Genomic DNA, 274486 nt, shown 5'->3' with positions numbered 1-274486 from the left:
ACAACCACATTTTATAATCTTTCTGATATTACTATGTATTTTATATATTTTACAGGCATTAAATTGCTACAAAACTTCATTCCATGTACACGAGCTCTGGAAAAGATCAACAAAACACTTTCAGGACGCCAATAATAATGTAACCTAATGTGTCTCACCCCAAATGAGAAGCAGGCATTAGACCTATTTGCTTATTTAAAAATAAATAAATAAATAAAATCATGTAGTAGAGGAATGTTCTGCTCGAAAGCAGCTCATTGAAGGCTGAGGTTTTACCCTCCATGGTGCTGCTGTGTGGTGATGTCATCTTATTAGACCTGATCAACAGATGGCGCTGTTGCACCGCGGAGAGCTCGCACCTGACTCCGCAGCCCACAGACATCCAGCCTCAGTGCTATTCATAACAAATGTCATCTGGCATTAAGGTTGCCAAGGACTAATACTTGAGCTAATAACCCTGTATAATTATTAGGACACGCTGATGAGATGTTGAGAAATTAGATCCCAACATGTCCCTTTCTCTTCGATTCAGATCTCGCCGTGCTGGGAGCTTAAAGCACATGAGGAGTGATTTGTCAGGTTTAAAAGGACGGTGATAAAGTATTTACCATGCGTTTAATTGCGGGACAAAAGCGGGGGGGGGTTTTCAGTTTTGAGTTTTTCCTGCTCCAGACGCTTCCGTCAATGTGACAGCGAGGAGAGGTGGAGAGAGAGACGCCAGCAAGATGAAACAGCACATCACAGGTTGCAAACATTCTATAAACAGAATGATGGTTTTTATCCGCGCAGATAGATGGGGACTCATGTAAATATAACATGCAGCACAGAGAGAATTTGAGATTTGTTTGGCCCGGCACATTTTCCTCCAGATAAGTGATAACCCTGCACACACTTGTTCGCTGTCAAAATGCAGCTTTAAAACCTCTCTGCAGATCAGTTGTCCTAATGCTCGCCGTGGAGTGGCTGGGAAGAAAGGATTTGTGTGCTTTATTTGTCAAAACACAGTGTTCTGAGAAAGAGGGAGAATAAAAAATAAACAGCATGTGGGGGATCATCTTCACCGCGGGGACAAAAAGCGAGATGGATCCCTCTACAAGAGCCATGACAAACTGTCAACTTTAAATAAGATTGTCTCGTCAAGCCTGCTTAAATAAAGCCTGTTAGCATAGTACTTTTGACATCTTGCAATGGAGTGCCATGTCAGTGCAAAATGTGTGTCATCTCCTCCCAGGTGATGGCAAATTGATTTTACACAGAAACCTTTTTTTTTCTCTTTTTTTTTTCCTGGCAAGACACTGAATTCAGGGCGGAAAGAGTTTTACAACATTGCTCAGACAGCACGACAGCATGCATCTGCAGAAATCCACGACCCCGTCTGAGACGGTGTCATGGGTGGCTGGAGGCAAGATAAGCGCGCGGCTGTGTATCACAGGGATGACAGAGGTGGTCATTCCCTACCTGTGGACACTTAACCTTGAGTCAATCACCCCTTAAAGTAACACGATTTAAAAAAAAAAAAAAAATATAGCAGCTCCGACAACTCACAAAATGCTTTTGAAATTCACAGCAACCATCATATAAAAATCCTGAATGAATTTCAAGTGTTATAAATGACTCTTCCTCTTTGAGCTGGGCAAATACTCATGTAATGGTAACCTGGCTCTGTTGCATCAACTGTTGCAGTTTGCTTTGTACTAACATGACTGTAATAACTGACATTATGTCTGGAGTCAGATTTAGGTTTGGAATTATGTTTACTATAAACTTTTTTACATTCCATTGTTCTGGCTTTATTTAGGGCTGAAGTCCTCTTCCTTCATACTCATGCCTTTTGCACTGCTCAGTTCAGAGGCTGGATTCTGGTCTCACACCAGAGCATCATGACTATATTACCTTCCTTCATTGCAAGCGATTTTTGTTTGATCCGTGTATGCATTTGTTTCTCAGCTTGTCTTCACAGGGGTGAGATTTTCCTTGACACTTGATTTTGGATTTATTTTGGATTGTAGCGCTTTTGCTTGTTAATAAAGGCGACGTACCTCACTTAAAACAATCAATGAAATAAAATACAATTCAATATCTGGATCAGATATGTGTTGCTGGTGGACAAAGGTCTTGGAAATGTATTCATCGAACGCAGAACAATGGATGATTATTGCTTGGAATGGAAGTAAGCGAGAAGCATTCCATAGGAAATTTTTATACCATTTTTGTGCATGGACTCCAGATTAAACACCTGCCTTATGTCGCACTGTAATGGTTACACTTTACATCAGGGAACTCATACTAACTATGAATAAGTAATGTGTTTATTTATAGTTAATATTGAGGAATTGTGACGTTGTTTGGTGTGAACTTTCAATGACTATTCCATTGTAAAATCTAGTCTTAACAAGACACTAACTAATACTTTATAATGATGAATTTCCAGCTAAGATACTGCAAATATACAAATAACTTCATTTTGGGTAATAAATGTTCCTTCATCAAACGTGTGACTCCTAATTTATTATTACAGTGAAATTTCCCCAGTGAGGGACCAGTAAAGGATATCTATCTATTATCCATAGTTGCTCCATTGTAACACTTGTTAAAGCATAACTGGCAACGTCGCTCCATGGTGCTCCAGCTCTAGTAAGGAGGCCATTCATTTGCATGTGAATTGTGGCACAATTGTGGGCGATTTCTGGTGCAACCAAGAGGAACATAGAACCAGGCAGACCAACAACCAAGTGTGCAGGTTGTGTTTGAAGGTAGAGGTGTGTTGGGCGTGCTGGGCGAGTCACGCTCAGAAGATAAATGACTCATAGGAGTACACTCTTTATCTGCTGCAATATTCATGAAACACAATGATGAGTGACTTCAGTTGATGGCAGTACAGATACAGAGTAATAAAGCGCAGGTTAATTGATGCTACATGTTGAAGCCTATGTGTAGAGCAGCGGCGGCGATGAATCAGTCAGCTGAGCTTTCATGAGTCCAGCAGACACACGGAAAGACAGTTGCTTCTTAGGCCTGATCAAAGGAAGCAGACAAGTACTGTAGAACGTCCCCCCCCCCCCTCGATCCTCCCCCTGGACCCTGTCTCTATCTAATGTTAGTGGAATGCATTGTCATCTCATTATCTTTGAAGAGGGGAGAGATCCCTCCCGTCTGAGTGGGCACCACGTCTCTTGCCATCAGATGGGCCCTGAGATTGGTGAGGCACGTTCTCATCTCATTACAGTGACTGAGAGATATATCAGACACATCCCATCTGCTTTACACCTTTGGCACGCTGGCGTCCTTCAGCCACACCGACTGGTATGGAAGCACGGCATTAGCTTCATTGACAGGTTCATGAGTCAGATAATTATGATGCTTATCTTCCACTAATAGGTGCAACGTCTAGTTTAGTGCATGCATCTCAGTGATCTCAAAGTCTCAGCAGCGACTCGCTGTATTATTTAGACTGATTTCAGAGGAACTGTTTTTAAAGCCCTTCATAGTCTGAACGGCCCTTTGACTGTCTTGCCATCAGAACCAAAAGCCAGCTCCATTTCTTCATGCTTCGGGTAAAGGGAGTGGAAGAAAAGATTCGAAAACTTGATAAAGTGCTGGTGGAAATTCTAGTGAGAGTTTGGCCTGCTGAGCCAGTAAGAACCTCCAATTTGAGGCCGAAGCCTTGAGGCAACCAGAGCCAGTGTATTCACCTGCAATCCAAGTTTAGTTCTGCATTCATCATTCGGGCTTCACCTCCCCACTCTGCTGTCTGTTACTAACAACCAGTCCAATGTTAAGGTTATTAGGAGTTTGGGCCCCCGATACAGAGGTTCTCATTGGCTGTGTACAGTACAAGTAACATCTGACTCACGACCGGGATCGGGTCCGACCAACCGGTCGTAAGTCAGTTTGGACGCAAGTCGAATGCCATTCACAATAGCCGACGCGAGGGTTACAGCTACTACTGTAGTGGTAGATGCCTGTGTGAGAGTGAGATGCTGGGAGACTGCGCTGCTGTAACTGTCGTACGTCTTGCTGGGCTGCTATGAGCTGTGGTGCCAGACACTGAATTAAAAAAAATAAGCCCGTGGTCGTAAGTACGGGAGGACGTAAGTCGAGCAGGTCGTAAGTCGGCTCTTACTTGTACATGCTATATCACCCATCGAGTGTAGGGACAGGGTTGGGGTCATTTGTTACGTGTGTTGACTTTGTTTTTGCTCAAAATAAACTTGTGTATGGACAGAAAGTTTGCTGCTTTACAGCTTTGGACAAAGAGAAAAACCACTGAGCTGCTCATGTCATGGCCCCTCCCACCATGCTTTTATTTTTGTCAGTTACTTCCTGCTCCACTGTGTGTCTTTGTCTCGCGTGACAGTGTCGGACATGATCTGCAGCTGCAGTGAGTTTTCATTGATGAACCTCCACCTCATAAGGAGAAGCTGGAGAAGGTTGATGCAGCGCCAGATCATGAATGTTTCTATGTCGTGGTATGCCTTGGACTCCTGTTCTGAACGTTTTGGACTTTTTTTTTACTTCCTGGTTTGCCCTGTTTTTTGCCTATGTGCCTGAGAATTTCCGTAACATTATTCTAATTTATGTTTTCTGGTAATTTGTGGTTTCTGGTTTCTTAGTTCCTCGTCCGAGTGTTTTTGGACTCTTTGCTCCCTGGATTTCTGTTTAGCTTACTCCGTCTCTCTCTCTCTCTCTCAGTTATCTGTTTTGGACTTGGGCCGCGTCCCATTTGTGTTGGCTCTGTCATAAACCTTGTTTGTGGATATATTTGTGTCAGCCTTTCTATACTTTCTGCACTTGAGCTCTCCTCATTGTCTGAGCCGTCACAGCTGATCGCAGCCTGCTGTACCAAACTGGTGGTGGTTTCAGATGACTCTACTTCTGGGTCATATGAATGGGTGAAAACAGCCAGTTAACTGACTGGTACAACAGCAGCATATGAAGGATGAAGGGTCGGATTGGTTGTTGGGACAAAACTCAACATTTAATTTGGATATTTGATGTGAAAAAAAACCCCAAAAAGAAATAAGAAGCACAATGACAAAAAGTCGAATCTCACATTGAATATTAAAAAGATCTTTACTGTATACAAATACAGGATGTTTTTCCTTTAGATTACATTAGGCATTACTTCAAAGTAGAAAATAAATACAGCGACTAGTTCTTCCGGAGCAGACTGGATACACTGTGTTTTTGAAAATGTACGAGGACAGAGTGGGCATTGGTCAAGGCATTTGTGCGTCATCACAAGCGGTGCATCACATACGGTCGTCCTCTGATGCTCTGCTTGAAGACTGAGTCCCACAAGGCCATCTGACTGTAAGGCTTTTTTCCCCCCAGTTCGTTGTAACAAATGAAAATAGAACAGAACTTCTCCATCCTCTGCAGTCCTACCCGGTTTTGCAATTTGCAAATCTCTCCAGGGCAGAGAAACGGAGCAGAAAGGGGGAGAAAATCAGAACACATTACAGAATATGGCAATCTGATGCAATGACACCACAAACCCTGACCTCAAAACACACTCCTGTGGTGCATCACTGCAACTTTCCATTCAGCCAACTTTTTCAATTTGAAGTTGAAATCCTATTTGTGGAGCAATTACACTCCCAGCTAATTTTAGGATAAAGCGCTTATCTGCAAACTCAAATGAATAAGTGCCAGAAGCCTCTGACAGAAACATGCGAAATTGATCCGGGTTTCTCTTGACTGGCGCGATCAGATGTCACGGGCCGATTGCCAAAACATCTTATCGTGGACACAGTGCAGTGAAAACACAACACTGATCTACATGATGGATGTCAGATCCACATGAATTCAGCCGCGGTTTTACCAGCTTTGAATTCATGCATGGGGAAGCCTGTCAGGGGCTGGAGACGTGGACAGTGGTTCGCACTGTTTGCCGAGAATTTTGCATTCCTCCTCCCACCCCCCGCTCCTCCTTGGAAACCATTCATCTGCTGTCGAGCCGCTCGCTGCCAATACGCCTGAGAATCTAGATCCAACATTTACACACTTCCCAACTTTGAATGCAATTAGACGTTTTTGTGGCTGTAGAATGTTGCTTTGCATACAGCACACCATCTATCATTTTAATGGGCCGCAGCCTTCACAGGGAGCGCACTTTAATTTGGTGACTGTACTTGTCAACAGAGTCAGAGTCAGACAATAAACCAGTGTCACATCAATGGCGCAAATCTGATAACAGTTTTGCTGCTGTTCCAAGTGGAGGCAGTATGAAGGAAATATCCAGAAAGAAGCTGAGAGTCGAACATCAAATGATGCTTTGACTTCAAAGGGAATAATGAGGGAAACATCAAGAATGGAGAAAATGATCACACAGCAAAAGAACCAAATTCCTACAGAAGTGTCACGCTTTAAGTTGAGACTTTTTTTTCCCCAACACATTTTAATGAAAACAAGTTCATCTCAGCTTATTATTATTGTTTTTATACTTGAATGAAATACAGTTCTGTGGTTGTGCTTTGATCATTCTGAATGAGACTGTGATGGACATCTTCTCTTAGTACTTAGTATTTCCCAGATGGTAGACACCTGTACATACAGTAGTGATGGGCAGATGAGGTATCATGAAACAGTAAAGTTGTTGTCCAAATTTTAGAAATGAAGTGAGGATTCATTGAACTAGTCCAAACATTATACAGCAGACAGTGCCATCTGGTGGCCTTTGGAAATCAGGACACTGTTTCATGAAACCTCATCAATCCTTCAGTACTGTGACTTCATCTACCCATCACTATATGTATATCTTGACCAGACCTGTCCTCTTCATTGACCTCATGAACCAACATGCCTGTGCCGCACTCCCTTAATCTCTGACCCCGACTGCTTTTTACTGCCTCTACTTTGTATCTCCATCTGCCTGGTGTTGTGGTCCCAGGTGACCAGGGAAGGTGCCGGACAATATAAAGTCTTGTTTATTTATTTTCCAGAAAGAAGCCCTGGATTACAGTATGAATTTTACTTCCCATGTAGTCTTTCACAGACGCCAGACTTTTCAATTGCACAGCTCACAGCTGAGCTCCTCTTGACTTACACGCAAAACTCAGACACAGATACTGAAGATCACGCCGTCCAAATTGGGCAGAAACAAGTATTGTTAATACTGAATAAGTGTGTAATATTTGCAGTGTCTGAGCTACTGAAATTACATAATTCAATACCGTGTGTTTATTTATGTTATGTAGCCGAAGATATATATTTTATAAGAGGCAATAACTCAGTTATATTTCGAGCTGAGCACTTAATTGTACTCTGCTTGTGCATTGAGCGTCAGCCACTTCAAAATGCTTTTATTCAGTGTGGAGTAGAATCCAATGACTGGTATTTTAGCTGATGCAGCCTTGACAGTGTCGGGTGACGGCAGGACGTAGACACATTCTTGACAGCCCATCGAAGGGCATAAAGACAGACAGTCATGCATGTAATAGCCAGGAGCATATGCAAAGCAAAAGTCCACAAAATAAAACCCCTTCCAAACCAACATGCATGAGAGTCATAATAAGCCACTTGAAAAACGCACGACACAATGCTTTTATGAATCAATCGGTGGTGTTTGACGTGCAATTCCAACCCCAGTATTGTGTTCACCTGACACTGGCTTCTGAATTGCCTTCACGACTGTCTTTGTCCAACAGTCTTTTCTTTTCCAGGACCATTGCTTATTGTGGACAATAGTAAAAGGCGTTGCTTCTGCGGATGGGGAGGTCATTTCCCCTTTTTCTCAGGTGTTTTTCCGCTTTAGACGGAACTCTAACAGATCCACAACAGTCACTTGGACCCACAATGGAAAGCCTTGGGAGTTAGGAACAGAAACTGACCTGTAAGATAAAAGTTTAAAAAAATATAGTTTATTTTAGGAGAGGGCGGACTTTCTCAAGTTTTTTTGGGGGAAAAAAGAAAGAGCAGATTTATGAATCACCTTGTCAAGGGGCCACTTTGTGTATTTTTTTTCTATGCTACTGTAAGTTACAGTTCGTAAGGGAAGCATCATGTTTCCATCAAATGTTTACGGTTGTGTGTGGGCGAGTTGTAGGCTTGCGTAGTGTATTTGTCAGAAGTGTGAGGAAGTATTGATTGGTTGTTGCATGCAGTTTTAGTGTCAAGATCTATAAGCAGCTTTTCCCACATGAGACTGGGTCTCAAGATGAGTTTTCACTTCTCTTCATGACAAGGGTAAACCTCAGCTCACCTGTTTTGGCATTGACTTTTACCTTGAAGAGAGAATTTCCGAAAAAAAAAAAAAAAAAAAAAATCAATCGGGAAGGTTTAAGAGGAAGCAGAAGTGTAAGAAAAGGAAATGTTTTCAGGTTTTTATTTCCTGTGACCTGAGACGGATTTGTAAAAACATTGACTTGCCACGTGTCATACTGCATCAACCACAGTGGCTACTTCACATTTGCACAGCAGACGGAATACAAGTGAAACCTTTACGGAAACGGAGAGTTTCACTCATCTTCTGTTGCGTCGTCCTAGCTTGCACGGCTTCTCCTTTAAATCCACCCACCAGCTCACATCTGAAACCACTGTCGGACACGAGGAGCTATTCAATTATTTAGGTGGAATCTGAGGGAAGACGGTGGAATACTAACATCTTGACTTTGGGGTTCTGCTTTGACACACACTACTGACCTTGGCAACAATACATTTGTACTCCTGATCATGACGAGGGCGAGTGTTCCTGCCTCATATTGTCATGTGGCATTAACCATGTCAGGAGAGGCGTGTCACACGCGCTTATGACATGTCATTAGTAACGTGCCAATAATGCCGCGTGGTGCGGCTTTAATGAAAGCTATCAATGCAGTTAATGCTATCACATCTGCTGACTGCTGTAAATGTCAAGGATCATGGGCTCTGCGTAACACACGCTTGCTTCCCATGTGATCATTAAAGCACTCAGGCTGCTACTTTCGTCCTCTTGTCAAGTAGAACTTTCTCGAGGTAGTTGCAGGTCCTGACCAGTGGGTTGATGCATCTGCAGTGTGTGAAGGACAATACTGACAGATGCCACACTGAATGTCAACCATGCATTTCTTATGTCGCTTTTTTTTTTTTCTTTTCGTCGTCCAACATAAACGACATTTTACATTTAAATGAGTTAGATGGGACAGCAGGTGGCACTAGCGTTCCGGAACGCACGTGCCGCTCTCATTGCAGCTTGACAGAGTGTGACAATTCCTTGAAAAGGTTTGTGAATTCAGAAATAAGAGTGAATACTGTTAATAGAAAGATTGCAGAGCGACGACTTTTTGCTTGCTAACTCTGGATCAGGAGTCAAGGAAGTGGAAAGTCTCTCTCTCACTCTCTCTCTCCCCCTGTATTTGGCTCAAATTGATGCACAACCATAGTAGCCAATGCTGTTTGAGTAGTTTACTGTTTTCATGTCATTCACCTGCAAGAATCGCTGAGTCTGCAAACTTTTGGGGCGCAACCCAACCTCGCTCCCACTCCCCTCTTCACTGAATTACATTGGATGCCAGTCGCTATACAGTAACCCGTCATGTGGCTCTTCTCCTTCCTGACTGTGCGGTAGAATGCCAGTTTGAAGGGCTTTAAACAGCAAGCTGTCAGATGAAGAACAGAAGGAGCGCCATTTCATGGCTCGCGTAACGCCAACCTCAGTCTTTTTTCCACGGGAGTCGCTGCACACAGCGTGAGGATATACTGTGGAAGGAGGAACACGTGTTTCAAATGAACGCGTCAACATGCAACCTTTAGCGTCAGTATAGGACGCCAAATCCCACTTTCCCAACGTCTATACATTACGCCGTGGTAGTGAGGGTGTGTTGCTCTAGAATTGATCTATTCCTACACAGCACTGCACCATACGATAAACTCACAACAACAAGAGTAAAGAGCATTGAAGCGCCTCATCAATGTCGACATGTTTCCGCTGCAGTTAATATTCATGTCATTCATTTCCCTTGATCAGTGATGGTGCTGTCCATGGTGCTGGACATGTTGCCTGTCAGGAGAAATGGTGCCAAAGCATAATCTGTTCCGGATGACTGTATTCCTTATTCCGCTTTCCGCCAGTGATGGCGAGGTGAAAACAGTTTTAAATACTTTCTTCTTTTGGGAACAGCCAATGCCACAGAGTGGTTCAACTTGTGTTTAAAAATGACAATATTAACATTAAACAGGAACAAATGTTTCCCAAAAAACACTGCAAGATAGAAGGACATTTTATTTCACTGCTGACTGTGGTGATAGTTTCTTTGGCAAAGTATGAAAATTGAACCAAAAGACCAAAATTATGCGCACTTCATTTCTGTTTATCAAGTGCAGCTTTTATTCAAAGTAGCAATTCAAAACAGTCCTTTCCACCACCAAGGTTGCCACATTTTTTACTAATTTCCCAGGGAAAAACAACTCGTTTTAAAAATTAATACATTTATTGCTTCAACATTAAAAGCAGCAGAGCTAAATGACTTGAAAACTAAGTCCTCCTTGAAAGTCTTTGGTTATTTGTGACCGAAGGTTTTAGGTTTTAGCGAGGAAAGATTGAAAAAAGTGCCTGCACTCATCTTCCCACTGCCACACTTCAGCTGATATCCTTTAAGACCTGGAATTCATGCATAAAGACTGGGCTTCCCAGCACGCCCCAGGCTCTCCAACATACTTGCCAGCAGGATGCAACACTGCAAAAGTTGAAGTCTCATGTGTGGCATGTTAAGCAAGGGTAATCTGCCGCAGTGCAGACAATAAATTCCACTGCGTGACTCACCGTCGCCATGACATCCTACCTGGCTGGAATACATGGGCAGATGGGAGAAGCGATGGACAGTGGCCATGGTGCTTTCAAAATACATGATGTTGACGTGAATGGTGGGCCGACGTGACACTCATCAACACCAGTCTTTCCTCAGCATGTGAAGCAATGCAGAATAATGACACTCAAACTGGCCAGTTACTGATTGATCCGTTTCACGCAACAATGCAGACTCATTGAACTGGCGACTTTGAGGCACCAGGCAAACTTACCACCTCCCAAAGGAATACTGGTGAGCCATGTGAAGTGATGTCATGGAACAGTACTAGAAAAGTGGAGTGCTGGCCAGCTTTTGTAAGGGCAGAGGAAAGCAGAAGAGACAGAGCAGAAAGAGAGGAAGAAAGATGGAGCGAGGCAGAGACAGAGGGGGACTCAAAGGGCCTGATTACTGCATATCATCTTGAATACAACTCGCACCGCACAAGTCTCCAGTGAGACCCCCATACTGTTCAAGTATGATAAGAGAAATAAAAAGCCAGTTTGCGCTGGAGCGCTCGGCGTTGAGAAAGCGATCTTCTAATGTTTGCTGCATGACTTGGACTGCGTCTTCACACTTGTTTGTTTAGCTGAGCGTCGGTTCGGGGCTGTCAAGAGCCGAAATTATTTGGAACACCCTGTAGCAAAGTGTAATCCCCAACAAAGGGATGTTATTATTCATAGCAGCGAGAGAAAGAGAGACCCCAAAGTTGCCCAGTGCCAACACTCACACTTTTGATCATTCTTTCATGAAAGATATTGCATTTGCTTGAATTCTTTTTTCCTTCTTTCAAGTGTGGATGATTAAAGTGTCTTACTTTACGCTCACTCAAGAAGAGACACTTGCTCATCCTTTTATCTTGAGCATGAAGGGACAATTTTGATGTAAGGCTTATGATACACTTTGCTGAAAGCCAACCAATGAAAGTGAGGCCCGTGTCTTTGTCAAATGTAACACAAATGCGGTTTCTTCAAAAGCGTTTCTTTACTGTTAGTAATTAACGTCCAAATTGTTGCAATTTCAATGGAGACTTTCTCTTTCAACATCTACATCAAGTCAGCGTCCTCCACCTCGGCATCCTTCCTTGTTCCTCAGATTCTTGCCGTGTCCTCATCCAATGTACCCGTGAACTTTGCCCTCCAGTTTTGAAAGGACTCATGACTGAACACATTTTTCTCACGAGTGTTCTGACTCATAAAAAATGAAAAAAAAAAAAATGAAAGCAAGTAATTCCATCAGAATTTCACTCGTAGACTGTAAAAATACAAATAAAAACGCATCTACGGCTGTCAAAGTTAACATGTGAATCTATGAGATCAATATGACAGTATAATTCAAATTCTGCGTGACCACTGAGACAGAAGCCAGAAACCCTTACACATCAGATTCAGTAGGACACGATGGAAAAATACATTTTCAGAAAGTGTAGTGACGGACTTGACACTGTTTGAAATCTGTGGACGTACGGGTTCTACTCCCATCGCACAGTAGCAGTTCCTTGTTAAAGGCGAAACACCAACTGAAAGCACTACTTCTACTGTCCAGCAGTCCACGCTGCACCAATACAGTGGACAACATTATTCAACATCTATGGAACGCAGATTACACGCTTCACCATGGCAAAGGTACCACATTAGAGAAAGAAAGATGAGTCAATGTCGGACAAAAAAATCAAATTCCGTTGTGTTTGAACACACCCTACAGATGTAAAACGGAGCTGTCAGCAACTAAAGCTGAAATATTAGATGATAAAAATGTATCACGCCATTATTTAATTACATTTTAGAAGATGGCAGACCTAAAGAGGTGAGGTGATAACTGATCTAAAACGCCAGTCGCTGTAATACATCATTTGATGGATAAGCCGCATCATCTTCTTTTGGTCTCACTCTTTGCAGAATTTATTATTGTGAATTTGGTGAAGTAACTTCTTTGAAACCACACAGTTCTATAATAGACAGAATACACAGCAACAGTTTGTAAACAGACTGAGTCATTGGAAGATTTTTTTCTTTCAAAATGTGAGATTAATTAGTTCTTTTTCACTGTAATAACAGCCCTAAAATAAATAAATAAATATGGTGAGCAAACTCTGCTGAGCTAAAATAAAAATATTTCTTGAATTGAGATGTATTTAAAAATTGTAAAAAAGTAAATAAGTTTTCCGCATCTTTGTCAGTTCCATTGTTTAAATGCACTCGCACTCGACTGACCCGCCACGCGCCCGTCGCAGGTTCAGTTCGAAGCACACAACTAAGGGAAGCCACTTGGTCATAATGTCAAAGCAGATTTCTCTATATACTGCAGAAAGCAAACTCATCAAATATTGAACGCCTATTGATCAATAAGACTTGGTGGCCCTCTTCCAAATCTTGTTTTTTTCCGCCTCCCTATCCAACTCTATTGCACTGAAGCGCGTCACTGTGGCTATTTGTAGCCATAAGTCATACTCCATATCCACAGTCATGGTCGATTTTCTATTTCAATTCAGATCCCAGACCAATTTGCTGCAGAGTGTGAAAACACATTTTTACTATGCATAGTGTTTTAATACCCTTGGCCCTCTTGGACAAAAGGTAGAACAGAGAGCCGGGGGCATTTCATTTCATGCTCTGGCTCCTCAACCCCAGATGTTCACCTCAAAAACATCTCGGGTGATACAGGTTGTAGCTTAATGACCTGCAAATTGCCCCGAGCTCAGGTAATGAAATGCAACCTCTGTATAATTTTAATTGAGAACTGGATGGAAATCCAGTGATAATGTGTTCCATGCCAGGGAAGTTTTCAAGTAACGCAGGCCGGGTGTGTGGGCGCAGCCGGGAAGAGGTTCTTGTGAGGCTGCCTTTTAATTGTGGATCGCAGGGTGTAATAAATGGCTTGGTCGTGACATAGCAGCTGCTAAATGAAGCAGAAGATGTACACACCTCGGAATGCACAATGGTGCTCCATATTTACAATTCAATCTGACAGGGTGCCTATTAGGAGCCATAAAACTGCTCAGCTGTTAGATAAGATACCCTTAATAACCACACACCTCCTCTCCTGACAGAGGCACTCACGGGCCGAGCGGTGTTCACCTGATGCATCTCCATTTATTGCACATGTTTACTCTGTGTTGGCTATTACAGGTATTTGTTGCACTTCATTAGGAGCCACACAGGCCCTGGATTTCATACACCACTGGTTATTCATGACTTCAAGAGGTTACCGAGCACCGTTGGGAAGTGAGTGGAGGAAGCTACATTTCCGCACCATTTTGGTTGCGTTGATGGATTGCGGTGCATTGAATCATCTCTATTATTTTAGCTTATTTATTGGGGGGAGAAGGGGAGAACAGAGGGGAAGGGAAATAGCTGTGCTAGGATCTAGAAGCGTTCCCCTATGAAAGAAGACAAGGAAACAAGGAAGCAAAGTTTTGACTTTCTGAATTGGTAACAATAAAAATACGGTCCATTCCATCATATGTCCGCCGGGATGCTCTACCTTAGTTCCACAGGCGACAGACTTCAGTCATGATGATGTTTCTTTGGGGATTTTCCCACTATAAACATGCTGGAAACCACCATTATTATGTCCCCTTCTATTCTGTTCTATTCTATGCTTCCACTTCACATGAGATTTCAACATATTTCCAGAGGCACGGTGGCCCTTATTTAAGCCACGGTGGTCTGCCACGGTCATTTACACGTAGCAAAACAAAGCGTAAAACAAACATTCCCTGAACAGAGTTAGCAAACTCAATGGGGTCAAAGTGTGCTGGATCAGCCTATGCTAACTACTATAAATAATAGGTGTCACAAACATGTAAGTCTTTACATAAATCTATATGAGACTCTTTTATTTCTGGAAGCAGTGATGGGCCGACGAGGCTTCATGAAAGAGTGTCCAGATTTTCAGAGGCCACCAGATGGCGCTGTCTGTTGTAAAATGCTTGGACTTAACCAAAGAACATTTCTAAATCAAGAGCGCCATCTAGTAGGCCAAACTTCATCGCCTCACAGTCATTTGCCGGGCAGGTTTAAGCCCCTGGTCCGAGGTCGTGACAGCTGGGCTCCGGGGCATGTAACGTATTCTGTAAAATACGCAGTGCAACACTTGCTTCATGGCCTAAAATGTCCTGTCAATATTGGAATACATTTCTCCACAACACTAACAATCATATAAAAAAAAAAAATGTTCTCGACACAGATCTTTTCCAAGAGAGAACGGGTGAGGGGGCAGCGAGCGCATCGGAAATGATTAGAAGCAAAATGAACACATATACAGCAAACACATGTGACGTCTTTGAAACTGTGGGATTCATCTCATCGAGAGCCCAAACAAGACCTCCTCAACCAGAAAATTCAGGAAACTCTCACTGAGAACTGAGGCATTTATCTCATTTTTTGTGGTTGCCGTCTGAAAAAACACCCCTGCTCCGCGGTTCCTCTGATCAATTTTGCTTTCATTTTACGGGTTTGTTGTTGGTGTCCCTTCGACTTGGTTGCGCTGTTCTTCTGCTCTAAGGCAGCTGATGAACCATACGAATGCAGTGGTGGATTTCTCAGATCCCACAGTAAAATATAGCATAGAAATAGACCAATCAAGTGAAGCAACGTCTATTATCCATATACAGATATTGGATTTATGAGGAGCATCTCACCCCAACTCCAAGCAAAGACTGGTGTCGATCAAACCCTGTCCTCCACGTTCAGCTGGACTTCACAGCCGTCACTTCAGCGGCAGGTTTCCCAGCTGAGAGCGTCAGTGCCCCCCTGCAGATGGATTACAGAGTCTGCTTGTGAGTCTGAGAGCAACATGAGGAGCCAGGGAGAGGTTCTCCAGAGTACAAGATCATTAGCACCAGCTCCCCTGAAGGCTATGTTCTCTCCCCTCTGTTCTTCATGTGCACACGCCCCTGCAGAGCTACTATGGCTTTGAAAGTTACCGTGACAGCGTTGGTTCAGTGGCCAGTGGTAGACCTCAACACTCTAGAGATAGTGGAGATGTCAGGTGTCTACAGGTGAACATCAACCACTCACATTCCTATCACACTGACTGTCTACTGAACTGCTACGAAGTTCTTCACCTGAGATGTGGAGTGGGACATGGATATTCTTTTAGAATGAGACTGCTCCTACTGGAAAAGTCACGATGGGATTATTCATTCTCCAAGAAGAATACCCTCATCTTGTCTGCTTCTTCAGGACTGCTAATGTTTTCCGGCTCAAGAACCTTTCCCCTGCCAGGAACAAAAGTAAATCTGTTCCAATATTTTTTTGTACACTCGATTCAAGTGTCTGTCTGCAGTCACCCATTATTCTGTTTGTACTGTGGACTGGGATAGGAAACTGAAGGTACGCCTCCAAAGTGTAGGCTGAAAATCCAAAATGGACTCCAACCAGGTAGTAAAGAGTAAAATTTAAGTTGAATGAAGTTGATCACAACACATCTGGCCTTGGTTACTGTGAAGAATGCGTTCGTTTCTGTGGAATCATTTGTTGTACGTCATCTTTGGCATGTCCTTTGATGTACAGCAGAGCAAACTAACAAGAGTGCTACTATTATCTCACACATGACTGCTTGCACGTAACGCGTCTCACTTCCTCCAGATGTTCAAAGGGATCCTAATGATTCTTTCAAGTCTTCTGCCGGAGCCGGATGTTTGACTGGCTGAGCATAAATCACATGTGCATGTACACACATTTGCGTGCAAATACATACACTTAGGGCACCGGCGGAGCATCTTGGCCAGCCGTCTGACAGGCAGCAGGTGATGGCGGCGGGGCCAGCTGCTCCTTCCCCACCTCTGCTCAGCTGTCCGAGCCCAGAGCAGCCTTTGAACAGCCTATTACCCCGACACTGCACCGGGGGAAAGCAATCAGCACCAGAGGTATGTCGTTCTCACACCAGATGGTGAGGGAGATGAATCGAGCCATTATATTAGAGCAGGATAATTCCTCAGATGAAGCTAATTAAAAAGAAAAATACGTGCTATCCCCCCACTTCCTATCCTCGTTGCAGTAGACCGGAATTTAAAGATCGATGGCGTCAAAACAAAACAAAAAAAAAAAGCTACTCGCTACCAAACTTTGCGGTTTGCCCGCCTCATTTGGCAAGCAATTCCAAATTCACGAACCCGCGAAACGGCCTTGTGAAATCCTCTTTTCATTTTTACAGAACATGCTTAAACAGAAGTGCCACTTACTAATTTAGGGCTCCTTTAGATGAGGCATTTCGCTCAGGTTCCTATACATGAGTTTACACTTTGTAAAATATGCCAGTCCAAAACAAGACTGCAGACAAAATAAGTTTTGTCACGAGGATGACTGGACCTTTCCTCGGATACAGGCAGTTAGGGGGAGGAGGTCACTCATCCTGGAGAGGCTCAAACAGCACTTTGCTGTCCATCCAATGTGGACGCGGAGGTCAGACTTTCACTGTGCACATTGACGCGTAGGTGTTTTAAAGAGCCAAATGTGTCCCCACCTGTGAAATGTTCCAAAAGGAGGGTTTGGGAGGGTGATGAACCGAAACTCTCATGACTAGCAGGCTCTCTGCTACGTGTTGATGAAATCTCACTGGATCAAATGTTTTAAAAATGAAGAGGAAACATGCAGAAAACACAACGCATCAAGGATGTGGACATGACAATGGTGGTTTCTGACATGTTTTTAACGGAAAAATCCAGAAAGAAACGTCATAATACCGAACTGACCAGAATACATCCTTTATTTTTGTTCCTTCAGGATCTACGCCCTTTTATAAAAATCCTGGTGGCCACCCTGACAAACTCAATGAGCCGTTTGACACAGGCACGTTGGCTGTTGCTTGCTTGTTTGTTGGATGGAAATATATCAAAGTGACTTGTCATTTTGCCTGTGTTTTGTTTCTTTTTTTCTTCCTGAGTGACACTTTTTAGTGCCAGTCCCCCTTAAGTTCTGGTTCAGTGGAACTGAGGTTCCGAGAGTCCCGAACAACACCAGTTCCAGAACCAGAATTGTGTTGTGTTAAAGGGCTCATTGTAGATCACTTGGTGTATAGAGCACCTCATACAGAACATCTCCCCCAACACATCCTCACTCCTGTGGTGTCATGTATTGATGATGGGAAAGTTGCCTTTTGCATCCTACACTGTCGAAAAAGGCAGCCTTTGGCGTCACGTATTGGCGCATTCGCAGTGCGACGTGAACAGAAGGATGTAGGTTGGGGTTAGAGTAGGCCATGGTATGGTGCTCCAGTCATGTCATGTTTAAAACATGCAAGATTACTATTTAAAGCCCAACAAATGGCGGTGCGGTTTAGTCACAGTACTGTCACTGACGAGGAAGGCTACGTAAGGGGTTAGAAATAGTAACTCACATCCAGTTTATTTTCATTGTCTGCCCTGCTAGGTGCAACTAAAGCACATAGTCACTTGTGGTGCTACATATACCAAGTGACAAAATAACTTCTGCACTCTGTACGCCGTCAGGCCGCGGAAGGCGAAACGTGTAATTCATTTAAAAGCCTGGCACATCAACATGCAGCACGGAACGCAGAGCCTCAAAAAGTCCACATGTAAATATTTGCTATTTGGGAATCCTGGGGATTCAGCATGTGTTGACACACTTGAGATTGGATCTCTCGTTGTTCTGGGGAAGCCTTGGTAAGTCTGTCACTCAAATCCATACATTTAACACAGCTATTGATACGTGCTAGACATATATCTATCTGCTCCACCAACAAAGTCTGGGACCTTTGCGTGACACCACCACATCCCAGAGAAGGAGAGAAAAAGCCATGTTAGCAATAGCATTTGAAAATATTTTTGCTTTATAAGGACTTTTCTCACACATCTGAGCAAAGTTTGACATTGACGAAATAAACACCAGTGACTGAAGAAACATAATCTGTTGTGGATCTTTTAGAAAGTACTGGCTCTGTCTAATACCTGAGCAGACAGACTTCAACTGCACCAGAATGTGAATCCCACTTAGCTTGAAAGGATTTGGGTAAACTCTGAAACAGTGCTTATTGCTCTCTTATCCACTTTGGTGTTAATGAAAAGCATGTCCTGAATCTGTCAGGGGAGATTAGGTGAATATCATTACTATTGTCCTTTTGCCAATGCAGATTCACTGTATCCACGGGGTTTATGTTCAAACCAATCCGAACATGTATTACCGCTCCCTTCCAAGGAAACTTTAGAACTGCGAAATCGATGAGAGCATTTCTATTTCCGACTGCATCAATTCCAGCCCGTGTCCCCGAATGAATGTAATGAACTTGGATAGCCTCCGTGACTGCGAGGAACACACATTTGGGTCCGGTGGCTGATCAAACCGTTTCATGTTTAAGATTCAAGTTGACATTGGCCTTTTGTCAGTGCATTGTTTTAGATGAAAGCCTTGGCATATCTGAAAGTTTTTAAGGGCGTCAGTGCAGAGACTTTCCTCTTCAATTCAACCAATTATAATATCACTCAAAAAAAAAGAAGACGCCACATTTTTCGAATCAGCTCATCTGTTCTGGGCTCCTGCAGACCACATCCTTCATTCTCCATGAGGTGGGGAAGGTTTATTTGGAGCAGCTTCTCCACAACCATGGACGACTCCAGCCCCAGATGCAGAAGGCGGCACAGTGGCATTATGAAGGACACCATCCGCCCTCAAAAAAACACCGAAGTAGACTGTGGTCCACACCGAATTAAAGTCTTCAATCACTTCAAATAATCCACATGGGGTAAATCTAAAAGGTGTTGACATGAAAGTCAGGACGCCAAACACAAACAAAAGTCCGTCTCTCAGAGAAGTAACAAGGGGAACAGAGGGGCCGGCACCGGGTCTGGAGATGGCTCTGCGCTCGGGGACGGCCGGTTCTGTTTCAGCGCCGGTGTGAAGATGATTGCATGTTGCCTCCAGCGATACCCCTGCGGCCGTGTTGCTGGACGGATTGTAAGTGCGCGCTGACACGCCCGGTCCCTTTTCTGCGCCGGCTACTGCACCCTCATCTGCTCAAATTGAATTCCTGTCCTTACAGTGCAAAAACATCGGGGGTGTTTGTGCCGGGAGTAGCTGCGACGAGACTTCACGGCAGGATGTGAACTCATCATTATTTCAATAACATTTGGCTGACTCCGCATAAATTCCACCTGTGCCCGACAGTCGTGGGCATGGCCCTGATGGACTGCTTGTTCGGGTCAGTCTATGAAAATTCCTCCGCGGAGGGTCATTTCTGCGGCAGCTATGAGCAGTGAGGAATGTTTTCCGGCAGCACCCGGATATAGACTTTTTGGGGGACAGGTGCTAATTATGTTTGTTACCGACTCTGCCGAGTAAACAGGATTTTTTTTTTTCTCTTTGTGGTGCATCCCGAAAGGATTGCTAACACGTTGCTTTTGAGCCCTTCTGGTGGTTTGCTTCTCCTGCTCCTCGTGGTCCCAAATCAAGAACTGGCTCTCAGTGAAGCTGTCTCTTTCAAACACAACCAAAATCCATATCAAGGTGAGGTGGGCAGATGTGTTGGAGGATGACTTGCGTTGGGCAGAGCATCAGAAATGTTTGCAAAACTCAAGCTCGCTCTTACACCTATGACGTTTGAAAAGAAAAAAAACTTGGCAATACATGAAATGGGTGGATTCACCTGCCAAAGCTCGGAGTCAACTGCAGTGCTTTACGGAATAGATGCTGTTTTCAATTCTGCCTGTCAAATTAACTTTGTCATTTGTATTCCGTTTCTGAGTCAGTGTCGGACTGGTGGACTGGCAAAAAGGCTACTCAGATAAGCTGAACGTTAACACACCAACTACAATCTCAACTACTTAAATCTTGTACATGAAGAGGAGAGTCAGGCCAAGTTACTCAGTTGAGTACTTTTATTACGCTTTGAGTACTTTTATTTCGCTTTCTACCTAAAGGCAGTGCATCTTTTTATAGGGTTACGTCATGGCTATTTGATATCTGTTCTTGAGTCAGACCCCTTAAAGTTACCTTGACCTTCACGTTACTGAGAAACATTTTTGTTCCTCAACATTTGGCCACACATGAACCAAATATTTCTTTGTGTCTTGTAAACTATACTGCCTTCCAAATGGTCATGTTTTTGACTGAAGAGTCACCAAATCTCGAGTTTAGTGGACGGAAAAACACATATCTGACATAACCGTTGCATATTTCACCAAACTTTCTCAAATATTGAGGATTAGTGTCAACATGTAAGATGTATACATATGTGTATACATACATATTAACTTAAAAAACAAAAAACAAAAAAAAGTATTGCTAATTTTTAGTGACATTTTATTTGATGTGCATTTATTTGTTATTAACATTTTTTGTTTTACAAATAATTAACAGGTGCTTCTGTCTGTTTTTATTTTTATTTTTTTCATTTTGGCGAGACAAAATTTTTATGTCGCAAAATATCAAATTTTTTCCGCTTTCCTTTTTTTTAAAATAAATGCCAGTATTTTTTGTGAATATCAGAACACAAAAAAATTGAGTTTATTGAATTCTATAACCAGTTAAAAAAAAAAAAAAAACAGAACGCACGCAGAAAGTGAGTTTCACAGTTGTGACTTGTTTTCAATGAAAGTTGCTGATTCTGATCCCTCACATATTCAACTTCTGTTCCAGCGCGAGCCTATTTTTCACTCCATTAATAGTGTGAATTTACCACCGAGGAATACAGTGCTAGAAATGTATATTAGGCGTGGCTTGACTGCATCATTACTCCAGCCACAGTAACAAGGTGAGAACGTGCCGCTTTAATTAAGAGTCGGAGTGTGAGTAATCAAAGTTTGTTCGACTCGTGCTGAGTGCAATGCGTGGAATAAAGAGCAATCATTTTTGCCTCACATATCCGGTAATAACCAGCAGGAGTGACAAACAGGCTCACTGAAGTCAACTCTTAATAGATATAAGAGCTCCAGCGCAGAGAGAAAAATGCGCGGAAGCCAATTAGGAGATCCATGTTGTGTTGCCGTCGTCTGAAACACATCACAGACAATCGTCTGTCAGCCGCTAAAAAGAGAGCGCGGGCTTTTTAGGCCACTGTGCAACGGTCAGCAATAAAAAAATAATCATAATTAAAGCTGGATTTTTCCTTCAAATGTCTCTCTGCTCCCGGAGTAGATGACCTTTGGAAAAGTATTTTCTCACACAAAAAAGCCTGACAAGATAAGAAGTTATATTCCCTACGTTTTTGGTGCAGGAAAGTGGCAGCTTTACTTGGTTGCTAATAATAAATGAAAGGAGCCAGACAAGCCGATGTGGTGCCAATCTCTGTCATGCACAAACACAACTCCTGGAGCAATGAATGCCAGTTTGAATGTTTATGATGAGTCAAAAATATTGTAGCTGAGAAACAATTAAAGGGCAGTGGTGGGACTGATGGTCTGCTGCGCCAGACCAGCTTGAAGCAATGGTGGATCAGATGAAGGGGAATTACAGTCTTCTCCCTTTGGATGTGTGGGTTACTTCTTGGCAGTGTGCGTCCATCCGGCGCTCATGCAGAGATTAGTCAATGACTGTGGTGTGGGCCCTGTGATGGACTGGCAACCTGGTTAGTGTGCCACCATCTTAGTTGTTATGGTTTTGGCTCCAGCAAACCGTACCATGGATGAGCAGTGAACACATTCAATGATGGTTTTGCTCCTTCACATCCATTTTCAAAGCCCAAAAAAGACAGCGCCATCTGGTGGCCGCTGAGAATTGGGTCACTGTTTCATGAAACCTCTTGAACCCATCATTATCACTTGTATTATACTGTGTTCGGACTTGTGTCAAGAGTCAATTTGTGCTGATAAGACTCTGAAAATGGCCTCGGCTGACAATCGTAAATGTAAAACGTGTTCAACATTCATGTGTTTATCTGTGATGTGAATGTCTGGAATGAATTCAAGACGTGAACTGACTGAGAAAGAAGACAGCAAAGGGGGACAAATGACATTTATTGATTCAGTACAGTAAAAAAGTACTGAGGAATTTAAATCTGACTCTCTTCCCTTGCTCCATTCCGTCAGGTATCCGGGACTTTTACTTTCCACAAGCAGTGGTTGTTGGCATTCGAGTTTGTCCATTTAAAACATTATCTCGACCTCTTCCGTGTTGCATGTTGTGTTTTCCAGGCTTTGCAATGTTTCGTCTTTGTGTGATCATGTGAGATTCCTGGTTTCAAGGATGAGCTTGTCGCTCGGGTTTGGGACAGAATCTTTAAGATTATTGGGGCCACACCACAGAAATGACAGTCAAAAGAACATCCTTAGGTGTGTGACCCGTTTTAGTTGTTTTGAAATTCACTCGCAATTGTGAGGTACTGTACACTAGTGATGGGTAGATGTGGAGGTTTCATGACACAGTATTGAAAGGTTGATGGGGTTTCATAAAACAGTGTTCTGATTTTCAGGGGCCACCAGATGGCGATGTTGGCTGTTTGGACTAAATAACAAATTCAATATAACCTCACAGCATGTCTAAACCAAGAGTGCCCTCTAGTGGCCTCTGAAAATTACGACACTGCTTCATCAACCCTGCAATACTGTTTCATGAAAGCCTGAAATACTGTTTCATGAAACGTCATCGACCCATCACTACTTTACACACGGGCAGATCGGAACTGGAACAAAAACATTTACATATTAAGATTTTGATGATTTTGGACTGTGGGAGGAAACCAGAGTGCCCATTGGAAATCCATGTAAACTCCACACAGAAAAGGAAATCCAGACGGCTTCAAGCTGCAGCCATAGTTACCATGCATTTCAAGCCCAATCTTTCACAATCGAACCCTCAATTTACCACGGACCAGAATTGTGATGTGAGTACAAAGGCCTGGGGTTTCAGGCTGATGTTTAAAAGGCACAGTGGGGATTCAATTATACCTATAGGGTCTGGCTCTCATTCAAAGCCCTGTAAATAAGTCGATGGTGAGGGACGTGTGACGTGCGCATTTTAAATGTAAACTATTTTCAGATCCAGTAGTTTTCCTGTCACATTACAATCACACTCTTACGCCGAGCACCTCATCATGGTCATGAAGTTTGCGACTTTATTAAAGTCATTTGGCCGTGTTTGGAGACGGCGGGCGGCATAAATGAGATTGTCAGCACCGTGGTGCGCAGGTTATCCTGGCAGCGGAGAGGAAAATTCATAGAGTATTGATCCTTAAACTTCAGACTGAGGCATAACATCACACTGTATAAGCAATATTGATGCATGAGCTTTAAGTGCCCAACGTATCATTTTCAAGATGCGGAGGAGAGCAAACAGTGGATGGTCAACGCACGTCTTCTGCTGGACAATGGTGCGTCTTTGTGCGTGTGCGTGGATACGCACAACAGAGCGCGTGGACACTTACATGTGTGCAAGCATGTGTGAGTTGTTCATGCCTGTCATCGCAGCCAAGAGATTATTCCAAATCAAATCCTTTCATCTCCGCCTGGCTCCCACATCCTTCTTTTGCACAAAGGACATGTTCTATTAACAATAAAAAGAAATCTCGACACTTTTGTTGCTTCATTCTCACTCATCTGTGTCCCATTCACCTTGCTCTGCGCTCACTTACCTGGCAATTCTGAATTCATCTTTACCTTTTCATTTGAATGCTGGGACATCAAACTGCACGCCCACCGCAGGATTTCACAATATTCAATTGAATGAAATTGCATCACTGTTACAGAGATTGACAACTCTAATATCAAGCAACCCACACTTTAATGGCAGCATTTAACACTTCAGTAAAATGTCCAAAAAAAACCCCACGTAATACTCTATTGGGAGCGAATTCGTCTCCAGTTTAGATGTGTTTTTTTTTCCCCTCTTAGTTTGCATACTTCTTTCTTTTATCTCCCCCAATTGTGGTGCAGAATTCTGTTTTCTGTCCTAAATGTTTTCTGTCGTGAAACTGGTGTTATTTCCACATTACTTATTGAAAAATAAATGTAAAAAAATCCCTAAAGTTTGTTTCATGACTCAGAAGGAGTGACATCTTTGAACTAGTCGGAAGTGATGGACCGATGTTTCATGAAACAGTGCCACTACATCAACTATTCCTATGAAACCGTGCATCATTTCTAAACCAAAAGGTGTCACAACAGGGCCACCAGATGTCTGCAGTCATGTAATAATGTCTAAACCAAGAGCGCCATCTAGTGGCCTCTGAAAACTCAACCCCGGAAGACTGTTTCATGATACCTTATGATTTATGGTCATATCAGATACGCATAGAAAGACATGCACAATAACAATAATCAAAATATTCAGAGGGGTTTGGATGTGTCTGAGTGCTAAGATTCGCTGGTGAGTCTTTTGAAGAGCGTTGGTGCTGAAGGCGGAACGTTTATGGAGGCATTTTGACACTAAACATGAACTTTTGAATGTGATAGTCTCACAGGAAAACAAAGCAAAAAAGAAAAAAAACCTCTGCTCGCTGCTAGGTTGATGATTCTATCGAACACATCACCACTTGCCTGTTGTTCCGGATGCATTTAAATGCTGTGTGATGGAGCTTTATCTCCCTGACTTTAAGTGGCACAGTCCTCCTACTGCGTATGATCCTGTAGCTCCAGTGAGCTGCAGCACTGCAGGTGGATCAGGACCATGTTGAAACCTTGAAAGTGCACTTGGGCCCATCAGCATGTCTGAAACACTGCTTCTGACTCCTATGCAGCCTGACATATGGCTCTTCATCGTCAGAGTTTCCAACACTGGCGAAATGTACCGGCGCTTGCAACTTCACACGAATGGATGCACTCACAGTTTGCTCTTTGATTAAGTTATGCTGGGCCTTTTTAAAGCTGCGCCGGTGAATTACATGAATAAACATTGCTGAATGTATCTTGTTTTACTCAAACTAAGTCTAATGTTTAGGCAATTCTTACATAGCGAGAACTGCGCTGGGGAGTTCTTGCAGCATTTGCCGAACAAGTATGAACAGCGTGTACATATTTTATCCAGAACTATTTACAGTCCTTTTTTCATGTAAAGGTTATAAAACATTTTCCAAACCAAATCTTTGTGTGAAAAATGAAAAACACAATACAGACAACACTCAGCTTCTTCCTGAAGGATAAACAGGTAAGAATTGTTTTCTTGTTTGAATGTTTAAATGTGTGAAAGTTCAGAAAACCATCACAGCTGATACAACCCTGTGCTTAGCTCGCATAACTATATGAAAGAAGATGGACAAAAGTGTAGACGTGACATCATCAGATCAGGAGAGCAAGGAAGAGGCTCCATCACCAGGAAAGAAGAAGAAGAATGGATTTGCTTATTTCACTCCATGTTGAAAAATGCAACATGACATAGTTGCTTTGTTGGTTGCGTTCATGTGGACATGGTTATGGACGCCCTGTTTCAAAAGTCCTGGCTCAAAGCCTGCTTCTAACTGTCCTCTCCTGGTGACTGTGGTGGTAAGTCGTGCCGCCTCAAAGCCAGAAGGTTGCCCATCCAGCTCCAAAGAGGAGGCGTTGAAATGTCACCCCATTCTTCCCAGAGTCCAGAAACGCAGAGGTTATCCGGATCTTTCTGTAGGTGTTAGTAAACCTGTGACTGTTGGTTTGTCCTCTGATGGACTGTCAATCCCTGGAGTCCCACTGGCCAAGTAGGTGGGACGGGCTCCGTTAGGGGAATGTGAGATAGAAAATGATTGAATCTCGGTGGAAATGGTGGCTGGAAATTTTGCTCTCTGCAGATGTTGCTTCACCTTTTGTTTGTATGTTCGTGTCAAGATGATTAATCTAGTGTTTGCTTGCAAGTGGGTCACATCCACGTCTTTCCCAATGTCCCCATTCACACATCCCCTCTGTTTGTCTTCGCCGCCGTGTAAACAAGGAATTCTATTAATTTGCTGTTTACCCAGATGGCCCCCTTGAACTTGGAGAAGTCTGTAAATATGCAGCCAAACCAGCATCACGTGGGGATGAGGCGCAGGACGCGCATTTATGTTGATCACATTTCCTTGCTGGTTATTTTATTTTGAATCAATAATAAAACTCCACGATAACACATTTACAAAGACACATTGTCCATGAATTAAACCACAAGCCTTTGATTTATAGTTATACTCGCATAATTCTTCTGTCCTGCGACACTCCCACTCCTGTCCACTAGGAGCAGCAGACAACCATGTAAACCTCACCTCACCTGCTATTTTCAATTGAGCAAGTCATCCGCTGTTCTGCCTTTTGTCTCTGTCAGTACGCGTTCGTCTCCAAACTCCTTGACAGCTTGCTGTGTTGCACAGTAAGTATCATTCCATTTTATTTTATAAGTAAACTGAGCAGTTCTGACTGGAATCATTATTGTTTACAATCATATGAATTCACATTTACTGTTGTTTACTGCATATAATTTTAAGTATTTGTAATATTTATCATCATTTATTGACGCCACTGTCTGAAGCAAACCTCATGTCGATTGCAGTCAAAGTCAAGGTCAGGTTTATTTATGTGTGGCACAGTTCCACAACACAGTGCTGACCAAAGTGCTTTACAGTGACAACAATATATGTGACACTAATACTGAGGAGACATATAGATAGATGCTCAGTACAAAGGAAGCATCTTCAACTGGGATTCAAAGTTGCTGGAGCGTCTGGAGGGAGAGCAGCCACAGAGAAGGCCCATGGCCCTCGGGACTTCAGCCTTGTGCCAGAGGCAGTCCAGGGGCAGCTCCGAGGAGGACCTGGTGGGTCTGGTGGCTGAGTGTATGTGGAGCAGCTCAGCCAAGTATGAGGGCCCATTCCATGAAGACATTTAAAAATCAATAAAACCTTGTACTGGATCCTGAAACGAACAAGAAGCCAGTGAACTGAGGCAGCACAGGTGGTGACTCTCACTCGCTTCCAGTCTCTTCTGTCTACTGCAGTTTTAGCTCAAGTGATGATTGAATCTCATTTTTTTTAAAAACTAAACTGCCTCACAGGTCAACAATCGTGGGACCCATTGCTTTTTCAATTGAACACTCATCTGTTTACCCCCCCACTTCTTTTCTTGTTGTTGCGTCAGTGTCTTTTATATCATATATATATTTATATCAGTTCCAGTGACTTTCAGAAAGTAAATTCAAGTTTCCAATCTGAACAGGGATGTGGCCTCAACATCACCCATGTAACGCCATAAAGAGCAAATCAAGACGTCCCCGGAACAACACAATCCCCGCACGTCTTGGGTCAGTCGCAGGGTTTCCCCCCAGATAGGATGACAAAAACACAAGCAAGGAGCAGCAGCGCTGCATGCGGTCTCCCAGATGCTCCTCACCCTGTCACTGATGGTGAGCTGGGGCGCCCTGCCGAGGAAACAGATTTCGCGAGCAGAGCCTCTTCTCTGCCTTTGACAACAGAAGCCAGTGTGACGAACACAACTTGTTTACCTCTAATTTACCAACAGAATAAATAAAATGAAAGAAACTTACAGTCTCACTGATCACGATGGATATGTTTTTTGACAACATTAGCAGACTGAAGACGTTCTGTGTCTATCGCTGTGTTACAACGGCGGCACGCACCTGTTGTTTCTGTCCGTTTCACTGATCATATTGTGTATTTTGAAGCCTGTTCCCTCCTGAGAAGCTGTGTTTCCGAGGGCAGTGGTCAGTCGCCGACAGAAATGAAAGTGAATTATGCAAAAGAGCCACTTCAGTCGCCTTTGAACGGTTGACAAGCAATCATTGGCACCTTTCAAATGACCAAACATTGGAAAATTTCCATGATGGCCAACAGCATTTCCATCATACATTAGGCGCGCAGCCATAAGTGATATACAATCAGAGGAAAAGTAATCCACAAAACAACCTCGTACTGGAGCAAGGTGTGATTTCCATCTCAGGAAGTGATTGCAGGCAGCTGGTGAGCGAACCGAATTGTAACGCTGTTTATATTTGATCGATTCCGTGGTGCCATCTGTACACAGTAGTGCCGGATGAGACATGACATTTAAAGAATATCAGACACTAATTTCATGTGTGGAATCATGACTTTGTAGAAGATTTATAGTACCGCCATAAAACTGTAAATAGTATATGCAAAGCAGATAAGAACATAGTGTGAATGCAACCTTGAAATGCTAATACTTTGCCAGTCTCAAGAGTTTCCTTGACAGTTACTGAGAATAACAGTTTGATGTTTATGTAAATCAACTCTTGCTGACAGATGTAATGCTGTCTTTGGAAGTGTGAACAAAGACAGAGTGGAAAGGGAAGAGTAAGCAGTGAAAAGCACGTCTATTGTTTCGACAGCGTTGTGTCCCAAACATCTGGCATCAAGAGAAAACAGCATGTCGAGATTAATGAAATGTTACTGTCACTGATCTACAGCAGGCAGCATATAAATATACGCGTCTTTAAAAACACCATCTCCAGAAAAGTTTGGAAAGTTTCGCCAAACTTGGAAAAAAAAAAAATATATATATATATTGAACGGCGCTATCTGGCAATTTCAAAAACAAATTCAAGCACTTGGTTAAGGGAGTAGATAATCTTAATGTCTTCCTCTCTATATTCCAGGGGTTTAAAATTCCAATCAATGAAGTGAAATTAAAGAGCATGTGAATGACTTTCAGTGCGAGTCGACTCAGCGGACTTGTTAGTGGGAGCAGGGACACGGTGACAAGAGCGTGGCAGAGACTGCTCCCTCACTCGCCTCTCCCCATTTAATTTTCCAATCCACTTCCTCCACACAGTTAGAGAAGTGAGTTTTGTTCTGGTTTGATACCCCATCTAATGAGAGCTACTAAGAGCCTGTTCAAATCATTCTCTAATAACACATTCAGCCTGCGAAAGAGGATTATTCTCTCTCTTCATTCAATAATAATTTCATGTATTTTTCCAGTTATCTCACTTTTGTTAACTATTTTTCTTTTTTTTTTTTGCTTCGAGTGAGTGAAAAGGTGAGTTTTTCACGGCGGCCAGATAGAGGATCAAAAACATCGCTCGAGGTAACGGACAGTGTTTTGTTCAAATATTTTCAAATCCACATATTCAGGACCCTCATGAATGCATAAATATTCAACCTCCATCATAATAAGTCAATAAGCTCGAAGCACTCAAAAGTGTACAGTAATCTCGTCTTTGTGAAACGGTGGACCTTCAACCAGCAACCCACTTCTTTTTGGAAAGTGCCAACCAGTTAGAGGGTCGCTAATGACCTTGAATGTCATTTACATATATAAATGGAGCTGTAATATTTTACATATTTAATGAGAGGCTTATTTTTACACTGAAAAAAAAAAGCGATGCGAATCTATACCCACTTTCTTTCACTCATCCAAGGTCAGTTTATCGATGTAGATAGGGCCAGACTCCCCACAAATCTTCTCCCCACAAACACTGTACAGTCTGAGGGAGATGTCACCCATGGGGTGACGTGCCTTGAGGTTCTTGACTCACCATACGTAAGGAGAGGATGGCGCATGACTTTCTATTGAAACGCCCATCCAATGCAGAAGGCTGATTTCTGCGTCACCCTACCACATAAAAGTCCCCTTGACAATATGTGATGGCTTTGGAGTGAGAATGAGTTGGACTTCTACCACTCTGAAGGAAGGCCTCCAACATGGATGACAACCGATCGCATGATGTAACAAAAGCAGATGTCACTCCGCCATCCCTTCTCACTGCAACATGTGTTACTGTGGCAACATTTGCTGCTACTCAATGAAGCAGTCAATCCCTCTGACCCACGGTTCACAGTGCTTCGCCTCCTCAGTTGAGCAGAGAAAAAGCAAGTCGGTAGTGAGACAGTAGCACTAGGATATATATATATATATATATATATATATATATATATATATATATATATATATATATATATATATGTATATATATATATGTATATATATATATATATATATATATATATATATATATATATATATATGTATATATATATATATATATATATATATATATATATATATATATATATATATATATATATATATATATATATATATATATATATATATATATATATATATATATATATATATATATATGTATATATATATATATATATATATATATATATATATATATATATATATATATATATATATATATATGAGAAGCGATGGAAGGATGGATTTTTCCCATGACAATGAATGGAAAAACAACTAATGCGTTCCAAGCCTTAAAATAGTCTTTTGTGGGAGTGAATGTAGAGTGTCTGCTGCAGGTGGCTGTTCCTCTATGTGTGTGGCCGCTGCATGTGGGAGGGGTTGCCGAGTGAGTGAGGTCTCTCCAGAAGTGAAGAGGTGCCCGGTGCGTGTCCAGCTCTGAATGTGCGCTTCTGTGCAGTTTGGCTGTGACCAAGTCATAAACCAAGTCACGCTCTGTCCCAGACTCGCCTCATCCCTGTCCCAGCTCCAGCCCACAACAGGACATCAAACCCTGGAGTGAGCGCTCCAGCACCTCCCCTGTGACCCTCTACCACGGTCCAGTGTGGAGACAGGAAAGGTTTTACACCTCAGTATGAAGAAAAAACAGTCAGTAAATGGAGCTAACGGGACACGTCTGCATACAGAGGCTGCGTCATACACAATAACAAAGCGCACCATGGGTTAGCTGATCGGTCCGCGCACGTTATGTTTTTTCGGGGGCAGTCGAGTTCTGGATTTTCGTTCAGAATCAGAAGCAAAAAAATCTCGAAATTTTTGTTCAAACTCCGATTTGTTCGAATTCCGAGACGTTCGAAAACCGAGGTACCACTCTGTATATATATATATAATATATGTATATATATATATATATATATATAATGTGGTTTGCATTTTTTCTTTGTCAGAATTTGATCACTTTCCGTTGCTGTAAATTTGAATTTCCAGGTCAGAACAATCCTTTATTAAAGCCTTTGAGAATTGCACATGTTGCGTTCATAATTTTGTTCAGTATAGATATCAGAGAACAATTTCAAATAAATAACGCACATCGCAGGTCACGACTCCAGCAGTGAGCATCGATGTGATCTGAAATTGGACCCGCATCTCCGCATGAAAATGTGTGAGAAGTCCAGCGTTCCCGGCTCTTCTGTACAGTATGTGGATGAAATCCTGCCAAGATATAATTGTTATTCACCCCTACGCACAAGCAGACACCATATTGAACTGCACAGTACACCAAAGCCATGCGTGTCCGGCCTTAATCTATTCCACCGGCTTTGACGCACTGCAGCTGTAACATGAACAAGTGACCCGACCTGAGCATCTATGACACCTTCTTAAAAGTCCTCCGTGGTTTAAATGCTATCTGGATCAAAGATAAGCCCGCCTCTCTTCCGTTTCCGTGGGTTCAGTTTCAGCACAACGACTGGTTGGCATTCCGCTCTTAGTCCCAGAATTGTTTTTTGCACCTTGACGCTTGATTGGATCTGTGCAAAAACATGTATATGCAAATGTGCCTGATATCAGTTCTTGCTCGGGGTGAAATAGAAACATTGGTTGAATTTTGACAAGGCAGCTGCGCGGACTCTCCTGCCTCTGTTCCTCCGAGAGCAGCGTTTGGTGATCTATAAATTCCCACTAAATCTCGGCGCCTGGGTGCCTTCCCTGACATTTCACACTCCCACATAGCATATTTTTGAGCAGGTAAAATCTATAATCTGTGTCAATGGTATCACACGGTGTGTTTGCAGGGGGGCCTTTCACACACTAAACTGGCCAAGGATGCAGCTCTGCAGCTCAGAGGAGGTAGAAATGTTTGTTCTTACTTCTGTTGTCATACCCTTGCCTCGGGGCTTACACCAGAGTTACTCATAGCTCAGCAGAGACAATCCAATATTCTGCCTTCCACTCGGCAAAGCTGTTCAAGGCAGACTGGATCAGTATTCATAGGAAAGATGCAAATATTAATGCAGTGAATAGAAATAGAGTTATTAATGCTTAAAGCAGCAGCATAAGGGTCAATCTGCATGGAGAATGTGTTTAGTTGATCAAACAAGAAAAGATTCAGAGTGTCTCTCATTTAAATAGTCTGCATGTGTTTTATCGGTTGGAATTCTTGAGTAATTGTGACTCGTGGGAAACAATTGCGAAATAGAATTGTGAAGTGATGAGGTGTGTGGCTCCTTTAATGAAGTTAGGTGTGGACTGTCCATTGTAAGGTCCGCGACTGACAACCACCAAAAAAAAAAAATCCAAAAAAATGATCTCTGCCAAGAAGGTTATTTTTTCTGTGTGCAAAATAGCTTAAAAGGTTATGGACAGAGTTGGACGAAATTTTCAGGACGTATGTGGAAGGGGAAATTCCAGGGATTCTTCATTGGCGGCGGTTTGTGCTCTCTGACTGCTTTTCCAGTTTCCATTTGAAATGTTATTGATATCTTTGATCCATGATATTAAACCAAACAACACACAAAGAAAGTCAGGGGAGCTTGGCTGTGTCTCTTCAGTGAGTGAGACTGAGCGCTTTGTGATGGGGAGGGGCTTATGGTTTCGAAATGAAGGTTTGCAAGAGACTTTTGGAAAGTTGCGAAATTTTGCGACAAAGTCGCCTTGTTGGTAAGACAGAAATGTTGTGATATTTGTTCATTTTATGACATTAAAGTCGCTAATCTTTAGTCCTAAGGGGTAAAACTCTCTCCATCATTCCTCCAGCTGTCCGACTTTTACTTTCGTTCCACCAGCAGAAGTTGTGTTCCTGTCATTTAGTCATGAAAGGTTTTCTTTTAAAAAACCCAGTTGTGTTTCCCAGTTGTTGCAATGCTTTCTTTCTTATACCACGCGTGAAGTTCAGTGCAGCTGGATCCATGGTGCGACAGCGTGTTGTGTAGTGATGGGTAGATGAGGTTTCACGAAACAGCCATGAAACAGGTGCCACTGTCTGCTGTAAAATGTTCGTACTTGAATGACTCAATGAAACCTCACATTATTTCAAGACAGATACCGCCATCTAGTGGCCTCTGAAATTTAGGACACTGTTTCATGAACCCTGCAATACTGTTTCACGATACCTCATCTACCCATCTCTAGTGTTGAGGGTTTACAATCCAGACTTGTTACTATCCCGTGGGGTCTCTGACGGCTAAGATTTAGAAAATCTTTTCATGGATATTGTGACCTCTCATCATACACTTAGATTATTCGTATCAAATGCGCTTGTAATCCCCTTCGTTCATTCATTCCCTGAACAGGGCAGGATGGTTATTATATGGCCAGTAATTCATCTCACGAACAGCGAACCTGGACGCCATCATTCACGGTCACTCAGTTACAAATGTTTCCATCCACCGTTGTTCAGTGGAGAAATGTTTGTCTGCAGCAGAGACAAGAGTCAGAAGCATTCTGTGTTCCGGTCTGTCAACACCACACAAGCCAGTATCAGCCGAGCAGAGGACAAACTAGGCCTCCGAGGTTTTCCTCATTGTGTCACCAAATTGCACTCGACAAGCGGAAGGAAAAAAAAAATGCTTGACTGATGAACAATGTAATTCTCTACATGTAATTAATACACTACTAATGGCTATCCATTTGTCTTCCATGTAACACTGGGAGAGCGGGAGGAAGGCGGGAGAGCACTCTGTGCTGACCGTCCTGTGAGGTGAAATATTGTGTTTCCTTTGCTAGATTTTGTTACCTAATGGCTTGTCGGGAAGCCGGAGGGACCGTGTAATGGACGGCGTAATGGATAAAAGATTGCATTGATGGCTATGTGCTGACACAACCGTATTGATCTGAAGATTTATATTGATCAAGTCATAAATACATATTTTGTTCTGGGAAAAAAAAAAAAAAGAATTCACTCTGAAGAAAAAAATAGGGTTTGATTATTCAAGATGTCGATATAAATGAGGTTAGAGCGAGGGCTGTTTTATTTAGGAACAATGACCCGAGGTTTGAAAATCGAACTGATAACCTCCATATTCATGACAAGCTTCGAACAATCAGTGAAGTTGTTACCAAATTTACAAATGTTGCATGTTTCCTATGGAGGGACAACAATTTTGCTTGTGTACTTCCTTTCCTTTCAGCGTCTACCTTCAGAGGTGGCCACAGCGGATCATCCTCCTCCATCACACCCTGTCCTCTGCTTCCTCTTCTCTCAAACCTACACACCTCATGTCCTCCTTCACCACCTCCATCAATCTCCTCTGTGGCCTTCCTCTCCACCTTGTGCCTGGCAGTTCCAACATCTCAACATCTTCATCTACCAATGCACTGGCTCTCTCTCTCGCTCCTCTGTACATGTCCAAACCATCTCCATCCAGCCTCTCTGACTTGGTCTCCTTAACACCTGAGCACATGTGCTGTCCCTCTGATCCTATCATCATCCTGCTCACTGCCAGAGAGAAGCTCAGCATCTTCATCTCTGCTACCTCCAGCTCTGCCTCCTGTCTTCTCCTCAGTGCCACTGTTTCCAAACCATACAACACTGCTGGCCTCACCACCCTTCTGGACACTTTCCCTTTCATCCTTGCCGACACCCTTTTGTCACACATCACACCTAACACTTTTCTCCAATGATTCCATCCGGCCTGCACCCGCTACTTCACCTCTTTCTCACACTCTCCGTGGCCCGGGACAGGTGAGCCCCCACCTTCTTTATCTCTGCATCCTGTAACTTCACCTGTCCCTCTCATTCACACACATGGATTCCATCTTACTGCGGCTAACCTCCTTTCTAAGCCAAACCTCCACCTCTCTTGCTGATCTTCCACTTGCTCCCTGCTCTCACCACAGATCACAATGTCATCAGCAAACATCATCGTCCTGTGTACATGTTATGAAATTTTGAGGCATCTTCGTCAGTGCATCATGAAACATGCACTGATCATGTTTGTGTTATTGTGAGTGGAAGACCAGGATGAAAAATTAGCAACACTGTATTTTTTTGTAGTAACATCCGACTTACGACCAACCGGAAGTAAGTCAGATTGAGGTAAGTCAAATGCACACGAGGGTTATAGCTGCTACTGTGGTGGTAGATGGCTGTGTGAGGGTGAGATGCTGGGAGACTGTGCTGCTGTAACTGTCGTACGTCTTGCTGGGCTGCTACGTGTTGCGGTGCCAGGCGTTGAATTGAAAAAAAAAGCATCTGCTGGCCGTGGTCGTAAGTACGGGTGGACGTAAGTCGAGTAGCTCGTAAGTCGGATGTTACTTTTACACATAAGCATAAGTGCTTTGTATATTATATGTTCCCTTATCTGAAGTGTAACCCAAAGAAATCTGAGGTTTGTTTGTGCTCCTCCAGCTAAATGCCATTTGTTGTCAACGATCACTGGTCCACTGAGCAATGATGCTTCAATATTTGGCCGGACCCCATCACACAGGCAGGAAACCATATGATAACTCAAGGGGAATAAGTCTATTATGCTGTATAACTGTCCGGCGCCGGTCAAAGTGAGACGGTGACAGATCGTGGAGAATCTATTCAGAAAGTCAACATTATGGATCGAACTAGAGCTGTGTCGGCACATGTCATCCGTCAGGATGAGGAAAGAGGGCTAAAGTTGAAAACACACAGATTTTCATTCGGAATATTTAGTCACCTTACGTGGCAATTAATGCCGCGGAATCACCACGCAGCACCTTTGAAAATGTGACCGTCAGCGGAGAAGATGTTGAGTATTGAAACTTAGCACTCAATCAGTAGTAAGATGGTGCGGTGGCAGAGGAAAAGTGGAGAGAGGGATTGTGATGGATGACACAACACCCAGCGTAGTATCATATCTCTGTGGATTAAACGCTCAGGGAAGCTGGCCCCGGAGTGTGCTTGTGCATATCATTAAGCCCCACAAAGGGACACACACAATGGCATTCACAAGTAGAAAAGTACGGCTGGAGCATGTCGAACAGCTGCACTGGAAAACTCTCAGCAGGTTCGGTGTCATGGATTAGTGTTTACTTTACATGTGGTATGAATCCACACGTGTGTGTGTGTGTCTGCTCTGCTTATCAAACTGTCGTCGGAGCATGTGCGCGTTGGCATCACCCCGCTGGAAGGCAGTTTTAAAAACCTGCTCTGTCAGATGCTGGATGGCAACTGTATAATTTGACGGCCCTGTGCGCAGAGGCCGGTTGTGGTGCAAGTCATTGATTACACATCAGCTTAGTATGCTGCAGTGCAGACGCCTGCATCGGCAGCAGCAACCCGAAGGCCTGGATCAATAGCTGCAGGCCTGCAGAGCTTTCCATCAGCTCTGGAGTGAAAGACTTCCTCCTCCTTTTTTTCCTTTCCAGAGGAGCGTAGGCCTAACCTTTTCTGAAGAGGTGATGGAGAAGCTCATCGTTTCTAATGAGGAATTAGCAGCTGGACCTTCGCAGATGACTGTCGGCCCCCCTCCCAAAAAGTTCAAAAGGTCTGAGAGTCGGAGCTGCAGAGGCTCATATTCATCTCCCACACACTTGAATATGTGCCTTATTTTCAGGACTGTTCTGCGTTCTACAACTGTGAAGGCGACTGTATGTTGATCTGCACGCAGAGAGGAGATGGGAAGATTTTCTTCTTCTTTTTTTATCTTACTGGTTAGATTTGACACTCTTAATGTGAAGCACGATATCGTGTTTAGCGCAAAATTGTTTTAATCATTATCCATCTTCATGAATCTTCCTTTCGGGTGACACCTTGTTCATCTCCTTTTATCCACTATTTAAAATGGTGTTGGTTTCAAGTGGCTGTGCAGCACTTTTAGTCACTTCTTTGATACTCCTTTTTTAGAGGCCCATATCACAGTGACATTTTTATTAAAACGTGTGGCTGTCATCTGAATGCATAAGCTATGCTGCTCACTCTCAATGGACTGGGAGAACTTCAGCAGCTTTCATGGACACCTTGAAATACAAATCAAAAGCTTCTTGGAACATGTTCTAACACTCGTCTGAACCTAATTCATGTTTGGTTTGTGTGAAAAAGTTAATGCCACTCATGCCAGTCTGTAAGATAGAAGAAACGAAATTCTGGAATGAAGTAAGACCCTTATATCGATCTAATGTGACACTGAAATATTAATGTAGACAGGGGTGGCTGGTGCTGCAGCCTCAAACACTTGGTTTCTATACAGTTTAGAGAGGGTTTCATCCCAGCACTCGGGTTTCCTCCCACTGTCCGAAAGCATACAGAGGCGAATACATGGCTCTGCATTGTGCACAAGTGAAGATTGCTGTTTTTAAAAGTAGCTTGCTCTCAATGCAAAAATAACTTCCTAGTTTTCCAATATTTACATTATAGTTGCATTGCATTTTTAACAGTAATATCTCCTGACTGAACAAACTGAACAAAGCTGAACCTTACGTCTCTTATCAAAAATGGTTTAGCTGTTTACCACCCAGCACAACCTCATCAGTGTGAATTCAAAGTTAATGTTTCACTTTGACCGACTGTATGAACACACTGGACCTAAAATCACACATAAAATCTGAGTATGCAATAAGAAAAATTATGCAAAATACGTCTTGTTTTCAAAATAACATATGCACCTATTGACAATTGAATGAAGTCGCAGGAGGTGCATCAGGTGTTACATCTCCTGTTGGCCACATGGAGGCAGTACCTGCACTTCAGTCACCCCAGCAGTGACACTAGTGATGTGCTGCTGAGGTTTCATGACTCAGTGTCCTAATCTTCTGAGCTCAGTAGGTGGCGCTCTTGGTTAAAAATGAGGTGAGCTTTCTTCGAAATAGTTGTTCCAGGCCAAAGATTATACAGCAAACAGTGCCATGTAGTGGCCTCGGAAAAATAGGGCACTGTTTCATGAAGCCTTATCAACATTTCACTGAGTAACTCTGGTGTCAACGCACTACGCAGCTCAAGCTCTGGAGTTATTCATTCATTTTTTTACTAAATACTGCTGTTTCTTTCTGCAACAAAATCAGAAAAACTATGAGGAGTAGCGTGTGGTGTAGTGGATGGTTTCATTTTATCTGCACTTTCAACACAGATGGACTTGGACCCTCACGGAGCAATGTGCCATGTAGCAGACATGGAAGTAGTTACTGTATTTCCAGATTGAAAACATCTATCTATCTATCTATCTATCTATCTATCTATCTATCTATCTATCTATCTATCCATCCATCCATCCATCCATCCATCCATCCATCCATCCATCTATCTATCTATCTATCTATCTATCTATCTATCTATCTATCTATCTATCTATCTATCTATCTATCTATCTATCTATCTATCTATCTATCTATCTATCTATCTATCTATCTATCTATCCATCTATCTATCTATCCATCTATCTATCTATCTATCCATCTATCCATCTATCCATCTATCCATCTATCCATCTATCCATCTATCCATCTATCCATCTATCATCTATCTATCTATCTATCTATCTATCTATCTATCTATCTATCTATCTATCCATCCATCCATCCATCCATCCATCCATCCATCCATCCGACGATGTGATCAAAACGGTCAGTCCTTGTTTCAGTTCATTCCTTTGGGTTTAAGCATTTACCAGCATGAACGTAAAATGTTGGAATTTCTCTCTGAGTCACGTAAACTATCACCACATCCTGATCCGATGAATCGTCCTTCGTTTCTTTGCGCATTCTTGATATATTTTTACATTTCACTTCAGAGTTCCCATTTCCTATTTGAGTGCGGGTTTGGCATTCGGGCGATAAATCACTCCCATTGACAGAAGCACATTCACATTACAAACGTAATTGCCTGCACACTTGATCCATTTATGGGATGATGAATGTGAAATCATTAGGCGTCCTCTGAAAACCAGATGTTCATTAAATTATGTCTTTGCAAATGCCATTGTTCAATAGATTGGCAGAATATACGCTAACAGTAGAACGCTGACTGAATCATCCTGTAACGCAGTGTAATTGATTTAAGAATGGGACAATAAGCCATCGGGGCAGAAGACGCCGAGCCGCGGTGTCGCCGTCCACGGTTCACCTCACCCTCTCACCTTCTTGTTCCTCAGCTCCTCCATTTTTGAGGACCTCCATTGAAACGTGAATATGCATCAGACTGCGGTGCATTCAGAAGGCACTGTTGCTGTTGTTGTTTTAATAAATAATTGCGGGAATCTTGTTCCCCTTATCGATGTACTCTCTCTTTGAAGCATGCGGATCACAGTGGAGATTAGCCGGTGCTCTCCGTTGCTTGGCCTCAGACAGAGCCGTCTCACAATCGTGTCGCCGTCTCTTTCTCACAATTAGCGCCTGCTGTGCCATTCATTGGGCTTGCTATAACAGTCCCTTAACAATACTTACCAAATCTAGTCATTACTCAATTCCGCAGGATGAGGAGTGCCATCTGCATATTTTGAAGATGAAAATGGAGCCTGATACAAATCGATCCAAATCACGCGGCTCCCGCTGATGAGCAGGAAATATTGTCTGTGTGTATCATTCTTTCATTTTCCTTTCAAAACCAACCTACGAGCTTTTCAGTTCTTTCTCTTCTCCTTGTCAAATTAAGCTGCTATTTTGGCCAGGGAACACGAGAAATTCTACCACAGACTGCCAAACAGCAACGGCAGACTGCAGAGAGAATCCTCTCTGTGTGTCACTCACATTGATCTGGCAAGCGTTCCACATCCTGCCTTGTTCAGATTCACACCAAAGTTAAGACTGCCAATTTCAATCTTCAATTGTATATTGTTTTTCTCTCTTTTTTCTTCCCCGTTTTGCAAGAAGGGCGATCAAGTGTATTACCACCGCAGAGGGTTAAAAGTTGTTGAGCTGCTGGAACAGAAGGTCTCTGACCTTTCTGATATTATTCACTCATCCTGCTTCTGTGCATTTTGAGCTTTTATATAAAGGAATTTTGACCTTCTATGCCTTGTCTGGTAACCCAGCAGGAATCTCTGCCAGACAGCCAGATGGAACGTGTTTAAATATACAGTGGTCGTCGAACGTCCTGGACTTCGATCAAAAATTTGGAGATTTTTTTGCTTTGGATTCGAACGAAAATCCAGAACTCGACCGCCCCCGAAAAAACATAACGTGTGCGGACCAATCAGCTGACCCACGACGCGCTTTGTTATTGTGTATAACGTAGCCTCTGTATGCAGACGTGTCCCGTTAGCTCCATTTACTGACTGTTTTTTCTTCATATTGAGGTGTAAAACCTTTCCTGTCTCCACACTGGACCGTGGTAGAGTGTCACAGGGGAGGTGCTGGAGCGCTCACTCCAGGGTTTGATGTCCTGTTGTGGGCTGGAGCTGGGACAGGGATGAGGCCAGTCTGGGACAGAGCGTGACTTGGTTTATGACTGTGTCACAGCCAAACTGCACAGAAGCGCACATTCAGAGCTGGACACGCACCGGGCACCTCTTCACTTCTGGAGAGACGTCACTCACTCGGCAACCCCTCCCACATGCAGCGGCCACACACATAGAGGAACAGCCACCTGCAGCAGACACTCTGCATTCACTCCTACAAAAGCCTAGTTTAAGGCTTGGAACGCATTAGTTCATTTTCCATTCATTGTAATGGGAAAAATCTATTCAGATTTCGAACAAATCGCTTCTCAAACGGCCGTTTTATATATATATATATATATTCTATTTTGAAATTATTTCCTGAACAATAGTGAAGGGTTCAGGAAACAAGGTCCTACTTTCCAGAACTCAGTAGGTGGCGCCCTCGGTTTAAAAATGGTTCCATTTTAAATTGTCGAGCAAAGCCAAAGATTATTCAGCAGACACTGCCATCTAGTGGCTAGGACACTGTTTCGCGAAACCTCATCAAACCATCCCTAGTGATTAGATAGTGAACTTTGTTGTTGTTGTTGCGTTGCTCGTTTGGAGAATCTGCTTTACCTTGCCATCTAGATATGGGTGGAAGTGAGCTGCTTGGCAGTGGTCTGCGCTCACTTCTATAACAATTCACCCTTTAAATACTACAACTGAATTATTGTCTTCTTCATAGCCAGTGTGAAAAACATAATCTAAATATGATTTTACTGGTTATTTAGCATGACTTCATACATTTATTTCCACTCTATGATTGGTGTGAAAATAGATATCTTCACTCCAACATTGGGCCGGCCTATGAATTCATTATACAAACAAACAAACAAATAAATAATAAAAACAAGCAGATGCAAAACTCCTGACATCCAGGTCTCCTGAGTAGGTGAAGGATGGTGGTGGGGCTGAAGGTGGGAGGATGAGGGGAGAGGTTGTGGTTCTGTACCAGCGCTTGCCTCTTCATGCTCCAACACCTCAGGAAGGAAGGAGAGAAAAAAAAAAAGGTTTCATTTGGATTTGGACTCCTGGGTGGCACAGAAAAAAAGTCCAATCAAATATAAATAGAGGCAGTGAGAGGTCCAAATATTGTCATTCTGTCTTCTTACGATTTTATAGTAATGTGTATTATTTGGTTGGATTAGATCTTGGTTACTCTCATGCAAATGAAAAACTTTATTAAAATAATCGTCATACACACCAGATCACAGTGTGACTTGATTCTCTTTGACCCATAAAATGCTGGTATGAAATATATTTGTGTGAGATAATTGCAAAGTTATTAAAATAAAGTTACAGTGAGAATCCAAGGACAGATTGGCTCTAAGAACATCAGTTTCAGGCTGAGAGGTTGACCTCATTCTGGTGAGACACGCCAAACCGAACCTGCACTATTCACATATATCAGTCATAATAGGAGCGAGTGAATGGAAGCTCATAAGTTAATAAATTGCCACTGGTTTGAAAAGCAGCGGACTGTTTTGAAACACTCCACGAGCGGCCAGATCATTCAATTTTTGATGATTTCCCAAACAGCCAGCTGAATTTGTTTGGATTGTGAAGCAAATTATTAAGCCTATTAGTCAGTATTTGTGTGTCAGCGCTGGCAAGAGTCAAAATATTTCAGCTCAGAGAGAGGCTGCGGGTGATGAGCTGGAATGAAAGCAGCGTGACTCCATCAGACTTGGACCTTTGAGAGCGTTCACTAGGTGGCAGTCTGGCAACATTCAAAGTGGATTCCTTTTTTTTTTTTCAGCTCACATCAATGCTGAGGGATGTGCTGGTAATGTGGAATAACATGTTCCATGGCTCAGACAGAATAAAGTTTTGGGTGAAAACTGAAACATGTGGCCGGTTCTCCACGTGAGGGTCACGGTGGGGGTCACTTTAGTTGCAGTGTGGGGAAGTTAGAGCTCATTTTCCAGCACTGTTGACATGCTTGTCTGGAAACCGTTTATATGACAACGTAAGATCTGTTTTCCAAACACCGCTGAAGACTTGTTTGGAGTGTTTGCACGATACTCGATTACAACAGCGTCACGTTAAGTGGTGGCAACACATCTGTTTCTCATCTCTTTTGCCGAGCCTCAGCGTTGCATTGGAATGTAGAGCGCACCTGCTGTCGTTCCTCTTCACACCGTGCAGCAGAGACAGAGCCGGTTACGCACATCAAAGTCCTCTGTAAATTCAAAAGTTGAGATGAAAGCTGTCATTAAAGAGACTCCACATGGCTAAATTGGTGGAGGGAGTGCCTCCTGTACTCTGACTGGCAGGAGACGTGCAGAGCTGCGGTAATGTCTTTCACATTCCTCTCCTCCATCTCCATCGCTAATAGTGACATCAGAGAAATTCCTATATGAGAGAGTGCGGCTCCTGCGAGTGGGCAGACCAAGCAGCTGCTAATCTTCCACAGAGTGGTCTTAGATAAAGGGATATTACGCTGCAGAATGCTGGTTTGCAAAACAATTAGGTCACATTCTGACCGGCAATAATGCAGCGCCAAATGTTTGTCTAAACCATGCTTGGTTATATGTTGAGTATTGAGGAAGAAGTGCCATGTAGCTGGTCATTTTATATGCCGTTATTGTGCTGTTTAGATATGGATATGTGTCTGTAGGGGGGAAAACGTGGATGCAAAGTGAATAATCTCTCTTATATAAATAGCAGCGTGGTGACATTCCATGTTCCGAAAGCCAGAGAATGTCCATCCGAAAGGATGAGATGGCGGATACAAGCGGCTGAGATGAGTTTCCTCCGCAGGGTGGCTGGGCGCACCCTTAGAGATAGGGTGAGGAGTTGGGTCATCCGGGAGGAGCTCGGGGTGGAGCCGCTGCTCCTCCACATCCAGAGGAACCAGCTGAGGTGGCTCGGGCACCTGATCCGGATGCCCCCTGGACGCCTCCCTGGACGAGGTGCCCGGACGAGGTGTTCCGGGCATGTCCTACCGGGAGGAGACCCCGGGGAAGACCCAGGACTCGCTGGAGAGATGATGTCTCCGCTCTGGCCTGGGAACGCCTCGGGATCCCCTGGGAGGAGCTGGAGGAGGTTTGTGTGGATCGGGAAGTTTGGGCTTCCCTGCTCCGAATGCTGCCTCCGCGACCCGACCCCGGATAAGCGGCACAAGAAGGTGAAGGTGAAGGTATAAATGGCATGTTATGTTATATATATGTTGTTATAAAGTAGCTTTATGGTCATGGTATATTGTCTTTACCATACATTTGTCGTGAAAAAAATCCACAAATATTCAAGACACTAGAAAAATATGAGTGAAAAGAATAATGCACAATAAATAAAAAAAGAAGCAAGAAACAAAAATATATTTTAAAAAAGTAAACTTGTAAAATGCACAATAATAAAATAATAATAATTTAAGTAAAATATAATTAGAAAATGTAATTAAAATACAAATAAAAAACAAAAGGCAATGAAATATTTTGTGAACATTAATAGAAAATGATTCATTAAAATAAATAGATGAATTAATCACCAGTTGGAAGGTAATTTCCCCTCTTCCCTGAACTTTGCTCCTCAAAATGGAACCAACCAATATCGCCGCACTGAACACCAATCCTTGTCCACTCTGGTTTTTAAAACTCAACCACACCCTCTTCTTCTCCGCTCCCATCGTCTGTCCTGCGCAAACACATCCCGCTCACCCCCAACAAAACTCGCCATGCGCCATGAATAAAATATGTCGTCATGATCAAATCTCCAATTATGTGCACTAGAGAAGCCAACTGAAACCATGTCCATTTGATCATGAAATAACACTTAAGACAAGTAATTTGCGGAACACATTCCGAGCAGACTAGAAAAGGCGTGGCCTTTAGAGAGGTAGGACCTGATGGGAACTGCTGAAAGATGCGTTTCGTCTTTGAAGACCAAAAGACTCAGTGCTGAAACATATTCATCCGTCTGAGCAGATTTCTTACTGCTGAGCTGCACAAGAAATTCATCCTTCTTAATCAATGTTTCTTCAATTAGTGCAGATGGAAACGTCTTCTCTTATTCACTCAGACTCACTTGTGATGAGACAGAAGCGAAGCCTGTCTCTGCACTGTGAGAAAACATAAATAAAAATAACTTCTGCTGGACAGTTTCTGGCCCGGGAAGTTGCTTTGTTAGCCAGAATGTTTATTGGATCTTTATTTAACTTCATTGATTTGATGTTGTGTTGTTTTTCTGCAGCACAGCAAAAACTCCAAATAGCACTTCCCTTGGATTCTTGTCAACCGACATGAAAAGAGAAAATGACAAATTCATACACTGGAAGAATAAACTCTGGCCGCAACACCGACACACAATCTGTGCCGCTCTCTCTTGTTCGCACAATGATCACAGACAATATTTGTAGAGTCAAGCATTCTCATCCTGTGCAAAGTCAGGGTGTAAATACATTTCTGTGGCGCTGCAGCGCTCCACTCCTCCGTGATTATATATTTCCGAGAGCCCAAAACAAGGAAAACACATCTGAGGCCTTTAATAATGCAGCCTGGAGAGCCACTTTGTGCCCACACTCACAATGGATTCACAAATTTTGTCAAATGCATTACCTTTAATATACCCACCAAAGCAGGCTGGAATTACGCGGAAACTACGCCGGCGTTCTCCGTGGCTGATGGAAATTTTAAAGGAGGAGTGCAGAAGTTTGTATCGAATCGCACGGAATATTTATCTTCTAATTGGGCGGCAGTGGGTTTTTGATCGATATGTCATGAAAACTGGCAAATATTACCCACAGTGAACGGAAGGGAGGCATGTGCTTTACATAAATGGGATCATATTGCCTGAGCCTCTGGTGGGATTATTCATCACATGTTTATTGATGTACACCAGGGGTCTCCAACCTTTTATCTTCTGTGAGCTATTTTTCCACAGAGAAAGAAGCGGAGAGCTACAAACGTTTAGGAACAGCCATTCACACGACTTAACTGGAAGCTTTTTAATCATGTTTTATGTTACCTGAGATGAACCTTTGATGTGTGGTCAAGGCCTTTAAAGTCACTGCTGGCCTCAACACCATCAGGAGTGCTGCTCCGCTGCCTGCCATAGTCTCAGTCAGAGCACGGATTTGACCCCAGTGTTGGTGTAAGATGACCTCACTATATGCCGTCCTCTGAGTGGTTGGTTGAAAACCTTCTGCACTCAAGTTTGGTGAGACAAATTCCCACAATGTCGAAAGAAGAAAAGGAAAATAACTTTTCAAATTCGCAGCAAAACTTCATGACGTTAGGATAGTTAGCTCTGAAGACTGAAAATTGCCACTGACATCCGGTGAACTGGCATGTGCCGGGTGCTGAAGCCAGAAAATAGGGCACCAATTGTGAAAATTATGAAGAAATGATATTATTATTGTTGTTGCTAGATCGACTCATTGAGATTTACAAACATTCAATAGCGGTGTCCCTTTCATTTCTGGTCACTGGAAATCAATAATAAGGAAAATGTGACTTTACAAAGCACAACATATTATTGAATCACAAACATAAATAAACTAAGTGAAACAACGCAAGGATGTGTCCAAGTTGCTTTTAAACCGAATGCATTTTAATGAATACCAGAAGAACAAGGCCACAATGTGTGCATTTTAATACCCAAACAATCCAATCTTACAACTCAAAACTCTGGCTGCCATGCATTAGGTTTCAGTAATTCTGGCCGACTAGCCAGTTTGCAGTTTTCACGGTCATTATTGAGGTCAGTTAAGACCCTAACACCATTTTTACTGGTCTGACTGCGGGTGAGACGCGTTGCTCAGGACTGCGTGAGGCGGAGTGGGAGGGGCAGGTCAGGGAAATGATTCTCCAGAGCAGTGGGCCCCAACCTTTTTGTCACCGTGGACCGGTCTACGCTTGACCATTTGACTGTGGCCCCGTCAGATAAGGCCTCTGCGTGTCTGTGTGGGAATCTCCGACCATGATAAATCCATGAATCAAGTACAAATCCTGCTACTGTCTGTTAAAGACTTTCTTCTTCTTGGAAGTTGTAGGCTCTTCTCCTGTCTCTTCACTGAGCCTTTTCCTCTTCGCAAAGAAACCTTCCAAAGAGGGCTGTTTGGCTTAACCAAGAGTATCCAGTCATTTTTTCAAAGTAAAAGGTTTTTCCAAAATTAAAGATAATTCAAACTCAGATAATACATAAAACAGATATAATGACCAATTGATCCAATGACTGGTACCGGTCCCCGGTCCGGGGGTTGGGGACCACTGCTCTGGAGGACTTAGATAAGTGGCAAAATATATTTTGGTGGAAATGATGAGAAAAAGTGACTTAGTTTCATGACAATTCAACACTGCTCAAGCGAAAAGGGCACTTTCACATTGTGACCACCATCTATCTGCTCTCCTCTATCCTAAGATAATAACACGGCCCAGTCAGTGATTGACAGATAGTTGACTCAGAGACTCTGCAGTTTTGACTGGCTGGTCATTTGGTCAAGATTTCTGAAGTGATGAATTAACTCTGAGCTGTATTATTGACCCAAACCGTGGCGAGCTAATGGCCTGCAATCTACCCACTGGAGCACAACACATACTGTACACAGTCATGTAGAGCTCCTCTTCACTCGCGTGTATGTGTCAATCCATTTTCACAGCGTTTACACTGCTCTGCTTTCCCTGAAGACGCCTGACCACCTTTGTTACATTCATACATGTAGCACTTTTCATGACAATTTCAAAGCTAACTTCTGCCTTCTAATAAAATCTGGGAGCCAAAATAACAAAAACAAAAACCTAAAAACCTTGGTTACTGTTATTACTGTTCTTATTAACTAAGAAATGTTTTGCTGGCTTTCTTTCTGTTTTGTGGAATATTCGTCAGAGAAGTCGACGGGACGTTTGAAAAGCGCAACTTTTTCAAATTTGTTTTCATTTTCTGGCGCTTTCGACCCGCAATTGATGAATTCGACGGCAGAGGCTGGGGGCCCGTAAATGGGCCCAGCGATCCGACTCTCGGACCAGCGTGGCGTCGGGCCCAACCACGCTCGTCCCTCGCTTCGTTGCGTCCCGTCAGCGCTGGACGAGAGAGCCAAAAGTAAATGAAAATAATGATCTGGACTGGGCTTGGCTGTTTGTTCCGAGGAACACAGGGGTGGTTCACGTCTGAACGAGCCAGAGTGTGTGTTGAGAGGAGTCACTGAAGCAAAGACAGAGCACGCACTTGAATGATTGAGGTTACCTGGGTGACCTCATAAACCAAAACCCATGGCAGTCTCCCAAGGTGAACGCTGAATTATGCCGTCATTAAAGGACGGGCCCAGTTGCCAAGGTTAGTATGTAAAGTACAATCATCTTCCTCCCCCTTCTTTCAGCCACTCATTAGTCCCCCTCATGGGCCAACAGAGATTATACCTTGAACTTGCTTGACTATCTCTATCTGCCCGTGGGGAATGGTTCTGCTATGGGCCATTTATATCCCTTCCCACTAATGCCGGCGGGTTCAGCCTACGATTCTGCAGGTGGAGAGTCTTTATGTGCCTGTGAGTCCCTGAGTGTGCTTTAGTTTGTGTCTATAAGTCCAGGCTCTGCACACAGATCATCGAGTTTGTCCCATAAAAAATGAGCGATGCCTTTGACTTACTGCAGCATTATGTTCCAATTTATAAAAGAGCTACTTGGAAGAAGCCCACTGGTGTCTCAACAATTTGTTAGAATTAGGACCATTACTTTTGATTCCCAGGGAGCTTAGTGCTGATTCAATGCTTTTTCTCTGAAGCAGAATCTCCCCCATTTACGTTTAGCTATGCAAACAAACAACATCAGAGTCAAGTAAAGCAACATTATTAAGCCTGGCTCCGGGTGGGAGGGCACACACACACACTGTGTTTATATCCTAGATACATCCTGCTTCTGTTGGCTAGTACAAGAAAAAAATGCACATAAGACAATATAGAGTATAATTCAACCCTCTAAAAACAGGAAAATAGAATGGGTGACAGTGTCAAATTTTCAAACTCATATATGTGGTAGCAAAAATAAGCTAAATTCTGTGAGTTTTTTGCATGAGCAGCCGGTAAATGTTAACGCTAAAGGAGATCAACATGTCTTAGTGAACTGAGGTTCTCACCAAAGGGCACGGTCCGAATCCCGCTCCAGGTGAGGCCTTCTTTACCATGTTTGATCCACATCAGTTCATGGAATCTTTTATTTCCTTTCACTTTGCTGGGCAAATGTGAAAGTTTTCCGCCTGGTTTTCTTTAGGGAGCCATCGGTTTTTAGTGTTTTTGGTGGACAACAGATGCAGATTGCAGGTTCTACTGCTGCATTTGTATAAAATTCATACCCTCTAAAGTCCATGATGACCAGCGTGCTCATCACGGCAATATATTTTAAATTTCCTCCAGTCATTGGAGAAACCGCAACTGTGGCGGCTTCATGAAAAGCATATGCACGGATGGCCACTGCGTGCTTATGTTTTCCTGAAGTGAAAGACAATGTTTATAATCCACTTTCCTATTCCCTCTTGCCAATTTGCCTCCTAATGTGTGTATCGGACACTCAGAGCGAATATTCATTTCCAAATTGGCAGCGGCAGCAAGCGCACTTCAAGCTATGATGGCTCTTGGTTGGATGTACAGCTGCTAAAAATTCACACATTTGGACTTTACAAACAAGACTGTTCAGTTTATGATTTAAAATTCTGCATTCGTTCTAAATTAACCAGTCCAAATGAGGACATCATGCAGATGTTTCATGGCATGAATGAAATCTCCAGCTCCATAAGAGATTTGCATTGTAAAGCTTGGCAAAGGGAGATTGGTTCGGATCAGCATATCAGAAACGTGGGGGGGTCAAAGAGCTCAATTCAGTGGCATCAGGCTTTAAATTCAATTAAAGCGCTCTTTCTTCTTCTTTTCTCTTAGATGGGTTTATGGTGACAGACAAGAGCTGAAAGAAGTTGTCTTACTCACATCTTTGACAGAGCTTAACGGTATAAGTCTCCCTCGATGGGTGTTCAAAAGCATTACTGTCATAACAAATGTGCGCTGAACTCAAGAGGAAGTTATGAAACAGTTCCTTCCGGTCTAAACTAAGGCTTACCCCTTGTTTTACCTAAACCTTGAACAGGGTCGCCACTTTCTGAACATTATTCACCGTGGTTTCTTAACACAGACTTTCTCATGTGTTTCTCTGCAAAACTTAACTGCACTGAGAGCTGCAACTGTTGGACTTACTTGGTCTTGTCTGAGTCTCGGACTGGGCGGACGCAGAATTTCTAAGACCTAGGATCCAAGACCGGTCGACACCAACAGAGAAAACAAGACCGGCAGCTTCCTTCCTGGTTTCACACTCTCGGGGTGACCATGTCCCCTCTGCACTTTACTGAAAAGATAAGTTGCGGTTGCTTTTATGTCAAAGCACAATTGGAAAAGAAGGCGTCTGACTTTTTGTTCATTTTTTTGTTGAGATTTTTTTCTGATATTTTTCTGCTGCAACTAGTCAACACCAAAAGGGCATCTGAAGACTGTTTATTGCCAGACTGGTCCTGGCATGTGATTGGTCAACCAATGTGTGTTTGTTTCATTGGAATAAAAACCCACAATGGCTCATTTGTTTATCAGTTTGCGACTCCTTATATTTACCGTCTTGACCTTGTCTCGGTCTGGACCTCCAAATATCTTGGTCTTATCTCGGTCCCGACACTCTGCAGTCTCGATAATGGTAGACTGGTCATGTCTGCAACACTAATAATCTACAGTCATAATATGATGTGAGTGTGGAAGATCAGAGCCCAATATATATTTATATGCATGCGTGGTGGGTGCAGAATTTCTATCCACCACCAGTCAACACCAACAGAGAAAACAAGACCGGCAGCTTCCCTCCTGGTTTCAGCTGGTATATGGCGGCCAAGCTACAGTCGACAATCGGGCGTCCATTTTTTTCTTGTTTTGCAGACGCCCAGACAGCCACCTAGCGAAAAGCCTGCTCCTTATATATCTGGTCTCGGTCTGGATCTCCAAATGTCTTATCTCGGTCTCGACACTCTGCAGACTGGATAATGTCTTAGTCTCGACTGGTCATGTCTGCAACACTAATAATCTACAGTCATAATATGATGTGAGTGTGGAAGATCAGAGCCCAGTATATGTTTGGAAATCATTTAATGTTGTCTTTTAAAAGCCGTAGCCACACAAGACGATATTCCTCCATTCCCTTCAGAAGATCTCCGAAATGTTGAAACCCTGTTTCACCATTATGCTAAGCAGATGTGGATGTTGGGTCAGTTTTCAGCTTTTCACAGCAGGCCGCTACATTTGTGCTTGTGGAGCAGAAATTTCTCCACACCAGGGCGCTTCCCCGCTCACAAATTCTCCGCCATGGTGTGCTCATTTTATGGGCATGGATTTTAAGACTTATTAAACACCATGAAATCCAAAGTGAATTAAACATGCACTTGTCTCAGAGGAAAGCATTTCCACTGCTGATTTTACCCAGCTGTAATTCATGTCCGATTTAATCTTTGGATCACAAAAAAAAAAAAAAGGAATGAAGCATTGGCTTCAATGACCCTGCAGAACCATAGAGTCATAGAGGTTCGTAGGAGGCTCTGTGAAGAATCAGGAGCCCGCTCTGGCAATCTGTAGAAAAGAACAAACAACAAAATCGGATTTTCCCGTGTTTCATGTAAGTGTTTTATATGATTGAATTACGGAGCCTTTAGTTGCTTCTGATGCAATTTCAAAGGAACACAAGGTCAAATAGAGGAGACTGTTGACCATGGACTGGTTCAACAGCAAAAGCAGATCACAAAATGGTGGTGTTTGCTTTCAGCCTTCCCCGCCACAATCGTCTTCACTTGCTATGATCCAGATGGACACTGAGCATCTTCGTCGTGAAAATAATTGCGTTCATTCGCTACATCTCTCTTCTCTCGACTGTTCGTGCTGTCACTTTAATAGAGACAGTTGGAGGATTTCTCACCATAGAAGCGGGTGCAAGGACGGCGGGAAGACTTTCCAAAACACATGCTCGCTTGACTTTTTTATTGACACTCTGGGGATTCTGCGAACATTTGAAGAACCTCAACTTCAAACACTTCCCCAGAGCCTGAATGAGCCCCCCGCGCCCCCTTTACTTTCATTGACGTTAGATGTCTCATTTGGAACGGAATAAATGACCTGAAATTAGGGATAATTTGAGCCCCTCTTGTGAAATATGAAGGACTTTGACCTCGGATAAATCAGGTGATGACACTGCTGGCGGAAATGCACAGAGGAGGTTTCTGGAGCAGATGAATTGAAGTGGGATTTCCCTCCATGAGTGTTCTGGCAAAGCAGATCCATCAAGAGATAATTTGGAAAGACATTGTGTCATACACACCGACTGTGCACACGGTGCCTTTCATAGATGCATTGATTTGCTTTTCAGATCAATGGTTGATGAAACCATTTCCTATTTTTTCCTCAGTGAGCTGAGGGCATTCGCATCTTAGATAATTCATAGAACAGCAGCTTATCCCAGCTTTATAGGGTGAGACACCCTGGACAGCTGCCGGTCCTACACAGACAAACCACTCACTCACATGCTCATTCACAATGTCCAGTCATCATTTAAAGTGTTTTGGGGCGATGGGAGGAAAGTAGAGTGCCATCAGGGAACACACCCATGCGCTGAGAGAACGTCCAAACACCACATACAAAGAAATGGTGGAACATCGTGAGTAACCTCAGACCTTCCTGCTTTAAGCCTGGTGTATGATCAATGTACAACTGAATGAATGTCACGCTATTTTGATATTGTTTTCAGGGTGAGATGTGTATTTGCTGTTGTGAGATCACGAAAGATTTGGACACTCTAATATTGCTATTGAAAGTTGAGGAACCAGTAGGATCTGTTTGTGGATCGACAGAGCCATACACAGGAAATAGAGATGTATTGTACTAATTCAGAGTTTGGCCTCATACGTGCTGTGTCCCGTACATAAATATTCCGCCAACTCTCCATGCCAGTCTTTAATTACTCTTCCGTTTGACAGTGGAATGCACTAGTAGTTCACCATATGCTGCTTCGAGTTGTCGAACAGCGGCACAGTCTCACTTTACCACACTTAAGGTCTTGTGGGAGGAGTTTTTACGCAGTGGAAACTCTTCCCTGCATTGGCATTGCATAAGCCAGGTCTGCTTAATCTCACCTGCCAGACTTCATCACTGGGAGAGTTGGATGTCAAGAATACGCTGCGACGGTATGTTCAGTGTTGGACAGCGCTGTGGCGAGGTAAAACCTACTTATGGAGATATGGCCATTGATCACACACCAGTTTTCTCCTCTAGCTTTGCAACCAATGAGATACTAACATTTCAATATATTTCAGCAATTAGAAAGTATCTTAGAAGTAAAAATGAATAAATAAAGGGATGACTATCAAACATCTTAAACAGAGTGGCTCCTTACATACTGTGAAGAACCGTGACTGGTTGGGCAGAATTCAGCAGCATGCGCTGCTCTGTGGTGAAGCAAGCCAGAGGAGCAACAACTGCAGATTTAGTTGAAAAGGTCAGTGCACTGTAGGCCAGAGGAGTGAAAGATCAGAAGGTGCACCGCTCATGTTTGAGCTTTGCAACACAGAAGAGAAGATGCGTTTCATGAGTTGATTTGTGCTGAGCTTTCTGTAGCGACACCAAAAAATTCTTTAAGATGATCTTGTTTTGTTGACATGAACCCAGGAGGTCGACGAAGATGAAGTTACAGACATGAGTTAGTGTAAAACATTTTCAACCAAAGTATTCGGCAACTTTTTGGGCGCACAATTTGAGCAAGAAACCAGAGAAGACCTGGCACTGACATTGGCCTGTTGGTCTCGATGCTGGACCCTGTTTTCAAAACCAGTTCAAAAGTGCTCCTCATGCATATTTTAAGCCGGGTACACCACTGACCTTTCTACGGTGCAGACAGCACCACTGCTATATAGACTAGTGCGGCTTATGTATGAACATGATCTATTTTCCTTCTCAAATTTAGTGGATGTGGCTAATATTCCGGCACTTGATAGTTATCTCATTCATTGAAAAGTGAAGTAAAAATAACATTTAAGTCATAAGCAATGGTTGGCTCGATTGGTGACACCACTTCTGGGTCAATACTGGAATGGTTAAGTCTGAACACATTCTCACTCCCATGCTGTAATATGTAGTGACATTGTGGAAGTGAACTTTTGTGTCTTATACTTATGGAAAAAAATCCCCTTTTGAACTGTAATTCAAGTGTTTCGTATTTTGCTTTTAGATTTTTTTTTTCTTTATGTGTGTCGTGTGTAGATTCCCAAACATCAAAAAGGACAATTCATGTGGTACCCTGCCAAACCTGGAGTCACACTGTGCCCACCCTAAAAACAATAACTCAAGACATAATGGAAACGGTGCCTTATGCAGTCCGGTGCTGAGAGAGAGGTCCAGGCTTGTACGTTCAGGAAAAATAATCAACCAATTCACATGACACAACACAGCCAGCTCCTCAGGACATCACTCGGCGGGGTCCATCCACTGTACTGGGCACAGAACTCTCTTTCTAAAACGAATGCTCATGTCATAGCAGAGGAGAAAAACAGACATATTTGAAGTGAAGCTCTGCGGTTTGGACAGTTTTTTCTTTTCATAACTGACTCTTGCATCTTAGTAAGGTATGACTCAAAGTCATTGCAATTGTTCAGACTTTTTCATATTTTGAACCTTGAAATATTGTCTCTTTACTGCACTTTGTACGAAAGATTCAATAGTCGACTTTTATGGACTTTCAAAACTTCACACATTGATCCAACAATTGTGTGCTGTCCCAGAGATGCAATTACCTTCAAAGGTGCTTGTGTTTATGTACATCAATATCTACTTTTGACCAGCAAAATAAAGACCAGGCTGCGTTAGAAATAATTGTAATAGACAGGGGTGGCAGATAAAATACCAATTCATTAACACGCTGGCCCCCGCATGATTCTTCATTTGTGCCGCGTCAAATTAAAAAGTGGAAACTGAAGTCGGGTTTGAGAACGCGTTCCGCTCTCAAAAATGTTTCTCGCACCAACAGTCAGTCGAGAAAACAAATGAAACCAAAGAAATCCAGAGAGTCGATGGCCGTTTCTATTTACAAACAGCAAAGGTTCACTCTCACTTTGACCTCGTGCTGACTGCTTATGTTGTATCATCAATGATTTCGCAATGAACTTTCTATTGTGCTGACAACAGCGATGGAGAGGCTCAGCTGAGAACTAAGCCCTCAAATCCATTTGACTCCCAGTGACTGACAGCCCTCGCATCACCATTACTTATTCACCAAAAGAGACCTCCAGTGTGACAGCAACACATGAGCCGCAAGTCCCAGCTACCTGTCCTAATCCCCCATAATGTAAATGTGGAATGTCACCTTGTGTGAGAAGCAGCTGATATCTCTCCGTGCTTAAAAAAGTCATTTCGCAGAAGTGCAGATCGCATTTAATTAGACGAGAGGATTTAAATGACCATGCATCAAACACTGCGGACGAGCAAAACGGACTCGGGCTGCGGGCCAGATTCCATGAGCTCCTCCATAACCCATCAAAATCCCTTGAGCTGCGGGGGTCAATAAGTCAGAGCACATCCTCCTTAATTGATAGTGACCGTTGCTGCGAGGTGTCCGGAATTTCAATTTGTTCTCTCTGAGTCGGAGGGAACATGAAGAATCTTTGCAAATGAGCAACTTGCCCTAAGAAACAGTCATTATGTTTTAATGAATGTCCGATGTGGGGATGTGAGCGCGGGAAGATTCCATTACAGATGCTGCGTCGACGGAATCATCAGGATCTTACTGGGCACATACTCATTACAAACAAGATTGATAGTGTATCCCCAAACCGCGCCGTCATTTTTGATACATATTAATGTGGGAAATTGGTCTATGAGTTTTAACACTGAGCTTTTGATTAAAAAAGTTTGGTTTTACTTGGATGAACTGCCCGTAATGAACACTCCATCATCAGAGTCAAGGAACAGATTGGCAGGGCTGAAACTCCCTCTCAGTTGCTGCCTTTACATGGAATTCGGAATCAATGCACTCGTTATTTTCTGGAATATGAAGGTGGAGCGTCCGCTTTTAAACGCTCTCCACACTGGTACCACCTCAAGTTGGAAATCAGCTGCTGAAAATTATGAAAGAGCAGTGTAAACAGCGCAGTGTTTTTGGATAACGTGATCCTTCTCAGAGCTCTTCTGACAACATGGATGACAAGGCAAAGGTCGAGCGTTGGTCCATTCTTTATGACAGTGGGTCGCCACCCAAGTTGTGCCTGTCGTTTCTCCCTGTCTGGGCGGGTTTACGTGCCACTGAGAATCTCTCCACCGTGTGACCAGTCAATTCATTTTAAACAAAAGGCTGTACCACGAATGCACCACAGTATTTCACAGTAGTGATTTATTATAAATGTACAGAGCAAAATGGTTGGAGGTTTGTTTAGAGGTCGATAGAGGTTGTAATATGCAAAAAAACCGGTTCTGCCCTTCATGCTGAAACCCTCATATTTATGGAACTGCGCATACTACATTCAGATTAACTGCTCACTGCATATATATATATATATATATATATATATATATATATATATATATATATATATATATATATATATATATGATATGATATATTATTATTATACTATATTATTGTTATATATATTACGATTAATTAATTACAACAAACAATTTAATTTAATTTATTTTTTTGTGACATATATTTCGTGATATATATATATATTCTCTCTCTCTCTCTATATATATATTCTCTCTCTCTCTCTCTCTGTCTCTCTCTCTCTCTCTATATATATATATATATATATATATATATATATATATATATATATAAGAATATATACACCACATCCGTTCAAAAGTTGCAGTTGAAAGGAAAACATCAATTTAACCTAGAATTCCTTTCTAAAGTTACTTTATAAACCAGAACCCTGGTGGTAGATGATTGATGTTTCTCAAAAGTTTGCATTGTCTGGTATACAAATTCATCTTCACCTATTTGGTTCCATGACATATTATTCTTTTGCCTTTGGCTGAAGTGAACTTAGGCCTTTTTCTCCTAGCAAAGTTCTGGATGCATTTCAATGAGAGTTTCAGGAAATGCTGGTCAAATGCTGGGCTGCTGAGTAGATTCCAGCGTGTCCTGGGACAGGTTCCAGTCCTACATCAGCCTATTACGGGACAAGACAGTGAATGAACGAAATCCAGATTCACTTGTATAGTTGGTGCGGAGCCACAATTACGTGTCGCAAAGTGTCCAACTGTTGGGGGCGGCAACGCCTCAAGACGCAGGTTTCAGCTGACATTTGTTGTATCAAACGCTGGAGTCAGTCAGAACCCAAAATGAGATCCGACAGAGAAGAACAATTCATCAACAAGAGTGAAATGGATGAGGAGCTGAAGCTGCTGGAATTCATGACTCCTTGAGGTCAGTGCACCTTTGAAAGATCTGAGAAGGTGGCGCCCCATTCTTTTTATTTATTTATTTTCATTTTGGTATCACACAGATTAAGAGCTACAATTCTGCCTCTGATCCGCCATCTTTTTCTAAGATGACAAAAGTCACCAAAACCTGCCTCGGAAAAGTGTGAACATAGGGCTGTGAAGTGGAGGCAAATTGAGCTAAATATGTGTATGTGGTCAAACCTAACGTGAGTCGCTGTATAAATGGTGGTAAAGCCACCATCATGAGCAGGAATGCAGAATCAAAAGTGTCCCATGGCCTGTGATACGCTTTTATAATTCACTTGAATGCAGATGAAGGTGAGCTGAAAATAACGCACAACAGAAATGTGGCTAAAATGTGTCCAGTGTGTCCTGCCATGACAGGCTTTAGTGGAGATGCCTTCTGTTGCGGAGGGGCAGCCATGGAGCCTCTCATCTGCACCAACCAGCAGAACCATCCCTCAGAGACTGTATCTCCCTTCTTTCAAGTGACTCAAACGCCAGCTGAAAAATACTGCATGGGGACGTTGCAAAGAAATCCAGCCTTCATCATTCGGCATCCAGATCTCTAAAGCACTCAGGATCCTTGGGAGGGGGAGTGGAGTCTTGGTAGTATTCTGAATACAGCCAGCGTTCATTGGTACGTATGTGACACCAGGTAAACAACTGATGAGTCTGCATCACACTCGGCTGTGAATCACTCAACAGGCTCAGACAAATTATGACTCATCCAGAATATCTCACATCCAGTCTCTGTTGCTTTCATCCCATTTTTGAATTGAATTTTACTTAGAAGTGGTCAAGGGAAAAAAAATTGAAGTGACTGAATTGAATAGTTAAGTTATTTGGAAGTGACCAACAGGTATAGATCTTTCCTTCAGCTGTCAACGTTTCCTGTGTTGGGATCTAAACATGACATGAAATCACTTCTTATGCCGTTGCCATTCATTGAGATTGAGCACTTTTCAGAACTCTGCACCAAGTGGAGGTTGCAGCTCTCAGTCAGATAGAGGGTGTGCAAGCCGCAATTGAGGCTAAGCAGGAAATTGGTGTCAGCCTGAAGGGTTTTGGAAACTTTTTTTTATCTTTTTGAATCAATGGAAGGAGATTTAAAACTGTATTTGCCTTTACTGCGCCGCTTCATGCTATTGCTGTTTCACTGTGTCCAGAAAGTACAACTCCTTGATACAAACCATGCTCTCATTTTACTGTTGAGATTCGGTTAAAGAAAAACACTCAACCTTCGATCAATGTCTTATGTGTCAACGAAGGCAACGTGCAGCTGCAGAACCATAAAGCAACGACGTGGATGAGCTGAAGGTCAATAGTGAGGCAGATTCCTAGAGGAAAAGGCTGGCTGCAGAGGGCTGGTCTTCAACTCTTTGGCTGATTGTCAGAGGATGAGATGGTGGCCGGTCAGGTTGGAGAGGACAGAAGCATAAAGCCAACCTATTCTCACTCCCATGGAATAATCTATTGACGTTGGGAAATGAACAGTTGTGTCCTGTGGTGGCGCCAAAGTCCTGCGTGTTTACGCGTAGGTGTTCCAATGGAGCGAAGGCATTTTCCTGTCTGTGCGTTCCAGGCAGGGGTGAGGAGGGGGAAGTGCCGGGCATGTTGGACAGGGCGCTGCACAGGATGGCGTTCGCATGTTTGCTTCATTGAATTGCATTGGATGTCAGTTGGATGTGGCTCTCTGCCTTGCAAGTTGCTACCTGGCTGAGGGCCTGTACTGTATAGGTTCATCAAACCCAAAACAAGAACTGAAGCCCTTGTAGGAGATGTCGTTTTAATTCAGAGAAACACGGTGTAATGACTGGTCTGTTGACACCCACAATGTTGAGTCAGTCCAAGCTCCAACAGCTCACTGGGCTCATTTGGACATGATAAATCCCAGGCCTGAAGAAAAGCATTTTGAGCTCTACCCATATATGATGTGTAACACAGGATCAGGATTCGCTTTATTGTCATTGTATACCACAAATGGTTAGAATGAAACTTCATCACTCCCGTCCAGGTAGACATACATGACATGGAGGGGGGACGGAAGTCGCGTTGATAGATAAGATGAGAGCAGAAAACACGAGGCAGGAGGAGGGAGAAAAAAAAGCAACTCCCAAACTAGACTCCTGTGTGTCACGGGTACGAAGGGACGAGGGAGCTAAAGCCACGTATAGGGGACGTGGTGTAGGACCCAAGTGCGAGTGGTTATAGGCACAGGAGGCAGGAGGGAATTATAAATAATATTTAATAATTAAACAAACAAAACTGAAAGCGTCACAGAACCGGGAGAAAACGACTAACTTAATTCACAAATGAAACCAAGAATAAACTACAAAAGAAAACAGGGAGCACACGGAAAAAACAGGAAGAAAACAAAACACTAACTTCAGGCACCAAAGTATAAGACAAAGTAAATCAAGGTAACAGACAGAGCAAGAGACCGAAAACAGGGAGAGAGACACAAGAGTTAAATGAACTAGCTAGCAAACAGAACTAAAAGCCGAACACAGGGAGAGACACGAGAACCAGCTAGCTAGCATGAGAGGCCGAAACAATGAGAACCGGGAGTTAAATGAGCTAGCTAGCACACAAAACAAGAAGCTGAACAGAGAGGGAGAGACACAAGAACCAGCTAGTTACCAAGGGAAACGAGAAGTCCAAAAAGCACAGGAGCGAGTGGACACATCACCGGGAACATGGAAAACGAAGAACAACACTGGGAACAAACCATGGGAATATAATATAACGGTCTGGCACACGTTGCTGGAGCCCAGGTGTTTTTGAAGTCAAGTCATCAGGTTAATCGGCTCCAGCCGTGTGCCAAAGGAACAGAGGGGAAAAAAGCAAAACCAGGACACTAATCCAGGAAGCGGAGTCATGACACAGTGAGGGGGGCACAGAGTGGGATTTGGACAAAACACCTCAGTGAAGACATAACAACCTAACTCAACACGCTGCACATATGTGAGACGGGGAAGGCTGTTGGGATTGCAGTAGTCCCTGTGCAGATATTGGTGGGGGCGCCGCCAACCCGCCTGCCATTCCGCCCTATTGTTAGTAGTAGCCGGTGAATGGCCCTCATTCGAGATAAATCGGTGACTAATATTAATATTTATTTTGTCATATTTGAAGCAGTAAAGCAGTTGAAATAAAGGCAGCGTTTAGCCCACTTCTATACACAGCAAATTCAGTTGAGTTCATTGACAGGACGATAGTCAGAATGCATTACAGTCAGATGCGCCGCACTTTCCTTCCTCCTGAAGCGTTGACACACTCATCAATTAAGAACAAATGATCTTTGTTTTTCCTGCCGTGATTGTATTAAGCTCAATAATTCCCCGAATTAATGTGTAATTGGCTATTTACTTCCCGACGCTCAGCGTGAGCCGCTGACTGATGCTCCGGATTCAAAGAGGAGGCGCTCCAACATTTGTCAATCACAGCGCGGACGCGGGGATGTTGCCGGCTCGCCCGCTCACGACGGACACAACTGTCAATCTGACGGCCTCTTTCACTTGTTGGATTGTTTTAACAAATTGCTTCATCATGTCTTCCATTGAGTGACAGGCTGGAACCTGCAACTGAGGCAGGGCTTTATGAAAACATTGGCGACTCCCTCAGATGTTTTATTCATGATGGGGAGGATATTGCTTTACTTCCAATGGCGGAGGATGTGTATCTCCAGGTTGACAGGCTTGGAAACGTGGACTCACGCGGAGCATGGGAAGATCATACGGACAGTCAGTTAGCGTTGCCTGATGTGATCGCTTCAGGGCCGAGAGCAATGTCTCCGTAATGAGAATGTTTTTTTGATGCTCTCGTGATGATTCCGTGTTGTTTGGCGTACAGGAGGTCGGGAATCACGTGCTTTTCAAAGCCCGCCACTACAGTACACGGCATCCTTTGTGTTGTACAGGGATTTCTTGATCCTTCAAAAGTTTAGCTTCCTGTCCTGCTGGAATTGACAGCAACGGGGGGCTTTTCTTTTGCTTTGAAATACAAGGAAATAGATCCAAATGAAATCACATGCAGCAGCTCCTGAATTAGTACAAAAATTGCTACCACTGCGACTATAATCTGGCCCCGATTGGTCAAATCCTATTTGCGGCAGTATTTGTTTCAGTGACTGATCGGCTGTGCCGCGATCGAACTGTCACTGGCAGCAGTGGTATTGACCATCACAACAGCACCACAGCAAGTACAAGGCTCCCTGTGGGGGCCAGATGAGTGAGGAGCTGTCAGACTCTGTTCCCCAACGTGTTAATAGACCTCCCGCTGGTGACCATTTCTGGATCCACATGGAGCTTCTAGTTGACTTCCCCCTGGATATGCATCTCTTATATTGCACTTTGTATATGCACTTTCATTTCTTTGTGACTGCTGAGAGCTAGGAAACAGACTTTGAAAAAAGTATGTATGCAACAGTAAACTGAGAAGAGCCTGAACCATATAATAATAATAATAATATAATAATAACAACAACAACAACAACAACAACAACAATAATAATAATAACATTACTACTACTACTACTACTACTAATAATAATAATAATAATAGATTGATTGTTTAACAAATATCCTGGGGAAACAAAGAAAAAAAAAACATAAGACTGAAGATGAAAACTGATCTTTTCTCTGTAGGTTGAAAACATTAGTTTGTCAAAACAAACGTATATATGTGAACTGTAGGCATAACAGACAACAAGGGTGCGAGAGAAGAGCAAAAGAGCTTTTCTCTGATTCTGAGTTTTCTGCATTCATGCAGCTTCATTTCTACACCCAAATATGAGCTTTATAACGTGGATCAAGTACAGTCGCAGTGATGTTGAGGGAGTCTCTAAATTGTTTCCACTCCGTGGTCCGTGTCAGTGAAGGAACAGCGCCTGCTGCAGACGCATCAGCGGAGCTGGTCTCTGTAGTTGGGAATAATGTTGTCTTTTAAAACCCACCACGGATGATTTTGTTTTGTGATTTTGTTTTCAAATCAGATTCCATAAAACAAACAACAGCTCTTTTTTATTGAAGTAGAGTTTTTGCGCTAAACAGAAAAACAAACACCATCAAACAAATCAGGGGACAAATTTAAATGGCGTATTTTGACTGAGTGACGCCAACCAGAAGTGAACCCCGCAGTAAACACAAACTAGCGAGGAGAAACGTTGAGCTACGTGTTGTTCAAAGCAGCAAATGCATTATAGAGTGCCTCCAGCACCATTGGAATTTCTACATTGAAGCTCTCAGGACAGACATTCTTGAGCCGCATTCACGATGGGAATCAGAAGGATTTGTGATTACTTTCACCTCTGTGTGTTATGTGTTTGGACAGTTGGTTTCCTATACTGTGGTGTAGTCTAGTTTTTTGCTGAGGGTATAGTGCAGTACTTTTTTGCTCCCATAATGGCAACATGTCAGCTTCTTTCAAGAGGTAATGATAATGAGTGGCACTAAAAATGAAAATAATGGCTGATAAAGAGATCAGAGATCAGTGGCAGTATAAACATGGAACATTGTTATTATCATTATTATTATTGTTGCGTTGCTGTGGTTGAACCCGAGAATGGAAAGAGTCCTTGCTCATTTTTTAGAGGGTATGTGGAAATTGCCAACATTTCTCAGTGGGTATGTCATGTAGACTACGCCACTGGTTCTGTATCTGAAAGGTTCACAGTCCTTCTTGGAGTAAGTCTTGTACTTAAGAAGGCTCTGAAAACGTGCACTTATTGCAGAAATTCCAAAATTAGAAAATGAAAATAGGGGGAAAAACAATGTTTTTTTTCATTCATTCAATCAAAAAATGGAGGTGTTTCTGTCTCTGAAACACCTCCACACCACAGACATGTTGGCTGTAACCAGGGGTCCCACACACTGGTTTTGCTACATGCGTAAGATCCGGTTTCAGCTGTGTATCTTAGATGATAAGAGTACCCACCCGCACTGACTCACTGGGTACATTGACCTGGAAAGTTGTTAATGAGTGAGTCACTGATGCAGGGAAATGTTGTTTTATGTCTTAAACTGGAGTCAAGACACAATGTTAGCAAAGTAAGTTTGAAATTGTTTGTCGACCTTGAATCATGTAAAGGGACACAGGAATGTTTCTTATTTGACTTTAGAGTCAGATGCGTGATTTCTGAAGAAACACAAATCTCTCGCCTTTCTTTTCTCTGTAAAATAAGACACAGCTTGAAGGTAAGATTTAATAAAATTTCACATTGATATGATGGTATTTGACTGTTTAATCCTTCAGTAGTTGAATGATATGCTTATACCTGGTCAAGGTCTTCCCTGTCTTTGTGTCCCATTCAAAAATACAATAAAATCTCTCATGGCAAACATCACTGCAGCCGCACCTCATTGAAATGGACAAGCTCAGAAAAGAAAGAAAACAGTCAGAAATGAAAAGTAAAATAAATTCTCCATGGCAACAAAGAGAAAGACTTTTAATACCTCTGGGCATGGAAGACCATGAAGAAGACCAAGCATGTCTGAATGGATTTATGTCTTTCACGCAGTGAACAGCGCTACAATTAAATTGTGCGAGCAAAGATAAATCCTTCAAGCACATTGCATGTAAGCATTTCTTCCCATCATCTGTCCAGTTCTGCTGTTGTTTATTGGAAAAAAAAATGGAATGGCACTTGCACACAAAGATGCTTTACAGGAGGCCTTCACCGCCTTTTATCTAAAGTGTTGGAAATCTATTGCTGGACCAAGCAAGGCTCTGAAAAATTACAGGACGTGATGAATAATTCAAATGTTTTCAAATGAGATTACTTGAGTGAACGTGGTGACACTTCTTTATTTCAATTCCATATCAACACACCTTTGAGGAACATCTCCTGGTCCGAGAAATGAATTACTCCTGAATATTATTCATATAAAAACCCTCAATAACTTGTAATATCTGAAGTTTAGTCAGTGGCTCAATTGTTTCTAAGGTTGAGAAATAACATGTTTTTCGATGCTAAGATGAGAGAGTGTCTGCCCTGTTTTATAGCCAACCTGTCAGGATACATTATTACAAGCCTTATTGGTTCCCTGATTTTCATTTAATCTCCCTCCAAGATGCATTATTGTGCAGCCTTTATGATCCCATATTGTTTTATTGAACATGCATTGCGCTCCGTCCGTGCTACTTGCTTTTACTGCGCTGCAATAAATTCTGGCGTTTAAGATGAAATCTCAAATTACTTTGCAAAGTTTGCGCGGTGAATAATAGAGGGCAGGCTAAATTTGGAGTGTGTTGTGGAGAGATTTTGTTCAGATCTTGGTTCACAGAAACCTTAAGGGCCAAAACAAGCTGAGTGTAATTTATTGAACTGATGTCTGCAGCAGTTGGCTCGCAACAAAATTCAGAGCAATTTTCAAAAGATGTTACCATGGCAGCTCTGTGGTGTCACAGGAAATGATTTGGGGTTAGTTTCGGTCAGAGGGAAACCGTGCTTTTTAGCAGTTGACTCAAGGGTGCACACATCATTGCTGCCTGAAGTCGACACTGGAGAATTCTAAAACAGTTTTCAAGACATATTTTTAATCCATGAATTGGATCGACAAGTCACCGATTGCCAGTAGAGTCAGACAAAGACGTGATGTTAGGTGATTTGAAATGAACCCCACCTTGCTCATTGTCAGTTGAATTCTGTGTCATGTGACACCAGATGGTTCTTGTGTCCCTGCACCTTATACGGATGCAATCATCCCATTGAATGGGCGGGAGTACATATCACCCATCCATATGGACCAGTAGGCTCCTCCTGTGCCCACTGGTTGGTATGAAAGGCTGTTATTGGCCATTCGAAAGGGCCTCCTAGTTGGTTCAAAATGCTCTAACCATCCCTTTTCATGAGTCTGTTGTTGAGGGGGCTCATGCTCATACCAAGTAATAGCACGACTAATACAAGTAACATCCGACTCACGACCGGGATCGGTTCCGACCAACCGGTCGTAAGTCGGATTGGTCGAATGCTATTCAAAATGGCCGACGCGAGGGTTATAAGTACTACTGTGGTGGTAGATGGCTGTGTAAGAGTGAGATGCTGGGAGACTGCGCTGCTGTAACTGTTCGCGTTCCCCGCTGCTACATGCTGTGGTGCCAGACATTGAATAAAAAAAAAAAAAAAAAGCATGTGCTGGCTGTGGTCGTAAGTACGGGTGGACGTAAGTCGGGCAGGTCGTACGTCGGATGCAACTTGTACCTTGTTCATCCACTTGTTATGAATTTGGGCTCAGTAGTTACATATGCACCCTTAAACATTTTATTGCCCACCATGCAAAGTGCAATGTTAGCGCATGTCGATGGAGGGTTCCCGTAAGAAAAATCCTTGAGCCAATATAGTGGCTGGATGATGTTGAGAAGAGATGACTGGATGGAAACGTAGCCAAAGAGGGTCCATAACAACATAGTGCTGCGGGAAACCCCGAGGACGGACATTATCCAGATAAAAGCGCGACGGTTCTGCTGCACCACTGTCGGTTATTTTATATGTGTATCTACGTGAGTTATACGTTCAATTAGGAACAGTGCCGACACAGCTGATCTGGCTCATTGGAGCTGTGCCAAAAGGACTGTCTTCTGTGTACTACTCACAAATGGTACACTGTACAGTAGACGCTGCCAAGACCACAGCGTTCCCACACAATGTTACAGAACTAAAAGGCTAATGAACATCGCGCTCCAGTTAACCTAGCTCGGTGCTGAAAGTGTGAGTGAGCGTTACGGCGGCTTTATAATGTGTTAAACCAGCAATGAGAGTTTGGAATTTTTACATTTTAGTTCAGGAGGACGCTGCAAGCCTCTGCTACCTTGAGGAGCTTGCTTCACTTGAGTGGGGCCATTTGCCTTTAATTGTCTCTTGAGATGTAAAACAAGAGCATTAATAGTGGCCCTGCAAACCAACAATTGCCTAATAGTTGAGACATGTATTTACAATGGAGCTCTTTTATCAGAGGCTAATTAATTTAACAGGGCCAAATGGGACCCGTGACAAATGACTTAGCAAGATGCAGCGCTCTATTGTCTCGTACTTAGGATACAGTATGCACTTGGTACAAACAGAGGAGATTGGGGCATTAATGAACTGCCGTATGATACACGTATTTGCACGTAACACATGCACAGTTGTGTTGAAAGCGTGTTCCGAGCTCACATTTGAATGTCAAAGCTCCAGCGTCACGTCTGTTCTTCACTACGCTAACCAACTTTATTTCACTGTAAAGTGTAATGAATGAAAATCCTTCAAAAGAGCAGGTGATTTTTTTTCTAAGGGAGTGGTGAAAAATATGATAATCCTTGGATTGTTGTACATTGTGGGAATTAACAGCTCAGTTGGAGCAAATCTTTGACTAAATTGCTTGGCTGACGCTCCGCATTATAGCAGTATTTTCCTCCTATTTTTGAGTCAGCAGACTTTGGATCCATTAATCTTCTTTTGCCACAGTCCCATATATCAGTGCGGAAAAGGTATTTCCTTTCAATCTTTTTTTGGTTTTTCAGTGCATCAGGGACTGTGGGTTTGTCATCTTTTCCTTGTAACTGTGCTGTTTAATTGAGAACTGTAGAAATAACAGATGTAAACTGAACACAGCATCTTCTGTATTAGCACAACATTGACTCTCACAGTTGTTGTGGAATGTTTTCTGGAATTAAAAGGGCCACAATGCCAGTCATTCCTTGAAGTGTAGAAAGTGGCTGAACCTGTCTGTAGTCATCACATTCTCACTCCCAAGGGGTCAGTTAGTATTTTCACGTGTCCCCAGAGTGACACAAACATCAGCCTCACGTGCTCCGTCTTGCGCAGACTTTCAATTTAAGCTCGTGTTCCGCCTTTTGCAGCATGTCCCGACTCTGTGGGTAACAACTCACGTAACTCAGGGGTTAGAGTTAAGCCATGGGGTAGCGCTCCCTCCACTTTGTATAAATAATGGTGTGCTTTGATGTCACCAATGACACGCCTATGTGTCACCTTGTAACACTGGTGTTAATGCAGGATGCAAAAGTTCCCTTCCAAATAGTCACTATTTGACGCCTTGGGACTGAGCATGTGTTGAGCTAGTAGCTAGTTGATGTTGTCGGTACGGAATTTACTCACAACGACTAATAACATGACATAAACTTAACGGAACACAGCCAACAGAGAAGCAAAGAGAATCTCTGAAGAGGAGGGAAATGTTTTGACATTTGCTGAATAAGTGACCATAAAAATACTATTTTTTCATCTTGAGAAGGAAAGCTCTTCTATCCACAGCCATCCTCACTTGGTACGTCTCTTCATAAACTTCCAGAATAAGCGCAACTTCAGTTCCGTGAGCAACGGACACATCATGATGTTTCTTTTGGGATATTTCCATGAAAAACCGTTGACCTCCATGATGCTTTGTTTGATCGCTTGACATTTATCTTTAAATATATATATTTATGTTATACGTGGTGGAAACCATGAAAGCGAACAACGTGACAATACATTTTTTTAGCGGAAGGAGGAACAACATGCTGAAGGTGTAACGCAACAAAGCCGGAAGAAGCCCAACATTATTTTGCTTTCATCTCGTGTAGCTTTTAATGCTCTTATCGTGCTGTCATCAGCCTCGCTAACACAAGCGCACACGTTTCAAGTCACTTCGGAGAAGCGCGCAAGTAGACAGCGCTGTCCTCCTGAGGGAAGCTAAGTGTTTTCACCTTGAAGTTTGTTTTTTGTGACCAAAATATTCTTTAATAACTTTGAAAGTGTTGGCCGAGTTCCCAGCTCTGAGCACAAATGGAAAGCACCGTAACATGTGGAGAGGTTGGTTCCTTTTTTTTTTTGTGTTCACGGTGAAGGCTGAAAACATTTAGAGGCGACAAACTGTATTTTGAAAATGAATTTCATGGACTCGCAGCAGGAGGTTGTTCCATCCATAGATTCAAAGGAGGGTTTCGGATGCGGATGGTGGTGAAGAGGAAAAATATTGGGTCTTGTGTGTCCGAATATTGCCAAAGCTGTTCTGCCAATAAACTTGACAACCATGTTCAAGCAGTTCATTTCAGTTAGAATCATTTGCTGCCGTCAAAAACTCACATGGAAATGTTTTAAGTATTGAGAGTTCTGTGCAGATTTTCACCCCTGATGGAAGAGATTGGTTTTCCTTTTTCAATTTACCTTTTTAATTGGAATTCAATTTCTCCATGTGTTTCCTATGTGAAATGTGTGCGATTAAGAAGGTGATTTGTAAATGCCTGCTTGGCAAACAGATTTTCACTGCTTGAGATGTGCATAAATACAATCCCCCTTTTCCCTTCTGCACCTCGCGCTCCGGCAGGAAAGTCATCCCAGGCACAAGACCCCTGTGGATGGATTCATCAAAAGGCTCATCCCAGGCCGATAAAGAGGAAGATACATAGCCTCAATACAATAGTGCCTTTTGAATGACTTGCAGGCTTAAAGCATTCAAACGTGGCAGACCACCCTCAATAGACAAAGAGCAGATGAATGGATTCTATCCTGTTCCAGCCTGATTGATGCTGATGAACATAGATCACCGGTGAAAGAGGTGAACGCCATTTCTTTCTCTGCCTGGCTGAGGAATCTTGCTCTTGTTCTGAAGAAAGGAAAAAGGTGAAACACTTGCTCTTTGTTCGCTTAGATTGGTGGAACAACTTTAAACTTTAATCATGACATTGGCTTTATTACTTCATTTGATATCACTGAAATATCTGGATGCTCAAGTGACGCCACGTGCAAGAGAAATGCCTTTTAAATGGTGTCAAGCATTGCACACGCAGCTTCCCAGTTTCTGGTTCTAAATAACAACAATAATTTATACAGCAGCCAGGATAACAAAAACATGATCGAGAGTCCACGTTTGTCTATAAACGTGTACAGAGACACGAATGTGGTCAGCAAACCTCTCAGCGCGATATACATTCAGATATTACATCAATGCAGCGCTATACAAATGATTTTTGAAGGTGGAGGTACAATTCATGTGGGGTTTCGGGTCTCCGCTGGAGTTAAATCTTGACATCAAGTTGAGACCTTCCTGAGGATTTGAGGGTCCTGGCTGAATTATCGGGGGTCAGCATTTCTACAACGTAGTCGGTGCTGGACTTTAAAAGTTGTGAACAAAATCTCAGAGTGATTTCTGAAGTGGGCAGGGAGCCAACGCAGTCATTATGAGCTGCCTTCTAAAACCCCTATGTTTGTTTTCTGTCAAATGCTTTCACAGTCATAACATCCCCTTTTTGTCTTATTTTATGATGTTCGTCTTCACCTTGTTAGTCAGCCGGTCAGTGATTTATAGATGGATATGTTCTCATTCCAGAAACAAAAACAACTCAAATGCTTTGATAAATATGAGAGAATTTATTGAGTTGCTCAAAAAGTGTGGAGCCTTTTCCTTCTGGCTCATCACATCATATATATCATGTCAACTGATTCAAGAGCTTTACCCTCATTGAAGAGCGTCTATGCTATTTATACGTGGCTGTAGTTATGACACATGAAATAAACTGGGGGTGGGGAATGGATGACATACACAAAGACTGACTCAAATGTTTCACTGAAAAGCAGCAATAGCTTTCCTTCAACACCATATTCGTTCAACATTAAGAGGAAAAACTGTTTTGTGAATTAACAAAACGATTACCCTTTTTTTTTGAGATCCTCAATTGCACTGTAAGTCAAATAAATAAATAATTTATTTTCTGCAATGCAATGTTTTCTCGCTCACATTGTTGCTTGTGTTGCACTGATAGGTACTGCACATTCTAGTGACTTAGGGGGGAAATTCTAACAAAGCAAATGGCAGTTTGCAGTGACACGTCTTGTATCAAAAGCCTTAACAGTTTATGAATATGTCCAAGTGTTGCTGCTTCAATTTTGTATCCTGTTACAGGCCGAAAAAAGCAGGAGCAGGAAATATAAACAGTTAATATCTACTGGTACAATGCTCCAATCCTGCTGCAAGCTCCAGTAATATGGTACGGAATTCAAAACACATGACAAAATGATGAAACAACCCCACGCCCACCATGACTTTTACTTTGAAAAACAGCTCATTAGTCGGTAGGAAAAGAAAAAAAAAAAGCATGTTCTTAGTCAAAAGAAAAGCTGGTGGTTCAGAACAGTTTGAGTTGCAAATGATATAACCATGCCGCTAACTTCAGGCATGTCCAGGCTTGTCAATTAAATAAATTGCTGGATTTTGTCCTTTTAATAAATCCATTAAACAGTTTCTTTGACCACATTTTTTTTCTTTTTTTGCCTGGGGTGAAACTTTGTGCATTTGATCCTCAGCTCCAAAAGGTTCATAAGAAATCATGCCGTTCAGATTACGGAAGCAGCTTCTTAAAAATAAATAAATAAATAAAATAAAAATCAGCTGTCGCCCGTTAAATGCACATAAACATTTCATTCTCTCGACGTCCGAAAGATTGTCAACAAATTCTGGTCACGGCAAATGTGTCGGCAGAGTGCCGTTAGGTCGTCTTAATTCATGAGTCAATCCTCAGAGCATCATCTTTTTTGTATCCATAGGCATGTGCTGGGAGGAACGCCAGGAGCTTTTTAAAGAGTCCACCATCCGAGGAGCTAATATGGCAGCGCCGCACACAGCTGACATGCTCTGTACAACTGAGTGAAATTGGCAGTGACTCGAAAAATAAGCAGGGAATTTTGCAGTCTTCAAGCGTTGCACACTTGATAAAAGAAAAAAAAGAAAACAATCATTACCGGAAGGAACCCAACTGAATAACTGCACAGTTGGAGAAGGTGAAAAACACGACCTCTGCTTTGCCCTTGTGAGATGGTAAATTTTACGATGGAGCCCTCTGTGTTGGGCATTCAGTGAATAAAAATCCCTCATGACTTGTTATATGGCAGCTAAGAGGAGATGGATCACCCGCTCAGAGCAGATGCCTCCTCACAAACACCCAGTAAATGGGCAACGCGACGTGATCCTCCACATCGAAGCAGAGCACATCCGGACACAAACAGAACACACAAGCATCTTAATATTTTTCATGCAGACAGCACGTGGATAATGCACACAGAGGAAGCTCCTTGAACTAAGCCATGCTTTATATGCACATAATACCTGTGCTACAGTGGGAAGACAAAGCAGGGCCAAAATACAGCAGGCAGGAGGCAGGTGGTGACAAAAATGGGACTCTACTTAAAAGATATCCACAAGCAGGGCAAAGTGAGACAAAAGCAGCACACGCTGGAAACAAAAACCTGGACTGAAAGAAGGGCCTTTTCGGCAACGAAGCAATGAGCTGGATGCCAGGACGTGGTGTGAACAGTGGTGGAAAGATTAGATCTTTTATGTTACCTTTGGGCCCTCGTCCAATTTAGGCAAAAGCTGATTACCTTTATTTTCTTATTTGTTCTTAATAATAACAAAAATGACTGAAAAGATGAGTGGAATTACTTTGGTGCTTTTGTTCAGCTGCTGTCCTACATGGTCATTTTAGTTTTTAGCTCCGTGGTTGGATTTCCAAGACAAGGACAGGACTTTAGATTGTGCCCTTCACTTCAAGCTAAAGCGTTTTCTAGCCTTAATTTCCGCTCAGAAAAACAGTCACACCTTAAAGGCCATGTTTCACTCTGCGCCCTAATTCTTCCCAATTTCTCGAAGCGTTTTGTCGATTTGTCCAGACACAATGTCGTGCAATGTCGTCCTCAGTTATGTTGAACTTATCCAATTTTTCACCTTTTCTGTTCTATGATAAGCACTTGGTTCTGCCCAGTTAACCACGCCGGGGCCAGAAGGTGGGGCAACATGGTTGCACTTCTACGTGACAGCTTGTGTCAGATGAAGCTATGCATGTTGATGTTTATGTCATAGACCCAGGTGCATGTGTGCAGGACGACAGAAAGCACAGAGACAAGATTAAGTTCAATAACTTAATGAACAAGACAAGGTTTTACACAGACAAACAAGAACGATGAAAGAAAGGTGCCCATACCAGAACACGGACCGGGAATTACACGAAACTGCTGAGGACAAAGAGAGGCGAATTATAATCAAGACTAATAAAACAGGGAGAACACAAACGCACTCGGAAGATACTCGCGAGGCCCAATTTACATAAAACTTTCCGTGGTGGAAAACATACGCACACGAGGAAATCTACTGGAAATCGAAAATGAAAGGAGAGACAAAGCGAGAAGAAATGAGAACTAAGAAAAAAAAGCAAAAGCGTGGAAGAATTTAGGAATATTCGAAGGAGCTTAAACGAAAGAGAAGTCTTGGGAGAGTTTACCATTAGGAGGGGAAGAAACCATCTGGCGACACAAGCTGGCGTCGAGGAGCTGATATCTGTGGAAAGTCTGATGATCAAATGCACGTCAGCTGTGTCACTCAGAAAGCTGGAGACAGGACAGGAAACGGAAAGGAATCACAAAAATAAAAGCATGGAAAAACACGGACATGACAATAACAACACAAACGTGGGGAAATGCGGACATGACAGTTTACATGCCCGGTAAATTGAAGCAGAAAATGATGGTGCAGAAGTGACGGCATCAACTGGTGACACCGACACTGCTGCTGATTTTTAATAAGAAAGGCAAAGCATATTCAGAAACGTCAAAATGAATCCACATTATTGACACATAGAGAACCTAGTGAGCATCAAATTGTTATCGAAAGATGGCGAACCTACTCCCACAATAACTGTATGAGAATATTCCAATTCAATTAAAAAAGACAAGTGAAAGGTTCAGCGACAGGTTTAGTATGTCATTGCGGTTTGGATGTGAATATTACTGGCATAGTTCTTGATATTCATATACACGTGTCAACTGAAACCAACACTGCTTGCTTTCATTTCATTTAAAGTCACGGTGCAATGTGATCTTTATTTGCGAGAGGAGATCGCATCATACTGCAAATAACCCATTGCCATGGAAAGTGTACATTTCATGTGAAGAAAATAGCGCATTTATGTTGCTGCTGGTGAAATTATTGTCATTTCATTTGAACGGAAATGGTGGCGTCGCTCTTCTGATAAATAGGCGGCACACGAGGGAACACTTTTCTTAAAAAGGGTTTGTAATACCCTTCAGAAATTCAAACGCTCCCATGTTCTGTAAAGGCGCAGTCATCATGGGAATAGAAATGGAGCACATTCACACATAGATAAATGTCAAACGGCCTCCGATGGGTAGATGACTCATTTGGCATTCGGGAAGCGTGATGGTTGTTGGAGGTAGGTCAATGTCAACAAATAATGAAATATACCTTCCAGATCCCATTTAAGAACTAGCGACGTTTTAATTGGATGAAGTCAAACGCAAGCGGTCAACAAATGTGGGTGAAAGTGAAAGTGAAATATTTTTCACGAGTGACTGAACAGTGGCGGACTGCAACGCGTTCCCCTCCCTCCTTTGTGTAATCCGTAACTGAGAGACAATTGACATTTTGTGGCAATGGTAAAAGGATTAGCAGACATGATTTATGTTGAAAAGACATTTATCGTTCAAAGCAAATGACTTTCTTTTCTCAGTGGAACAAAAGAGGGTGGCTGGACTCCTCCCGCTATCTTGAAGAACAAAAAGGGCTCAGTAAACTGGAATTGAGGGTATGTGTAATTCAAACCCTAATTAAGCCGCTGCCTTCTTTAAATGAACATTAGCACATTCTGAGTCCACCCTGAAGATATGGAGAGTTTGCTGTGCAGCAACCGCGGTATGTTGTTTCTAATGCGTTCACTGTCGTGTCTTTGCTTCGACTTGTTCCCTGTGTTTGAAGAACCGGTTGTTTACCTGGAAGCTAAAGCACTTTTTCCTCAGAAGAAAACAACATATACTATGTGCCACTGTGTCCCTCCTGAAAATGATTTGTTGGAATTGGTCCCAGAAACAGCTCCGGGACATTTTGCGGTGAACAACGAGAAGAATTATTTATTTATTTTTAAAACTTCTTTCTCCTCCTATTTCCTTTCTTATCACAGTTTGCCTACAACCGGCAAAGAAAACTCTGACAGTTCATTCTGAATGTTGACCTGAAACAACACACAAACAAGGTCGAGTGCGTGTGTTTATGTACTGTATATGGTGGGCTTCTGGATCATCGGAGACTTGTTTGTAGTCGGGATGAACCCAGGGGGACATCAGAGTCAAAGAAGTCAATATGATTGGCGCGAGACTCAACTGCGATGGTGGAGCTTGGCAGCGAAGCAGCCGCTTGGCTATTATATGGCGCAGTCCTCAAGTCGGGGAGATTAATGGTTCTGACTGCATCAAACCAGAGACTGGGGATCACAGGCTGTAATTGGGTTGAGCCCAAATGTTGGCATTCTAGACAGCTGCTCATAGCGGGAGCCAATCACGCGCCTCTCACCCTGCCATGTTTCCAGTTGTTCACCACCTCAGCTTTAATCTCTTATGCACCAGAGGACCTTCTTCAAGTCTTTGTTCGTGATTACTTGACTGATGGTGCCACTAGAAAAAAAACCTTTATATTCGCCTTCATTCACCGTCATATTATTCTCTACCATAGTTGTAACATATCCACTGTAATTTATCATCTCTGTTTATGTCACATTGCACTGCGTAAACAAAAGGTGTTGATTTAAATCGTCGAAATTCCAGATAAATGAAAGTAGGTCAGAGGGAATTTGTCTTCTTTTCTGTGTACTGCAGTAAATTTTCATGCCGTGGAAAAGTACCATGTCCATACTTTATTATTGAATAAAGAAACGAACAAAAATAAAACAAAAAACCTCTGCCTACTGTTGGGGGAAGAAACGCTGTCGAACCATAGTCTTAGACACTTGTGGTTGTTTCAAAATTTGCATTTTACTGTAATTTATGAAGACTCCATGTAATAATTGAGGTCAGATTTCACCCTTAAAATATAACAACATCAAATCCTCTCACGTGATTCTCTGATCCAAGAGGACCCTGATAAGCTAATGTCATTAAAGTTATTATTATTATTATTCATTCTGTAATATTCAATATGTTTCTTGCTTTGGTTGGTGGAACCATAAACTATTCTAATGTGATTTTTTTTTTTTTATGAATAATATGTCATCAGTTTTTTAACCAATTTTAAATTGGAAAATACCCTAAAATTCTTTGGAAATTACATCCAGAAGTTGTTCTCCATTTACAGCTGTTTTTCAGCCTGCATACGCTGAAAGTAATACAGGAACATGGCATCATACTTTCATAGTAAACCTTCATGCTTCAGTCACGACTGTCAAGTGGTGCTTTTGTTTTCATTTGTAAAAACACTAGAAGGAACCTTTGAAGGCCCTGTGACATGGTGTCTCTTTAGTAATTCCGACGCGGGAACAGCTTTGATTTCTCTTGCGGCGAAAAGGATTCATGTAAATTTATTGGTGACATTGAAGTGGGTCTTTGCTATTCAAATGGCCTGCCTGGTCAGACACTAAACGGTATGGCGTACGGGCTGCTGGAGGTAACCTCCACGCAAACAGCTGTGACCCCGTGCAGGAAGTCAGACATCCCACTTCCTGTGGCAAGCTGTGCCGCTGGCTATCTTGGCCCAGGATGGCTTTCTAATTGGTGTCCTCTCACCCCTTTACTCTGAGACGCTCCTGCCTGACAGGTCTTGGCAGCGGGAGATGTCCTTGGAGAGGAGAAAAAGTCTGATCAGACATTTGCGAAAAACGTCTCTCAAAGTGTTTTTAGAAAGTAAACCTCGAGGGTTGAGAAGTATAGTCGGAAGATTGGACGTTCGGTCCTGGAAATTATTGCTCCAAAAGAAATGCGTGATAATAATAATAATAATAATAATAATAATAATAATAATTATTATTATTATTTACGAAAATGCTTTCTGATATTGAATTGCTTTTGCATGGCTTTAGATCATATTGTATTTCATATTATATTTCAGAAGTGAAATTCAGAAAGAAAAATATCTGGGTTTGATACCTGTTCATTCAAATACATGTTTATTGTTCTTTACATTGAAGTCGGGGTGTAGAGGGGGAAGAAAGGGGGGTGGTAGTTGGACTCTGGACCTTCTCTGCGGTGTGTAAAGTGACAATAATAAACAGTGTTAAAAGTTGTGACCTGTCTCAACATGAGTCCTGGGTGCTTACTGTGTCAGGGGTGGCTGCTAAATTGAAAAGCGCTCTTCTTATTAAAGAATTATGAAGGAAACTGGACGTCTTCACGTTGTCAAGGCGCAGCAGGGGAGTGAGTGATCATGTGCTTCACTGCTACTACTAGTTAGTAGAAGGTTCCTTACAGACACTAAACAGATGAAGATCCATGATCTGTGACCATTTGTTCTTTTAGCAGATGAATTCAGAATATGATCATTACTTTTTAAAATCATTTGAGAAATGTTTTTGACTAAGGCTGTTTGGTTTTAGCCACCAATCCCTGTCCAATTCACTGTAGACTTGTGAATTTAACCAGAAGTACTGCAAACAGCCGTGGAGCCAAGTCTGCCCTGCCAAGTCATTTCATTCGGCCGGCAAGCTCTTTAAATATTTGTCACCAAAAGAGGGTTTAAATCTGTTTTTTTTGCTCACATTTCCTGTTGTGGACATATTTTTGTTTTAGTCACTCCTGTCACTTGGACAGCATTAGAAATATTGGTCTCTGGTGTGATTCATTTTGAACGATCCAGGTAACTGATCAGATTTGCCACTGATTCCCATGTTTGCAGTGGCTGTTGTTATTCGTGGTTATTGCCAGTCATCCGCCATGTTGTCCGCACAGTGGCACTTCCATCTCTACTTTGTGCTTCAACAGATTTCACTTGCTTTTATCCTCAGAGTCGAAAAGAGACACGGATAAACCCAGACATATCTCACAGTACGACAGTGTATGCACAAATATGTTGTTGTTACGACTTCCATACTTGTTGTTGTATGTACATTCAACTGTGCAGCACAACATATGCTCTCAACACCAGATGGGAGAAATTCTTACATCCTTTAAACAAGCCAAGTATGTATCACTGTAACATTGTAACTCATTCATAATGTGCGATCATCTCCGTTACAGTGATGTCAAAGTGGAATATTTCATTGAAAAAACATACATGGTAGTTGTGTGTGTGAAGGAATGATGTATATATATATGTTTTCCAGACTTGTGATTCTTCAAATTCGATTCTCTCCTGCTGTCACCTTTCATTTTTAATGGTTCAAATAACCCAGCGTGAGGTATATAAGACGGTCTTCATCTAAGAGAAAACAAAATAAAAATAGCTTCGCCTTCCAGAGTTGTAGCATTATTCATTTGTTTCCTGGCACACCTTCCTCCCATCCTTTTATGATACCGAGTGTCTGATGGAGTAAAAAGCAGAATGTCAGAGAGATCATAAGGCTGTTGGAGGATTTCTGACTTCTGAGGGAAGCAACTGACACCTGCCATTATTCATTGTGAGGTGGAACATCTGATACAAACCTTCTATTGCCTGAGTAAAAACTGAAAACAAACAGAAAAAAGATTGCACTCATAAATCACTTATTGATGATGGTCTATATAATTCATGGATGACTGATGTCTGTTCATACAAATCACAGAAAATGTCTTCATGATAAAAACTAATTATTTTTAATGAAACATTTTATAATAAAAAAACAGACAAACTGTATTCGTCTGAGTCTTTGTAAAGGCCAGTAAGTCTCAAAAGTATCAACTTCCACTTGTTCAATGGGCCCTATTGCGTATTCTTTTCCCCTTTAAAAACTTGCCGCCACTTTTGATTTGTTTGTGTGTTATATGAAGTTAAAGTTCCCAAAATGGCCGCCTCAATTGAAGCGTTCTGCTTTACAAAGACTACAAAAATGGCCGCTGCGGCTGTAAGCCTGTTCTGATTTCAACCAACGAATATACAAATCACAGACACAGCTCAAGCAAAGCTGCTGTTATTAAGCTAAAACTATGATAAAAAGCTAAAAACCGCATGACATGGAACTAACTAACTAAAAGTGAGAACTTTGAGGTGTGTGTTTCTGTCAAGGTGTTCGTCACAATTTTATTCCATCCATTTTACTGTTGTTTTAGTACATGGCAAAAGCATCATATTCACATCGGAGACACCAAAGTTTACATTCATCTTGGAAAACTAATGACACCCACTGAGCCTTCGTAGCGGGGTCTTGAGGGCGGCAAAGACAAGTCCCGCCTCCTGCCAGTCAAAAGCACAGTGATAGCTCAGGAAAAACATAAATAAAATGAAAATAACTGCAGTAAAGGAGCCGCTGCCACAGGTAGGCACAGCTGTTACAGCGCAGTGCAACATCGATCCTATGATCCAAAGGTCCTTTATAACACACTTAGTCCTGTTGCCATAAGAAAAATCAGTTGGCAAATGAATGGGTGAAGCGTAATGTTGTTGTTTGACACATTCAGTGCTTGTTCAGGTGGCTCCAGTGCAGCATTTTGCATGGGGTTATCTGAGCATCTCACACCCATGTGTACAGTATATCTGCTGCTCAGTCTAGACAATATTTCACTGACACGCTGTCTGGTTCCTAATGTTGCCACAGGGTTCACAGAGGGGGCCAAAACACAAGGCCCAAAACAAGATATTTTATTGTTGGTGAAAATAGTCAATGTATTTTTTTGTTTAAAATAATAATCACAACAACAACAATAAGCATAATCCTTCAATATTGTCTGACTTAGAATGGGTCTATAACCTCATAGTTTCCATGACTCCCTTTGCATATTTAAGTCATAAAAGGACCGAATCAATGATCATGAATTATTGAAATCCAATTTCTATTTAATATTAGTGCAGTGCATTTTTATTCTTGTCATTTGCTTTTAGGACCATATTTGAAATCCTTTACACCAGACACAAGTCTGTGTTTTGAAAAGTGTGTCTTTTCCCTGTTCTGTCTTCTGAAATGTAAGACGTCTGCCACCTGCGTACAGAGCCCAGGTCTGCTGGTGTGGAGATACTGCAGTGAGAGTGAATGCAAGAGACGATCCAGCGTGTGGAACAAACAGCATCTCTATATCCAGGGCTTTGATATTGCATGCACTGGCTGTGCTTTCAGACTTTATCTGATGATGTACGGAGGAAAGGAGCACTATCTATATTGTTAAATCCAAATGCCTGCGGGCATGAAACATCGAAATGTCAGGCCTTGGCGAAATTCAAAGGATAAATTATTCATATTGGCCCCAGTAAAGACTGAGCACGAGGTCACCAACAGGCCTCACAAGTAACGGAGAGCTTGGAGTGGCACACCACTCGTCCTCCCACCCGCCTGTGAGATGAAGAGGAAGGTGGAGGCCCCGCTGAAGCAGCTGTTCAGGCGAGCAGGGGAAGTGACCTGCTCAGTAAACCATAAACAAGCGTGACAAATATGCAAAATGCATAGAATAATTAATCATTTTATTTAAAAACCAAAAAAAAAACCTCCCCTCTTCTGCACTCGCGCAGGGACTGCATGATGACTTGCTCACCTTGGCGACGTGATGAGTTGATATGAGAAGTGCGGAAGGAACACATTCCTGTCACTGCCAATTTAGGACGCTGTTTGATCTGTGTGATGTGGCTGACGTCCTGACAAGACTCTTGCCACAGCCCATCACTGGATGTGAAGACAACTGCAGGTCAAACCAAATACGATGTGGCTCATTGGCTCATGCGCTGGGAATCACTGATGTAAAACAAAGTTCCTTTGTTTTAGCATTGTGATTTAAACAGCTACAAAGGCTTTGCGGCCCATCTGATTAAGAAAGGCAACATTTTGCCTCATGCTTGCTGTCGTCAGGGGAGGGACTCCGAAGATGTGGCGGCCTCCGAGCCAGTGCTCAGATGGCGAAAGAAGAATACGCTCATACACCCATATCTATGTTCGTATTATGGTGTGTTTTTCAAACCTATAAAGAGCTATATTTTGCTTAGTTATGGATGGAGAAATTGCAGCCACTGCTCCGTCCCGACTTTAAAGGTTTGTTTATTCATCTGAGAGAAATATACGTTAGTGTTGAATGGAAGCCAAAAAAGACAGATCCATGGAGAGTCATGGAGAACCGTTGAGTTAGCAACCACATCCTTCAGTCACTAACCAGACACGCATGTCCATGAATGCACACCACTACGACTTACTTACTACTTTTCCACCCCTCCCCTTTTTTATGGTCAGTGTTGCTAGTATAATGTGGCAATCTTTAAGCTAAAATAAATAAATAAAAGAACCAACGCGAGTGGTTGTCTTTTATCGCTCCAACGCCTTTTACCCGGCACGGCAAACCGCAGCGACAACCATTAACATCAATCGACTCAACAGGGCAACGCATGAGGCTCAGTAACGCTGCGCAAACACACCCTGCTGTAAACACACCGCGACAACCCACAACCACATCTATATCACACAAAGCTCCGTCGACATTTCCCCTCCCACAGACATTGTGGGGAAACTTCAGAGCTCATTTGCAAGCGCACATCGCCGTGAAGTGTGTGCGGGTGCTGGTTCGTGTCCGCCTTGAGACCTTGGAATTTAATGCTTGGGACTGTTGGGAGAGTGATGTTTCTGTATTTCTCAAGAATCAAAGAAGCAAGGGCCACTTTACTGATGCATGGAAAAAGAGGGATTGCAACCTACACCATTTTTTTAAATCGTAAAAACAATATTTTCCACCTAGACTACTTAAAGTAACTACCACTTATTTACATTTTCTATAATATGCACTTTGAGCCAATAAACTCAAGTAAAAAAGTGGATGTAGAGATTTCATTCTTTATTTTTTCCATTTTTTTCCCCTTTTCTTTATAGATTTATCATAATCTTACTTAATAACTGATACGATATTGCACTGCAACCTGAACGTCAGCAATATAAAGTAAAAGCAGGACATTTTTGGTATGAATGTAATGATCATTTGAAAATAGAAGGATTGCACAGATGGACAGAAATACAGTGAAGTGTTGAGACTCATTTGTTTCCTGCTGTGGTAATTCAGAGTCATTATCGTGATCACAGACAGCACATAGATAAATACCATTGATTATTGTGTTGTGGCAATGGTAAATGATGCAACATTGAATTTCCGCGCAGCTTTTTGACACGGCTTACGTTTTCAACAAAGCTCGGTGACCTGTTATTAGCACAAGCCTCGTTGGGAGTTTGAAAAGATGGGGTTCATTTCGCAGAGAACGCCATTTATAATTATATTTCTTTTTGCAAATGTCTGCTCCCTCACTTGGCTTGAACTGTGGACTGTTGTCCTGAACTGCATCACTTCATTCAATTGTAATGGAAGGTCTGATGCACGTTTTTGTCAATGTAAGGTGCGTTCACGCAACATCTGACAGCACAGACTGGGCTGGGACTGGAGGATGCAATGCTTTTGTGCTGACGGTGCGTTTTTTTTGTTTTGTTTCGGGCGTCATTTAGGGTTGGAAGTTGAAAAATGTGAACTTAAGCAGCAAGTTGCAGCATGTTAACCAATCAGAACCAAAAAAAAAAAAAAACAAGACAAAGTTCGCTATAGTGCAAGTGTCGCCAATGTTTGGTGCAAAACAGTAGCGATGGGTGACTGAGGTTTCATGAAACAGTGTTTTGATTTTCAGAGGCCAACAGATGGCACTGTTTGTTTTAAATGTTTGGATCTGAACGACCAGTTCAATGAAACCTCACATCATTTCTAAACCAAGAGCACAATCTAGTGGCCTCTAAAAATTAGGACACTGTTTCATCGACCTTGCAATACGGTTTCATGATACCTCATCGACCCATCATTACCAGACAGACCTTTTACTCAGTAAAAAGGCGTTCAGTATTTCAAGTTTCACTCCCTGAACACACCCCAAACCATTCTGCCTACGAGAGACTGCAAGACAGGAATGGAACTGTAACCGTGGCGGCAAAAGTATCCAGGAAAAAATGTCTGATACACATAAGCAAATTTACAAAATTTCATTATGAATACATTTACTCATATTACTATATTCATCCACGTTTAAGCAACTCTCTCTTCACTGTAACATGGACCCCTGAAAGGCAACTCAAAGTTCCGCCTTGCTCTGTACCCCCTCCCCAGCAGGGGTTCCAGAAGAAGCCTGCCTCCTCAGCCTGATCCTCTCTTGCTCCTTTTCCTTCCCTAAGAACACCTCGGCTCTCTCTTCATGTGTCCAACCCCTTTGGCTTCCCTACGTGTCTCTAAGTTTCTCCACGTGCCTCTGATTTTTGTTTCCACTCATGTCCTTTCTAGTCCCATTGAGTTGCTCAGTAGCTTCATCAATTTGGTGTCTTAACGTCTCCAAGCAATACATCATGACCGGCCGCAGTTTGGTTCTAATTGTATTAAAGTCCACGTAACTCGCAGTGTCATCAGTTATGTGGTAATTTCAGATGAGGTTTACCTTCCGACCTCCGTAAATCACCTGAGCAAGATGAACATTTATAAACCTGAAGCTCTTCGTTCACATAGGATGAATAAACATGGGATTCTCTTGGAGGCGGTGCGAGCGATGAGTCAGGTCTTTTGCTTATCTTTTATTGAGTCGCTCCCTGTTTCGTTTGAAACAGTGCTTCAGTGTGTGTCTGTTCGGGGACTTCTCTATTTTTCTCCTCTCGTGTGATCATACCTATCGCTCTTTATTGTTGCATGTCAAGCCTCTGTCTGCAGTGTTTCTGTCGTAGCTAGGGAAAGACTCATCTCATCTCCATGTCTGTTTTCCTTGTTATATCACCTCCATAGATCGCTCAAAACAAGAATTTGACTCTGATAGCCTGTCATGTTTTTCCGAGAAGGAATTTACGTGTGAGGTTCTATAGACTCTCGCCTTGTTTTCTTTGAAGAGCCACTTGACAGACAGAATGATTCTCCAGATTTTTATTTGGTTTATGTTTTTGATCCTTCATCCTGAATTAACTGCCTGCATTGTTTGTTTTGTCAAGTGAATTCGCTCTTCATCGATCACCATTCTAAAGATAATTCCAACTTTTGAAAGCTGTTGCACATCTGGACATACAATCTTCTCTCAATAATGCACCTTTTGGTTCTCTGAATGTCTAACACACTGTTAACACACTGAAAATTATACCGAGAGAGTCAGGTTTTATTGAACCAATTAATCCCCCAGACAAAAGCGAGCCCTTTCCATCTTGTAAGACCTTTTTTCTTCCAAAGACAAGCCTTGCTATATTTCCACGGCGCATCTCAGTGGCAGTGACAAGGAAACCAATGCTGACCTTCATTTAGACTATGGAATGACAATACCAGAGGGGAATAAGAGTGCGGGAGGGGGAAAGGAAAAACGTAAAATCAATAGCTCATTTTCTACTTTTTTTTGTGTAGGGATTCTGCTGTTTGCTGAGATAAAGGTCAACAAGTCTCAGAGCTTTTCCGTGCCATCTCAAGTTCAACAACCATCAAATTGTTATTGCATCCATGACCATTTGGAATGATTTTCTCTCTCCATCTGTTGGAACGTGTCTTCGTCTGTTTCATTTTAGGCATCAGAATCTTATCTGTTCTGACTATGAAAGATGGTCGCGTTGGTGTCTGGTGGATTGGCTTTTACAGAGGGACTATCTGTCCGAAGACATGACAAGCCGCACACACACCATTTAAGAAGGAAAATAGATCTTTGTACTGCACACAAGCAGCACCGGCCTATAAGCCACTGTCTGAACCATAGAAAGGTCAGTGGTGCACCCGGCTTAAAACTGCATGAGCATCACTTCTAAACTAGTTTTAAAATGCTTGTAAAATGGGCATCGAGACTGACTGACAAAACTGGGCAATGTTCTGAACTTAAATCATGAACTCGTCACATCTTTTATTCACATTAAAGCGACCAAAATTCGTTGTTTTTGCCCACATGTTCGAAGTTCCAACACCACAGCTGGTCTCAGCTGCTGCTTCTCGTCTGCGGTCCTCCAGGAGATGGGCTCTGTGGGCGGAGCTGCGGACACGCGGGTGAAAACAGCGCATGTTGAGCGCTTTAATGTAAATAAAACACCGGTGATTTCAGTGGTTTGATGTGACAAGGCTCAATGTTTTGGCCGCATGACACTCTTTCGCTCATATAAATCCATATATTAACCATGTAGTTGTATAAGCCGCAGGGTTCAGACAGTGAGTGAGTGATTTTATTTTATTTTATTTTATTTTAGAAAAGTGGATATGTACTTCTGCACATGTATATTTCATTAAATGTACGAACGACAGAGGAGATAGGGGTTAGCTAGGTCATGAGATGGCGCTCCTTTCGTACTATGTGTAATTGTAACATGTAACAAGTCTCAATTTCTTTTCAAAAACCCTCAAAGGTTTTGTTTGGTCTGTCACAGTCATGGTGACTTTCTAGGATGACAGCCACATCTTGGAGTTTTATATATATATATACATACATATATATATATATATATATATATATATATATAGTAGCAACAGGCATCCCATGTAGTTCAGTGAAGAGAATGTCTCCCAGTCCGCTCTCTGTAGCGTTCCGTTTATTTACACCATTGAAACATGAACGTGCAACACAGTGACTCAGTGAAGTCCACATAGCAAAGTCGAAGTACTACGGCATGTGAGTGAGGACGGGTTGCTCCATCATTTCATCATTTCATCATTTCATATGGGTGTGATGAGATCTCCTGCTATCAGAGCTTGCAAGATTGAATTCGGATCTCAGTCAGCTATTGGAGTCGTTTCCAAATCTCTGTCTTGTAAGTGAGGCTGGGCTTGTTTTTCCTCTTGCATCGCTAGTTTGTCCTACCAGCTAGTCAGACAGGTCTGCGGCCAAAATACAGGACAAAACCTGTTATCTGTAATTACACTGCTTTACCCGCCGAGCTTGTCCTAGCTCAAACTGGCAGAAGGACTGGCTGAAGACCCTGTGGATGAACCAGTAACCGTAACCTTCAGCACAAGACACTGCCGCAACTGTTTCACCTCTAATTTCCACTTCCTTGATTTTATCAGAAGTGGTCATAGTTTTACCAGAAGCTTCCTGTTGTGCGTTCACACAGTAATTTAGAAGATTGTGAGGACAGTGTGATTATGTCCACAGGAGACTCCCACATCTATCCTAACTTCAATCATTCCCCCCATTTAAAGGGGACAAATGTCAAGTTCACAGCCTCCGGTAATTACGATGTCTGTTCTCCGGAGGAGGGAAGGCTTAGAAATCTTCAGCGCGACCTCCGTGTCACAGCTACTTTGGACGGAAGGGGTGGAAAGCATCTTCCAGTGGGTGGAACGGGGGGAAGCAGAGAGGCAACTAGTGGACAGTAAACAACATCACTTGACAGCTCTCTTTCTCTGGACAAATATTCACTTGAAGTTTGGACCACATACGGTTTGAGCTCATGACTGTCGGGATTCATTTATGCCGTGAAAAGTACTAGCTGCCAAATGAAAACATTACATTACATTTTAACCCTGCTGGACTCACTGAAAATATTCAACAAACATTGTTATGTTTCACCAGTGACTTCCATGCTCCTTAAGATGCACAATCCAGATAAATAAATATATAAACTGAAAACAAAATCAGCATTTGTATGTTCACTCTTTAACTAAAAATGTGTGTATCATCTGCAAATAGTAGTAGCAGTTGTAGTAGTGTTAGTATTAGCATTAGCATTAGCATTAGTATTATTATAAATATATGGACAAATAAATAAACGACTTGGGATCATTAAATCATATTGTGTAATAGTGGCAACATTTACGTGTCCCACTATATTTATTTAAACAGAAATATAACCACAACTGAACAAATTCAACACCCTACATGTTAATAACACAGCTGACATATCGATGTTGGTAAGTGGACTTTCGTGTCCCATCTTGTCACTGTACACGGCGTCAGGAGAGAGGCAGAACATATGCTTCGATTGAAAACCTCAGGCGTCAACATGCAACATGCTAATCCGTTTTTGTGAGCAAAGTTTGCTTTAATTCCCGCATGACAGTTTCAAAACTACCTCCCCAAGTGGTTTGAGCTGCTCTAGGAAGATGCCAAGAATGAATCAGTCCTAATGCAAGTTCATTGATTGAACTGAAGACACTTTTCAATAAATCTGTCAAATAAAGTTGTGACTTGTGCAGAACCACGACAAAGGAATGCAGACAACCCCACATTAGTTAAACTGCAACTTGTAAAATGTGTCATCCGTATATGACAAGACGCTAAAGTTTTATTGATTTGAACCAAACTCAATGTAATAATGACCTCTCTTTAAATCCATGTTGATGTTTTACTTTTATTTTCATCATTTGTCTGTATGGCCACGACCATTTAAGTTTTTGTTTGTAATTGCTTCCAGCTTTTATGTCTGGTTGTTTCCGTCTGACACTATGAACCGATCAAATGAATCATTGTAAAAGAGGTTAAAATGCCTTGTATAATCTTTAAACTGTATACAGTAGATGCAGACGCTGTAAAACAAAAATGCCTGCGCAGCAGTCAAAGTCATTCAGTCCGAATGAAAGAGAACACTTATCTAAGGCCACGTGTTGAAAGCTCCAGACAGTCTTTGAAAATGTTACTGTACTTGGATTTTTTTAAACAGCAAACGTTTGGACTTTGCCTCCTGAATTTTGTGATTTAAAAAATAGCGTGGCATGAGTGGATACTGCTGCAGTGAGCGGCGTATGTTAAAAAGAAACAGCGAGTAAGTCAATGTGATTTTTGTGATTCGTTTGCCGTATATGAAAATACGGTGGAGACGCTCGACCACCCAAAACCTGTAGCGGTAAAGCCACCTGTTTGATGTAATTATGGATGACATTAATGGCATAAGATCCAGAATCACATAACAGATGCTTCCATCAAGTCTGCAGGGCCACTAATGAATCATGAAGCCCTTGAATGTTAAGTGGCATTTGAGAATTCCCCTGGTATCTGAGTTTTTTTCCAAGTCAAGACTGTTTTTCCCCGGTGCTTCTACACCATGACAGCTGCATGCCTCTCGCCGAGTGGTTCATATGTCTGGGCTGTGGGCTGTCGGCTGTGGGTTTTTGCCTGGTCTTGAGTGGAGAATACAGCTGGAAAAGGGGTAAAATAAAAACACGCTTTGTTGTCTTTCAACCCGAAGATAAGTCCATTTGACGCATGTACCCACTTGCCAGTTTGATTCCCGGTTCCAGGTGCCAAGTTATCAATGAAAATGACTGGTGGCTTGCTTGAGATCTTTTATCTGAATAAGCAGCATCCCTTTGCCCCCTACAATTGGCTTGGACGCATCAGCTGTTGTCTGCTGTGATCAATTACCTCAGATTGAAGTGACAAGGCTGCGGCACCGCCAGAGTGAAGCGTTTCCTGCGTGAGATTCGGCCCAAGGAGTGATGGGGTGTCTTTGTCAGCAGATCCATCTCTTGAAATCCCGGCCTCTCAGCTGTGACACATGTTCAAACAGCTACAGAGATGTGACTATGGTATGGAAGAGAGGTGTCAGTTATTGAATGACCCCCCCCTCATATGTTGCTGGGAAGGAATGAGGTGTCAAAACAAAAGTGGTAATAGACTGGAATACATTAGCTGCTGTGGAGCGTCCGGTGGACTGGAACCGTTTGTGTCTGGGAGCAGATGGCTCATGTGGTCTTCATGGATTGAAAGGCGGCTGAGAAATTAAATGCAAATAAACATGTTTGCATGAGCGATTTAACAGAATGGATCGTGGCTGATACACGCTCACGAGTGCAGACAGAAATCATACTGGATCCCCATGATGTCACATTACTTTGAAGCAGAACTTCTCCACTGAAGGCACCAGTCTGTTGCTTGTGTGCTGTACATATTGTCTGTGTCTTGCTGTTTCAAGTGTCTAAAATATTTTCATTGACACTCACTTGGCTGCAGCTGCTTCTTCTTCTTCTTCTCAGTTTGTGGCAGGGTAGATGTAGAAAATGTCCCTTACTGCCCCCCACTGGTTACAAATGGATGCCATTCTGATTTTTCCACGTACGATTTCATGCTTCATTATCTTGTCAGGAAATCTTTTTTACAATGCTTGCAATTATTCTCTATGGATGTGGGGATTTGACCTGAACACGCTCCCCAACATAAGTTGTTTTCTGAAGCGGTTGTATCGGAGGACAAGGAATTGTCTTGGCACTTGAGGTGGGATTCTCAAGATTTGTTATCAGTGAGGACTTGTCTTCTAAAGGCAGCTGAGAGTGACAAATAGGATGTGACTGTGTTGTTCACCCATCATCTTCTCACTGGTTGGCAGCATACACCATTATCAAAAACTAGAAAGTATTATGTTAACTGTCATTATATATTAACTTCACGCATGAATGAGGCTAAATGAGAGAAAATAAAGTCGTCAGTATTCTCATAACTTTGATTATCATGGTCTAAAACATAATGCACCTTGTTTAAAAATATAATAATAATTTGAAAAATAATAAAAATAGTTTGCCTTAAATACATGAAAATGTAGCTACAATAAAAGAAAAAAAAATCCAGTTTTGACGGAATAATAACAACAGTGAGCATGCACCACCACTATAGAATACATGTGTTCAATGTTATGATGAGACAAAAAAAACTAAAACATGCCATTGTTCGCTCGTGTAAAATTATGGTTTGTCTGTGTGGTGAAGCCTCAGCAACTGCCTGACATGCTCCAGTAAAGGCTAAAAGAAAATCACCTCTTTTATCCACTTCCGATGGCTTTGAAGAAAAAGAATAAAATGTCACTGGTTTATTATCTTCACATTTGCATGTTGAAGCCACACTTAAGCCTCACCGCTACATCATTACGGAAACATATTGCCTCTTGGGACTCTTATTTGTCTGACATTTCAAAAGATTTCAAAGTACAGCAACGCCCCTCCCCACCACACTTTCACTCCCTCCTCTCGTCCTCATCCATAAATCTCATTGCATCGTCTGGAAAAGCTGCTGGGATCTGCTATTTTGTTCTCTTTGGGACTGCTGCTTCTTCCCACTTGATCCAAACAGTCAGCTTAGGGAGCTCATGGCACACAAGCATAAAAGTTGCCAAGGAGCTGTCACATAGATGTCCGCACAAAGGATTTCTGCTGCAGACTAGTGGAGTTTGATATACAGAACAGCGCTTTCCCTTGGTATTTGAATGCATACAGCGGTGGGGGGTGATCCAATTTTAGCCCAAGGAAACGCTCAAATTTACACCACAAACCTTTTTCAGCAGCAAAATAACAGCTTGAGAGCCATAGAGCAGGATTCGACAATAGTCAGGGAAGTGTAAACGTGGCGGCGTGATCCATCTGACGCTAATAATTGGAAATTAATGGGATAACATGGGTAAATAAACCCAAGCTAGGAGCAATGCCGGCCTCCAAGCCATTCAGTGAAAGTGTTGCAATGTCGCTACATAAAATTGTGCGGAGTTATTTATCCCTGGTGAATTGCAATTGGCTGATTCAGCCAATAATAGACGAAGATATTAAAAAATATTTCGTTCTCAGGAGCAAACCAGTTGTTTTGAGTCGTGGAACAAACGGCAGGGTGGCTGGCGTTTCCCTCGGAGAGAGAACGTGAGGAGCTCAGTCATTTGCTAGGAGTTGAGGTGCTGCTCCTCTGAACAGCAGGGAGGACACAACCCTTAGCAAAAACTTGTTCAGTTCATTTTATTGACTATACTTGAGTTTAAGTATAGTCCAGAGCATAAACCAGTAGCTTACTAAAAAGTATACTCACTTCTTCTGACCGACATTTTTAGTTTACTAGAGTATACTTTAAGGTATTAAGTAAGTACAAACAGTAAGAACAAAACAATATCAAAGCAAAAGTGTCCAACTATAACAACAAATGTTTTCTACCCCCCTTCACACACTCCCATGGTCCTTTGCACAGTTTCCTTCTGGATCGCTTCAACAATGTCTTGAAATCCTTGAGAAAAAAAGTAGTACACTTGAAGTTAATTTTAAAGATACTCCAGCATAATTATTCTGACCAAGTATGTCAAATGTCAAACTTCAAGTATGCTTTAGTGTAGTACTTTTAGCTCAGGGTGGGGTCTCTTGGGCGCCCAAACTGCAGGAGGTTTCTGGGTAACACATTCTCATGGGGTGTCAAGAGGACATTTTTGTCACGTAGCATCGCAGATGACAGCGATGCGCATTGCATGTTGACGCTTCAGGCTTTCAATTGAATCAAATGTTTGCCTTTCTGGGGCCACAGTGCTTTTACCGGACTGTCAAAAAACAAGTTTTCTGCTCCTGGAATGTGGTCTGTTAAGTACTTCATGTTTCCGTACGCTTGACTCGTAGTGGTACAGTCGAGCCAGTTTGACCATGACTGTATATATCCACCAAGTAACATCACGATTCATGCAGCAATGAGAGCTTCGGACCGTCATCCCCGCGTGTCCTCATCCTACCCCAACCATTCATCTTTTTGAATGTCAACAATTGCAGCGGGAGTGGAGACATTTGCCTCAGTTGGGTCCATCACCAAGCCGATTTCTGCCTGCCGATGATCGCCAGTATGTTACGCCCCATGAGTGAGAGGGCATTCTGGGTGAGGGGAAGTCTGGGCCACTTTACTTCGCCTGCTACGCCCACTACCTGATTTGAGGTTCACAGTTAAATTGGGTGGATGGATGTTGAAATATTTTTCCTCAAAATGCATGTCCAAAGTGAATAACATGTGCATGCTGGATTAATATTGCACCATTCGTATTTGAATTTGTCAGAAGCTGCTTCCTCATCTCGCCGGTAGCTCTGTCAGCTTTGGTGATTTATATTTGTGATGAGTTGAATGGCGTTGTGAGCCTGGCACGGTGCCGGTTTTTGCAGTCCTCGTCCATCTTTCAGTGTATGCAGAGCAAGGTGGCCATATTGTAGACTTCATCTACGTAGAACTTGGTACACACAAAGATTTAGAACTGTATTTTGATGCGCAGACATGAGATTTGATCAGTGAAGAGAAGGAAATATTTAACATAAATTCACACAGGCTATTGTGGATTTACTGTTGAGTCTGAGTCTAATGTGGAATCCAGTTGTCTACAGGCGCAGAACATTTAATATTGTTACTGGACAAAATAGAACCGTAGCTTGTCTGAACACTCGAATATCACTGTCCACCAGGCTACAAGGTTTTTTTTTAGCTCGCGTATTAAAAAAAAAAAGCTGCGAAGTGAGTCTCTGTCCATCTCCTGACATCAGAGACTTTGAAAATCCTCTGATGACAGACAGCACTCAATCTGCCCGAGCTCCAGACTGACCTTGCAGTGCAATCACGGAGCAACAGGGGATTAGGCAATCACTCAAGCCACCTGGACAGGACTGTTTGTTCACATCCCTCCGCCATCATCATATCAAGGAAACACACTGTTTGGGTCAAAGCCTCCCTTCTCTCCACACTCAAGAAACCCACTGGATTCATTAGTGCAGGGCGTTTTGTGGCAACACAGGCGTTTAATTGGAGCAAATGAGTCTGTTTTGGCTTCGTTTGGAACGTGTCTCTGCTCGGCTAATTGGATATTGTGTTGTGGATTTGATCAATTGAGTAATGAACAGCTTATGCCACATTCATAATTGTGCGCTTTCAAAAGACGATCAGGTCCTGTTTGTGATTGTGTTTTTGTCTTCAGAAGCAGCTGGGCGTTTTTATAGCAGCAAGCAGAGCGACTGGAATGGAGCGCTCCCTCCATCCGCCTCGGTACGTGTCTCACCGAGTCGCTTTATGACAGTTATGTTCCTCTCCCACCCGCCGAGCCTTTGTTTGTCTTTGATTCTTTATTTGCAAATGCTGATCAAAGGGAAATTATTTATGAAGACTGCAGGATTCTCCACATCTTGGTTTCATCCGGGGTAAGGCCAATGCGCCCTATGAGGGTTTGTTATGATGCTAATTTTTCAATCTCCTCCCCCGGTTTTCTGTTCTAGAATGCTCCAAACCAAACCGGACCCAAGATGCCGCGTCTCTCCTGGAGGCACGTTTCTAGAACAGCAACACAATAGTGATGCTTTGCTCCATGTCGGCACAATTTCTGCCCTAAGAAAAGCACTTCCTTTCCTCCAGCTCTCTCAGTCCAAGCAAGCGAGAGCGATCAATTTATATTTATGAATCACTTTTCATACTTGGAATGTAAAAGTGCAGAGTTTAAAACAAACAGTTCTGCACCCAGAGGCTTTAACACGAGCAGCTGCAACTTTGTCCTAAAAGTCCAAATTTTAATTTCCACTCGTGGCATTTTTGTAGCTGCAGTCTGGGCTGAGCGTGTGAGTGACAAACGCAAGAGCTTCTTAACCGACCTCGCCGAGTCTACGTTCCATGAAAACCCATTTCGGCGGCTTGCTTCCCTGATTATGTTCTGTTAGTTATGAATGAAACGTGATGAGGAAATTGATATGTTTTACATCTGATGAAATGTTTTTTCTCCACTACAGATCAACCTGCTCAGGCTGCACGCCTCACTCTCCTTCAAGTCAGTTCCCCGGTTGCTGAGTTGGATGGTCAATGTTTGTCACTATTAAAAAAGGGGGAGGGCTGCGTTCCTCACCCGGTCGGACAGACCCCTGGTGCCCTTGTTTTCCCTGCATGAGAAAACTGCCTCATCTTTTCTTCATTCTTTTATTCTTGAGAGGAACAACAGTTGCTCTCTTGTCAGTTCCATGCATACATAGAAACAAAAAATAGACAGGGATTTGAACCAACTACCTTTGCTTCATGATGCTACCCAGTTGGTCACTGATAAGGCGCAACCGTGCAAATGTCGTAGAGCAGGTTTGTCATCAAGCCGTTCACGGATGGACCTTGCCAGCAACAATATTTTTTGATATATGTGCCCTTTCCTCTGTCTTAAGCCCCAGCTCCCTAAATTCTTTACGGGTTATCGGGGGGTGTGTTTTTAGCTAGGCGTGTGTGTGTTTGAAGCGTTATTGTGTGTTGCCATTTGGAGTCGATTGATGCTAATAATCGCTGCTATGGTTTGCCGTGTGTTGGACCTGTAACAGCAGGTTGATTCCTTTTTTTCAACTGAGAGATTGCCACGTTATGTTTCGACAACATTTGCTGTAAAAAAGGGGGCGTGGAGGGGTGTAAAAAGGGATGGTAGTTTTTTTATGGGGGGATGGTTTCTGTTGTCTTTTTGTTCAGGGGGGTTACCATCCCCCACACTTCCCACCTCAACTCTGGTAGTTGTGATGCCGATTATAGCGTACTGTGCCTGAGCAGTAATGTGAAGAAGTTTGACGACCAGCCTTTCTCCCATTGTGCGCACATGACTTTCTACCTCTTTCACCAGTGTCAAAGCTGCATGCAAAGCCTGTCGCCGAGTCTGATTCACATCCACACATCTATTGAAGAGCCTGCTCAGTTCATTCAAATTCACCTTTAAAGCGCAGGAAGTCGGCCTGCGAGTTTCTACACGTGACAAAACGTGCACTCACTTCAGCATGTCTTCCAAATATCTTCCGTGTGATCAGTACAGATTTGTGACTTTGTATTTCCGTCACCGTTTTTTTTTTTCATCTCGATAACGTCTCAACTTGGTGCCCTTGAGAAAGTAAAGTGAACATGTGGGTTCCTGGCAAAACAGTCAATGACAAATGTCAGTGCGTAATATTCGCTATGCATATTCATTAAAGTCTGATGCCAGCTGTTTGAAAGGAGCACCTAGAGCACCAGTGTCAAGGCTTGTCAAAAGCACTGACAATTTGGCGCTCGCCTCTTTATCTGGTACAACTAGTATGACAAATATCTCAGTCTGTTTGTTCTCATCTATGCAGATATCCAGAGGAAGCAAGAGCCCCTGCTGTGATGGGACTCTTGAACAGAACAACACAAACATTGTCTGTGCTGTTTTTCAAACTGACTGAATGTCAAAGTGATGCCACAAACAAGGAGGGCCGCGGTCTCCGCTTTAATGATGCCACCGAATCATTCTCATCATCTCAGCAGTGCTCCTCGTAATAAACCCCTTGTTTCAGGTGCAGACATGCTTTATCTGCCTTTACGCCGCACTTCTTGCATCCAATTACGGTCCACATTAGGGTAATTTTCTCCCAGCACAGCATTTGCATTCTGTACGAGACAAGCCACGGGATGTCAGTCATTAATCATTGCCCAATGAGGGCTGTCAGAGCATTGTCATGCTTGTCAAATGTCGGCTCTCCAACTCCCTGCAGTTATCAAGTCCAGATCTCTGACCCACCTGTGAGGCTGGAGGTGACCTCGCCAGAGCGAGGAAGGTGAGGCGGATCAGATCAGATGCTTGTTTTCTGTGCTTCCTTCATCGCGCTTTCCTTCAGAATTAAACCGCTTGGAAGCTGCATTAAGGCGTTGTTTTGTCCATCAAAATTTGTTTGTATGATGTGACAAAGAAGCTTTATTTATACATAACCCCACCGGAAGAATGCTGGCGTGTTGCTAGCATGACAATGGCAGCTCAGTCCGAGGCAGGCCCGACAATTACCCAGGAAGGCCAGACAACATCGGGAGGCTGTGTTGACATGAAATCCATGCAGAGTTTGAGGGAAAGAAATGTTTTCACTATTCAAATTGGATTTATGTCCCCTCGTCTTTTGGGTGACTCCAAACAGCACCTTGATGTCCATTATCTGCACACATAATTGCCATATTGATTCTCTCGGCCTTCTTCTCTTTCTTCTCATCCCTTCATGCCTTCACTGCGATTGTTCTGTTCTGAAAGTGAAGGTTGATTGGTGAGGGCTCTGAAAGATTGAAGGTCTTCATAGAGCGTTTGGTGAAGCGTCGTACAGTAGCCTACGTACAGATAATCAACAAATAATCTGGATTTATTCTTCGATCAATATGTGCGTGAAATGAAGTGGATGATGCAGAAACATTGACAAACATATCTGCCATCTCATGAAACCGTGTGCACGCCCATGTTTCTCACAGACAGTGAACTTCAGCTGCTCTGAATTTGTCTTCACAAGTTGTAAGTACAAATGTAGATATTTCCAGACCACTCTCCACCAACTACCTTTGTTGTTTCAACTCTCATTTTCCAGCTACAGTAATGCCTCCGTCTTTGCGAAACCAAGTTTGCAAGTCCATACTCGCACTGTAAATACTGCACACGCGGCATCAACACCATTGTTTTGTTTGATCTCCTGGATTTTAGGAAGGGCTGGTGGGGGGGGAGAAACGTTCCCGCGATTGCAGAAACTCTGACAACAAACTCAGCAGCGGAAGAGCTGCAGGGACTTTGCTACTTTAACTGCAGGAAAGCGGTGTGTGTGTGTGCAGGATGAGAGCAGGCTTGTCAGGCTACACTGCGATACTGTCTTAGGATTTGCAAGAAGTACTGACCGTAAAGCAACTTTCTAATGTTCTTCCGTACTGCGAAAAGGGCATGATATAAATTTAGTCTCCCTTTGTTATCCAGCAGGCGAGTTAACATTATCTGCTTTTCACTTTGGCAGGAAACCCCTAAGAGAATTAAGGGCAGTTTTTTTTTTAATGAATAACTTCCAAAATGTATGCTGAACCAAAAAAAAAAAAAAAAAAAAAAGGAAATTGGCAGCTACCTTGCTCTGATGCATCTCATTTTTGGCTGTGTGATACATCCTCAAAGTCAAATTACAGTTGCTAACCCCCTCACTCCCAGCACCCAAGAGCACTTTCCTGATTATCTAGAAGAAGGTGTGCAGGATAATGGAACATTAATGAAGCATTTCAAACTTATCTGGCAACGCTAACTTGCCTCGCTGGGTCCCCTAATGAATTGCTGGTGATGTTCCTCAACTCATTTGTTGTCTTGTTTTATAGCAGTGTACCATACAGACGTGTTCAGAGTGTGTCAACAGTGATGACATATGAAAGGTTGCGCACAGTTTGGCAACGAGGGAACTATGGCGCCGTACACGTGTTTGTCAAGCTACGTGAAAGACTGCAAATCCTCTCTGTAAATAGATATAAAACTGATCCCTGACCTGAACAACATCAATGAGTGTTTGGTTTTACTTCATAGAAAGGTTCACTGGACTTAAATCTGTGAGTAGAGTGAGCAACAACCAGACATATTTAGTTGGGCTTCGATGACTATTTTAAGAGTCGACTCGTCAACAAGTAACTTCACGACATATGACGTGCACAGGTTGATGAACGCGTGACTCGTCTGACTGTAGAGTTGAAAATAGTGAACAGTGTTAGCACAGAGTGATAAGTGCTGTTTTGAAACGTAACATTTTAACTGCTCAGAATGTGGTGTGAATAGTCTGTTGTCTCAATGGTCCCAAAGCCTCAGCAGTCACTCGATTTTAGTCGACACCGTCGATGCATCCAGACTTTCAATGACGTCAACTATAAATGAGTCTGTAGGCCCTTGTGAGGTCAGTGTGAACACAGGAAGGACTTGACAGAGGGGAAGAGACAAAGCTCAATGACCACAGAGAAGCTGGTGTAGAAGCCCAAGTCAGGAGCTTCATGAAATGTTCGAAGTTTGGAGCACAATAACTGAATAATGCACGGTTTATCAGATGGATTTTTTTAAAAAAGTCAAGGGTCTTGGGCACCCTGTGAGGGCCCTGGGCTGCATGTTGCCCCAACTGTATCGATGAATCTGCATCTTCTCTAAAACACGCTTTTCTTTCATAAGCAGTTGAGATAGTCGTCCATGTCAAGATTCCACTCTTTATTTTGCTGTCAGCGCCATCTGAATTCTAAAGTCACTGATGTCCCTGACGTAAATTGAGCGCAATTATTTATCACATTAAAAGTTGTTGCATGAAACATTCATTAAATCATGAAACACAGAAGAACAGCGTGGCTTTCTAATTCATTCAGACACCTGAAAAATCCATTTTTCTCAGTAATGCTGAAGCTTCCATTCTGTGCCTTATACAGTATTTAAGGCACAGTATTTAAGGCACAGAATGGAAGTACTTCTTGCAAATCTAGGTCCAGACATGGGCTCCATCTCTGGACCCCATTAATAGGTCCAGACATGTGTCCACTCTCCAGGACTTCTTTCCTCTCTTTTTAGAAACGTAATTTATTATATTCATTTGTGAGTCAAAGCCTTTGTCTCGGTGTGCTGTTCAAGGTTTCGGAAATTCATTGTGGTTTAGCTTACATTTTATTTTATATTGCGATCACATCTGGCACCCCCATCAGGCAAACCAAGCCGCCGCCTAGCCTGCAGCCATGAGACACAGCAAATATTTTTATGGAAGGAGAAATCCAAAGTCTTGGATTCTCAAGTCAGTGTGGGGTGATGTATAACATTGTGTACATATTGTATCAGACGGCGATTCACCAAAAGAAATGTAAAGCCCAAACTCTTGTCGAGGTGAAGGTGCTTCTTTCAAGTTCTCATGGGGTCACCGACAGACTTCAACAGCGAGCTGGAGCAGGATTTACACTTCCTTCAAGATCATTCTGGAATATCCGAGTTGTGTACACACTGCCATCCCTTGGACATCTCTCAAGCAAGCTGAAGTATGAATAATTCACCCACTATTATTCCAAAGGTCATCTTGGAGTAATTAGTATCCTGCTGTTGACCAAACAGCCGCGAGGTACCTGATGGCCAGTTTAATTACAATTTGAAATCAGCGTACTGTTTGACAACCCCTGTATGTTCTCCTGACAGCTCTGAACTTGGAGAGATAATCTGGCGTACAAGGAGCTGGCTAGTTAGCAGATGGAGGAGGGGGTGGGGGTGGGTTTGGGCAGGGAACTGAGCCACGCTCCCCGTGCACTGATAAGAACACAAAGTCCTTTTCTGTCCAAATGTGCAGTAATGATCAGCGCTGTAGATTGTGTCGTTGTGTATGCACGTCTTCTGACAGTATGGTCATCCTTGGCGCTGTCACTGTCTCATTATTAGCCAATTACCATGGAAAACTAATGAGGCGGGTCACAGCCGCTTCGCTGAAGGAGATTCTGGACTGAGCATATGCTGATGATGCAGCGAGATGACACAGTCCAGCGTGTCTGCTGGCATGTTATGAGGTACATGACATGGCTCTTTGTGTCGAGCAAGTGAGGAGTTGTTTCGGACAGATCTGTCATGTTCACAACAAGAGAACGTCAACCCTTGCTCTGAGCTTGAAGGACTCTCTGCAAGGTCTTCTGTGAAGTCATAACACACCAGGAGATGCAGCATTAACCCCAGGGGGACTGGTCTAGCCTGCAGGGGAGCCCTGGCAGAGTGTAGGCCGATACTGTACGAACTGGTTTTAATCGGCTAGCTGATCTGTGGTGCTACCGTTCACCATCATTTCGGTCAACAAAACCAAATCCATAATTCACTGTTGACATTTGAATTCCTCATTTTGAGACAGTCATTAGTAAAAACAAGTATTGTTATTGCTGTGTGAAGAGACATCTTCGCCTTGGGAGGTCCTTGCACACCAATGGTGACACGAATGAGTGGCACGAAACTGCAAAAAATTCAGAAGCGCCCGTCTATTCATATCAGGAGCGATGTGACTGAATGTGTGACATTCGCGGCACAGCAAAAACTTGGCCCTATGATACCCGCCATCACAGACGGAATCGCGGAATTGGCTGATTGCAGAATTTACATGGAATATCGCAGAATTTGACATAATGTGAGGGATAAACTGTTTTTGTGTAGAGGAGGGATTTGTGTTTAGGGAGGACTGTGGGGAGGGAAGCTACTCTTGCAGGTATAGCAAGCCACCTGAGAGAGCTGCTCCCTCTGTATACCTCTGTATACATGGACCGAAGGGATGCTTGTACTGACCACCTTTTAATGCCGACCCGGTCCTCTGTACAACATACATCGGTATAAGCATTATACACACACCGTCAGCATATTACATTTCCTCAGCTATTGTCGTCTTTATAAACACTGTCTTTGTAGTTTTTATATTTGTCCTAAAGAACTTGGTGCAGGGACTTGAAGAAAATCAGGTGCTGCACCATGTTGAATTTTTTCCGAAGTGACATCTCTAGAACTTGGAAAATCAACCTCAGAAAAAGGGCGATTGTAGGATCGATTCTGTGAGGGTGAAGCTCCTTCATGATTGTACATTTTTCACTTAAAAAACATTGTATAAAAGTATTTCATTGCTGCATAATTGTCTGAGGAGTCGATTCTGATTTTGCAATGGCAAACATGGTATTTTGAGGATATAAGTGTGTGATCAATCCCGTCATTTGAAGTTTCTCTGGCTTATTAAATCATTTTTAATCTCCCGCTTGTACTTACTGGATGTAAAGTTGCCACCCCTCGGCTGATGGGACACATTCCACGAGGGCAACAATTCTGCACCTACACCGGTTCGACAACAGCACATTGAGCACTTGATGCACTTGAGCACTAATGTAAATAAAACGACTGTAATTTTATTGGTGTGAGGTCTTTTATATTGGCAGAATCGAGCTCAGAAGTGATGTCCCATATCTTCACACATTTCAAACCAACTCATCAGTCGACTTGTTTTTTCTGTTGTTTATCAGGGAGTACTCCATTTCCCACATGGCAACAGTGGATAAACCACAATGTCCAGGCCAAATCCCAATACACCGAGACACTTGAATTTAGCCAGAAGAAGACCCAGGAATTGTTTACTGTGTGTCCCTGCAAATGTCAGAGGACCAAGACAGTTCCTGCACAGTTCATCAAACATCTTAAAAATACTGGTAAAGCAGTGATGGAACCTCAGAAAGGAAGTGGCAAGGAGAGAAACTGTGTGATGCATTACCAATTTTCTGTGATCCTTCTGTCAACACATGCCACCGTGGTCGTCATGGAAACGTGGAGTTCAGTGAAAGTGCCTGTCAGTCGCTCACATACACATGTAGATGTCAGTGTGAGGAAAATCATAATTAATCAAGAGACAGCTCTGTGTCTTTCATGGGATTGCAGCAGAAAAATATGCAGATTCCAAGTGAACTGGAACTTGTCTGGCTTCTTACTGAATTATACGACAATGCTATGATCTTCCATTGCAAATCTGAGTCAAAGCAACATGGGTGACAGATCAAATGAGGAGAAGAAAACACATAGTTGAAGACTCAATATTTAATGGCTCATTTAAAATTCATTGACCAAAGAAATCATTTTCACTATACTGAACGTCTTTTATTTCTTCTTCTTTTTTTTCACCCCGAGAGTTCAATGGGATATCTTACAAAGGCGTGGATGACAACACACTGTTTAGCTCGAACAGACCAGCACAGATTGCAGCACTGCAAGCATCGAAGCCTTCTGAAAGCAAACCTCACGAGCCGGAAACTAATTTACAAGCATAGAACCAAGTCTTATTTCACATTTGGATATAGTTTTTGTACAAGATACATTTGTGTAACTCAAATATACTGACAATGTGCAGTCCAGTAGACACATAAGTGCACACACACCCGCGCGCACACTGGAACATTCTCTCTCGCGCGACGTCACAGCCATAGAGACTATCACTAATAATATGCAGAAGTCATTTACATTGAAACAGAGATTGCCATCTCATCTTTTCAGTTATGTACTCTTAACTAGCTTTAAGGGACACTGCTATGTACAGTGTTCAGTATATCGACAAGTAGATATTTGGGTGCACTTCGAGGCTTTAGTGATGTCAGCAAGTTTCTCATGTTTGGTTTCTATTGGACAGACGGACAGGTAGACCAGCGAACACTGATACTGACACACAATCTATTGATGGAGTTTGTCAACTACCTAAGTGTAAAAAATGCGCTGTGACAGTCCAAACATGCAAAAGTGACACAGGTTCACGTGGTTATCATGATATACATTTTCAGTGGACAGTGAGTGGGAATCTCGTTTCTCTCAGTCACTGCGGCAGATTGAGTTAAACGCCTGGGAAGGATTATTAAGAGCAGCATCATGCAGTGGAAAAACTGATCGTCCAGAACATCCTTCAGTATGAGGCGGGTGACACTACACTTTCAGTTCAGCTTCATGCCAAAAAACAAAGCGAAATAAATACATATTCATTTGTATATGTCCCGGTAAAATAGCGGCAAATAGGGTTTCATTGAACTGAATCCCTGTCAACGTCACTGGTCAAATGTGCAGACATGCTGTCGGCAAACCCAGATGCAAGAGGGCCGTGATATTCTGTGGATATTCTACATGTGCGTGGAGTAATAATTTAAAATAAGTGTAACATGAAGAACACCAAAATCTTTGCTTATACATATATTCTCTCCATTTATATATGAAAAATCTGCCTTTGAGATTCCGATATTTTTTACTATCTTACTTTGGTTGTAAAATTAACTAGATGAAAATATATAAATACACCGAGTATATTAAATCGGTTTATTAGACTAGAACGGCATAAATATTTTAACGTGGAATGAGCCTTTTTAAGTGCACTAGTTGCTTCAGAAGTTGTTTAATGAGGTGAATTCAAATGAAGGCTGGTATAAAGTAAGCAACATAAACTCAGTTTTCACGACGTTGCTGTTTGTTAAGAGTATGTTTCTAGCTGCTTATTTTTGAATTGTCCTTTCTGTACTAGACTGAGGTGAATCCTCTTGACCCCTCGCTTGTCCTTGACACAGCGTTTCCTTAAGTGATCATTTTACAGAGTCCAAGATAAATCCACTCCGTACCGAGAGTCCCGCTGACCCTTAAAGTGTACAGCCACTAAAAGCATGCAAACGCAATTTGCCTTGCTATGAGTACACGGAGTTGCATTATGGATTTAAGGCTGTTTTCCAATTTGCAGGATGGTCCAGGCAAATGAATTACATGAATCATACACCTGATGATGTCAACACCCGCCTTGTATTTTAAGAGGAAAGAAAATAACATTATGAAAAAAAGGCCGAGCCATAAATTACACTCCAGCCGATCTGCTGCACCTGTAATTTATGTGCTGCGCAGGTCTGTTACTGTCAGTGAAATAGATGCTCGGAATGAACAATTTGACATTCATTTGTAGCGCCATTAAAATGCATTGTGCTCCTTTTGCGAAAGCATCTTAATTTGCGGCACATTTTTTTGTGTTTGCTATTTTTCATACGGCGAGGTTAAAACAAGGCAAGTGCACCGGGTTGTTGTTGAAGATGTCTCACCTTGATTCCAAAATGCTTATTCAGTTCTGACAGGGTGCCGGGCGCCGCATATTGGAATAAATCAAATTACAGTGGCTCAGGTGAATTAACTGCAGGTAAAAATATAACACTTGTATTGTCGCACAGGTGCTTACTTTAAAGTAGTTTGTCTTTTTAATACCCACTTATCCATCTGCGCTTGTTTATTAGTTTTTAATACAAACAGAACACAGCCTTTATGAGGTGTAACTCTAAATATTTCTCAGTATCACAGCAACCAGGTGCAACTGCCTTACTTTATGAAACAATCTGATACAGTACTAGGGAATGGATCGTGCAGTTTCATGAAACAGTGACCTAATTTTCAGGGCTCAGTAGATGGTGCTCTTGGTTTGACAATGATGTGAGGTAAGAAGTAGTTGAAAAGCCAAGTATTGTACAGACAGTGCCATCTAGTGGCCTCTGAAATCAGGTGTTTCATGAAACCTCATTGTCCCTTTGTAGGACGCTTTTCAGTGTCTTCATTATATAGTGTCCTCATTTTCAAAAGCCACCAGATGCTGCTGCCGGGCTCTAAAATCATTGGCTTTTAACAACTTTATTGAAACCCCACATCATTTTTAACCGCCTTCTGAGGACACTGTTTCACGAAGCCTCACCAGCTCATCATTACTTTGCAGCTTTTAAGCCGTAATGGTTTAGTGAAATGAAAGCCATTCAATAGCAGAGTCAAATCAGAGCACACTACAACAATAGAGGTTTGGATTCATCCCGAGCTCAATAAAAAATCATCACAAGTGTTTTCTTAACGCAGTGTGTGAGCACATGCCTACGTTTGAAGCGTTCAAAAGAAGGTTTGCAGCTTGCTAAGCACCAACACAAAGGTACTTGGAGAATGATTTCCTCAACTTTGCTCAGTCAAATATGAGAAACTGCAACAAGAAAGGTGGAAATGTCACGTCAATAAACCAACACTCGTTCGTCTGAGCTAACGGTGGCGTTGAAAGTAGCGTCGTCGGAATGTTGTGTACCAGTCTGCAGTGAGAAGAATGCAGAAGATTAGCGGCGCTGTCTACCACTGGCCTAGTTACGGCTTGTTGATCTTTTTTTTATGCTTCCAAAGTCCCCTGACCAAAATAGACTTCACACATTCAAGCAAGACAAAGGAGAAATCTTGCTCCACCAAAGGAGCCGGCGCCGAATGTTTTGGAGCAAAACTTCAAAAATAAAAAAAAAACGAAGGGAAACAACTCCCACACAGAGCTCATTATCAACATTTAGCCCAATTAATCTCACTTAACCAAAAGTTCTGTGTTCATTAGCTCTCACATGAGACAGTGCCCTTCAAGGACAAACCTACCATGCTGAGCCGGAGACTGTACAGTGTTCATTCATCTTCCAAATCAAACATCCTGCAAAGCAAATCACGTCTTTTTTTTTGTCTTTGAAGTGACTACGGGGGTATAAAACTACATTTTATATAATATACAGAAGTCATCTGCGTACATGAGACGTACATTCCCTCACAAATTCTTCAAACCCGGCTCTGTGGTTCGAAAGTGATCTCCTCAGATGTCTCCATGAGTAAAAGTTATCCGCTCGGTTATTATGCATCACACCAGACATACGTCCTGATCATTTTGCCACAAAAGCAGACTGGAGTCACGTGACTTATGAAGAGTTGTCTTTTGTTTTTACAACTGATGCTCGTGTAAGAAGGAGGAGTTGCTGCCCCCTGTAGGTGTTTGAGGCCCCGGCGATGAGAAGCTGGCAAGTGGGATGACCTTGACCGTATCCTCCTTTTTACTATTGCAGTGTCTATCGAGGGTGTGGTAGAACTGTGGACGGTTCACCCCCTTGTCCAGATCATCTTTTTTAGGCACCGACCTGCCCAGCGTGTGGCGGCCATCCATCACAGACATGTTGCTCATGTTAGCTTTGGCTCCCCTGACGCAGCTCTGCTGGAAGCCGAAGGAGGGGAGGGTACCGGAGATGGCGGTGCTGGTGGGAGTGGTGGTGGGGCTGTTGCTACCAGGACTCTGGAATTGGGCCAGAGCGGAGGGCATCCAGCAGCTGTCAGAGTGGCCGAGTATAAGACACTCTTGGGTGCAGGTCTCGGAGGCCTCGGCCAGGGCTTTTTGCAGGTTCACTTCAATGGCTGTGGACAGAGAAACAAACACACAAAAAAATCATAAGTCATGAGAAAAGATCATTCATTATAAGTGGAGAACTGTATTTGAACTTGAACTCTTGAGATTAATCTGTTACGTTTCTGAATCAAAACAATTGACACCCTGTCAAGTGCGACCAGACAAGACAAAACAGTTGAAACAGAACTGATTTTTGTGTACATCGTGAAGTGCACATCACAGCAAATGGTGTAAGAGGAAGCTTTCAGTGAAGGTGAAAAACAAAATAAAAACAACAGAGCAACATTAATGAGAGGACAACCAAAACACATTTATGCTCAGCGTTAAAGGATCCAGATCCAGGTGTAAACATATGTCTGTGCTCTGCGTTCATTTTGTCTGTATTTATTTGTTGTTTCCACAATGCTCACCGATGCGGACCAAACAGAGCAGCACCACCGGAAACTGTCATGGCTGTGCTGCTGTTACTAGACGATACGCAGCTCTAAGGAAACACGAAGAAGACATAACAATGGCAGATATTCTGCATCCTGCTGATTTATTTCTTATATTGTGTATTCTTTCTGTTACTTCCTGTTTACTGATTCGTTCGTCTCGTGCCAGTGAGAGAGTTTCAGCATGTTTCCCTTTGTGCTAAAATGCACGTTATCAATACTTCTTCCACAGACGCTATGTTCGTTTTGGAGTTTGTTGTCGTAAGCTTTTGACTTGGAGCTGCTCCCCCGGTGGATATATTGGTGAACTGCAATACCAACGTAAAGAACGCATGGAAGTATGTGATCAGTTTGAAATGGATTTCATACATAAATGGAGCATAAATGGGTCAGAACCAACAGCCATATATTATGTAACAATCCAGACTTTGTCTACTTCTATGACTCACTGTAGTAGTGTGAACTTTGTAAACTTTGTTGTTTGGGAAAACACCAATTGTATTCCACGCAATAGAAGCGGCATCAAACATGCAGCTGTCTGCAGCAGCATTGAATTCCAAGCTACTGATAAACGATTAAGTCTCTCTGCTCTGTGAAGGACTGCAACATGTTGACAATATGACAATGCTACATCGCCACGAGTATTTTCACAATTTCAAATCAAAAGCAATTGAAAATATATGATTAAAAACCCATATGAATACACTGAGTATATAGAACCAGAGGGCCACTGGTGTTGAACGTAAGCCATTCCTTGAAATGACCCAGTGTGAGGCTGAGCTGCTTAATAGGTGCTTTAATCCAACAACAAGCGTGACATGGAAGCTAATGTGCGAGGTTGAAATCGGATGATTTGACAGGTAAAGCTCATAGAAAGGGGAAAAAAATAACAATCCTCTTATCAGCGGTTGACCTACAAAATGTCAGTCTTTGAGCGGAATGAAAGTCACTGATAAATGTTTCATTTCATGTTGTAATGAGAAAAACAGCAGCGGAGCATTTCATTTTCATTGGTATTCCCTGGGCGCTGTCTGTTTACCTACAATATGCAATGAATTCCCCGTAGCCTCATTAGAGTCAGGAAAAAAACACACCTTCCTGTTGTCTCTGGTTGGATTTATTGTATTAAATATTTCATTACATTTTCTACAAAGCCTTGTTTATTTTGATGGCCGTCCATGTGGCGAACCTGGATCCTGTCTTATTGTTCACTGACAAGTAAACCTGCTCACACAGGGGTGAAATGGTTGGCTTTGGTTTCAGGGTTGAGCCTGTATCATGTTGCTATTCTGGGGCTCCTCGTCTTATTGGTTTGTGGGTCTGATGGTTCACCTACTGGTTGTGACCTATGAGATCTGTGATTCTTAACCACAGGGCCGGGGGCCATGGTTGGGCCGCCAGCGCCTCTTTGAGGGCCACTAAAAGTTCTTTGGTCTTACAACTTTGGGCCACGAGGGCTGCGAGACGCTCAGCTTTAATACATGAGCCACATAGTAGTGTGTCACTGAAATGACTTGACAGCTGCAAAGTTCGTGAAAAGAAGAAATGATAAAGAAAGTGTACAGCGCTGTACAGTAAAAACTGTACAGTGTCGAAGCAGTTTTGAAAATGAATTACAACATTTTATGGCAATAATTTTATTTACACTTCATTTATATATCTTTGGCGTTTAAATAAAAAATACTATTTTTATTTTAGGATATTTGGACATGCTTTTATTATATTTATTTTATTAAGAATTGTATAAAGTTTTTCCAATTTTCTCAACAGTTTGCATCAAACGTATTTTTTCTTTTTTTCTTCAGTTAATTTGATGTTTATGACTTTTACCTGGTTCTGCTGCTGGTTGGACTTTTCAATGACAGATAAATATCTTTGCGTCGATCACAAGGTTTCATGTCATTTCACAAGGTTTTGGTTTATTTACGTGTAAGTAGATTAAATAAGATTATTGATCACAAATGAAATCAAGAGGAATGAATCGGTTCTACTTGAATGGGCCCAGGGCCCATTTGTTCTGGGAAAGGTGGGCCCCGAGATCAAACAGGTTCCGAGCCCCTGCATGAGAGAAAGGATGGGGAGTTTGGTCAACTAGGACACACTGTGACTACATGCCCATTGAGCGTGCTCGGTCTGGAGACCTCCTGTTTCCCCCGCTCCCTTTTTAGAATAGAGCTTTCTGCCCTGACCTCTTTGTCAGGAGGGTGTGGATGGATGTGTTATTGAATATACAATATTTTAATACCTTTTGGCATGACCCCTGAAATACATCTTAGGTTTCCATTCACATGTTTTATTTCCATATTTTATCCTTGAAAATGAGTCAATTTGGAACATCTATTTTGCCAGCCTGTACAGTCGATGGCATCATGACAAAACAAAAAACAAAAAGTGACTCGGCAAGGCTAAGCACTCCAGCTATCTCATCTCATTATCCTGGCGCTGACATCACATGTGGAATGAGCCTGGAATGAGACCTCAGCATTGAGCCCCTGCAATAAAGCCTGTCAGGCCCGATAATTAGAATGTAAAACAGTATGCACCAAGGCAACCAGCAGCCCGCAGCCGCGCGTTTCCATGGTCATAGGAAGGAAAGAGGGGTCTTCATTCAAACATCACATTGCTCCTCCAGGCTTAAGCTTCAAGCTGTCCTGCAGAAATTATTTATCATATTTGCATAAGTAAGAATGCATTGAATAATTGAGCGTCTCAGGCCCGTGTTCACAAGCAGGGCTGCTTCTTTCCGGCACTCAGCGGGATTCACTTCTCCTCACATAAACACATCTTCTTACCACTGTGTTTATTGTTTCATGGCATTATACAAAACAAAATTAATATTCAGACAGCGCTGTGTTTTGGGTGCAAAACTATGGCGATGGAGGCCCACCCTGCTCCTGCGCAATAGATGGCGCCGCGGCGACTGTAATTCAAATGATATAAATATATAGAATAAAAAGGAAATGAATCGCCGGGTGTAAATTGTAAAGATATATTTGGAGGGTCCACGTGAACGTCAAATCTGTCCACTCCATCGTGGAGTCTCGGGACACGAGTGTGTAAATCCCCTTGGAGGTAAATGTGTTGCCTTTCAAAGGGTCACTTACTTCATTAAGGCAAGGAAGGGAAGAGTTTCTCTTGCTAGGACAAGCTGTCTGTGCCAAGTCCACCATCCATAACCTCTGATTCTCTTTGACAAGTATGCAGGTGTGTTTAATAGGACGGACGTGCTGCTCATATAACCATGTATCTTATGTGCTTTAAAGGGAATAGTAGACCTGCAGCCCACTGCTAGATGTTGAATCTAAAAAACACTGGTGCTGCTTGGAAAGTCCGTGCCACCGTTTTGGCTTTTTTCGGATTCAATCTTTTGTACCGACGCTTTTTAGATGAAAACAGGGCTCTTTGCTATTCTGTAATGCTTGGGATGGGCGGGATGGAGAGGCAGCGCGCACCATGAGTGATCACACTGACAGCTCTGGCTGCTTACGTCAGCACGAGGTACGCTGCCGCTTGCTTGTGATGCTGAAGCCTTTTGTATTCAGGGGAAACAACTGTAGCCTGCAGAGCTTTTGGGGGAAAAAATCACACATCACTGTTGTCAGGAATCTCACAACAGCGTGAACTTTATTCCCAGTGTTCCTTTTAAGAGGATGTGAGTCGCAGACAGGTGGGGATAATAAAGCAATGTGTATGATGATTTACCCTTTCGCTTATTATTTACCCTGCTTTCAAGTCCTTATTTGAGTTGGAGCTGTTCCCTGCTTTCATATCTTCAATTCATATTAGGTTTATTTGACTCTGATTCAGAGTCAAGCAAACTATGAATTCAGTTTAGTGATACTACAAATTACGGCGCAAGCAAACTTGATGACTGTTTCAGAATCAAACAAAAAGCTCTTTCATTTAATTTTTAGTTTGTCCACCCACCCACGTCACGTGCGCTATTCCTCCAGTCAAAGCTCATCCACGCATAGTTATCAAAAAAGATCATTGGGAAACCAGGCAAAACAAACATATTTGGGTAGGTTTCCCACTGGAATTCACCAGGCCATCAACAACTTTTAACGTCTCCATTTACATTTTCCACGTCTACATATTTTATAGCTGGAGTCCATCCGTCTGGCCGCACCACAAAGGCGTTGAAGAAGTTTATTTTGCCGTCAAGGTGAAATTATAATGATATATATTCACGATGAAGCTTGTAAACAGGCAGCTACTGTCGCGAGGTTATGGAAGTTCACCCTCATTAATTGGCTTTCGAGAGTTTCGATGGCTGTGGGTCTCAACAAGGCTTCCAATACATCATTATGAAAGCCTTTTTTGAGGGCTCTACACTGTTTTACATTGAAGCTGTCATGTTTTGTTTTGATGATGGCCATGAGATCCGCTCATAGAAATGCAAACCGTGACAGGCATAAACAGCCAGGGCGCTTCAGCACAATGGGACCAGATATTTGACATGACAGCTGATGATATTTACTGACAGAGCTAGTTACATCTTGATGAGCCTCGCATTACGGCCTGCACACATATCGCCATTCCACTCATTATTGCAGCATGCACAAACTCATTATCGCTAATTAAAAGGATAATTGGATGCATCTAGGACATTAAACTCCTGCAACAGCCATCAGGAAGGTGGACCAGGCTGCTAACTCATCCTGCGGTGTTGCCGGAATTGGCGCACTCAAAGTTCGCCCCTCCATTCTAGAAGTAACTTGTGGATTTGTCGAACGGGAGGTTCTGCAGTTGCACAAACTTCAGGTTTCACTTTTTGGTGTTTGACATTGATGTGGAGCAGGCTTTTAGCTAGGAGGGCGTCTGGGCGTCTGCAAACCACCACCAGACGACGCTGGCATACGGCGACATCTTGTGGCCAAGCCATGGTCGAGAATCGGGCGTCCGTTTTTTCATGTTTTGCTGACGCCCAGACGCCCTCCTGATGTAGAGGATCAACTCATTTTATCGTGAAGCTACATGAATTCTAATCTTACATCAAAGGACGTAATCTATGGTGTCTCTCTTCTTTAAGAGAAAAAGTCTGTGTTGTACCTCAATAATTTCAACACACGCAAACAGAGATTCAAAAGTCGTAATACCAATTACAAATCCGTCGTGGTCACATGTGATTGAACCAAGTGGAAACATCCCCACAAGTGGAAACACATAACATGGAGGAGGCCGTGATTTCAGTAGTTTTTCATGGAAAAATCCCAAGAGACAAAACTAAATAAATGACGGGCACACATTCACTGCTCGTACAACTAAAGTTCGCACATGCTGCCTGGACTCCTGATGGAACGCACCAAGTGAAGGTGGCAGCAAATCGACGTGAGATTTACTCATCACCATTAAAAGGTAGGATTTTTATTGCCATCAAATCAATTAATGTCAAAACTCCCCCATTGCTTCTTTGTTACTGGGATCACTTCTGGATTCTGTTCAATGCCACTGTTCCATCCTCACTCTCATGGCATCATATGCTGACGTTGGGAAAGTGGACTTTTCCTTCCTATACTGACGACAAGGGCTTTCAGTTGAAGCACATGCCCTGTCTTTTCGCGTCACATATTAAAAATATTAAATTATAAAGAGCGACTGAGATCCACTACAGTTCAATGAAGAGAGCTTCCAAACATCTCCCAATTGAAATGCCTCATGCATCAATATGCAACGTCATTGGATTGAGGATGGATTGATTCAACATGTTGGACCAAACAGATTGTTGTTATGTGTTGCCCGCCTTAAAGAAGAAGGCCAGGTAGCAAAGCAAGGAAACCCAGTACGCTCCACCTCGGGTGGAAAACAGCTGTCCATTCATTGCTTTGCTGCTGAGCAATTTTAACTTCCAAACATAACCGTGTCCAGGTCGGTGTAAAACCAAAGCAAGCCATAGTCATGTCGCTACAAAAGAAGTACAGCAAAAGCAATGTGGAAGAAGAAAAAAAGACTTCGCTGCAGAAAAATACATCCCAGTCTTCTATCAAAAAGTTTAGACTCCGTCAGGTTTTCCAAGAGCAAAAATATTGCCATTATCTTTCCCTTTAGTCAGGGAGATAAAACAGAAGAGAGATAAAAAGGAGAGGAGAGAACATGAATCTTTATCTGGAGAAGGAGAAAAAAGGGACGAGTCTTTCCAAAACAAACACGGGATCGCGGTGGAATTAATTGGCTCCCTAATTATCAGGATTTTCACTCCACTTAGCCTTAAACCCACTCCAAGCTCACAATCTGTAAAAGGAAATGAAGAGTAATTAATAATAATAGCGCTATTACAAACTCTCGCCATGAAGTGAAAAGGAGAGATGCCATTAGTTTTATCACATCTCAGGCCCGTGGTTGCTTTATCTCTGCACAAGGAAGGAAGTAAATAATGAATTCAGATCAGGATCATTGGGAAAAAAAAGAGCCAGAGTCCCGGCCACTTGGGCTGCGGATGCTTTCCACTGCAACTTGCCGCCAAGCACTTGTGACTTTGGCTTCATTAGATGCATTCATATAAGAATAAATGTAGCTCAGTTACAAAGTGGTGTCTCACTGAAATCCTGAAAAGTTTCTCCGCGATAAAAACTGGCTCTCAGACAGATGAAACTATTCCGCTGGCAATAAAACAAACTCAGAGAAAACTTCCATTTTAATCTCAGGATATCCGTCTCCTGATTATTATTATTTTAGGGTGTTTATTTTGGTATTTTTTCCCCCTTGAGAAAAGGTAGTGAATAATTCCAAGCAAGGGCAATATGAGCTTTCACCATGGCTGGTGACAAGGGCGCTGGGATGGAAGTAAATATTCCGTTGAGGCAATAACTCAGCAGCCTCTTCTTCCTAAAGCAAAGATCAGAGATGCGGTGTAGGAGGACGACTGGTATTGAAGAGTAATTCAAGTCTTTATTGGAGATTTCTACTGACCTTGATGTCCTTTTTTTAATGAAAGTGAGTTTTTTTGCTTCGACGTTTATGTTTATTCAGTTGCAAACTATTCACCACAGTGTCCCCAGACACTGACCAACATCTATTTGGACACGGCAGGTAAACATCACTAAGTTTGGGATTCAAATTAACAGAATTATTGTGTTGTTTATCAAATAAATATTTGTCTTTTGATGTCATTTTTGATGTATCTGGAAACTGCAGAGCACATTTCACACTCCAGTTCCCCAGAGAGTGAGTCCTGTATAAAGACACATTTCCCACTTTCATCTCAGAATGAAAACAGATTTAATGAGAACTTATTTCTTAGTTTGCATTTTTGTTCTTCAGACCTCTTCGTAAATCACCTCTAATGATATCAGAATTTGTGTTTTTTATTGGCCAGATAATGAATGCACGTCTAGAACATGAAGTCAAAGGTGATAAAGAAAACAAAACTCGACCATAATTCTCTCAGTGGTGTGAATGTTTACTATTGATTATTGATGAGTCAGAACGGGAATTTAGAAAAACAGACACATTTGTGGAAATAAAACCTGTGTAATTTAGGATGCACATGGATTATACAACTATATAATACAACTACTGTATCATACAACTATTTATGGTGCAACTCAAATTTACCTTGTAAGAACTCAGAGCAGGTGAATGGATACGAGACACTGAAAAAGTTGCTTTGTTTTGGGTCTGTTCTGAGTTTTTTTTTTTTTTTACTTCTGGTCATCCTTTTGGGCTGAGAGCAGGTTAACAGCTGCAGTGGGAAGCACAGGCAACCTTAAATGACAGGCTTTCAGGCACTACATGTATTTAAAGTTACAAAAACACTCCAAAAACAACAAGCAATTCAGTCACCTGTTGTCTTCCTCTTATTTACGCTCTGCCATTCTGTTGCCCCTTGAACACGGCCACTGTTGCATTCAGGCGCAACGTAATTCCTGTGTTCAGTGAAGTGAATTTGCAAGTCCCACTGCTGTTTTTTTTGTTTTCTTTTCTTTTTTATTATACATTTTTACATTTACTTATCTTCAGTAGAGACATCAAAACTTGTGAATGAGGAAAAGAATCAATTACACCTAATTAATTAACGCCTAATTAATATATATATATATATTTGTTGACAAACCTCAGTTTCAGTCAAGTGCTATCAGAAATAAAATGATATTAAGCCACTTATTCTGTCTGATCTTTGCTTCTCCAACAGTCATAATTCCAGTATAAACACAGCAGGCGGCTTCGTTCAGCTTCGCCTTTTAAAAACAAGAGAAAACAGACAAATATTTTGGTGATTTAAGCCCAAATGCTCAACATTTACCAGCACCATTCATATTTTATTACCATTAGCCATTCCACTTCATCTTTATTTGGGTGCTTCATCCCACATCGGGTCCCTCTCATCTTCTTTTTCCCAACTACCATATAGTAAGAACACGCTTGGATTCGTTTTTGGAAATGAAAAAAAAATGGCTGGTTCACTTGTGCTGTTTCAAACTAAAGTGTCAGGTGTAGTGAATAGGCTCTTTAATTCAATGAAGCTATGCAGATAGCGGAGCGGGGTTTCCCATATATACTCAAGACTAATTGCTTCTGATGCCTTTACAAAGACGCCGGTGACAACAGCGAGTCTCAAAGTCACATACGTATTTATCAGCGCAGGTGGGACCTATACAGTTGCTCGCCTGTGATCCATCTCCCCTTGTCTTCTCTGTAGCCCCTCTGCTTTCCTTAGTCTTTGACCCATTGTAACTCCAAGTAATTGCCAGCAGAAAACAACATCTAATGATTACTTTATCTTTGGAGTCTGAGCGAGAGTGAAAAGTCAGAGACAGGTACTTTCAACAAAAGGAGGTGGCCTTTTTGTTCCTGGCACACAATTTCAGACAACAAAGAATATTATTGACTTGGCCGAGATTAGAACAACAAAACAAATAACAAAGCACAGGGAGAGGACAAAGTGCAGCGGGTGAGAGAGAGAGAGAGGGCTCTCTTGAACAAGCTGGTGGCAAGGATCAGCCTCCCGCTTTTTTGTTGTCATTGATTAAAACAGTGTTGTAAGTTCAAGAACTGTCATTGCCTTGGTTAATACAACACAAGAGCCTCATGGATTCATCTCCATACAGGGAACTTTGTCTATACAAGACTCCATGTCTCGGCGAATATAACAAGAGAACGTTTTTTCCTGACAAGTCAGAGGCGTCGTGGACCACCTTGCTGGTACCGTGTCCTCCCAGAAAGACTTTAAATTCTGGCGTTATTCAGCTGTTTGGCTGCCACTCCTTTTTCATGTAAATGCCTGAAAGAGTAGTGTGTTTCACATTGTATTGAACGTCATGAATATATCAATTCCTGCTTTTTTTGTGACGTCGCTTGATTACATCTTTGCCACGATGCCTGAACTAGCATTATCCCCACCCCACCCAGCCACCCACCCACCTTTCGAACAAGATGTCGGTGTCTCCATCAACACAATCAGGGCCGGCCAAATACGCAGCATGGGCCAGATAGATGAGAGGTGCAAACACCAGAACAATCTGCAATCAGCGCTCATCACCACAATGACACACAGAGGAGGAGGAGGAGGAGGAGGCACGGGGAGCCGCGGGGAGCAGACACACAAGACATGTGCACGCCGGAGCACCAGCAGAAAAGTCGCTTTAAGAAACAGATTTGTCTTACTTTGAAAGCAAAAATACTTTTTTTTTTTTTTTTAATCTGTGACCCGCCGATAAACAGAAGCTGTGCAGTAACTGACCAAGAAGCAATACATAAATGCATATTTATACCGTTTTCAAAATACCCTTCAGAATTCACTCTGCATGGATAGTATCTAAACATTTCCATATTGTGCAGATAAGCCTAAGCCTCGGGGGGGGGGGGGACAAAATAAAGACATTCCTCTGGATTTAAAAGTTAAAAAAGGCCACTACGAACATGTGTTTTAAGTTGAAGGTCTCACGCGCGTGCATGTTTGGAGCATGGCTTCTGCTATAATGGCGTGAAGCTCGGAGAGGTTTGATAGGTTTTCTCTGCAAGTCCTGTATTGCAGCCATGTGTTTTATTCACGGCTTGTTTAAGTCTTTTTATAAAGGTTTTTCATTCCAAAACGCTCTCCAATGAAACAGTATTTGTGAAGAAAAAAAATCCTTTGCACATTTCCTTCGCACTTTTTCAAGTGATGGGAAATTTCAAACTGGCTGAAAGAGTTGACCAGTCACATGCCGCTGCAGTGAGGGATGTGACTTGAAGCTTGTGGAACGTAAAAGTGTCCTCATTTTCTGAGCTCAGTAGGTGGTGCACTTGGTTCAAACTTGACATGAGGTTTTATTGACATAGTTGATCAAAGCGAAATATTATGCAACAGTGCCATCTAGGGATCTCAGAAAATTAGGACACTGTTTCATGAAACCTCATCAAACCATCTCAAGCTGAGGGTCAACAGTTTTCCATTCTTTCCTTGTGCACCTTTGACTATTCGATTAAAAAAAGAAAAGAAAAAAGATGTACCAATAGTAATTTTGGCAAGGAGGTGAAAAGGAGTGCCATGCCATGGCATACATAACCGCAACCCTTTGTTTTATTTTTATTTTTTACGTGATGCTCTGCCCATGACGTCAGGATATGCTACAGAGGGAGGAACCTGTGCTTCAATTGAAAACCTAATGCATCAACATGCAGCGCTGACAGCTGCCTTCAGAGTCAGTATAGGACGCAAAAGTCCACTTTCCAAATGTATTATGCCACGGGAGTGAGCATGTGTTGATTCAATAGGTTCGGCCCGCACCAAATGGAAGGAGACCACGAGACAGACCCAGGACATGCTGGAGATGGCTGATTCGGGGACACTATATATATATACAGATGCCCCATGATCCGACCTCAGCTATGCCGAAGGAAATGAAAACCTTGAAGAATAAAAATCTGTGTGAGACAGAATGTAAAAAAAAAATAATAATGCAGTGAGATGTGTGCAAGGCGAGGATTGTCCCCGCAGGAATACTGTCTAAACAATCCTGATTTCAAGGAAATGACTCCAAACCAAAAATGTAAATGTCACTCCAACGCTTCCTTTTAAAGTCAAATTAGGGCACGATTAGAGGCATTTGCATGTCCTCAAAGAATTCCGCTTGTTTCGTGTGGCGGCGGTGGGTATTTTATTTTCGCATTGCAAACTAGCCGATAAAGATTAAGCCCATGTTAATACAGCGAAGAGGAGAGGATTGAGAGGAACGGCAGCGGGGCCGACGCCGCGCTACATCCTGTGTCATGTACAGGCAAATTCATTGCAATGACCTGCTGCCCCCAATTATTATGGAAAACAAGACTGAATCGAATTAGCATTGAAGTCTGCTGCTGGATAAGGCTGCCTGTCTGTATAGCCAACGGTCTCGGCAGGAAGAGCACAGAGGGTAATAAACAAGGTGCCACTGCATATGCTATATATCTTGGAGTCATTGATGATTAGCTCTGTTTTCCTCCAGCTATATATTATTGTTATTGCCTTCATGGCAGGGCAGATAGGCAGTGGATGTTGAGGCATAGTGAAGCCCATCTTTCAGCAAACTAGCAGTCTGAAAACCACTTAGCATCAACAGTTTTTTCAGCGACTGATCCATGAGGGAATAACCCATCGTAAAAAAAAAACCTGTTGGAGAGCTTGTTCTCAAGTTAATGGTTCTACGTTCTTGTTTGCGACGTGCACATCTGCAGAACTCCGAATGTGTCTCAGTTGTACAAAAATTCTCTTTTTCACTTCCATCCTCTGTCCACGATGAAGCGTTTCTAAACCAAATTAAAGATGGCCTCTGTCCAAGCCCCGTCTCAGTAGCTCTAAGAAAACTTGCATTTGCAACATCACTGCGAGACGTGTATCATCCTGGAGGTTTTAACATCGGCCACACTCCGTCGACTGATCCTCCGTGTGCTTGTACGTTTCCAACTTTTTTTTATTCTTAAGTGCCACAGACCCTCCTCCGGGGACAACTATTAATTTTTCACTAAAACCTCCCCTGAATAATGAATTCTGTCCTATTTATACGCCGTGATAAGTCCGCTGAATGTCTAAAAAGGGGTTATCATGAAGGGTAGGGCTTTCAGGGAAAGACCTGTTTCTGCTTAACATGTTTAATTCATCCGCATCGCCATGTTCTTGAAAGGAGATGAAAAGTCATTTAATGTATCACTGCCAAGCATGAAAGCAGGGCATTTAATAAATCACAGCTTTACTTTGACTGTTTTGATGTTGACTGTCACCATCCGCCACCCCGGCGCTGAACCCGCCGAGATGCATGGACATCTGAAAATGTGCTCTTCATGGCTGTTCTTCCTCCACATCTCCTCATTTTTGTCCCAAAAAAGGAGGGCAGCTTCCATTGCTTAACCAGAAGCAGAACAGTGATGTTATCACTAACCCCTTGCCTTCAGTGTTCCTTTGAAAATCTCACCAGCATGATGTCGATCCTTCCAATATTTCCATGACGCGTCCACCGACACCCTTATATGCAGACAAGTGCAGTGGCTCTACCTTCATCTCTGGCTGTTGACTTAGCTCTGTGTTCTATCTCTACAGGAAATGGCAGCCAAGGGAACCCCATGTCATCTGCCTGAGGTCTTTCTTCTCTACTCTAGGAACATTGGTTGGACTAATGACAGCAAAAAAAAGAGACCTTGAGGCCCACCCTTTTTTGTCACAAAGACACTTCCCCTTTTTATACCTTAATACGATGGTTCTTGAAATGAAGCACCACATACCCCGAGGGGTGCTTGAAGGCATGAATAAAAATATGCATACTTGAACAAATTCAATACATAACTGACCATTATATAGACTCGTGAGGTGTAGATGGGGTTTCATGTCAGTGTTGAAGGGTTGATGAAGTTTCATGAAACAGTGTCCTGATTGTCAGAGGCCACCAGATGGCACTGTCTGCTGTAAACTGTTTGGACTTGAACACGTCATTCAATGAAACCTTGCACCATTTCAAAAGCACTGGCGCCATATAATGGCCTCTTTTTTCGTTCAACCAATTGTCCCTCTCTCTGTTGCCACTCCTGCTGTAACAGTGGAGTCAAACTCTGCTGTTGCACTTTAATGGCAAGTCCTGTGTGTGTATGCGCGCATATGTTACTTTGGCTTGGTGTTTATATTAACATTTCCATGTACAAGTTCTTTTTTTCATACAAGGAATCCTTCCCATTTTTAAGTATTTTTTAAAAATAATTTAATAATAGTGGCTAAATGCAAGAGACGAATGCAAAATTCTGAGGGCACTTCTGTGCGAAGGATGGAAAAAGAGCCTGCTGTACGAAGAACATGGCGGAAATTGGGCATGCAGTAATGGCACTATGCTCCAGAGAAATTCAGCAACCCATTGACCTGGATGTCTTTCATGCTGTTTTGCCCCGAGTGAAAACCATCAGATATTAACACTCCGTGTCTTTGATTTTGTTTGCCTGTCAAGGCCGGAGGACACTTGCAGATATTGTTTCTCCCGAGGCTCCACCCATATCATGTCACTTGCTCCGTCCTCCCTCATCACGGCGAAGGCGGAAAAAGGGCACAAAGGGTTTGTCATGTTTGCTCTGGCGGGGATCTGGTCTGGGCTTTAATGTTGACATATCTCAACAGGGCGCACGTGGGGAGAGGAGAGGCTGGCTACTGAGAGGCCTAAAGCCCTCATTACGTGTCCTGGTGTTCTTAGAAATGTGAGGGCTTATTGCAGTGCATCCTGTCAGATACAAATGATGACATCACTCTCGCCTGCTTCACCCTGCTGCTTATTACCAACTGTATTCATGTGTGCGTGTGTGTGTCTGGGCACCTGCGTGTGAGAGAATATGTGATGGAGAAAGACAGAAAAAAAGACAGTAGCTCAGTATGTAATTCAGTGTGTGAAGGAACCAATATCAATCTCTATGATAATTTCCGATTCACTCCCGGCACACTGATACAATTCATTTCCTCTTTTATTAACTGATGCGGAATGTAGGGTTTTTGGGAAAAGTGACTTTCAAGGCTGAGGCCAAACATCAGAGGTGGTTTTGAGTGCGGGAGCTGCGTCTCTGACAACATGTCTGGCCCATTACAGCCCATCCCCAAATGGAAGTCAAGCTCAAATGGATGCGTCTGCTTCCATCCGTTTCATTGAAACGCACCTTGCAGCGTCATTAGCTTTTAGCACTTAACTTTTCTTTTTTATTTTGTCTGTGTCGTATCTTTAGAAGAAAAAAAAACCCATCTCAACTGAGCAAAAGACGGAAACTTTATCTGTCAGTTTTGAGTGTCTCTGACACGACACGTCCAAGTCAATCATCTTGACTTTCAATTCCCCACAAGCTGATGGCTTCCTGCTTGTCAAAATATTCTCCGTGAAAATCTGACTCTGTCCTTTTTGAGCGCGGAGATTGCTAATTATTCCAAACTACCAGAGGAAGATGGCGCATTTCAATGACACGGTGCCTCCGCCACTGACCTTGGGCTCGCTGCTCTCCGCGGTCTGAACACTTCCTCCAGCCCTCACGAGCGCCGTTCAAAAACATATTCAAACCTAATTTGCTTCTGAACAGAGGTGCGCTCCCTTCCAGTACTCAGAGAGCCATCTTGTCGGAGTAATAGAAAAGTTTCCAGTCGGCCGTCGCTGGCCAGATAATGTAGGAGGGCTCCTATTGAATTACAATTTCATCCAAGCGTTTTAAACAAGCTGCGTTGAATTGTTTCATGCAGAATTATAGATGTGAAGCGCATTGAAAACAAAAGCGTAATTCACTCGACATTCTTTACCGGCAAGTGAAATTGTGGCTCCGCGGTTGTGGGCACGAAAAAAGAGTCTGGATATTGACAGTGCAATCAAAGAGTCTCCCCTGCCAGACTCAATGAGGTGCCAATCAACCCGCCGTCTCTGTCTCACGTCGCTGCCGCGGCTGCTGCCTTTCATTTTAGCGTCAGAGGGGATTTTGCCACGGTGCATCATCAGTCAATGGCTTATTGCTGATGGTTAATGCTGATTAATGACGTTCATCCGCTCCTCTACAATATCTTTCAACTCCAATAAATGTTGACTGTGGAGGCCGAGAATAGGCGCCGGAGAACCGGAGAACCCAGAAAATGGATGTAAGACGAAGCAAAATGTATCACATTGCTATGCTTATTCGTCTTTCTTATGGTTCTCTGCCCTGTTTTTATTGCGCCAAAAATCTCTTCTTCTCCAATTGTTCTCTAGTTTTCAGTCTGTCATTTTCTTATTTTAAACGGAATAATTTCATGACTGTGATGATGACAATCCCATGTGGTTATATGTAAATAAAAAAAGTGAATTCCCTTCACCCACAGTTCCATTTCTTGACATCCTGGTACTTAAATGGAATTTAAATACATAATAAATTTCCTGCCTCAATCTTCTCTCCCAGGCTCTTGACTGGAATATTAGAATGCTCCTCAATATGGAAATATTTGACTGTGATGGAAACCGCAGAGGTTGATGGGGCACTTGGTAAACAAGACACGTCAGGAAGTCGGAGAGTAACACACCTAATAAATTGGCTACAAGTGTCGCAGATTGATGGGAAATACAATTAAACCCTCAACCTTGCGTTTCCCTTTCTTCCTGGCTCTTATCCTTTCTAACACCTTTCCTCGTCTGCTGAGGATCATCTCAGTGCATCAGCAGCATTCATATTTCACAATGACTATTGAATATTTAACAAGTGCTTGTAAGCAACGGGAGGAATACGCATGCCGCACATGCACATGAGATGAAGTTCTATGTTTACCCCATAAAAAAAAAAAGAAATAGGTTTGCAATTATTGGGAATTTAAATCGAAGCCTTTCTGGACTACTACCTGCTTTGGTTACGAGGATCTGCTGCACTTTTTTTGATGGTTCCGTCCGATATATTTGACATTGTTTTAGTTGACCGTATGGATGATGCTGCCTCATCAAAATCGCTCGAATTTCGCCCCAAAACACTTCCACTTTGGAGTCATTTGTAGCGTCAGAAACAGGTCAGTGATCAAGTCCAAGTCCCAGTGCTGCTGTTTGGTTTGTCGCTGCGCTTTCATGATCTGCTTCCGCTGTTATTTACAGTGGCGCTCAGGCGGCGCAGACGGGCGGCTCATCATTCATCTCTCTGACAAGGAGAATAAACTAATCTACTAATTTTCAAGAACGTGAACCCCAGTAATTTGCAATCATAAATCATGATGTTAATATAATTCGACAGGCACGCTCACCTTAAGACAACATTGAGATGTGGAGCACAACAGGAAGGAGGACGTGTGCCAGAGGAACTCCGAGTTAATCAATTAGATTGGTCCGTTTGCTTCATTTCTATTCAAAGATTGTTAGGGGAATTTGAATAAACATATAAATCAGTTGCAGCTTGCTAATCGCAGGGGGGGTGACATTGAAGATAGTTTCCCAGACACACTTTTGAGTAGGCAAAACTGCATTGCCAAGAAGATAAAATTCATAAATACATCTGACGCCGGCACTTCCTGCTGCTCCTGCTTCTCCTGCTCCAGCACACTTCACATAGCCACCGACAAAGAATTGCAAAGTCTTTTGGCAGGAGAAGAAAGGATATTAATTTTTCAACCTCCAAACTGTAAAGTGAAAATACCTGTGAAGTGGATAATTCTGTCAGGGGAAAGACATGTTTTTGCTCCTTGGTTGTGTCAACACAACTTCTTTTGAGGCGCGCAGCGACGCCTGTATGGGCCTGATAAGTCTCATATTCTCAGGAAAGAGTCATTTGCAAAATGCAGATGAATGTACACGCTCTCCACGTTGTTAATGAAATAATTCCGCCTTTGATGTTTTCCCACAGTTTTTAATTGGACGGAGAAATAAATAAATACAAATAAAAAGGACGCTGTCTTTCCTCAACGCGGGACGGGGGAAATCGTGGTTGGTGCATCAATTATTTAGGCTGAAAGTAAGGGCAAACAAAGCGCACCGCCTGCGAGGCTTCTGTGATATTCCTGATCCAAGAGGTAGAACTCTGCGGGGTCGTCCAAGGTCCTGAGACTGCACCGAGATTAGAGGCGGGAACATGTGTAAGCATCTGCTTTTACCCTGTTTTTCACTGATCCACAGGACAAAATTGCACATATATATATATATAAAATATATAGATACATATAGCGAAATATTCTTTTTTCAGTAATTCAGCACTGGTTGCCAATGACCAGATGGATTGCTGCCACTATTTTTGTGTCACTATAGCAACAACCTTCCTTTTTTGTGAGGGAAACACAGGTAGGAGCAATTCATTTTCACAATGGCTACAAAGGCGGCGGCACAGGGCTCGCTCATCAATACTCACTGGCCCGTCTAAACCGCAAGGAATATATTTATATCTATCTTCCAATAACACTCCAGAATTTTTTCACAGCCGACATGTGCTTTGTCAACAGCAAGTGTTGGTTCAGACACAGGTCAGTCCACACACTTGGGGTCCAATGGAGAAGAGCCGAGCACTGTGTCTTGTTGGAGCGTGATTGATGAAGTGATGTCATCTTTTGTGCTAGAAACTGTGAGTCTTTTGCTGAGATACAATCCTTAGGACTGAAGGAAACTGTGTTTAGTACGAGCAGCAGGAGTAAATACGACGAAGAGACTTTGTCGGTCACGCAGACAGGCAGACGCAAAAATGTCTCGCGGAATTCTGTAGTTGCATAGGAGAAGACAAATGTATTTTGTCAACGGAAAATGCCAATGACTAAAATCTAATGAAATCACATGACACCAATGAACTTTTGAATACCTTTTTGAGTGTTTCTTGACAAAAATGGCTAACGTTCAATGCAGATGTGAGTTGCCGTTCTAAGACTTGGACCGTCATCAGATCACCTCGACCAACACGCTTTACATGACTTAGTTCCACGCTTCACTTTGTCATTCCCTAACCTAAAGGTATGGCATGTGTTTCACCTCTGTTTCATTGTTGATCATTGTGTACTCCGTTTAATTCACTAGAGTGAAGATGGGACGCGCCAGTCTGCAGCGTCGCTCACACACACAGACCACGTTATTGCTGGCATAAGCTGGGTCGGTAAAATAAATGGCACACACATTTCTATCTGCACTGCTTGATATTTCGAGGAGGACGACAGTAAAATGTATGAATTAAAAAATACGTGCACTAGAGACATACGCCGGACGTGAACCAGCAACCTTGTGACACACAGGGATGTGTTTTAAGCACTATACTGACCAGCTGTTCAGGCGTTCAGCATGTTTGTAGGATGTGGCTCCTTTCAACAACACAGTAAAATCTCTCACATGCCACTGTTGGCACTTGCTAGCCAACGTTTTTAAAGGTGCTGCCTCTGCTGTTCGTAGTTATGTGACGTCAGTCACTCCGTCTTTAACCAAATGATGATATCATTCCCATTGATTTGAATTTGGCGGCTAACTAATGAGGCAAACAAAGCAAGAGAACAATCCTGCCCACCTAATCGGATGATCAATAAAGATTTGTTTTCTGGTCGCATCAAGTCTCCGTCCAATCCGGACTTTGTCAACAGCCGGCTTAGAAGGTCAGATAATAAACAAGAGCATGATTGTTTCTGCACGCACACACAACCAAGTGGATGGCTTTGTTCACCCCACCAGGCAGCAGAGCAGCATCGCTGCTGAGAGAAGCCTCATTTGTTCTGAAGTCAATGAAAAGCTGGGCCACAAACAGAGAGGGCAGTGTTACATAATCACCTTTCCCGTGATCAATCCGCCGGCAGGTTATGCCTGAAGAGTAGAGTCTGCGCAGCCGCCGCCGAGGAGAGCCATTCCTCCGAGTTTGGACAAATTGATAAGCGCACGCGGCCCCAGAGGTGTTAATGGCCGGCTGATTATCTGAATGGTTAGTGTGTTTTTACTCCAACCTCTAATTACTTTCAAGGCCAGTCTTTGAAAAAGCAATTATGAGCCCGGCCAACTGTATGTCTCACTTTACTGGTTCAGTGCTGCTCATATTCACTTGTTTGGACTCAGATAAAATGCCAGCAGTGGAAAAGAAAAAATAAAAAAATCTGCAATTCAATTCAAATCTTATCTGTTTTTTGTTTTTTTCAATGTGAAAATAATAGTTGCTCCAAAACGGACATGGCACATGATAGCGGCTCTTTCATTCAACCGAGAGATGTGGATTTAGTTTGACAAATTAAAGTGGTGATATAGTTACATGGTGCATCCGTAGTAGAGGTCCATCTTTTGTTGGGGTTGCAGTGGTCAGCAGCAACAGTGAGGGAAGAAAGAGTTTGGCTGAATTTCCAACTAAAAGGTTGAAAGTCCATTTTGTGGCTTGTTGAAACAGATGCAGGGTGTTTTGAGGGCCCAAGATCAAAACCAAGAGACCAAGATCGAGACCACACTGAATACGCAATGAAAGCATTGTAGTTCTTGAGTTATATCTAAAAATATTTTTTTTCTTTCTAAATGACTGATAGCCTTATACTTTTGTATTCATTTTGGTCTCAGTCTCAGCGAGCGCCATCTTGACCAGGGCCCGGGCCCTCAAACTCTTGGTCTCTGTATGATCTGGTCTCCGTCTCGACTCGGGTTTGGTGTTGTCGAGTACTGCGCGACAGGTCCCCTTATGAAGCAATAATGAAACACTCATCTATAGGACAATACTACAAAAGTCAAGACACGAACACTGACTTTGTCCACCTCTTCTTTTCCCTGTATAAATATACGTATTTTATTATTTCATTTAATCATGTATTTAGTGATTTATTTGATTTTACCAATGACTGAATCCCTAAAATAAATAAATCAACAACACATTCACAACACAACTTCTATTACACTTATGCTTACAAGAAAATCAATATGCTCCCTGTCTTGATCTGATCATGTGTTCTCTCACCCTTTTTGTCGGCGTAATAATAAAAGTACAGTATTTTAGGTACACAAGGTATCACAAAAGCAGCAGCGGAAATGATTCCCTAAACAGCTCCTCGCAGTGTCGGCTACAGGCCGTCTGTCCCTCATTCACCGCACCTCCCAACACATGGGAAAAGACGCTCGTAGTATTGCTCTCCAGACTTCTGAAATGGCATTATTTAGTCCTCATCATGTCCTTTTGGTGGTGCTGTGCTGTTCTCTCAGAAGAGTCGAGTGCTGATAGAAAGCATTACTCGAATGAAACCAAACGTTTGTCAGCGTCGCACCAACAGTGAGGTCCAACAATTGAGTGAGGGCTCATGTGACATGACAAAGGGAATGGTAGTTTTCGTGATGCCGCTGCTTAAGTGATGTGTCCTGGCTCAGTCTCACCGCAGATGTCCAGAAGAAAGTTGACAGCACGGCCCCACAGTCTGGACCACGATTTAATGACTTGTGACAGCTTCAATGAGCCACGATATGAACAGGCATCCTGAAGCTATTACATAAGTAGAAACAGCTGTTGTGTCGGCTTTTGATTTTATACAGTACCGGCTTCTTCGAGAGGCCGCCCCTGGTACGAAAATGCTCGTGCTACCCCGTTCTCTGACAGCAGGAGGTGATTCAACTGAACTCGGTGGTGGATACGTGTCTCATTCTCTATTCTTCCTGGCAGTTTTCAAACACCAGGGCATCAATTGAAACATGTAAATGCTTCTAAGTAGGTGATATTGATGGCTTCGGAGGTTTCTGCCAAGGCCTGTTGTGTCATTATACTACACTCAATTGTATTTGGCAGAGACTCTGCAGCACAGACTTGTTGGTTGTAATCAGCACGGGCATGAATGGATCAAGATTAAACTCACTTTGAGAATATGGGGACAATAGTCGCTGTCTGCTTGATTCGAGGAACGTTGCAGCGCTTCGCCACAATAGGATTGAAATGCTCTGTTGTGATGAAAGCATCATTTCCAAACCTCGTGGATGTTCAGAAATATTTTTGTTCCCGACGGACCAGAGCTTTCATGTGTTTACAGTACACGTGTAAGTGCTCCTCAGCCAAATACCTCCTAAAAACGTATTTGAAAATAGCTGTTTCTGTCCTATGTATGCAGGATGGAGTCACACTTCAAGTCGACACAGAAGTGGCTCTAACTTTTCTGACTTGCTAAAAATATTGGTCTCGTATTCTGCTGTACACGATCCAACGCCATCCCATTTTTGTATTTATTCTTAAGCTTCTCTGAGCACTTGGGAACAGCAGGGTGTTCAAAACTTCTCAAAAATTAGTGACGTCAAGCATTGTTGTAGTTTCTGCAACACATTCTCACTGTCTGCACTTTAAATAGCTATTATTTGAAAGTGGACCATGGCAATAAATTAAATTAAATTCTGAAATAAAAATTCTAAATTCTAGCACATTACGCTTTCAATTGAGGCACATGATGCGCCTGCCGTGACGCCGTGGGCAGCGGAGTTTGGGGTCAGGCTTAGCCATGAGGTACCACTCCTTTTTCTCTGAAGTCATAATTGTGTCACTTTGTGGATATATTGCACCTTTAATGTGCATGTGCTTTAGTCACAGTGGCTCCCTGGCACTGTCACTAAGTGACAGAGCAACATAAAGACTGGAGAAATGATGAGCGCTTCCCTCTGGAATATCTGCGTAACTCCATTGAAACACCTACGTGTCAACGCAGAAATCTGACCTCAGAGTCACGAGAGGATGCAAAAGTTCACTTGAAAATAGTCACTGTTTGACACCAAAGAAGTGAGAATATGTTGATTTCAGAGACTGTGTCTTGGTATTAAGGGTCAGTTCAACCAAGACATCATTAGAAAGAAAGAAATAGTGTGTTCCCCTTCTGTGCAACATGTAGCATTCATGTATGACCATTAATTACATGGTAATGATGACATAACCAGCAGAGCAAACGCTGAAAACAAGCACAGGTGAGAGCACTGATGTGGAGGGAGATGTGAGGGATTGGTCAAGAACTTGCTTCTTCAGTTCTCCACTGATACTGACGCTGAAGCACATTTTTACGTTGACTCCTCTGGGTACTGCGACTGAGAAATACCACTGTACTATTTAGCATTCAAAATCAATCATATAAGATCTTTTTTTTTGCTGTATATTTAAGGTAGTTCAAGGACTGAATCAGACTATTGACAGATTCAAGTTTTTCTTTAATGAAGGCTGAAAGCGAAGGATGAAAATGCAACCCTGCTAGATAAATGTCACTGTCACTCTGGCTCTGGACTACTGCTTCTTTTTCATAGGATTTATTGATCAATAGTACTTTTTAAGTCAATCTTTCTCAACAAATTCAGCGTGGGCTTTCAGTATTTCACTAAAGCAAACTTCCCATAATGTTCACTGACATCTGATATGATCTTAAAAGAGCCAGAAATGAGCAGAATAGAAGCTCATGCTAGAGTACAGCAGACCATATTTATGAACATGTTTCATTGAGGAATGTCATGTGAATCATAAAGCACAGCTGCCAGTGTTGACTGCAATCGCTTGCATTGAAGTGTGAGAGGTCTTGGATGGCGTGCATGTGCTGCTTCTGCTTAGGATTCAGCAGATGGAAGCATAGGATGGAGGTTTGCAGCCATCCCATTCCCCTCTAGTCTGTAATTCATTGTCCACAATGTGCTTTGGACCCTACAGGCCGACCATCTGTTAGCATTCACTCCTTCCAAAGGTGAGACATTTCAAGCCTCCACCAGGTGGACGGAAATACTCTGCAGAATTCAGCATCACAGAGCAGTAGCATGAGAAAGTATTTCCAATTTAAAACCTTAATTTAAGCGACTTGATCAGGTTCATATTCCTGCGAGGCAGATTCTTAACACCTCCTGTTAACATTTCTTTCAATACAGATTAGTCTTGCATGGCTTTCAAGAGAAATACATATTTCTCCTGTGCTTTAACACATTTGTGAAAGTAAATGTTTGTCCGGTGGAAAGGAAAATGTCTGTTATCGACGGTGAATGTGAAGGTTACTGAGGCACGAATGTCGGGCTCACGGGAGTCTTTGTTGATGGGTACGAGTCGACGCATGGCAACAATCTATTGAGCGTTACGCTTTTGAACTGCGGGATTACAAAGTTCAAAAATCAGTTTGTGAAGGTTGAACATTTTCCATCGCAGATGATAATGGAGAGTTAGAAAACTGCAGAGACAAATGAGCCAGGCGCCAACAAGTGAAATTTGGGTGTGACTTTCAAGCGATTGCACATGAGAGGCGTGAACAAACCTAGAGTGCCAAGTCACTATAGCTTGGCCGGAGTTGACTTAAATGAATGTGTTCGCAATGCCAGGGTGTGAAGTTCTAAATATATACACCCTTAAAGAAAAGCTGTCAAAATCCTGTATCGCCTTCAGTGAGGCTCAAAAGGTGTCACATGTCAACATTGTGAACCCATGAATAATATATATATATATATATATATATATATATATATATATATATATATATATATATATATATATATATATATATATATATATATATACAGGTTAAAAAAGCTTTAAGGTGTTTCCATTATTTTGTCCAACCTCTATATGTGTGTGTATATATATATATATATATATATATATATATATATATATATATATATATATATATATATATATATGCATATATTCCAGAGAGATGAAAATTGTTTTTCACAGGGAAAAGTTTCCAGTGTGTATATATATTGCACATATTCGACTTTAATTTGATCGTTCTGGTGTCATATATTGAAATGAGATTAATCATCATTTATTAGTTCTATGTATCTTTTTAATAAAATTGATGTTAATAAGCCCCACCAAAGTAAACAATTCCTTATTTAATTTTTTATTTAACAGAAAAAGAAAATAAATTTGGGCGCTACAGTGACTGGAATCGTTTTCCTATTGTCACCGGTTTCATTTTCTGTGACGCTTCTCGCAAAGCTAACAGCTCGTATCCATGTCCTCTTCTTCTATTGAGCTCTTATCGTGCCGCCCCTCAATACATCAATCGATTTAGCCAGAAAGATTTAAGCCTGAGCTTGGAGACAGAAGTGGTGTCTCAAGATCAGACAGCGGGAGGCAAAGGTTGCGGGGTCACCTGTCTTCACACCCCTGCCCTTGATGTATCCCACTCTGGCTCTCGGGGGAGCAGAGATTTCTATATTGCTGATGAGTTAAACCTGCCTGAGCCACAGAAATCCAGCGGATTTCTATTGGCTTTGTCCGCTGCTGTCTGGGACGGGCAATTGTACTCGTCAGCGTCTTCAGTCAATATAAACACCGGCGCAGCGGGCGGCAGCTGAGGAAGCCAATGCTGATTACTTACAAAGTTTGTCCGATGAGCCGAAGTTCATCGCGGAAAAAGTGGAGATCGTTCATCATGAGATGGATTATTTGAGGAAACGTAGGCACGTGGGGACCTCAGGAGACATATTCTCATTATACTAAATCACTCATTCCCCTGATGCAGAAGATCGAGGGGCCCTCTGTTGCCATACAGCCAGATCCAGGCTTGCTAAGTATAGAGAAGAAGCTGCGGACAGAAGGTATCCTCTGGGCGCTCGCAGGAAAGCAGCATATTAAATGGAGCGGCAAACTACCTCATTTTTGAAATGGGGCGTTATGTATGCATGTGGGGATGTTTGTTAAAAACCCCTTGTCTGCTGACAGGCTTTACCTCTTCTCCTGGAAGCTGTTGGAAGCAAGCGTAAGCCGTTTACAAACACACTATGACAGGTTGGATACCGCTAGCTTAAGTTTACATGTCAAAACCTGACAGTGACATTTCAAGAAAAAAAAAATGTCACATCTGCAATGCTTCAGGTGAAATCTATAGATAAACCCACTTGACAAGTCCGTGGAAAAAAAAAAAAAAAAAAAAAGAAAAAAAACGCACATTAGTGTAGAATAGTTGCCGTCTTTTTATTGTGTTTCTACTTCAAGGTCCAACGTTCATTCAGTCCAACAGCGGAATGTTCTTGCTGCCTTGAAATCCTATGCATAATAAAAGACATGTTGATCATGTGACTAATATTATATGATTCCCAGTGGGTTGTTTTTCTGCTCGTCAGGCTGCCACGGCACAACATGATGCTCTGTTTCAGAGAGGCTTTTATTTCACCTGGAACTGGTCAGAAAACTGTCACAGCGCTGACGCATGCGGATGACGTCACTCACTTCCACGTAGTTTGCATGGTTTTATTGATCTATTTTTCATTTTAAAATGACACTTCCAATTAATGTATTGTATTTTTTATTTTTCTCCCCCCGCCATTCAGTATATGACAGAATATTCAGCCAATCGGGTGGTGTTCCCTCTGTATAGTCTCTTATCAATGTTCCCTGCGTAGCAGGATTTGCTTGCAAAATGCGAATCGGAAGTTTCATTCACATTTCATTCGATAACAAAAAACTCGAGGAAATCCCAGACAGAACTGCGCACTGCGACATCATCAACAAGCGACGGCCCAGTCATATTTCCAAAGACACATTTAGTCCCGAGGTTAATGTTTTTGTGGATATAATGTCACATGTGCAGTAAAAATGGCTTTTAAATTTTAAGATTAAAATATATTATCATTAAATGGAAATCGCTGTCACATTGAGACATTTGAATTTGACTCCAGCTGACAAATTATACTTTGAATGTTGAAAATGAGTCTCTTCGATTATTATTGTTCTAAATTAATATTAAGAATTTGAAATAAATATATAATAAATGTGATGTTCCTACAATACCTTCACAGTACCTAACACATACACACAGTTGACTGCCATGACCTGGACTTCCTTTGGGCCACAAAACATGAATTAATCTTTTTAATATTCAATATTACAGTCTTTTCTTTCTTTCTTCACACAAATACATTTTGTTAATGTCCTCTGCCTGCCATAAGTGGGGCAAAATCCGGCTTTGTGGGAGATGCTTGGGGCTGTTATTGTGTTCAAATGGGAAAACATTTTTTTCCAAGCGCCGCGTGCAATCATATTTTTTTTTCTTATTTTCTATCATTGCTGGACACCTTAAAAACGCACACTGACAAACACCACATTCCTCACACTCGCGTGAACTTCCTAACCTCAACACAATTTCTCAGAGGGATATGTGTTTAGCAACTGCAACATACACAGGTTCAGGTCATGTTGCTTTGTATTACTTTGCCCTTTTGAATGACCTAGCATCTGTGTTTCTCACTCCGCCGCGCGGCCAACTCCATTTTCATGGAAAAACAATTGAAGAGCAAAGAGGTTTTTCATTTATTTATTTATTTATTTTCAAGTAGCTTCAAAAGGTGAAGGTTGAATGAGGTCAAATGACAACATTCATGAATTAAACGAATGCAACGTTTGCTTGGCAACAAGTCATTCATGTAAAGACCACTACATTAGGAGGCGAACTTAGTCCAGTATCTGGAGAAATAAAGCCTGTAATTTTGGATGGAAGTGAACAAAAATGCATGGTGCAAAAAATCTATTTCTGGGTTATAATAACAGAATTAAAAAAAAGAAATAGAAATATATTATTGTAATTCTGTTTCATGATAAATTGACCCATAAGAATGAGAGAATATGCAACGCAATATGATGAGTATTATGAATGCGCAAATGCATTTTGGGGCTGTGAAAATGTATTTCTGTTATAATATACAGCTAACACTAACTCACTCTTTTTCGGGTTTGACTATGTCTCTTCGGTGCAAACAGCAAACTTAATGGGGACCAGGTGTGTGGCACTGTTGCAAATGAATAAATGAATTCAGTGATAAACAAGTCTGACAGGTGTTATTCATTAAAGTAAATTGATATGCATTTTTTTAATATGTTGAACTCACTCCGACATGGCCTTCCAAAGTTATATCCTGTGACTCTGCGCGAGTCAAGGTCTTTGCTTATAAAATCCAAACAGCGCACAGATAGCACCTTGCATACCAAATGTAAAAAAAAGTCATAACATTTCCATTTTGGCACGGAGGAGGAATTTTAATGGGATGCTTTGTGATTGTTCTTTCAGGTCAGGTAACAACCGGAGATAGATCAGGAGCCCCATTCTGCTGAGGAACGCATTACATCACAACCTATAGCAACAGCTGTGCGCGGGTTCTCTAGAAAGAAGCTGATCCGGGAGAGTACACCGGAGTCAAAAAAAGAGAAAAAAGCCAGGAGGAGTAATGCTGGATTTTAAATGCCGTATGCACAGATTGGCCTCGCCAGTATTCTCAAGGCCAATAAAAGCTGATTCATCACCACTCGTGCTCACAGAGGGCACATCCAGGCGGGGAAAGCGCAGCGCTCAGGTATGCTAAAGTCATCCATGATGGAATCCGTCAACTCGGCAAATGGCTCCCTTTCACCCCGCCACATCCTGTGTTTTATCACCTGCAGGAGTGGATGACAGAAAGTCTATTGAACTCTGACTGTTTCCTCACACAAATGATTCCCTTCCACTGGACGTTTGTGTAAGACCAGAAGCGATTATTACGATGATAGATTCACAAATGGATACAAGCTAATGCGGCTGGTCTTGTTCTTTGAGATAGTTGTCGCATTATTATTATTATGACTTTTTTAAAAATGCCGCTGAACAATGCACAGGTTCCCTGGACGAGTGTGTTCACATGCTTTTCATTACAATGTAAACCTCCCGTGTCTCTTAACACTTTTGCGGCAGCGATGAATCGGAATGATGATGGTGTCTTAACATCTCACTCTGCCTGTATTCTCCCGCGTGACGGCGGCAAACACCGCCCCTGTCCTCACCCAGGAGCAGTGGATAAATAAACAGGTGCGCAGTCGCACCATTCAAAGAGCAACCGGACCATCCTTTGATTGACAGACAACAATCCCCGAGTGGGAGACGCTCCCAGATGTGTACGCCTCAAGCCAACACTTTTTTTTCCTCTCTATCAAATGTTTTTCTCCGTAGCTTTCTAGCTGAAAATATGATCGATTGTGGACGTGATTAAAATGCCCAGTCAATAATTACTTCAAAATACTTCTCACATTCTAGTCGATAGCCATTCCTTTGGACTGTTGCAGTATTTATGAACATTGAACAATATCATCTCGGTTGCCCATGTTGACTTTCCTCGCTGCAGATTCACCGATATGTTTTGAACGTGTTGATCAGGTGGAAACCTCAGACGGTGCACGCGCCTCGGCTTTCTTTCTCTGCAGTAAACGCCATCTCTGTCAAACCTGTGACAGGAAATGGTGCGGGAATTTGGCATACTAAGTGCGACGCTGCCTCCCAGCATTTGGTTTCTCTTCACTAGTCCAATTTCATATTGATGAGCTCTGCAGCAATTCAAATTGCATGTCTTATTTAAACATTTAGCTGGCAAAGAGAGCAATCACACTCTTTACTCAAATCCAGCCTCTGTTGAAAAATGTAAATGCCATCGCTGGGAGAGCGCAATCTCAAAATGGCACCTGGAGAGGTTCAGATTTCCAAAAACAGATCAGAATAACTCCGCAGAGTTTTGGCCATAGCTAAAAATGCTGGCACTTCTCTTGATATATTATTAATAGTTCGACTTTCAACAGAGAACTGATGATGATCAGCGTTTGAAACGACTCTTTTCTCCACCGATTCAACTTGTAACACGGACTATCGGCGCTCCATGAAGAGTGTAGTTTTCAAATCTGTCATTTCTTCGTCTTTGTCTTTCAGCGTTTCCTGTTAACACAGAGCGTCAGCCTCCTCTGCCTAAACCTGTCTTGTACATGCTCCTCACTCACACCTCCTTCATCGCACCCAGGAACCTCAGTGGTTGCCTTCCTCCATTCTGAATATTCCACGTCCAACATACAACATGCATTTCCTCTCCGCATTATGATGAGAGAGAACCATCCAATAAATGCATGTTTCATCACTGTGCATGATGGTGAGAGAAACATAGTGGTTTTTACCCACAATCAAAACGTTCAATAGATGAAAAAATAGTCATACACTACTAACACTACTAATAATAACAATAATGGTCAACTGACATCCTTTAAAATGTTTGTTATTTAAGAGTGAAAGGTTGTGTTTCCACTGTCCTCAGTCAGGCTTTTAGCTAGGAGGGCGTCTGGGCGTCTGGGCGTCTGCAAAGCATAAAAAATTGGCAGTCAGATTACGCTGGTATATAGCGGCATCAGGTGGCCAAGACACGGTTGAGAATTGGGCGACCATTTTTTAATGCTTTGCAGACGCCCAGACGCCCTCCTAGCTAAAAGCCTGTTAAGTTCAGTTGGTGCCTTTGGTAGCTTGGCTAAGGATTATACAGCAGACAGTGCCATCTGGTGCCCACTGAAAATGAGGACACTGTTTCATGAAACCTTATCAACTCTTCGTTATGACTGAAAGGAGAATAAAAGTTCTACATTATGTGCAGTAGATGTATTGCTCTCCTGACACAATTTCATGGCTGAGGAACACAAAACAGAGTCTGTTGTAGGAGCACGTGTGACCTACTGTGATGGGGTTTCATGAAACAGTGTCCTCATTTCACAGCTCAGTAGGTGGCGCTCTTGCTTTAAAAGTAATTCATTAAAAAGAATTGGTTGGGAGTGCCCTGGATGTTCATATGAAATCGCCACAATTCCATCGCCATCTTGTGCTACAGTTGCGTCGCGCAGAACCATAAGGTGTGAACTTGTGGGCAGCGCTAATGAAATATTTTGTGTTTTGAATCATGTATAGGATTTTTGCAACAAAAAGGAAAGTGGAACCACGCCACACATTTCTTATAAACTAGCGTTTGCTCCAGTTGTCGGGCATGGTGATGCTCAAAAGATGTCATCTGCATAAAACAATATGGTTTGGGAGCGCTGTTATTTGCTGTGAATTCAGTGGAGGGAACTTTTGACACCATTCTCCAAAAGGAAATCTTCAACATACCCCCAAATGGATTTCCTCAAGCAGTAGTTGACATGGAAAAAAAAAAAAAGTGTGTGTGTGTGTGCGTGTGCGCTTGCGTTCATGCGAAAGACATGACTGCCATTCTCTCATCATTAATGAAAATGAACCCATAACAAATGAAGCTCTGTGTATTATTCAAATGACAGATCTCGCTGGCTGGATGTTTTTCTGCCAAAGAAGAACATGTCATGAGGGAGTGACACGCAATCTGTCACACATTAAACAGACAATACACTTCGGTTTTGGGTCAAATTGATTCAATCTTAACTGACGCTGCTCAGTGAAAATGGGAAGAAAATCCCTTCAATTTGGATTGTCTGACATGAACCAAGCGTTCACAGATCTGTGAGGATGATCATTCGAACGCATCTCACTTTGAAAGCCAGTGACTCAGACTATTTTAGCTAAGACAAAAATTCTTTGTGAATTCAGTGAACATAATGTTGTTAAAGTTTCGCCTCCCAGTCTGTCTGCCCTGAGGCAGGACACCAGACAGACAAAAGCAGCACCTAATATTGGATCAAATCCTCACATATAGTACCATCGTCCTCGGAGTGGGGGGTGAATTTTCATCTCGGTCTGTTGTAGCATGTCGTATTTCATATATAATCACAGCAGCTGTTGAAATAAACAACCTGATAATTGACGTGCCGCTGAAGTAGATGCGCTCTGCTCTGGCTTAAATGTCAATTTGTCCCTCAAATTATACCTTAGTTTCGCAAGCTGGTATCACTGAACTCACCGGCAAGTCACAGAGAGAGAGAGCGGCGGGGAGACAGACTATGCTATGCAATCATACTTGGCATGCATCCATTCACACTGTAATGGGGAAAGCAGCGTGCAAGCATCACTCTCAGGGGAAAACAGGGAAAGATGAGAAAATAAGTGGGTCAAGCAGGAGGCGTGAGGGGCAAGGCTGCTGAAGAGGACCCCTCTGAAATCAATGCACTCCTCTGAGCTCGCTTTGGTGGAATATCGAACACTGGAAAAGTCGAGCGTGTTAGTGGATGGTGGGCTGAAGGCTGGAGGTGTTTTCCCTCTGCATAATAACCCTGCCAAAAATAATTATCTCCCACCACAGTGGGTCAGGTGAGTGCCACGCTTGGTATCCTAACAGTGAGTTGGACTCAACCGGTACTTCATGTTTTCATTGACTGCATCAAACACCAGCAGCGAAATGATTCATATACACAGAGAAAAGCAATGCAGATTTTAATGATCATATTTTGACATTTTTTGGACATCTAATGCTGATGTTAAATTGAAAGTATTATCACAAATAAAATGATATTTTTTCCACGCTACCTTGTGAAATCTTCAACCATATAACAAATGCCAGATAGATTTTTTTTTTTTCCACTCTTCAGTCTGTCTGATGAAATGTGACAAAAGAACAATTTAAAACATTTAATATCGGCAGCAAACAATTTTTCATAAAAAGAAAGTGCCAAGGATGCAAGCTGATGTTTGCAGGCTGGAAATGAAAATAGGTCTGTCTGCAGCAGAATCTGTGGAGACCCTCCAGGTCCAACTTTTAAATGATCAATAAAAATGGTGGCGCTAGCTTCTTCGGGTAGCTGCGTGTCATAAAAACATTCAGATATGCACATGGGTTGTTCATATCTATCTTTACAAATCTCATTAAGTGCCGGCTCGCCCATCCTCCACTTCCATCTGCTCCTCACACATCCAAGCCACTTTGCTCTTTAACTCACCCCTCATCCCCCCCGTCGCCTTCACCTGCCTTCTGCAGATATTCTTACATGCCATTTCTTATCCCAAATGTCATTTCTTTCACCACTTTCTCCTCCTTCACCCAGTCTCATCATCCCCTTCTCCACTTTCAAATTCACTTTTCTCATCCTCTCACCAATCTCCTGGCATTTCCCTCACCACGCTCTGTTTTCTCACCCGCTCGCCGTAATCCCTGCCCGGGTGTCTGGCCTTATTTTTTTATTTTATTTTTTTCCCCCAGCACTGCAGGGTTTCTATTCTCCCCAGCACATTAAGTGAAGGTTAGAGTTGGAACAGGGACCTCATTAGAGTTCTTCTGCCATCTTCTAACATTTGCTTTCACTGACTGAGGGAGTGTGTTTCATGCTGATACACATCTGCAGTTTTGTCATCCTGCCTCTGCATCTCTTTTAAGATTCCGACTTGGATGATACATCTGGTGGATATTAGCAGATGTTTTTTTTTTTTCTTCCTGGAACATATAACTCTGCGCCGAGGGGATACATGCAGTTAAAAGAGCTAAAAGATTCATAATGGACCTATAAGAGTAAACATTGTTGAAACCTATTGATGTCACCCTGCATATATATAGATATTTCTTTTTTTATGATTTTTTATTTTTTTCCTGATTTTTTTTTTCAACACTTTCCTAGTTGGTGGGATCCGTATTGGCAATAAAGCCTTTCTGTTGTGATATAATAGCCACTATAGCGTCTTGAAATGTGCTTATATTTACGACTGAAAAACGAATTACAAATAAAATATGAAATGCCAAGTGTCTCATTTATGACAAAACGTAGAGAAGAAAAGCGCAAACAAAGCTTAGACACTTAAAAACCTGGCTAGCCATACAGAGTGCCTTTATACGGACACATATGTAGACCACAACCACTTGTTCTGCGGTGAAAGATTTGAGTACAAAGTGGTCATTACGTCTAATAGACATTGATCATGATGGTCCAGCACTGCGGACACTTAGCATGTAAGTGACACGCCGAATCATTCCAGCACTTTGGCCAAATTATTTGGGAAATTGCAAAGTGCCCCATCAGAGGACTCTTTGGAGACAGACAACTTTTTGTTTCTGGAGAGGTATCAACATCTGGAAGCCCTTCTAAAGGCAAGACAAGATGGTTGGTAATTGGCCACTTTAGTTTAGAAATGGAGCAATCTTTAAACAGCAAGCAGACAGAGCAAATGTCTGACCTCTATTTCATCCGCCTTCCTTTCCTCTCGGCACTCACTCTTTTGCTGACTTGCCTTAAAGACCTCCTATCATATTCACCCTTATATAGGTCTATTTTCAAACAAATCCGGAGACCAAAGTCAAAAGACCCCTCAGTGTCCTACTTACAGTCAAGCAGAAGGTTTGTTTGAATCACGGCTTAGTCACCTATTTTCTAGCACAAGTCACAAGACATAGCATCACAGCGTGCTAATGTGTTTGCCATCGAAGCTTCTGTCCCTTGAAGCAAACAGCAAGGCAGGAAAGTCCCATCAGCCGTTGGAAAATCTTGATCTGGTCAATATTATATCCCTGAGTGCGTTAGTGCCACAGAATATTCCAGACGATGGCCCTGCTTGCCAGGAGAGAAAGCCCATTTACAAGTGGTGTCCTGGTTTGTTAGTGGCACGGCACCTCAATTACCCAGCGAGCTGGCTTTTATTTATTCATGCAGACAAAGTCATGTATTCATGAGGATTAACCCAAAAGTCGCCCATAGACTGGCAGACATAGATTGCATATTTTACCATGTAAGGAACAGCTGACGCATTTACCCTTAAAAGATAGAGGGAGGAGCAGAGGGGACGGAAAGAGGGGGCAAGGTCGAGAGGGCTCTTTGGGTCAGGACATGGGCGCAACCTCCTCCTTGGAGACAAAAGAGGAAATAATGTAGTTGAAGATCCAGTGTCAAACCAAGTCGAGAAAAGTCAAGAGCCATTCATGGGCATATTCATGACAGGCAAACTGTCTTTTGGACAATAACTGGGGGGGAAAAATGAAATCACCCTAATGGCCAAATGTCTCTTCACAAATTGTTAGGGAAATCCTCCGTCCCCTGTCATATTACCCGTATTTATCAGGATGCAACACAGCCATTAAGTCTGGAGTTTGATCAAATTATCTGTTTGCAGAATGGCCGAAAAGGGACACATTACAACCAGCAGACTTTGTCTGAGCTGCAGCTCAGCAATATTCCGGGATGCAGCGGGAACCAAAAGCAAATTATAGTGAACATAACACAGAGTCCGTTGGAGCGTTAACACAATGGATGCGCCTATTCTGATTTCCTATCTGCCAGGACAGATGTCCCCTGGTCCCCGGAACTTGAGGGGTGGACTGGCCTGAAAGCAGTGGCAGATGCTGCCAAGGTGAAGCAGATGGGTCGAACTGCGGTCCGTTTAAACAATGCACGTTTGACTGTGCAAAAAAATATCAAACAACTGTACATGATTGTAATAATAATATCAATTACGGATTTCAATGCGTCATTGAAAACCATGACAGGCACAATATACAGCAAGCAGGGACCAGGTACAATGCTCAGTGATAGTAGTATACAACACGTACATTAAGACGTCAATAAATTAATAAATAAAAAAAGTGAGGGCAGTTTATTTCAGAATTAATTGCAAAAAAAAAAAATATTATAAACATTTTCGATAATGTGAAATGACTGTTACACTGTCCAAACCTTACAAAACAAAACAATGCAACATCGAAACTTAAAAAAATGTTTTTAAAATTATTATTATTATTATTGCTTTATTTCTTAAATTATACATGTTAGAACAAACAGAAGTACTTACGCAGGTCAGCTTTATATTGTAATAAATACTGTACTGTAATAAGTGCACAGCAAATTCCTTCCAGTGTTTGTGTGAAACCCATCTGACAATCTTATCACACTCGACTCCTTGAACGGAGAAAGATACATATGTGGCCTTTTGTGGGTTTATTGTTCCCTTTAAATTATCATAATAGTGGACTGATATACCAGTTTTGACCCTCCGGAGTTGCCGTAGCTGGCGCGACTGAGTGAGATCCCGGTAGGGTGCTGGTGCTACTGGTGTGGTGTGCAAGCCCCAAAAACTTCCCTTCTGTACTGGGACACAAAAAAAAAAAACTGCTCCGGCTGGCTGCCTGATTCAACCAAGCCTTAACTGTGTGTATATTCATGTACTGTGGCTCAAGGGTGTCTCAGGTAAAGCTGGATTGTATTCACTTTAGTGCTTGCGACTGACCCTTCACTAGTCCATGCTGAAGGGAGCCACAGCACGGAGGCTGAGGAGCCTCACACGGCTCCGGAGCCGCGGGTTGCCGACTCCGGGTCTGAACTTTCCAAGGTCATGAATAGGATTCTTAAAAATGGGAAATCAACCCTTCAACAAAGCCTTCTTTAAACCCTTGAAGCAGACCTGCTCAGTGGATCATTGTATGTAATCCATAAGAAAACAATGATCATCAACAAAGTACTGAGTGAATTGTTCAATTGAGATTGAAGTGCAAGGTGAATAAAGGCAGTTCTAAGTTCTGTTTCAAGGTTCAAGATGTTTTCATGAGCGAACCTGAAAAGCCCTGGTCTTGGACGCCATGCCTGTAATTCTGATTGCTTTTGCGGAAGCCTGAAGCTCCATCTTTGCCAACGCGGAACAATACCGTGGCCTCATTTTCGAAGTAATTGATGGTGAAAAAAAAGCACAATATGTGATAAACTGAAATCAATGAGACTAAATGGTGCAATCTAAATTTGGTTGGATCACCGGCGACCGACAATGACAACAAACAGTGAACTCAGCTGCTATTTTCGAGCGCACAAAGGACCTCAGTGGCTTATGCGTTCGGCACGGCTGCTACGATTGCAGTCCATTGATTTTCCAAAAGGCTTCTACGTGTGTGACGTGAAAGAAGCCACTGGTTGGAAAAGACAACATGTTATCTTTGGAAGGTTCAGATGTCTAACAGGTTTTTCCTCTTTGATCCCAGGTAGCAAGTGAGCAAGATGCGGATGGATCAGAAAGAGGAGGATTTCAAAAGATCCTTGTGCTGTCAATGTTTCATGTTGCCCTGTTTTCACGTTGGTCCTGACCTGTGGGAGGTTTGTTGTTCTCAAAGATCATGACATAAGTGTGCTGCTGATATGAAACCTATCCATTAGAATTGAATAATTTCTTTGGATTTTTTTTTCTCAACTTTAGCTCAACTGCTGGCAGGAATCTGATCAGCTGGTGTTGAAATCCAAAACATGGAGCCGAGCAAAAAACCAGTCGGATTTATTAAAAGTCCATTTCTGCAGGTGCAAAGCTGGCGGCTTTGTCAGGAGGCATAACACAGATCACCAATGGTGCGTTCACTGACCCTCCAACTGGGTATTCAATCATCTAATAACTCTGAAAATGAGTCGGAGGCAACTCTCTATGCTTTTGAAGTGAAGTAAATGCAGTATTAAGTTATTCGTTCTTTTGGATTTGAACTTTGTGTTTGGAATTTTTGGCCACAAACATGTCAAAGTCGAGCTCCGTGAGGCCCGTCTGGGTGGCACTTTGTTGATGCAAGGAGAGTTCATTTTGTCAGACATTGACACTCCATCAGTGAAACACACTCCCACACTTTTTTGACAAAGATCCATTGTTCCTCTTTTATGGCTACTTTTTTTTTATTTCGCTATTTAGTTCACAGACAATAGCATGGCACTCAAATGAATTATTTACATCTGTGGTATCAATAGCCCACCCGGGTATTTTTATTTTCTGATTTGGGGCATGTTGAAGATGCCCACTGGAAAATCCAAAATGAGTGGAGAGGTGAGATGATTTGGACGTTATTGTCATGTTGGATGCGGAATATAAAAATGGAGGGAGACCACCTAGGAGGCTGAATGTTTTGGGAAATGCCCAAAGACAAAGAACACAGTTAGATTCCCCAGTGGCTTGTTTACATAAACTGCCTCTGTTTGTGGCACCGTCGTAAACCGAGGTCCGCTGTACCGCATTCAACATGTCCAGGAAGCTCTGAGGCTTCCTTAACCATACCGGAGAGTCGGACTCTGGAAGTGGCATAGCACGATGGCACGAGCGTCTCAGAGGCACTTGTCTCTTTTTATTGTTGCTCGATTAAAAGTCATTTGCAGTGAAAGAACAACCTTTGCATTGTTTGCCCTGATATCCCTAAAACGTATGTTTAGAGTGTCTAAAGAATGCGATAGCGGCAATTACGTTGCAGTAAAACCGTGTAAGAAGCGGCGGCAAATAATGCATGAGCTAATCCAGAGGTATGTGAATGTGAAGCAGGCGAGCGCCTTGAGAGTCTGTCGGACATGTAGCTGGGCGATAATTCTGTTCACTTCGTATAAAATAAAAGCCAGCATGAGACCCTGTGGCACAGCTTTCAGGGTGTAATATAACACGCACCAGTGAGTCACACATGCAACAGCCGGGTTGATCATCAATTATTATACCTCAGTGGATCAAAATGAGCGTGTCTGCTCATTCCACCGTCTCCACTGCCGGTCTTCTGCGCTTGAATGGCAGCTCAGAGCACCTCCAAATGCCCCACCACCATCCCCTCTGCACCAATAAGCTCAGCGACACCAGACGGAGCCCTTGTGGAAGCAGTGGGACATGCCTCGAGACAACATCTGCCTCCCCTTGGTGACCTGCTGAGTTAAGCCAACAGCAGGATCAAGGGCAAGCTCACAGAGGTCCCAGATTTTATCATAACAAAGAATGTGCTGCCGCTGCTTGTCACTGGCTTCAGGAGACATCGGTTTATTTTCCGCCAGCGCTTTGAACTTTCTATCCGTCTGTGTTTTACTTTTGAGTTTGTTCTCTTCAGCCCATCTCAAACAAAAATAATAGGTTATGCTTATAGAAAAAAGGCTGCCTTCAAATTGCTTTCAACAGCAAGGGAATCGGGCGGTAAAGAAATACAGAGCCTTCTAACATTTATAGCCATAAAGCTTAACTCAAATGTGAATGCAGCCATTAGATGGCTCCTTTGGCTAATGAAGCTGCCTGGAAGATTTGAATCCTCCAAACAATTCCAATGACTGGGGGTGAACCGGGCCACAAAGACTTTGGTTTGGTACAAGTTCTCACTGTTTAAGTTTCGGTTCGGTACATTTTTACTGGTACTATAAGGGATGCATACGACCACATAGAATTTCAGTGGCTAAAGTGCAAAGTCAGCAGGTTTCTTATGAAAGAAATTCATTAAAATAACAATAAAAAAGCACAACATCTATCTATATATAGGCAGGCTATCTATCTGTTTGTCTGTCTGTCTGTCTGTTTATCTATCTATCTCTCTGTCTGTCTGTCTGTCTGTCTGTCTGTCTGTCTGTCTATCTATCTATCTATCTCTCTGTCTGTCTGTCTGTCTGTCTGTCTGTCTGTCTGTCTGTCTATCTATTTGTCTGTCTGTCTGTCTGTTTATCTATCTATCTATCTCTCTGTCTGTCTGTCTGTCTGTCTGTCTGTCTATCTATCTATCTATCTATCTCTCTGTCTGTCTGTCTGTCTATCTGTCTGTCTGTCTGTCTGTCTGTCTATCTATTTGTCTGTCTGTCTGTCTGTTTATCTATCTATCTATCTCTCTGTCTGTCTGTCTGTCTGTCTGTCTGTCTGTCTATCTATCTATCTATCTCTCTGTCTGTCTGTCTGTCTGTCTATCTATCTATCTATCTCTCTGTCTGTCTGTCTGTCTGTCTGTCTGTCTGTCTGTCTGTCTATCTATCTATCTATCTCTCTGTCTGTCTGTCTGTCTGTCTGTTTATCTATCTATCTATCTGTCTGTCTGTCTGTCTGCCTGTCTGTCTACCTGTGATCTATCTATATACAGTGTATAACATATTGCAGACTTCAGTAACTGCTGCCTCCTCACTCACTAAGTTTGCTGTATGTAGCGGTGATGTCAGTCTTCGGCCAATGGCTAATCTGTGTCCTCCAATCCAAAGTGAAACCAGAAAAAAAATGTGTCATAAAACCCTAAAACACTGGGAGCACAATGCGGCAGTCTCTTCATGAAACTACATCAATCCCACCTTTCATATGAATTTGTGGCATTTACAAAGTGCCGTAAGACTGGATGGATTTTTGAGACCCTGTAGGTCACATTAAATGGCCTCAATCACGCCACCAGGCCTTGAGTTGGAGACAAATATAAGCGGCGCATGACAATTCAAATCAAACAACCAAGCCGGAACGGATCCAAAGTCTTGCTCGCGATCTGTGAAAACACAAGCCTTCTCAGTTCGCTCCATGTTAGCAACATAATGAGTTCCCTTCAAAGCCCCAGCGACTTTCTTTTCCTGAAGATTCTGGCGTAATGCATTAGTCAGGACGCGGGAGCTGATGTATGACAGATGTTTGACACTGGAAATCCAGCGGGACCCTGGAGCTGAATAAAATCAGGACAAATCAATGCAATCATGCAGGTGTCTGGGGGAAATTGGGACAAAGGGACAGAGTCTGTCTGCCTGCTCTGCCGAGGCTTCCGGCAGTGCTTAAGCAGGTCTGCTTTTGCATGCATGGAGTGGCAGACAGCTGACTGACCTCACAAGTGCAACATCGCCTTGAGGTTCCCACAGATGCCTCACAAAGCGCCAAGGCAGAAGTTGCCTCCCAACCGCAGTAAATGTGATAAATGCCTCATTTTGCTTGCTGATAAGGGGACAAAACAGCAAGGACTATGTGGTTAGCGCTAAGCTCCTCAAAATCCACCTTGGGCAAAACGTGTCCTGTGGGGCGAACCTCCAACTGCACTCCCTTAACATCTTCACTTCTCTTCCTTTATGAAGCCATTTAGCGCCGTTCACTCGCTGTCAGTCTATTCGTCAGCCTTTGAGTGGTTTCCAAAGTGATCTGCCAGCGCGTGCACCGCCATTCATCAAGTTCACAGCGCATATATATTGATACCATCCCAAAAAACCGTATGGAGTCATCCCACTCACGAAGGCCCCGGATTAAATCTGGCTCCTTTGAGGACGCAGATTTACCACGTGTCGTAACCTGAAAGCTTTACGACCATGCGAGAAACATGAAAGTGCCCGGGACTCGGTCCGGGGTTGCGTGTGTTGAGGCTGTTATTTACAGCGCAAGTACGGCATGATTGTCAAATTAATGAATTCACAGCAAATGATTGCATTTCTCATGAATGACACAAGCTAAAATATGGTAATTTGCAAAACACGGACAGATGGCTTCGTAGCACCGTCTGTCATCTTATCACCAATATCCTTGCTGCAATCTTGGAGCTTTCACTGTGAATTATTTTCCACTGCGACTTCAGTTCATCTTGAGTGACTTTTGGGCTGCTGCTTCCTGGTTCCTCCCAAATGGATCATCAGACAAATTCAATTACTGAAAGGCACGTGGATGCAGAAGAGGATCACGGACAGAGATAATGCCGCTTGGCGTTTGTGCAGCTTTCTGCACATCTGCTCCAGCCACCGAGGGAGCCTTCGGGTTAGGGCTTCATTTTGATGTCTCTACCGAGAACATGCTTCAGTTCAGCCTTTCTATTCCACACACACACACACACACACACACACACACACACACACACACACACACACACACACACACACACACACACACGACTTTCCACAGCGTCATCTTCTTATCCCGCTTCACTTGAACATTTATTTTGATCCGTTATGTAGCTCATGTTTAATCTTGTTGTGGCGGTTCAGGTTCAACACCAGCGAGACCTTGGATAAGCGCAGTACGCTGCCCTTTTCTTCACTTCTCTACCAGCCTCCCCCGTATGAAACGGTGGAGCTGGACGCGTCTAAATGCATGGTTGTGTTTTTGGACAATGTCAAGCGCTGTCATTTTTAAACATCCTCAGTGTTTTTATTTTTATTTTTTCCCTTTTCCCCCAAATGCTTCATGGGATTTCAATGAAACCTCATCTACCTTTTTGGCTATTTCAAAATGACAAAATAAATCCATAAATAATGAATCAAAATTGAAACTAAATCTGCTTTCTTTCTTCTTTCATGATAGGTGCCATTCTTTTTAGAATTTAATTTATATTTATAAATGAATAAAATAAAACATTGATTTTTGTCTATCATGTTGCGCCTTTTGAGCCTTTTGTCATAATTCTAACATTTTAAAGCCACTATTTTCTCTTTCTCCCACATATCAAATAATTTAAAAAGAAAAAAAATGCTGTTGAATTTGCTGAAAAAAAATAGTTTACAATAAATGTCCTCATTTTGGATTTTAACACATGCCTTTATGCAAACAACAGTTTCAAAAAGCAACTGTGTGACTCTTTATTTTAAAACTGATCTGGTATGAAAGTCCCTGTACTGAATGCAGCTCTTCATATTCCCAACCATATGGTCACACAGCACATCATATTTGGAGAGTAAATCCTGCAATAGTAAGGTGTCATTACTGACAGGTAGATGAAGGTATCATGATACAGTATTGCAGGGTTGATGACACTTTCAGAGGCCACTAGATGGTGCTCTTGGTTTAGAAAGTATGTGAGGTTTCATCGCATCAGTCGTTCAAATGTTCAACATTTTACAGCAAACAGTGCCATCTGGTGGCCTCTAAAATTCAGGACACTGTTTCATGAAACCTCATCGACCCAACACTAGGTGTCATCCCCGTCCTTTCATAGATTTTACATTGATCTCTGATACAGTGTTATTACACAGTCCAACAGTTGTTTTTCGAGGCGAAGGCTGGGTAGCTTGCTAAATGCCTTTCAATTCACTGTGCAAGCAGCAAGATGTCTGCGGGCGACGTTTCATGTAAAGCCCTTTAAACCTCAGATCGGGATGAATTGTGCCACATGACAACAGACATTTATGTCATCAGGTATTATATCCCCGCATTCAGCGCAGAAATGACAAAGTTAATTGCTTCGCCTCACACGTTTTGCCAGCTTCCCGTACGGCAGGAATCCTCAAACAAAAGCAGGCGAATATTGCATTAGTCACAGCAAATCAAATTACGCTTTTTTTTTTTTTTTCACCGTCAGACCCAGACAGGATGTTTGCAGCATTTCCTTTTTTCCTCAAGCTATCAATGAGTTTTTCAGGCGCTGAGATGAATGTCCTGTACTTTTCTAGCCTGCCATGCTGCTCTGCTGAATATCAGGTAAAGCCAGGTCAATAACATTAGCGGCTGAGCCAGTCGGTGAAAATCACAAGCTCTCTGTCGCCCGGCTCGGCTCAGCCTTCAGGAGACATATTGATGCGCAGTTATTTTGGTCAATAAGTCCTTCTGAGCTGAGGCCATCCTTATCCTTGAGAAGACTGCATGTGAAAAATGTGAACGGGATGAGACCATGCATTTTAATCTGTCTATGAGCGGAGCTGCGGCGGGAAAGAACCCAAACTGGGGGGAGAGAAGACATGCACTCCCAGTCACCCCATCTCAGCCGCACTCATGCAGTTGTAAACAATAAACCATCGGCGCTGAAATACAACGCAGCCCACAGACGACATAATGGATTTATTGAAACACACAGCCGGCGGACCTCTGACCTCATGACGGCGTTTGTTCACAAATCCCAGACAGACAGATTCGTGTGTTAACACACTTGTTGAAATATCTGATGACATTTTTCAATCTAGTGAGCACCGTGGAAATGAAAAACACGCTACACATTATGTTGCTGCTGGGAGACATGTCAGTCTATGTGAATGAAAAAGTGGGGGGTTGTCGATGGGAGGTAGAGTCAACAGTCCCGCCGCAACAATATTCATGTTCATGAGCTATAGTCATATGTACAATTACAGAATACACGTTTTTTATAGGGTAAGAAAATAATGTCAACATTGTACAATGGTTTTGATGAAAAAAAAAGTTGATAATATCATTATTTAGGTCATTTAAAGGTTTCATATTTAACGTGATCAATGTGTCAGTGCCGTGCTGCATATGCCAAAAAAGACACTTTTGGGTTAAGGTAAAAAATAAATAAACAACCCAAAGTAAACCAGCCAGATGTTTAACAAAGGATAAATAGCAACAAGCCAAGTGCAGAAAAAAGCATGAAAGGAAGACACTTTTGAATGAAACTGATATTTTTTTTCCAAAATATAATATGAGAAATAAATGAATGAAAAGGAAAAACCAAAGAAAAAAGGGCTCCCACAGGGCTTCCTCCCATTCATGCTAGTAAAGCACATTTCGGAACACTGTTCACCAAGTGGTTGTCCAAGGTGAACATGCCGGGATTCACTCCAATCTTAGGAATCTAGTTTTTGTTTCCTACATAGTTCTGGTCCCTCCACGACTAACTCTCAATGTGCAGGACAGTGCAGTATTCTACTCTTCTACCCAGATGACTGTGCCCTATAACAATACAAAGTTTTGTCTGCTTCAATCCTCGACCAAGTTCTTTTGCTTCACGGCCATACAAGAGCAAGAGTGGCCGTGTATACTGACCAGTAAGCTGAGAGCTTCTTGTTTTGGCTCAGCTCTTTCTTTACCCCGACTCCTCATGACGTCGGTGAAATCGATCGGTCCATCTCACGCTCCGTATCCCTAACATTCTCGGGCAAGTTTAAAAATAAAGGTGAGAGAGTGGAATATTTCATGAAAATCATTGAGAAAGGAACCATAAAAGTATGAGGGCTGTTCACGTTTCAATCTTTTTCAGTCAAAGAGAAGGGTCAGAATAAGAGAACAAAGAGAAAAAAGAAATTCAAGGTTTTTCTCCGGTAACAACGGATATGTGTTTGAATGCAAACATTACACTTGACAATACATATTATAACAAGTCTCAGAGGCTTTGGACCAAAATGGAACATGCATAAATTCTAAATAAATAAAACCTTTATTGTATCCCAAATTGATGTTGAGATATATTACATATTTGACGTGAGTTTTCTCAAGCTTTATGATGAAAAAAAAATTCTATATAGTACATGCTTTCATGTGGAACTGTGACTTTGTGCAAAAAAATCGTTCCGTTTTTCAACACCCTAAATGTGCTGTGGAATAAATAGAGCATGAACACATGGATGTTCGATACCCTGTCATGTTTTGCTCCTGCTCTGCAGCTCGAGTAAGTTTTGATCTCAGACAGGTGGAAGTTCAACTTGCCACACGGACATGATCGCAGTATCCTTGAGAAATGTTTCGGTCCTGGATCTTTCAAGTTCAAGAGTTCATGCAGTCATGCGGCATCGTAGCGTTCCGTAGTCCAAGAAAATCCATCACGTTAAATCTAATGTGAACATGAGTAAACGCTACACAGACGAAACATGAAATGAACGCTGAAGTAAGAACAACGGAGGGGAGTTGAGCACGAGTCGACTCCATGTCCTCACTCTTGTTTGAAGTCTCTCCCTGACTGCTGTCGAGAGTCGACGTCAAACTTGGCAACTATCGATTCTTTCACGAACCAGCCTCTTGCTGAACATATTAACAAGTTGAGAGTATTTTAATTGTCTGGATCTTCGAAAAAGCTTCTACTTTCAGAGCTACAATCAAAGGACTTTTTTTTATTTTTCTCCAGAGCTGAGTTTGAAGGTCACTTGGTGAACTTAACATCGATGTTTAATTGCATTAACTCAGTTTCCCTCTGCATTTCTTTATATCTTTTAGCCCAAATACTGCACTAACTCACAGCACAAAAGTGAGACTGCAAAACACAACAATAAAATCTGGTGAGTTAAAGATGCCAGTTGACTTTGATTGTGACGTGAACATGAGACTCTGATGGGAAAACTGGTGTGGAATGTGTTCATCAAAGAAAAACAAGTTATTTTCTGGAGAAAAATGATTCTTGGTTGTGTTCCTGTCTGGAAATGGCGTCCCCTCGGAGTGCTTCCGTTCTGCTATCTTCTGTGACAGTTGTCTGAGGGACGCTGAACCACTCAGGGGGGTGAGGTGCTAAAAAGCCTTTATTTTTCCATGGCGGGTATAAAATAAAGTCAAGGAAACCATTTTAGGGACACTTGCCATCTTCAGGCAAACACACGCAGATGACTTATTTTGCAGTTTTTTTTTTCTGAAAGTGAACGTTTGAACTATTATCTGTTATCCTCATGTCACCCTCGTAGGCCCTAAGGTGCCTTCCTATTGGATGAAGCCTTGGAGGGCTTTGAAGCAGACGACCTTCTCTGTGGCATGCTAACGTCAAACTTGTGTGGTAGCTCAGCTCACTCGCTTTGTTTTTTACTGACCGCAACTGGGGACACTGTCGGCACAATAATAATAATAATAATAATAATAATAATAATGTGAAAAAAGCTTGTTACAACACTCTACACTACAACAAATTTATCTTATTCCAGATGACAGAAAGAAAAAGTCACGTGTAAAGTGTAGCCCATACAACATTAAAAGTCCCATAATGCAATGCAACTTCGCAGGAGAATTGCAGCTGCTTTGGCGATTCTATAAATCTGATCTGATATTTATGAGCCTTTTGGGACGACTACTGCTGTTTTTATTAGTTTGCTTCAATGCCAATGCAGTATTTTTTTGGGTTAAATCTTGCCGATTTGCTTCCATATTTCTCTTTTCCTGATGTTAATCCTTTCCGTATTTCATTCTTCTTCCAAAAGCTGCATGTCACTGCGACCTTTGAGACTCTACTGTCGGGTAATCAGTAATAACACCCTGCAGAAGAAGATTCTTAACATGACACTTCCCAGTGGTTTGAAGGAGGCTCGAGTGAGTTTTGTGAGAGCTGAGTTGACTCCTCCGAATCAATAGCTTGTCTCTCTCTCCGAGACAACTGAGTGGCATTTGAACCAGATAAAACAAGGGTTCCCCTCCATCTCACCTCTGAGCGCTGAGCACTTCCACAAAAGCCCAGTCGGTTCACAGGGATACAGATGAGTCCATCTAAATCCCCACTGACTCAGCTCCAAACCCCCGGTGGTCAAAAAAAGATAGCGGTCGCTAGTTTAAAACAGAAAAGAAAAAAAATCATCTTAAAAGGAAAGGTCCGATCTATGTAGGTTAATACTGGCTGTTGCTTCATTTAGCTGGGTTGCAGGCCCACTGGGGCAGCCGCAAAAAGTTCTGGGAGCCTGAAGGCGCCGGAGCTTTTATTTATTAATATGGCAGGGAAAAAAGTACGCGATTATATGGAAAGAAAGCAAAGACGTTATCAAGTCGATTGTGGAATAGCTGCGAGGTGGAAACGCTGCATTACCATTTAATGTGCCACATTAATTAAATATACACACCGTCGCACCACATCCCTGACAACAGGATTAAATGTAAGGTCACGTCGTGAAATGAATGAGATGTGCGTCCTCCCACCTTTCGACAACCACTACGTAATTCATCCTAAAGGAATGCATGATTTATTTTCCCGCAGCTTTGACCCAGCAGAGGCGGAGGAAACACGTTTTCTATTTTCTCATGTTTTTACTGGCTGTCATTTCCAACACACCAGCGCCAGAAGAAAAAGGGCTTCTTTGACGACTCGATACAGTTCCGCTATTCCACACTGCTTTGTTTGTTTGTTTGTTTTTTTTTACAGTTTTGAAAAACACCTTCAAAACAACTTGAATCCTATTTTGATGAGAAAGGTGAAAACATTTATCTTATAATTAATATTGTGATATGCACTAGGAATCTGAACTGACACATTCCTTTTCCTTTTTGTATTAATATTAATAGTGAAGAAAATTGAAAACAAGGAAATGTAGCATTTAAATAGCAATATTACACTTGAGCTAAAATGCTAACACATGAATTGCTGAGGCAGATGAATGACTGACTGAATGAAGTTCTGTTTTGACACTTGTATGACACTATAAATCTATCTTCTTTTTTTAAGTTCACAGAAAGAGGAACAGAGCAACGTCACACACCATTCCTTCATTTTGAATAATAATAATAATTATTGTTTGGTCAGCCTTTAGTTCAGGGAGCATTTGTTACCACAGAAAATACTTATTCATTATAAAGTACTGATTATGTGCCTGACTAGATTTTACCCAGGAATTGTCACAGAAAGTTCACTCTAAACACCATAATTACTGATTCTCAACAGTAAATAATCATATAATTCGCTTAATAAACATTTGCTCCCTAATCTAAACAGATTATACGACACAATCATGCATGTGCTTAGTTTCCTAAATGACTTTTTGACATAATATGCTCATGCGGCTGTTTGGTTTTTCACCTCTTGATATTGACGCAGTAATTACATGTAATTACTGTCTATTAGTCTGAAGTAATATTAAGAGATGATGGAAGCATAATAGGCTGGTTTTTGAGTTCAATGGCTAAACACAAGTGTTGCTGTAAACTGCCAAGTGTCACACAACACTCGGTCTCTTTGCTCGGCTCATAATCCCTTTTTTAATGTCGAGACCTCTCGTCGAGGCCTGGTTGTGTCTAGACTGCTAAATTCCAGCTTAGCGCTGAGATCTAAACATGTTGGGGAAAACCTGGAATTTTGAGAAGCACAGAAAAAAAAAGTGGTACCAATGGGTTTTGTGCACCAGAGAGTCAATTCACTGTGTTTTCCCAGACAGGTAAAGTGGTGGAAAGGAAGCGATGAAGTGGAAACAGTCCTGTTTGTTTCCATTAAAGAGTACAATCCGGACTTGTCACTTGTCACAATTATGGAATATTCTTGGGTAAAATCATATATAAGAAAACTCCCATTTATCATGAAGTTACTTTGTTCTCGGAAAGCACGGGGATCTACACGCTATGACAAAGCACGTTTAAAGCTCTAATCTCATTGAGATTTCAGTGTTTAAAAAGGATTGGCTTATTTTAATAGCAGATTTAGATCTTAGACAGACAAGGTGTAAGCCGGTCATTTGAAAGCCATATGCCACAGATTAAAGCGCGGCACTCCCCTGAACAGCGAGGTGCTCGCAGGAGGGCTGGAATCCCTCAACTCTGTCAATCGGAGGTTGGAATAAGTCTGTGAAGAAATCACTGGGAGAACAATTTGGAGTATTGGTGGAAGAATGTACGGGATCTGGCTGCAGGGGATTTGTCCGAGAGCCCGGTTCTGCAACAAAATGAGTCCTGTCATTCAGGAAGCGCCTGTTGGGAGGCCGTCATTTCAGAACACATTCACCAAACACGACTTGCGTGACACAGAAACCATTATGTACGCGAGTCGAGCGATTCAATTACAACTTATATTCTTTTAAGATGACTGTTCGATGCCCTGGAAACAGAGATCTGCATCTCTTGCTATTCAAAGAGTGGTGAAAGCATAAATGTAAACAATTCCCTGTTAAATAGTACGTCATTGTTGCCTGGCATTTTCAATTGCAATACAGCTGTTTTCTGGTTAATTTTTTACTTTTATTTTATATTTTTTGGTGGACACAGGGGGTTATGGATGGAGGCAACTACTTCTGCTGCTGGCCAAACTTCTTGAATGACACCTGAAGGTCACAGCATCTGATCATGCCAAAGGTTCTCTGATTTACAGTTCAAATGCAGGACGTTGAACAAGGCCATGCTGACACAGCAACATCACCAGTGAAAGCCACGCTCTATGGTATTTTTATTTTTTTCTTTCTTTATCTTTTAGGGGGGTCACTCTTTTATAGGAGCTGCTGTCTGGCAAAGATATGCCCTGAAACCTGTCCATTGATCGGAAGTATATTTATTTCTCTCTTGAAAGATTAGCTTGCCTGCAACAACGGAAATGCTGGGAACACATGTTGTTCCAACTACAGCTGTGGCAACAACATATGCATGACTATTTTGTGTAGTGCACTTTTAAAAATTGTAAAATTTGAATTGCCAAAAAAGTGCTTTCAGGAGTATGTTTGGCAAATCTCACTGCAATGGTCGAGCCGCCATTTCTCCTCTTGTATATACAGAATAGAAAGCAAAGACGTCACAACTCATCGACGCATGAAGTTGTCGGCAGCGAATTTAGTCGTTTATACTCAATGACTGGCAACTGCATTGACATTGCAGAAGACAAGATCAAACCCAACCGCTGTCCTTCACATTGACGCCAGTTTAGTCCTGTATATTCCATATCATCGCTCAAAGTTCACTTCACATGAAGTTCCAACACACTCGGCTGACTTCTGGGACTCCAGTCATTCATACACTACATGCTCAAAGAAATAAGCAAAGGCAATGGGAATCAATGGATTTAAATAAATAAATAAATAACAACCCATCGTAAAAAGCAGATCATTGGGGCGTATTTATAGCAATAGTTGCACTGCTCCTAGATAAAATGTTAGCTGTGTTGGTTTTAAACTGATTTATTTTGACTGAAAATACTAGAAATAAAACCAGTTTTGCTTTAAAATATCAATAAATAAATTGGGAAAAACAGTAATCTTAACATAGCTCCCTTCATATCTGTCCCTTGCACGTTGATCATCCAGATCGATACTTTTTGGATGATAACAAAATACATCAAAAGCCAGTGCGAGCCAATGCCGTTGTTACTCTGATATTTCCGTTTGTCCCGAAGGAGCGTGCCATTACTTATCAAAAGGACGGAGCCAAAACCGTTCGAACTACAGATGTGAATTTGCAGCTTTTGTACTTTGGTCACGGCGGGAGACGGAGTGGAAGCCTCCGAAAGAATGTGTGACAAAACAGGTGAGCGCAAAAGACGGATGGCCTTGTGGTGAAGTCAGCCTGGGGTGGCGAACGCCGGAGCCTATAAAACCAGCAGCCACCTAACTCATAAATAATACAAGAAATATAAAATGTCAGATGAGCTTTATTTCAGGAGTGGGTGGTCTAATAAAGATGCAGCTTTAAAGGGTTGAGAAATCCATCGGCATAAGAAGGCCACATGCTTCGCCTTTGGCAGGGACAATTATTCACCACCAGTTGACATTACGGTCCGAGCTGAGGCACCTTTTATGAAACAATGCTGCTTTTGATGATGGAACTTCAGCCTGGTGAGCACTCGCTTCAGTCTTTCACTCTTCCTCTTGTCAGACTTTGGATTTCCTTTGTGGAAATGATTCATTAAAGGAGACTTTGAGCCTGACATACTGTCATGTTCTTGTTTGTGTGCTCATGTATATCACTTTTTACTTCCTTCTGTCTCAGAATTTGTATCGCAGGTTGAAGCTTCCGATCAAACTTCTCCGACAGTGACAGTGTTAAAATGCATGATGTGCAAACGCTGACAAGTTATACGGCTGTTGGATGATGTTGCCGTGTCAACAAACGCTGCATCCGACTCTGAAAAGAGGCAAATTCTAATGTTTCCGTGTCAATGTAAACAACGCCTTACTTTGAAACCATTTCTTCTTCAGGTTTCAGTTTATCAGAATTAGCATCATCACTTGAAAATTAGCATTAAAAAAAGAGCGAATGTGATGTTTACTGGAACAACAAGTATCAAACTTCAGGCAGAATCCTTCAGTAAAATACTCATGAAGACTAACACACATTCAGAAAGAAGATCATCACTGAAAGAGCGCAAACAGGTCTTTGATTTCTGTGAGCCATTTCGACGGTAGATGCAGAAAATCCGCTGAATGAAAAGCTGTGCTCTGTTTTCTGCTTGGTTTGTGTTAACTTTTGGCCCCTTTGTGACTGACTTTGAGGAAAGACCAACCGTTTATCTTGCCATTTTTCTACACAGTCTTTTTTTTTTCCTCTCTTTTTCACTTGGTTGTCGCTTTATATCCCAGCGATAATGACAAACAATATCCCGTCATTTCTCTCATGCAGACAGACAAGAAGTCAGCGGAACACCTGCGTTGACTTAATGGATTTTAACAACTGGTCGACGGCATGTGGAAAAAGTCGAAGCAGGTTTATGATACATGAGTTGTTTGTGTCGGTGAATATCAATAGGAAGACGATCAATTACGGTGGTATATGAATGAATCACCTTTATGAATCTGTGCTGTCATAGCTGTGAATACATTACGGTGAACAGCTGCGATGGCGTGGTTTGACGGTTGCATGAACAATACGACGCTGTCTTCATAAATACACATGTTCTTGCGATGATAGTTTTAGCATAAAGCTGGAATCAGAGATGGGTTTTATCAGAGCAAGTCTGGGAAATGACTTGGATGGAAATAGCCTGGAATTAAAAAAAAAAAAAAAAAAAAAGAGTCCAGTCGCACGTTGTCATCCCTCTCGTCTGAATCAATGTATTCACCATCACACTCTCACGGACACCATGTACTGGCCCTGTCAGCGCAGCTGTTAGCAAGGCAGCGGCATCAAGGACTGTTGTCTCAGCGAGAGCCATGACACCACGGCCGAGCCTCACGTAGGAGTCTGCAACTTCTCCTCTGGCTAATGAAAGCAATTATCAAACCAATTATTAATGCCGACGCGCATCTCCGCCAAGGAGAGCTGCGCCATTCTGCCAGAGCACACCATCATGCCGCTCAGGAACGTATTAAAAACACTGCCATGTTGCATGCGAGGGGACTTTTTTAGCAAAGTGGTGTATAGTAAAAGCATGTTGGGATAGCAAGGCAAGAAATCTCTCTTCCTGAAGAGCGTTTACATCAGAAAATATCCTTGGAACTGAAGTGCAAAGCACTGTCAAGACCGCCATGCTGATAAATAGCTACTTAGAATGTGTATTCTGCGTGTAAATTAAATCCTGGAAACCACAAGTTTAAGTGATTCTGACACTGTGGTTTCCCTTATATCCTCATAGACTCCTGAAATATGAGCAGGCACACCCCTAGTGTCCCTCTTCAGTGCTCTGACCTCCATCTATTTTGCACCAGAATACCAAATATTTTGAGCAGTGAAAATTGTATTGGCAGGAAACCGGTTCTTGATCTGCACGACTGGGTTTAACAGAAATTAATAATGAAGTGATACCCACTCTGATTTTCAGTCATGAGTTTACATCCCTATTATTACACAGACGAAGAGCTCCCGCTGAAAAGTGCTCTGAGAGCTCAGAAAAATGCAGGACTCACTGGATTCCGGGTCTGAATTTCCATCTCCCTCGGTGCGGCTGTTGGGTGATGTTTGCTCGTAGTACTCCTCCTGGGGGAAGCTCAGGGGAAGCGGCTGGGTGGTGCTGGCTGTGCTGCTCAGCTCCGGATCTCCCAGTCCACTGTCACTGCAACTCTCCTGGGATCCATCCGGAAGATGGAACGTTACACGGCGCTGGGTCTGCATTATTTTGGGAGAGAAATCCATTACTCACTCCAGCTGCGGATTAAAACCTGAAACGTCTTGGTGTCTAAACATCAGCTGTAGCATTGTTGGTGATGTCATAAATAACTCCAGAGGGCACTTCTTAAAATAGACAGTTTTCTCCCCAAAATAGGGTACGCATTCAAGTAGGGAAGGGAGTTGCTGAAGGGGTCTGAAGAGAGACATGGTGCTGCATCAAGGAGCATTGTTGTGTTGCGGGGCGAACGCAGTCGTCTTTCTCAGTTCTCCATTTCCACTCACGGCGACAAGATTTCTGCCTCCGTGTGCGATTCAGACGGTTGATGTGATTTTTGTGACGCAGCATCCCTTGCAATCTTGCAAGTAAATATCTATTGTTGTACAATAGTTTCATGTCTTTGTGAATAATTCATATTTTTTGGCAACATGCAAACCTGACTGCATGTATTGCATGACTGAATCATGATTGTTATATATGGAACTTGACATTGTGTCAACATTTAAATGCCATATTTGTATAATATATATTACACTGCATGCCAATATATATAAGGTGTGACTGATGCACGAACACAATACACTGGGAGCTCCTTTGAAAATAGCACTCACCATGCATTAATGCAATTGGACCAGTGCTGCTTCATCAGATCCACAAACATCAAGCGAATAAAAGTTGATTTTCAGAAGAAGCATGGATAAAAGCATCATACAAGTCGGCCATTATTGTTGCGTGCTCACCATACCATACCATATTTATTTATAAAGCACTTAAAAAGCAATACAAGATTGTCACTAAGTGCTGTAAAATCAGGATAAAACAGACATTAAAACAATATTTTTTTCTATAATTGAAGAAGTGTTTTAAAAGTGGACAGTGATGGTGCCTGTCTAACATGGGGGAGGGAGGGCAGTCCATTGCCGGGGGCCGCCCACTGAGAAAGGCCGGACCGTTCTCACCTTCCTCTTAGTTTTAGACACCTCCAAGAGCAGCTGGTCAGCTGACCTCAAAGGCCGTGGAGGAACACAGCGGGTCAAAGGGGCAAGACCATTTAAAGCTTTGAAAATGAACAGAACACACAATATATTCTATTTGTGCTTGTTCTCCACAAAATACCATTCATTCAAATACTCTACTTTTTTACTGTTTTCATCCACGAATGAAACTCAAAAGTCGAAGGCTATTTTGCTTCGGCCATCTGTAAATACAGATTTGCCAACTCAGTTCAAATCAAAAGTAAGTTCATCATTTCGACGTATTCATCCGACTCATGAGTTAAAGGAGTCCGTTACGATCCTCGACTCGGTAAATAAATCCATCGGGGCGTTAATTATTTCCCAGTCTCTGCATGGCACTCATGACTTTCATTAACTTCTGGAGGAGAAGCGCACCCAAATTGGCAACATGAACCAAAAGAGATGAATTGAGAGGGCGACCTCATAACCCAATGAACGGCGTCAGGTCGCAGCGGAGCAACTTGCCGCCCAGATAATAAACTGGAGGCCTAATTAAGACGTCCTGTCCTGATAATAAATGGGATAAGCATTAACAAGTTGAACCATGTCCTAGATTATCCCTCTTGCCCATTTTAGACGGATACAATTTAAAATCCCATGGATCACAGGGCCGCGGGCATCTTTAAGGGAATCCGCCACCGTGCCTTGATTCCTTTCGAAAATCTAAACAAAACCTTGCTGTGACACATGAAGCTGAAACTGGTGCAGCTCATGGTGAAGCTGCGGATGAACGGAGGTGAGTTGAAAGCACTTCCGCATCATGAGGCGTTTCTCAAGTGCAGCATTAATAAAGCATACAGTAACATATACTGGGATTTACTTCATTGTCTTGCTACAATATGAAATATGCATGAGAGGATGCGATGGTGCGCATCCTGAAAACTCACGGTGGCAAAATTTGAAATACATCCATGACTTTGGCTGAACAGAAAGTAGATTCATGTTTAACACTAAGTTAATAAGAAGGTATTTTGAAGGATAATGTACTCGGCAAAGGTGAGAATATTGGTGGAAGTGATCTGGTTTTAAAATAGTACTAACATGGCCCACAGCCATGCATTTGCCACGTGACTTAAATATTCCTGCTCACCCATTTAATCTTGCTGTAACCTCATAGTGTCCAAGAAATACTATCTCTGTTTCACTTTGGATTCCTCCAGTATATTTTTTTGCATCTCTCAATCAATTACACATTTTCATGTACTTCTTAAAACGTTATTTATTTGCATTTCCTGTAATGACTAGAAAGCGTAAATGTACCATAATTTCCAGATTATAAACCGCTACCTTTTCCCAGCGGTCTGAACTCTGCAGTTTATACAATGACGGAGCAAATACTGTATATTTATTTATACAGGCTAAAGAGCGTCATACTGTCAAAATATTGAGGTGAGCTGTGTCGGAACTTTGGACTCACGGGCGAAACCAGCACCTTTTGAGGGCTTTAATGTAAATGAAAGATGTGAAGAGTTCATGATTCAAGTTCAGAACGTTGCCGAGTTTGTTTCATGACTCAGTCTCGATGTTGAACCCCATTTTCAAAACTGATTTATAAGTGATCCTCATGCATTTTTAAGCCCGGCGCACCACTTTCTACGGTGCAGACAGCACCACTGCACCCGCGGCTTATAGACCGGTGTGGCTTATGCATGAACAAGCTCTATTTTCCTTCTGAAATTTGGTGGGTGTGGCGAATATTCCACTGCCCCCTGTCGTCCGGAATTTACAGTATCTATTTAAAATGAAAACAGTAGGTAGTAGCTTCTGTGTGATGTGAGGATTAAATTAGTACTTTTCTGCAGCCTCACCATACATTTCCTTGCCATGTCCACCATTTTCAAGAAGGCTGACTGTGTGAGTGATGAAATCCTTGGCAGCTCCTTCTCAAATCACCTCAGGACGTTGACAAAGGCTGAGCTTCCAGCAGAAGGAAGGTAGCCACTCACTGGAGCTTGGCGGCTTTACAGGACGCCTTATTTCTCTCCTCACTGCGCTAATTATCGGGAAGTTACTCCAACAATGGCGTCCAAAATCTATTAGAATAAACAGCTGTCCTTGACAATTAAGATTTCATCATTTCGCATGAGGGAACTGCTTCGTCTTCAAAGCGCTTTGTCTACAAGTCCATTTACGTCCGTGCCAGATGTTGTCCAAAGGAAAAAAAAAAAGAATTTTGAGCAAATGTTAATTACAACTACAAGCAAATGATGGCAGCTGTGTAATTACATATGTGTGTTTATTAACAATTGAGGTGACAAACATATTTGCTAGTCAAGGTGAGCGTACTGCTGAACTTATTGAAAGGAAATGCTGGAAATCCATAAACCAAAGACAAGCTGCAGTAAGAGATATCAAGACCAAACAAAGCCTGTTCAGCCAGATAAAACACTGCCTTGAGAAGTATGTACACAGAGATAAAATGAGCAGGAGAGCATCCATGCCAAGTTCTACCATAGAGCCAGCCAGCCAATCCAAAAGCATCCCTCTGGTTACTGCCTGGACAATACGCCGTCTGAATTCATGGGTTTGAGGATTAAAGCCTGTTATATTTAGATGAAGTTTGAGAGGAGGCCAAGTGTCCTTTAGCTGGACGTGACTCTTTTAGAGTTTCCATGCTCCCGTCCACTTTCTCAAACACTGCACTCGGAAAAGTGCAGAGAAGCAGCAGCACACTTTTCTAAAGGCCTTGGCCGACGACGCATACGCTACTTTGAGTGATAAACAGGGACCACTTAGGAGTGAATCAAGGGAGAGACCGGCTCTGCCATTTCAGATAAGGATCAGCTCGCAGGCACACCGAGACCTGCATAAATCTGCTGCGAGGAGACGGAGATTTGTCGTGTTGTACATGTCCTGCGTCCAGCGACAAAAGAAAAACATCAGCGGCAAAGTACTTCTCGCACAAAGTGTAGCGACCCATTGGAATCACCGTGTTTGATATTATATTTTTCGGATTCCCTTTCTGTACATGCTGTTCCAGCCGAGCCTATTATACGTGCAATACAAAAATATGCAGCCGGTTTATCCGGAACATGGACAGGGGGAGGTGTTTCAGCAAGTGGGACGAGTTTTTTTGAACAACTCCAATACATTTTTTAGAGGCTTCAGCCTCGTTCCTCTCGGTGGAAAATGAACTAATATGTAATGTTGCCCGGTTGTGACAGCGCAACATTCCACTTTGAGCTCAGATCAAAACAGATTTAAATATTTGATGAAATGCTGTCGACATTATTCATATCGGAACAAACAAAGTAGTGCGCTTCGGTTTAAAGTCCAGATTGTATAAAGGAAGTTAAGGAGACTTCGCGGGAAGGTCTTACAGCTGCGATCTCAAATGTGCTTTGGGTGCATGAGGCGGGAGCGTCGGCTCAGACCACAGCCTGGTTCTTTGTCTGAAAAAGGGTGGAGTATTTGGTCCTGGTTTGATACGAGATCCTCCCTCAAATGGTCATGAGTAGTGATGGGTGAATGAAGCTTCATGACACAGAACTGAAGGGTTGAGGTTTCATGAAACAGTGTTCTGCTTGTTGATGGCACTGTCCGCTGTATAATGTCTGGATAATAATTCAATAGAAAACTTTATTTCAAAACCAGGAGTGCCATTTAGTGACCTCTGAGAATTAAGACACTGTGATACTGTTTCATGATACCTCATGTACCCATCACTAGTCATTAGCATTGGGTTGTGACAAAGAGACAAACAGAAGGCGTGACCTTCACCTGGAGATAGGGGGAGGAGCTAAGGCATCACAGAGAGTCTCATCGTAGAACTGCTAGTGAATGGCTTTTAAGGTGGCGCAGGTAGACGCCGAGATGCCTTCTGGTTTGATGTGTGAAGCTGGATGGAAGCGTCCAGTTGATATACTACAGAGCCAAATCTTAGCTTCAAATTTGGTGAATATACACATGAACGCTGAACAGCTCATCCCTTATCTTGAACCACCATCCAAACACTGTCAACACACTGATGGACCTCTAAGTAATACCGCATCGTATACCTGCACGTTTGCTTGCTCTCTCATTAACCTGCACATATCCAGGCACCAGTGACCCGCCACATTCAGCGACGAACGCAAATGGCTTTACGGTTTACAGGCTGTTAACAACGACAGACAAATGAGAGATGTTGCCCAAGGACAGATGTGCAGATATCAAACGGTGCCACCTTGGTTGATCCTGGAATTACTGCAGTGAGAAATGGCTACAGTGGCTTTTCCTCATACTTCCAGTTTCTTCCTGTGAATTTGTCCTCCGCAAACGCAGACTATCATTTTCTTTAATTGAAATGATACGTCTGCAGAAGGCAGTAATTGGGGGGTAAACATCTAACGTCAAAGTGATTCAAAAGGGACTTTGAATATAAATATTGAGACGAATGACAGTCGCAGACAGAGTGTGTGGAGAGTTGACTTACGCTCACAGAAGTTATCTTTCCAAGCTGGCAGGCATCCTGCAAGGACAAACCAAAAGTCACTTCAGCCGGTGGCGTGAACACTTGCAAACCACCAACATCCAAACACATACATGGAGCCGGTTAGTGGAACCTGATCCTGAGTCATGCGCTGCCCAAAAATCCCAATTGTTCAATTGGGATTTTGGATGACCTCTGATGTTTATTGAGCATGACACAGTGTACACTTGTGTATCAGCGAGGCAAATGTGTCAATGCTCTTTGCAAATAATGGGATTATGCTGGCTTTATTGATTGGCGACCTTCAGTGCGAATTGAGTCGCTAAACATTTGTATGTTTGGCAGCCAGCACATTGGTGAGCACCATCAGCTTGGAGGCTGGAGCTGCTATACTGGACTTCCGCAGCTAGTGTCCTATTATATGTAGTGTGCTATTGAAGAATGCAAACCTTCTGCAGTAAAAGTCAGTAAAAATAAAAAATTGTCATAATGTTAACAATAATAATAATTCATGAACATTTGCCCTAAAAAGACAACCGAAAAAATAGAAATATTTTATATTTTAGAGTTAGAGAACGTAATATTCTCTCCAAAAATATTGAAGGAAAACACATCTTAAAATGCTTGTATTGCAAAAAGAAAAAAGAAATATGTATAAATACATAAAAAGAAAGACACAGGAAATGCAGACGATATTCATTTAAAATGTTTAATTCCCAAGTGCGTAATTAATATCCCGTCCTCTTGACTGAGTGTTGGAGGATAGGTTCCGACTGGGTTCAAGGACGAGCGTGTGGTGAAGCCAGAACCTGATGCAACTGATGCTGCTCGGGAATGTGTTCTGATGTTGTTTGTCAAAGTGCGCGTACATGCAACGGGATGAAGCTTTGAACTCTCAACCTGGCAGGACATAATAATCCCACAAGATCAAATGAATGCATGACGCGGACCCTTCCCTCAATAATGTATAGAACACTGGTAGCACACCATGCTGAATACGCGAAACCTCCGTCTGACACTTTGATAGAGACTTCCTCTCTTCATGTCAGAAGAACAGTGAGCAGAATATCAAATCCAGCATCACAAATGAACAATACGCAGCAACAAGCTTCTAAATTGGGAACAAAAGACACCCACCAGCCTGCAAAATAGCATCCTCTCTCTGGGGACGCAGATAAGTCACAGAGAGATAAGGCTGTTTAATTTTTAATCAGCAATTTTGTTGTCTTTGTACTGTGTATAATATTCTCCGTACATGAGTTGATTTGAGAAGAAAACGAAGGGGAATCTGGCAGTGAAACCTCTTTGGAAGCAGAGAGTCAGTTCGGATTGCAATGAAACAATGAAAAGGGAAGTTTGAAATCAAAAGACGATTGGCTCATAGTTGCCAGAGGGCATCCGCCTGTGACTAATAGAGCCATCGTCTTTAATGTGGACAACAAATCTCATTGACAAAGAAGTATATCCAGACCTTTGATGGGATTATAGTGTTGCTGCTCTTGTGGGGCAGCGAGAAGCCGCTCGATGCGTGAGAGCTGCTCTCACCCTGTATGTCATCATATCGCACAGCTAGCAATACACAAATATGTCATCATGTTCATAACATCACTCTTGACTTGATCTCCTTTTCACTGTGACCGGCTTTGTTTCTGGTCATGCAATTTCCCCAACTGGACCTAACGGATTTGGGAAGGCATCTGGGCTGATCTCAACTGTATTTCACCTTACTGCAAAAGTCTTTGTCAGCAAAGGTGAAACGTATTCAAATCCTCCAAGAAGAATGAATAATAACGCACACATCCGTATCCAACTCTTGAAATAAGAAAGGATTCTTATCTAACCTCTGCTGATGTCAGACTCAGTTGGCAGCAAGCTCAAGTCAGTAAAGTTGGAAATGAGAGCGCTGTGTTTGAGACAGTGGAACATGCAGCCTGGGGGCCACGCATGGCTCTCTGTGTATATTGATGCGGCCCTCGTGGTACCGGCAAGGAGATGACGCTCAGACAAATGTTTGGTGTTCAGTTGAGATATTTTACAAGTCACACTGTTATTTTTTTCTGATATACATTTGTGTATCAGAAAAATATTTTTGTCAAAATAGTTCTGACATTTTTAATTTAAACAGATAGTTAAACAAAATAGTCTTTTAAATTGTGATGTTTTCATTTTTTTTCTTTATTCATTATTAATTTATTAATTAATTTTGTTGTCCCTATATTTGTACATTCGGGAAAAAAGTATATTTATGAAGAAAAGAAGCCTTTCAATGTTAAATGATGTTTTTTCTTTTTTTTTTTTTCCTTTTTACCAGATATGTCCGGTATGTATATGCATTTCCATAGAGCATAATTGCAAATAAAATGAAATTGCAATTTTTCTCGACTATATTTTCATGCATCAAAATGATGTCACCCAATGCAACATTTTGAATATTAATAATTCATTGTATGAATATGTAAATAATCATTAACTGTACTCTAAATTATACATACACTGCCTCTAAAAATGTTTATTACCACAAATGACAACTTCTGACAAATAATGAGCGGATACTGGTATTTCAATGATTTTTACCACCAAAAAAATATTTATTTTTTGTTTGAACTGAATCTTTCGGACGCACCGTGTTTCAACTGACCGTAGTAAAAAGGAAAACGGCACAAATGAAATCAGTCACTACCTTGTTAGAGGTGGATGAAGGAGTCCGTGTCAGAACGCTGTTCTCATCTCCATATTTTAGCGGCAAAAGCCCCATAAAAACGAATGGATGCAAATCAGAGGTGCACGTTGTTGTCTCCTCATGTCGACTCACATGTGCCAGGCCTGGACCCGGCTCATTTGCATGCGTCACCCGGTGGTCACTGCAACCAAGGTTTTCCTTAAAGCATCGGCCCCTTGTTTCTTCCCTCAGTAATGTTTTATTCAACGTCTTTTGACACACACTTCAAGCAGGAGACCTTGCAAACCAATTAAATATATGATAATGTAGGTGATGGATTTGAGAAGGTGACCTGTGGTCATCAATGGCTGCGATGACATTGACAATAACATCAGTGGATTGCGTTTGACCATGTGAGCGGAGAATGGTCAGTGACCCTCTCTCTAAATACACCCCTCCTTAAACCAGCGCTTTCAAAGGACACACACACACACACACACACACACACACAGAGGGATCCTGGGAGAGAGTTATGCTTCATATAAGTGCATTTGTTGGTGAGGCACATCAAAGTAGGGAAGGATGTCTTTGCTGGCAAAGGCAGCGTAGCTTGAACCAAGCCTTTGATCAGCCTCGCCACTCTGATCATTAAAATATTGTATAAATAATTGATTCAAACACCAGACCTTTTGTGCGTAATTTCAGCGTTTTTTTTCTCACCAAGATAACGGTGAGTTTTTGTTGTTTGTTGCAATAATAATAAAAGGGATATCTTTCCACTGTAAGCCTCCCTTTGTGAACTCTTTGGTCGGCGGGACAGAAGTGGGCTAATTCGCGGGCAGAGACGGGGGAAGGTAAGAGGGAAGTCAAGCTGTGCACGTGTGAATGGCAGGAGGATGATGACACATCCACTATGAAGACGGGTGTGTGAGGAAGAAATAGCCGGAATAGATCAGAAATATGAAGCTTAGATTCCTTTTGAACTTATTTTTGAAGGGTGAGAAGTCAAGAGTGTCAAAGTCGTTCACACGTGGGACCAATATTAAAAACACTATCTACACTGAGAGGATTTTCGCTGACTTTTAAGGTGCATACATTCATGCGACCTCACTTTTTACTTCATTTTAGGATGAATCGCCGGCATTTCTCGGTTTTTAACAACGGTGACTTCATTCTCCGCGACGTACAGCACAGCTTCTTCAATCTCAGACCGAGGCCATTGCTATAGCGGCCAGGTTTGACCCCGAGGCCATATGTTTGACACGCTGATATCAATCCACCTTCCATTCTTACGAATCAAACTCAATACGACTCTTGAGTTTCATCTTCTCTGTTCCTGCTTTCGAACCATCAATGTCCATATCTCTGGTTTACAGTCTATAAGAGCTAATATTAGTTTTTGTCCTTCTTCTGTCATTTTTTTTCCAGTACAATTCAGAGTAGGGAGCATAATTAGAGGAGTTGTTTCTTTATTGTTCCCGTCACGCCCGGAACGTTGTATCTGTGATAAGCGCTGATGAGATGTGAGGCAGCTCTGTCGCATCAGATGAAGGTATTTTGTCTCAAAAACACATCCGTCACAAGCACATTTTACTGGACAAGAGATTGTACACAGATGGTGTCCAAACCAATGGCTAGAACTGAAGTAGTAAAACAATATTAACAGTATTGTCACTGGTATTAGTACACCCTGAAGGACATGCATTGCTATCACAAAAAGAGGCAGGCTTTAATGAGCAACATAACTCACTTGAAATTAATAAAATGTTGACATTTCAACAAGAGCAAAAAGCACTGTTTCTAAAATCATTTCTGGAAACTAAATTTCGGTTCCATTCCAGCCGTATTGATTCCAAAACCTTTACAGTTGAGCCTCAATTTTATAATGGGGAGAGCTTGGCCCGACATTCTGGTAATAAAGTCCTGCGCCAGCTCTGTTAATATGAAAATATGAAAAGCACTTATGAGAAGGACAGAAAACCAATACAGCGAAGGCAACATTCTGATGATGTGACGTGGTCCGCTCAAGCCAGTTTTGGACCAGTTGGAGGCGAGAGATTTCCCTTTCACACTGCTGGGATGTTCTTTGAGTCTCCAACTTTATGTTACTCCCCACCTCTCGTTGTGTGACAGTTTGACAGTCAGTCAGAACTGTAGCAGCAGGAAATGAAGCAAACATTTCTTTAGTTGATTTATATAACGTTACGTTTTTGCCAGAACTTTTCTTTTTTTTTAATCATGAGTTTGGAGGGAATAAGTCACCAATAAATTCTGCTGAACACGGCTTTACAGTCGAAAGGTGCAACTCAATTATGGATGTTGAAAACAGCCAGCTGCGTTGCCGCTTCTCTTTGTGACAAAGTCAGAGTTTGTGTGATGTGGAACGTTAAAAGCCAAAGACACATACTCCCCTCGGTCCTCATGTTCATAATAGTTCAACACTAATGAGTTCCGCTGCTCCTGTCCCCGCAGCCTCCCACAGAAGGCTTTATTTCACAGAGTAAATACCTTTGAAGGCGGAGGTAGAGCAAGGTGAGGCAGAATCACTGACCAAACGATGCCTCGCCACAGTTGTTCCCGCTGACAGAGCTGACCCCTCCGCTTATTTTGACTTAAATGAAGGGTTATTTATTTGTGCTACTTGTGTGCTTTGTGTGCGTATAAAAGCTTAGGTGCTGTTTGTAGCGCTCCATCAGCTGCAAACTTTTCCTGTAACTTTATGCATCACGATGACCATAAACATCTAAGAAGCAGAGAGTTCAACCAACCACCCCTTAAAGTACAGAGCCATCCTTTGTTGAACTGTTACCGGACACCATTTGTTCTGTGTTTAGAGGTGTCCTGAACACAGCATGGTGCTGCCCGCTGTGTGTCTCTCCGTACCTGACTAGTTTAATGGTCAAGTAGAATCAGACCAAAGGACTGTGAGCCTGTTTTGTGCGTTTATGCTGCCACAGCCAGATAGAAATTGTCTCTTTCATCATGTGGTTTGTTTGTTGTTGAAGAGTCTGTGTGGAAGATTAAGGGCCTCTTGAAACATTTTTGTTTAATTTTTCAAATAATGCAAAAAATAGAAAGGGCAGTCAGTAGACAAAATTCATATCTCAATTCATTGCAATAAAGTTGTGTTAACTCGCGAGTAATGACAAAATACTCACACATGTTGTATGTGTTCTGGATGTACTTTTATTTTGTTGTTCTCCGGTAGTTCCTTCTGTTTCCTGTCACCCCTTCACCAGTGTTTCAGGCACACTGCGTAATCAACCTTCCCTTCTTCTACTTCCTGGTTCCAGTCTGCTGTGCCAGATGGTTGCTTCGCTTCCTCCAGTAATGTTCTCCCTCTCGTGTTATTGGTTCCAGTATTTGGCTCCTGCGTGTCAGTTTTCTGCTGCCGTCATAGTTTATTCTTCGTTTTCATTTTCCTTCACTGTTTTGCTGTGTTCCTTGTGTGAGTGTTTGTTTACGCACATTTTGCTTTCTGCGTTTTTTTCTTATTCCTGATGTGTGTATTTCCGCCACTGAGTGTTTTCTGTTCTTTGGGCCTCATGAGTTTTTGCTCTTTAGGCTTGACTTCGATTCACCTATTTTGCGTTTTCAGTTTTTTTTCCCAGTCCCCGCGTGCTCCTCACTTCGGGTTTTGGTGGCGACGTCCTTGTTTCCTCGATCGTTTGTTTGTTTTTTCGTTAAAGTATTGTACTCCTTACTCTTGTTCACTCTAGCACTTCCAATGATTGCATTGTAAAGCAAACAGATATTTGTTTTTGGTTCCACTTATTTCTACACTCATCTTTGAAAACATTGTTCATCTTTTGACTTTTGTCTTGGCATCTCAAGCAGTCGCTTTAACCCAGGGCCGGCAAGGGGCGCCCCCAATTTTGAAGCACGGGAGGCAACAATCCTAATAGCAAATATCTCTCTTGTATCGGACACTGATAAAACTCCTCAGTAGAAAAAAAAAAAAAAACACTCCTCATTAGAAGTGGGCTAATAAAGTCTTCAATATGCTTAAGTGAAGGCTCGGTCGGATAAATAGAATCTCTTTGTGATGGTGTTCAGTTGTCCGAGTGTATTGACGCGCGTATTGACATTCAATAAAGGGAAATCCTCTCAGCAAAGCGCACAGAGGGGTATAAATCCTGCAGACTTGGCTTGAGGAGCAACTACCCTTTAACACAATTACGAGACAGCAATTTTGATTCACAAGTGGACGACACCTTGCCTTTTCATCCGCTTATTGTTATTAAGTGGTGTGCGTTTCCCCAGATGCCCCCCCCCCCACTTCCCTGACTCTCGGGGAGGTATCGATCCTCCCCCTCTCAACCCTCCTGATTTCATTAGGCCGGCTGCTGTTAATTACTCCACACTCCAACCTTTTGCTGTTTCATTTGGCCCGACAAATTGTGGCGAATTAAAAGCGTGCGGTGGGGTAACGGGAGAGAGAAGAGAGCGGCGTCACTTCTGGACGCCTCCCCCTTTCCTCCCGCCCTTTCGCCAGAATCCCTGGTGGCGCGATGATTAAAAAAGTTTATCAACGTTGCCAGCTAATTTGAGCAGGAGCGGGCTCCGCCAGTAATTGTGGCAGAGGAATCGTTTATAAAACTGTACTGGCTGGATCTGGGATGGCTGTCTGGGGAGTTGGGGGAGAAGTGAGCCTTTCCGCACTTCTGCAGGTAGCACTAAATGTTCTCCTCACCACGCGGTCGCGTCATTAGAGGCGCTGTATTCATTTATGCATGTTTGTTTACAAGCCTCACGCCACAGACAGAGCTAAGTAGATATTACCCTGCTTTAAGATGAGGCGCCCTCCTTTAACTCACACACCCATTTGGCTTCCGAGAGATGGAATTAAAAGAATGTGACATGACACATAGCACATTAGTTTCCATTCAATCCCTTGTGCCACTTGGATGCTCAGTGCGTGGCATCTCCACTCGACTCCAGTCACAGAGGATGTCATGGGTTGACCGTGTCCGACTGGGTACCAGCTGATGCTGTTAATCCATGCTGAATCAACATGGCTGCTTCCTGAACATGGATTATTGATAGGAGCTACTAGATGCTGGAATGGCTGAATTGGAATCCGACAATTAAACAGGCAAACATATCACATTGATTTTGTGACATGAAGATGTTCAGCTTTATTTTGACAGCTGGAGGACGATTTACTCGCACAGCTGTGGTCCCTAATAAAAGACAAAAATGGATGATACAATTGTATTATTGATTCAAACACACCTTTTTTGGGGGGAAATAAATGAAAGTGGTGAAAACCGAGGAAGGAAATCTCAGAACTTGTGTGTAGGGAAAAATATCTAGCTATTTGACAAAATAATGTGTAGAAAACTAGTATTTCTTTTTTATAAAAAGCTGAATAGTAATAATAATATTAATAATAGAGAAAAGGTTCAATAGCGACATGGCAGACGTTGAATTACACTCCCAATGACAACAAAAAAATGTGATGTCTTTGATGTAAAGTAAATGTATTTGTGCTTGTTATTATGCACTATTACTGACATTTATTTCACTCTTTCAACACAACAATTTCCTAGATGCTCCTAAAAAAAAAATCATCACCGGTTGAACGAATTAAGGAATTACTTCAAGACTTCACACATACTGTATAGACATCACAACTGAGGTCTGTACATACAGGGGTTGGACAAAATCATGGAAACACCTTAAAGCAAAAAAAGCTTTACGGTGTTTCCATTATTTTGTCCAACCCCTGTAACTCAACTGTGCACCACATGAGCTCTTGAGTTACTTCAGTTTTTGTGGTTTAATAAGAGGAAGAGGATCAGGAATAAAAAGTTCAGAGTCCTCTTCATAACCAGACTCAGGTTGCCACATTTTGGGGATGCATTCGTGGTGATGAACCTTGTGCTTGTAGCAGCGCAGCTTGGGTTCTGTCAGTGTGATTTATTTAGAGAGAGAGAAGGTGCAAGAGTATTCTGAGAGGTCTGTTGCTTTGTGTCCGCTACTGAAACAGGCGCCAGAGATGTTACGTTAACATGTTCAATAAGAGCAACATCTGGTGCCTTTGTTGTGAGATATTTCTCATATGTTTTTATTCTTGGGAGAGCAAAACTTTAGAGGGCGAGATGCCCACAGTAGCTGGGTTGGACTTCAGTCCTATCGCAGTTTCGGTTAGATTTTTCACAGTGATTTTATCACAAACTGTGGAGACTTTATACAGCACAAATGCAATTAAATCTATTAAAAACAACGTCCCCATATTACGGTACAAACACAGAGTAGCCAGCGATTCTAGTCATCATGTGGATTCCACTGAGGAAATGAACGACAGCGCTGAAAGCGTCGAGAAAGCCGGTGCAAAGTGCTGCCCTTTCCTCAAGGTTGAGTACAATTTGGTAAGGAAGATTCGACTGTGTGCAGGAGGAACCTTTCAGAGTACTCCCTTTGGCTGAGATAATAACTTCATCATAATTAGCTGGCGGTGCTCAGGAGTGTTGAACTGTCGGCTGCTGAGGGATCTGGGCTGATTTATTGCTTGATTTAATTATGTATCAAAATTCAATTAGACATGCTTTCAACTAAATTCAAAGTGAGTTTTGTCAAGCTGTCCCTTGAAATCAGACGCAACGTGAAGGACATCCTTCATAATGTATGACATCAAACTTAATAACCATTTACCAAAAAAGTCTTGGCGTAAAGAAAAAGAAGAAGCAGTCAGACATGTGCTTTTCACCCTTCAATTTCTTCAGTTTCACATCTGACATCAAACGGCATCAAATGCGGAGAAATAAACCTGGATCCAGTACCGACGTGAAGCGTGTTGCAGGTACTTTAACAAGTGAGGATACATGACAAAACGCTCTTTGAGACAGCTGAGGAAGTGTCTGCCTTTCTTTACCCACATCACTCAGTGCCAGTTCACCTCCCTGTGCTCCAATCTACACTGGGGAAAAAAGGGGGGAAATGTTTTGAATAAGTGTCACACCAGACTGCATGAGTTACATTGATCTTCACTCCTATGTAAATGTTGGATGTCTGTGCGGAGAAGGCGAGGACGATTTCAGTCATGGTTTCGACTGATGTGGGTTCTTTGTGCTGCTGATATCTATGCTATAAATAATAGCAATTCCTTTTGAATGTTAAAGGCACACTCAACATTTTTCTAGTGCAGGAAATAAATGAGCATCACATTCTGGAAAGCGACTCTTTAGAAAGCGGAAAACGTTGTTAAATTGAAATCTAGAGCACAAACAAGCTCCTGGACGTGGTGGAGGAATGCAACAGTTGCACCGTGAGGAGCCTAAGTGGTGGTGTAGCGACATTGCATTTGACAGAAGAAGAAGAAGGTGATTCTCAACTGGTTGGCAAACTAACATTAAGCGAATTAAGTTTCATATATATTATATATATATATTGGCATGATGGTTCACAGTTTCTCAGTGTGATATGACATTAACCCTGCAACCCTTCATCCATCCACATCAGCTGATCTATGATGTGTGACTAGACAAAGCTGTCAGAACTTCCAGCAGTATTTTTGATCTCTTGCATGTTCATGTTGTCATAGCAGTGTTGATGCATGACACGGAACAGCCATGACCACATTGCGTCTGGAGGTAAATGAAAGCTGTTTTTTGTGACTCAGTAGAGTCTAAGCATAAGGGGCATCAGAGCAGTGTAAATAATTGTGTGAGTGGAAAAAGTTTTCCTGAGCAGTTGTTGGAAGTGATGAAGCTTGTATGGTCCTGTGTACTGTCTCCTGTCTGATCTGCTTCGGTTGAAGCGTCGGCTCTCTTGATTGAGAATGACAGATGTATTGTCCCTCGATCCTGATCGACGATGACACACTGTATCAAAAGTGGAAAGCCTTTCATTCCCTGACAAACATTCAGAGTCAAATGAATGGTTCCCAGGATGTTACTGAAATGATCTCCTGGAGAAAGAACCGTCGAGCAGGAATCCCACGTCGAGTCAGTCCACTCTCCATTTCAACCTGGGTTTGGACGCGCACGAGCGGAGCTCCTCCTACTACACTCAAGCACATGGGTTTGATGGAATAAGCTTGTGAAAAAGGAACCATCTAAATCGTCTTGGCCTAGTTAAGACTTTCAATGAGAACTGCCAAACGAGAAGCCATAATGCTTTATTAATGCCTCCAAAAATAATAGCCTTTCTCTTTGCGCAAGTGACGAGTCTCACTTCAAACGGACTGTTTAATTCTCTATCCTGGTGAACGGGGCGGTTTCATCAAGTGAGTGACAGACAGACCTCGGCATTTTCTTGCTTCAGTGTACTGTATACATCCATCTATGTATTGATAACAGACACCAACATTCAGCCTTTTTTAGTGTGTCTGAAGAGGTCCACTGCACCTCAAGTGTGGAAGCAGAATGGAGAAGTGCATGGTTGTCGTACGTTTTTCACGCAACACAACAACGGAAACAATGTGTGTGTTATTGCTGCTTGACCTAGTTATTCAGGCTGGTAGGAACAATGCTTAAATGAAGTGTTTCAGGGCGCCAGACCAGTTTAGTTTCATCCAGTGATCGCCTCGCATTCTCACTATCAGGACACCGAAACCCTGCACCAGTCGCAACATCGATGGCAGTTTGGCTCACCTCCATGTTTTCATCCATTTAAATCCTGCGCCCTTGATCTCAAACTTCCACGTTTTTAAACACACATTTGTTCATTTCAATCTCCAGCAGGGAATCACTTGACCCATCAGTGCCAAGCAACTGTGGCCGTCTCACCAAACTCCCATCGCTGGTAGCTAAAGTGCAGCCGTGAAATATCGGTTTGGGGAGCAGAAAGCAAAAGTGCAGGTTCTGATGATCACATTTTTAATTCAGCACGGTTTTTGGAGCATGCTCTGATGTTGTTTAAACATATTTTTGCAAAACTTTTCATGGGAATAAACAGGCACTTAAGTGAGACATCAAAAGAGGAAATGTTTTCTGATGAATTAAAAAAACACCAAATCAACATTTTAAACATGAGATAACTCAAGTTATGTAAAGTTAATGAAGCTGTTTACACCAGATTTATTATCTAATTTTTCATAGATAACAGTGGTGTTCCACAAGGTTCTGTTTTACTCTCATGTTCATTATCACCTGACTGTCTGTTGACCTGGGATGATGACATTTCTCCATGTAAAAATGGTAGTGATGGGTGGATGAGGTTTCATGTGTCCCAGTTTTCAGACCTCAGAAGAAAAAAGAAAAAAAAGACGCAAGGTTTCATAGGAAATAGCAGCTCAATAAGGCAGACAGTGCCATCTAGTGGCATCTGAAAAGTAGGACACTGTTTCATGAAACCTCACCGAGGGATGTCATGTTGCGATTGGACTGAATGGCGGAGCAAAATAACAATAAAAGACATGACCACTCATGGCAGGAAAGAAGGTATATATAGCCCATAAAATGAGGAACTGTCTCAAATCCTCAAGTTATTCTGTGTATCAGTGAAATGTTTTGAATTTCTGTTTAAGCCATGCGGAAGAGACACTGTTGTACTGCTAGCTTTGGTCCTGAATGGTGGTGGATGTGTCATGCGCTTGAATCTTTCCGATCTCTCGCACAGTCTCTGACTCAACTGGTCAGTCTCCAACACGTCACACAGATCCATCTCAACTCACAGGCAATACGCAGTTCCACCATCCACGAAATCTTCCCAACTGTCTATGCTACTTAGCGCTCCGAAACTCAGCAAAATGGCCCCAGTCTTTTACAGTTTTCACCACCGCCCCACTTTCAGCTAAAGAGCCATTCCCTCTCTTATCTGTAAATGCACTTTTGTCATTTGTATTTATGACGGCTGATGACTGCGCTGTGGTTTTTATGCAGGGCTCTGCCTGTCCGCGCCTCCCGCGGCTCCTCATATTCTCCAAAACAAACCTTTTCCCAGCGCCAGATGAATTTTGCCTCCTCTCCCACCAGTGGGCCCCGGGTTTTATTAATATCTTGGCGGAAGCAGAGCCAGTGCTGCAGTCGGTTGGTCCCCCGTGCTTTTTAAAACACCTTGCTGTTTCTCTGGCCACAACCAAACACATTAGCATATGTTCTCACAGCGCTCAGTGCCACTCTGCATTTGGTAACTGTCTTGTTATCGCTCGAACCATTCTGCGCTCACCCACTGAATATCCATAAGTGTTAAAACACGGCCATCTCTGCCCACTCAGAGCAGTGGGGATGTGTCTCTCATGACAGGGAGGCTTCTTAACATTTGGTCAGAAGCCCTCTTTATAAAATTGATATTCCTCCCACTCCGACTAATAGCAGGTAATAATGACAATTAAAAGTAATGTTGCCACTTCCTGGTGCATGCTGTGAATAATAAAGCCGTAATAGCTTCCCTTTTTTTTTTACATCCATTTTAGCATGCGCGGTCAAATGCGCTTCATGTGCACTGCGTGACTCCGTCCTGTCAAGGGTGCAAAATTAGCTTGGTTGCGCGCGCCCTTGAAACGGCACTTCCCAACCAGTTCATTTACAAATTGTTTTCGCACTGTAGCACATCTCTTTATTAGAAGCTATCTGACCTAAATCCAGAAACAGATTTTGACACAGTTAAATATTCAAGGTCGGAGGAACGTGGCGACATGGAAAACTACCAAAAGAGAGGGGTCAACTGCTTTTTCTTTTTTTTTTTTTTACGTTGTCTTAAACATCACAGGTTCAAGATGTGAGATGAGTCACTCATGTTTGAAGAGATGAGGCCTTCACGTACACAGATGATGTATTGCTGAGACACATTCATCATGAAGAGGTTTCAACTTTCCACCCATCAAAATGACAAACTACAGCGGCGGCGTAATAATTTCCTTTTAATTGTTGGAGGACATATTAAAGTAAAAATCTGAGATGAATATTCAACATTCACATGCTGTTTGATTTGCACCTCAGCTAAGTGTTTTCGCTGTGACTATGAATTATAGCATCGGAAAGCGATGACAATCCTCTTCATCTGCAAACAAGGTTTGCTTTTCATTACGTTCATCTTATAGCTCCCAGTAAATTGTGTTGGCAAGTGTGAATTTCATTATCAGCTCAGATTGTTTTCTTCCATCTGTGGCTTAACTTTACTTTGCAGCAGTGTGCGCCACGATTTCGTGGTCATAGATGAAGCGAAGAGTTGCACTTGCCCCCAAAAAAGAAACCTTCATTTTGCAGTATCAAAGACTATAAGGAAAGAAGAGGGTGAATAAACTGGAGGGTCTTATTATCTTATGTTGTGTATGTATATGTGTATATTATGAAATGATGTTCAACACAATCATAACACATAAACAACAAAATATACAAACATCATCTCGCTTCATTTTAGTTTTGCAGTTGGATGCAGTAGCATCTACCAACAATTTGGGTGCAATCTAAACAGGATTTGTGGGAACAGAGAGATTTCTTTAAAGCTATAAAACTAAATTAGTGAGCAACAAATGTGCCACAATAAAGTGAATTAGCAGATCATTCAAAAATGAATTAAGCAAACAGTAGAATGGACCTTTCAATGGCAGTTGGCAAAGCTTTCGTCATGACAGTTATCCTTCTTGGAAATGATACTTGCCACATAATAAGCTTTAAAGAGGCGCACAGATGATGGAGTTTACCCCAAACTTCCAAACATCCAGGCAGGAAATGCAACAGGAAAATGTGTCGCCGAAGATATATTGCAGATTGCTGCGATGGCAGTGAATTTAATAATATACTGAAAATATCTTTCCCAAACTGGATGTCTAAATCAAACACCCAAACTAGATGCTCGGGAATAAAGTCCTTTTCAGACTTTCAACTTCAACGCTGTGCAAACTAATGAAGCCTCAAAGGGTTTATCCGAGATACGGAAACTGGCAACGCTTATTCAGATACAAACTATTATTCAACGGAAAAATGAAAAAAAAAACACAAAAAAAACTGGCCAGGAGAATCAATGTCAGTGCTTAGGTATTCTAATATATGCATGTTTGGAATGATCTTTTTAATCATGAGTTGGAGTTCAAGTGTTGGTACATTTATTTGTGTATTTATTTTCTCAGTCATTAGCATGTTATTGATAATAGTTAACACGAGGAGGGTTGAAAGGCTTCCTCCCTCCACTTCAGAAATCAGTATGGAATGAAAGATGATCGTCTTTCAAGTCACGTTGAGGGTCAAATTTATGGAAAAAAAAAGAAAAGAAACACTGTTTTTTTTCTCCTACTTTCCTGAAAACACAAGCCTTGTTTCGCAGATGCATGTAAATGTGTACACTCTAATACACCACCTGACATCGTGAGAGAGAACGAAATGAAGGCATTATTAAACCAGTTGTGTTTAGGACTGAGAGTGGTGTGTTTTGCGGCCGGTACAGGGTGCAGCTGGGTGATGAAGAACAGAACCCGTCCATTATTATGTTTCCTCGAGTGCAAAATAATCCCTTTGCATTTTCGCTGTGAACAAAACAAGAGCTTCTGGAAAGGAATAGCGTGAGCCGACGGTGTCCTCGGCAGGTGAAGCCTCATGCGTTGGTGATCCGGCGGAGCCGGCAGCACTGGAGCGCGCCATGCCGTCCACTTAATAGACCTGGGAATGTCAAGAGAGAGCGGCCTGATCCCAGATTTCCTCACGGATGTGGCCTGTGACACAGGGGTACGTGCCCCCAGCCATCTGCTCTGATTCAACAAATGATTCCGTAGCAAAGGCCGCTGCTCTGATTTGGGTGGTAATTGATTGGACGGGAGGTCTTTATTCCCCGATTGGTTTTAGTTGATGCAGGAGAGAGAAGTTGGGGGGGGGAGGAAGAGCTGGAGATGGACTCAAAACATGTTTGTTTTGCTTTATCTGAAGCCATTTGACTCTCAGAAACAAGGTGGTTTTAAAAGCGCTCGCATGTCGAGTCTAGCGCTGTCTGTTGGTGAACCCCACCGGGACAGAGATTATTGCTATGACTCATGTCATCCTTAAAGACGGATAGTTTCTCTTTATGACTCATCTGTTGTGGTTCTGATCATTCTGCTGGGACTTGCTTTAGGAGTCACTATGCATCGCTGAGTGTTTTGCATGTGGTCTGTGTTGCACAACATGTACAAGTCTGTCGGGGAGATGTGCGGGGAAGACCTCCGGGCGACATAATCGCTTTCAGAATTCATCAAATCTTTCATTTGCTCCCGCTGGATTGCTCCTCAAATCGCATGAATCTTTCGCCCAAAAAACAGATTTCAAAGTGGCATTATTTCAGGATGAGCGTTGTAGAGTTTAAAAAGACTTTAGGACACAACTGACCAATGTTACGTTAAGCATTAATTATAAGTTTCCTCGGGCAAAGATTGTAAAGCTTTTCCCTTTTAGATATAGGCTTTCGACAAGAGGTGCTTCACCACCAAGTAGTTCATGTGGTACCGCCGCCTCGTACAAAGTTCATCCTTTTGCTTTTGGAGGTTTTCCACAAGAGGAATGCGGCAGATGGGGAGATTTTTATCGCCTACTTTGCGGACTCAGAATGGACTACAGTGATTTAAGATTTTTATTCTTTCGGTTATATCACATCACCGAGCAGTGTTGAGCTTATTATCATCAACAAGTCTTGACTTCTTTCACAAGTCTTTCACACGTAAATCACGAGACGAGCAACTCTCAGTGACGCAGACAAACACAATGACCTCGCTGAGCACTCACAGCTTTAACCCAGCGGGGCTTTGCTTTACAGTCTCCTCACATGAAGCCAAGCTGATACACGTTTGTGTGTTGAAAAGTGACAGACCTGATACATTTGGTTGAAGTAACACAAGATGATAAACATAGGCAGTTATTACAACGTCATATTACTTACTTTATATTACCTACAACGATTGAGTACTTGGTTATTAAGGGTTAATACCTGGTAATTATTGCGTTGTTTAGCGTGAACTATTCCAGCCTGAAATCTTGTCAGTCTTAAAGACACTTGTGAATGCTTTATGTTGGTTAAGTACTGGCTACTATGCAGGAATACACCAATGAATTACTAGTTTATTTAGGGTAATATCTAAAGGGTAAATCTAAAGTGTGAGCAATGAGGGTATTTGTGTTGTATGAAGCTCTTTAGTTGTCATTTAACTGACTTATCAAAGGCTTTACTTTGCATTCAAAGTGTGTGTGTGTGTGTGTGTGTGTGAGTGAGTTGTGGATCAAATGAACAAAGAGAGAACAGTCTTTAAATCAGATGAGCGTCTCATATACTGGACTGTCTCTTCTAAAGTAATGTGCTCAAGGTTATGGTAGTTTTTTTCTGACGATGACTTGTGATGGTTTCATGAAGTTTCACGAAACAGTGACCTCAGTTTCCTGGGCCTCTTGATGGCGCTGTCTGCTGTAGAAGCTTTTGTTTTGTCGATTAATTTCAACGACGCCACATCATTTTCAAACTAAGAGCGCCACCTACTGAGCTCTGAAAATTAGGACACTGTTTCATGAAACCTCATCCACCCATCTCCAGCGATGACTCCCCAGAATAATCACTAGAATACTCTGTTCTTCCGATCTCATCCACTGCCTCACGCTCAACACGAACAATAAATAGGATAAATAAGAAGGATCATCAAGGCCTTTATAGAAACATGAGTTTGAAAGTCAATGATGCCAAGGCTGTGCGTCAGTTACCTGAGAAATATCTGAAGCTGTCACATGACCCCTGCACTCATCCCTCATCTAATGTCCAGGGATACAGAGGAATTTAAAAAGGAACATAAATGGAATGGACTGAGCAAAGCACTTCTGAGTCACGGCGGTGACTCAGTTCATATAGTCTCGCTCAGCCGTTACAATGAGCGCTGAGAGCGGGGGCTTCACTTTTATGTGTTTCTAAAGTGACACTGGTGAGGACAGACTTGTACTTTTGAGCCGTTCGTGGATCCGCAGAAAGACTCAAATCACTGGCTGCTCCTGCATAATTGATGTTCTCGCTCATGGACTTCAAGCAACCGTTTGAAAAAAATATATGATAAAATGGACATAAGAAGCCAACATTGTTTTTTTTTTTTGTTTTGTTGTGTCTTGTTTTTTTTGTTTGTTTTTTTTTTTTAACTAGGCTTACAGTATGTGTGACACCATTCTCTCAAAAAGTGCAATGACTCCAGGAAGTCACAATGTCACTTTAGACCTGACCATTGCCTGCATTCAGGCGCCCAACTATAATAAATATAGATATATGATGAAATGAAAATCAATTAAAGATATAGAATGAACTTTGTAAAATTGTGCCATTATCGTATTTGCATGTTGATTGTATTTACGTGTGTTATCCCTCATTATGTTACCAAGATATTCACTGCTTAAAAGCTTTTCTGATCTTAAGATAAAAAATAAACACTATAAAATATTAAAATATAATACTAATTTATAACAACAACAACAACAACAACAACAACAATAATAATAATATAATAATAATAATAATAATAATAATAATAATAATAAAACGTATTTTGTCTAGTTCTATTAATTTAGTAACAAAATATTACTTTAAATTCAAGATTTTTCTTCTTTCACCTCTTCAGGACCTGTATGTCTCCAGGACCCAGAGACGTTCAGGTCGGATGAGAGCTGACCCTTCTCGTCCTGGACGTGGACTGTTTGTTCCTCTTCTCTCTAGCAGGAGGCTACGGTCCATCCAGACCAGAACCTCCCGTCACAGGAACAGCTTCTTCCCCTCTGCCGTCAGACTCTTGGATTTGTAATCAGCCTTTATTGTTTGTGGTTTATTTTATTTTATTTTATTTATTAACAGCACTTTATTTCAAAGCACTTTCCTAGTTGGTGGAACCCCCCCTGACCTGATAAATCCTATTCTGATTCTGATTTGGACATCATAAGCCTATGTTCATGAGACGTCCGTCACTTGCAGCGTGATGTCAAGGTCTGCAGGTTGACACACTTGACCATAACCTTTAATATTAGCCGCTCCTCAGATTCATCTAGTTGATCTGGTTTTCACAAAAAAACATACGTCACCAGTCTTCACAAAGCTGTGAATGGTTTGGTTGCGGAACATTCCAGAGGCCGGGGTGAACCCTGCAGATCTCATGAGTCTCTTCTTGAAGTGTGAGGGATTGATAAATAATTCACATATATTAAATATGTGTTGCCCTGACAAATAGAAGCAGATACTGGCAGCTCTAAATAATGTATTGGTTGTTTGTTCCTGGTATGGATCTGACATATTTGTGGATTGCAGCTTTGTAAATGATATGTGTTAATGGAGCTCTCTAAATGATTGCCCTAAAACACCTACAAGGAAATGCTAACACATGTACATCTAGTCAGGAAAAGCAAGGTTCTGTTTGATGTCCCACACATAAACCAGCAAAAAAACAAAGGCAGGTTTATCCAAGGATTGCGTTGCTGCTCTCCGCAGGCTGCTTGCCTTCATGGTGGGATGGCTTCACCGCATACCTTTTGCCGTTTGACACAGACATGTGCTGCTTGCTAGCGACAGATGCTGCACAGTACAGGTCCCACAGGTCACGAATGACCTTTAGGATTGCCTTTTTTTTTCAGTCACAAAGCATTATGTGTTTGGTGATAGCCACCGATCTGACCCCAGGCGCCCTATTGGGGCCGTGGGTTGTTGCTGCTTGTCTTGTGAGATCACATTTACCTTGTGTGGGGTTTTATGCGAGAGGAGTCAAGTGACTGAACTAGTTTGTGCGATGGTGTGTTGACTCGTGCCACAGCAGAACGCCTTTCATGGCTGCGGTGTTCATCCTATGTTGCAGATACAGTAGGCTGTTTTCTTTTTTTTGCCTGTTTATTTCTGTCCGCCAAGATGTCCTTCTCATTTTATCCATTCCAAAAGTCATAGTTTCTCCTCGGCGCTTATTTATCTGGAAAAGCAGGACAGAGAGAGAGCAGAAAAAAGGAAAGAGGACGAAGCTCATTTTGGTATTTTTCTGCTACCGAAAGCTGGGTAACACCCATTCTGTCAGAAGTGCTTGATCCCCACCCCCATCGCTTGCCCTCTCCATCTGTCGCCTAACAAGACAGTACTCAGAAATGCATGTGTGTACTCAGGCTTGTACAAATGCACATAATTAAAAAACACAGAAACATGCACAGTGCTATTGGTCAACAGTGGCCCACTACATCAGAGACTTAAATCCTCGGTGGCGGTCACAACTGGCTTCCTAGTTCTTCATCTTATATTCAAACTGCTGAGTGAGGATTCTTCTTTTTTATTTTTCAGTTCCACTCTACTGAAATGTAAAGGTTTGAAATGACGCTTATGGACCGTATTCCAGGCGCCATTGAATCTGGGTTATTAAAACGCGGCGCAGCTGTATATTTGGATGAATACGTCATCACTTCTTCACGCTTTTTTTCACGCATGTGAAAAACCGACACAATTTTCTTCAGCCTGAAGCCCAGCGCCAGAAATACGGTCTTATCATCACCTCTTACCCCGACTCCCTTACTGTAACGTTGCTTTGAGGTGGATCCACTTATCAATTATTTAAAGAAAGCACAGGTTTTTTTTTTGTGGTCTTTCCTCTCGCCAGCTCAGTGCGATCATCTCGGATGAAAAGCCGACCAGCGTGAGCGGCAGTGCGTTCGGCAGAGGAGTGACGTGCGTGTGGGGCCGACAATGCTTTGGGTGCGAGCTATAATTGTTGCTTAACAATGTGCAGGCCTCTGAGATTTTCAATATGCAATGTATGGCCTTTAGCTGAGTATCGCCATGGAAACCAAAAGCCCAGAATGACCTGCGGCCCCCACCCACTTGGACATCCGTAATCATCTTTGCTCCGATCCTGGCGCTGCAGAATTTGGCCAATGTGTCAAGAAGCAATTATATATACTTAGCGCTTGGGTACCCGGTCTTCTCCCGCCCCTCCTTCTCTTCCTCGGCTCTCGCTCCAACACTCGGAATATAATCACGGGGCAGTCACTTTAGACGCTTGCTCTCCATTTGTGAGACACACACACACACAACGCACGCCATATCAAAAGGCACATGATGATGAAAATATTATCAAATAAATCACTCTATTCAAATGACTTCACCTGCCATCTGAGCCCACTCACCAAGTCGCCCTGGTTTCCACACTGACTTCTTAAGGAGGGCATTCTGGAACAATTTGCTCTGGAAATTACAGTGCAATAGTGTTGTATATTTACAGCATTTAACACGGATCGTGCTATAGCACTTTTGGTCTTACTTGTTCTCTTAATGGGGTGATGAATTAAAATAAATACACTGTGTAAAAAACAAGACAATGAGGCGAACAGTCAAATAGTATTGTTTAAAAATAACAAAGACCATGCGGAATGAGGCGAATATAATCCATCAAAATATATAGTTGTATTTCAAAACATACAGTGTCAAACTCGAGGTTCAGGGGCCAAAGCTGGCCTTTTGTTCTGCTCTGATTTGTGTTGCGGATTTAAAATTTTCCATCAAAACATGCTGTGAGAGGTGAAGAATGAACAATTAATCCAAGGGTGTCTTAGAAATGTCCTGAAAATGTGCTTTAGGTTAAAAATATATTGACTGTTCCACTCATATAAACAGTCTATAATGCATTTTGGAATCAGATATGGCAAAATATTTTCATCGATGGATTGTGGAGTTCAACGCCATGGTCAAATCCTATTGCCTTAGTGAAGTTTATATGAATATGTACATGACTGTTTACTGGGAATGCTGCCTCCGAATATTCCATTTTGGGGCTGTGTTTTTATCATTGAGTTCTGGCAGGCGTGCAAGTGCAGCCGGGAATCTCACACAGTCTATTTTGAGTGTAGCAATGCAGAGTGGTGTTAGGATTTGAACAGTTGATGACAGGCTGTCAGAAAGCCTCCCTTGACTGGCCCTTACGTTTACCAAAGTCCTCTCGCGCAACAAGCCACTCACCACACTGACCACTCATCCAGAAAATCCGCAGCAGTCTATTTTGACACCTTTGGTGCTAAGTGAAGTGAATTTGTGTGAATTTCTCCACATCACACATTATCCCATTTGCAAGATGCGTCAACCGAGATCAGGCATCGACGGGGAAAAGTTAGTTGATGAAGCGACTTCATAGCAGAGCGCTGTGAAGACTGTGGATTAACAAGTACAAATTAGCTTCGAAAAAAAAAAAATCTGCTTTTCATGTCACGTCAGAAAGTATTTAATTATCACCTTCCCCTTCTTTTTACAGTTCATTTGATAGCATTGATACGTTTTGTGTTTTTAGTTGGGCATAACACGTCTGGCAGGGAAATGAACAGAGGCGCTGAGATGACGCCGACAGCGGAGTAAAGAAGCTGTGACAGAAAATGGCTACACCGGTTGTTATAGCTCAGATATGATCCCTCAGATGTGTTCAAGGTACACATGACAAATGAGCGCTATTTCGGATTTTACTTCAAAATAATTCAGCCTCATCTGTCCAAGAAAGCTGCAGCTGGTGCACCCCAACACTTATTTTATGAAGCTCATTTAAAGAACGCATTTTCCAGGTCATATAAAAAATAAATTTTTAAAAATATTATAAAAATAAATCCACCTTTTTGCATAGTCCTATTGTGTCTGTGTCTGACTGATGGCGTCTCCAAGAAGGCACCAATATATGTACCAAGTGACACAATTCGTGCTGAAATCCACTTGAAAATAGTCACTATTTGATGCCTTAGGAGCGAGAATTGGTTGTTTATACAGAGAGCTGTTTTCCACAAGGCGCACAGGTCTCCTCCCAAAAACAGAGGTTAGCTTTCGACAGGAGTGTGTTTGTGTTGTGATAGCCATGCTAGAGGCTTTGCCCTCTGCGATAGCCTCCATTAACCGGGACAGAAAACTGAAAAAATAGTTGCTTCTTCAAATCACTCAAGCGAATCATGTGAGTAAATCTAGATCAGAACTCATATATAATAATTTGAATTTTCCAAAACACAAATGAATCCCCTCAGTAAGATGCTAACCAATGTCACAACTGAAACTTACCTTGTGAGGGCAAATGGGAGGCGGCGAGCTAAACGACTTCTCTGGCGTCTGGCTCAGGTTCTGCAAGAGAAACACATTATCAGGGAAGTGTTTTCAATGCAGAGCATCTCATTACAAATCTGTAGTGGCAGACGGTGCAGCTTATTTCTTGCTGCTTCCCATTGGCATTTCCCAGCCGTGTCTCAACTGCCCACTAATCCGAGCGCTGGCCTTTTGTTGAATGATATATTTTAAATCTTTGCCAGGACAAAATCATCTTATATGAAAACCGTGTGTGCGCTTGTTTGTTTTGCTTGTCCCACTCCCCTTTCTCTTCCCTTCCGGTGCCACAACAAATCCTTCTTTGTCAAAGGCTTTCGCTGAGCATATGTTCCGACTTAGGCGTACACGGCTGGATGCGTTCTTGAGGTTAAATGATTATCACATTGTTAATACACAAATACATCACTTGGATACTAGAAAACACCTTTAAAAGACGGCGGAAGGTATGTCAACAAGCCGACAACAGATGGCACCGCAGCTTGTGATTGTATAAAGATCCAAAGTATTTGCATACTCACAATTCTACGAAGAAAACGTGTAAACAAGGGATGACCTTGGTGACAGAGAACAATCGTCATTTCAGTGAGTAAGTGGACAGGATGTGGAAACTTCTCTGGGAATTTGTCTTCAGGGAATAGACAGGTGCTTTCACTTAGGTCCTCGTAAGCAATCATGCGCGAGGGTTTGTCTGATGCCCCCTGACTTTATTAATGCCTGCCATATGGCACCACCAGGACAGATTAAATCTCTTGACATCATCACATCTTGAGTTCCATCTTGGAAAAAAAAAAGAAAAAAAACAGAATCACCTTACAGGCAAGAGAGAGGAAAAAGGGGGGGAAAAATACAGCTGACTTTTACTGCTGCATAAACACGAAATCCTCATGAAAAATAAATGAATAAATGGGTCTGGCTGGGATGATGGAATTAGCAGACAAAATTCTCCCTGCAGATTGAGTCGACTATATAACCATGATATTATTTAATTGATGTGACAAATAAACATGAGTTATTTTCTTTGGGGATGGAAGCAAGAAATTGAGTTTGCCTAAGTCTGTGCCTCGCGTGCACCGGCACACAAACACACCCGCGCGGCAAGTACACAAGCCCAAACGCAATAAACAGCGCGAAAGATTCTCCACAATGCCTCCTCGGCTGTGACTTAAGATGCTGATGGTATCTCAGCGGTTGAATTCCAAGGTATAAAACTAAAGAATTACGCCTTCCACTTGCCTTTTTAATGGCTTTTAATCGATAACGCATCTGCAATAAATACACTCGATATTAGTTCAGTAAAACAGATACTGTGATTCTGAGAGCCACTCTCAATCTCAGTGTCCCCTATCCAGGGACCGTTTAGAGCCCACAGGTTTGGTGGTCCGTTGTGGTGGCGCTGAAATCTCCTCTCCGATTTGTTCCCAGCACTTAAGGTCATATAAATAAACACGGCCTGTTGCAGTCTGATAACAAAGTCTGATTATTTAAACCAGCTTTTGCTTCTCACAGAAGAAAAACTCTCTAAGGGAAGAACAAAGTCGAGCTGTGACCAAGAGATCCCAAAATACATCATTTACGGTAAAGCTAGCATCCTCCAGTATCACAGACGGAATTCACACAAAGGCAGAATAAGAGTTTCAAATCTGCCCTTTGTCTGGGACATTTTGCATCTGATAAGGAAACACTATTGACAAGGCGTGTAACAGAGGGCCTTGGATTACACCACATATTGATGTTTTTGTCTTTTTCCAGTGCTTGATGTGGTTATTGTAACTCAATGCTGGCCCGAGTGCACAATGCTATTATATATAACATAAGTTATTGTCAGTGGAAACAGAGACGGACAGTAGAAATATGGTTTTCATCCAGTTTCCCAGAAAATATTTATTACACCTTCTCCAAATTCATTCCCCGTCCACTGTATCAGTGGCACGTTATCTTTGAGATGAATAATTATTCATTTAGGGACATTCAGACACATGATTAATGGCACAAAAGAATGATTCAAAATTCATTTTGGAAATAATCAATACGGTATCCACACCGTGCCAGTCTGTTGTGCTCTTATTAAACCAGTGAAGCAGGGCGAGAGAATGGCACACTTCAATGGAGACTTAATTACTTCCTGAGCCCAGCTAGATTTTCAGCAACCAGTCATGGGATTTAGCCGCTTTTGGAAGGGCAGCGACGGGTTGGGTCGCTTGCCAAATCCGACACTTGTGAGTTGATACGTTGACTTGGCTGAATCCTGGCTGCCCCGCGCATGCTAAGGCTAACGTGACCTCGGATATTTGGTGGCGCAGCTACAAGAAAACCACGAGAGCAAGGTCAGTGGAGTAGTTCTAGTTCAGAATGATAAATACTCATGAGGCCTGAGGGATCACAACAGTATCAGTCAGCAGAAGTTGTTCAAGTAAGCTAGCAGTACTGGCACCCTATCCATCCCAAAAATGGATGGGGTTCCGTTCCTTTCATTCTGTGTCAGATTGCACCACTCAAGTTTGCTTGTGAAGTCACGATGTTGAGGACGATGAATGTTTCATAAGCATTGAAAATTACACGACTGGCATGTGCATAAACACGTTGTCTTTCTTGGCTCAGCATTGCAAAGTCGACATATTCCTCCACCGAGCTCAGGAACTAGTTTATGCCATAAAATAATAATTACATCAAAATATTGGCAACATACGGAGAAGCTTCAGTCCCTCTGACCCGTACATCATAGAAATGAATCACTGAATACATAGTGAACCGGTGACTTTCTTATCTCAGCAAATTTCTAAGCCTATGTATTTGCTTTAAAAATCCCTCTCGTCATACGAATATTCTGTGATTATTTTTGTGTATTTTAGTAGCCCTAACATTCATTCACTGTGCAAACAGTAACGCTGTCCAACCTGACCATTCAGTAGATATAGAACGAGGGGGCATTAGAATCCACAGTCTGTTGTCCTCCAGCAATCTCCCTGATGCCACTCTACATGCGTGTAAACTGTATTTCCAGCAGCCATGCTTGTGCAGTTTTCAACCCCAGCGTTGCCCCCTCCACTGGAGTAAAACATAGTTCCCTCGCAAGGATTAAAGGAGCAATGTAGTTCAAGGATTATCAAATGCCTTTGATCATGTGACTCTCATGTTTTTCATCTGAGGCACATCGAAGCAAATATATTCTCTTTTTGGCTTATTTTTTGCCTTCTGTCTCCTTCCCTCTCCACGGATTGCCCTGCGCTCGATGGTTCTCAGTAGTGTGAAACGAAGGCTTGACAGCAGTGAAAGAAGAATGCCGCAGCAGTAAAGTGCATACATTTGTAATGTTGTTATGGCTGTAATGTTCTCGCAGCTGATCAGAGATTAGCCACACAAACTCCTTGCAATTGTCGAGTACGGCAGGCTGATTTCCAAGCTGGTTATTTCAGACCGTAATTGTTTTCAATTTGTATTCCACTTGTGTTCTCACTTGGAGTTGGAAAACGCGTCGCTCTACGAAGCATTTTGAATATCACAGGTGGAAATAAACGCCATACAACTTTTCTGATGACAGCCTTGCAATGTGATTTATTTTCTGATTGTTCACAGACTGGTGATTTGCAAGATACAATGCTTTTTGTGTCAAATTGGTTCTGTGCCTCAAAGCTGACTTTCTTTGTCATCCCAGAAGTGAATACTTTGATAACGCATCCCATCGCAATAGCAAGTCGCGTATTGCATCGGATAACCTCAGAAATGAATTTCTTAAACCGGCAATAAAGTAAACAAAAAACAATGAAATGCTTTTCTGTTTCGTAGCAAAACTGAACAAGTCATGTAGAGCAGAATGCTACATCTGAAATGCTAACCACTTAGCATTTTGTGTGCTAAAATGTCTCCACCCTTCTGTACAAAATAAAGAGAGAAGATAAGTGAAACACGTTTGCTCTGAAATTATCCTCATGTGATTGTAATATCAATGAATTATGATTATTACTCAGGGTCATATGCAACATGTTCAGGTGCCATTGCGGGAAGCGCGGTATTGCTGAGAGGTTTGATGCCTCAACCACTCTCCACTACTGAAAGGTTTGTGCCTTGAGCTGTTATCGCTGATATCATTGTTATGAAGCGACTTACTAGGACACGCAACGCGTGCCGCACGTTTTCCACGAAGCCCAGACAGCGAGCCTATCATTGTGTGCCAGATAATCCATGGCTGAATTTTAGTGAACGTACCTCAAACGCGGCTTTTCATCCACATTGTACAATCACCCCCAGTTAATGTCAGTGCCAAGACATGAAACAGGACATATCAAAACAATTATTCTGATGTGGCTTCAAGCACTAAAATATTGCTCTGCGAATGCCCGCGGAATGTTGGATCATTATGAGGCGTGGTTTCAGGCGAAAAAGAAAAAGCCATCAAAAATGATTGAATATCATTTTAATGGGTAAAAACCTGCAAGGCTTTTCTTACTGTCTACCTGCCATGTTTTAGATAAACCGCGTCAGTCAAGTTGAAAACCCCAGAAAAGGCATACAGACAGGATGACAAGACGTAAGCATCCTGCCTTCCATCTTCCTTCCAGCTTGGCATGTTTATCTAGTCTTCCAAGTGAGCTTAGCGCGGCATTGTGCATATGCATACAGAGCGATGAAGGTTCACAAACTAGTGCCTGAAGGAAGCTACACACAAACTCTTTGAAATTGTGCCACTGTGGGCCTCATTTGCAAAGCAGCTTGACAACAGAAAAAAATAATAATCTATGACTTCAAACCGTACTCTTGTGCTGCCAATGAATGTGGCTCAGCAAAGACTTGGGCTGGAACATCTACCACTCATGACATGGGTTGTTGAGCGCACTGTCAGGATGGTTTTGGCAACAGATGATGAGCTCTGACCACGGTGCCTGAGGATCGACAACGTCATTGTAAATCTCGAGGCAGTAAAAAATGACTACCTACTGTATAGATCACAGGATATTACTTTGATTCTGTCTGGCTTATATGAAGATAATGGTGCTCAGCGTATATGGTCTGTTAAATACAAGTCAACTGTGCTATTTATTTACCATGGAATTTCCTAAACTTGACATGTTTTCTGCTTCCATCCAGGGTTACGTTTTTATTGTCATAATATTTTTTTTTTATTGCCGTGTTATGATTAAAAAAGAAATGGTAATGGCTTTATGATAATCCAAACCACGGGTGGGCAATTAAATTTGCAGACACAAATACCCACAAGAAATTGAATCCTTAAATTCAAAAAACGGCATGATAACCTCAGGAAATGTAATATAATGAATTAATAGGATCAAAAGACACAATGCTCTAGAGGTCTTTAAATAACCTCTTTTTTTTACTTCCGGGTTTTTCAATTTAAATCAATAGGGACAAAGGGTATTTAAAAAAGATCACGGCCAACTCATGGAAATACTGATTTTAAACAGGAAGAAAAATCTTCATTCGAAACCAACACGACCTTGTTTCATTGTACTCTCAGTCCTGCTGGTGGCCCCATTGCATAAACAGCAAATATTTGATGCTCACACACATCAAGTCAACGTGGAACGTGGATGAGCTGTCTGGGTTGTCTCAGATGGCAGCTTACTATACATGTTGTGTTTGTGGAAAAACAAAGGGAAGTGCCCAAATAAAGAACAAAAATCACGTTTGGTCATGAAGCTAGATGGGTTTTCTTAGTCATTACCTCTGTCTATTTTTGTTAAGTCAAAATAACAAACCAATAAAAAAAAGTCACCAAGCTCAAAATCACATTGAAAATAGTGAATTCATGGATCATTTTTAATATCTATTTTTAAAAGGTCATGATGGAAGTTTTTTCTTTCAACCAAAGCTTCAACGTCTTCGAAACAGAGGTAAAAATCAATATTAAATACGAATGAATAAATAAAAAATCAAATCAAATGACAAATACCGGGGCACGTCACCAAAAGCAGCTTTTTTCCTGCTTCACACGTATTTCCAACGAAACCTGTTTGACAGCAGACCTGGGTTATTTTCGGACCAGGGGAAGATGCAGTTCAGTCATGAAGCCGGTGGAAAGCGAGTGCACTTGAATCCACTTTAAATCACTTTCTCTGGTAAATATTTTTGGAATCGTCTTGATGAACCGAGCTTGACTGTGTTTAGGAGTCTGCGGATCAAAATCCATTCACATGGCAGCCTTGTACACTTGACCACATAAAGCAGCGTGCTTGTCACAAGCCAGAATACATTTCTCTCTTCAAAGTATATTTCTTGGCCAGCTCTCGTCACTCAGACCCTCAAACCAATTTGTCATTCTAAGCCGAGCCCCGCTGCTGCCAGCGCCGGGATGATAGCAGTGGGTCTCACTGATCCGGGCAGTGGCTAGGGAACAGGCCAAGTGTTACAAGAGACGCCCTGGGACGGCACACAAGCGCCTATATGGCAGAGATGAACTGGTGGTGGGGAGCTTTAAATTCAATATCGAATGCTGTTTGTCTTACACTGTGCTCGGATTTACGGATGTGTGTTCCATCTTTGCTCTTGTTTTCCATGTGTGGCTCACACAACGAAGGCAATAGTAGCAAGAATTATCCTTGCCTTTTCGATGATGTTCATTAGCTGTGGGAGTCGAACTTATTTAAAGTATTTTTCGAGGAAGTGTTAAGAAAAAGAGACCACCGTTTGTGAATTGTCTGATGAGAGAGACCTGGCGCGGCTTCTCTCCACACTTAATCATGAACGTGTTAGTCTGCCTGGATGGTGTCTGGCACCTTTTGTTGAGTCAACAAGCTTTTGAAAACATGATTCTATCACCGCTATTAGGATGAAATATTCAACTCATCAAGCCTCTGATATTAACTCTCTGACTTATCATGTCCAGATGGTTCTCAGCGATCTGCTTTTTGTTGCGTGCTTTCTTACTTAATGGGCCCATTTATTATTGCTTGGTGTAATGTTTTGAACAAAGTCTGAGGTACACGATGTGGAGGGTGGGGGGCGGGGGGTGTGAAGTTGTTGAATCCAACTGCATGAATCAGTTCACAAAGGTTGTCCAGACCTACATACAGAGACCAAGTATGAGGTCGAGACCAAGACCAGTGAGGGGGGGGGGCGTGAGGCCAAACTGAATACTGAATGTAGAATCACAAGTCTTTTAGTCATATATGTTATGTTCCGTGTTTTTCTTGTGCTTTCATTTTGTTATTTCCGGTCTGTGTTTTCCTTTTCCTTTGTTCCCCTCAGCTTCATGGCAGCGCAGCTGGAGCTTGTCCGATGATCAAGCCTCGCTGATTTCTCCACCTGGGTTCCAGTCTGTGCTGCCAGATGGTTGTTCCACGTCCTCCGGTGAAATCCTCCTCGAAATCTGTTCTTTGAAAACTGTCTATTGTCGTTTCTGCCGCTTCCTTGTTTGTTCTTCTAGTTTGTTTCCTGCCTTTTAAAGCCACGTTGTACGCTCTGCCAGTGTTTTTTCTTACTCGTGTCTTATTTTCTCTTGTTGGCCTTCTTCCTCACGTGCGTGTTTGAGTGTTCCACCACTGAGCCTTTTTTGTTGTTTGGGCCTCGTGGATGTATCCGAGCGTGGTTTTGGTCGTCCCCATTAGTTGGCCTTATAATAATTCACCTCTTTTCTGTTTTCAGGTTTCCCCCCCTCCCTTGAGTGTTTGTGCGTTTCCTGTCTGTGCCCTGTTATTTTTGTTTGTATATTAAAAATTGTTAAAACTTAACCTCGTCTGTGTCAAGTCTTTTGTAAGCCAGTGACTATCGAGCATTTGGGTCTGTTCACCTGAGCCAACCATGACAATATACAGAAGACACACACATTTATTTGTCACTGCAAACAAGCCATATTTCATCAAGAACTGAAATGCTTTCAGTGGAACAAACTATTAGTGTGCTCTGTATTCAGCTTCTTCTAGTGGTCTTGATCCTTGGACTCCACACAGACAAACACAGGATGCTTGAGTTTCACACTGCAAAGTGCACGGGCGCCTTGAATGAACTTCCAGTATACACCCATATTGTCAGTTTGATACAGTCCTCTACCTTTCACTTAATCTGCTTCAGAAAAGATTAAAGATGCTATTTTCAGTCACTATCAAAAACAGTCCCGAGATCAAGCAGCAACAACAGACTGTTGCTGTCAGTCCTCCTGCTCTAATGCGCCTTTAATTCCCTCCTTCAAATGCTTGGATGCCACTTTGCTTATCAACGACAGTCGAGCAATTGACAACTGCTGTTCCCTCTCTGGATGAGTTAGCGGAGCATTAGGTGTTTGCCCAAATGACATTAGCCTCATATTGTTATTTACCGGTGTCAACTCGCTCCCAGTCCTCATTTTCTTTTAATTCTGATGGATGAAAATAAATGTTATCTTATCAGCATAATTAGGACCTGTGCTTGTGCAATGGTTCAGCAAATTGTTTTCTCTTCACCTTCATTCACCCAGCTGATTAAAAAGAACTCCTGTTGATTGGAAGCAGTCTGACGTCAGTGTTTCTTCATTAAAAGATAGTGGATACTTGCCAACTTCTAGCTTGATAATGAAAGCGAGGCTCACGTTTTCATGATTATCGACTTAACTTGAAGGCTATTTTAGTGCAAAAAACCCGCACAAATGTGAGATAACGGTTTAGATTTTGTTCCCGTCTGTTAGTTTGTATAAAACAACAACAACAAAGAAGCTGCAATGTGGGTCAAGCAATTTGACTTAGTTAAACAGGAACATGACAAGCTCTTTGTGTCCGTAATTGGTTTTCCATCCACCTATTGTTCAAATTTTCACAAACAATGAAAACAAGTGATTTGAATATTCGAGATTAGAAAGGACAAAAAAAAACCTGGAAGAGGTGGATTTGTCTATCAATAAATGAAAATTACGACTTTTTTGCTGTGGATAAGCAAAGACTGGAGCGGATACCACATCACACGTAAATGTTCAGGTCCATAAAGCGATGAACGAAGTGCAATATGTTTGGGGGATGGGGGGGAAGAAGACACATAAATTAGGCAACCGGAGTCAGGAATCTGTCCACGATGAATTGTTGACTGTCAGTCAAGTGTGTTTGTTTTGTGGCAAAGAGACGCTTTCTGATGACATCATCGCATGGCGCAATATCCTCTCAATAATCGGGGATAAAGTCACTTTTTATTTTTGGGCATTTTCACTATATTTGCCGAAGAATGTAGAAAAAAACTCGACCAGTGATGTGAATCTGTTTAGACAGACCTTGTTTGAGAGGTATACGGAACTGTGCTCATCAGCCATCTTTGCTTCGACATACACACTCGCTGGTTAATAGATGAACGTCTAATCCGTTCCATCCTGGGTAGCTGTCTTCAGTGCACTGACATAGTGTAGGCGGTGTCCCCACTGGAACCATTAGCACCCATGAACATGTCAGCGGAGTCAGATCTCACCGTACGTGTTGAGAATACGTGACTATCTATCACACTTTCCTCCACTGCATCCTTCTTCATCAACACTATCTCATTACAACCTCGTGTTCTTTACCGTGACATCGCGGCTCACCTATATTCTTTATTTTTCCCGGGCCACCAAGTTGGGAAATCTTCATTAACAGAAAGGGACATTGGACCTCCCTGGCGGACGATTTCCGACCAGGAATGTAATTACTAGATTCCATCCATGTAAGAAACGGTCCGTGGGTTCATGTTCCAGTTCTCATCCTGGTTACCTTTGATCAAGGCTGCTGAATTTCGCCTCTGTGTACGTGTGGATTTTGATAGTTCAAGTCGTGAAAAGTGGCTGCTGCCGCTGCTGTCTGACATCGATTGTCACCGATCATCTTCTTCCCAGATATCTAATCTGTGGAAACAGAAACACTCACTTGTCTGGTGGGATCTCAAGATACAACACCACTTTCTGACTGTCTCAATCTGGATTTGATTGGGAACGAGCACGGACAGCGCCAATCAGTTTCCTTTGCTGCAGCGGAGTTAACACGTGTGACTGCTCCTTGAGCGTCGATGGCACGGACGAGAGCCATTAAGGCCGGCGTCGAATCAAGCTAGCCGTATGCCAATCCCCCACAGTTAGCATTTGTGCCATTTGTTCAACACCACAAGCAGGCAGTGGGACTTCCGCAAGCCCCTCGTCTGGGGACTTGTGACCACACACGAGGGGGGCGGGGGGGGGCAGATTGGGGCTTTGGCGATACAGACATGTTTCATAGAAGGCGCTGCTATGCAAGCAGAAATAATCTCATTGGTTATGTCAAATCTCGGCGGAGGTTTTCTCTGGCCAGGCTATGATAGTCTGCTGAAACCTGCTATGAAAGGCAGCAGGGGAGGCCGGAGTGACTGTTATGAATGCCAGGCTCCAGACTGAAAGAATGCAATTAAGCCATGAGGAAGGCTTGCTGGCGAGATGAATTCAGGAGGTAGCTATTCACTAAACATGCTAATACACCGTATCCTCCTGTATCCCATTATTTTACGGGCTGCTTCATGAAAGGCAGACAGCAAAAGTGAATGTTGTACTAAAATTCATTCCATTTTGTTTGGAGGAAAATATCAAATAATGGGTGTTGGTGTTCAACGTCTCGCAGTCATCCTTTCAAGCTGCCGGATCTGACCGTAGCGTGGGGATTGTTGTGTCGCCGCTGACACGTTAGCTGCTTTATAAAAAGGGTGGTAAGACAAAGGCTTTATCACCCAGAGCGAAACATTAAAGGATCAGCACCCTAAAGGTCAATTATGGCTCCGGGCACCACGTTGTTGTTGTTGTGTCTATTCCGTTTAAACTGAGCCTAAGCCAATATGGCATCTGAATTAATATAGGACGATTAAGCCAATACAGCGTTGGATTTGAAGCGTGGTTCCCATTAATAGCATTAGCTATGTAGATCAATGAGGTGCAAACATGCCTTTGAGCTGTTATGTTTTTTTGTCATATAAATGGCTGAGTGGACAGCGCTTCCAGGGGAAGACCACAGCGTTCCACCTCCAGCGTGGTCTGCCTCGGTGCCTGCTCCAAATCCATCCAAAACATTAGTGATGCTAGATGAGGTATCATGAAGCAGCCTTGCGGGGTTGATGAAACACTCTCCTGATTTTCAGAGGCCACTAGATGGCGCTATTGTTTAGGTTTTCTTTTGAATGATTTAGACCAAACATTTTACAGCAGACATCGCCATCTGGTGACATCGGAAAATCAGGACACTGTTTCATGAAACCTCATGAAACCTTCAATACTCATCTGTCTATCGCTACAAAACGCCAACCGCAGTCCGTGAAGTGGTGATATCTATTTAATTCACTCATAAACTGGACATTTAAACTTAACTGTTTACTAAACAAAATATGTAACTACCATCCCTTCTAAACTTGATGCCAATAGGCACAAAACGGACAAAACTCTCACTTTAATTGCTGAAAAACAGACCATGCACGCACATGAGATGGCTCTGGGAAATCCAATAACAAGTGACATCTGAGGCTGATCTCTCCGAGATCAAGACAAAGGAAGGGTAATCCTGCTTGTAATATTCACGTCTGGTACACAGTTGGTTTGCTCATGCAGAGCTGCCTGCATGTCCCCCTTTGAAAGACTGTACAATGGTCTGTGATGAGGAAAAAGAAGTAGATGATGTTGTTTTAATGAGCGTCATTCTTCTCAAACCTGGCCACAATCATTCAATCTTGTGCTCTATTGATCGTTTTTTTACCATCTCATAGTGCTCATCTCCTATACGTGAGAGAGAGAGAGAGAGAGAGAGCTCTGTCCATCTTGACTAATTTCGTTGACCATTGTTAGTCTTTGCTGAAGCAATACTGCATTTACATATGTTTTCCTCAGATGTGACAGCGATGTTTACGAATCAACTCGGCTCAGCGAAGGAGCCGACTGTGTTTTTTTTCCTTCCTCAGATTTCATCTTTCTGAAACACAGTGGGATCTGCAACCCTCTCACCCACCCCTCAAGCGTCGTACCCATCATTCTGCATGGGCCTCCACCAACACTCACGTTTTACTGGGAAGTTCTTGCTGGTGGAGAGAAATCCTTAATCCTACGCAAAATCACAATAATAATGTCATCCTTATTTCTACACAGACAGTTATTCTGAGAATCCTTTTTTTCTGGCTTTCAGAGGTTCTATTAAAAAAAAAAAAGAGGAGAAATGTGGCATTATTTAAAATACAGAGCAATTAAACTGACACACACTGCCAAGTCCCTGCACCGTAATAATCCTCAGCGAGGGGAAAGTTTTGCATGTTACTTCTTCTTTCTGTGGCAGGATAGTAAAGTCAAAATGAACTGTATTGGAAGTGAGACACCGCAGTCAGAAAGTACACTCTACCAGTATATAACTACACGGTATACTTGAACTATAAGGTCCAAAAGGAAATGCAAACATCAAAATGTAAACTAAAAAAACAAAAACTTTTTAATTTGAAAGTAGGGCAAAAACAACTGACACAAATAATCGAAAAAAAAAAAAGTTTTTTATTATGTTTCATAAATAATGGGGAGTAAGGTCTGCCATACTTTTGTTGACTTGACTTATCGCAATGCATCGCTCCTCTTTTGACGTGTTTTTTCAACGTAACAGCATCCACTGTTTAAGCAATAACTTTGAATCTACACGTTTTAGATTCCAACTGACAGCGTTTGGGATGCAACGACGGCGGTAGTTTGAAGAAACGACACATCTGCCTATGGAGAAATGCAGCTAAAACAGTTAGCTTGAGCAACAACCTTTGTATTTATGATTTCTATGAATAGCTGAGGTAAGTTGAGGTAGTTGTTGCTATGGTTTGCCATGCAGGGTTTGGGGCGTTGGAGCGACCACTTGTGTTGATTCCATTTTTCATCTTACAGACTGCGACATTCTATTTTCATCATTCACAATAAAAAGGGGAAGGATGGTGGTTTCAAAGGGGGAATGATTTTTTTCTTTTTTTTTTGTGAGGGTGAGTGTGGGGTGCCATCTGCCGGCAACTTGAGTACTGGGTTAAATACTCGGCAGACGCAACTCTGTATGAGTTACAGGTTTCGCTTTGTGTTTCCTCGACCTCTGGGTGAGGAAACATACCGCCGGAGGTCAGAGTGTGGAGCACGTTCCTATTTCAGAGTATTGCTGAAATGCTGATCTTTTTCACTCGAACGGTATTTCTGGTTTTGGCACCCTCCGTGATTGATTTCGACAGCGCCGCTCTCATTAGAGGAACCGTATTTTACGAAGGGCGCCGCGTAGTTCATTACTACTCCACTGCTCGCGTGAGGTGCCGAGATATGTTTGCGCAATACTACTTTTAAAATGTACTGTAAGTCTCCTTTTCTCCACTGCGTTTTCTCCCGTCCATTTCGTCTTTAACAGCCTCTCTAAATCCAATACATTTTCTCCCCAGCATGAGGCGGCTTCAAAGCACTTCTCCATGGTCAGAGCAGTTGATCTGCTCGCCCACCTCCAGGTTTGTTTTAGAGAGCAAAAAGCAGAGGGGTGTACTCTCTTGCAAACCCACCACAGCATCCACAGTCGGCTCGGGAGACGGACTGCCACTTCCCAGCTTCATTAGAAAGTCCCCATCACGGAGCTCAGTCCTCAGCCTTTCCATCCCACTCTCCCGTTTCACTGTGCAGTCCTCTAGATGTACAATTTATCTTTTTGTTGCTTCTCCGCCACTGACTCCATCTGTCAGTTACTTCACCCTCTCCATCCCTCTCGACCATGATTTACACTTTACCATCCCCAGCTACTTCAGCGGCCCTCTCTTCACTTGACACTCCGTCGCGGTATCGCGTGCCTCGTGCTTTTCCACTGTCTCTGCCGCAACTCAATCCGCGGCTTCTGCCGCCGCTTCTTTCTCAATGTCAAGTGATGGATGCCAAGCTCGGGCTCGGGGCCAGTCTTATTAACACACACAGAGGGGGCGCCACGCTGCGCCCAGAGGGGATGCTATTACCTCAGTCAGGGAGTAGAAGTTGAGGGTGGCTTTGGTAGTTTTGCTGAACAACTCCAGCCGGCCCGCGTCTGAGGGGTGGGATGTTTGTGAGGAAGGTGGTGAGGGGGCTTAGTGGGGAGCACAAAATGGTCGACTGGAGTGCTCATTATGGCTCTGTGGGGACTGTCCTGTGGGGCATCTGCACTGTGGCTGTGAAGCTCATTACGCCAGGCAGCCACAGCGCTCACGGCACCAGTGGTGGATGTAAGGAAGGGGAGGGATCCCTCCATTACCCTTAATCAGAAGCACCTGTAGACAGTCAGTGCCTCCCTCCTCCTCACCTTCCGTGAAGCCCCCACCCCTCTCAATATTCATGCTCTTCCTCGCCGCTGTAATTATTGCAATTGCTTCACTCCACTTTCATTTCGGGGCGCGGAGTACGGCACAGCTTGCCTTCTAATGAGAAGCCCGAGCCGCCATCCAGAGGTGTTATTTATTTATTTAACTATCTCTTCAACGCAGCGTGTATGATGTCAATTATTGAAATTTGTGTGATTTTAGCATGCGGCGCACTGCAAAGTCTGCCCCGCCGCGCGTTATTGGCATTCAACTCCTAGCACTGCACCGCTCATAACGCGAGACGCGCGAGTTAATTAGGTTTTAATGTGACAAGTGCACCAAAGTGAGGGGTTGTGAGGCTAATCAAGCACTATTCTATCACCACGCTTCGCATTCAAATGAAGAAATGCTAACAATAATTAAAACCCCTCAGTGAAATCCGGAGTAAAAAAAGACGCGAGTGACGGTCAAAAAATATACGACTTTTTTTCTTTTTTTTTTAATGTTGACAGTCATATGCTACAGTGCTCATTTTCGGTATAACAATAAGTGCTTCAATATATCTATGGTGGCCACGCGCTGATGTCCTGCTTTACCGCGTGTATAATCCCTCCCTCCTCCAGCATTTCACAGCCAGAGCCAGCTCGCAGCACTACATGTGAACTCAGGCATAGACTGAAGAGTATTAGCGGCTATCACCAGAAGAACTTCAAGACCTCGCATCTTTTCTATGACAAGCAATTTGTAACCACACAAGTACATGTGTATATTTGGCCATATTTCCATATGAGCAGCTCCATTTCCTCTGTACGTCAAACACGATTGAATGTTCTCGGATCAGTAAAAATCATGGATTAAAAGTCCAGGTTCTTCACGCACTCCGACTGCAGTTGAGCTACTCAGTGCCCATTTATGTTGCATTTACATTTGAAAACGTATCTATCCATGCATTCTTTGCATTTGTATTGGTGTTCACCAGTATGTCCACCGGGGGGAGCAGCCCAGAGTCAAAAAAAAAAAAAGACAACAAACTCCGAAACAAACATGGCGACTGTGGAAGAAGTACCTCTAGCACAAAAGAGGAAATAGAGGCGGTTAAACATATCGCAACTGGAGGAAGGAGAATTTCCGCCGTTGTTATGTCTTCTTCGTGTCTCAATAGAGCTATGCATCGGGGAGTGACAGCAAAGCTGACCCCACGGTTTCCAGTGGTACTGCTCCGTTTGGTCTGTATCCATAAGCTTTGTGGAAACGTGCAGAAATGAACGCTAGATAGAAGTTTACGTCCGTACCGGGATCTGTACGTAACGTTGAACATAAATGGGCCTGAAGACTGTTGCTCTCTCTGAAACAGAAGTGTGTTGTTGACACTCCTCATTAAATCTGAGGTTGTGGGTTTCGTGGTTTGCATTCGGGCGCGTTTGGCGAGACAAGGCACTGTCCAGCAGGTCCTGAAGGCCACTTTGAATGCGAGTGAACAGCAATCGCTATGGCGAAAAGTTTGTTTTCAAAAATGACAAAACAAACAAGCATGAACTTTGAAGTGACTTCGAAGCCGCAGTCTGTTTCATGTGATGCAGGAGGGATTAATAAAAAAAACAAGTAGGATGTGATGTGCATGACTGAAGCACTTTTGCAAGTCTCCCCTTTCCTTGCACATTTCCCTTCAGGTTCCATGGTGTTCTTTGAAACCAACTGTCAAGCCTCTGCATGTGCAGGCAGCATACAAAGAGTTCATCAAACACCCGCACTTTATTTATGTCAGGAGTCTGAGTAGATACTTGGCTTTTTGCTCTGTTCCCGCTCTATGAGGATTTTTAAGAATCAAAAATTGTATGCAACAGGAAGTAAGTTTTAGCGTGAATTACCATTACTATTTACTATGTTTTTAGTGGAACTATCACATCTGGATACCACTTTGCTTTTCATAGGTTTTGAAAGGACACATAAAATAGCTCATGAAAGATTCAACAATGCTTTGTGTTTCATATATTCTGTTGAATGTATGTGTAAATAATAACCAGGTATTGGTATTTAACAAGCATTAACACGGCTAAAACCATGTTGTCATTTTTGGATTAATGGAATCTCAGATAATGTTTAAACCAAGAGCGCCACCTACTGAGCTCTGAAAATTTCGACACTGTTTCATGAAACGTAATTGACCAATTACTATTTTTTTTGTTTTTTTTAATCTGTTCCATCCCATTAATCTGCTTACAGACTGGTCATTTTATGTCTTTCTCTAGGTGTCATGATTCCGCTTTTATTTTGGTCACGTGAGTCCTGTTTTGTTTTCTCCCTCCTGTTCCTGTGGCACACGGCTGGAGCCGATCAACCCCTGATCACCTGTGTATGAGACACACCTGGACTCTAGCAACGTGTGCCAGATGGTCTCCTCTTGTTCCCTGGTAAAGTGGCTCTCCTCGTTCATTCTCTCATTCTGTGCACTAGCTAGCTTGTTTTGATGACTTTGTCTGAAACCCTGGTGCCTGAGTTAGTGTTTTGTTTCTTCCTGTTTCCGAATGTTTCCTGGTTTCTTTTGTCATTGACTATCTGTGTTCATTGTGTTTTTGTCTCTCTGTTTCCAGATTTAAGTCTGTTTGATTCTCCCAGTTCGGTGATTCTTTCTGTTGTGGTTTTATTGTTGTTAAAGATTAAACTATTGTATGTGACTCACCCCTGCCTCCTGTGACTTTCACCACTGCACTTGGCTGCCACTCCACGTCTTGACTCATAACACTAGGCCCAATTTCTAACTTTCAGAATCGTTCGTATGTCTTCATCACATCTGAATGTTTAAGCTTTAATACTTAAATACTTTTTATTTCATCATGAATAGAGTAAAAGCACAAACTCGGAATGAGAATGAAAATCAATTTTTCAGTACATTAGAAGGTTTCTCAGATTATCGTTGCAGGTGTTCAGCTGCGGCGCGGGTACTGTAACGACTAAAATAAATAGGAGCAGCATTTGGTTATTGGCAATTAACAAAACTACCTAGCTAACAAAGGCATCCCTTCATCGCCACATAACAAAAACTTTTGTCACTAATCATGCACCATGGCCTCATTATTTCAGCTTGATGAGCTGCTGCACCTGACAGAAACACGATGCAAATAACAAAAACAAGAGTGGTGTTCTTAGGCTGATCAACGCATTCCCAGGGCGCCGGTGGGTTTGGTGAGCCACACAGCAGCGGCGCTGTGGCAGAGCAACACAACACAAATCCAGAACAAAGACGCTGTCGCTTGACAAACTGATATAAGGCAATGGGACGCGCACAAAACATCCAGGTATGTTCCCCTTTTATCTCGCTCTTCAGTTGACAGGATGTGAGCGTCACATGTTTTCTCTTGCCTTTTGTGGGCAAGAGAAAAAAACAGGGTGAAAAAGAACAAGGAATCTACTTTCAAGCTCTGTCATGGTCACAAAATCAACCCCTCCAAGTTTTATAAAACATCTCACCCAACAGGATTCCTCATGCTTTATTCTGTTTGTAGTTGTGCAACTCCAAAGCTAAAAGCTAAGAGCCCTTGACAGAGTTACTGCGGTGAAAATTGTCATAAATTTTTGCTGCTTACAAGATGATGGATCACATTCATCAGCGCAACGCCTCTAATCTAATCTGCTGCTGTCCTCATCAAACCTCTCTCAAAGGAGGTGTGCTGATCTGAGATCACTAAATATGTCCTTGTTTTCCGTCTTTTATGGGTCTGATCAAAAGCACAGAACTGATGCTGGATCAGCACGAGCGCTTTCTAAATAATGGGCCCCATTCCTTGTGTGCTTTTATAGACGACTTGACAAGACGTCGCAGCCAAATAGTCGGCCATGAAAACATCAATCTACAGACTGTAACCGTCTCAGCAAAAGCCCAGTCCAGTGTAGGAAGAGTTTAAGCGCCTCACGCGTACACACATCATGACCTACTTGAGCTGTTAAACGCGCTGTTCTGCTCACGTTCTCAATGACACGGCAACATGAGGCCGAACCGTGGTGTATTTCTGTTCTTCAGGCCGCCGCTGCATTTGTTTTCATTAGATGGGCTTGGTCAGCAGTCTGCACCCTCGCGTCCTGTAATGGAGCTTGCAGTTGTCCACCCATTAAAGAGTCCTTGTGAAATAAATGGTATATTTGATGTGAAATATTCTACATTCGTGTGCATCTCAGATTAGCAATTAGTGCCAGACGGAGTATCTTATTACTTATTACATAGTGCAAATGAAGCACTATGCATGTACTTCAGTCGTGTGTGGGCCCAGCCTGGATGGTGTGAGCTTCTGCCTGTATTTACCATGGGACTGGTGTGCAAAGCATTTTATTTTCAACATGACAGGATTGTGATCCGATTCTGATTCTAGTTCTGGCTATTTTTTATCCCACAGTGGGATCATGTTACATGTTTGTTGGTCACACCAGAGCATCTTCAACGCCACCTTTGAGTGGGAAGAGCAGAAGCCACTCCAAACTTGGAAACAAGAAGAAGAAGAGAAAAAAACAACAACTTTGGGATTATTATTATTGATTTAAAATGAGCCTTTCAAGGTGCTTTAAAGTGTGGCTTTGTTGTGTATTTTAGTATTTAATTTTCCGTCACATCATTGGATTTAATGGTGCTGTTGACTCTACTTCAACTAGCTAAACATGTTGCTTTTCATGGACACTGACATGGAACATGTAAATTTAGCAGAAATTATATCATATTTTATTATGAACTAGGCAGCGATTTATGAATTCAAGATGAAACATAGTAAAGGGAAAATGAGTCATGACCATTTTTACTAAAACTAGTTTATGTAGCATTTCTGCATGTATTTTTTCCATCTCATAGTAATAATAATGATAAAAGAAAAAGAAGCTTCAGGATCAAATCAATAGCTCTGAATCAGCGGGACACAGATGGAGGGCGATGTGACTTCGACCGCGAAAAAAGATGTTCACCACATCGACACATGATATCAATGTGGTCGCTCAAGTTCCACGTGAGTGCTGTGTTTAAGTACGTGTGGTCACAGCAGTGAGACTTTAGTCAAATGTCAGGAAACACATTTTACTGTAAAAGCTGCAGGCTTGTTAATGCAAGTAACAGTAAGAACTGAGGTAACACCTGAATATAAATAGATTGAAGAGGGCTTTACACTTAACTCCCTGCAGTTACTCCTGAGCCAACTCTGCGAACAGAATTGTTCCGCACATGGATGGAAGAGAGAGGAGCCAACACCGGAGCCAACGCTCAACAGACGTGTTTAAGTTAAACACACGCACAGAAAAGTGAAAATTCCAACTGATGTAGTGTCACATTGAGAGCAAAGGTTTGAAATATGAAATAAAAACAATCCTTAATTCAGTCATAAGTATTTAATCGCCGTGGCAGTCTGGAAGTCTGTCATCGTTCTGGGGGGAGGCGGGCTCCGAAGTGGCGGGTCTGGAGAGGAGGGTGTGCTGGTAAGCAATGGGTGGGGAGAAAACAGGGCTCGATTTGGGTCAGGTCCCAGTCAGCGCGGGGCGGCGGAGGAGCCCCCTCAGCAGCTCATCTAAAAACACATATGTTGTTCTGCGCACCCATCTGAATTAACTGCCCTAATTATTTCCCTCATGGGAAGGAGGGGGAGTCAAAGACTAAAGCATGATGTAAAGTGGTGTGGCGTGTCGTTCCTACTAAGACCTATTGCTTTGACTCGCAGTCGTCGGAAGAGCGGGTGGAGGTAAGCTGTCAACGTGACAGCATTTCCCTTAATTGCTTTAAAAGGGGAAACATGTACATGCTGAACAGTGGGGGGGGGGTTAAGAGGGGAGGGGGACTTTCCGTCAACGGTCGCACGCACTCACCAGCGCACGCGTCTATTCTCCTGTAAATACTGAGGAAGTTTACGGCTAAATACAACTCCATCAATAAAGAAAGGTTTGAATGCTGCTACTGCAAGAGTCTTGAATTGAACTGGTTAAACAGCACAAAGAGCTCGAGGGCATTCGACACATTTAGAGGATTTCAAAGCCTCTCTGTCTGCCAGAATACAAGCCTTTTTCTGATCTGCCCACATAACCAGGGCAATGGCGTGTACCTGCGAGCTGATGGAGACGCAGGCCACGCTCTCTTTCAGGTGTGATACCCCACTTCATCCATTGGACTTTTTATGGAACTAGTTATGTTGATAGGATTTCAACTCAATTTATTCAAGTGCTGATCAATGGCAGGCAATCTCAGTCCTTCATGCATTATGTATCTTAATGGGACTCACTCGCTTTATAGCCCAACAGTTAAAGGTTAACAGTCCCGATTGGTGGGACTCCCTGAAGGCTAATCTGGACTTCAAACACAGATTTTTATTTGTTCTTTTCAAGACATACATGGGGAAAGTTGTTTTTATCACCAGCTTCTTATCGCTCACTGGAAGCAGGGAAGCCATTTATTACCTCACATCTTTCTCTGCTTTAATGAGACTATAAATGACCACACACACCCTGAGTGAGGAGTCATGCACAGGAGGGACAAAAGAGACGGTGGAATGAGAGTCCGATTTGCTCATGAGCAGCAGAGAGTTAGGGATGTTCATCGGTGAAGTGACAAGCAACTGATGGGAAATAACACAAACCCCCAAGTGACGGAAATAAGGGATTTATATCCAGATAAATCAGGTGTATTTCAAGCAAGATTGGTTCCATGTTAATGCAATAGAGTCATAGTATTTAGGGCTTTCAATAGACACTACAGCCACAGTTAACTCACGATTAATCGCACATTTATCATACGTTTACGTTGAATCTGATTTAAAGATAACGGAAGACTTCCTTAGATTTTGGTCACACTTTGGTCACACTTCAGACTGGGGAACATATATTACCGTGAATAAACGACTTATTCGTGTGTGTATTAGCAGTTCAATCGCCAGTATTTAATCATTCTAAAGTACTTAATACTGTGCTGTTACCTTTGGCTACATTTTATACGGGAATGGTCTCAAAAAAGTTCACCCTAAACATCATCAGTGTGGTGAAGATTTCCTGATGCAAACAACAACTTAGGTCACATTAAAGAAGGCATAATGAGTATTTTAGTACTTAGTAGTAGTATTAGTAGTATTTTTTTTTATTTATAAAAGCAACATTTGACTTAGATATTTGTTTGAAATATTTGTCAGTCAGCATTTTCATTCATTTCTACATTTCTTTTACTAATTTCATCTGCAGTATCAAACCAGTTTCAACTCACTGTAAACCTTTTGGCGTCTGAGAATTTTTTAATCCGATTTTCCATTTTAAATGTCATTATTTCAAAATGGGTGGATGGAAATCTGTAAGAGATGATGGCAGACTGTAAACTAGCTTAATCTTCAGTGTGAACCATTTGCGATGGAAGCAAATTCACACGTGTAATGTATGTACATGATGACGTCACAGTTTATGACTTAACTTTTGCTGGTGTTATCCGATCCCCTGGTGACGTCCTTCCTCATCAGTGCCGTTTGCACCTGCATGGCGCAGCCGTCGCCACTGTTCAGTGTGTTTTCTCCCACACCTTCTACCTCTTCTGCCACTATTTCTTTTTTCCACCTCTGTGTATTCATTCCTGTTAAACAGTGCAGCCTCAGCTCCAGGATGCACTGCCTACGGACTCAGTTTTGTCATTCTGGTGTACATTATTAAAACATGACTAACTGCAAATAATACAAAATAAAAAGATAGAAAACCTCAAATTCATTTTTTTTAATCGAGTCCCACTCCTAATATTAATGCATAACAGAGTAATAAAAGAATGGATCTACTCCATTTGGTGGTTAAAGATGGAAAGGACGAAGGTTTCTTTACAGCACTTGTCTTTCTCTCAACTGCCACTCCTTGCTCAATAAAAGCGGTGTGCTATTCCCAGGTTGAGAGTCTTTCTGGCTTGTGTGAGGACTGTTAGATAAAGGCCCTCTGGTCTCTTCTAAATCTGGAAGCTGAAAACAGAAGGCGTTGGAGACATCCTGGGAGGGTCAATTCACTGTTTTCACCTTATTGTCTTCTCCATCATCACGATTAGCCTGTGGCTGCTGGACAATGACACTGAGCTGCCCAGGATTGGACTTGTTATTCCGACAGAGTCGGCAGACGGGACAGACTTTCTGAAAGACGCTCGAAAATATCGCTGAAGCCGTGCTTGTTCTGAGGATGCAAATGAGAATTGGATGTTGTACACAAGTCATGAGAATACATCCGCCCTTTGTCATGCAACTGTGGCTGCATTTCCTCCGACTGCCCTGCTGTCATTGTTTTGGTTTCGCATGGATGAAAGTGGATTAATGGTAAGACGTACGGCCGCTCGGGGAATAAGGGTATTTGGCGTGTTGAGTGGAGGCTTAAAACTGTCAGAAAATCACTTACTCGACAAAAGATTCCAGTCAGAAACATGACGTACAACCTGTGAAGAAGCACTTGCCATCGACACAGGCCGTACTGGGGCCGGTCGTTTTAACTGGCGCCATCAGTCTCCTTCAGGTAATGCAATTAGATGCCACTAATATCTTGGGATGCTCTTCAAATTGCAAATGCACTCTTCCTAAATAGCACGCACGGTAATAACCAGTGACAGCACTCAAGAAGCCCGATTGAAAAAGCTTTTGCTTGTGACTGTGTGCAAGGAATTGCTCACATAAAATACTCCCACTGATCAAATTCATGAACTTTAAACTGAAGTCCAAATGTGTGCTGCTTGTTTGCCTGTTGCCCGGCAACCATAAGATTAAATCATGAACACTCATTTGCGAGGAAAGGTTTGGGCCATCACATCAGCGTTTCCTTCTTTCGTTGACCAGAAATCTGTTTTGACAAAGCAAGTGCTGCGGAAATGTGTCTGTTGCGATTTCATACGCACTAAACAGTGTTCACTCCTTTGGGACGATAGCGATATGATGTCACACTTTCCAGTGCCGCATCTATTCTTATGCAAACCATCTGCAGTAGCTTCCAGGTAGCTTGAGGGAATCTGTGGGATGTCAGAACTTGCTTGGCAATTATCTGCTCCTCTTGTACCAGTCAAAACTTTCTGCCGAGAAACAAAGAGAGCAACCTTGCTAAACACACATACAAACACGCTCTCGCTGGCGCGCATCAGGCTAAAGCCATGGGGCTGCATACATTAGCGCTGTATCTTCACCAGTTCATCCAGTCACTGTAATCTCAGGATACATCTCTTCACTTGATGGATTAGCTTGAAAATCAAAGAACGCACTACAGTCTCACACAAGGGTGCTGATCATTTGCTGTGATAGCAACTCCAGGGAAAGAACATCAAGGGGAGAGAGGGAGGCGGGAATCTTTCAATGGATTAACCCCAGCGATATGACGTTCGTTGCTCGGGCCATTGTACACGTCTTCAACTGCTATTGTCGGCGTCCCGGCTGTCTGTTTCTCAGTCATAAGGCGTCACATATCAAGCAGACTTCTGCGTCCGTTGTAGTCGGCCTTCCGTGTTGCATGGTGATGCCTCACTTGGATTGAATATTTCTCCTCCTGCAGGGTTTGTTGACGTATAAAAAAATGGTTTGGAGACGTGCAGGAGTTTTGTTGTCGGTTGCACGATGTAGATGCTTTACAATACTTGCTGCTCGATGAGGTATCATGAAACAGTACTGCAGCGTTGATGAAGCATGTCCTCATTTTCAGGGGCCACTAGATGGAGCTAGAAATGATATGAGGTTCCATTTAACTATGTACAGCAGACATTGAAATCTAGTGGAGTCGGAAAATTAGGACACTGTTTCATGAAACCTCATCACCCTTTAAATACTGTATCATGGAACCTTACCCCTCACTACTTTGGTAGATATATAAGGAATGCAGTACAGTTACAGTAGAGCTGGTTAAAGTTGAAGTGTTGAGTCCAGCAATGACCCTTTGCCATGAGCCAACACAATATAGGAATCCTGGGAGTTGTTTTATTAAACGGATGTGTCTTGGGTTTTATAAACTCAAATGAAATAAGCTTCTTTAGAGCGGTATGTACTCTCTTGAGCGTGTCTAGTGTTGTGGGTGCTCCAAGGTCAAACACTGGTTGGGGACAGGTACATCCAAACCCACGTATGCTGTGTTACTGCTTTGATCTATCTGAGAAGAAATCTTAAGTTTCACTACGACTCATGGCTCTTATCAGGGAACTTGAAGGCACTCTTCAAATGGGGAGTGGGGTGGTGAAAGAAGTACTTAGCAACTACGCTTTCATGAGATCCATTAGGAAATTTACATGGCATTATGAGGACTAGTTGCTGACTTCTGATTTCACCAGTGCATTGCCTCCTGCGGTTTTTTCATCTTTCCATCAGCCTCCTGCACCTCGAGTCACACCCCATCCTCTTCATGCCTCACTCACCACATCCATAAACCTCATTGTTTGTCTTCCTTTTCTCCTTTTATCTGATAACCTTGACCCTGACTCTCCAAACTCTTTCACATGTGCTGACCCTCAAAGCAAGTCTGATCTCATGCGCCCAAGTCAAAACCTCAGCATCTTCATACCTGCCACTTCTGACTCTGCTTTCTGTCGCGAAGCCAAACATCACCACCGTCCTATAGAGATTCCATTCATCTGGAAGAAGACCCGAGGTCATAGTGAAGACTGAGGGGAGAGATTATCTCCACTCTGAACTTTGTGGAGCGTCTCAGTCAAAGCTGTCCGGGAGAAGGATAGTCGTTCCTGATGGAACCGTTCCCATCAGGAATGTTATTTTCTTGGCTTGCAACTAAAAAGTAAGTATGTCTGGGATTTGACTTCAGCTGCCCCAGGCACATGTAAATGACTTTGCCACTTGATGTTTGAAGGAGGTAAAAGGGAGAAAAAGTCCCTAAGTGCAAAATCAAACAGACAAGAGGCGAGATTTTTCACTTTGCTGCCGATGACATATGCTGCCTTTTTTGTTTTCCTTTTTAAGTCGTCAAGGACACCAAGTTTGGGAAACATTAAAATTCAGAGTGTTCAAGAGGCGTTTAATAGTTTGAGATTCACGTATCATGAAAAAAAAGGTTTTAGCAGGAATCTTCCAACAGGCGAAGAAGGAATATGAAAGAGTCAACTCACATGACGGTGCAGTATGAATACATAACGCCCTACAAGTCAAAGCAGAGATTCATTTCTACGCGCGTTTCATAGCTGTCCGCATGATCCATATCTGCACTGAGGGCATTGAAATAAGGAAAGTATATATCCAGGTCAATGACATATCAATTTTTAATGATAAGATTAACAGGGGAACTTTCACATTACAGCGATATCAATTATGCACGATGAAGGCTTCTGAAGTTATAGCAATATCAGCTTACTTTTAATACATTTAATGTATAGAGAATGCAAAAAAATGCATGTCTCGATGTGTATTTTGATTTTCAGTCCGGGATAATGATGCAAATGTGAGGCAGGTCAATGTTTTTCTGTTGCTGTGGAGGATTCCTCCCGGTTCGTGAGCGCTGGATTTGAAAGACAATACTGACCGACAAATACACCTGGCTCATGCTGAGTGTTCACCTTCCACATGAGCCTCACAGCGTTTCCTGTCACTGTGTTTCTGTGCACGCCAGAGTTTGCTCCGATCAAAAATGAAAATGCCTATTATCCCAATGATGAAAACCAAACAATGTAAAACTATGAAAGTCTGACCCCGTCGATCCCCCGTCGATCACCGCCTTCAATACCGGACACCCCCGGCAATCGCTCTGCGTCTAATAATAGTGACTCCCAATGGCTTCTCTCGGGAAGGAAATATCAAAATAAAAACACGCGCTTCATTATTTCACCCCACTCTGATTTACATTTACACCCGAGAGAAAGTGATTTTCATGGAAGCCTCATGAATGTGGCGGCGAGCTGCATGCTGATCCCCGGCAAAACAGAGACACAAAGCAAGCAAGAGATCCACTCCACGCACGCCAGCCTCAAGAGGCAGCCATGATCTTATGTTCTCCATGTTTTCCCCACAGCAGTCAGGCGTGGATACACCATGTCACTGAGACCCAGACTACAATCCTCGCCCTTTGGAGTGGCAGCGCTGAATAATTCATGCGCTGCCAAATTATGTCCCATTTAATACCATTGAAGAGTTATGACTAGCCAAATAAAACTGCAGGAAAATGCCAGAAAATAACAATTCCAGTGACTTAAACATATATGTGAAATAAATATAAATTAATATGCATAAAATGCAAGTCATTATTTATGTATTTCATAATTCATAAAATAAATAAAAATAAATAAACGCCTTCACCGACTTTATTTAAAAATAATATTCTGCCACTTTTTCTCAATTTTTTTCTCCCCTTGTCCATGAGCCATCGCTACACATTGATTCCTTGTAGCTAACAACGCACTGTCTCTAACAACGCACCCATGAAAAATGAACTCATGTTTTCTATAAATCATCTTTAACCACAAACCACATTATCAATGACAAATATTTGCATGGAGCAGAAGTCGTCCACCAAAGATCCCCCAAGGATTTCCAGACCATTCCAGTCGCCCGTGGGGGTCAAACTAATGTGGTGTGTCTGTGTGACCTTAATCACTCCCAGGTTCATTCAAGCTTGGATTTCACTTGTGCGCCTTATTTCAGGTCACTGACTTAAAGTCAAAGTAGGGCGCAATCATTATCTGAGGGAGCACAACACAATCATCCACACAATATAATAAGGTCGGCCCAATTTACTAAAGTGCTGCACATTACCTCTGGGCTTGTGGATGGATATTTCTTCGCAGGCGATGTACCAGGCAAAGATCACACATGCAAACAACCTTAAGTGACGTATTTGCAACTGTTCTCAGTAGACTTTGCCAAAAAAAAAAAAAATAGCATGCAGCCCCAATTATACCTGTGTCTAGAAAAGGTCTCTGTCAATTCCTGTTCTACAACTGGAAGGAAAGCCTTTTGACTTTGGCAGTTACAAGAAGGACATTTCTAAACATTGCATAGGAATTGGAGTGAGAATATTTTTCAGATACTCTGTTTAAGACTGGGAGGGAGAAAGCAAACAGCACTATTGTCATTTTATATATATATATATATATATATATATATATATATATATATATATATATATATATGTATATATATGTTTGATGAAACTCTGGCCAGACCAGTCAAGACAATATAGCCTATAAAAATACCCTAAAAAAACACTCTCAAAGTGACACGTTACAATCCTACGAACTGATCTTGGGAATAAGCAGCTGCTTTTTCGAAGACAGCACGTGCATTAATTCTTCATGACCATGGCTGAATATCACACACATTATTCAGGACGACTCTACAAAAACATCCCTGATTCGATTATCATCCCATATTTCAACTCTCACCATCCACTCTCTGGTGGATTAAGATCTTGAGAGAGTTTTTTTTTTTTTCGAGCATAAAAACAACACGTCTCAGAGTCCCGCTCAGTGCACCTGAAAATGATCTATAATTTATGCCATGGTTTCAAAGTGCCCACAGTGTCCTAACATTGGCACACTCGATGGTGATATGAGCCATTAGAGACAAAGCACATTAGGCCACAATGTGAGATTTGACAGGCAATAGCTTTTTGTGGCTTACCTCTCTTTGCTAATGGCTCCGCGTACGTATAAGCTCTTTGTAGCATCCAACTAGTTTTCAAAGAATGTGAAGTGTACCTCTGTTATCGAAGGGTTTTGAGCGACTATTTCCATATTTCCGACTCTCTGCCAACTCTGTCTCTAGCCACTTCATAATGAGCTGTCATAACAATCGGATGGGTCAGTTTGAAGTGGTTTGTATCAATAAATGGAGAGGAAAGGATCCTGAAGAACAAACTCAATTCATTACTGTGCGACAAACCCGTCACTTAGCATTCACACCACCCGGTTTATGAGCTAATATAAGTGAACATTTTCATGTTTTTGCAATGACGCACGCAGACCGGCTCCTCCGGTTTATGTTGTGCGAACACTGTCCAACCATCCGCAGTTCTAGTGCAGCCTGGGTTAGGCAACTGAATATTAATCGCAGATCATCATGATGGAGATATCGCATTAAATGCAGTGTTGAAAGACAAATGATATCACCACAAACATACTCCCTCAAAATTACAGCCATCAGTTTTCCAAAAAGCAGGGTTCGGAACACACAAAACATAAGCGAAAGCCCAGAATAATGAACCAAGAAAGCGACGTTTGTTGCTGGTTGGTTTATTCCATGTGGTGTATTTGCATTAATCTTGACTGAGTGTGTAAAACACCGGCAGGACCACGTTCATTCAATTTAAATGTGAAGCGTTGAAGCCGTTCCCTCCACAACGGTGAGGCCACATGAGGAGTCAAGGCTGTAGATCAATAAATAGCTGGCTGAACTTTTGCTGGTTGGCTCGGCTCATGCAAAGGTTTAATTAGGTAATGACTTGAGCTCATTAGAAGAAGCCTTTTGTTGCAGGTGTCCACGCTGAAGGGATTGCCCGAGACTGGAGGTTAAATTCCTCGGTTACGGAACGCTATATAAAGTCCATGAGGCGTAGACAGGAGAGTTTTAGTGTCTCCCTTTGTATTCGTAAAGTGTGATGGTTTTCTCTTGGCTTTTGAAGCACTAGCATGTTGAACTCTACGTTTCTTTATCTGTTATCATTTTTTTCACTTCATTCTAACATTTAAATTTCAATTCCCATGTCATTCAAACACGCACACGTATCGTCAGGATGTGTATTCTGAAGGCTTAAAATGACTTGCGTGCTTAAACGCAGCGCTCCGTCCAGTCAATTTTAACAGGGTTTGAGAAGGGACTTATGGGGAATTAAGGGTCACCGTCTACTTTGAATTGTATTCTTCACTCATTTGTCAGGGGGGGAAACAGTGAGGATAGAAAAAGGCAATTGTCTGCCCTCCCCCGATTATCCCCTACGGAAGCCTATAATCTGTCTGAAAGTACTTAAAGAGTCAAGCAGCAAAATAAACAGCATTGATTATCATCCTACTGTTCTTTTTTCCCCGTTCATTCCTTGTTTTTTTTTTCTGTCTTTGTGGCGAGAGAGAGAGAGAGAGGGAGGAACCATGAGGCTGCTGCCTGCCCCCATCAGCTCCATCTGCTTGGGCAAATGTTAAGGCTGGCTAAATACCCCCTTAGTCCTCTGTTCAAACCAGATTATCAGCTCTTCTAAGGAGGCGGACAGGCGTCTTATCATCTCCCAATCTCTTTTACAAAGGCAAATCAAGAATTCTGTCCAGGGATTATCTGGATTACGGAGGAAACAGGCATGGCCCTCCCTGTACAATGTCTTAAGTTGTTGGCATTCAGTCTGTCAACCTTTAGCATGCAAACATGTGATGACTGTATTCTGGCAGGATATTTTTAACACCGCTTTACCAGCCAAATCTCTCTCTCTCTCTCTCTCTTACTACAAAAGCCCTTCTTTTGTAACCAGCAGAAGAGATTCTGGAGGCATCGGCGCTTGTGTGCTAATTTAGCTTTAGAAGCTAGAAGCAAAGAAAACAAAGCACCTGGCTTCTTACAACACCGACAGTAGCATTACATGGAGTCGAACAATGAACCACTGTAGGAAGTGGCTTGATTTGAAAACTGCATTAGCCTCAAAGGCGTGATAGATTGCAGAACAGGTTTCACATTGTGCGCTTCAAAGTGGATGGAGAGAGGGACAAATTTAAATGCAAACAACCTCTCCGGCGCTGATGTTCCCCCTGGATGCTGATATTGGCTTTTACCATTACTAGCCAACCAGATAAGAACAGAGAAACCTGCAGAATGTATTCAGTGGTCACGATTGTATTCTGCATACTGCTAAATCCGCAGACACCTTTTCATTTTCTGCTCAGAATCAAACAGCCTCAACAACGTGGAAGTGCTTTTTACTGCCCTTCCAGGACCTCATATTGCATGAAGCTTGTTGACCTCTCCACAATTCAATCCACCCAAATGGAAAATTTTGGAATCTGGGGAAAGCGGGAAACCAAAACAATAATAAAACTTTATGAGCCTTCTATCACCTTAAAAATGAAACCTGACCCTGAGATCTCACACACGACTTATTTACGCCTTCAACGACTTCAGAGCGAATTTCTTTAATCCGTTCCGAGTTGACTTTAGGTGTTTAGTTTTATAAGCCAGTTCGATAAATGGAAGAATCTGGGGGAGGTTCAACATAATTTCAAGCTTTTTATATTGATTTAATTGTCTTATTTACGGCCTTCATTACTGCTGCCTCTCGCTCACTCCATCATTGTACGACCGGCGTTGTGGAAATAAATCTTGGAAACTCCTGGCGAGTCAAGTTATCTGACCAGAATCCTGAAGTGGTCAGCATCAAACTCGCCAGCACTCACATGGTCCAAATCCAACAGTAAGGTTTTGGGCATTTTTGGGTTCTATGGTTGCAATGTTGGCAGCCATTATTCACACTGTTTTTCGACAGGCTGCTGGCCTCCTGAAATCTTACCTTGGCCAGCAAACAGAGAGGCTCTGTGGTCAGACTGTGGACACGCCTTGTTTATATGCATTTTGCAGAGATTGTGAGTCAGGGCTCACTAGTTCGTTTTTTGTTCTTTTAAAAAAAATTGCACAATAACTCAGAAGCAACAAATATATTCTAATAAAAACCAATAAAAATCCCAATAAACACACATTAGTTTCAGTTAAAACTGGGAGAAACCGGACAACTTGCCTTAACAAAATACAACACACAAATATATCACTGAAATGAATTGACCATCATGCAACTATGGTGAGAAAACGTATTGTTATATTTCATTTCACATTGCTTCAAGGCATCAATTCAATCACTGCATTTTGGACCATGGTCACAATATCAAGTCAGATTTGAGCTATTGAGCATTTAGCCAGAAGCCAATACACTTGATTCATGGACGTTGTTCTGTTCCCGTGACATGGCAGATGTTTGCGCTGTCATAGTACCTTTCAAGTGTCATACTCATGTCTGGGCATTTAAAGATCTTGAAATCAATTAAATCTTGAAATCAATTATAATGCAAAAGACAGGTGCAAAATACAATATTGTTGCATTAGCATTGAAAACAGCACACTTAATATTCTATATTTATTAATACCTTGGCCAATGAGGCGTTGTTTTCCCACCTGTGCTACTGCAAATAATTAGAAAAATTCAGGACAAAATTCCATGATTTTTTTGGGGGGGGGAAACTGAGCACGTTATAAAGGCGCGATGTTACATTTTCATGGTGTTCTGGATTTATCACGCTTGAGTTGAGAGACCTCTGCAGCCAGAAACAAATAAAAAAAATAAATCAAAATGAATAAATAAAACAACTTGCATGTGGCTGAGGTGCCGACACATGTTGTTCCGGAGCACTTCTTTAGGCTTGCTAGACACTGCTAGACACACCACTTCAGTATAGTGGTTCCGAACAAGCTGCTACTAATGATCTCATTGGAGACCAACAACTGTTTATAAGTGGGGCAATAACAATGGGAGAAAATCACATTATGGCGGGGGGCCGAGGTCTTTCTAGTATTCTTGTTTGTTGGGTTCACACGTCAAGTGAAGGAGGAATTTGAGACAAGAATTTGACTCCAGTTTGCGACAGGCTCGCCACAGTTTGCGTCGAGTCCTTTCATAATGACAATAGCAGCTGTTAAAAGAAAGAAAGAAAGAATGAGGCGCTGACAAGCCACGGCAAATCACCAGCCTCTGCATTTGGCCAGGCGACACGATTCATCCGACGTGAACGACGCGGATGATTCCTCTTGATCTCTTGTGTAATGGAGACAAGCAACAAGCCACTCGCGTCCTGCTCCCTATCAGCAACTGCTGTTTAAGATCCCACTCTTACCAAGTAACAAACAATTGTACGAGCGATCGATGACGCTCAGATCCCCGCGCCACAGTCACAGCTCGTTTAATCAACACAATTGTTTTCAATGAAAACAATCTCCGGGCTGTGGAGCCACTCAGTGTCTCAGAAAGAGCCGCTCGGCAGGTCTCCACACACACACACAAAGGTAGCAGGACCACCACTGCTATGGGGGCTGATTGAATTATTCAGTTTGGCAGAGATTTGGCAGCAATTGTGTGTGAGTGTTGCCTTGAGTGGAGTGCGCAGAAAGACAGCATCTACTTGTTTCCTGCACCGTTGCACAGCTCATGCATAAATAGCCTCTGCTTCGAGAGGCAGGTTGGCTCTTCCCTCCCGACGCTCTCAACACAGAGCTAATTGATCAGCATCTGTATTTAGACATGCTTCCAGATCAAATATACGTGACATTTATCGTCCCGACGCCGACACATCACCCCGGCCTCAGCCAGCAGCGCGCAAGTAGAACGTGACACGCAGCTTTCTCCCGATATCTCCCCTAGTTTACATCAAAAACAAGTGGTCCTTTGAGTCGGACGGCTCGGCTGGAAAGGCGGTGCTCAGGGACTGTCTGACAAGTGGAACAAAGAGAAGAGAAAAATCCAGGGAACATCACACCTTGTTTAAATGTCGCCACATTAATTCACAGCTCAACGGTTAAATGAGCAGGATTAAAAGAAAACGGTTACACTTCCTCTAAATGATTACTTTTGGGACCGTGCTAGAGGAGGCTCTGGAATCCGATGGTAAACATACATCCATCTGTTATCATCCGACATGCCAGACAAGTTAGCATGACAGAAGAGTTGACTTTGCCCCAAAAATGCGGCGCATTGATGGTCCAACACGTTGTATGTCAGATCAACAACACAGCGTTCTTGACAATAAGTCAGAAATACGGTGCGGAATCACTTATTTTCGGCCCCTCAAGTAACTCGCCTTTTTATGCGCTGGGTTATGGCAGAAAGCAGCTTTTATCATTGCACATTCCCCTTCGCGAGAATAGGACGTTGTTAATGCAGCGCGTACACATTGATTGAAAAACGTTTCAGAATAAATTGGTTCTCGCAGACAATGGCCTTTTACGTATTAAAATATTATTATGATTGTTTTTATTGTTGCTTTCATTACTGCCAGCCGTGGGCTCCGTAAGCGGCGGCAATCAGCTCCAACAAGATGTTATCTTAAATAGCCATTTGGTGGAGTTACTGGAAGATGGCTGCGACGTCTGAGCAGATTGTGCGTAAAAAAAGAAAAAAAATCAGTAATTTATGAGTGTGTAGTTCTAGTTTTACATAATAGATGGAACGGTGGAGGTGATGATTTCCCCTGTCAAGGTCGCGGAAAGTCGCAGGGCTCTCTACGTGCCGTCTGCAGTGGCCCAACTGAAGCTTTCGTTCATAACGCTGCTTTATTTTCACCCTTATTTGCTGTGTGTACAAAACACAAACATTTTGAAAGCGCTGCTGAAAAAGCCCCGCGGCCACAGCGGCGGTCGCCCGGCAAAGAGCTGGAGAAAGGAGAGAGGAAAAAATAAATAAAATGAATGAGAAGCATATGGGCAGCCTCCGCGGATGTCTGCGCGTGTTGCTCAATTTCCAGACGTTATTGTATTATAAACATACTACACATGGCAGGCTTCCTGACCAGTCACAAGAAATCCAATCGCATGTTCTCATAAGTCATGAATCAATATGTCCAGAAAAGGGGGGCATGTAATACAACCTGGAGCACACTTAAGATTGTATCCAAATGAAGTGACATCTATTTCCGTGCTGCTCAACAAGACGCAACGGGCTGCGATATTAATACGGACCCAATTTCCATTAAATTAGAGGTCGCTTTATGATATATATTGAATAAAATCCCAACTTTTTTCCTTTAAACTAGATGATCAGCTTCAACGACAGTGACAGTCTGAGGGATTATAATGATAACAATGGCAACTTCAGCAGAAAAGTCCCACTTCCTCTGTATTTGGCTAGAAAAACAAGTGCGCACCTCCTTTATTTTCAAGCCAAATGTCGAGACACATTATACCACAGCTTTGTTTCCTCCTTTTCCGGCTCATTTAAAAGCATTTCATGAGCAAATGACATAGGAAAAGAGATGTAATTCATCCGCCTCGAAGAGACACAACTACCTGCCTCATGAGAAAAAAGGACGGCTGCTTTTAAGCTGAGATGAGCGGGTTTACACTAAATTATTGCTAGAAAGTTGACATTTACGCACTCTCTATTCAAGCTCCATTTGAGTGTGCTCCGTCTCTCAATCCACCAAGGACATCCTCCCTCAGGGAGCTGATTATCTTGCTCACTTTTATAATTTCACTTTGATTGGCAATTAAATCTTCCACTTTCATGCTATTGTTTTATTCCTTTCAAGTCTTTATTTTGGGACCAGCTCTGCATAAACACGGAGAACTGAGAAGTTAGCTCAACAGTTAGGTGCCGCACCTTCCGCCACAGTCTGCTGTGCTGGGATGTGTTCGGCTGCTGCCTCTGTACATCACCATCAAACATCATTATCAGCGCCAAAGAAACAACCAAAATGATCCCAGAAAAGCTTCTCTTGTGCTGTTCTCCGTCTGAGCACTTCAAAGGCCTCCCCACATTTCCATAACTTTTACACATAATTATTTGCTAATGAGCAATACGCCAACAATTGCGTTGTTTATTTCCTCCCGTCCCGGCGAATCTTTTCACAATATTTGGTGGGTGGTATAAAAAAGGGCATTTCTCTGCGCTCGAAATGGACCAATTAAACCATCAGCCTGACACACATTAAACCGTCCCAAGCCTTTGCCTGTTAACCCACTTTGAGGCTCATGAAATAATAAGAAATACACCAGACCAAAGAAACTTCATGTTTTTGTAGAGAAAAAAAAAATAAATCAACATTTCAGTGTGAGGGGAGGAGGCTCAAAAACTACAGTAAAAAATGACATCATAAATTTTACCTTGTCTTACTGTGATATAGCCGAAAGTCACCAAGATCGATAGCTGACCCTCCAGAGACTAAGTCCAAGACAAAGTGTCTGAGGCTGAGTTCAGACCAAACTGAGTGCAAAATGGGGTGATTTAAGCAGACAGCTTTCCAAAGATGTACGACATACACAAGTCTCACAAAACGTGAAATGTACTGTGTAGCTTCAAAGACGAATTGACTAAGAAGGAGTTGCTGACTATTGAGGAGTTAAAAAAGTGACCAGCTGTGACTGAAGAACTGAACTATAAAAGGGCAGGAGGTACATTTAAACATGTCGAATAATTTCAATGAATCATCTCACTCTATTTTGGAGTTTTCAAACAATCCACTTGCATTTTTCACATCTGTTTTTAAACTCATAGTAACGTTGAAAACTTTCAGCGTATTTCTGCCTGTTTGAATGAATAAAACACACATATGAATCGAAGACGTGAAGCCACCTGCCTGTACCCCGTTAAAATGTGTTCTAAACAAATGAACGAGTCATCAAAAATATCCAATACAATGCAAAAGACTTTAATAAATTTCAGAAGCCACACATACATGAACAAAACATTTACAGTTGTCTCCACACTGGCAAATCAAAGTCCAATACAAAGATCATGTAAGGTGCATATTGTAAATCACACTGAATCAAAGTGAGGTTTTCTGTCTCTGCAACACAAGCGTTCCATATGTATGATAGGTTTTTTTGTTCTTTTTTTTTTCTTTTGTAGTTTTTTTTGCATGTTTTTATTTTTCCAAAGATCAGGCAAACCTAACGTTACACTGTGCTAGGATGCTAAGCATATTCTAAACTGTGGCTCCTACGCACCTGTGAATATATTTGATACCATAAGTACGTGAATATACCTCCTTCAATAATAACAACCCGCGTCACACAAAGGCAACAGACATGAAATTAAAAGCTGGGTAAGACTGCCGAATATCGGAAGTGGAGCAACATCAGTGAGGGCTGCTGGAAAAAAAGAAAAATCCTATTTAATTGGGGATTCCATTTGTACAGTTCTGACTGTGTCTATCGCTAATTTCATGAACCTAATTCTACAGATACAAGTTTGTGCACCTCACATACCAAGGCTTGTCACTCAGCAGAACAACGGAACGACAAAGCTACTAATCCATCGAACCAGATACATCCATATATTGTAGTGGTCATTATAACCCTAGAGGTGTACAAAACAAGTGCTGTCCGCTGATAAACAAGAGCTTCTAATACATTATTGCTGTTTCCATAGGACCTCTGTATTCACTGTCAAAGTCTTGTCTATGTGTCACTTCATTCCAAGTCGTGTTCTTCCTGCTTTGTTGTCCGTGTAAGCTCTAAGACTCATATTAAAGCTGGCATGAGGATTATTATGATTATGATTTCTTTGCCATCTGGAGTCGTTTTTGCATCCCAAAGGTTAAATTATTTTCGACTTGGCCATTGAATGCGACTCACAAAAGGTGAGGCTTAGTGCTTTTTCAAATCCGCCCTACATAAACAGCTTTCGATTGTAACCCCAGCAGTTAGTCCCTCGCGATTGTGGCTTAGCTCAAAGTATTAAACTTGTCCAACCATTTGTCCGACTGACAAAACAACACGTTGATCTGTGGAACAGTTGAGCGCAACCGCTTTGGTATTGGAGGCTGGTTCTGTCCGAGTTGAAATATTAAAGGATGCATTTCTGCTTATCTAGGCATAAGACCTTGTAGCATATAAGTTTTCATGAGGAACTTGAACATAAAAATCTCCGGAATACAAATGGCCACACTTTGTAAAAACAAGGCAAATTGCTGAATAAATATAAACACCATCGACTCCCAGTCATATTGATACATATCAACATATATTACAAGCCGAGTGACTGCATTTCAAAGCAACTTTACAGTGAGAGTTTCTGGAGGGATGTTGCAATGTCAAAGCATGTAACACTTCCGACGGAGTCAAAAGAAGGAGCAACTTTCAGGCGGGGGAAAAGAGCGCTTCTCTCTCTTTAGAGCTCCCCCCCCCTCCACCGCCACCTTTTTCTCTGGTTTGTACGAAGAGGTTGGATTTGAGGTTGTAGAGGCAGCAAAAGTACTTGTGTCACCTCTCCACTTCTCTCCTTCTGACCTCTCTTTCGTTTTTTCTCTTTAGGTAGCGGAAGCTAGAGATTGATTTTAATCCTGTGGGAATGAGCTGTACCTGTGCCACAGAGTGTGCCATAGTGTGGTGGTTTCAGTGCCGTCTCCTGAAATATAGAGAGACAGACAGATATAGGGAGATTGTAGTTACAATATCATCGAGCTGTGAGCAGCCTAAGCTGAAGCCTTATCAGTGTCAGGCGACGCTGAACACTGGATAAAACATCTCTGAAGAGAGAGGCAAAGATAACAAAAAGCATTCTTCAAGGCACGGCTGGCAATCGCATGGTTTTTGTCTAGGGCTTTTTTTTTTTTCTTCTTCTGTCGTGTTTCCTTGAAGAATGCTGCAGGTGTCACAAGACTGTGCATTTTCCTGTACTTATCAGAGAAATTTTATCCAATTATCAGTGCCAATTTTGTCACGGGCCTTTTGGTCTCCCACCACACTAGAGCAACACTCATTTCCCCCTCAAAAAGCCATTTGGGTAAATTTAAGCCCACTCTTCGGGGACCCTTGCCAGTGGGTCCTCTGATATGTACAGAAATGTCATTTTGCTCCGCACAAGACTCAAGCTGGAGCTAACGTGAGCAGCGTTAGCATGGCACACAGAGTACAGATGTGATGAGCCAACAAAAACAAGAGTCAATGACGGACACTCACAGTCATGAGCCAGTGTTTCCCTTCGCAGCAAAGACTGATGCCGAATTCATTTGTGTATTATGTTTGTCAAGGCACCGACCAGTTTCATCCAAACCCATGGCACTCTTCTTAACTCAATTCAGTCAAGGTGTATCACTACTTTTATGGGGGGTTGACTGCATCAAATAAGATGAAAGATTCCATTTCTGTTGGGCGAAAGTTTTGCAGCCCCTTGAGGTGTTTCAAACCATTTGTCAACCTCACTGTCAAATGTGGATCGCCAAATGGGGCTGGAACCAACGGCCTACTTACTCCCATAAATACACTGAAATGGAACTATTTTGACTGACAATTGATATTCGACATGAAAGCAACGCGGACCTGAGGTATGAATTTCACAATCATGCTTGTGTGAAGCCAGAAAGAGGCTGCATCCGCTGGGTAACCAGGACATATGGCGGGACAAGTCTGGGCTCTCTGTAGCCTTGTCTTCATCAGATATGTAAAGGCCATGGAAACAGTTGAGCTGACCTTGATTCAACTACAAACGTCATTTTATTTATTTATTTTTACTTCTTCTTTTGCTCGGGGCAGATTAAAAAAAGAGAGAGAGAAAAAAAAAAATGTCATCCAGTGACTCTCCGCTCAACGACAAGCAGATTTCAAATTGCCTCGACAAACAGTCTAATACCCTGCGATAAGACGGATATAAAGGAAATTGATTTGCAAGCGCTGAAATCGCGAAACATAAAATATAATATAGATTTATATTCCTATCTCCTGAGCATAACCAAATGATGTTAATCATATTCTTTTATGAATTGCTAATCTTGTACAGCACTGAATGAACCTCTGTTCCCACTGAGCATCTTCACGCCTTACACCTTTGAGTGTGCGTGTTTTCTAACGCCGCCTTCTATACATACTGCGCCACTTCAATTTGCCACCCGACTAAATGCAATGAAAGGTGCCGATTTTAATATGATTTGAAGGTTACAGTGAACAGTGGTTTATCTCAGGTCACACGTGAGAAGCATTATGGTGGAATCCTTTCCACAACTCCGGAGTTCAGAATTCCATCTTGAGTACCAAGTGCTTTTAATGGGCTTATTCCTAACACACCGTGGCAGAGCATAGCGGCTCACCATGGTCTCACATGAAAGGTGGTGGAAGGGAATGACTATCCACTCGGCGTGGGTGTCTTCATAAATTATCCCAAGCATAATGCTTCATGGGATCAAGAGTCATTTACCAAAACTATGCCATGAGGAATTTGCTACGCTTGCTGGATGTCACACAGAAGCACACTGGAGGCGATGCAAAATCAAGTTTCAGAATGAGAAAAAAAGAAAAAAACAGACACTGTGTGCGACACGAGGGTACAGACAAAAATAAAAAGCTCATCAAACAGTTAATGATTGATGCAATATGGTGAAACTCAAGCCAAAAGTGAGCGTGAGGCGGTCGATAATTGTGATGAAAATGAAAACCAACACAACAAAGACAGAGCCGAGCAGTGAAAAAGAGATGCCGTCGGAGACAACGTGTTCGACACCCATTTCACCAACAGGTCAATACAGACAGATAAATGTGCACAGCGCCACCGCAGTCATTGGAAAAAATGAAACAACACTCCGCGTGTATTTGGAACAGTGATGTCAGTGTGCGCTTTAGAACAGCAAGCTATCTACATATACCATTTATAACAATAATTGGGGTCATTACAGAGAGGCATTTTTCTACTAAATGCAGCATCGCCTTGGCAGGCTTTTTATGGACTAGTGCTCCCTTGGCGTTTAAGTATATTGGTCTCAAGGCTGTGCGTCACCTTGATCTCACTGACCCCCCTCCCCGCCCAGAGCAATACTCAGTCTTCCCCATAGCGCTGTGCTCTGGCTGTCAGCCCTGAGCAAGGCCACCTCTCTTTACCTCTGATTTACTTTTATTTCCCTTGCCAGCTTTTATTTATTGGGGCACTTCGCATTTGGCACATATCTCTTATGGAACCACACACCCTTTTCGGTCCACTGGCATTCAATCCAGCTCCTGTCCCACAATACCTGGCTGGCAAACGCATGAATATGAGTCCAAATATGATGTGGGCACTTGGCCACCTGGGCTTGTTTACTGTCTTTTGTAAATATCTTTGGAGTCAAGAATAGTGGGGAAAATGAGCCGCAAAATATATATATATATATATATATTCTTCCTGAATAGTGTTTGTCTAATAAATTTGTTGAAAATCTCATTCGGCCCTCAAATAAATCGCCAGGCAAGAGCCACTTATTTTTGACTCTCATAAAAGGCTACCTGCCAAAAGACCCTTCAGTTTAGTCTGAACTAAAACCAAAACTGGACTGGTGTTATTGTTTGGCTGACTAGGGCTGACTAGGAAGTGAAGTCAATCAAAAGCAATTGAACCCTTTTCCGGGTTAATAGCGGTACGTTTCAAGAGGCATCCATGTAGTGTGTGAAATCAAATCCCCGGGCTGCATGCTTCCACCTTCCTACTTCTACGACTCCTTCCACAGTATAGCACGGGGCGTATGAGTGGGGACTAGTGTGGGTGGGTTTAAAAAGGAAGTCATGAATTACCTGTCGGGTGGCGATTTGCCCTGCGGTCTTGAATCCCCCCTGACAGCTGCACTCTGAGACACTGTACGGGTCGGAGCTAGTCGACGAACACTTGGAAAGTGAGTCACAGCCCACCACGAATGTGTTGTCCAAAGGCAGCTCCTGGATGACATGGTGCTTTTTTGGTGCCACTGGAGTCTCTGGTTTGATTTGAAATGTAGGCTGAGGTGACGCCGACTTGTAATGCTTGGCTAAGTCTGGGCTGTCAGGTTTAAAAGTGGTGGGCGTCGTGGCCCAGTTGTACTTTCCCATCGTTTGCTCCTCCAGCTCCACAGGGAGATCAAGCGTGCCGTTCACGTGCTCGTGGGTTGGGTCATCAGTCTTAGACTCATCGATGGTGACAAAGTTCAAGAGGAGGCTCTTCGGGGAGCGCTTCTTTCGCTTCTTCTTTTTCTTGATTTGACGGTTCTCTTGGTTGGGCGAGACCCACTCCCCACTTTGCTTGCCTTTCTGCACCACCTTGTGTCTGGGTGTCTGTCGGCAGCGCACCAAAGCAGTCACAAATATCACCAATATGACGGTCATCGTTCCCGCTATGATGGCAATGACGACAATCACGTATCCATTGGCTTGGGGGGCGACCTCACTGTCCCCGATGTTACGATCCAAGGGGGTCTCCATGCTCTTCCGCAGCTGCTCTTGGATGAAAGTGGCGTTTGACACAGTGTCATTGACAAACAGGTGAATCAGTGCGATGGCATGTAATGACTCGGGTTGGCCCAGATCTTTCACCTTCACCACCAGCCGATGCAGCCCCTGGTCAGCTGACATTATTTTCTCCTGCAGTGTTATGTTACCCGTTGTTTTGTCGATGGCAAACAAGCCTCGCGGAGAGACCCGAGACGTGATGATGATGTTGCTGAGAATGCTATAATGCAATTCCGCATTCATACCTGTGTCATTGTCAATGGCAAACACCCTTGTGACCACAGCCCCCGGGGTGGTGGTGGTCCTCACCAGGTCGTAGGAATAGTTAGACGACGGGATGACGAACACGGGACGATTGTCGTTGACGTCCACTACGTTAATAGTCACCTTAGCGTAGGAGGAGCTGGCCGGTTGTCCTGCATCCACTGCCTTCACCATGAACGTGTAGGAGCTCTGCTGCTCCCTGTCAAAGGTGATATTGGGTTTGATCACGCCAGTTTGGGGGTCAATGATGAAATTGTCTTTCCCATTCAAAATGGACAACGTGACCACGGCGTTATCTCCTGCGTCAGCATCCGTCACTGTGATAAGGCCGACGGTGCCATAGAGCGGCAGGTTTTCAGGGACATAAAAATTGTACTCGGGGTGCGTGAAAGCCGGGCTGTTGTCATTCAGATCCTGGACAATGAGTTTGACAGTGACATTGCTCTGTAAAGACGTGGAGCCGTTATCTCTCGCTATAACAGTGAAGGCGTATCTCTCCCGCTTTTCTCTGTCCAGTCGCTTGCCGACAGAGAGGATTCCTGAGCGCCGGTCTATGTTGAAGCCGTCCGGCGCATCGGGGCCCAGCGTATAAATGATCTCCGAATTGTGTCCGCTGTCCGCATCCGTGGCGCTGAGCTTTATTAGCTGTGTGGAGGGGTCATTGTTCTCTGGTATGGAGAGTTGGATTTCGGGCTGGGGGAAGACGGGAGCATTATCGTTCTCGTCCTTGATTTTAATTAGAACCATGGCAGAAGTGTTCAGGGGAGGAGTCCCCCTATCAGAGGCCACTATCTTAATGGCATATTCTCGAGTCATCTCATAATCGAGTGGGGCAGCTGTCTCCAGTAAGAACTGATCGTTGAAGACGGGCTTTAGCCGAAATGGAACATCGTGATCAGTGTAGCAGGCGACTTTACCGTACAGATCGGCGTCCTTATCGGTGACAGTGATCAGAGCTATTTTGGTGTTAAGTGGCGCATTTTCAGACAGGAGTACAGTTCCGTTGACCAAGTTGATGATGTAGCGGGTGTCTATGGAGGGAACGTTGTCGTTCACGTCCGTGACATTCACAATCACCGTCGCTCGGGACGGCGTGGAGCTGCCATCGCTGGCGAGGACGATGAGTTTGTGCACCGGGGTGAGCTCCCTGTCCAGCGGTTGCTTCACAGTGATCAGTCCAGTCGTGCCGTCGATGGCAAAGTGGCGCTTGGTAGATGCGGAAACCTGGTTGCTGAAGGCGAAGTGAATCTGCGCGTTGGAACCAAGGTCAGCATCCGTGGCGTGAAGCTGAACGACCGACGTTCCCATGGGAGCATTCTCCGGTACCATGACCTCCAACTCACTGTCCTTGAAAACGGGTCGGTTGTCGTTGACGTCGGAGATCGTGACCTGGAGGATGGCGGTGCTGGATTTGGGAGGGTTGCCGCCGTCCTCCACCTTGATCTTCATCACAAAGGTGTCTTTCTGCTCTCGATCCAGGTTCTGCTGAACAATGAGCTGTGGCCACTTGTCACCCTCGGGGGTCTCGATGATGTCCAGCCCGAATTCGCCAACGCTCTGTAAAACAAATTCAGTTGTTCAGTGACGTTCATCAGTTCCACGTACATTAAAAAAGGGCCATTTTTGATGCTGCCATTGACAGAACTGGTATTAAATGACTGAATTTGAAATTGACATAGTTGCTTTTCGGTACAAAAAATAGCTCAAACGGACCCGTAAGTATCAGTGATGAAAACATCCATTCAAATGTCTTATGTTTCCTCCAGACTGAGTGGCTGAATATTAAATATACTGCAGTTGGATTACGCCATTTAAACACTGCTCGTACGGACGTCCAAAAACTGTCCGAGACAGCAGAGCCATGCATGCTGAGTCCTTTTCTTCAACCCAAAATTGAAACATGGCAATGGAGGATTTGATACATACGTAGCTCTGGAGAAAAAATAAAGATGAAAGGAGGGAAAGTAAGAGAGAGATGGAGAGAGGGTGAGGGGGAGGAAATAAAGAGGGGATCAAGCCTATGAATGAGCTGCATGCACATTATGAAACAAAGAAGCCCTTTGAAGCTCTCCCAGTCAGAAGCAGTTTCATGGTAAAACAAGGGAAAGCATCCTCTTTACAGAGATAAGCTTCATGCCGCACATAATGTTGGAAAAGATTACTGTGTCTCAGCACAGCTATCAAATGAGATTAAGATATATACATTCTCCTCGTTCAAGGAAACCTTTTTTTTTCTACCAAACTGCGAGCGCCAGACTCCTCGAAGGTTTTCGAATCTTGAGCCACGCTTGTGCCAGCGCCGTGCTGTAGCTGACACGAGGGAACACGCAGCTGCAGCATGTAAATTATTGTGTACTCTGAAAAATTGCTTGCTGAGGAAATGTTGTACACATTCCAGTGATTGACAGAACTACTCACAGCAGCCAAGCCTGCTGCAATGATCAGCTCGACCCTCAGTTTAGGGATTCAACTGGCAAGAAAAAGTCACGGGGGGAAGAGCATGTCGAGCAAAATGATACTGTATAGGAAGGCAGACGTTTTTATTCAATCATCGCAGCTATTCGTGGTGATGCTAAAAAAAAAAAAAAAAAAAAAAAAAAAAAAGCCTTCACCATCCACGCAGTCAAATAGAGCCGAAGCTTAGAATCTGCATACGGTTCGGAAATTGGCAAAGCTGGTTGTAAATAGTGGAATGAAGAGTTAGCATGTGTCAAAGGGAATGTTGCAGGGTGATTTATGATCTTGCATTTCCTCTATGCTTTTGTCTTGGTTTTGCACAGTTTTACAGCTGACAAGACAGCACTGAGTGCATTTCAATAAGTCTGAGAGAGCTATCTCTCAGGCGGCGCATCCTCCTGAATGCAAAATTAGTCTGGTGGATTGTGATAAGATCTAAGAGCAGGCTAAGAAAAGGCCAAATTCGAACATGAATCACGAGCTGGAAGCCTGCGGCTGAGCAAGGACAAAGCCGGCTAAGTGAGCACATTGTACTATACCCCATTCTGTCATCACACCTGTCAGCCTCAACCTGGATGAGTTGCGTTCAGTCCACAGTACAGTGCCAAAAGTCACCGAGGTGATAAGGATGGGATCAGGGCACTTTATTGTTGTGGGATGACTTTTTTTTTTTTTTCTCTCGGAATAATTGCAAGGTTTCTGCCGTAAATCAAACCACCCAATGATGCATGGAGAGCAGAGCCACACAGTCTTGGCATGGATCGGGTAAAGGCAGAATTCAAACTCGTGTCATTACATGATAATGCACATGAAGAGCAGAACGTGTGCATAATCCCTCGATAGGATTTTGACATTTAGCATCAGAGAAAAATTGTGAACCTATAACATAAAAAAATAATCCCAAACAAGTTCCATGTGTTTGCGCAAGCTAAACAAGGTAGTGTACATCAGTAAACACTGAATTCCAAATGTATATTCTCTTCATAGCAAGCAGTGATTTGACAACACATTACATTAATAAATGAACTAAATAACAGGCCAAATCAGTCAACTGTAAATTCAACAGCTGTGTAGGAAAATGTTGAAAAGAATCTTTGAAGAAAATGTTTTTACATTCTTATAGATGGAATTCTGACACCACAAGACTATAGAGCGTTTAATGGATGACTACTTGCTGTGCTGCATCTCTATTTTCTCAGTTGTTTTTCCAGAAAAAAATCTAAATAAAGAAGTATCCCGCTGCTAAAAAAGAGGATTACCGAAGAAAGTTCAGACTGTATAAAACCAACAACTTAAAACGGCAGCAATAAACACTTATTGTTGAGTACGTTTTTTTTTTTTTCTTCACAGTTTTCGTCCCTAGTCAAATAATTTCGATTGGTATGTCCTGATGTTGCATCAACAGGTTCTTACAAAATGACGACATAGGATGTTGTGACTGAACGTGATACAAGTATATCATTAATAGTGAGTTACATGTACTATGAAGTTGCCCAATGAATAACAAGTATGATGTCATCATTAAAAATAAAATAATGAATTAAAACAGAGAAGGAAAAAAACCCTTGCATGGGCAAGTTTATTTTATTGATAGCAGGTCTCATACCAACAACGATGAATTTGATGTTTAATATTATTGCATTGGCACATTTATATTCACTTGTAAATATAGTATAAGTATGCTGTATGTATCATAAATATAGTTTTACTGAATAGTAAACCAAACAAATATGAGTGCTGCATCATTCCACCTTGAATGTGAAGTGCAGTATTGCATGGTGAATGTGCATATTTGGTGAGACATAATGTACTTTCTTTGGAGATGCTTGATGTTTGACTGGCTCACATTTGTTGGAAAAGTTTGAAGGACCTTTCAATCGTATGATGCATTTTTTCCTCTAAAGAAGTCATGGGGAGGAACCCTGTTATCCTCGCAATAATAACAGAACGGGGCCTGTATTTACTAAAGCAAGCATTTTCCATGACGTCATTCATGACTCTTGACTCTTCTCAGGAGCAAATAAAGTCCCATGGAACAAAACTATCATGAATCCAAGCAAAACTGAGGGTGAAGAGAGAAAAGTTCCGTCCAGGACAGGCCCCACTCCAAATGGATTGCATTCCTTGTTGGCCTCTCTTACCCTCTGAATATAGAACATGAATGAATCTGCTTTGGTGGTGGGGGGGGATTGTCTTCCATCCATGCATGTGATTGCTTTTCTGACCTTGGCCTTATCTTAGGGATGCCTTTTCTGCAGTTGGGGTGATTTAGCAGATTTCCCAACTCGGATGACATTTCCACGGAAATAAACAAATGTGCGCGGTGTTTGAGAAATGGCCGGGAACAATCAAATACATGTAATCTTCCTTCCAAAAGAGATGCGGCGGAATCATTAAAATTCATGTTTTTTGGGGGCGACAAGTCGAGGTCGAGATCCAGATCAATATGCCATACGTACGGTATTGACCACCACGGCCTTCTCGACAAAAGAGAGGCATGTAAACCACCACTCTGTTTCTCCCAGGCGCGTACAAAGGGAGTCCAAGGGGAGCTCAGTGGTCAGTGCTATTCTCGGACACGCCTGCACGCTCCTTCCTCACTCAATCTTTGGATCTCTCCTCCACTTTAGGGACTAAATACACCAAAAGGTTGAAACCGCAACCAACTTTCTTAATTCCAGAGTTTTGCTCATACGGAACCAGGGATGGAAAATTAATCTCGAGCACAATGAGGATATAATGAGAAGCACTAAGTCTGGGATGCGCTGCCAAGGAGCATTTCCAGGCGAAGATAATGCAACCCCATCCCAGACAGAGGTTTCTAGCAAGCTCCGTATTGTGGAAACGACAAAGAGAATGATTGTAGATGATCATCATCATGAGCACATCCTTGCTTGCTGGTTTTCTGAGCATGAACAATTCAGGACATTGTGCCGGATTTGGCAGTGGGGAGAGTCTTTAAAAATGTAAATCGATCTGACATCTACGGGGCTCATCACTTGAACCCAGCGTTCGCTTGTGGTGCTTCCACAAGGGCTGAGAAATCTTTACTCTCGCTCTATTTATGATATTCAGGCTTCTCTCAAGAGTGCCTGCCTTCCCTCTTTAATCACAATTCATTTGTCATATTCAATATTCATCCTTTCTCCGACGTCACCTTGGCTCCAAGTGAAGAATGCATGGCATTATCCTAGTTTTTAGGTCGAAATTTATTAGGCCAAGGTGGAGGATTGCGCAGCATATTAACAGTGTACCCATTAAATAATGAAGAATAACTTTCCTTAATACGGCGCCAACCTTATATTAGCATAATGCATTATGTAACGTCGACTGCGTGGTTTGGATGTGATCAGCACATTTAACCCACGGTGGGAAATTAATGCTGAAATGCGAAATTCCACTTCCACCTCATGTAAAACACTTCAGCGGTGAAGGGAATTTCCAACTATTGACCGAAAGTCGAACCTCTTTATTTGCTGGCAAGAACAAATGGAGCATTTTATCATTCACAAAAGTGAAATAAACAATAACGGACAGCCTGCCATTTTAATGGAGGAGAGCTGGAGTTAAACTAGACAATCATCCATATTCCAACGTCCACCAATGTGAGACAAACTCTAAATGCGGAACTCCTCTAAAACACAACTCAACCAGCTCTTCCTCAGTGGTGTGAAGGGTCACACACTGAACATGCTGGAGACAATTTCCTCTCCAGAAAATGCACCCTTTAGCGCTCTCATATCAGCAGCACTGAGGTGAATACCAATAGGGATTATAATTACATGATAATACATTTCTTCCAGACATTATATTTTAATTGGTTTGCCCACAGTTACTCTTGCTTCTACAAGCAAACAGTCGATTCATTATCTGGAATACCATTTATTTAAATGCACAGCTGCAGTTGTATTTATTGACTCACATAAAGGCATGACTTCCAACAGCCCAGTTTAACGGGTCTGGAAGAGGCTTTCTTTTTTAAGGTTTTAAGGGATAAATCTGGTCAACGCTTCCTGATATGGCAATGAGAGTGTTTAGTAAATTCTGTCAGGAGCAGGTTTAGCTTCCATGCAACACAGAGTCTGACCACGCTGGATAAAAAGACATGTTTATACTGTTCTTATGAGCTCATCATTGTTTTTAACTGCCATCCGGTGTTTGTTTCTTTTTAGGAAAACTGAGGCGTTTTAAAAAAAGGAGCTGATGTTGGCACCATAGTTCAGTCATTTATGTTGCTAGCATGCTTCTCTTGCACTGAATCAAATAATATTTTCATTAATTCATGCTCATATAACCGTTTGGTTGTTGGTTGATCTGTTTGTTTGCACGTGTTATGAATGGATGACGACTTCCTGGGCGCCATATATCATACAATGAAAAGATAAAAACGTCGAGTTCAGTTTTGAACACAAATGAAGTGATGTAATAGTGACAAAAAAATAGTTATGTAGCATTTCAAGTCACACGTTTGCCATGTTAGTAATGACAGAAGATTGAAATAATCAGTAATCTTTTTAAAAAATGTGTCTAATCATTTGACATTTGCTTTGAATTTATTTTTGAGAGGCAATAAAGGTTTATTTTTTGTTCAATAATTGTGTGCAACTCAGTCAAGCAGGGTGCAAAACTTTAAACCCAGGTCAGACAGTATTCATGTTGCTTACTAGTCAACCTGTCAGTGTTTGCACAGGAAATGTAAAGGTTGATGGGATGCGACAATTTCAGCCCCAAAATCCTCTTCCCAACCAACTCTACCTCAAAACACCTGATCCAGCTTTACACCAAGAAACATAAGCGTACAGCCTCTTTGCTCTTTTGCCTTCTTTCTTCTATATTTTCTCCAGTGTCAGAACAAGTGTGAATAGAAATCTAAACCAAGCTGACTAGTTTTTCGTCAATCTTGGCTTCAAAAAGTAACTTCATTTCACGTTCTCCCGGGCCGCAAGTACTGACCTAGTGGGTCGGGTTTGGTACACAGGCCTTGAGTTAAACACCTCAGTCTTTAACAGGGATTGTTTGCTACAACTTCTGAGCTATGTGGATATGTTGAAGGATTTCTTTAAGGCATCAAAACAAATGAGGTGTGGTTTCAAATGTAGGTCATGCTCACCTTTACCAGTTCATAATGCTGAATCCCATTGATCCCAACATCGGGGTCGAACGCCGAGGGCACTGGATATCGCGTGTTGATGGCCGTGTTTTCAGGGATGGAGATGTTTATCACCGTGGACTGGAAAAGGGGAGCATTGTCGTTCACGTCCTCTATGAGGAAGCGGATCTTGACCAAGCGAAAAATTTCATCAGGCAAGACAGCCACTTCAATTTCATAGTAGCAGCGTTTCTCCCCGAAAACGCCGGAGCACAGCTTCTCCCTGTCGATCTTGTGATTGGTGGTAAAGATCTCGCCGGTGTTGGGCTCCACTCGCACCAAAGGCACATCTCCAGTTTTGTACACGGGCTTGAACTGCAGCGGCGAGGACAGTCGGATGTTGGGGTCCAGGTTGAGGTCCAGGTCTCGGCGAAGGTTCCCGATGCGGACATTCTCGGGCTGCTCCTCTTTGATGGTGTAGTCTCTCTCCTGGGCCCGGCATAGAAGGACCAGGCTGGCGAGCAAAACCACCAGTACATGAGCTTGACTTGTTAAGTTCATACTAGAACGTGGGCGCAGCGTCACTTCACTACAGCAGCAATCCTGTTGAAGACAGACAGGGAGAGCAGCCACTTGGTCAATATCATTCCAGACATACATTCAACGCCAGTACCGTTGCATAAATCTGTTCTTAAAAAAACCCAAATCCAATAGTCATTTCAAGTGCAATACTTCACATCTCCGCACAGTTCAGTCCTGTCTGTCAGCTACAAGAGTCCATCCACACATATATTGCCTCCGGTGCGATCAGAGCCATTATATTTTCATTAACTGCGCTTCATATTCCTACTTTGCTCAGAGCCGTTCTAACACAGAGACACAGCACTGCGCCACTTGACGGCATCTATTAATGGAGAGCCTCATTTGTTCTGAATGTAAACAATTGAGCTCACAAATATTTCATGAACGGCCATGTGTGTAAACATCGAGTGTGTTAACAGCACTGTTTGGAGAGAGCGCAGCCGAAGAGGATAGCATTGCTAAATCTGTTGTTCAGTGCGCCACCAGTGGAAAATATTCGGAATAATACGTTTATTTGGAGCTTTCTCAGTAAGCTCAAGCGGTCCGTGATGTCTAAAAGGATCATCCCTGGCATTTTTGTATTTAAAAAAACAAAATAAATCTAGTTTTGTTGTCACACAGAATTGTCCACCTCGAGTCCGTGTGGTGTCAAGCACCAGTTTACTTCATGTTGTAATTCAACAAACTGTTTTAATTGTTTTATATGTCATATCCTGCCAAAGGGCAGCATCACCAAGTGCCAAGACCAAAGTAGGTCATTGGAAGACGATGAAACAACTTCTCTGCCAGTAAGAGAAGCGCCACTACGCCACTTTGTCCTTTCAATTCTGTTGAAGTTGCCTCGTGTCGCCTGCCAGCGCATGTTGAGAAGCCATTTATTCAATGGGCCATTCTTGGAACCAGATAATTGTTTCTTTTAACCTGACGACAATGATTTTTGTCTGTTAAACGGCTCGGAGAATTTTAAAACACACTGGAGTTGAGCAGTGTTTATTTCGGGGGATAAAATAACTGAAAAGAACAGGCCCATTGCAAGTGTATGTGGTATTGTCCCAGCATCACACTGTAGTTTATTTTGTAAAAAATAAAGTACTACATTACAAGTGGCAACCTCATCCTGTCCAACACCCTCTTGGCAGTAATTTGTTATGGCAGTTTGAAGGCAAAAGCAGGGAAATGCAAATCACAGAAACCCTAAATAAAAAGAAGCAAATATTTACCAGTTGGATCCTTGCATTGGAATAGAATGACTCATCAGACTCAACATATTCTTCAAAAAAAGTCGAGGTCAGGTGGTCATGGGGTGGAAAATCGGAATAGCTCAAAGAAAACAAAAATATTTAGCCCCTTCACCAGATGCTACCAGGAACTATGGGCCCTGGATTCGGTCCGCAATCATTTTCACTGCACAAGTGTTGTTTCCATTAAGGGAGGTGTGTCCTCCTTAGCGGTCTACCTGAGGAGGCGGAGTCTGACTGGTGGTGAGGGAGTGCTGACACTGCAAGTCCCCCTTCACCACACGTTGACAAAAACTGTTGCGAACTCTGAAAACTATTCAGGGATTACAGCACTGCAGCTGGTCCACATCCCCTCCAAAGCTTCGGTGCTGGGGAGAATCCACGGGGCCCTCAACAAGACCAGAGCATCACAATAATTTCGCTGTAAAACAAGACTCAGTAGCAGTCGCTGGGCCTCCTTGAATTCAACTCTCAACAAACGCTACAGTGAGCTTGTTAAACTAGTGACACAACTGAGGCTTTATTCTTCACCATCACTGTCGTTCATAGCTGCAGACAGATGACAGCAAGGCATTACGTGCGTAGTTATCTTCACACCAGCACATTTTAAACAGCGATTCAGCCAACAATATTACACTGTAAAGTGGCTACCTTACTTTCTGAGAGTTTGTCATGCAGTGTTGCTGTGCTTCTAATGATGAAGCTGCCTCCCCTTTGCTATTAGAGGGCGCCATATTTAATGCATAATATACGTGTCCGTCTTGTTTGCGACTCCTTCAGATGCATGTTGTCTCGAGAAAATAGCAAGGTATGACAGCCACCTCATGTCATATGCATGGAACCTGATTAAAGTACCTGCAGTGACAAGGGAGCAGCAACGTTTTTTTTTTTTCCCTTTATGAAATTTTCATTTACGTGAGTCAAACATCATGATGTGCAAAAGGTATATGACTATCTAAACTGCTCTGCAGGGGTCCCCCACGCGAGAGGCAACAACATTCATTTACAGCCGACTGACACCAGGGAACTGAGTAAAAATAAGAATTTAATTAAGGTTCTTTTGAATCAGCAACAATTATTCGACGGATTTCTTTTCAGGCCTCTGATAAAGCTGCCACACGAGACTCATTATGAGTCAGTTGGGCCGGAAAAGCTGGGCTGACATTGATCAATTTCAGGGTTACGCATGGAACACGTATGTAAGAGGAAGATTGTTCCCAGGCGTCGAGACGTTGATGCGATTAAACCAGTTAGTGATCGGGAGGCGTTTCCTTCTGTTTGACTTCACCAGTTGCTTTACCCTGATGACCAACATCAAGTCTGAGGCCGAAATCCATTCATGAAGTTTCAATAGCAGCTCCACCGTTGTGTTAGCAGGTGTTTTGGTCACTTTAGGGCGCCGTGTTGACTCACAAATAGGCTTGCAAATAGGAAAATATGTTGCAAATCCCTTCTTTAAGTGGAAATTCAGTATGATCACATTATTTATTTATTCATTCTTTATTAGAAAAGTTCTTTACTTTCAGTGTTGCGCATGAATTACAAGTGAATAACCCCATTTTCTGTTCTAAAAAACATTTTTTTGTTCAACAGCACAATACTTTTGCTTTTTAAGTCTGTTTACAATATATGGTGAAATAAAGTCTTGATAATAGACTAGTTTTTGGGGGGTTTATTTGGATTTACACCCTTGAAATGTTTTAAAGTTACCATCTGTAAGAACTTTGTCTTTTCAATTCAATGTAACTGAGTTCACAGTTAAGTCAATAACTGTACAGACGAAGCTAAAGTTGCAAAAGCTACGCAGCAGCAACAATTGTGATCGGGTTTGGTAGCAAATTTAAACACGTGAATAGAAGTTTTCAGTGGGAGGTCGACCCTGTTTTCAGGAAAAGCCGTCCATGACACACACTAGGTGAGAGGAGGCATTATTCTGGAGGGGAAAACAGAAGGGGGAGGGAATAAATAAGTCCTCGGTGTCAGTCAAAACGTCTCTTTTACTTACATTTCACCTGCCGTCACATATGCTATTTTGAGCTTGAGACAGCAGTTGAATCCAGCAGCTAGCGGTTCTCATGGGAGACACCAAGTGAGGAGGAAAAGGCCAGCGCCGGATCATTTTACATGACAATATGACGGACAGGCCATCCTTCCGGTTTTAATTCAGAGGCAGCGGCAGCCATTCGAGGAATCCAGGACTATGTATTGTCACTTCCCACCTTCACCTGCAGGACCAGTGGGTGAAGCTGATGCTATTTGAAGTTTATTAACTGTCATGGTGGAAGGTGCTCCATCTGTGACAGAGGATGCACCAGTTTTATTCCATTATTTATTTTAACCAAAGCACCCATGAGAAGTCTACTTTTGACAGTGATGGAAAGTACTGCTTGATTTAACCTTCCAAATACATGACACCCAAGGTCAAACAGAATGACCCCTCGCAACGACGGGGATTTAATTTCACCCTGTCGCCTTCTAAGGTATTTGTATTCGAGTAATACAGAAATAAATACCAAGAAGTGAGTTCCAATAGAAGTCTGCATATTTATGCAGATTCCATAAATACGCAGACAGAAAAAATACCTTAAACACATGCACCATCCGAGAAAATATCAATATAATAATGATGAACAATGCAAAAATACAACACCACAAATCCATCCATGATGTCTACACTGTGGTTCAACAAGTCTTACATGAGCTAAAGAGTGGAACTGAAGTACTCCTTTATTCTGGGGTCATCACAGGGCGTGAGTTACAGTAGGTTGGTAATTTTGAGGAAAAGACTAATAGCTGGTCTCAGTAATACCTTTGAAAAATAAATGCATAAATGTGTCTTCGGAATGAAGCATTTTATTGAACAATATTTGTGGACAGTACTTTTTCAATCATACACATAGTCGTGTACAGTGTGTTTCTGATTCGTAGCATGACGAAAATCACATTTCAACTCATGATTTTGGAGCCTATTGTCCGGGGAAACCTACTTTATGTGGGAATTTTGGGTTAGAAACGAACAGAAAATGTCAAGGAAATTCCAGTGGAAATGCCTGAAGATGGAGGTTTAAATTCAACTAGGCTTAATAATGATGCCTAGAAAGACTGAATTGGCTTCAATAACACCACCATTTGGTGCTGTACGAGCTTCATTGGCATGACTCTCATTTATATTGCATTCATTTTCCAGTCGCATCTTTCATCTATGAAAACAAGTCAGACGAATGTGGGCCGTTAAGCTTGTCTTCAAGTGCTTTCTGAAAGCTTTGGATGACATGTTTATACATCGTTTCTCGAGTGTGACCAGTCTGAAGTCTCTGTGACTGGTGGAGCGTTGGACCGAGGAACCGCGCACCCACGCAGCAAAGCCTCGCGCACACCAGCGGTGAGAAGTGGAGTGGAAGAGAAGTGGATCTATGTTTTTCAGTGGAATAAAAAAAAAAAAAAAGTCGTGACCAGGAGCGCGGTGTCACGACTGCTGCGTCCCGGACCGGCGTCTCCGCGCGCCACATCAGGTGCGCGCCACTAAATTCACCACATTGGAGAGCGGTCCGCTGGTGAGTCCAGCTCTCCAGGTCCTGGTCCACAGTCGCTCCCGCACTTGAGCGCAGACACCCATGGCCCACGGCGGCACCGGGATATCGATTGGATTTTACACGGGCCATAAAGAGCGGCTTGTTGAACACAGTTCCGCACGCTCAAACGCGCGCAGCCAATACACAGATCGCAATCCACGAACCGGTTATTCGGAGGGATCTTACCTGTGTTCGCTCGTCTGCGACGAGAACTCAACCTCTGCGTGGAGGCATCACTCATTTACCAAAAGAAGAAGAGGAGGGGGAAAAAAGTGCCATGGATTGGATTCAAGCAGCGAGGACTTACAAGTCCTCATCTGAGACCAACATGTTATCCGCTAAAAAATGACAAAATAGCAAAATAAAAAAGGGGGCAAAGCACTTATCCATGCGCTAAAAAAAACGGTAGTCCTCTTGAGCGAGTGGGGAGAGGGGAAAAAAGGCAGGTTAACTTAGTTGTAAAGCAGCGCTGTAATTCCTCATCAGGTGTCTTGGCTTCGCATCGATCCACCAGTCTCTTTTCTTTTCTTTTTGACTTTAACGCGGAGAGGAATCGGACCGGCTGGTGCCGAGGGCGCGCGCACGTGTGCCGGGCTAAATGCGTAAAACTTCAATCCCAGCGCGCAAATTCAGACCGAAAACACGACACTTTCGCCCTACAGTAACCACTTGTTCGAACTGTCTCGAGCTTGTCCAAAATCTGGAGAGGAGGAAAAAAAAAAAAAAAAAAGCAGAGGAAGGAAAGATCGCATCGCGCGCTCCTCCCAGCGGAGTTGGATGAAAGTAAAGCCTCCTCAGTGCAGCAGAACTTGGAGCAGCCGGGATGAGGCGGCGCGCTGTGTCTGTCTGCTAAGCTGTGGATGTCTCAGTAGAACTGTATGAACTCAGTTTCTCAGTTCTGCTCAGCTCTCTCCCTCTTGCTCAGCCTTCCACTGACATCATGTGGAAGGAGGAGCCAGCAGCAGATAAGAGCCCCGCTCCTCTTAAAGCCGCACTGCGCTGCTGAGATGTACTGGAGGTGGATGGAGAGGAGTGTGGATCACAGGCGCCTCAGTTGTTTGCGCCAGCCTCCCTCCCAAAGAAATCCATCTGAAGGCAAGAGGGGGGCACTGTTCACTTTTATACCGAGCCCAGTCTCAAGTAAGTTTCTTCCCTGGAGGAGCTGCACTGTATCAGCAGCGCCCGATGAGCTCCGGTTTCTTCCCAGACGATTCCCCCGGGTGTCAGCAGGCCGTGGTCAAGCTCTTATCATGCTGGATGAGAGAGAATGAGACTGATAATGGGTTTGTTTCCACAGTCTGCATGTAGAAAATCATGCGAAATGATCCCCGGCTCATAAGTGGCATCCCTTTCTAATGATGCAATTACATCAAATTACGAGGAACTGAAGGCGGTGGTGATGATGCTGAAGCTACCAGGTCACTCCGATGCCTCATTAGCATGAGACTGAGCCACGGCGCCGAGAGAGCAGCGGCAAAACAAACCAGGTCAGCGCTGCCTGCTCTGTACAGAACATGGACGTCCTGATAAACGATCCACTAAACACAACACAAATATGATCCAATATCACTTCATGTGAAGGGAAAAAAAATAGATGCAAATAAAATGTCCTTAATATATAAGAAGGAAAATATAAAAAAAAAAAGTGACGTGGAGACTGAAAATGAAAAAGAAAACGTGTGAAAATACTTTTGTGCCATGAATATTAATAAGTTACAGTCGGTGGGATTAGAAGGGCTGGGTGAAATCCACTGTTTAAGATGCATTAAAATCATTGAAATAATCACTTGAAATAATATTTCATCATGGTCACCTCCTGAGGTCCAGTCAAATGTAGGTGAAGCGTCACGTGTGGTCCAAGGGTCCCGTTTCACTCAGGTCCCTGCCATTCAGGATTCAGTAAAATCATGTGTACAACTGTCACTTTTTTTTTTTTTCACCATTGAACATGTGTTGCATATTAGAAGGTTTGAAAACACTTGCATTAGAGGTTTACAGAAAAGAACCACTGTAGGCTGGATTGCCAGGTGTGTGAAGGCAATACAGAGTCCTGGGCAGGATCGAGTAGGGGGCGCCGACGCTAAGGTTTTGATCCTCCTCTCTGATTTTCAGCACCCGTTCTGTTGGCGTAGTGACTTTGTAGTTTGCTTTGGTTACTTTCTTTCTAATGTAGTGCAACATGCAGTCCGTTTTCTTCAGAGCTTTCTCACCTTGGTATAAACACCCAACAATATGATGAGCCAGAACGTGAAAGCCTTCAACAAAACAAAGTAGTGAGCATCCATTTAGTACGTGGGAACATGGGATATCTATATATCGTGACATTATTATGGTGTAAAACAAGCACTGTTTTTGTCTGTCCCTAATGCTCTGCGTCGCTCTATATCTGACGGTCACGAGGAAACGACTTCCCCTCCGTGCATGTCACTGTACGCGCTCCAGCATCCAGACTTTCTCCCCACAGGGAAACTTACCCCTCCCCGACTCAGAATTTGTGACTGTAATGGAGTCCCTTCTATTTCCCAGTGTCACTCTCACGTCCCACGACCTGACACATTTCAGGGCTGTCCTTCAGTGTCTTCAGTTTATTGTTCAGTTGGCTCTCCAAACGCCTCCCGACGCTTTTTCTTCTGCCACTCTTTCCTTTGAACTTGGACGGTTTTCTTTTTCAGCACAAAAATCATGTACATCACGTACTCTAATACGCAAACACATCTGTCCAACATCTTCAAATGAGCCAAACAGTTACTTAGCTGTGTCTAATAAACGTGCAGCAACAGACGCACGGGTGGTTTCTCTTCTCTGTTACTGACGGTTCATCTAGGTGGCGCCAGGGCCTGAGCGTACAGTCATTTAATGTGCTACTGCATCTATACCAAATGACACAACTGACGACAGAACGAGAAGGGCGCCAGCCCATGGCTTAACCTCAGTAATGGGTGAATGAGGTTTCATGACATGAAGGGTTTTTCAGAGGCCACCAGATGGCGCTGATGGAAATGAATCTGAGGAGTCATTGGCATCAAGAGCGCCCTCTAGTGGTGTCTGAAGATTAGAATACTGTTCCATGATACCTCATTTATTCCTCGACCTCAAACCAAATCCCAACCTCCATCTTCCTTTTTACGTGAAACTGGAACTGAACTGAAACCATCCTTTCTCCCGAGGCCATTTTTCCACTGTAGATTTCACTGTAGTCTCACAATGCAGTGTTGGAGAGGACACGTCACCAGACAAAGGTATAGGCGAGGACATTTTGGTGAAGGAGGTCATGGAAAGAATGAGCTCCCTCAACACCCGTGATGCACGAGTGGATGGCACAATCAACTGCCTTTATCTTTCCTTGACTATTGCCCGTCTCGGTGTTATCTCCCAGCCCCGATCCTGCATTGTCCGTGTGGGTTCTGCAGCGTGCGGTAGCTGAAACAAAGGCTTATTAAAAGGACCTGTCCCTGTCTATTCAAGGGAGTAATCAAGGTAGAATGAAGCCATCCATCCATTTCTTCCTCTTCTAAGAGGCTGGGCTGGGGGGCAGCTAGAGAAGGAAGCGCCAGACTTCCCTCTCGGCGTCCTCCTGCAGCTCTCAGGGGAGTAACTAGGCGTCCCCAGGTGGACCAAGAGGCATCATCTCTCCATGGTTCCCAGGGTCTGCCTCTTGACCGCCCACCAAAAAGACCATTTTGAGACAGTGAGGTGTAGAATTCCTCCGTTCAGGAGCGGTATCTCCAAAAACAAGATCTGCATGAGGAGAAAGTTACTGTTTGATAAGACAGGACTATAAGGACGGATTCACTGTTACTCTTAAGTTGTTAAAACAGGAATAAGTAAACACGTGGAAACAGTTTATCATCGTAACATATTTACAAATATACAGTACTGTGGCGCAACGTTGGGTGGTATGTACATTACACAATATCAGACGGGGTCTACAGGGTGATGGTTGCAGGCCCAGAGGTTATTTACAGTGTGTTAGCGACACAGTGGAGCTGTGCAGTCCGACGGCAGCGGGGATGAAGGACCTGCGGTAGCGCTCCTCCCTGCTCTGAGGGTGTTTCAGTCCTAGAAAAATCCATCAGCGGTGGATGAACTCCAAAATAAAAAGCAGCAGTGTTAAAGGCACCAGGTTGTGGAGATGGCTCTTTTACATGACAATGAAATCCCAAATGTTTCTGGGTAATGAGCCAAAACAGGCACCATCATAAAAGCGAAAAACCCCTCTCAACTCCCTGCTCTAAAATATGCATCAAGCCCACGTCCTCAGGTCATTTCACTTATTGATCTGTTCAAATTACCGATCACAATCAGTCACCTCCCTTCTGAGGTAAATTAGTCACACGTGACACGGAGCTCTGTAAATCACAGCCTTACAGGACATTTTACCGGGGTCATATCGAGTTGTCACGTAAAGGTCACTTCACTAAGCACCACAAGAGCGCAGCATATTGCCCTTGTCACTTCCGTACATCTGAGAGCGAGTTCATGCTTCGCGTCACACATTCAGGTCCTCCTGACAAACCATGTCAAGTTGTCCTTTTTTTACACTTTTGACTTGCTAACAAATATGAACTATCAATGACTGGTGGGACTTTAATGAGTTTATTACGATTAATTAATTACAATGTTATTACGATTAATTACAACAAAAAAACATTCACAACAGTTTGCGCTCCAGACAACAGAGAACCTTTGTCAGTGCAGGAGTTCCTGCTCCACTGATCCCACTGATGCACAAGACACGTGGCAGCTAGGATGAGAACAACAACAACAAACATGGAGGAATCAGAACAAAAGCAAACAAAAGCATCTGTTTGCTTTTGTTCAGGGAGGTATTTCACTCCACAATGTCCAGGGTTTCCACTGAATGTATTTGAAATTCTTATCGAATCGAAATTCTTATACAAATATTTTCAAGACATTAAAAGAGCTTGAGTTTAAATAAGGTGATATAAAAACATGATTTATTGCGTTACTGTCAAACTGATGAAAACTAAACAACATTTTGTCTCTTTAAATGTATGTATGGCTCCATCATTTGATTCAGATAATATACCAAATTCATTCATATTGAAAAATGTGGCTCCTTGTGGCAAATATTCTCATACCATTAAACTGCGACTTGGTACCTATGCTGTTGTTTAGAGTGTCACATTAGTGTAAAGACACCAGTATAATGCTTAATTTGCTGGCAAATATGCTATGTATAACGCTTGTGAATAAGTGGTTTATTGAGGGTAAAAAATGTTCCCTGATCTAAGGTGCGACCGTCTCATTTTCTTCAGTCAACCTTCTCCTTATGACCTTCATGGGTTTGCAGTTATATCTCAGCACGATCCTTCTTCTAAAAACACCAGTGAGTAATGGGTGGATGAGGTTTCATTTTCAGAGCTCACTAGGTGGCGCTCTTGGTTTAAAAATGATGTGAGATTTCAACAAAACAGGTTATATAACAGGTGGCCTGTAAAAGTTGGCAGTGTTTCGTGAAACCTTAGTCGTCCGTCTCTGACGCTTCTATCCTATTAGTCGTGCGCTTCTAACAAAGATTCAGATTAGATTCAATTCAACTGAATATTTCCATTTATTTCCCAACGTTAGTTATTTGATATCAGTATTACGGGAAGCTTTACAATCCTGCTTCTAAACCTCAACATCCTAGTGAAATAAGGGGCTATCATTTGCGTTGCTCGGGTGTTCTCTTTCATATTAAATCAAATCTACCTCGCCATTTGCTCAAATGTTTCTCGACATGTGAGCGTTTCAGACGACATTCTTTGAGCAGATGATCAGCACTGCTGCAGACAGTATTGAGTTATTGAATACACCGAGCAAAACATCCTTTCTTTTGACCATCCTTGCTGGGTCTGCAGCCTTGGAAACTTTCAAGATCTCCAGCAATTCAAAATGAGTTATAACTACTAACTTCATAGCCTCATGTCTTCCGCTTTCTTTTGTACCTCTTGCTGAAGGATCTCTGGAGGATGAAAAAAAATATATATATATTTGAGAAATGAGTGGGCAGGGGGACTGGCAGTTTAATATTTGCTTTCACCACATAGAGATCATGGAGGAACAATTGTGAAGAAACCAAAGACAAGACAGAAACAGGTGGCCTGACCAACAGTGGAAAAGACCCGGCCATCATGTGGCTTGGTGGTCAATCCTTATTGTTATTATATATTTTTTCAACTTAAACGTTCCACCCATTAGAGCAATCTCAAGCACGATGGATGTTTTTGTTAAGACATTACATTGTATTATGTTGTGCAACTGGAATTGGAAAAATATAATTCATCTGTGGTAGATGTGTCAATGAATATTATTGTTCATGAAATATCATGAATAATTCTGGCTGTTGTATGTATTTATTCTGTGTCACTTAACAATATAGCTGTCACTCACTGTTTTTTGTGGCCTTCATAGCAAAGTCCTATTTTTAAAACATTTTTTTTCACGTAATAGTGTGTCTTTTTTTCTCTCTCAAAACGTTGTCTCGCTTCAGCCCCAGGATACATTTCCTTTTCCGAACACATGTTTTTGTCACTGTTGTTTGTATTGGGGGATCTGTTCCTTCCGATCTGTTTTGATCTCCCGGGAACTTCATTTTATGATAGCTGCTGTTCATATTGACCAGATAAAGTGGCTTGGCTGTTCAGCATGCCTGTCTCCTGGTTATCCTTCTGTGGTTTTCCAAGCATTTTGCAGACGTTTTATTGTCCATCTGGCTGGAGGATTTCTTTGATTCTCTGAGTCAATTTGTTTAAGTATTCCTGGGTTTTGATGACGGGGAATCCCTGGTGAATATGTTGAACAACAGACCGGGCGATGGGCAGGTGGATGAGGGTAATACAAATAAAGATCAGGACGATTGTTTGGGAGGTCTGTCACTTGTAGACAGAGGGGAGCTGAGTATGAAGGCTGAGAAATGTTGAGCTTTCCTTCACAATTCTTTAACCAAACTTGAAGCTTGTCAATCATGTACCTTCAGTATTGTGAATGAGCCACATTGTCAGCAAAAATAAATAAATATATATATACCATTCATCAGTTTTCAAATACTCTTCTCCAAACTGCATCAACAAATTCTGACCATAAAACTCTGGAACAGAACTGATGATGTGGCACAACACTTATACATATTAACTTCACTCAATCTAACACAATAAATCCCTTTGAAATCTTCCAAAAACCCTGCCGATGACCAGGTTGGAGATACATTGGAGGCCCTGCCTTCTCATGTATGGCATTGTTCTTGACACTAATGAAGGTCACAAGCATCAAGTCACATGCCCACGTGGATTTGCAACACACCAATTAGAGAAATTCCTCCTCTGTGGTGGACAAGATTGTCTGCTCACATGTTCTCACCTAATGTTCCACCAGCAAATGAGCCCATGTGTTTCCGAGCAGTTGTTAATAGTAACGTAAGACATGATACGGTGCGTCGGAGTAAATGTTAACCGCACAAAAACTGTGTAAAGTGCAGCGCATGCTTCGTTGTCATTACTCTTGTAAAGGTAGGCTTGTAATAAAATGATCTTTAGGTCTGCACGATAGCATAAAAAAATGGTGTCAGTAATTTAAAGAGTAAATCCTCGTATGCCAGATGTTTTCCGGGTCATGTTTCACTTACGTCCTTTGAAGTGTCTCGCCCATCTTTTATGAACCACATTGGTAGTTTTTATCTGCATTGCTGGTATCTGCATTTCCAACATTCTTCATGTCCATTGCCTCTCCACGTGTTCAAACTATTCGTCCTCCATAAGTTTTCACTTTGATGTACTCATTTCTGGCCTTTGTAGTCACTCACAATGACGACCTCAGTTTTTTCCGTTCTGCCACTTCTTATGCTGCCAATTCTGTCCTGTAAATCTTCCCCTTAACGCTCACCTGCCAACAATCAACCCACAATCGTCTCCACCTGTTCCACCTTGCCTGCACTCTCTTTTTCACCTCCTAATCTACGGCTATTAATCTGGATAACTGAGCCAAAATACTAATACCAGTTCAATGGGAGGTGTTTTTCACAAAATATTTTGACGGAAAAGTGTTCTGAAGTGTTACACAATTGAGATGAGACACATTTAAGATGAGAAAATTATCAAAGAAGTTTAGCTTTCAAAGAGCATGATGGAAGATACAGTTAGTAATGGGTTGATGAGGTTTCATGAAACAGTGCTCCAATTTTCAGAGCTCAGTAGGTGGCACTATTGGTTTAAAAATGATGATTAAAAAATATGAAAATAATAATTTAAAAAAATCTATATATTAAATGTTATTTATATATAAAATTCTATTTTAATGATATATATATATATGTATATATGTGTATTTTGTTTTACATTTTTCTATTAGGTCAAAAGAAGAAAAAGATGTAAAATATGTATGTATAAAAAACTGTAGTTTCAGTGGGAAAGAAGATATTGTAATTGGCTGCAGTAGAAACAAAAGCTAAAAATAAGTTCAAAAAAATCATCCAAATAAAAGCTAAAAACACAACAAAAATCAAAACAAAACAAAAAAGCATTAAATCACATAGTTTAACGCAGGTAAAAACACTTGCTTATTCATGGATGTCATGGAAAAAAAGTGCAGCTCAAACCAGCACCATTCAATTTGATCCGCAATGCGTAAATTGAACCCATTTGGTGGTGTTCCTGAAAAGCTTTCTTTCTCTCAAGGAGTAGCAGGCTGTTAAAACCTCCTTCATCTGTTTGATGAAGGCGATTGTACATGTTGTGGTGTTGTTTTCTCCCATCTGTCTGCTGTGAATGACAGCCGGGAGCACGGCTGTCAAAAGAGACAGGTTTCTGTGCTTGCTACAGTCTCCCACATCACGATGTTTTGTTCCACACGATACTTTTGTTTGCATTGCCTCGTCCATCCTTGTTTGCAGCGACGATGGTAAATATTGTACTTTCATGGGGCATCCCAAAAACAGAAGGATTTCTATCGTGCACTTCTCTTTGTCTCCATGTCACACGGTGCCGGTGAAATAAAAATGTGCGACGGTGGTTTAATGGTGCCTCTAATCCACATGGCGTGGCGATGTCTTTGCCTTTGCATGATGAAGGTCAGTGGATTGATTTCTAATAAAATTTTATGTGGAGAAGATTTTAATCTTAATGACTTGCCTTTGTGAGGTCACCACCGAGTACCACGGACAACAAAAGCAAGTGGAATATCGATGGGATGGACGTATGTCCAGGGGAGACAGATGAGTATGAATGAACCCTGGAGCTTCGTGAAACAAATAGGAACGAATGTCACTGAAAAAAAACCCTGCGATCCATGCTAAAACACGTCTTTCATGTGTCTGCTATTTTTGGGGTGTGACAGTAGTGAGAAAGAATAGTGGCTCCCTAATCACAAAGGAGGCATTATTTGGCACTCGTCCTCCCCAGATGGCCGAATGCTTGATGTTCTTGTCACGTCTTGTTGTATTTTCCCCGTCTTGAACGGGCTCTGTACACAGCCATTGTTTGATGAGTAAAATTGGAGGCACACCTTGTAAACTGTGGATGGCCCTTCTTCAAAGACGTGGCACTGCAAAGACAATGAGCATACACATATCTGCTCCGCACTTTTCAGACTTCATCATTCTTGTCAGCAGCTGGTGACACTTAAATATGTAGCCTCACCTCACCAGTATGAGGCTTTTTTTTTCTTTTCCTTATTTGTGGATGGAAAATTTAAGAAGCAGCATGTGTGCCGTGAGCGAAAAAACCTAAAATACTGAAAAGCTTCTCTGAGTGTTTGCATCAAATGCAAGATTGTCTCTGAATTAATATTGCAGCAGAGTAAGATTTGCATGGCAAGAGGCTGTAACTGGTAGAATATGATATAAAAACCAGTTAATCTGACAGTTTGTGATGAATGAATCTCAATTAATCATGGTTTAATAGTATGAGAATATTTGCCACAAAAAGCCACATTTTCCAATTTGAATGAATTTGGTTTCAGACTGAATGAAATGATGGAGCCATACATACATTTAAAAACAAGATATTGTTAATTTTGCATCAGTTTGACAGTAGCACAATAAGTCATGTTTTTATATCACCTTATTTAAACTAAAGCTCTTTTAATGTCTTGAAAATATTTGTGTAAGAATTTCAAGTCCATGTGGAAACCCTGGTCACTGTGTAGAGAAACACGTCCCTGAACAAAAGCAAACAGATGCTTTTTATTTAAGGGATTCCTCCATGTTTGTTGTTGTTGTTCTCATCCTAGCTGCTAGCTACAAGGACTACAGACATGGGGGGCTGTTGTGCCAGCGAGTCCCTTTCAGTTCCAACTGATCACAAATATCAATCATAAACCATTTCACCTGTTGATATGAACAAAATAGATTCCCGTGTCACTTTGGCAAGACAACTGCGAAACCACGTGGCGTCACACAAACTCCGGACGGGGGCGGTGAATGAGAAGTGCTGCGGCTGTTTATGAGTGGAGATGCTCTCTTCTTCCCTGTTTGTCCTCATGCTTGTCGTAGACACCATAAAGTTCACAGTTTTATTCATCCAAGAGGAGTTTACTGGTGTTTTCGTACATGGTGAAATCACAGAACACACTTGAGTGATAGCCGCTGCAGCGAAGAAGATTCACAGATGCCGAGATCAAAGTTCACATCCTGGACAGGTCTTTGAAAATGCTCCTTGATTGTGCACAAAGAGACAAACATGCCAGGAGCTAGGATCGAACCCGCCAACCTCTCAGACCTTCAAGCGTCTGCGCTATGTTGCTCATACTGTGTTACTTTTCATGTAATCTACAATAATGCACTGATACTGACTCTTGAAAGTAATGTAAAAAATAATGTCGGATCCGTTTGAAAGGGATGTTTGTTGCCACCAGGAGTGCGACCCGGACCACGGGTTGCTCTTTGAAGTAACCTGCAAATGGTGTTAACCTAAAATGTTTTTGGGCCCTACAACAACAACAACAACAACAAGGTTGAGTCTTATCACGCAGAAGATGAAAACATAAACCATCATTGTAACCTCACACATACAACACTGAAATAACACAGTTTATCCAGTGTAAATATATATATTTCTAGTGGTGTGTACTTTACATTATATTTACCTCTAAATTGTATTAACTAATTCAATGGACATGTTTCATTCTCTTCTCAAGGGTGCATCAAGTTTCCCTGGGGCAGTAGTTAGGTGGAGTGCAGAGGTGGGCGGGGTGCGGTCAGGGGGCCACTACAACATATAATGTGGCCCCTCAGGTATTTCATCTTCCACCACTGGTGTAGTGGGTTGTTCAATAAGGGCTGGGGGTTCAAATCCAACCGACCCATTATTGTTATCCCTATTGGAGCCAGTCATTTGATGAGTGGGAGTGAAATGTGTTTAAAAGGCTGTTTACGATTGAACAAACGAAAGGAGAAAATAATAGAAATACAATGTTTAAACCTCAACCATGAAAGACAGTTCATGATCCTTTCCTGTCCACAAAACCCATCTTTAAGACTTTCCCTTGAGATTCCAGACCAAGAAGTAACTCTGTTTACACTTAAAAATTCAGTACCCAAGCTATTTATATTTCGCAACTACAGGGCAATCACACTTGCACCCGCCCTGTTCTGTTCTGTATACATGTATCAGACATCTGAGGTGAAGCCTTCTCGACCATCACTTCCGTCACCTTTATTCACGGAGTGGAGAGAGAAACTCTGGTCTTCTTTGGGAAGACAACAACTACAGTGCCGACCCCAAAGAACCGTCAGTAATTTATACTTATCATCCAGATGTGAAAGACAAAGCAAATCAAATATTTGTCAAATTATTAATTACATGGTAGTTACATGTTTTACACTTTAAATGCTGACCACCCCACACTTAATAGAAATGAATTAAATTGTGTTTTGGCTGTCTTGCAACACCGTCACCGACACATTCTTTCAAATGAAGTAACACAAGCTTCTTGAAAGACATCGAGTTGGTCTGCAACTTGGCTGTGTCTCAGTCAGTCACAGAGGTCTAGCTCGTGGCTGTGACATACATCCAGCAGACACACACTCACAAAAGCATTTCAAGAAGCAAGAGTTGGAAAACAAGGGGGGGGTTCATATTTGGCCAGAGAGTCGGGGCAACATGAAGCTCTTAGCAACTCAAACCCACAGATGCCAGTCACCGAAGACTAGGCACCGAAGAAGAGGATTTTCAAAGCGCCTCAATCCACCTACTTCTGCTTCATCCAAAATGCTCTACAGAAGAACAACAGCTGAGAGCAGAATAAAGCCACTGTAGCATGTCAAGCATGCAAAACAGTGAGCTTGTGGCAGGGAAAAGAACTGGTCCGACAATAAGGCTGGAGGGAAGTGTAACGTCTCTCATGCAGTATCAAACTAATTTCAACGTAGTGAAGTCTGTCCTTTGAAGAAAAGGGGAGAACGCTTGTTTAAACCAGGAATTCTGCCCCGGGATACGAGTTAAGAGTGTGGTGAAGCGCTGAAAGGGATGCTTGCATGTAAAGGATCTTCAATATGTTTCACTTCAGAAAATAAATACAACCTTCCCACCAGTTTCAGAAGCACATCGACTGCTGCTCCTTCAAACAAATCGCTAATTTCCTGCATTGTGTGCTTAGTCCATGCCGTACACTTCTGCTGCCAACACAACGTGGCATTAAAATAACTTTGGTGTATTTTTACTCCCAGTACGCCCCGAAAATGTGGATCCTCCAAATAATTCAACCCTTTTGAATGATCAACATTTTTTTATATATGTCAAATAGGGAGGAGGATCTCCTCCTGTGCACTGGATTTTGAAGGTGGAACGAACAGCTCTATTGTCTTTGATGATGAAACTCGGACTGGAAGATTGCTCAAGGTGAGATTAAGATGTTCGGCTTCAGCCACATTGTTTCGCTTGTGAGACTGTCTTTGACCATCTTTCTGAGGTCTCTCACTGCCGTAACTCGGCTTCAACTTTGCGTTGCTGTTATATGGGGTGACAGGTCCTGAGTTCAAATTCAGACGCCTCAGGAAGGATCTGCTTTATGCTATAGTGTAGTAGATGTAAGCATTCAAGTAGCTGTCCAGTCTCTTGTGCTGTAGCAAAGCAAACTACACGCAGTTCGGCCGCTATGTTCCCTGGCCAGCCAATTGGACGCAGGCACTGCTGGAAATCATGCCACCTTTTGATGTAAGAACTGATTCAACTGACCCTCCGTCTTCTCAACTTTGGTGATCGCAGAAAGCGTTTGAGGCAACATCATGAACGGGAGCGATGGGAAGATGCAGGCACCACACTCTCAACGTTTCAGGGGACACCCTTTGGCGATGCTAAGTGCGTCTTTGATGACAGATGCTCAGGCTGGTCTTTCAGGCACACATTGTCCCGCGGCCTCCAGCAACTGACTGGCATTTTCAACATCCTGAGATATTTTGGTTGATACGACGCTTATGTTATGAAGCTTTTCCTGGCTGACGTGTTGCATGCTGTGGGAGTCTACAAATAATTTTGAATCCTCTGTGTTGAACTCTGAATCTTTGTATGAAATATGCTTTTTTTTCTGTTGAGATCTAATGACACACATCCGTGGAAGCCAAATATTCCAGGTTGGATATGGTGAGAAAAAATTCATAACCATATATGCTCTTTGACATTTAACAATACTACAATCTTATTGACTCTGTGTACCACAGCAAATAACTTTAACTCAATTTAAAGTCAAGTCTGTATGTTTAATAAGGTGATAAAGAAAGAGAGGAAACTCGTGGCAAAGCAGAACAGCAGGCAGTTTGCAGGAGTGGAAATGAAGAATTGAAGGCCACGCTGTACATCTGCAGCGCTGACACTAGCTCGAGGGCCACTCCTGCCATCTGGGTCGCCTTCCTTCGCTGGAATTTAATGACATGCATCGCAATTATGACCGGACTGAGAAAGTGTCGGCATTGTGGCAAATTATCTCCACTATCTTGTTGGTTTCTTCGTGAATTCAACGCTCATTGCATCTCAAGCATGAAGTGAACGATCAGATTTTAATGTTGGCGAGAAACAGAGTAAAAACAGAAGGGCCACACTGTCTTCTACACTGCAGAGTTGAATTCACTGTGTTTAATCAAAGTTTCCACTGTAGAAAACAGTATTGCTGTTGCTACTAAGCATCCGACAAAATGGCCGCAATCCTTCCATTTACCAAAGTGGTGTTTACAATCAACACGTTCTGTGTGAAAGGGAGACTCTCGTGATTACACAGCCAGACCAGAGTACGGCTGCAGCCCACATCAACAGGGCTGTAACATCGACTCAGAGACCTACAGTATTTACTCTTCTTCATGGAGTACATTAATCCTACGCAGTATATTTGGAGTAACAAATCAAATGTTGAGTATTTTGGATAAATATATTCTTTTGTTATGTGCTATCAGGGGTCCGAGTCAGATCTATCTTCTTCTAATCCTCATTCTCCGCATCTCAATGGTTGTCCTCCTCTTCACTTGTTTCTGCATTTCTTCAGTCAACATGTCCCGTTTTTCTCCCTCTGGCGTGTCCAAACCATTTAGCATCAATCACGTTGTGTCCGAATCAACAAATGGCAACTATTCAAGTGGTCTTTCTCCTCCAATGTTGACAATGAAGTCAACCTTCCATAAGGCTCCCAAACCTCCCATCGCGTAAAATAGTGACGTTGGGAAAGGGGACTTGTGTCTGACGACAAAGGCAGCCTTCAGTGTTTCATGTTGACGCACAGGTGTTTCAATGCAAGAAAAGTTTTCCTTCCCATCTTGCATTCCACACCGGGGAGTGTGGATCGTGCATCGCAGGTGGGAGACAATTGGAGCTGCAGTTAGCGAATTTCCATTGATTTTAGTAACTATTAAAATCCCTCATGTGGCTGTCTTTGGGCCTGACCAATGTCACCATGACTAAAACACAGCCGTTTGAGGGGCTGTAAGTAGCAATTGCCCCGTTGTATGAACATGATCCCATGGGTTAACTAACAGCAACCTCCGTCTTTCTTTTACATGACACTCATCCCGCATCACTCTAGCAACTTCACTTCAGTCAGAGAGCCTCCTGTCCGTAGTCTCAACCTTTTCAAGCCTACCTGCACTCTGCTTTCACGTCCTTTGACCTCAGTCTAGATCAGTGATTCTTAACCATAGGGCTGAGGACCATGGTTGGGCCCTGAGCGCCCCCTAGACAGCGACTAGAAGTTGTTTTTCTTTACACCTCTGGGCCGTGTGACACTCAGTTTTAATACATGAGCCACATATGGTCACAGTGGTGTGTCATTGAATTGACTTGACAGCTGCAAATTTGTGAGAGTTACCAACAATGACGAAGCTCTTGAAAAGAAAAAAATGAGAAAGAAAGTGATTTTAGTAGTTTTTAAAGTTAACATTTTAAAATTTATTAGTACATTTTATGGCGATACTTTCATTTACAGTTTACTTTGCTTCTTTACAGTTTAGGTAAGAAAAAGAAAATATTGTATGCTATTTAGACATTGTTTTATTATATTTCTTTTATTCTGAATTTTATCCATGACGTACAGTTCTTTCCATTTTCTCAACACTTTGCATCGGGAGTATTTAGTAAGTAGTAGTTCTTTAGTCGATGAACATGACTTTTCATTGAGAAATGTCTTTGCGCTGATCACATGGTTTCATGTCATTTTTTGGTCAGGTTTTGGTTTGTCTAAATGTCTGGTTATTCAACATAAATGAAATAAATATTTCTGAAATCAAAAATCAATAAAGTAATGGATCAGTTCTATTCCTTGAATGGGCCCCAGAGCCATTTGGTCTGGAAAAGGTGAGAGCCAAGAACCAAGAAGGTTAAAAACCCCAGGTCTAGATGACTGAACCCTAACAAATGAACCCTTTGTAACGTCTAACGGATGCTCACAAGAAGCTGCTTTTCAGCCCTGTGTACATGAGAAAAATGCAAAAAAAAAGAAAGCCTGCAGGTCCACCGCTGCGTGGCAGAAGAACCGCTCACTGAAGACTTTGGGGTGGGGAGCAACTTTAGGTCCGGACCTGAATCCAGCTCAGATGCTGTGGCATCACTTGAAAGAAGTGGTTCATTCTCAGTTCCCTGCTCTGAGGTCGAATGACAACGATTCAACAAAGGTTGACGCCACACAGACTGATGCCAAGTTATCGCAAACGCTTGATTGCAGCTGTCGCTGCTAAGGGTGGCCCAACCCGTTATTAGGTTTAGGGGCCAATCCGTTTGGCCACACGTGGCTGTGTGGGGTTGGATTCCGCCTCTCAACAATAAAACTCTTCGTTCAACACACAATGTCGGGGGGCAAACACACCACGGTTATCTGATGTACTTCAACACGAGCCGTATTGAGTCAGCGCATCTGAACAAAACATCGACGAATGTGACTTAGTGACGCAATTGGTGTCGACTCCTCGTGTTTTATTTTATTCCTCTGTATTTTCAAAGCTCTTTCTGTTCGTCTCCAAGGCGCACAAAGCCAAAGAACATTTAGCAGCAGGAGACAAAAGTCGACTTTGTTGAAACACACTTCCACTTCAACTGCAAAGATTGTCAAAATAGCTCCAAATGTAAGTTCCTGTCGCGTCGTCCGTGTCAGTCCATCAGTCACATTAGCAATCTAAGTAGAGCTCTATCAAGTGCAGTCCCGGTAAGAGGAATCCGTCGGTCCTCAGTATGTGTCCATCAGAAGGAAAATGTTGAGTATTGATTTAATGTCTAGAGAAGCCCACATGCTGCAGCTGTGAGTGACAGACAGGGACTCACTTCTGGTGAGAGACCGAAAAAAACCACCTCTAGAACAAGCGCTCAGACAATCGTCGTAGCGAATGATCTGTGCGTGTAAAGACGGAAATAATAACTTTCTTTTTCTGCCAATGTAACGTGAGTGCCCGGCGCCAACTGGCACGTCTTCAGCTGGGTTTCACAAGAGTCCTATCTTCTATTGTGGTTTTTCAAATGTGTGGCTGTCTGTTCATACTTGTTGCTATGGCAAAAGCTTTTCGTCTGTTACACACAGTCAGGCACGCTCCAGCAGATTCTCACTCCTAAGGCTAAACATATTGACGATTGTCAAGTGGAGTGAGCCTTCAGCATTGCGTGTGGATGCAATAGGCTTTCAATTCAAATCAAAATGAAATGGCTCCCCTCCCGCAACATTTCCTGATGCTGTAGGCAGCGCTACACCGGACTGTCCCACATGTTAAACAAAAAAAAAAAAGAATATAATTTGATACATTGTGATCATGGTTTATATATATATATATAATTCCTTGAGGCTTTTATTTTGGTATTTGGTTTCCTTCTCCCCTTGTTGCTTTCTGCTTGTCAGAAGTTTGAGGCAACTGTTTTAGTAACAGCGAGTCTCTGCAACATTGTCGCAAAAGTCCATATGTCGATTGTCCATATGTTTTGCCTCAGGTGTGAGAAAGTGATATAGATATATGTAGATATACACACAGAGAGACAGACCCCCTTGCATCCATCAAACACCTCCTTTCTCCTTCAACCATGGCTACGATTTTCGTCAATCCTTCTTCGATCTGTTTCCCTTAAGGCCCATTTATGCTCAATGCTGCGTACAGCTCTGTGGCCGTAGCCTTCTGTCTGTGCTCTGCGTTCATTTTGCCCGTATTTCTGCATGTTTCCACAAAGCTTACGGATGCAGACCAAACGGAGCAGTACCATTGGAAACTGTGGTGGGCAGTGTTGTTGGTACTACCCGATGCAGATTGAGACACATCCAGTTGCAATATATTTCACGGCCAAACCAACCACTGCTTCCTACAACGCTGCCTCCCTTTCCTCTTACATTATCAGTACCTCTTTCACAGTCGCCATGTTTGCTTTGGAGTTTGTTGTTGTCATGAGCTTTTGACTGTGGGCTGCAACCATGGTGGATATATTGGTGAACAGCAATACGAACATAAAAAAACGCATGGAAGGATGCGATCTGCGACGGTAACAGCGTTTCAAGTGGATAATTACAGCTTCGTAGCTGATAGCTCAGATCACCCCAAGAACATTTTCTTTCCCGCTGCTGTCCACCTTATAAAATCAGACCAGACCCAACACGATGCTGGCGCTTGTGCAGTTGAGCCGTTGCTTTAACATAGCTATTTTTCCACTGAAATAGAACCAACACCACAGCAATCTTTCTGTATCTGACATTTAACAACTGTCTGAACAGATGAATGCATCCAATGACAACCAGCAGAGGGATGGTCAGGGGGTTGGCTGATGCCTCAGCGGCAGAAATTAGAGACACAGCAAGGAATATACTCGCACTACGCACTGACTGACACTGTGATAAAATCTCATCAACACTCATGCGTTGAGACGGCTCTCGTGTAGTAGTTACCCACCGCCTGTCTTGAACATAGTTTTTCAGAAGGTACCACTGCAGGAGATAATGACACCAAGCAACAACAGTGGAGGTTGAGGAACTGCTCGGTGTTACCACACTGTCTCCTTAAATGGTTCATGGATGGAATCATGTTGATGATTTCCAAAATATAAGGCAGATGGTAAACATCATTTCCTGAGTGGTCAAGGACAAAAAAACGGATCCCTAGCATGACAAAAACTCCAATTTCTGGAACATCACAATGCATATGAACTATAGTAACTTAGTGACTAAGTAATGTGTTACTGCTCAATGCTCCTCAAAATGGTCATTTTGTTTACAGATCAGGTGACAATACGTGTGAGAGGGCCTGAAAACATGTTTGTCAAAAGCGTCTCACAAGACGTTTCCATCCTGGCAGCCAAAGCATAGTGGAAAGAAGCAGAAAAAGTTCACTTTATTATCATGATAAATGTGTTTGAAATACGCTTCACTCTGAATACTTCTAAAAGAAGTTTGTGAAATTCAGGGTTTGTTCTATCCAGCTGTTTGTGTATTTTATTCTCTATTGGTTGACAGTGAATTCACCGCAGCGCGCCACATATGCGCACTTGTTGGAAATGTTGAAGGTCTTGCATATCCATTGTATACACCTTCCTTTGATGACACCAGAGTGGAGAGAGACAGACAGATGCGTGGTGTGTCAGAGCAGCGTGTTGTCATTTCTACAATAATATTTAAACATATAATCATTCTTTTTTTCATTCTGGTTCTCAGACGGGTGGTAGGCACCTACTGTGTACGTGTGATAAACCATGACACATCCGTGCAGTCTGGTAAGATGCACATTCAGTCTCAGAAAACACGCTTTAAATCCATGCGTGAACGCGCCCGTCGAGACACACTAAACCTCGTACCATAACAATAACATCACAATACATCATCACACCAGACGGCATTCATTATTTGCCCCTGCAGCTCTCCCAGTTATCTCTTCCAGCCTTCCAGCTATCACCAGCATCCACTCCTTATCTTCTCGAGGCCCCTTCTCCCACTCACTCCCTTTTCTGGTGTCATCGCGTACTCCTGATTATTGCTGTGTTACAGCAGGGTTTTCCCTCTCCGGTGCGCGCAAACATATCCTCACCATCTGAATCACGTGGCCGTTCCAAAATGTTATTTTTTGGCAGTTCCTACAGCAAAACGTGCTGTTGGACGATCCAATATTTACATATAAATAAAAAGATTGCCGGTACTCTTGAATGATTCAGGATGAACCTCAAAGCCAATGGAAAGCAGATGGAGTAGTTTTTAATTTTTTACTTATTCATGGCAAAATGGTGTTCCATGCGAAGCAGCCAGCTCTGGAGGTATTTCTCACCACAAAGCTACTCCCCTCAGTTTTTCTTATTTGGAGAGTTGAACCATTTGGTTTGAAGTGCCCTTTCTTTTTTGTGTTTTATTAAGAATGTGGATTTGGCTCGTAACCATGGCTGCACAGTTTTACGCCATAAGATTTACATAAAGAGCCTCCAGTCTGGAAAGTTTTGAACAGATTCGCTGGTGAAAAGTGGACTAAGGATGAGCGACAAAATAAAAGCCTCCGGGATCAGCGGGTGGGTTTGTTGTGCGTGTGTATGTGGGGGTGTTGTTGGTAAGGGCAGAGGGAGAGACGCTGAAAAGGGGGTTGCTGGGGAGGCGAGCTTTCGTGGCATGTGTATGAGAGCAGCAAATCCGACTTGGTTGGTAAACAGAGGCTCCAGGGACACTTCTTTGCATGCAGGCTGCTTTGGACTAGATGGAAGCTCAGTATGAGTCTGATACAGAGAGCCCGTAGAAATCAGCGTAAAAAATGCCAATAAAGCTGAGAGCAATCGCTGCAGCAGTACACACTCATATTCAGACAAACAAACATGGAAAATGATACGCCAGCGAGCCATGCAGCAGGAAAAAAAAAAAAAAAAAAACTTATATAATTTTGTGCGCGAGCCACTTCAATTCCAAACTTGTTTTTCATGCAAAACATCATCAGGGCATCGATTTATCCCATTTGGCTTAGACTGTTGAAAAGAAGCAGCTTTTGCTTTCAAACTGAGGGAGATCGGTTCTGTGAAACAAGTGAATCTCAAGCTCACTTTTTCCGTACTTTGCAATTATTAAGTACTTTTCAAGTCCACCTGGGGTCCTCTGATTCTCCGTTTTCAGTGACAGGTCATTTTCACAGTACGTATCATGTATTCATATGGGCCAATAGGCTCCTACTGATCCTCCCCGTTCTGTGGGCCAGGATGCTAAAAAATGGGGTCAGAATCTCATTCCAAACTAGACAAGCGAACCACTGCCAAGCCGCTTCAATCCACCCCCAACACACTACACTCCAACCCCAAAGTGATCCAAAAAACAATCTGGCACAAGTGCAGAAAATGGTTCCAATCTCCCAATGTTAAAGAATCCTTTAGAACAGGGGTGTCATTTTATTTTGGTCCCTTGAGTCCTGTTTTGTTTTCTCCCTCCTTTCCTCCTGTTCCTGTGGCACACGGCTGGAGCCGATCAACCCCTGATCACCTGTGTATAAGAGCACCTGGACTCCAGCAACGTGTGCCAGATGGTCTCCTCTTGTTCCTGTGGTAAAGTGGCTCTCCTCGTTCGTGCTTGCTTTCTGTGCGCTTGTTTGCCTATTTTGACGACTCTGTCTGAAACCCTGGTGCCTGAGTTAGTGTTTTGTTCCTTCCTCTGTCTCCACGTGTTTCCTGGTTTGTTTTGTGATTGTTTGTCATTGTGCTTTTGTATCTCTGTTTCCAGATTTAAGTCCATTTGATTCTCCCGGTTCAGCACAGTCTCCCAGCATCTCACTGTCACACAGTGATCATCCACTACAGTAGTAGCTATAACCCTCCCGTCGACTATTGTGCGTCGACTATTGTGAATGGCATTGATTTACGTCCAATAGCTACCAAGGACCGGATGGTCGGAACCGATCCCAGTCGTACATCGGATGTTATGTGTATTTGTAAATATATTTCAATTAACATGCATTTTACTTAAATATAAATCATAAAAAGCATACAATACAAATACAAAACATCTAAATAAGAAAGGCACTTTATGACAAATATATTTTACATTTAATTTATTTTGAAGGACCAGAATTAAGAAGCAAGAATGAGAAAATTATGTCTCAAAACATGGCATACAGTAGAAATGTCAGGTAGTTGTCCGACACACTGTACTTTATTCTTTTTCTTTAATCATTCAGTTTTAGCATTTGTTTAATTCCTTTCTAATTCATGTTTTGCAGAGCATAGGAAGTCTATTTTGTGCCTTAAAGGTGGGGTCACATGGGGGTCACTGAAATACTGGAGGAGCTCTGGCACCAGGAAGAGTCTGGGAGGAGGTGCCACACACTATGTAGGTCATGCATTTCGTCTGAACTGTAACTTAAGCAACGATGGTTTGAAGAGCCGATCGAGCTCTATTCTTCATTGTTTGTGAAGTTCCATTATTTATGCTGGAGAAAAGGCTTCATAAAGCATGATGAAAATCAAAGTGAACGCAAAAATCAACCGCTTTAACATTAAACGGCTCACTGTAGCTTTTAAATCGTGCAAAGTTCTTTGCTTTGTGCGTTTTTCCGAGGGTGGTTACGAAGATGAGACACACTTCCCCTGAGATCTGTGTTCTCCTCCCTCGCTTTCATCCCTTCTCCTTAGAGGCAAGTACTGGTAATTTGTCTTCATCAACCATTATGGACAACCTGAGGAACAAAACCTGGACCCGAAAAGCATCAAATCAACAGCACATTTTTCAGAAAATGGCAGATCCAATTTTATACATATCCCAGAGGCTTCTTTCTAACTGTTGGTGTGCTGACCCTTCACTCACTCGACAGTGCTTCTTATAGCCGAAGAAGAGCTTTTTAGATTGTTTCTGTCTCTTACCGCAGAGATGAGCCTCACATGGCAGAATGCTAACAAGACAGTCCGCAGCTCCTTCTGACAGGTCTGTGACAACGTGCGGATCATACCTGTCACATTCTAAATAATCTACATTCAGATGAAAGCAGTCGATTTCACTTTGACATCTTACATGTGTGTGCAAGAACTCTGTGTTTCACTGCTGTAACACATCATGTGACGCTAATGAAGAGCATGCTGGAGAGATCTCTTCATCTCCTCCTCTCCATGCTCATAACTAAGTACAATTAATGCAATGGCGCGTCGGAAAATGAACCGTCTTGTGCGATTGTCTTGAGTGTCTCGTCTGATTTATATAGCGGGAGATGCAAACTGACAGCCTTCCTTTTAATTCCACCATCAGTCTTGTCTGAATTTGAGGACACGCAGTGAATCGTTCAGATATTTATGAGATGACAACTTTCAGATCTGATGGTTTATTGCCACAATTTTTTTCTACCTCAGATTCTACCTTCAGATTGATTTTTTTTTTTTTTATATCTTCATTTATTCTGCTACTAACTGCAGTGCACTGTGGAAGCTCAGGGTATCTTTACTTTTTGGTAAATCCACAGTTTTGTGAAAGCAGAACCTCATATTGCTGTGAATTATGGCTGAACAAAAACAAGAGCAAAGTTTTGGAGATACACAAAAACAGGTCCACCATTATGTCTTCCTGTAACCTCCAGAAAAACACTCGCCCCCACTTCATTGACAAACATGGCGTCAAATCCGACCTCACAGACCAAGATACTTAAGATGGTCAAAGAAAGCCTCCCATAACTTAAAAAAAAACCAAACATTTTAAGACCACATCCAGTCAGAGACGGAGTCTGTCCAAAATCTGTCGGATAGGCCTTTCATCCACACAGAAAATATTGTCAGTCACAGTGTCCGAGACGTTTTGAAACGGGGTTCCTGAGTGGATGAATTTGAAAACTCCAGATCCACGCCTCTGTGTGGACTGGTGATCGGCATCTTTTGGAAAATGATGATGTCAGTGCCCCGTGTCTCCCCCCGAAACTGGTCACTACTGTTGCGTACTGCTGTTCAGCTGATTGTAAATATGAACACAAATAACTCACACACTCTGAACACAGACGGACATCACGGTTAATTCACACACTCTACAGAGGAGCCTGTCACAAACACACGTTGAGCATTTTGAATGTTTACCTTTTCAAACCACAATCAAACAACGACTTTCACTTTGCACATTCCATTTGTTTTGCTTCATGACTACAGTAATGGTATATGAACAAGCTTAATACACCGTCTCCTTAGTTTGCAGGTAGAGCATTAGTGCTCCCCCTCCAGGCTTGGCATATGTATTACATCGTTTCAGGTTTGGCCAACCAATCCTCACACCCATCGCATGTTGATGTGACGAAAGTGGACTTTTGTGTACGATACTGACGCCATAGCCAGGCCTTTGTATTGCATGTTGAAGCATAGGCCAATGAAATGGACCGCCATTTGAGGGGCTTGAAATATCAATTGACATGCAGCACATTTGAAACATGAGGCTCCCTTTGGCGTCAGTATAGGACGCAAAAGTCCACTTTGCCAGCGTCAATTTATTACGCCATGGGAGTTTTCAGGATACTCCTTTCTGGGACTGTGGGTGAGACACTGGACCGTGATTTGAAACAGAAGGAGACACACCTGCACACGTTTTTTTTTTTTTTTAGGTTTGATTAATCACATTGTCTGCTGTAGAAAAACATACGAACACCTCAATGAATTAATTTCATAAAAGCATGACAGCAACTGCTACTTCACTCACTGAAATCACTGTGAATGTCACTGGTCCCTCTGTCCCTTCCAGGTAACTCTTTATTCGGTTCACTCTCCCAACAATTTGTGGGAAACTGCCTATACTGGTGTGTGTGTGTGTGTGGCGTCTGAGATGAACAGATGGGCTGCAGCTGCACAAAAGTGTCACATTTTGTTTTGGCGAGGCCATTTTAGCAATCAATGTTCCTCCAGTCTTTAAATCGTCCTGAGCAGGGTCTGTTGAATGGAAGCGTGGATGTGTTGAAAGGCTCCGTCTTGGACGGCTTCCACTCCAGAAGATGACAAGTTTGGTCTTCTGAGAGGAGTGGAGCATGGAATTCTTTCTCTGGAGCAAGAGTGGACGTCCTGTCACAATGTCATGTGCACACACACAGTGTTCCCCGCATTTTGCAGAATCTTTTATTTTTCTTTATTCAATCATTCATTCTTAAGAAGTTGTGATAAAGCCACATGAATGCCACCAGATTTTGGTATCTATATAAAGGAATTCTCGTGAGAATGGTTCCTGGACCTGGTGTATACAAGCCCCTACCACTGTGGTCCGTAGCATCAGGTAAACTTGCTGTTTGAACAACCTCTAAGAAGAAGAATCATTGTATGAAATTTGCCGAACCATCATGGTGGTCCAAAAAAGAGGTATTTGCTTGTAATTCTAACAAGCTTTTTCCATCTACCCATACATGATGTCGACAAATGATGGTGGCTGTACAGTTAGTGTCATGAAACCAGAAAAATCCTAACATTAAACATCTCAAGGTGTCGCCTGAGGCTGTGTCAGCTTCAACACTTTCCTTGAAATTCAAGATGCTATGAATAATCTTTTCAATTCCTGGTTTATCTTTGCCAATAAGTTTCGGTGAGAGAACATTTATGCCCCATCTGTTTTACTCTGCCATGTTATCTCTATGGAAAGCAGACAGTGAGCCTTGCGCTGCCTGCGAGCACATGTGGGATGAGATAGAAGACGGATACAAGGAGATGGGAGACAACATGGTGCACAGAGCATTGAAGCACAAAAGCAGCAAGGGAATATGTCAAGAAATCAGAGCCAAGTTTAAGAAGAGAGGATTCAGATGCACAAACATACACCGTGTTTTTTAAGCCTGGAGGTGAAGGAAAGATTCCTTAAAATGAAATTTGATGTTTTCTGAGAATTCTGCGCACACAATGATTCACAAGTCACTGTGCTGCACGGAAAAAGTTCAGTCATGCAACATATGTGGTTGCAGAAAAGACACAATTTGCCGTGATAACCAAAATTAGAAAATGGATTTCAAGAAAGCGAACGCAAATTTACAAAGTCTTCTATGTCTTCTATGTATTGTGTATCACTGAAGGTGAGAAATCTTGAGTTCGGTTCGGATCGGCTTCAATGTACAGCAACATTATTGCATTTCCAACCTATTCCCACCTAATCTATGGAACTCACCACGTCTTCGGTCTTTCGCAGTGAGGTTCATGAGAGCCTTTGGCATTGATGGAGACCTTGGCTGGATGTGCTTGACCCAGCATCTTTTGGTAGCGCTAGCTCAAGCATGCGGCTAACGGAAGCTCCTGCCTCAAGCTGGACGCGATTGACTGCTCTGAACGAGGCGCGGCCTGCTTTTCCAAAACACTCAGATGTGCGAGTGCCAAAATGAGGAAACAAAAGTGGAAAAAAAAATAAGAAAAGTAAACGAAAATAAAAGTGGTTATATTTATTTCCATTGAATTTATATTTCCATGTTTATTCTTGTTTATTTTTTATTTCCACTTTGTGTATTTCCCATTTTATTTTCACTCATATTTCCACATTCATTTCTTTGTTTTCTCAATCAGATATACATATATCCTTATTTATGTTCACATTTCTGTGTGTATTTATGTCCTTATAGGCTAATAGATAAGTATATTTATTTTCAACTTATTTTGAAGTTCATTTCTACTTTTTTTTTCTGGTAATGTCTCTATCCTCCATCCCTCCTTTATTGTTTAATTATGGCACTCGTGTCATTCCACATGAATCAGATAACAAAAAAAAAATTGTCATGATTCTTTTATTTTGGTCCCTTGGGTCCTGTTTTGTTTTCTCCCTCCTTTCCTCCTGTGGCACACGGCTGGAGCCGATCAACCCCTGATCACCTGTGTATGAGACACACCTGGACTCCAGCAACATGTGCCAGATCGTTGGCTTCATTTGCTCCAACTGGTGATTTGCTCCGTTCGTTCCGCTGTACCCGCATACGTTTTGTCCTATGTTTTGAATTATCTTCTGTTCACCTTTCTTAACCCTGGTGCTCTGAGTTTTTGTATTTTGATTCCTTTTGTTCTCCCTGCTCCGTGTGGCTTCTTGGTTTTCCTTCTCTAATCTCTTACTCGTGCGATCGTGTTGACAACCTCGATAGTTTACTTTGTGTTTTATTGCTCATTGTGTGTTTGCTCTCCTGTTGCAAACTCTTCTTGCATTCTTTCTCCCGGTTCGGTGACGCTTTTGGTTTGGACTCATACCAGTTTTGGTGACGCTCTGGATTTGTTTTCTGTTTTCTTCTCCCGGTTCGGTGACGCCTTTTGTTGTATATTTTGTATCTTGTGATTAAATTATTGTATTGACTCACTCCTGTGACTCCTTCAACACTGCACTTGGTTCCCACCCAGCGTCTTGAACTGTAGCAAAAATCTTACTTATCTGTTCCCAATAAAACTTTCTGCATCTGCGCAGCGGATGGAATTTTTTTGGTTTGTTTTTTCTCTCATCTTGAAAACACTAGGCTCAGGTGTGTAACGATTCCCATCTTTTTTCTGATAAAAAAATAATGGTGAGGGTCACTCAAAGATCCCAGGCCCGAGGAAGATCCAGAAACAAGATGTGTTGTGAGCAAGAAACACGTTTTCCACATGTACACTACGATACAATTCTACTACGTAACAGGTCAAAGGTTGGAGGAAAGTTTGCTGTGCTTAGGAACAATGTTTTCAAAATGTAATTTAATATTGTTTTTGGGTTGTTTTATCAGTCCAAACATGTTTCCTTGGTGTCATTAAAAATAATGAGACACTTTGTTGCCTGAACCTTCTTAATAGCATGAGATTGCTTCACAGATAAACAACAGGGGACATGAAGGTCAGCGCCTCTCAGCTCCACAGAACCTCTGAATTAGGCCATTTTTTTAATGAAAGTTATCTTCACAATTACTTGGCGCTTGGTTATCTTTGATGCCATTGACAAACGCCTGTCTGCAATAATGATGGGAGTACAAAAGATCCTTGTTCTGTCCTCTGTCCGCCTTAACACGGATGTAAACAACATGAAAGGAAAATAAGGGAAACTCCTGACACCACACTATTGTGGCGCAAAGCGATTGATCACCAGAGTCTGAATGTCAGGAAAATTCTGAGGCATTTTACATGGAAAAAGCAGAGTTTAAAACTATTAGGTACACAGATAATATGAATTCATGGAGTAAATGCAACCGGACAGAGGCGGTTGACTACAGTTCCTTAGGCCCTGAGACTACAGTTGTGAATGAAGTAAGAGAAAAAGACATGAATTGAAAAGGTAGTTCATAAAAATAAAATCTTAGTGATGAGTTTGGAGCTTCGCTCTCACTCCTCAAGGCCCTCAGGTAAGTACTGCATATCAGCCAACAGCCGCACTTTGCCTGCACTAGCATAACACCTTCGTCTCCCAAAATAACTCCATAATCTGACACAGCTAAAGATCAAATATTTGACTTCATGTTCGACAGTCATTCATGGCGACGACTGTACTGCTCAGCAGTAATGCAAGGACACCAGACTTGGTGGATTTGGTAGAAACAGCGATCAATCACGGAAGAGTAAAGTCCCTACAGGGACCCAGATGTGTGTGAGGCATTTTTTTCCTCTTTTTTTCACGGTGACAACTGGTGTGGTCCCTGAGGGACACCACGTACAGCTGTGACCACGGAACACTGGGACTGAATGCACATTTAAACTTGCTCTTGCGGATTCCCAGATGTGCAAAAGTCAAATTCCGACATCCAATTTGGTTGGAGGCCAACGGTTGACCACTGACGGGGACAGTTTTCGCTGAGTAAGGACTTTACAAAACCATCCTGCTCAAGGGACAATGTCCACTGGAGCGTATAGAAATTCACACGTTGGCTTCATTGGGGTTGTTCTTTATCCCATGCCGGGTGTTTAAGTTGCCAGTCTCAAAGTCAAGAAGTAGGGTTGACCTGTCAGGATCAGGGCTCTTCTTTTGGTACTTTGTTCCATTCTTCTTTTCATACTTCATTCTGGTAAATGATAACGGCTGAATGTTTAGCAGAACGTTTCACCCGACCTCAAATTAGTTGAATAAACCTCGAGGAGGAGGGGGTTTACAAACAAGACCAGCTTTCACGTGCTGCCAGAACACGACCCAAAACATATCTGTCATTATGACCTTCATCTCACCCTTTAGCCGACAACAGCCTCAAGTGATTTAGTCGTGTGATGAGAGAGCAGAGAGTCGATGGGCTGATGAGGATTGAGTCTAGAATCAGGGACGGGCAGCTCCTGGAAGCTTGTGAAGGGAGTGGAGGAGCTGTGTAGTCTGAGAGATTTGGAGCAGGTTGAAGACAAGACGAGCCACTGCATTTTGGATGAGCTGCGGAGGCCGGATTGCAGCCAGGGAGAGATAGAGATGACAAGAGAGTGAAAAACCCAGATGTGACGGGATAAAGATCTGGTGCTTGACTCTTTCAAATGGTGGAGGAAGATACAAAATGAAAACCATGGAGGAGTAGCACACTGGCAGAGAGAGGCTGCTAAACGGCAGCTCGGAGATCAAAAGGAGGCATGAGGAGGAGGAGCATATGTGCTGCTAGTTATGGACAGAAAGCACAAGGGTTTGGAGGATCCAAATATTTCAATAAAACCACGTCTTTTTTAAAATTCTTACTGGGCAGAGATGTTACATCAGGTCACAATGAAGGTCTCTGAATCAGTCCTGACCACTCTCACGCTGAAGGACGTGTGTTTCCAGAGAAGGTCATCCTCTGCTGTGTCTTTCAGCTTTGCTGTCATGGGTTTCCACCTATGGTCAGCCTCTTCCATCTTCACCACCCTCTTTTTCACTCCCTATCTGCACAAATGCCCCCCCTTAGGTGCCCATCGTGTCTCCATCCACAGCCCACGTCCCTTCTCTACAATTCTCATCTCCCAAACTTTGCTTTCCGTTTGATAGACCATATCACATCCCAATGACAACTTCCACTCTTGCTCTTCTAACTCTGCTTGCTGCACGGTTTTAGTCCCAAAGGCAAATAAACTTCCTTAGTGCTACTGATGCCTCGATGAGGTTTCATGACACAGTGTCCTGATCTTCCAGATGGCGCTGTTCGCTGTAAAATGTTTGCATTTGAACAACCAATTCAATGAAACGTCACATCACTATTAAACCAAGAGCGCCATCTTGTGGCCTCTGAAATTTAGGACGGTGTTTCATCAACCCTGCAGTACTGTTTCATGATACCTCATCGACTGAGTCAATGCAACTTCTACATACGATGTCATATGTGTTAGTCTGTTTTAACTGGTAGCTTCTCCTGACTTACAATCATCTGCAGTCTCTGCTGGACACTGTTGCTTCTGTGTCCCAGTGGCATCCGGTGGGGGAAAAAAAAATACACGTTACATAACTGAAATGAAATGATGTATTTAAAAAAATACATGTGGTTTTATGCCGATACTGTGAGTGACTGTGGGGCAGTTCCTAAGTCACTCCTATTGGTCAGTCAGCATTTATATCAGGTAAAATGAATAAATAAATAAAGGCAGTCCAAGTCTAATCATATGACACCAAGTCATGTTCTTTCCAGCATCGTAGATTCCTTGGCAGAGGCAGAGGGACAGACGGAACTTGGTCCAACTTCGGACAAGCCGGTTTGATGGTAGCACTCTGATATTACATTATTGATCTTCTCACGAGGAAATCCGGCTGTCAAAGAGCATTACATCGCGACTGAGATTATAAGCGAGAGTCAAAGTGACTTTGACTCCATAATCGCTGACTTTTAAAAGAATGCTTAACTGTGCATCAGCAGAAGAAGTTCAGTTTAGATTAAGTGTTTTCACGCCGCGCACAGAGTTGGTGAGCAAATAGAAAGGAAGCGGAGGCAAAGTTGTCATGGAGAAGGCGTGAAGATTTTCATATAACGTTGAACAAAAGGCAATCGAGCGGAGATAAGAAGACGCAAGGGGCCAAGAAAGTTAAGCGTAAAACTCCATTCTCCATTTGTGCAATGCAGAAGTCTGTACACTGGCTGTCAAATAAAGGTAAATGGCCTTGAAGTCCCCAAACAACCAACCAAGTGCTGTCATTTGTTGAGAATCTTGCCAGCAGCAACCCACAGGCTCAGTCTGTGTAAAACAGACATTTGCCCAGAGGCCGTTTCCATTTGATTTTTTCCACTGCATTGTGTGCACTGGAATCCACCACCGCTTCCATGACCAGAATCATTGTGCTATTTTTTATTTTTTTCTTCCTCCAAAATCCGTTCTCAACAGCCCCCCAGAGCAAAATGCGGGTAATGGATATAACAAGTTGTAAAAGAAGAACAAAAAAGGCTTTATTTATATTGGTCTGTTGATTGGCCTGTCCTCAACCGAACAACTCAAGCAGACACCTCAAGTAAGAGAGAAGACACAGACATCATTTAAACGCGAGTGGTTTTGCAGACATCATGCATTCGCAAAGGTTCACGTGGAAATCATCAGGATCGCAGAAACCATGGTCAACAGTGGAGCGACCGGCTTCGATAGGACGCGCCACACGTCACATACAGATCCTTCTGTCTATGCTCTGCATTTCGTCCTTGTTTTTGCATGTTTCCACAAAGCTTACGGATACGGACCAAATGGAGCGGTGTCACCGCAGACCATGAAGGCAGTGTTGCTGTTACTGCTCAGCGCATGCTCAGCACAAAAGAGACAGAAAGAAAACATTGGCTGTCCTCCAGTTGCTATATATTTTATGGGCTCACAGACCACCGCCTTCTACGATGCTTCCTCCGTTGCAAGAGGTACATTAACAATACGATTTCTAAAGTCGCCATGTTGGTTTTGGAGTTTTTTCTTGTCCTAAACCTTTTCACTCTGGGAACCATATATATATATGGATATATTGGTGGACAACAATACGAACATAAAGAATGAATCAAAGCATGTGATAAGTGATCGTAACTCTGTTTGGAATTGAAGGGTACACTTCTGTGTCTGACAGGAGCATAAATGGACCTGGAGTAGAACACTTTGACTGTGCATTGTGGGCGTTTATTTGTCAAGAAAAGTCCAAACAACTCAGCCTTTGTGGACTCGGTCCCTGTGCCGGTAATATGCAGTAAAACCGATGTATAATGCCACATTGAATCGTTAAAAAAATGGGTTGCCAACAACTCCCCTGCCAGCTGTATATGAGGACCCAATAATGAAACATCAAATAATTGTTGTTCATTTTCTTCCCCGTCTCACCTCCTCTGCTGTTTCATTATGTTGCCTTATCTCATTGTTTGGCTGATTAAAAACAATAAAGAAGCGCAATCATTCATTTATCCTGAGGAAGCCTGGTTTTAGAACTTGCTCATGTGCACTAAAACATCTCAGAGCTTCATCTGCGACAACAAAGAGCCAATTACCTCCGAGCAAAACTCAACTGAAGCTCCTTTAATTGGATTAAAACCGATGTTTATGATGATACACATTAACATGTCTTTTAATTTGTTCAACACCACACTTCGCACCAATAACATGACTAAAGAAGGTGAATGGTTAGCAAGGAAGAATCAACGTGAGTTGCAGTTGTCATGTCATAAAAACGTGGGGAATATCCCATTAATAAAGACTCCAAATCTCATCACAAGTCTGGCGCTTCAGGCATGATGGTTTGATGGTATTATGTTGGACGTGGTGACTCTGAATTTACTCATGTTCTGAACATGTTTTGAGCTTTCTGATGGACTGATGGTCCAGAGTGTCCCTCACCATCTGGCAGATGTTTGGCTGCGTGACTGCGGCCTATTAGGCAGAGAAACGTGACGTTTCTGGGAAAGTGCCTTTCACATTCGTGCTTCACAGGGAGGTGGAAACAATCACTTTCACATCCAGGCTTAGTTATATGAACCACATTATCCAGGTACTGGAGTCCGACTGAGAGAAATTCAAATTCTCCCATGGTCAGACTAGTCTGTTTAGATGCATTTAAGATGGCTGACATATATATATATATATATATATATATATATATATATATATACATACAATGGTACCTCGGTTTTCGAACGTCGTGGCATTAATTGGAACAAAAATATCTAGATTTTTTTGCCTCGGATTTCGAACGAAAATCCAGAACCCGAACGACCCCGAAATAAGTCGGAAAAAACAAAACGCGCACTGACCGATCAGCTGACCCACAACGCGCTTTGTTATTGTGTATGACGCAGCCTCTGTATGCGAGCTGGGACAGGGATGAGGCGAGTCTGGGACAGAGCGTGACTTGGTTTATGACTTTGTCACAGCCAAACTGCACAGAAGCGCACATTCAGAGCTGGACACGCACCGGGCACCTCTTCACTTCTGGAGAGACCTCACTCACTCGGCAACCCCTCCCACATGCAGCGGCCACACACACAGAGGAACAGCCACCTGCAGCAGACACTCTGCATTCACTCCTACAAAAGCTTAGTTTAAGGCTTGGAACGCATTAGTTCTTTTTCCTTTCATTGTAATGGGAAAAATCGATACAGTGTTCGAACAAATCGCTTCTCGAACGGCCGTCTGGAACTGATTGTGGTCGAGAACCGAGGCACCACTGTATATATATATATATATATATGAGCTAAAATGAATGCACCAGTGACGGAGGCAATGCATGGCGAATCTCTCTTTGAAATGGCTTGACAGGCTGCTTGGATGGGTGCTACATATCAGGTTGTACTTTTGAAGATGTCGACCAACATAATGGCTTAAAGAAAAAGTCCTCCTCAACGTTTGCTGGGTGAGAATGTCTGATGTTTATTTGACGGGAATTGTGTTTGGACTGTGAACCCTTCACTGCAACATTTTTAGAAAGCAGCCAGAATGAAGAGGAAAAGGCCTTTTGCTATTTGAAATATTTCAAAAAGAATTCTGCTGCTGGTGTACTATTGTACCTCAGCGATGCCCTCAGGACTCTGAGTCTTAGAAAGTACCATTAGCATCATCAGCGCGGGTATAGGGGGCTGTTTTCAAGCTCCATGTTTGAAAATGCCCTTCCCGCTCTAATATGCTGCTGTCCTTGCTCAAATATATGAAGGACTGAACTCGAGGTCTCTTGCTTGCTCTTCTTTAGAACTGGACCGTAGTTGAAATTGGACTGGCCACATGACATGCTATTTTTGGTGGGTCTGAATGACCCCGGCAGCCCATCATTAATGAACAACTTCCACAAGACTGCAACTTCACCATTCAATATAATCATTTTCAAGCAGCCTCGTCATTGTGCGCTGACACCTCTCTCAAGGCCAAGACGGCTTTATTTTCTATGCTTTTTTATATCTTATTTTTTTCAAGACTGAGTTAATTCATTTTCAAAACATGTTATAATTCAGGGTTGAAATCGTACATGTGACATTTGAATTTGTGACAATGAAAAATGCTTGTTTGTTTGTTTGTTTTCACCTAAACAACACCTTCACCTTCCTTCACCTTCTTCTGCCGCTTATCCGGGGTCGGGTCGCGGAGGCAGCATTCGGAGCAGGGAAGCCCAAACTTCCCGGTCCGTACAAACCTCCTCCAGCTCCTCCCGGGGGATCCCGAGGTGTTCCCAGGCCAGAGCGGAGACATCATCTCTCCAGCCAGTCCTGGGTCTTCCCCGGGGTCTCCTCCCGGTAGGACATGCCCGGAACACCTCCCCAGGGAGGCGTCCAGGGGGCATCCGAATCACATGCCCAAGCCACCTCAGCTGGCTCCTCTGGATGTGGAGGAGCAGCGGCTCCACCCCGAGCTCCTCCCGGATGACCGAACTCCTCACCGTATCTCTAAGGGTGCGCCCAGCCACCCTGCGGAGGAAACTCATCTCAGCCGCTTGTATCCGCAATCTCATCCTTTCGGTCACTACCCAAAGCTGGTGACCATAGGTGAGGGTGGGAACGTAGATCGATCGGTAAATCGAGAGCTTCGTCTTGTGACTCAGCTCTCTCTTCACCACGACGGTCCGATACAGCGACCGCATCACTGCTGCCGCTGCACCAACCCGTCTATCAATCTCACGCTCCCCTTTTCCCTCACTCGAGAACAAGACCCCGAGATACTTAAACTCCGCCACTTGAGGCAAGAACTCTCCACCGACCTGGAGAGAGCAAACCACCGTGTTCCGGTCGAGAACCATGGCCTCAGACTTGGAGGTGCTGATCCTCATCCCGGCTGCTTCACACTTCACACGTTGTATTTAAACCACGGACGATCTTATGATTATGACCACTAACATTAACTTTTCTGTTTTGTCTTTTTTGAGGAGGGTCGATCTAAAATTGTCATTCTTGATTGTGTTTTATTTATTTCAACAGGCAGAATAGGGACAATTCATGGTGTTATATGAAAAAAAGAAACAAAAAACAGGTTTGTTGTCAGATCTTCTTCTTTATCAGTTTTGCAGTAAGAATAAAAAGGAACTCCTCAATACACTTCAGTAAACAGCATTCCAGTGAGCATCGTAATAACCCTGACCGTACTTTGCTAAAAGCCCGTCCACACACACGAAATCACAAAATCTTTTTTTTTTATAAAATATGACAAAATCTTTTCAACTGCTGACTCAGCAACAGTTTGGGACATTGCACAATGGTTCGACCCCAGTATGAATTTGATCTTTTACCGTACAGGAAATGACTTGTTAAATAGCTACGCAATAAAACAGACACACACCTCCACACTCATGTGTGCAGACGTGTAATCCTTCAGCACAATGAATGAGAATAACTTAGATTCATGCTGGGATTGATATCAGGTCATTCATGGCAAATGTCATTGTAACATTTTGCTGGTTCAAAAAAGAATGGGTGTTCATCTCAGCCTGTTATGATGATGTATGCCGTGCCAATATTAAGTGTGTGCATCACCGTTTTTTGAGACGTCGAGTCATACGGCTGCAGCCTGGAACCATTGTGCAGCACCTGTCACGCGGCGGACGGAAACATCAGAGGCGGATCATTACTGGCCGCCGTTGAGATCCCATCCAGTGGTTGTCATGGTTGGAATGGACATGCCTTAAATGCATCCGTCACCCTGACTCGTCCGGTCTCATCACCTTGAAACAAGAGGGACTCAAACAGCAAACAAGCCGTCAAATATTGTTTTTTAACACATAAATAAAGCGCGTGGTGTCACTCCTCTGAAGGGAGAAAATAAATAATGCGGTAAAAAAGCAGTGCTTTTATCCAAGCTTGAGCTACAGTATTGCATATAAAGGATCTTGCATTTCACACATAATACAGGAAAGATTCTTCAAATGAACAGGCAAGTTCAAAAACTGTGGTTCCTGCTGCCAATTTAATAGCAAATTTAGTAGCGACTTTAGCAGAGAGCAGAGGGGTGGTGGGAAGACATGAAAGTAAAAAGTGCTTTGTTTCCCCGCCTGCTCTCATGGGTTTACTGAGACATGCTCCTGCTGCTGTATTATAGTCTCCTTTTTATATTGTGATTTTCTTACCGTGTGGCTCCAGTACTGTTGCAGCTTTTGGGGGGAAATATTGTCTACATGGCTTCAAGCAGGGAACAGTTGGATATGAATACATGGCTGCTCCTAAACATGGAGGCCGAGGAGGTCGCACTTGAGGTCTGAGTGGGGAAGGTCACCAGGGTCATCACGTCGCATCACGGCCAAGGT

At 42.5% G+C, this 274486-nt stretch overlaps 1 protein-coding gene across 4 annotated transcripts; it reads right to left on the bottom strand.

The window, feature by feature from the left end:
* Nucleotides 1–103395: 103395 nt before the first annotated feature.
* pcdh11 (protocadherin 11) lies at nt 103396–239454 on the bottom strand. Of its 4 annotated transcripts, XM_053879420.1 has the most exons (7): nt 238751–239454; nt 233194–233775; nt 224676–227183; nt 184288–184347; nt 161715–161750; nt 156085–156283; nt 103396–104340 (listed from the first exon to the last, which is right to left on the bottom strand). In XM_053879420.1, exons 2-7 carry the CDS (start codon nt 233731–233733, stop codon nt 103877–103879), a joined length of 3807 nt encoding a protein of 1268 aa, XP_053735395.1. In that variant the 5' UTR covers nt 233734–233775; nt 238751–239454; the 3' UTR covers nt 103396–103876. The 4 variants fall into 4 exon arrangements, with proteins under 4 accessions (XP_053735395.1, XP_053735396.1, XP_053735398.1 ...); XM_053879421.1 differs by lacking the exon at nt 161715–161750; XM_053879423.1 differs by lacking the exons at nt 103396–104340; nt 156085–156283; nt 161715–161750 and adding an exon at nt 170162–181189.
* Between the last annotated feature and the right edge of the window lie 35032 nt (nt 239455–274486).

The sequence above is a fragment of the Synchiropus splendidus genome, chromosome 11 (genome assembly GCF_027744825.2).
Source record: "Synchiropus splendidus isolate RoL2022-P1 chromosome 11, RoL_Sspl_1.0, whole genome shotgun sequence".
Lineage (NCBI taxonomy): Eukaryota > Metazoa > Chordata > Actinopteri > Syngnathiformes > Callionymidae > Synchiropus > Synchiropus splendidus.
Note: the sequence above shows the minus strand (reverse complement) of the source record. Positions and strands in the feature narration are given on the sequence as shown.

Coding starts and splice junctions, on each gene's coding strand:
- pcdh11 (XM_053879420.1), bottom strand. CDS start 233,733: ATGAACTTAACAAGTCAAGCTCATGTACTGGTGGTTTTGCTCGCCAGC. Junction 227,184..233,193: donor AGCATTATGAACTGGTAAAG/GTGAGCATGACC, acceptor TTTGTTTTACAG/AGCGTTGGCGAATTCGGGCT. Junction 156,284..161,714: donor GAAAGATAACTTCTGTGAGC/GTAAGTCAACTC, acceptor AAAATAATGCAG/ACCCAGCGCCGTGTAACGTT.